The sequence below is a fragment of the Spermophilus citellus genome, assembly GCF_964194105.1.
Source record: "Spermophilus citellus genome assembly, chromosome: 9".
NCBI classification, from domain to species: Eukaryota; Metazoa; Chordata; class Mammalia; order Rodentia; family Sciuridae; genus Spermophilus; species Spermophilus citellus.
This window is the reverse complement of record NC_138191.1, coordinates 58,669,421-58,957,778: the sequence shown is the minus strand read 5'-3', so window position 1 is coordinate 58,957,778 and position 288,358 is coordinate 58,669,421. Positions and strand designations below refer to the sequence as shown.

Below are 288,358 nucleotides of genomic sequence, written 5' to 3'. Positions count from 1 at the left end.
CTTGACAAATCATATTTCATACATTAGAATCAAGTGGGTTATGAACTCCCATTTTTACCCCAAATACAGATTGCAGAATCACATCAGTTACACATCACATTTTTACATACTGCCATATTAGTGCCTGTTGTATTCTGCTACCTTTCCTATCCTCTACTATCCCCCCTCCCCTCCCCTCCCATCTTCTCTCTCTACCCCATCTACTGTAATTCATTTCCCTCCATGTTTGTTATCCCATTCCCCTCATAACCTCTTATATGCAATTTTGTATAACAATGAGGGTCTCCCTCCATTTCCATGTGATTTCCCTTTTTTTCTCCCTTTCCCTCCCACCTCATGTCTCTGTTTAATGTTAATCTTTTCTTCCTACTCTTCCTCCCTGTTCTGTTCTTAGTTGCTCTCATTATATCAAAGAAGACATTTGGTATTTGTTTTTTAGGGATTGGCTAGCTTCACTAAGCATAATCTGTTCTAGTGCCATCCATTTCCCTGCAAATTCCGATACCACCATTTCTTATTGAATCTCAGGCCTTTCATTTTTTATTCTAAACTACATCTCTTAGAATTTCCTTTAGGGAGTAATTTTGAGTAATTTCTCTCAGATTATTGGGGATGACAGGTGTTTCTATTGTTTTTGTTTGCCTGAAAATATTCTTTATATAATCCCTTTTCTTTTTTTGTAATTTTTATTTTTTAGTTCTAGTCAGACACAATACCTTTCTTTTTATTTATTTATTTATTTATATGTGGTGCTGAGGATCGAACCTAGGGCCTTGCACTTGCTAGGCCAGCGCTCTACCGCTGAACCATAACCCCAGCCCCATAATCCCTTTTCTTAAAATACAACTTCATGGATGTGGAACTCTAGGTTGATAGCTATTTTCTCTCAACACATTAAAGAAATTCTTCTGTGATGACTGGGGTTATAGCTCAGTGGTACAGCACTTGCCTAGTGTGTGTGACACCTGGGTTTGATCCTCAGCACCACATAAAAATAAAATAAAGGATTGCATCCATCTACAACTAAAAATTAAGAAGAAATTTTAAAAAGAAACTCAGTTTGCTGGCCCTTTACAAAGCTTCAAAATACATGAAGCAAAAACTGATTAATCTACTAAGGAGAAATACATAAATCCACAATTATAATAGGATTTCTCAATAATTGATAGAACATATAGATATAAGCAAGACTATAAACAACCTTTAACTAGTTGATATATGTAAGACATTCCACCCAACAAAAGCAGATTGCACATTCCTGTTAAGGTATACATAGAGAGCTGGGGGGTATACCTCAGTGGTAGAGCATTTTCCTATCATGGGTTAAGACCTGGGTTCGGTCCCTAGCATCACACACACAAATCATATACAAAGAATGCACATTCTTTTTAAAGTTAAGAAAAAAATAAGAAGAGCAGCCTGTGTTCCATCCCCAGTACTACAAAAAGTAAATAAAAGAAATAACTATTTACTAAACTAGGCTATATTCTGGGACATAAAAGAAACATTAATATATTTAAAATGCTAGATATATAAAAAGGTGCTAACATCACTAATCATCAGGGGAAATTCCAATCAAAACCACAAGATATCATCTTACCTTATTTAAGATGGGTATTGTCATATATATATATATATATATATATATATATATATATATATATATATATATCGTTGGCAATATTGTACATTGTTAGTGACAATGTAAATTAGTACAGCCAAAGTAGAAATAGTATAAAGTTTCCCCCCGAAAAAAAAATGAAATAGAACTAGCAATCCCATTTCTGAGTATATATCCAAAGGAATTGAAATAAAAATCTCAAAGACATGATTGCACTCCGATGTCCATTGTAGCCATATTTTCAATAGCCAACACACAAAGCCATTGAGGAGTAAAGACAATGTAGTGAATACATACAATGGAATTGTATTTGGCCTTAAAAAAGAAGGAAATTTTGCTATTTGCAACAACATAGATGTATGTTGGTAGGATATAATGCTAAGTGAGATATTATCATGATAAACAAGGACAAATTCTACATGATCCCACTTATATGTATGTTATGTTAGTTACATGTGGTGTTAGCTGTCACTATGACAAAAGACCTGAGATAATTAACTTAAAAGAATGAAAGGTTTATTTTGGCTCACAGTTTCAGAAGTTTCAGTCTATAGTTACTTGACTTTACTCCTATAATAATACAGTACATCATGGTACAAGTACATGGTAAATGAGGCCTGTTCATATCATGGCAGCCAGAAAGCAAAGAAAGACAGGAAGTGTTCAGGATCCCAATATCTCTTTCAAGGGAATACCTCCAATGACCTGACTTCTTTCCACCTAGGCCCTACCTCCTAAAGGCTCTACCATCTTTCAATAGTGTCCTTAGCTGGGCACTAAACCCTCAACACATGGGCCTTTGGCAGAACAAAACGGAATCTAGAATAGTCAAATTCGCAAGAGAGAGAAAAATGGTTTCCGGGGCAGGGAAGTGGGGGATAAGGGGACATATTAGTCAAAGGGCACAAAGTTTCAGTTATACAAAATTAACATGTCATAGAAATCTACTATATACCCTGGTGCCTATAGTTAATACTATATCGTATACTTAAACATGTGTTGCCAGATACGGTGGTACATACCTTTAAACACAGGGGCCTAGAAAGCTGAGGCAGGAAGATCACAAGTTCAAACCAGTCTCAGCAACTTAGTGAGACCCTGTTTCAGAAAAAAAGGTGGGGGCGGGATGTGGCTCAGTGGTTAAGCACCTCTGGGTTCAATCCTGGTACCAAAAAAAAAAAAAAAAAAAAGTGTTAAAGGAGTAGCTCTTATGTCAAGTGTTCTTATCACCCATGCAAAAATAATAATAAAAAAAATAAGAAGGGAGGGCTGGGGCTATAGCTCAATGTCAGAGCACTTGCCTAGCCTGTGTGAGGCACTGGGTTTGATCCTCAGCACCACATAAAAATAAACAAATAAAGGAATTCTGTTCATTTACAACTACAAAAACTTAAAAAAGAAAAAAATAATAAAAAGAAGAAGAAGGGAAAGCTGGGCGCGGTAAGGTACACCTTGTAATCCCAGCAGCTCAAGAGGCTGAGAGACCGGAGGATTCTAAGTTCAAAGCCAGCCTCAGCAAAAGCGAGGCACTAAGCAACTCAGTGAGACCCTGTCTCTAAATAAAATACAAACTAGGGGCTGGGGATGTGGCTCAGTGGTTAAGTGCCTGAGTTCAATCCCCGGCACCCCCCACCCAACAAAAATAAATAAATAAATAAATAAGAAGAGGAAGAGGAGGAGGAGGAGAAAGGAAATTCTTTAAGGTGATATGTTATGGCATTGATTGTAGTGCTTTACACTTATCTCCAAATTCAAGTTGTATATGTCAAGTATTTATAGCTTTTTGTATGGTAATCATACCTCAATAAGTGGTTTAAAAATATTTAGTGCTGTGACATTTTTCTTGAGGAATTGTCCCCTGTATCTTTATGAAATGCCCCTCTTCATCTCTGGTAATACACCTTACTCTGAAATCTGCTTTATCTGATATTAATATAGATACCCAATTTTTTTTTTTTTAAAGAGAGAGTGAGAGAGGAGAGAGAGAGAGAGAATTTTTAATATTTATTTTTTAGTTCTCGGCGGACACAACATCTTTGTTGGTATGTGGTGCTGAGGATCGAACCCCGGCCGCACGCATGCCAGGCGAGCGCGCTACCACTTGAGCCACATCCCCAGCCCCTAGATACCCAATTTTATTTGCTTTTTCCTGTAGTGGGAATTGAACCCAGAGATTCACACAGGCTAGATAAGCACTCCACCAGCAATTTTTTTAAATACATGAAGAACTCTTCAAATCTTATTTTATTTATTAATTTTTTTATGTTGTGCTGAGGGTCAAACCCAGTGCCTCACACGTGGTAGGCAAGTACTCTGCCACTGAGCCACACCCCCAGCCCTCCACCAGCAATTTTAATTTTTATTTTGAGACAGAGTTTCACTAAATTCCCCTGGCCTTGAATCTGTGATTCTTCTGCCTTAGTTTCTTGAGTAACTGGGATTACAGGCATAAGCCACAATAACCAGCTTCCAATTTCTTTTAATTAGTGCTATCATGGTATATCTTCTTTCATTCTTTTTTTTTTTAATATTTATTTATTTATTTTAGTTCTCAGCGGGCGAACACAACATCTTTGTTGGTATGTGGTGCTGAGGTTCAAACCCGGGCCGCACGCATGCCAGGCCAGCGCGCTACCACTTGAGCCACATCCCCAGCCCTCATTCTTTTATTTTGAACCTATTTGTGTCTTTTTAAATGGATTTTTGTAGGCAATATATAATTACATCTTTTTTATTTGATCAAATAATATCTTACTATTAATTGGGGTATTTGAAACTGTGCAATTTTTAAATAAAATTCCAAATGCAGTTCCTTGTCACTCTAGCCATGTTTCAAGTGCTTAATAGCCACAGGTAACTAGTTGCTACTGTATTGAAAAACACTGGTTTAAGTAATTTACATTTAAATATAATGGGATTGTAGACACACATTTGACTCTAACATTGTGTTATTTGTTTTCTGTTTATCTCTTCTGTTCTTTGATCTGTTTTATTTCTAGAAGTTATATTTACTTTCAAATCTGCTTGGTCTTTTTTAAAATTTTTATTTGTTATGTTTAGTTATACATAACAGCAGAATGTATTTTGATATATCATACATAAGTGGAGTATAACTTCCCATTCTTGTGGTTGTACATGGTGTGGAGTTACACTGGTCGTGTATTCATATATAACCATAGGAAAGTTAGGTCTGATTCACTCTACTAGCTTTCCTATTCCCATTCCCCCTCCCTTCCCTTCATATCCTTTTGTCTAATCCAGTGAATTTCTAGTCTTCCCTCCCCACCACCATATTGTGTGTTAGCATCCAAATATCAGAGAGTATATTTGGACTTGGTTTTGGGGGATTGGATTATTTCATTTAGCACAATAGTCTCCAGTTCCATTCATTTACTGGCAAATGCCATAATTTCATTTTTCTTTATTGCTAAGTAATATTTGATTGTGTATATATACCACATTTTCTTTATTCATTCATCTGTTGAAGCTGGTTCCACAGCTTAGCTATTGTGAATTGAGTTGCTACAAACATTGATGTGGTTTCGTCACTATAGTATGCTGATTTTAAGTCCTTTGATACTGAGGAGTGGGATAGCTGGGTCAAATGGTAGTTCCATTCCAAGTTTTCTGAGGAATCTCCACACTGCTTTACAGAGTGGTTACATCAATTTGCCATCCCATGCTTGGTCATTCTTCATTGCCATTATTCTCTGATCATTTTTTCAAGTCTTCATTTTGTTCCTTTAAGCTTATCTGATATGTTTGTTTTAATCATTCTAACATCTGGAATATTTGTGGGTCTATATTTGTTAAAATTTGTTTCTGACAATTCTCATTCATGGTGTCTTTGTTTTCATTGTATGCTTTGTGGTTTGGGGTGATTTGTTTTTTGTTGTTGATGTTTTGTTTGTTTGTTGTTTATTTTTTATTTTGTGTCAGGGTCTCACTAAGTTGCTTTGGGTCTTGTTAAGTTGCTGAGTTTGGCTTGGAACTTGTGATCCTCCTGCCTCAGTCTCCCAAGCTACTGGGATTACAGACCTGCCTCACCATTCCCAGCTTGTGATTTTTTTTTTAATATAAGTTTCCTATTTTCCCTGAATGTGACCTGCAGGAATTACTTGAGGTCTGGTTTAAAACTAAATTCCTACAGATAATTTTCTGTTTATTTCTATCGATTACTCAGGTTATTATCAATCTAGGACTATGGATGTTTAGGTTAAAATTTTAACTAAGAGTTCTACATTTAAAATAGAGTGAACAAAGTGAATTCTGACAGAAAACACAAGCAAGAACCAACCTGTTTTATTCTCAAAGAAGATTAATATTCCCTCCACTAGCATCAAGACGGAAAAGGCATTTTTTTTTCCCAGTATGAGTCTAACATTGACTGTACTGTGTGATTTTTTTCATCCAGTCTTCCACTGAGGGAATCCTATTAGATTCTCCACTTAGTCAGCTATAAGTTTTAACTCCTAACTCCATGTTCTACTGCATGTAGCTTCAAAGGAGGAAGGATTCTCTGGAATTCGAAAAAAGCTTCAGACTAACAGGTTTAGCGCCTGTGCCCCAACCAGATTTCTGATTCGCACTACCGTTTTTGAAATTAATAAACTCCTTTCTTCAGTGACAGATCAGTGATGTATTTATAATTACTTAAGGCTACATATCTATAATTACTTAAGGCTACATAATATTAACAGTACACTGTGGATTTTATATTTTAGAGGAGGCCCTGAAAACAGGTTAAGCACAAAAGACATTTTACGAGGTAGACCTTTCCACTTTAGAGTTCCAACATATGAGTTCCTTTAACTCACCCCATATCCATAATATCCTTCATCAGATTCAAAATGCTCTACAGTGAAACAATCATGTAGAAACTGACTTCATGACTTCAACCATCAAACCCAGATCTCTCTGGTTCCCTGTTATTTCCAAAACTCTAGGTGATCTTTGCTTGCTTAAGACACAAAACCAATTCCTTTATCTGAGTTCTCTTTTAGCCCCTGATGTATTTAATGGGACTTTCTCACCACTGCAGACTTGAGATGTCATTTTCTTCATTTTGGCGGGTTGGTGGCTTTTGTCCTTAGCAGCTACAGTCTTAGACTTTATCTGGGTTTGCAATCAGGAAGCTGTGATACTTCCTGAGACTGTTCTGGGTACAATTCACACAATATGAGTTCACTTTCTTCACTTTGGAGTTACCTGGACTCCTGGAAGGGCTAGATGTGCTTTGTCCAGTTTTCTACAGGTTGAGTCCAATAGTTGGCAAGAACCAACCTCTGTGGTTTATGACTACTTGTGCTTCCTGAGCAACATGCACAGAGAATTTGGAAAGTTGGCAATGATTGGAGGCTAGAAAACCGTTAAGAAGGAGGAAGTTTATCAACTAAGTGGGAGTAAATCTCCAAACCACCCTCAGAATGCTAACATACACCCACTGTTTCTCATTGTCATGACTAATCTGCAGGGTGTCAAAGGAAATCAACCAACAGCAGAGGCAAAGAAAGAATTTGGAAAAGAATCATCATTTTTTTATATTCAGATCTTTTGACCAACAAAATAGTCAGGAATAGCAATTGATGGGTGCCATTTATCATACACAAACCTTTTTACTTGTGAAATGCTCCCTAAAGCTGTGATTATCACTTTGTATTTAAAAGTTGTTTTTTGCTAGGTGTACGCCTATAATCCCAGTGATTCAGGAGGCTGAGGCAGGAGGATGGCAAGTTCAAAGCCAGACCCAGCAATTCAGTGAGGCCTTAAGGAACGTAGTGAGACTCTGTCTCAAAATGAAAAATGGCTAGGGATGTAGCTCAGTGGTAAAGTGCCCCTGGGTTCAATCCCTGTTTCCAAAAACAAACAAACAAACAAAAACCTAGTTTTTTTTCTTTTTTCTTTTTAATTTTTTAATTTTTTTTTTTTTTTTTTTTTTTTTTTTAGTTTTCAGCGGACACAACATCCTTTCTTGTATGTGGTGCAGAGGATCGAACCTGGGCCGCACGCATGCCAGGGGAGTGCGCTACCACTTGAGCCACATCCCCAGCCCCCCTAGTTTTTTTCTTGCTAGTTTCATCTTAGAATTCTATGATAATTGACCTAAATTTATATTTATTGATATAATATTTTATCCTATTTTTAAAATAATATTAAATTTTTGTGAACTTATCATTGAGTTTGTGTCATAGGAGTCTTGTTCCTGGCCCTTCATTCCTAGAGTCCTGGTTTTGTATCATTTTAGTGAGAAGATGAGGAGCAGGAGGGGAGGGGCAAATACTCAAATCAGTCTGTGTGACCCGGAATGGTAAATGAAAATCATGGAGAGCAGGAGAAGTCTGGGCTTTGGGATCTGCTCTCCACAATAATGATACAGAACTATGTGTCCACTCACTGCCTGACCATCAGAAAATAAGGTGAATGATGCCTCTGATGACTATAGTACTGACCTCTGAAATTTAAAAGATTACCTCACTAAACCCCAAATGCCCCTCTGAAGTGAATAGGACAGCATTACCATTTCCACCTGAACGGGGGGTGAGGAGATAGGGAGAGGAAAAGAAGAACCAGCTCTCTAGGAAGAGACTGCCTGACTCCCACGAGAACTGTCTGCCCACTATCACACCTCTAGAAGACCTGGATCCAAATCTTGGTTCCACTACTTAGCATTTCTCTGGGTTTTGGTTTTCTCCTAATACAGACATAATGACAATTACCTAATAGGGGTATTGAGTTGGGGAAATAATGGCAAAGTACTTGATACATGACAGGTATCTAAGAGATGTATGTTCTCTTCCCTTCCTTTACAGAGCCTAAATTGTCACTGCATGTTTACTATACTTGCAGTAAAACAAAAGTATCAGAATAGGCCTAGTGCAGTGGTGCACACCTGTAATCCCAGTGGCTCAGAAGGCTGAGATAGAAGGATAGTGGGTTCAAAGCCAGCCTCAGCAATAGCAAGAATTTAAGCAACTCGGTGAGACCCTGTCTCTAAATGAAATACAAACTAGGGCTGGGGATGTGGCTTGGTGGTTAAGTGCCCCTGAGTTTAATCCCTGGTACCAAAAAATAAAAAAATATTACAATATCCCTGAGGTTGGCAGATGGCAGTCAAACCACACTCCATTGAAGATGTGTTAAAGAAAGTATTTAAGAAAGTGACTACGTGGGGGAATAAAAGAGACATTTATAATGGTAGCTAAAACAGAAAAACCACAAGGACACAATGAAAATTGAAACCACAATAATCTCTAAAAGAAAAGTAGTAATTTTAGCTTATATTTAAGTGTATCGAAAGAAAGAGTGTGGGAAAGGGACAGCTGCCATGGAAGTCACATTTATTATTTCAAAGTTTGTGCAGAAAACTAGAACTGATTTTTTTTAAGTCACAAAACATTTTGAGTCTTTCCAGTCTTACCAAAACAAGAAAGTATGCATCTAAAATAATTTAATAATGAGCGAGGCTAAAGAATATCAGGTCAGGATAGGTGTATACAGTTAGAATCAATGGTATTGATAAAATTCTAGTTTTTATGCTCAAGCTAGAATTATGGTTGCTCAATTTATTAGTATACTCACAACTTCCCATTTCATTGTGTATTTCTTCTTCATACAGCAAATTATACACAAGAAAAATTTCTAAGTAAATCTATGAAGAGATGTTCAGGGAGTTCCACAGTAGTAAAAAAAATGAGAATAATTAATATCTACAAGGAGTTATGTCTACACTCAAAGGTGGGATGTATTTCTTACTTCCCAATACTGCATGAAAACATTTTCATATCTGATTTTAAATCAAGTTAGTGACTCCACATCATGTACAACCTCAAAAATGGGAAGTTATACTTCAAGTATGTTTGATATGTCAAAATACAATCTACTGTTACATATAACAAAAAAGAACAAATAATTTTTTTTAAAGAGAGAGAATAAATTTTTTAAGAGAGAGTGAGAGAGGAGAGAGAGAGAGAGAATTTTTAATATTTATTTATTTATTTATTTTAGTTCTCTGCGGACACAACATCTTTATTTTATTTTTATGTGGTGCTGAGGATTGAACCCAGTGCCCTGCACATGCCAGGCGAGTGCACTACCACTTAAGCCACATCCCCAGCCCAATAATTTTTTTTAAAAAAAGAAAAATTAAATAAATAAAATTAGTGAACAAAGAGAATAGAGCTTTTCCTCTGGACATCAGAATGTTGCTGGATTGAAAGTCTCATGCAATTATACTTTTTCAGGGACAGAGAATCTTGTTCTTCATCAGGTAGATAGAAATAACTTGAGTGATGGCAGAGAATATTCCTGGGTTTAGGAGAGGTGGCTGTAAATTGCTGCTATTAGCAATGAGTGCCAAATTTCTCAAATATCCTTGTGAATTGTTTGAGGAATAAAATAAAATATAATGTGTGTGTGTGTGTGTGTGTGTGAGTGTGTGTATGTGTGTACTGGAATAGACTCTCTTAATTTTATATAATTTCATGCAAAAATATCAGCATTTTCATAATTACAATTTTCCATTTCTAATGGAGAAATAAAATCAACCAGTAACATGAGCTAACCCCAAAGAAAGGTACAAATAATTTGAAATAGAGTCAGACTGGTAGGGGGTCAAACCCCAGCTGTGTCATATATTGATAAAGGAACCTTGGAAAGATCTTTAACCTTTCTGTATTAGTTTACTTACTGATAAAATAATGACAATATAATAGATGCTTCGTAGAAGTATTGTTAGGATTAAATAAGGAAATGAATGCAGAGCATTAAGACATTTCTTAGCACAGAAGAAAAATCTCTCTTTGTTGTGGTTGTTGTTCGTATAAGGGATCCAACCTAAAGCTGTGTGCATACGAAGCAGGTGCTCCAACTCTAAGCTACACTCCCAGCCCCAGAATAAAGTCTTAATAAATGGTAGTAATTGCCAACATTAGAAGATATTGATAATGGTAAAATTAATAATCATGGGATCATTTATTGAATGCCTATTCTTCCACAGATTCTTGACATATGTGATACACTATAATTTTGGGGGCAGATTTATCTTACAAATTGTGTTTACTTTTTAAGGTGTTATGATGAACAAAGGAAGTCAGACTTTTCAAAGAGACAAAAATCAGAGTGAAACTGAAAGCAGAAGCTAGGAAAAGATCAATCACATCCTTTTTTTCAGGGAAGATAAGCTTCAGGACATCCAGATTTTCTTTATTTGATACACACAAAATGAGTAAAGCTAGTTCCTGTCATCCACAAGACTAAAGACAAATAGTTATCCTCTTTAGTTTAGAAATGCTTGTTCATATTATCCCATTTAAGTGCAGTTTGGTACATTTCTACTAGAGAATATGTAGATAGTGCAGTCCAGCTGAATGCTGACAGAAGATGCTACCTGGCTTGAAGAAGTAGGTTAGTTTTAACCTTTCATAGCCCCTTAGAATAAACCATGAACAATAGTCTGTTATTGGCCTCTTGTTCACTATGATAAAATTCCTAGGGTCAGGGTTGGGGTTGTAGCCCAGTGTTTGTCTAGCACTGGGTTGGATCCTCAGCACCACATTAAAAAAACAAATGAATAAAATATAGCTTCTGTATCTACAACTAAAAATATATATTTAAAAAAAAAGTCCTAGGGTCAACAGAATAAACTTAAGCAAGATAAAAGTTAGGTAGGTAAATATATATCTGTATTTCTTATATATTTTCCCCAAGAAACCCAATTGTTCTGAACTTAGATGAAATTTAAAACTTTTTTTTTTAAGAGGAGGGAACATTTATTTGGGGCTCAAGGCTTCAGAGGTCTCAGTCCATAGATGGCTGATTCTATTGCTCTGGACCCAAGGTGAGACAGAACATCATGGTAGAAGAGTGTGGTGAAGGAAAGCTCAGGGCATGACACAGGGGAGCAGAGGTAAATGTAATACTTTTTAAAGTAATTTTTAGTTAATTCTTTTTTGGTGGCGTGGGTTCTAGATATTCAACCCAGGACCCACATATGCTAAGCATACGTGCCACCCCTGTGCTATACCCACAGTCCCAGTAATATTTATTCATGCAAAAAAAAATATTTACTTTATGCCACACACTGTTCGAGATCCCGGGAATTCAGGAGTAAATAAGACATAAATGATCTCTGCTTAACGAGGAGTCAGATAATAAGAAAACAAATAAATTACAAATCACCAGAAAATGCAGAAAGAAGATAATTTGTGAACACACTCTGACATAGTCAGTCTTTTATGAAGCTCTTGTCCAGTCTTATCTGGTGTTAGCAATGTAAGTAGCCCCTCTCTGAGTACTATAACATTTTAGGAAGGGCAAGGAGTCCTCAATTTTCACAGCGTGAAAATGAGAAGCAGAGGCGATAAGGGGGAGGTGTTGGGGCCACGTTAGTATTCCACACACATATATTCAGGTCACATATGTGACCTAGGGCACAGTTAAACCCTGGATGGGATGTCCACTTGATTCTTGGAAACTTGAGGAAGAACATGAACTTTCCAGAGACTGTAGGTACATGCTAGAAAATCATCAGGAGAAACTGTAAGAATTGTTCTTCCCTCTTGGGCTTTGAGAGACTATCTTCAAGCTGGGTGTTTCCAGGGTCCAGCCAGAGTTTTGACAGAATCATTGAACTTCCCTGACCAAATATGGAAAGTCCCTTAGAGAGCAATCCATTAACATAAATTTATAAGTATCTACTGGCTACAGCTCCTCATCTCTGACCTCTCGGAACCACAGAGAGAGAGAGAGAGAGAGAGAGAGAGAGAGAGATTAACAGGTGGAATTATTCACAAAGCTTCCATCTTGGGCAGTTGGAAGAATGGAATGATCTGGATCTCTTCTTTCATAGCTTCTAGATGGAGTGAAGGGACTTAGCTGGATACACATTAAAAATGTCCAGATAGCTGCATGTGAGTTTAGACTATAAATACAGAAACAACGGAAAGATTTAACAATCAAAGAATCTTTGGATTAAAATAGTTTTGAAAGTCATTTGATTCTATCTTTACTTTAAAATTGTTATTTTATATGTTCTTTTATATAGTGCCTAAACATGTAATACAACCAATAACCACACAAAGATTTGTCATACAGATGGCGTGCAAAAATACTATACTGTGGTGGGACTCCCTCAGCCAAGTTACAAAGTTGTTACTCTTATTTATTAGAGTCCCATGAATAGTGGCTTCAGGGAAAGAGGAAGCAGAATTTTTGTGAAATATCTTGGATGGTATGTCCAAGAGATGAAATACAAACAAGTCTACTAAAAGTTAAAGTTAATGAAAGGGAGGCTGGGTTTTTAGCTCAGAAGTAGAGCACTTGCCTACCACGTGTGCGGCACTGGGTTCAATCCTCAGCACCACATAAAAATAAATAAAATAAAGGAATTGTGTCCATCTACAACTACATATATGTTATAAATTACACACACACACAGACACACACACACACACAAAGTTAATGAAAGGATGGCTCCTGACTCTCCCAAAGGAGGCACCCACTCCAACCTTCCTTACTCTAAGAACAACTGAAGGATGACCATTGTAGCAAATTTAATAGAGGAATGCCAATCAGTTCTACTTCTCAGAAAGGGTAACCTCATAAATTGTCTAATTCATGTTAAAAGACAGAATTGAAACTAGGCTTCCAAATCTACCCCAAATGAAAAAATTCTCAATGAAGTTTGTAAAAGTAGCATCAAGAGGGAAATCTAACTTCCTGCTTTTGCTTCTCCTCTACAGTTACAATAAATTCAGGCTTTAAAAATGATCGTTCTTTGAATACCAGAAAAAATCAATTGCCAGTATCTAGTCTTTGGAGATAAAATAGTTGAGTACCTTCTCTCCTTCTCTCTCTCTCCCCTCTCACCGCCCCCCAACCCCTGCTTCTTTTTATTAGTAAAGGCTTATTGCATGGTGGTACATTCCTGTAATCCCAGCTACTCAGGAGGCTGAGGCAGGATGATTGCAAATTCAAGGTCAATCTGGGAAATTTAATGAGACTCTGCCTTGAAATATAGTTGTTTTTTTTTTTTTTAAATGAGTGGGATGTAACTCTGAATTAGAGCAGTTCTCTAGTATGTGCAAGGACCTAGGTTCAATCCCCATTGCTCCCCCATCTAAAAAAAAGCTTATTGGAAATGAAAGAACACACACACACGATTTAAGAAGTTAAATTTTCAGTTGGAAATTATATTTACATCTTTAAAATGATAACAATAATAAGTTGATTATATTTACAAAGATACATACCTAAAACATAAGGACATAATTTTTTAAATACTATGAAAAAACAACTATAATAAAGGTAGTATAACTATATTATCATTAGATGAAATAAACTTTAGAGTAAAAAAAAAAAGAATTATTAGAGACAAAGAATACAACAGAATAATGATGGAAAGGAACAATTTGCCAGGAACACATACTAGGTTCAAAATTTTATGCACCTATTGACAAACTTGAAAATATGCAAAAGTAACAGAGTTGACAGAATTCAAGTAAGACACTTATAACTTAATAATCACCATGAGCAGAGATGTAGCTCAGTGGTAGAGTGCTTGCCTATCATGTGGAAGGCCTAAAAAAAAAAAGTTCACCATTGAAGAGTTTAACCTATTTTTCTCAGTATTGGATTAAGTAGATAAGAGTTATTTAGGAGGTAGATTTTAATAATATAGATATAAGCTTAATCTTATGAACATATAAAGAACTTGTACCTAGCAATTAGAAAAATATATATTCTTTTCAAGTATAAACATTGACCATGGATAAATATTCTTTTCAAGTATAAACATTGACCATGGATAAAGGCACAAAATAAATCTCAAAAATATCAGAGAATTAATATTATGTGGGTTATATTCTCTGTACAAAATATAATTATATATCACTAATAAAAATACTAAAAAAGACATGTTCAGAAAGATTGAATGCACTGCTAGATAAGACATCTGTCAATAACAAATCTTATTAGATAATATGTAGAAGTGAATGATAATAAAAACCTTTCAAAAACAAAATAGGGACAAATAAACAATAAACAGATAAAGGCCCCAAATAAATAATATCAGAATGAAAAATTGAATATAATTATAAGTAGAATTTTAAAATTAGAGAATATAGCCGGGCATGATGGCCAACACTTGTAATCCCAGCAACTCCAGAGGCTGAGGCAAGAGAATTACAAATTCAAGGACAGTGTTAGCAACTTAGACCTTCAGCAACTTAGGGAGATCCTGTCTCAAAGTAAAAAATAAAAAGAGCTGGGATGTGGCTCAGTAGTAAAAGCACCTCTGAGTGGCTGGGGTTGCGGCTCAGTGGTGAAGTGCTTGCCTGGCATGTGTGTAGCACTGGGTTTGATCCTCAGCACCACATAAAAATAAATACAATAAAGGTATTGTCTCCATCTACAACTGAAAAAAAATTTAAATTAAAGGAAAAAACACCCCCTGGGTTCAATCCCCAATACCAAAAAAATAAAATAATAAACAAACAAATAAAAACCAGAACATTATGAAATGATTGTGGCAATTAATTTGAATGCTTAGAAAAAAACAAATATTTCCTGAAACATATAAAGTATTATAGCTAGTTTAAGGGCGGAAAATGGAATAGACTGAAAAAGCATAAGGAGTTGTATCGAATACTCAAAGAGCATATTATCAGGGTTGGGATTGTGACTCAGTGGTAGAGTGCTTGCCTAGCACATGCAAGGCCCTGGGTTCAATCGCTGGCACCACATATAAATAAATAAAATTAAAATATTGTATCCAAATACAACTAAAAAATAAATATTAAAAAAGAGTATATTATCTCTGCCTTTCACTAATTGTGCCAGAAAAAAGTAAAAAGGAAGTGCTGCCCTACTAATTTTGAGATGAGTCAAACCTTGGGCAGTATCAGCAAGAAAGACTATAAGCCAGTTTCACTAATAAGCATAAATATAAGAATCCAAAATAATAGTCAGGGGGAAAAAGTAGCTTGTTCTCAAAATATGAAGTAATGATAAGGAGATGGAAATGTAATTATCTTGATTTCATCATTATACACTTTATATATGTATTAAAATGTCACTCTGTATTCCATAAACATGCACAATTATTATGTGTTAATAAAAAAATATTTCTGTGATGGGCATCAAACACGGGATCTCCCACAAGCTATATAGGCACTCTATCACTGAGCTATATCTCCAGCCCCTGAAATTTTTTCAAAAATGTTTAAGGAGAAAAAATTTAGGTTTTTCTTGTTGTTGTTGTTGTTATTGTTTTGTACTTTTGAGACAGAGTCCTGCTGCATTGCCCAGTCTGACCTCAAATTCCTGTGCTCAAGTGATCCTCTTGCCTCAGCCTTCCAAATAGCTGAGACTATAGGCATATGAAGTGATGCCCAGTAAGTTATATTTTTCAAAAAGTGATTAAATTGAGATTAATTTTCCCCAGCAATGCAAGGATAGTTTAATCTTAGGGAATATGTAAATGCTATTTGCCATGTTTACAAAGGATAAAAGTCATGAGTCTCTCAAGAGATTTGAAAAAAAAAACAATTGTACAATAAAATTAAATACCTATTAATGATTAATTATTTTAAAACACATATATATTAGTGTAACTCAACATCATGTACAATCATAAGAATGGGAAATTAGGGCTGAAGTTGTGGCTCAGTGGTAGAGTGCTCACCTACCATGCATGAGGCACCGAGTTTGATCCTCAGCACCACATAAATGTAAAATAAAGATATTGTGTCCAGGGCTGGGGATGTGGCTCAAGCGGTAGCATGCTCACCTGGGTGCTGGGTTTGATCCTCAGCACCACATAAAAATAAAATAAAGATGTTGTGTCCACCGAAAACTAAAAAATAAATATTAAAAAAGATATTGAGTCCACCTAAAAAAATAAATATTTTTTAAAAGAATGGGAAACTATACTCCATGTATGTATAATATGTCAAAATACATTCTACTGTCATGTATATCTAAAAAGAACAAATAAAAAAATTTTAAAACCACACATAGGGATGGGGGTACAGCTCAGTGGTGAAGCACTTTGAGGGCATAGCCCTGCGTTCAATCCCTAGCACAAGGTGGGGTCAAGAGATAAAGAAATGGAAATTCTTACCAAATAGAAATAGAAATTTTTAACCTGTTCTCTTAAAAGTTATCTACCAAAAAAATTTCACATTAAGTTGTAAAAAATTAAAAGTATTTGCCTAGAAGTTAGGAATAAGACAAAGATTATTCAATACAGCTCTAGTCAGTCCTACTAGTAAGGCAAGAAACAAATTGGAGAAATAAGCAATCCCCCCAAAACAAAGGATGAATGTTCTCTCTAATATGCAGATGCTAACATACAATGAGGGAGGGGGGGGGAATAGAAGTTCATTGGATTAAACAAAGAGGAATACAGGAGAGGGAGTGGGGATAGGAATAACAAAACAGTAGAACTTTCAGACATAACTTTTCTATGTTCATATATGAATACGTGACCAGTGTAACTCCACACCACGTACAACCACAAGGATGGATGTGGGAGGCCATCCTTCCACGTGATTGAGTTACCTCCCCAGCGATCAGACACTATGTGTTAGAGATTTCCCAACCCTTCTTGGGTTTGAGGGCTTGGCAGTGTAGAGGCATGTCTCACCACTGCCCCCAAAGATCCAATCATCGCACCTGACCTTGCAATACTGCCCGCCTTGACTTTCATTGGATGGGATTTTTCCCAGAATTCTTTGTTCCCCAATCAAAGCCCTCTCTCTGGCGGGCTCGCTCTCTCTCCCTAGCCTCTTCAGTAAACCTCACTAGTTCCCTGGGTAGCTTGAGGCTGGGGGTTTGAAGAGCTGTCCTGGAGCTGGTTTAGAGGTAATTGGAGTCTGTGTCTTTAATTTAAACTCCCTTAGGATTTTCCCACGTGGCCATCTGCGCTGGCTGCGAACTATAGATGAGATCCTAATTAGAATAAGTTGTATTCCATGTGTGTATATAATATATCAAAATACACTCAACTGTCATGTATGCCTAAAAAGAACAAATAAAATTTAAAAATCAAATTGGAAAGAGGAAAACAAAGATGAAATAAATTTGTATATTTTATGATTATCTTATATATAAATTCTAAAAAAAAAAAATCAGCTGAGTATGGTGGCATGCCTATAATCCCATTTACTTGGCCAGCTGAGACAGTAGGATCCTGTTTGAGGCCAGCCTGATCAACTTCAAGAGATCCTGTCTAAAAATAAATAAATATAAAGGGGTGGGGATTTAGCTCTTTGGAAGAGGACTTACCTAGCATGCATGAAACCCTGGGTTCTATTCCCAGCACCACCAAAAAAAAAAAAAAAAAAAAAGGAAATGCAAAATAATCTGCAACAAACTAAAAAAGGGCAGATTCAGCAAAGTTTCAGGATACAAGATCAACATACAAAAAAAGTTAATTTTATTCCCATATGCCAGTAGCAAACGATTAGAAAAATGCAGTTTTTAAAACAATGAAAACAAATAGTGAATAAAAAAATAAAATATGCAGAAAATAAAATGCTACTGAAAGACATAAAAGTGACCTAAATAAGTGATCAACATGCCATTTTAAGAAGTACTGTGCTGCTGGGGTTGTGGCTCAGCAGTAGAGTGCTCACCTTGAACATGTGAGGCCCTGGATTTGAGCCTCAGCACCACATAAAAATAAATAAATAAAATAAATAAAACAACAACTAAAAAAATTAAAACAAAAACTGTGCCAGTTCTTTTTTTTTTTTTTTTTTTTTTTTTTTTTTAGTGTTTAGTTGTAGATGGACACATTTATTTATTCATTTTCATACAGTGCTGGAGATCAAACCCAGTGCCTCACACATGCTAGGCAAGTTCTTTTCCACTGAGCTACAACCCCAACCCTCAATATGCCATTCATATGGATGGGAAGGATTAATATCAAATTATTTCAGTTCTCCCAAAATTAAATAAATCTAACATAAGCTACAATTTCAATACTTTTGCACATCCTAGAACAAAGGGCCAAGGATAACCATCAATTCCTGAAGAGGACAAAACAGGTCAGAGGGAAGCCTTTCCTTACTAGCTATCATCAGTTTATTATAATTTAAATTATTTAAAAGACTATGGCTTAAGCACTGAGATAGACAAAATGACCAGGGAAACAGATCAACAAGCCCCAAAATAGAACCACACAGAAACAGAAACTTGACATATGACAGAGGTAGCATTCAATCAGAGAGAAAAAAAAATGGAATATGCAATAAATGTTGGGTTGGTAATTGGTTATCCAAGTGGAGAAAATAATTTTAAATTAGATCCTACTTTATTCCATACACATACAACTAGATAAAAAAGCTAATATAACAAGCAAACTTTTAAATATATTTTGGAAGAAAATATAAGCAATGACTTTACAACCACCAATTAGGGAGGAAATTCTTCAGATATGAAAAGCAAAAATCAGCCAGGCATGGTAGTGTACTCCTGTGGTTCAAGCAACGTGGGAGAATGAGGCAGGAGTATTCCAAATTTGAAACCAGCTTCAGCATTTTAACGTGGCCCTGACACAAAATAAAAAATAAAAAGGACTGGGGATGTAGCTCAGTAGTAAAGTATCCCTCAGTAGTAAAGTATCAGTACCAGGGGGCAAAATGTGAGTAATGTTAAGCTTCAAAAAAGACCTTTCCTTAGTAGGTCTTAATAAGTAGTAAAATTCCTAATTAAATACTAAGATTTTAATAATACATAATCCAAAATCAAAAAATTGTCCTCACTGTAAAATACATTTCAGTTTTAAATATGTGTCCATATTGTAAATAAATAAAGAGCTATCTCTAGACATAAATTATAAATGTCCTGATTGCCAGTTTAAAAATATAAAATATAAATAAACACACCTGTGGGTAAAGTTTGAAAAGGAACATTAAAAAGAAAGAAAAAAAGCAAAGAAGGAAGAAAGAGGTAAAAAAGAAAGGAGGAAAAAACATAAATTTTAAAGTTAGAAAGATTTTGAGTGAAATTTCTTTGAATTTTTAATTTTTATTTTTATTAGCTGTAGATGAACACAATACGTATAAAGGTATTTATTTATTTATTTTTATGTGGTGCTGAAGATCAAACCCAGTGCCTCATGCATGCTGGGCAAGTGCTCTACCACTGAGCTACAACCCCAGCCCTGAAATTTTTATTTTTTAAATCTGACTTAATGACTGGGCTGGGGTTGTGGCTCAGTGACAGAGCACTTGCCTAGCATGTGTGAGGCACTGGGTTTGATTCTCAGCACTGCATACAAATAAATAAAATATAAAGGTCCATCAACAACTAAAAAAATTTTTTAAAAATCTGACTTAATGACTAAAAAAATTTAAAATAAATGTATTATGTATTTCCTGAAAAGTTTTTACAATAGAGATAATATAGCGCACAGATTTTAACAAAAAAAGTGCTCTAGAAATGCAAAGTGAGAACTAGTGAAGTCCTTTTATGTCTTCCTCTGAGTTTCCTTTTGTTAAATGATCAGATTAAACAAACAGGCACATGACAAAATGACTTGGGTCAAATCACTATCACCACCCAGTTTCTGAGGGTAATGACTGTCAAAAGTCACCAGGGAGTGATCCATTGCTATCCCTTTAATTAAGGCGGGGCTTTTATAACTCAGTTGTTCCATTTGTGACTCAGATCAATCAAATGAAATTCACCTTTTACGTGGCCTGAATCCTGATAGCCCTGCACACTTGATAGGTAATTTAATCATGCCTGGTGTAGATGAACACAAACTCAAATTAGCTACTGAAAGAGTTGGGCTTCTCAGAGATAGCTGTGCTTTTCCACTTTTATGCAAGAGCTGAGCTTCACCAACTGGCTAGCTGGAGGTGTTATTAAAAATTTAGTGAAAGAAACAAAGGTGTGCTCTGGTGTCTCTTGTTACCCTTTCTACTGTTACTCCGGCAGACAAAAGGCATAGAGCCTACCTCATGAATAATGTGACATGGAATATTCACAATCTATTTTTAATGGAGTCAAGTAATAACATTAAGACAGACATTTGCAATCTTCAAATTTCACACGGGCAAAAGGCACAGTAATTTGTTTTGATTCTGAACTGGGAATATAAAGATAAATTAATTTCCCAAAAAAAGCCATACAGTTAATCAAAATTAGAATTCCTTATTTATAGCATAAATAGGGAAAATGAAAATGGACCAAGAATTCTAAATGTCATCAGAGAAGAGTGGGAGAGGGCAGACACCTAGATTTCAATCAGTTCTACTTAACCCTCAGTGCAATGTCATACTCTTCAAACCAGGTTGAAAATACTCAACCAGTGTGCGTGGTGACTTTTGTGAGAAGGATGTTTTGTCATCCTATTCACTGAGAGCTTTGCCTCCCAGGATGTACTGTAACTGTTCATCTCCTCATCACCTATCAGTTCTTCCCCCCCCCCCACCCACCCACCAGGTACCAAGGATTGAACCCAGGGGCACTTAATCACTGAGCCACATCCCCAGTCCTTTTTTTTTTTTTTTTTTTTTTTTTTTTGAGATAGTCTTGTTAAGTTGCTTAGGGCCTCACTAAGTGACTGAGGCTGGCTTGGAACTTGCAATCCTTCTGCCTCAGCCTCCCCAGCCACTGGGATTACAGGTGTGTGCCACCATTCCTGGCCATCACCTATCAGTTCTGAAAAATTATTATAATCTGTGTTACATAGTAAACAAATTTAAATTTTAAACAAAGTAAAGTACTGTGCAAAGGCCTGGTGTTGGGAAACCAAAGGAGGACAGCCAAGGAACAAGATTTGGAGGGACGGGAGAAAAGCAGCTATCAAAGTCCTGCTGACCTACCAACACAGAATGCCAGTGTGTCTTATTTGTTTTCTTGGTGCTCAACCAATTTCTCTTCCCTTTGAGCTACTGAGAGCACAGCCAGCCTACAGGATCATCTACTGTGTGCCAGGCACTGTTCTGGGGGCTGAAAGTTCAGCAGTAATCAAATAAAGCTCCACAGGACATCATCCTTATAGCTGTATCCCCACCACCTAGAACACTGCCAGGCTTACCAGGGTACTTAATCAATAAGTATAGAGTAGATTTGAATGGAAATGGGCAATCTGCAGGTAGTCACCAGAGCCATGCAAGCCCTGAATGTCTGGCTGGGAGGTGTTAGAACCCAGGTAGTAGGGATTTAGTTCAGAATTGTATTCATTCTCTTAAAGGATCCACAGGTGGATAGAGCCACAAACCTGGATCCCCACTGTACTACAACTCATGCATCTTTAAGCTTGGAATTTGCCTTCAGCTTGGCATTTGCTAACCACTCATATTTTTTCTCTTCTCCAGTTTCCACAGAATCAAAGTAGTCAGAGTTGGATTGGGATGACAGGACCATATCCAAATTTTATAGTCAAGAAAACTAGTATCAGGGAAGTCAAAGAATTTGTCTGAGTCACATGATGTGTCTGTGCTAGAACCTCAACTAAGATTCAGACCTCCAGACCAAAGGCTTGTGATTTCTTTATTCATCTAGGAACCTTTTGGCCCACTAAAAAAATTAATAATACATTTAAATTCTCAGAGGAAAGCTTATGTACCTGTGGGACCACTGGAACTCTACAAGGTAGGATCTTAGTTTTATATACCTCCCAGTCTTTCTGATAAGAATGAAGGGGCTGGGATGTGGCTCAGTGTTAGGGCACACATGAGGCAACAGTTTTGATATTCAGCACACACACACACACACACAAAAAAAAATCAAGAAGGAAGTATCTGGGGGAGGGGAATACACACACACACACACACACACACATCAAAGCAATAGGATTTTACTCTTTGTACATTGATTTCTCCTTCACTTTTATACTCCACTGTAGTTTCCTTTGGTGCCAGTTTCCCTCACAGAAAAAAGCAAAAGTCTTTCTCAAATTCCCTGCCTAAATAAAAGGCAATCTGGTAATAGTCTTAATCTTTTATTAACTTAATACATCACTCTAATAAATATGTAATAACAAACATAATGCACTTCAAAAGATCTAAAATCATTTACAAACTTAAAGTAAAAATATCGCCTTTTCCCCCATATGGTACACATGGAAGGCCAAAGAGTTGAAGACAGAGGGCCTTCAACCCTATGTGCCTACAAGCTCAGACATCTTAAAAATATCAGCTTAACAATAAAAACTGAGTATACACATGAATCTTTGAAATAACTCTTCAGCTACTTTTTATACTTGATAAAAATCCAAAAGGATCAAAAAGGAAGGTTCAAGATTCTGTGTTCTCGTCTCAGCATTCCCTTGGAAGGGAAAAAAGCACAGACCCCAGCCACCTGGAGGTACAAATGTTAGCTTTTGCGGGGCAGAGGCAGGAGCTATGATTTTAATCTCTGGCTCTTTAGTACCTAGCATAGTAACTGGTACCTTGGTAACCAAAGGTTAATAAATATTTGCTGAATGAATAAATGACATCTTGTTCACTGCTTCACGTTTTTAACCTCTGGTGAGGTTTTCACAGGCCTCCTGCAGAAAGGACCTCTGATCCTCCTCTCATCACCAAGTCTATTTTTCTGTTTCTTCCTGGGGCAGGCTTGATGGTGCATCTGGTGATTTCAAAAGAATTAAGATCCTTCCCCAAATCAGTTTCTGAACCACTCTTCAAGGAGGAGAAATGATTCCTCTGAGATTTACAGGCAGCACCCAACAAAAAGGGGTCAACAAACTTTCCAGAAAGAAACAAAACAACAACAACAACAAAAAAAAAAAAAAAAAAAAACACTCACTCTTCTTTCTAGCTAAAACTATAGCATGTGTCCACTTGTAAATGGGGGCTCCTTCTCTTCCACATAAGAATCTAGGGGAATTCAGGAAGAGGGACAACACCTGAAGAAATTTCTTGTCTGTGGAACAGGGTAGAAATGAGAAGAACTGTGGAGTCCAAGATTTTATCTGATCCCCACTTGACTTCACATCTTCAGGTGTAGAGTAGCCTAAAGTCCAGCGAGTTGCTGTGGTTCCCTCTGGCAGCTACAGAAAGTAAGGTGAAGGGGATTCACCTTGGTGGGATCTGCAGACTGGACTGGGGAGCCTGAGAAATTAGAGAGGCTAGAGGCAAGCAGGGAAGCCATCCTCCGTAGTGTCGTGTAGCTGCTGCTTGCAGCCAGTGAGGGTGCTCATTTGAGCCCATGCTGTGTCTCTCGGTGCCTCCGGAGATCCACCTTCCTCTGGAAGCCCTTCCCACACAGGTCACAACCAAAGGGTTTGAAGCCTGTGTGTTTGCGGCTGTGGGTGATGAGGTTGGAGCTCTGGCTGAATGCCTTGCCACACACCTGGCACTTGTGGGGCTTCTCACCTGCGGGAATGGAAGGGGGAGGGGAGAAAGTATGAGTTTATGACAAAGCTAGAGGAGATCCACTGTGACCCACATGCTCTTGGCAGCAGCTGGCTGCACCACAGTCTAAGACCTTCAAGCAACTCAAAGAGGGATGCGTTGCAACATGAACTGACTCCCAGCCTGCAATGTGGTCCCGGGAAGTCATGGGTACACCAGGTGGAAGGGAGACTTTCTGAGTGGGGGTTCCCAGCCAGAGGCCTCAAACCGTTTCCTGCTAAACGGAAACAGAGCAAAGGCCACGTGCCCTCCCCAGCTGAATCCACCTCGGAGGACTCCCCTGACTTTTAGAAGCAGAGAGCACCCAGAACAGATGTTCAACAGGAGGTGGGAGGAGCTGTCCTACAAACCGTGTGACTTGGCTCTAATTCAGAGGAAGTTTTCAAATCTGAGTTTCCAAGTGGGTGTTGGTTTTGTATACCAGAGAGCCTGTCTTCTTTCTTGATCTTGAAGGACCACAGAATGTATCTGAGGCATAGACATTTCTCAAAGTCTTATTTTAAAAGTCCACATTTGAGCTACAAGGTATTTATTTTCTTTTCTTCTCATTTCTTCCAGTACTGGCTATTGAACTGAGGGGTACTTTGCCACTGAAATATATCCCCAATCCTTTCTACTTTTATTTTGAGACAGGGTCTCGCTACGTTGCTGAGGCTGGCCTTAAACTTGTGATTCTCCAACCTCAGTGTTCCAAGTCACTGGGATTATAGGCATGTGCCACCATGCCCAGCCACAAAGTATTTCTTAAAGTAACTAGTCTTTTTCTGCCTGGATTTTACTTTCTTTTTATGAGACTAATCATAGTATTCTACTGAATTCTATTCTGTTTGATACTGAGAATTGAATGCAGGGGTGCTTAACCAAGGAGCCCTTTAAAATTTTTTTTTTTAATTTTTTTATTTTTGAGACAGGTTCTCGGTAAACTGCTTAGAGCCTCACTAAATTGCTGAGGCTGGCCTTGAACTTGCAATTTTCCTGTCTCAGCCTCCCAAGTAGCTGAAATTATAGGCACATGCCACCATGCCTGGGAAGATTATTTATATGACAGCAACTCTTTACCAAAGATTAATAAATTACTAGACATGAAAAGGTTTTGTCTTTTCCCCATCTCATGTACTATGTGACATTTAGGTAAATGTCATCTATTTTCAAATAACCCCAGCATAGCATTAATAGTATTGGGGCTAAAAATGCAAACAGATAAAGTTTGATTTTGAGGAACCTTCTTTCCCTCTTGCTATGCTCTCTTTTCTTTTCATGCTTCAGATTTCTTGGATAAGAAATCACCCATCAAAAGTTATCCTATCTCTTTAGGCTCAAACAAATCTGAGAAACCAATTCTAGCTATAATGTAAATGTTTGATAAAGATTTCATGTTTCATTCAGTCAAGATCCTAGTTGCATTTTGATGAGTGTCTTAAATACCTTTACTTATAAAGGAGTGAATTCTATGGAAATTTCAGGCAAATGGGTATGATTAAAGTAGGATTTTTTTTCTGAGATTTTGGATAGGAATATCTACACTGTCCAAGAATATTCATAAATATCAACAGTAGCTATTTGGAACACAGTGTCATTTGTTATAAATGAATATTCATATTCTGCAATAACACTGTCAAAAATTCCAGGTCTAATGTAAATGTCTTGGTGAATTAAAAGAAACATTCCTGGAGCTGTGAATGTGGCTCAGTGGTAGAGTGCTTGCCTAGCATGCATGAGGCTCAGGGGTTCAATTCCCATCACCACAAAAAGAAAAAAATAATGTGTTCCTGGAGGTGAACCCATGAGCTGCTGGCATTAAAACCTTCATCTGGCCAGGCACAGTGGCATACACATGTAATTCCAGTTATTCAGGAGGCTGAGGCAGGAGCACCTCAAGCTTGAAGCTAGCCTCAGCAACTTAGCAAGGCCCTGTTTAAAAAAAAAACAAAAAAAAAAAAAAAAAAAACAGGGCCAGAGTTATAGCTCAGGGAAAAATTCAGGATTGGCAGTCAAAATGTTCAATTGTGTCATGATTTCTATAGTCTGATATTGGGTATCATTCAATGTTTATGAGTTTCTGGATGGTAAGAGCAGCTTTTTCTACTTTATAGGGTGACAGGAAGTATCAAATGAAATGACAGATTTGAAAACACTGAGTAAATTATAAAACGCTACAACAGGTAAGAAATTATCACTACTAAGGCATAAAATTGCTGATTTTGTGAAAACAGCCATACGTGAAGAGAAGCTTTCTGTGTCTACCAATCCTCATGACTTTGAAAACAGAGTAGGATAAACAGGACAAGAGCATAGATATTTGAGAGGTCACATAGGCCTGAACTTGAGCTCTGGCCCCCTACTTGCTAGCGTGACCTTGAGCAGTTTACTTAATCCCTCTGTGCCTCCTTTTCTCATCTCTAAAATGGGGATAAGGAATAGTTTCTATCTCCTGAAGTTGTTGTGAGAATAAGATGAGATAATGCAGTTTAACAGAGCTTAGTAATATTGCCATTGTTTTTTCCTCCTCAAGTAGAATAAGCTCTTGACTCCTAAAAATACAGTAGAAAGGCAACACATGAGTCCCTCCCAAAAAAGCCTCTGTGGGAGCCCTACAGAAAGTCTTCAATCTCTAGGTAAACATTTAGAGCAAAACTCTGAGAGGTCTCTGGGGCTTCATATTTCACCCAGAGCAGGAAGCAGTTGGAGCAGCTGCTAAACTAGAAAAAAAAAAAAAAAAGAAAGAAAGAAAAAAAAAAAAACCTACTCTTTCCAGGGATGGAGAACCTGCAATCTGACCTGCTGGTCCTTGAGACACAATCCCAGATCAAGTCCGCTCTGGGAAGAATCACATCTGTGAATGAACCTAGAAGAATCTGTCTCTTTGTTTTCTTTAACATGCAGTGATTAGCTCCATCCAGAAAACCTCATCCACCTCTCACTGGGGCTAGAATATCAGAGAAGGTGAGTTATATTGGCCTCTGGGTATCTTCAGCTCACCAGTGTGGATGAAGGTGTGTTTCTTCATATCTGACTTCTGGTGGAACCTCTTGCCACAGTATTGACAGGGGTAAGGCCGAGTGTCTGAGTGAATAAGCAGGTGTGTGGACAGTGTAGATGATCTCTTGAAGCTCTTGCCACAGATCTTACAGTCAAAGCTGCGCTCCTGCAGAGAGAGAGATGCAGCACTCCTACTGCAAACACCTAGGCTGCTACCTCCTCACCACTAACCTGACCCTAAAAACTCCAAAGCCAGGGCTCTCCTTCTACATAATCCTCCCTTCTCCCCTTTACTTCCAGTCCCCATACTCTCCATACTTCTCCTTTAACACCCACCCCTTAACATTTTTATTTCTATCAAAACACTTTTCACCCACAACCCTCCAAATCTCATGGCAAAAACTATCCTCACCCTGCATTTTTGACACCCATTTATACACATTTCTCCACCTTCTTCAACTGGAGGCTTAAACCTCAGTCACTTGAGATGCCTCCACCCCTCAGCCATTGTGGGTGTTGGAGGAGACAGGCTGATACTCTAAGTTAACAAATCTTTGTAAATAAGATTTCTGTCATAGCCATTTGTGTACTTATTTCCTTATCTACCCTCTGTCTTTCAACTAAACTGTACTCTCCGTGGGGCATCCTATCAAGGAGCTGGTGTGCTATAGAATTCTGAAGTACTAGTCACCTGGAAGTTAGGCAACAAATAGTTATAAACGAATAAATGCAAGAACAGCCTGAAAAATGTGCTAGTAGATGCTCTTTTTCAGTTAGGAGGGGCTAATGCAAATTAAGTGACAACCATTTGGCAGGGGAAAAAAAAAAATCCGGACAAAGAAACAGAGCTAATGTATCAGCAGCAAGTCTCAGTGCACCCAAACCTTCCTCAAACCCAAAGGAATGTTTAGGATCACACCCAAAGGCTCACAATGATGTGACGTCCAAATGCAAGACTGCTTCAAGGCCTGAGTCTGCTACCACCTACCTTTCCCAATACACCTACATCAGGGCAAGAGGACCTGACCGAGGGACTGGAGGAGGAGACTGGGAGGCAGTGGGGCCAAAATCACCTTGCTGAGAGCGTCTGGTGCCGCACAGAGGACGAACAAAAGATCTCAAGTTCGAAGACCTGAGCAGGGCTGCGCGCGCGGCAGTCAGTATGCCCTGCGCTTACCTGGGAGTGCACGGCTTTGTGCTGCTCCAGGCTCACCGCGTGCCCGAAGGTCTTGCCGCACATCTCGCAGGCAAAGGGTCTGGTGCCGCTGTGGGACCTGCGCACGTGGACCTCGAGCCCGTGCGGCGTGGAGAACACCTGAGACGGGTGGGGCCGGGGAGAAGGCCGCTGAGAGGGGCCGCCGGGAGCGGGCAGTGGCGGGACGCGGGCCGGGGACGCTGGCACCGGGCTGCCAAGGCTGGGCGCGCAGGAATCTCACCTTGCTGCACTTGATACACTTGTAGGAGCCGCCGCCCAGCAGAAGGCGGGTGCACAGCAACTCAGATTCCACCTTGACACCAGCACCCTTTTCCGCGTGTAGCTCGTGGCCGCGATCCGGGTACAGCCGGCCGGTCGCTGCCGTGGACCGCTCATACAGCCCGGCCGCAGCAGATCCAAAGTCGCCATAGAGCCCCAGGCCCACGCCACCGCCAGCGCCACCTCCTGTGCTGCAACTTCCTGGGGCTCCGGCCCCCGCGCCGCCTGCAGCCCTCTCTGGGCCGTAGAGCGCGGCCGGGTGGCCAGGCTCCGGTGTGCGCTCGCAGAAGAGACCGAGGCCGGGGCCGCGTTCCAGAGCTGTACAAGGCCGGTAGCTCTGCACCAGGTGCCGTAGGTCAGAACCCGTCAGGCCACTCCATGAGTACGGCTTGAAAGGCAGAGGGAAGGGTTGGGCTTCGTCCAGCGACTGACACATGGATTTCTCTGACGCTGTAGAGCACAGGAGGGTGTCAGGTCAGATTTAAGCAGGGCGGAGCCGGGTGCACCAAGCATTACCAGGCGCCCAACATTTGTAGAACAGTGCGTGTGCGGGTGCCACGCAAAGTTCCAGGGGCGCTCCGGGGTAAAACATAGCCAGGACACTGGGGCCTCGCGGGTCAGTGGCAGGGTAGCAAACTGGTGGTTAAAATGACAGCAGATAGAGAGAAAGGTAAATTCTGTTGGAGGGCCTCGGAAGTCCTCGCCGTTGGCGGGATCGGAGCACCTGGAGGTCCCATAAAGGACAAGGCGCGTCTAGACACAAAGAGTTGAGCTGTGCGGGAGGAGAAAGCGCGGTTGTTTAGTCCCTGAACTTGGGCAGAAGGTCCAGACATCAGCGCCAACACTCTCCGAAGCCACTACACGTTCACAATCAATCGGTTTTCTTTCCCGGACCGATGATGCAGAAGGGAGAGGACCCGGAACTACTGAAGACGCATATGTCCGAAAAGACCTCAAGGTGTTAAGATCCTCAAAGTTAAGTGCCTAGTGTAGGTAGCAAAGAAATAGCGGGAAAGGGGTGCCGAATTCTCTCCAACCCTATTCCTATTATATTTTGATGGAGTGGCAGGGGGACGAATTTCTCAGAAAGAATGACTTTACAATTAAAAAGATTTAGTCAACATCTTCAGGATAAGCTTCCTGAATCCTGCTGCACCCTTCCACGTGAACTTGGCTAAAACTAGTAGATTTGTTCTCTTCCCTTCCACACCATCCCCTCTCTCTCTCACACACACACTCCAGTCCAGGCTGACCAATGTAGTGAAAAGCTGCAACCTGATTTTCAGACAGAAGGGTTCTGGAGGTGCCCTGTTCTCCATGGGGGGTATCATACACAGCCAGAAAGACCCCTCCACTACTGGCTTTCCTCGCTGGAGCTGCAGGTCTGATCAAGTCAACTCACTGAGTGTGGGATTGGTGGAGATGATCTTTTAAAACTAATAAATATAATCTGGAAACAACTCGCCTTGGCAGAATTGGGCTGGTCTGCTCCTTCCTTACTCCTACCGTCCAGGACCCGAGCCCTGCCCCCACCCAACGTGCAGGAAACTCTACTGCTCGCTGGAAATGAAACCCAGTAGGCTGGTCCCGAGGCTGGACCATATTGGCAGAACGAAAAATGAAAGAAGCCCCCAATCTGTGCCTGTGAAGACCGAGCAGGGAGCTGAGATTTTGTTCATTGACCCCTCTCTTCCACTTGGCGCCCAGCTCAGTCAGGCTGAGACTACCGGGTCTCCATTTGTTTGGGTTCCGGGATCTGGGATCATAATATCTTTAAACAAATCAATTCCGGTCAAAAAACAAAAAACAAACAAACAAAAAAAAAAAAAACCAAACAAAAAAAAACCACCACAACTAAACGTTGGAGTAGCCAGTGGAGATATCTGCTTTGTTTTCTCTCACCGGTCAGCTCCACGCAAACGAATGCAAACTACCTGCAGCCAGGGTTCCAAAGCCTTAAAAGTAGACAGCGGATTCGGGGTGGTGATGGGGCAAACTGTTTCAATCGCAGAACAGGCTGATGCTTCCCCCATTGGGACCCATCCCTCACGAATAAGTTCCCTCCTCAGCGTAAGACTCCGTTGCCATTTTTGCATTTCTGCGCCCAAGACCGCGCCAGTTCCCAGCTCAATGCTGGGTTTCCCGGCCCCTACCACAGAATCTCCCAACGGGTTCCTACCTGGAGATACGGAGGGTGAAGGAGGCCTCCAAAAATCCTCAAACTCCGAGCTCCGGTCGCAGACGCTGCCCTCGCAGCTGTCCGGAGACGCAGAGGCTCTGTCCTGGGCCTCGATCAGTTGAGACTCAGGTGACAAACGGTCCCCGGGCTCCGCCTTCCCCTCTCCTGAACTCGAAATGCTGTCTGCGGAGAGGAATCAGGAGAGGAATTAGGCTGAGCCCGGACGAGCTTGCGGGTTCTGAAATGGTGCCCTGCAAGACGGTGGCACCCGAGCGTCCTCCTCTATCCACTCCGATCAGACCAGAAACCCTCTTGGATCCGAAAGCTGTCTCAGGAAGGTCCTGGCACCTAGACAAGCTCATGAGGAATCACAACAGTAGGAAACAAAAAAAGACAACAAGGCGGGTATCGGGGTCGCCTCCCCGGGTTCCCAAGAAATGATGAGGCAGGGTGCAAGGTTGGTGTCCCAGGGAGTTGCCCTGCCGGGTCCCGCGCGCCTCGCACCTGTTCGGCCAGGAGCTGGTACATTCTCCAAACGGGGGGAGTAGTCTGGTCCCGGGGAGCGTGGTTGGTGGTAGCTGTGAGCCTTCTTGCTCTTTACGAGAAAAGAGCGCGGCATGGTGGCCCAACGCTTTCCCCACTCCTTTCCAAATGTTCCTATAGCCTCCGTCAGCCCACAGTCACTCCAAGTGTTCCTTCAGCCCCAGCAGAGACCTGAGTTGAAGGGAAAATCGGGTGGAAACGCGAGTCAGCACCCTCCGAGGTTCGGGACTGGGTACCGAGGCAAAGGGAGAACGCTAGCCAGGGAGGAGCAAAGAAAGCCCGTGGGAGGAGGGGCCTGGCACCCCCCCCCCCATGCACAACGCTCACCAGGTGGCACTCGGACAGGTGGCGCGAGCCCTGTCCGCTCCCGGCACTGCCACAGCTCAGCTCAGTGGTAAAACTTGTCCCAGGGCCCTGGCTCAGGCCCCTTTCCTCTGCTCTGCCCACGCCCCCGGCCCCTCCCCTTCCTTACTAAAGCTCGCTAGTGTAAACTCTCTGGAGAGCCATAGTTCCCAACCAGTCCGTTACTCCAACTCGACCACCCACTGCCTGCCTAGTTGGACCGGGAGAGCTGGAACACGCGGGTCAGTAAGGGCCGAGGATGACTCAGTGGTCGAGGACCCGGAAGAGGCCAAGACTTCCAAGAGCCCACTACAAACTGAAGTGAAAGAGGGTCAGAAGCGGGGTGCCCTGGGCTGGACTGAAAGACAGGGTTGGGAGGGGGACAGCAATAGGACTACTGCGGGCAACTGAGGCCAGAGAAGGGAGGCGGGAGGGCAAAGGGAAAGGAAGGTGACGCGGTGGTGGAGGGGGGTGAATGCAAAGGGTCAACCTCTGCCCCGGGAGAAACTAGCATCCGGGTGATCTTGCTCGCTACTCACTCTCGCCCCACACAGGGAAAAGTTTGTCTCCAAGTTGAGGGTGCGGTGGTCATCAGCCACGGCTGCAACCGTCACAAGTCACCATAGACAATGGAGGCCTAACCTCGAAAACCAGGTCCTGGGAAATAGTACTTTCCGTTCTGCTCCCCAAAAATCTTGTTCTAGTGATGTCGAGACCAACCTGGGCGTGCTGAATGGGAACCGCGCGGCGTCCTAAGTTCATGGAGCACCGATGGCTTAACGGACAAGAAAGACAACTGAGCGTGCCGGCTGTGCTGGCCGTGGACAGAAAACGAGGGTCCGGGAGCCAGCGCAGTAGGGAGCTAGCTGTCTGCTGCGTCGCTCTCATTAAACCCCAATCAGTTCACCTAATCTCGGGTCGAAACCGGAGCCCGGCGGGGAGGCGGGGCGGAGACTCCAGCCTGGCTAGCGGCGGGCTCCGGGGGCGGAACCCCGCGACCAAGGAGTCTGGGGTAAACGAATCTGTCTTCCTTTCTCTGCAAAGGCGATGGGGGTCGGGTTCTCAAGACAGCTGTAACCTTTACGGGCAGAGCCGCAATGGCAAGCCTCATCAAGTTCAGAAACCAGGGCTCTGGGGACTCCATGCCGGGGCAGAACTCCTTGTGCTAGGGCTTTGCGCGGTTGAGACTGCGGGACTCGCAGCCGTTGCGTTCCCGGGCATGATGCAGGTCACTAGAACTGTTGGTACTTTCTCTACGCAGAATGAGTCCTAGAGAACTTGGTCTCTGGCAGTGCACTCACCCCACTCCAGATCCTCTGCCCTACTATGCTCCCTTCCCCAGAAGAGTGAGAATACGCCTAGGAGAAATAAGTCTGGAACTTGACGCGGGAATCCCATTGACGTTTCCCGCGATCTAAGCGTCAGAATGCCTAAAGGGGTGAGGGTGCTGTCTGCCTCCATTTAGGATGGCTCCCTGGGCAGGGGCACTGCAGCTTCAGTTTTTCCTGCACAATGTGCTCGTACAATTAGATGCCACAAACGCCAAAATAGATAGATAGATAGATAGATAATTTTAAAATCTCAAAAAAAAAAAAAAAAAAAAAAAACAACCATGAAACTTGGAGGAAAGGAAAACAGGGCGAAGTCCCGTCCCGAGGGCCTGCCTGTGGCTTGGCCAGAAGCAGGACCGGTGGGGAGCAGAAGTGATGTCTGCTCCCGCGCTGGATCTGGCACAAGGTAGACACAGAGGAGGCCTCCTCACCCGGACCACAAACTCGCGCCTCTCTCGCACCCTAGCTAGCTTGCTAGTTGTGGGGGTGGGCGTGAAGGGGAGGTGGATTCGGGTAGGAGGTAGTAGGGCGAAGAGGTGAATGCGTGGGAACACAACCTCAGGCTGCAGCTGGAGGCCAGGGGCTGGGCGGGTCCCTCAGCTCTCGCCGGCTCGCTGGGCCTCTCTTTCCAGTCAAGGACCGGGAAGGCGGGAGCTGAAGAGGGCTAATCCAGCGGCCTTCCGAGACCAGCTGTCGCAGTCTTCCCACCTGATGTTTCCTTCCCCGGGGGGGGGGGGGGGGAGGATGGGATCCCACTCCGCCGACCAACCACCAAACCTCTGGCGCTCGCCCCTCTACTCCAAATTCCCAGCCCCACTACGCTGGTGGCGCCCGAACCCAGCAGCGGGAGCTCTGGCAACTCCCACACAGTGCCGGCAGCAGGTGGGGACCCGCCAGCGCCCTCTGGTCGCCCCCGCAGTATCAGTGCCCTGCCAGTCTTTGTGGCCACCCCCACCAGGGCAGGAAGCGCAGAAGAGGTACAGCAAACCTACCTGCGGGGTCAGGGCGCGGACACACCAGTTTTCAAACTGAATCTTGCTTTCGGGAGAGACCTTTCTGTCTCTCTCTCTCTCTCTCTCTCTCTCTCTCTCTCTCTCTCTCTTTTTTAATCTCCTTTTGAGCTCAGCCCCCAAAACCACAAGCTTCACTTCCTGAGCGTTACAGAGTAGCTCGCTAGCCCTCTCAGACCTATCCCCCAACTCCTAGTTGGGCGGAGGGGCGCGCTCCTCCTTTGAACAAGTGGTCCCGAGGAGGCCTAAGGACCTGATTTTTCTAGCCCGCTTCCTGGACGCCCTTTCGCGGACCTCCCCATTCCCCCTCCCCTCTGTGGACCAGCGGGGGATGGAGGAACACAGAGGTCCCGTCACCCAGGCACTAGAAATGACTAGAAAGAAAATTGAACTATTCTTGGCTCCTGGGAGACTTCCGCAGCGAGAAGTCACAGATTCGATTCAGGACACAGATTGCCTGGAGCGGCGGGAGCCGGGGGTGCTCCGCTCGGAGGAGGCCTCCCTGCTCCTTTGGTCGTGGGCACCCCCCCAACCCCGCGGTCTGCTTGGGCTGCACGTCCCCCCCCCCCGGAATCCGGCATGAATCACTGGCGCGTGGAGCCGCCGGCCTGGAGCCCAGCGAGTGGCCACTGCGTCCGCAGAGCGAAACCTGCCTCGGGGCCCCGAAATAGCTTGTTGTGGAAACACTTCGGGATAAATACGCCCAACGAGGCTGAAAATACCTTGACACCCAATCCGAGAGGTTTGCTCATTTCCCTTCGGATTTAGGTAATGGTTAAATTTGGAAGAGGTGGGCGAGCGCCGAGCCCCCGGCGGAGAGGGCCCTGGCGGCGCGTCCCGCGGGCGCCCGGCGGGACCGGTGGGTGCGCCTTCCCAGAGCACTCCGCCGGGTCTGCTCAGCCTTTTGCTAATTTCCGGTGGTCGGAGCTGCGAAATTAAAGGCCACCCGGGAGGGAGCGCGCGGGGGCAGCGAGGACCGCTGCTAGGCTCACCCCGCCCTGCTTGGCCAAGGCTAGGACAGCAGACCACGAGCGCGGGTTCTGCCACCTCCTGAGGCTGTACCCCAGCACCTGTCCTTCTAATAGCACAACCCTAATGATTATTGAAAAGTGAACTTTTCGCTTGGATTGTATGTTTCCTGAGTGTAGGCACTGGATGTTCATCATCTCCGTGGTAGGCTAACGAATGTCTAGACTAAGTAAATAAATGCGTGGAATGAATTAGTTCTATTAATAGAACAGGGGGGAAAAAAACCTCAAAACTTCACCCATAACCAAATTAACAAATACAGCGATCTTCAGCGCCCGAGTGTTTGTGGAGATACATAGTGTGTGGCCTACTGTGTATATTTAAAGCCTCCATACAGCCTTTCCTGATATGGGTGGATATTATTGTGATCACGTTACTTTTCTAAGTGAATTGAGTTGGATTTTCATCATTATTTCATGCACAACCATTCTCCAATATCAAACACTGAAGGAAGGGAGCGATGCACCCAGTTCTTGCAAAATACCCACCATATTTTGTTTTGTTTTGTTGGTGCTGAGTATTGAACCCAGGGCCTTGCACTTGCTCAGTAACCACTGAACTACACCCTCAACCCCATGGCATTTTTGACCAGTCCAAAATTATTATGAGACCAAAAAGCCCTTAAAGCCCTTCTCTATAAAATCATCTTAAATGATTTTTATTCTGCATTGTAAACATTAAAACTAGTGGAAAATATTTAGTTAGCATTGTGGTGCTCCAAGCAGGTTTTAATAAGTTAGACATTTTGTTCACAATGGCCTGTGCCTCTACTGTATGACAAGAGTCATATCTAATTGCTTAACTATTCTCCTTGCATTGTTTACTTGCTCAACATACTCTTTCTTTATAGATAAATGCAGAAGTAAGCAATCTCAGTCAGAAGAATCACGAATACCCAATCAGCTGAATAGAAATTAAGCTCATTCTATTTGTTTTATTTCTTATATGCTTTGCCCTGGCCTGAAGTGTAAAAGTCTCAAAGTAGTCCCAAAGCAAATCTTTGCCTTCCATCCTGTTCAACAGAAGAAAAGAAGCAGAGATTTAATAAATGATAAATGAGATGAAATAAAATTTCTTATTAATCAATTTATAGGGATTTGTTTGCATATTAGCAAGTTCAAAGTCAAAATTTCTTGACAAGGTGCTGTTTAACTATTTTGTAGTTTAGTGAGTGCTGTTTTTTTAAAACCTTTATTTATTTATTTATTTATTTTTATGTGGTGCTGAGGCTTGAACCCAGAACCTAGAACCTAGAACCTAGGCGAATGCTCTACCGCTGAGTTACAACCCCAGCCCCCTTGAGTGCTGCTTTTTAAAGTCTCAGAAAATTTGGGGGAAGCTATGAAAGGAGCAAACCAGCACCTTAAGTAATGTCAGCTTAGAGTAAATCCCTTTCGTTTAGATTAAATTGGGTCAACTTGCTTTCTTTTGCCTTAAAGAGCCTCTTGGGATTTTTCTGGGTTTGCAAAATAAAACTGAGAACTGAGACAGGGATACTCAGATAGGAGCAGGTGGGAGGCAGATGACATTTAATCCCCCTTTCTATCTTTTACATTTTGAATCATGTGGATCCATAACTAATTTGAATAAATAAATATACATGAAAATATTTAATTTGAGGTCAGGACATCTCTTATATACATAGTATTGAATTGTGATTCCTATTCTTGGGAGAGCAAAGAAGAAAGATAAGAAGTGGAGACTCTACCCCCACTCCATATTTCTTTGTAACTGAAATAAATCTACTGGTAAGCAGTGGGTACATATGGGTCATAATTTTATATAAAAGGGTTTCCCCAAAAATTAATTTAAATTTATTAATTTTTAACAATTTAGTAATAGTTTCTAAGTAACAATAATAATGTATTTGTAGATGTCTAAAACCAAATTACCTCCTCCTGTTGTAAATATTTCCAAGCTCTCACCTGTTACCCATTTATTTCAAATGGCATCTCATAGATAACAATTTCCCTTCAACAAAAGATACAAGACATTTTATTTTATTTTATTTTGATACTGAGGATTGAACTCGGGCACTCAACCACTGAGTCACATCCCCATCCCTATTTTGTATTTTATTTAGAGACATGGTCTCACTGAGTTGCTTAGCATCTCGTTTTTGCTGAGGCTGGCTTTGAACTCAAAATCCTCCTGCCTCAGCCTCCGGAGCTGGGATTACAGTGCGTGCCAACACACCCTGCTACAAGACACTTTTAAAAAGAATAATATAACAGGATATTAGCAGCCTTTTTAAAAAAATAAATAAAGATTTACAGTTAGGATCATTGTCCTATTGGGGAAGGCATAGGAAGAGAAGATGATCCTGAAACCCCAGAGAGGGACAAAACTCCCATTTCACTCAGCATTTATTTCTATAACATTTGCCTCATTTGATCTCAGTGTTGTCACCAGGAGTGGAAACAAAACAAAACAAAAACAAACAAACAAACAAACAAAAAAGAGTTCAGGCCTTTTGAAGACAATTAGATGCTGGATGTGTTAGTCAATCTCTGTTCTGCCAGTACTAGATTTGTGACATTGGATAACTTAACCCAACTCTCCCAGCCTTAGTTTCTCACCTGGAAAGTCAGAATACCAGAACCTACACTGTAGAACTCTGAAGCCAAAGACAGAGTGTCCCAGGTTTTTTTGGGGGAAAAAAAAGATTTGATTATATTTGAAAATACTGGGCTGGGTTGTGGCTTAGTGGTAGAGTGCTTGTCTAGCTCACGAGGCACTGGGTTTGATCCCCAGCACCACATAAAGAAACTAAATAAGGGCTGGGATTGTGGCTCAGTGGTAGAGCACTTGCCTAGCATATGTGAGGCACTGGGATTGATTCTCAGCACCACATACAAATAAATAAAATAAAGGTCTATCAACAACTAAAAAAAAACTATATAAGCAAAATAAAGGTATTATGTCCATTTACAACTAAAAATATAAAAATATTTTATATTTTGAAAATATATATTTGAAAAATTATATATTACATATAATATGTAAAGAAAGAAAAAAATAAAACCCTGTAAAACAACTCTCCAGTATTCTTACTCTGTTCTTGAGAAAACTTATAATCATATCATAGATATAACTGTGCTGTGTTTTTCTCACTGAGTATAATAATATTTTCTATTGATTCTTTTTATTTTTATTTTTATTTAATGGAACATAGCTATTTTTATGTTAAAAGCTACTTAAGAATCATAACATTGGGGTTGGGGTCATAGCTTAGTGGTAGAGCTCTTGCCTAGCATGTGTGAAGCACTGGGATTTGATTCTCAGCACCACATAAAAATAAAGGCTCACTGACAGCTTAAAAATGTTTTAAGAAAAGGATCATGACATCAAAAAATTACTGTCTGACTGTTATGTCTTTATCAGTTAAAAATAAATTTTAAGCCAGGCACAGTGGTGATCCCAGTCACTTGGGAGGCTGAGGCAGGAGCACCATAAGTTCGAGGCTAGTCTCTGCAACTTAGTAAAACCCTGTCTCAAAATTAATAAAAAGGGTTAAGGGTGCAGCTCTGTGGTATAGCACCCTGGGTTCAATCCCCAGGACCCTCTACTCCTCAATATTTTTTAAACCATGACTCTCATCTTCCTTGATTTTATAATATAACCCTTCATCATTTTCAACTGCTGTTAAGAAAGATTCTATCAAATAGATTACTATGATTTACTCAGTCACTTTTGTCCTAGCATTTAGCTTGATTTCATTTTTTTTACTATTTTATGTAATGCAATGAAAAGTTTTCTGGATGTAGTTTTCCCCACCTTTTTCTTTTTTGTGGTTCTGGGGTTTGAGCCCAGGGCTCTGCATATACCCCACATGTTAAACTGTTTCTTTAGGATATATTCTTAAGAAGAGAGTGAAGTTTCTAGATCCAACAATGAATATTTTTATGACCCTTGATACACACCAGAATAACTGTTTTGAACAGTATCTTTGTGTAATGCATAAGCCAAGAATTCATATCACTTAATAAAGATCATAAAAATCAACTATGGAGGGCTGGGGTTGTGGCTCAGAAGTAGAACACTTGCCTAGCATGTTTGAGGCCCTGGGTTAGATCCTCAGCACCACATAAAAATAAACAAAATAAAACTATTGTGTCCAACTCAAAAATAAATATTTAAAAAAATCAACTATGGAAAAATAAGACCTCAGTTAAAGACCAGATAGAGAACTGATCTTATTTTAGTTCAAGAAGTACTTGTTACATAGTGGTCACACCCTGTCATTTTGCCATGATTTTGTCTTCATAGTATTAAAAAGACTACTTCATTTTTGTCTTTGGATTAGTTGTCTTAGTGGGTATAGTCATATAGAAATAAGAATTTCACATTTTTTCTAAATTGTATGAATTCAAGGAAAATAAATGCAAAGTGATAATCATGTGATGCTATAACTTAAATGTTAGTTAATATAATTGTCTCCCTTTTACTCTTGCAAGTACCATACTATCAACATAATATTCAAGGGGCTGGGGTTGTGGCTCAGTGGCAGAGTGCTTGCCTAGCATGTGTGAGGCACTGGGTTAGATCCTCAGCACCACATAAAAACAAACAAAATAATGGTATAAAAATAATATTCAAATAACACCATAAGTCAGAATATGATAGAATGGGATCATCATTTATGTAAAGTGGGTAAGGTTTTTTTTAAAAAAATTTATCAGCATATGCAAAAATTGGGACATGAGGTAAAGCAGAAATCTGGAGATAAAAAATTAATATAAGACTTATGGTATGAGTAAGATTTTATGTAAATATCTGAACCTTTCCAAGATGAAAAAAACTTTCTTTTAAAACATTTTAGGACTGATGTTTAGATCTTGTTACATTATAAAATATCTTACTATAACATTTTAAGTTAAGTTTTTATATAAAGGATTTCAAATATCTGAAGAGGGATAGGACTGTTCATTTTGATGTTCAGAGTTCAAATAAGAAAATTGTTAACCTCAACAGTTATGTATTTTTACGTTGTTCCTAAGAACAGATTGACTGAATTAAGTGTCATCTTATGTGTGGGCTGCATGATATGACTCTTGATAGAAACATACCCAGTGTGAACTTTTATGGAAAAAAAAAAAGGAGTCGATTTTACTTAGTGAATGGAAAATTTTACAAGAGAGAAAACGTGAAATCATTTTACTTTTGAGTTTTTCATCATTTCCTCCAGGATGTTTAGTGATTATTAACCCTAACCCAGATGAAACACTTGACTTAAAACAATAGAGCCCTATATACTGTAACTGAAAAATTACTTGCAAAACTCACCTTCCCTCAAGGGAATGTCTGAGCCTACCCTAGAAGAAAGGTGGGTATCCAGGTTCCTGGGAACTTCAGGCCACTGCGGTCAGCACTGGTCCACAAGACGCGGGGTGTGGAGGACCGCCCACATGAATTCCCCTAGGCTTGCCCTAAGAAGCAAACCCTGGAGAAAATGACAGTGTAACTGGTGGCAAAAAGATGCAGCCCACTGGGTGCTTCAGCTCTATCACTGTCCTGGGCCTCACAAAGGAGAAAAAAAGCCTGGGAGTTCTCCAAGGTAGGCATTCTGTTAATTTCTGTTTCAAAGATAAGGACACCTGTAGTTTAAGAAGCCGTGGTTCTTGTATTGAAACATTACATAGTACCCATATGTATTTTGTCTTTTTTTTTATCAGTCAAAAAAAAAAAAAAAAGAAAAGAAGAAGAAAAACAACCCTGTTTCTGATACCCAGCACCTTTTCAAATTCAACCAAATCTGTTTATTCAAATTCTTGTCTCTTTCCACCCAACCATACTGCAGCACAAAGTGGAAAAGCCTTGAGTCAAAAAGTATGTGCCTGTCATAGGCTTGAGAAGAGAAGAAGATGGGGTTGAGGGAGGGACAAATTCTCTCACCTCCTGCTGCAAGGCTGCAACCCATTACTCCAGCAGTGTGGGCTTATCTGGCATACTCCTCATCAGAAGGTCAGAAAACAACAGGATTAAAATGGCTGAAAACAGCAGTAGCCTATATGATGGGACTTTTGCAAAGTAGAGAAAAGAAAAAGTAAAAACATACCATCATATTCAGTATCTTTATTATTACTGGCCAGTTAGATCATTTCTCCTTTTTCCCTACTACAAATTATGCTGTGATTTTTTTTTTTTAACTGCACTTGTTTTTTACTGAATGTAGGATTTTTTTTTCTTTAGCATTGTCAGAGTGATTCTGGATCAAAGGTTAGGAACCTTTGAAGGTCTGTTAACATATATTGATGAATTATTTTCCTGAATGAGTATAATAATTACACCCCTGTACAAAAAAAAAAACTATGATATCATTAAATTATAATGAAAAGTTACTGAGCAGAGTATAGTAAAGTCCTGGGTGCTGAGCCAGACTTTTAGAGTCTGGAAATTCTGGCTCTGCCATTTACTATCCTTAGACAAGTTCCTTAACCTCTCTGTACCTTGGCTTCCTCATCTGTTAAACATGGATACAATAATAACACCTCACTCACACTTGCCCAGATCCAATGAGTTAATAGGTTTAAAGCCTAAAGTAGGCATTTACTACCTGTTGGTTATTATTACTACATACTAGACACAGTTGGAGGCCCTTTCATACATCATCTCTAACCATCCCAATGAACAGCTTGTGGAATTAGATTCAGAAGGGATTTCCTTCCCTGATACCATAGCCAGAGAAGCCCAGAGCCCAGAGGCTCCCCTACCTGTAGATCTTCAACCCTTTGCAGAGTTTGGTCTCAGCACCTACCAGGGAATTTTGTTTACTTAGGATAGCTACTAAGACTTGCCATCAAACATTTTAGTATGGATTTCAGACATTCCAAACAGATCTGAGAGACTCAGGCTCCCTTCCTGAGTTCCTGAGCCTCATTTCCCACACTTGTGGTTCCTGGGTGTTAGTCAGATTTTGTTATTTGACCAAAATACCTGACAAGAACAACTTAGAAGAGGAAAAGTTTATTTTGGCTCATGATTTCAGAGGTTCGGTCCATGGTGGCCGACATTCATTGCTCTGGCCCATAGGTGAGGCGAAGCATTGTGGCCAAAAGGTGTAGTGGAGGAGAACTACCCAGCTCATGATGGTTGGGAAGCAGATAAAGGAAAGGGAAGGGCTGCAGGGAAGGTGAGTCCTTCCAGGGCATATCCGTGGTGACCCACCTCCTCCAGCCATGCCTCCCCACTCAGAGTTATCACCCAATTAGTCCATTCAAACTAGGATGGGCTAACTAGGTTATTGTTTTCACAGTCCAATAATTTCACCTCCAAACATTCCTGTGTTACAACAGGAGCTTTTGGAGTACACCTCATATCCAATCCATAACACTGGGCTTTCCAAGGTCACTTCCTATGGTCACAAATTGTGTCTCCATCAAGCTGAGCAGTTCATCTGGGCTAACACTGGTAAACCGCCAGAGGACTGTTGCCTCTTCTTAAAATACTCTTAACTGTTTGTCATCAGGTAGAGACCAACTTCTCAGTAAGGGCCACCATGAGTTTTAATTTGAGCTTCAATTAAAGCACAAGTACACACACACACCACAGCCACCCATATGCACACAAAACCCACCCTTCACTGAATAGAGAAGTAGCAGGGTTTCTGTGCAAATCAAAGAAATACTTGTGTGCCTAATAGTCCCTTTGTTCACTAGTGGAAGAGAGAACATCTTGGTGGTGACAAGGAAACTCTAGGGATGACACCAGGACAGACTGTGTGGAGGATGCCAACATAGGAGTGACTGGTGTAGAGACTGAGCTTAAAAGCAGCTACAGAGGCCTGAAGGATGGGAAGACCCAATCCTGGCACTGTGTCCCAAATGAAGTCAGGGTTTGGATTCAATTGCACAATTTAATTCAATCAACAAATATTTACTGAACAGTGAATGCCATGCATCCTGACAACTATAGAGCATGGGATATGGAATCTCTGCTCTTCTTCAACCCACTGAGAAGTGAATATATCAGGAAAAGTGAATAAAGGATAGAGTAAACAAATGAAGAATATTTTCCCCCTCCCAGGTCTTTGAGATGGCTGTCTGGACCCAGACACAGCACTTTTTAAAAAATATTTTAGTTATACATGGACACAATATCTTTATTTTGTTTATTCATTTTTATGTGGTGCTGAGGATCGAACCCAGTGCCTCACATGTGCAAGGCAAGTGCTCTGCCACTGAGCCACAACCCCAGCCCACAAGCTATTTCTTTTGACAAGTTGGTACATTTCATAGTTCCTGATACATATCTGAGGCTCAATTAAGATGAGGCTGGAGTTAGGATTCTGGAGGATTAACATATTCTATCAACTACAAAAGAATATGATTTACTTTTTTTGCACAAAGATGTTTTGTTCTGATTTGGGAAGCATTTGGCAGTTTGGATTGTAGAAAGGAGTATGGGTGTGGCATATCCCATGCTGTTTCTCTATCCAAAACTTCAGCGTTTTTTGCTGGTAAGAAAAAAATCCCTCCCTCACTCCTTTCTGACACCCCATTTCTTTTGAATATTATAAAGTTGAAATAAACTACTATTAACTATTCTTGGTACCAAGATCAGACATATCTCTCTGGGATCCTGAGAACTACTTATAATAATAAAAGAAAATAGTGTTCTTATCCATCCTTAGAACAAAAGTTGCTATTTCTCATAACACTTAATATATATTGTTGATGTCACACAAAAGTGCAACCTGGTAAAAGCTATACTTTGGGAAATTATGGCACTGTCTAGCAAGGAACCAGCTGTCTACTGATCTGGTTTAATCCATGGATATGTTTTAGACTAGACCATCTGAAAAAGTGCATAACCTGATGCATGCTTCAAATCCTCCCTGAAAATTACTTCTCCCTACTGAGTTTTTAATAAATATTGGATGACAAGATGAGATTATACTCCTAGCTAAATCCTGGAATGCAGCCATTCTGTGTTTTCTAAATTCAGACCCATATGTCTTAATAGACAGTTCAAGGGTAGAGTTCAACCTATTATGAAAGCTGATGTACTTGAGGACAGCTGGCATGTAAAAGGTTTTCTCACCTACAAGGGAAAAACTAGGTCAGGTATAAGCTTTTCCCCAGGAAATTGTTTTGAGTCTGCATAGCACACAAATGAGACTCTAAAAGGTCACATCCATAGAATAGGACCAAAATAATAATTTCTGTAATACAGAAAAGCTTGATGAATAATCAATGAATCTCCAAATAATCCAAGTAGATTCAACATTAGCATAATCTTAACATTTTTTATTACTAATGCCAAAACAAAATCTTAAACACCCTCAGAAGTCATTCCTTTGAGTAGTGCTGCTTCCTGTCATACCCTCCAGGATTTTTGATTGATGGGAAGGTAATTAAAGTAACTTTTGTAACATTGTGGGTTTTTAAAAAATAACTTTATTTTATTTATTTATTTTTATATGGTGCTGAGGATAGAACCCAGGGCCTTGCATGTTCGAGGCGAGTGCTCTACCGCTGAGCCACAACCCAAGCCCCTGGAACATTGTTATCTATAAACCAGTTTTAAAAAATGAGAAATAGGGGTAGGAAGGATAGTCTAATGAATAAGACAATACTACCCTATATTATAACTATATGACCAGTGGGATTCTGCATCATGTATAACCATAAGAATGAGAAATAATACTCCATTATATATGATGTATCAAAGTGCATTCTATTGTCATGTATAACTAATTAAAACAAATAAAAAATTTTTAAAAATTTTTAAATGAGAATATCAAGTGCTCATCAAATGTATATTTATTTTACAAGTATCAAATCCTTCCAAAAGTGATTAGTCAAAAGAATTTTTATCAGGAGCTTTGAGTTTGAGATAATAATGCTCTTATCTGCATAAACAGGAGTGGTCCTGCTTATTTAGAAATTTTTCTTTTGTTCAGATTCTTAAAAGTTCAGTGTAAGCATTGATAATTGGGACAGAAGTACAGAGTGTCTGTATTGAACTTGTACAGTTGATCCCATAACCAATTCCTGCTAACAGACCCAAAGTCTGAGCAAGTTCAAAGTCAGGGGTGTAGCTCAGTGGTAGAGTGTTTGCCTTGTATGGGTAAGGCTGTGAGTCCAATCCTCAGGACCATAAATAAGTAAATAAGAACTATAATGTTGGTGTGTAATAGACAAATCATATCTAACGTTTGCCTCTTCCTTTTGTGTGACATTAGCCTGAAAAACTTGCAGCATTTGTCTTCCTGTGCTTCACTTATTTCACTTAATAGTTTATCATCATTAATTGACCAAGGTTTCCTTGGTGCCTAACAGCTCTTGACAGCATCTACTAGAAAGGTGATTCCCTCATTTACAGTGAAAATAGTTAAGGTCTTCTACATTCAAAGTAACTTATTTAAAATTCAACTAATTAAGATAAATCACCAGTCATTTGAAAGTTCTGTCACTTTATTCTTGTCAGTGCCCTGACCATCCTAATCTAATCTCCAAGTTTGATGAACCTAGGACAGGATGCTCTTAGTTAAGCCAGAGAAAAGACAACTCTTTATGCAACTCATGGTATTCATTCTAAGGATGGTAAGAAACATAATAGCAATAATATATGTTATGACTACAATCTATGAAGCCATCTCTCAGAAAATAAATATCTGCTGGGTGAGAAGGGGCACACCTATAATCCCAGCAGCTCAGGAGGCTGAGGCAGGAAGGAAGATCGAAAGGTCAAGGCAAACCTCAGCAGTTTAGCGAGGCCCTATGCAACTCGGTAAGACCCTAGCAATTTAGCAAGACCCTGTACCAAAACCTGTCACCAAAAAAGAAAAGGGTTGGGTGTGGCTCATCCCTGGGTTCAATACCTGGTACCAAAAAAAAAAAAATATCCTCCAATACTCAATACCACAAATTTTCAATTAGAATGTTTTCAGTTTAGGGCTGGGGTTGGCTCAGCGGTAAAGCACTTGCCTGGCATGCGTGAGGCACTGGGTTCGATCCTTAGCATCACATAAAAATAAAATAAAGGTTATTGTATCCACCTACAACTAAAAAAACAAATATACTTTTTTTAAAAAAGGAATGTTTTCAGTTTAAATTAGTTTGTGTTAGCTGGTGTAAGGGGGCATGCCTGTAATCCCAGTGACTCCAGAGGCTGAGGCAGCCTCAGCAATTTAGCAAGTCCTTAAGCAACTTAGTGAGACCCTGTCTCAAAATAAAAAAAGGCTAGGGATGTAGCTCAGTGGTAAAGAATCCCTGGGTTCAATCCCAATTTAAAGGCAGGGGCTACAATTTATTTCAGAGAGGTTCATGCCAACAGTAGGGAGAAAATGACTAAAAACAGAACATTGATTAAGCAGAGAACATTCACAGACTTCACAGCCACTACAACATAAAAAAGTTTTTTTTTTTTATAAAAGCAGATTACTGAATGTATACACATAACAACTTTTGAAAAATAAACAACTAAATAAATCAATTAAAAAATAAGACAGGAGAGAAAAGACAGGAAAATTAAAGAGTTATCCAGGAGTCCTCAAATCCCACTAATAGAATGAGAGAGGAAATAAAAAAAAAAAGTAATGAGAAAAATGCTTCCCCAACTAGAAGATAAGTCTCCATACCAGAAAGGACCCAGTCAGGCAGCATCTAACACACTGAGAACAGTTTCCACATCACAGGACATCATTTGAAATTTCAGAACACCAAAGATACTGGAAGACAGTGGGACGTTTCTGCTTATTGATGCCCAAATTATCAATCAAGTTAAACAAAAACATTTTTTGGCTAGCAATGTTTAGTAACATTTAACTACCATGACCTACCTCTGGAGGCAACTGAATGATGTAGGTTAACTGTGCTTGTAGGGCAAATTTAGAGAAAAGCATGTAGTTCAGGAAATAGAGTTGTAACATAGGAGTGGGGTAAAGGGAATTTATAGTATGATGGCAAGGGCACAGAAGACAGGGTGGAGCAGGAAGATGCAACTGAGATTATCTGACAGATTTAACTGTAGAAAATTGTACTGAGAACCATTTGGAAGGTATGAAAAGAAAACTAAGCAAATAAAAAATGATTAATAATGCCAAGAAAAATTTATATAAGATATATAATTGTTGAGGGATCAGGGAAGCAGATAAAAACAACTTGGTTTTGTCAACTCACCACAATTATACCAATTTTGGAATTTCCATACTCTTCCACTTCTTATTATGTAACTCCTGAGTGAGGTTTTCAGTAACTTGTAACCAAAAGTATCAATCACACTTCAGAGAGGAATAAACTGAATAAACTGGACCTAGAATTTGGAATGTATAATGAAGATGAGAAAAACTTCATCACTTACTAGCTATATAGCCTTGGGTAAGTTATTTAAGCTCTTCCTGTTCCTTAATTTTCTTATATGTAAATTGAATATACTTATAGTGTTGTGAAGATTAAATTATTTAACATATTAAAAAGTATTTAGGCTCAGGGGTTGTGGCTCAGCATACAGCGCTTGCCTTGCACGTGTGAGGCACTGGGTTCCATCCTCAGAACCACATAAAAATAAAACAGGGGTATTGTGTCCACCTACAACTAAAAAATAAATACTTTTTAAAAAAGTATTTAGCTAAATGCAATGTGGTATCCCAGATGGGAGCCTAGGACAGAAGCAAAATGGACGTTAGTGGAAAAATTGGTGGACTCTAATAAAGTCTGCTATTGTACCATTATTAATGTCTTAGTTTTGACAAAGGTGTAATGGTTACACATTATGAGAAGCTGAGTAAAGGATATATAGGAATACGATATATGGGAGTTTGTGTTATCTGTGCAACATTTCTGTAAATTGAAAATTATTCCAACATAAAGATTTACTTCTTTAAAATAATTTACTCCTACCTTTTACCATATCAAAAAATGGATTATCTGGGGCTGGGGTTGTGGCTCAGCAGTAGAACACTCACCTAGCATGGGTGAGGCCCTGGGTTTGATCCTCAGCACCACATAGAAATAAATAAAAAAAAATATGATTACCTGGGGCTGAGGCTATAGCTCAGTGGTAGAATGCTTGCCTTGCACCAAATGAGGCACTGGGTTCAATCCTCAGCACCACAATAAACAAACAAACAAACAAACAAATAAATAAATGGTGTTGTGTCCATTAAAAAAAAGTTAAAAAAGAAAAAGAAAGGTTATCTGGTCAGGCACAGAGGTGCACGCCTGTAATCTCAGTGACTCGGGAGGCTGAGACAGGAGGATCCAAGTTCAAAGCCAGCCTCAACAACTTAGCAAGGCCCTAAGCAACTTAGTGAGACTGTCTCAAAATAAAAAACATACAAAAGGCTGGGGATATGGCTCAGAGATTCAGCACCCCTGGGTTCAATTCCTGGTAACAAAAACAAAAACAAAACAAAAAAACCCCATCAACATAATAGATAAAATGGACTTCATCAAAATGAAAATTTTGTGTTACAAAGAACACCATTAAGAAAGTGAAAGACAACTCAGAAAAAAATATCTGCGAACTCTATATTCTGAATAGGAATTTGAATGCAGAATATATAAAGAATTCTCAAAATTCAACAATAAAAGAGCAATTTTTAAAATGGCCAAAGAATTATGTAGAAATTTCTCCAAAGAAGATACATAAAGAATCAACAGCACATGAGAAGATGCTCAATATCACTGGTCACTAGGGAAACTCAAATCAAAACCACAACAAGATAACTATCACTTAACACCCACTAGGAAGATTAAAATTAAAAAGACAGACAATAATATATATTGATGAGGATGTGGATAAATTGGATCATGACTATGGGATTATAAAGTATTGCAGATACTTAAGTAAGCTTGACAAATTCCTCAAAATGTTAAACATACAGTTATGACATGGCCTAGCAATTCTACTTCTAGTCACATCACAAGGTGGTGAACATTTATATCCACACACACAAAAAAATGTACAAGAATGTTCACAGCATCATTTATTGTCAGCAAAGGAAAGATAATAATGCACATGTTCATTAACTTAATGGATAGGTAAAATTTGGTATGCTCACACAATGGAATACTATTGAACAAAGAGAAAAGAAAAAAAAGTAATGAAGAACTAATACATGCCACAACATAGAGGAGCCTCAAAAACATGCTAGGTGAATAGACAGAAGCCCACATAGTATATGATTCTACTTAGATGTATTGTCCAGAATAGGAAAATCCATGGAAACAGAAAATAGATTAGTGGTCGCCAGTAACTGGGAGGAGGAACTGAGGGTGACTGCCAATCAGTATGAGGTTCATTTTGTGGAGTGATGAGAATTTTTTGAAATTAGGTAGTGATGATGGTTGTGCAATTCTGTGCGTATACTGAGAACTATATCAATGTGCACTTCAAAAGGCTGTTTTATGATATGTGAATAACTCATTATGAGTTAGTATTTAAAAAATTACTGAAAGTAATACTTGGCACAGAATAAGTACTATGTTTTCAAATTCTGCTGCCTCTCAATTATGTGACTTACCTTAGCCAGTGAAATGTGCCTGAAGTGATGTGTATCATTTGCTGTCAGTGGCTTTGGGAGCCAGAGCTGGTTCAACATATCCCTTTTCCCTCTGCTGTAACAATCAGCAATGTCCACAACAGAAGGGAATTCATCATCATAGAGGAAAAACCATGTAGAGCACAGCAGTAGCCAGTTTGTGGTGGATATGTAACACGAGAAATGCTATAACCTATAGAGATTTTAGGGTATTTGTTACCACAGAATCACCTAGCACATCCTGACTGGTTCAAGGTATGATGATGATGATGATGATGATGATGATGATGATATTTATACTAATGACTTCTACTATTGAAACCATTAGCAGAAATCAGAAAATAGAGATTCTTGTCCCATCACCTCAAACAAAATGTTTATGTGGAAGGCTGGGGATGTAGCTTTGTGGCAGAGTTCATGCATAGCATGCATGAGTTCCTGGATTTGATCTCCAGCATGAAAACAACATCAAAACATTTATGCTGAAATAACAGTGGAAATATAGGAGTGCCGATGAGAAGTCAAGACAAAAGGAATGTTCAGATCAATAACTATATACTGAATGGCCTGAACTGGTTCTGGGGAATTTAGAGGTACATTACCCTCTTCACTTTTTAAGGAACTCAGCTGGTAATAATAGCTGACACTGACTAAGCACGTACTACCAGCCAACCCTTTTGGGCTCCAGTGCATGCATTGTCTCTAGTCTCACCAAAGAATAGTTTTGTGACCAACAAGAAACTTCTCCAATTTGGACCCACAAATAAACAATTCTATTTTAGAAAAAATTAGTGAAGCAAATGAAAGGTTGTGGGATCTGTTTAAAATAGCTACAGAGTGTCAGGGGCTGTGAGCCAGACCAAACAGCACACCTTCCCACACACCCAACTCGGGCCTGTGATTACTCAAATCCCAGCACCAGCCCTGCGAACTGCCCTCCAGGAACATCACTCCAAAATCCACAATGGGAAGACAGTTTTGCAGGAAAGGGCAGAGCTGGACCTCCTTTATTTAATCTCTGAATTTACTAAGAGTTAACTGCAGGAAATGCACAAAATGTCTTTTCTTTTTTCAAGACAGGGTTTTGCTATGTTACCCAGGCTGCTCTCAAGCTTCTGGGGTACATTGATCCTGGCGCCTCAGCCTCCCAGAGCTGCTGGGACTACAGGCGTGTGCCACCAAGCCTGGCTACTGAAAATTTTCTATTTATAAATTTATGCCTAACATCACAGGTCTCCATTGTGTTTTTTCACTACCTCACTTAGCAGTTTGCTTTTGAAGTTCTGACAATAGTTCAGCCAGACTGAGAGAGTCTGGGGCTGGCTCAGAGACTCCTTTAGGCTGAGCAGCATGAGCTGAATGGGAAGTTTATCTGGTGCTAAAGAGGCTTCAGAGATGAACATTTATTCATGCACTAACGGTTTTGAAACTTTCTGTTTGTAAATGGAGAGGGATTGGTCCAATTCTGTGCTCCAGTGACTGGCACAGGGCAGAAGCTGGACCTTAAGACATACAAATCAGAAGTGGCAAAGCAGATGAGTGGGGAATAAGATGCTATTCCTCCTTCCCATGATTCAGCCTGATTGATTTAGGGAATTCCACACACCATTGTGCCTTGAGGGTAGGCACAATGAATAGTAGGACCAAGGAAGGGCACCTGGTCCAGACCTAGGATGGAAAGGGCAGAGGTGACACCAGAAACCAGGTTTGCAGGAGAGGAAGAATCCCTTGGTGGTAGGGGAAAGAGATGAGGTTCAAGATGCAGTGAGTGGACTGGCTGCTCTGTTCTATTAGTTGTGGAGGGCTGTGTGCAATGGCGGTCTATTCCTCCCCAAAGCAGAGAGGCAAGGAACAGTTAGGAGTCTGCAGGTGCATCTCAACTGCCACAGCACCTCTCAGCCTTGGAGTCTCTCATGTGTACAGTATGTACTTCCTTTAAAAAAAAATCAGATAAACAATATCTTTAAAAAGTCAACCAGTGTCTTTCCACCTGACCCTGCTCTCTCCTGTTACTGAGGATGACCTCAGAGATCTTAAGCAGTCTCTGAAAAGGTGCCAGGCCTGGCAGCAAGGAAGTGAGGATGTGGCAGATTTCTGATCTTGCCCTGGACATAGTAGCAGCTACCTTCTGAGAGCCAATACAAGAGGATTTTTAAAAGTTCTCTGGGCTTGAATATGCCCACTGGTTTAAGAAGCTTCATTTCCAGATGGGTTCAGTGTCACATGCCTGTAATACCAGAAGCTAGGAAGGCTGATGCAGGAGGATCCTGAGTTCAAAGCCAGCCTCAGCAATTTAACGAGGCATCAAGCATCTCAGTGAGACCCTTTCTCTAATCATATATATATAAAGGCTGGGGATGTGACTCAGTGGTTAAGTGCCCATGAGTTCAACCCCCAATATCTCTTCCCCCCAAAGTGCTTCATTTCCAGATATTCTTGGTAAAATCTAGAGTGCAGTAGAGAAATAAATCCAATCAGGCGACTTTAGCATGTACATGGGTAGGTCATAGGATAAGCAAGAATGGGGCACAGTATACAAGTATGATGGCAGAGTGTATGGCCCTGCTCTGGTACAAAGGGTAAGGGCAATAGTATGGGCAGGAAGGGGGAAGGGACACGAGAGGCCCCTCCTCCAAGTTGGATGTTCTCTCTGAACTCCTGTGGCATTGCATCTGTACCTCTGTATCTCTCATCCTATCTGTGTGGGTGGGAGTTGGTCTGGCTCATCTTTACCTCCTCAAAAGGGCCTGGTCGATGCCATGTGCTAGAGCAACGTTTTTCAGTAATTAGAGGTCTCTGGAGCTAAGCTGGAAGAATTCTGGGTTTCCCACTGACATTTGTATTTCACAAATGTTCTTTCATTTCAATAGTGAAGAAACTAAGGTGAAGTACTTAAATCTTTATTTATCCAACAAATATTTGTTGAGAACCAACACACTGTTATGAACACTGGAGATAGAGATAAAAATCTCTGCACTTTGAGTCTTACATCCCAGTGAGGAGACAAGCTAAACAAATGAAGGTGTAAATTGCAAAGGAGGTCAGACAGTAATTGGTACTGAGGAAAGGGAAGCGGGGAGGGGGCCTCTCTGCTGATGATACTTTGTATCAGAGAATCAAAGGAGAGAGGGAGCCAGCCTTGTGGGATATGGCAGCTGGTGTCAGGAAGGGCAAGGACCTGGCAGGGTGTCACCAAAGAACAGCATGAAAGCCATGACATTCTGAGATTTGTCCAGGTTTAGTCCACACAAAAACTGAGTACTGGAACTCTATGCCTCAGCAGTTTTTTATTTCATAGGCATTGTGAAATTTATAACTCTTCAGGTTTTACTTCTTTTTCCCTTCTAAGTCTCTTTTTAAAAAAATCTTTAGTTTGCAAGTCAAATCTAAGTTCTTAATATGCTTAGTATTTATTATTCTAGGTTAATAATTTCTTTTGTTTAGTTGTAGATGGACACAATACCTTCATTTATTTTTATATGGTGCTGAGGATTGAACCCAGAGACTCACGTGGGCCAGGCATGTGCTCCACCACAGGGCTACAACCCCAGCTCCCATTTTTCTGATATAAGGTCTATTCTGTCCAGACTGGCCTTGAACTCCTAGGTTCAAGTGAGCCTCCTGCTTCACCCTTCTGAGAAGCTGGTACTACAGGTGTGCACTGCTGTATCTGACTTAATATTATTTCTAAGCGCACAATTCAGTGGCACTAAGTACATTCAGTGTTATTTGCAAGTGGAACCTACTATGTGTCTACTTTATTTCACTTAGCACAATTCTTTAAAGGTTCACCCATATTGTTATCATGTATCAGAATTTCATTCCTTTTAACCGCTGTACTGTACATATAGATGTTATTTACCCATTCATCTGTCAATGGACTCATGAGTTGTTTTCACCTTTTGACTATTGTAAATAATGCTCCCATGAACATTGGTGTACAAATACCTGAGTCTCTGAGTATTAATCTAGAATTTCTAATCATATGGTAATGCTGTTTAACTTTATTGAGGAACCACCAAAGTATTTTCAACAGTGACTATACAATTTTTACATCACTAGTAGCAATTCACAAGGTTTTTGGTATCTAGTGAATAGAGGCCAGAGATGCTACAAAACATCTTACAATGTATGGGATAGCCTCCTGCAACCAAGTTATTTGGCCCCGAATGTTAATATTGCCAAGGTGGACAAATCCTGGATTACAGCTATTCTGTCATATTTCATGAATCAAGTCCATAAAATCATTCTGAGCATAAAGCAGAGAATATTGATCTTTTGCTTCTGAATTAAATGATATTGTTTAAGTTTTTTTACTATTAATAACTCTATATGCATGTCCAAATCACATATATTTGAATGTATTTATTGAATTAGGTGCTAATTAATTTAATAGTACAATGTGAGATGAAAACATTGTTATTTTTAAATGTAAATCTTCTATAAGAACAAGCACTATCTGTGTTTTGCTGCCCCTCCCCTTTTAAAGATGAACAATTTAAGGAAACAAGTTCTTACAAAATGGAAAACTTTAATTGTTTAAAGCAAAGGCACAAGTAAACATTTCAGGTTATTATACAATGTTACAATAAGAAATTCCAACAGTAAAATGAAATACATTATAACTTTGCATCTCTTAAGTATATTGAATGTATTATTCTATCATCTCTTCTTTGGAGTGAAAAGAAGGGATAGGTAGATCAATGGATATGATGTAAAAACTTGGATTACAAATAGTATCCACTCTACTTTCAACCAGAAATTTTAATTAATTCAGTACAAAAAATTAAATTTAAGTGGATTAATTTTAAAAGCGTAAGTTTTTTGTTAATGTAGAGCAGCAATAACTTTCAAGCTAAACTCTTTGTTTTAATAAGTAAATCTTTGATTTCACAAAATGTTAACCTCCAAAGCCTAGTACTATACAACAATCAAGCTAGTCATGAAAGAGCTTTACCAAAACATAATTCATACACTTATTTTACCTTAAATCTGAATATTACAATACATTATGTAAATGACAAATGAGGAACCAAATGATTTCTTATGATGTCAGAAATAATATATTTCAAAAGATCTAAATCTTATTTTCAATCAAAGGCACTCTCTGGAGAGTAACAAGCTGCATCATGTTCAGAGCTAAGAAAAAGCTTTTTTCAGTTAGTTGGAACTTGATGTCTCAAGTAGCAAATAATGAGTGTTTACTATCAAGGAGGAAAAAATAATAGAAATTGTGTAAAGTTACATCTTTGACTTCTTTTGCCAAGAAGAAAGAGTTCATAGGTTGGGCTGGGGATGTGGCTCAAGTGGTAACGCGCTCACGTGGCATGTGCGGGGCGCTGGGTTCAATCCTCAGCACCACATAAAAATAAAATAAAGATGTTGTGTCCACCGAAAACTGAAAAATAAATATTTAAAAAAACTCTCTCTCTACCCTCTCTTTTAAAAAAAAGAGTTCATAGGAGCATGCTACCATGCCTGGCTGTTTCATTATTCAATGCAATTTCCACTTTATTCAGATGACCTATGGCCTCTACTCTCAGCATATCAACCCACAGTGCCAAAGATATCAGCAAGGTAATTATCCTAAAGAGGCAAGTTTTTCCATTGTAATTTGATTTTCAAAATAGGAGAGATTAAATAAAATCTATCAGGGAATATGGTCCAATATCTCAAAAGTCTTGAACATACTAAACACTAATTTGAATAAAACGGAGTCAAATTAAGACATAGTATCCTATTGGATCCTAAATGTCAGGAAGATTTTAAATTCTTCTAAGATGTTTTTGAATCAAAGTTTTTTTTTTTTGTTGTTGTTGTTTTTTTTTTTTTTTGGTTTGGAGATAGAGTCTTGCTACATGGCCCAGGCTGGCCTTTGACTCTTGGACTTTGTCAGGTGACCCACCACCTCAGCCTCCAGGGACTACTACTCCAGGTATACACTACTGCACCTGGCTTGAATTAAAGGCCTTAAATGAGAAGAATGTTGTTTCTAGTTTTGCATGGTCCAAATTAGAAGAGCATCAACAGAATAATGTTTACTTATCCTAATTCTTTTAACACCTAATTCTAACCACAAAGAGTACTTATGAAATTCTTTAGAATATCTTTCAAAATGTGACTCTAGAAAGATGTCTTATTTTAAAATTAAATTGTAACATTTCTCAGTGAAGCATACCCTAAAAATATTAATGATACATATTTCAAAGAATACTGCTGGGATTCTGGAATTCATTCCTTTCTTTCTCCTCTAAAGTTTCAGGTATTCTTCAAAAATTTTCTATGGAATCATAGATTACCATATAAGATAGCTGGTATACTTTTCAATTTGAATAGTTGTGGAACAAAAGATCCATCAGAAAATTTTATGTTTCTAAATCATTACCTCAACAGAAAAGAATATGGTTTGATCTTCTATTAAGCCAAACTAAAGAAGCAGCCTAACATTTTGGAGTATCCAGATCGAGTTTTTTTTTTTCTGTAAAGGGCCAGAAAGTAGATATTTTATGCTATGAGGGTCCATGATCTTCACTATAACTATTTCGACTCTGCCATTATAGCCATAAAAAAATGGCTGGGTATGGTGGCTCATGCTTGTAATCCCAGGAACTTTGGCAGCTGAGGCAGAAGAATTGCAAGTACCAGGCCAGCCTCAGTAACTTAGTGAGACCCTAAAAAAAAAAAAGTGTGTATGTGTGGGTTACCAGGATGCAGCTCAGTGATAAAGTGCCCCAGGTTCAATCCCCAGTACTGCAAAGAAAAGAAAATATGGCAAATGGATAAGGATAGCAGTGTTCCAATCAAACTTTACGTATGTACACTGAAATCTGAATTTCATACTACTTTTATGTGACATAAAATATTATTCTTTTGAATTTTCCCCAACTAAAGTAAAAACAGGAAGATGACTGGAATTAGCTTGCAGGCTATACTTTGCTGACTCTTGGTCTAGATTATTCAGATTTCTTGATGTGGGGGTCAAGGCAATAATATGACCATGACTCATCTCTCTTCACTTGGGTACTGAAACCTTCTGGAATGACAGTATAGACCTCAAAGAAGAATCCCCAAAGCTTTAGGATTTTAGGAATAATACCAATTCTAGGAGTGGTATCTATACTCATAACTGTAGGGCTTATGAGTGCTGATATTCATGTATGTCTATAGGTATGCATATTCAAAAATATACAAATCTATTAAATCACTTAAATCATATTGTCAGAAAAGCAGAAAATTGAGAAATTTATTAGCTGGACCACTTTAAATGCTTTAGTGTCAGAGAGATCTGGATTAAAATCTTGGCTCCGTTAATTATTAGCTTGTGACAACAGGTAAAATTACCTAATCATTAGAATTTAACTTGGTTCAATGGACTCAGAAGGCATGTTTTCAATTGCATTTCTCAGGCAAAAAAATAGCTATTTTCCTTGCTGGAAAAGCCTAGTCCACAATGTAACTTAAGGCTTAACTTCTGGTTTTAGACAAAAACTACTTTTGTCTTTTCAAGTCCATTCCATCATATTGTGCAAAATTGTCCTTCCACACTACTGATTTCTACTTTCCTCTCATCCTCTATGGCTATTCCTTTCATAGGCTGCTAATAAAAATGAGAGTGGAAAGTATCCAGTCAATACATTCTTTCTGTCTTTCCACAGGTAAGTGTAATTTGGATAGTTCTTCTAATTTATCAATGACAAGCATTCAGTTTTCTAGGAAAAAGACTAAATGGTAGAAAAGGAAGAATTAGTAGGATTTGTATGGCTTCATCTATTATTTAGAAACTAGAGAATTTGAAGATAATGTTCATAGATTATTTGCAGATATAATTGCTTTGCATCTTGGACCTTAGTCCACTGCTTAAATTATATTAAGTAGAATATCAGCATAAGTAATATGTGCTATAACCTCTTTAATCATGAAAAATTTATTAGTTAATATACATGAAGTAAAAGATTTCATCAATAGTGTTTCTGAACAGGCATCAGTTATGAATATGCTAGTGTTGAATGCTAAGCAAAATACTAAAACTATTAAAATATTAGTGTCTGGTTTTCTTTTGACCTACTATGTACAGAAGTTCTGTGAGGATGCTGAAAGAAGTCATTCTGCAATATGATATTCCTCATGTAAAATAATATTTGATGTTGGATATACAGATTCATAAATATGTACAAATTAACAATATATTTATAGTTAACTTACTACTTTTACCAATAACTGACACATGGAAGCCTCATGTGCACATAAAAGTTAGAAATTAAAACAAAACTTTAAACTCTGAAAATAGTTAACAATTTGTTTATAAAATTATATAGGAAAAAAGGCTTTGTGTTTAAGAACCTCAGTGGCTCACTAATAAAATAGTAATTTTAGTGGCCAAAAAAAAAAAATCCCTAAAACATAAAAATACAATATCAATCAGATATATGTCTTGGTCAAATGTCTGCAGATAGCCTTGAAAACAAATTGATAAACAAATATATAATTTGTTCACTGAGCATAAAGTATTGCACAAGAACAGTTTCATCTGAAGAAAAATTCAATTTTCCATAGTTTTGAACTTCAAAATGGTTCCCATATTTACATAGTTACATTTTCTAAACAAGAAACATTAATGTTCTTTAATACTGTTAGAACCTTATTTTACCCATTAACCATATTCCAGTCAACTTTATGGTAATGGAAAATCAGTGGTGAAGATTTGGCAAAGATAAAAAAAGGCAGATAGGATTGTAAAATGTATATATATGTGTGTGTGTGTGTGTATATATATATATATATATATATATATATATATGAGAAACAGATAAATCCAAAAAATCCCTAATCATAGGACAACTGGATCCCTTAAAGAAATCTGTAGTCTGGGTCACAGTGACGGTCAGACAGTGGTTGAGTGTGACTCTCTTCGTGGGGGCCGCTCCTCTTGGATCCTTCGGTGACTCTCCCTGGTCTCCAGCACACTGTCTTCTGTTTCGCTTTCACTACCATCTGCCACAGTGGGGTCCAAAGACATTGGGCCTGATTTTCTGTGCAAGGGAAAACCAATGCCACTTTCCTGTAAGGAGTTATCTATAAAATCTTCATCTGAGGAATGGAATGATTCATCATCTCCTATTAAATGGTTGACAATGTGAATTCCATCAAAAGGAGGTTGGCCTGAGAAGCCCCTCTGGCCTTTTAGGCACCTGAGCTGTTAAAACAAAACCCAAATTAATTTACTCAAATGGAGGAAACAAACACATAAGTCAATAAAATAAATGTTTCATGTTTAACAAACAAAATATCTTAATCTTTTTCTATTTATAGACATAATAATAATTATTACCAGTTTTTTTTTTCCAGTGCTGGGGATTGAACCCAGGGCCTCACACATGCTAGGCAAATACTCTTAACACTGAACTACACTCCAGCCCCCCACATTGCCATTTTTTGAGTGCCTTCTATGTGTTATGTAATTGACACATAACTTACTTTAATTGAAGCACCACAACAATCCTATGTGATAGATTTTATTATCCCAATTCTACAAATTAGGAAATGGAGAATTAGAGTAGCTTGCTAATGTCAGATACCTAATAGCAGAGTTTAGATTCGAACTATCCCTTCACTATATTAGAGATAATATAATTAACTCCCAAGTACCCATTTACCTAACTTCAACAACCTTCACATCATGAACAATCTGGTTTCATTTTCCAGATTATTCTAAGTCCCAGACAGCCTATCAATTCACCTATAAATATTTTCACTGTATTTCTAGAAAATATGAACTTAAAGACCAAGCTCTTATTATATATCACATACTCTGTCTTTTTTTTTTAAGAGAGAGTGAGAGAGGGAGAGAGAGAAAGAGAGAGAGAGAATTTTAATATTTATTTTTTTAGTTATTGGCGGACACAACATCTTTGTTTGTATGTGGTGCTGAGAATTGAACCCGGGCCGCACGCATGCCAGGCGAGAGCGCTACCGCTTGAGCCACATCCCCAGCCCCACATACTCTGTCTTGAGAGTATGTCTCCATAATTCTGTAAATGATGAAAATTATTTAGAAATCATTAAAATTTGCTAAGAGTCTCCATCCTGTTACAATACCCCAAAGACCACAACACTATCACTCACAGTTAGGGCAGGAAAACTGCTTCCCATTCAGTGTTTCCTGCTGCATGGCGTGAATGCCAGTTATGGATAACATTTCTGCTTTCTCTCCTCTCTCCTCCCCAGGGAGGAACTTGTCTCTCCAGGGAGCAGGGAGAGGAATGGTACATATCACACAGCTCTTTTTTCCCCTTTTTCTTTCTTTGGAGACCAGACTCTGTTCCTCTATCCCTGGAGTTTAACAGGACACACCCTCATTGTCAAAGTACTGGGTGGGCAAATCTGATAATCCTAGAGTTCAGTATTGGAACAAAGCTAAATCTAAACCACATTCTCCAAAAGCAATTTTATCAGGAATAAAGATGGTTTCTTTTCATCATCTGCCATGTCTTTACCTAAATTCCTCAAACCCCAAACTTACCACCATGGATACTATTATTTCCACTAACATATAATTAAGAGACCAGCTCTGTCCTCAAGAGTTTATGTTATAAATATAAAGTTTAATTTTGATATTTTTCACTTGTTTTATTGCTCCTATACACCATGAACTTTCTCCCACAACAAAGCAGAATTAAAAAAAAAGCTACCAAATATCTTGATTACTATTAAAGATCTTGCTAAAATATACTCCATCTGTCTTACCTTTATGATTATTATTGACCCTCATTCTTGTTTCTCAGGGACAAAATCCTAGTCACTATTTTTCAAATCTTAAGATAAAGGCAATATGAAATATTCAGGAAATATTACATATACTTTCAAAACTAACGGTTCTGAGAGTAAAGACATTACAGCCTTGCTATAACACCTTCCAGCTTTCCTGACAGACTTCCAGGAAGAAGTGAAGCAACCTCAGCATTTCTCTGCTTGCATGTGACAACAGGACACAAGAGATGCTAGGGCTCAGTAATGACATGTGACCCAGGCAGACCCTCAGCCATAAAGAAATTCTCCTGTCCTGAACCAAGAGAACAAACTTATAGTGAGGTACAATGAAATTGAAATACCACTCTTTTCTCCTTGGCAAAACAGAAAAGATCTAAATTCGGAGTTGAATTTTTAGAAAAATGGCACAGAGCACCACAAAGACCTCTCTCAAGGTTGTGATACCAATGGCATCATTACAACTGCCAAGTCTGATGCAACATCCTATATTCACCATATTGCAACACATGATTTATAGCTCCAAATGTTAAATTAAAGTCAGTTAATCTCTTCCTTTCTCTTTCCCCCCTCCATCACTTCTTCAGAAGTGTTTACTTCTGAAGAAATATTATGGAACACATGCCTTCCTTCTGTCTGGCTGTTATAAAGGAGTATGGCAGAGAAACCCCAACTTCCCAGTTGTTTGGAAAGCTGTGGCTTTCCTTTGTTCTAACAAAATTTATCGGAATTAAAACTAGTCAGTCTCAGGGCTGGGACTGTAGCTTAGTGGCAGAGCGCTTGTCTAGCACGTGTGAGGCACTTGGGGTTTGATCCTTAGCACCACATAAAAATAGATAAATAGATAGATAAAATAAAGGCATGCTGTCCATATGCTGTACAATTGTAAAAAAATTAAAAAACAAAAAACTAGGCAGTCTCTTGCCAGATGTAATTACAGAAAGTTAACTATAAGTTGAGGGATAATTTTCTTAACACCAAAGGAGATGCCTCTTTATTTGAGAACTGATAATATACCAAAGGCAGAGATATTTTTTGGTGAAAGAAAGAAAAGATGAAAATAAGGGACTATCTGGTAAAACTGAAGCTATCCGGTGGACTCAGGTATGTGCACACACTGGTTTTGGTGAGGGAGGAGACCTATATAGGCCCTGAAAGCAGGCATTTGGGCAGAGAGTTCCAGGGTACTGAGTATGGTCATCCTGAATACCTGTGAATATACAGGTTGCACTGCTTATCTTTATTACCAGTCTTTTAGAAGCTAATTATATTTAAAAACGGACAATCTTCCCAAACCCTTCTCTTCCTCTCTTTCTTACAAAAAACCAAAACCTTCATGGTATTATGGACAACAAACTTAGGTTCAGATATTTACATCAGAACTGAGGATACCTGTTAAAAATGTAGTCTCCTTCTCCAGATTTAAGGAATCAAAATTCTAGGAGTGAAACTCCAGAATCCACATTTTACAAGCATTTCAGGGGATTCTGATATACTCTGAAGTTTGAGAATCATTGTGGAGGTTGGGGGTATGGCTCAGTGATAAAATTCTTGCCTAGCATGCATGAGGCCCTGAGTTTGATCCTCAGCAGAGAGGGTAAAAATAACAGAATGGTATACCTTCTGTTCAAACCAAATGAGAATAAGATAGTAAGTAGATGATTTATATTAAATGGAATTCTTAATTATTCAGGACAAAAGTTTCTGAAGGACGACTATCCATTTCATATGTGTCTGTTATATACGAGTGGATGCCATTTTTCCAGCAGCAAAATCAAGCTGTTCTGGGCCAATTTGACCACCTGGAGGTCAGCACAAGAAACACTTTGTTTAAATAATGTTCCTGGAACTTACTCTTCCTGGCAATAGAGGGTAGGGTTTAGGAATGTATATGTTCAAAAAATCTGAATAATTCTGCTGCATATCCCAGGATAAGGACCATTTCTCTTGGCAATGTTTTTTGTTTATTTTGTGGTTTTGTTTACCTCTTTTGGGTCAATTATGGGACTGAGAATCTGATAAAAGCTACTGACACTCTGTCTTAAAAAGAAAACACATAATTTAGCATGCTATTTTGATGCTCATTGTCCATCCTAATTTTTAGATAAACACTACAGGAATATCTTCATGACACTTAGCAACAACAGAAACTCTTGTGAAATGCCTGTAATATGTTCATATCATTGAAAAAGAAAAAATACATTTCCAGGTGAATTAGACATAGATCCAAGAGCTGCCAAGGAAACAGGCACCACGATTCTCTGGAATTGTAAGTACAGGAATTTCTTTCTGAAGAGAATCTTGGGACACCCCAAAGGACGGTTGTAGCTAGACTGCCCTACAATAAAGACCATGGGCAATAGTCCTACCCAAAGATTCAAGACTTCCTGTCAGCTTTTCAGTTCCCCAGCCTTTAAGTCTGAGCAGAAAATCCCATATTATCAGAGACTGGAGATAGTGTCTAAGAGAAGGCAGGAAAAAAAAATAGTCAACAAAGAGGAAAGAGACTATCTTGGGAGAAGGACAAATTAAAAAAAAAATTTCTTCCCTATGAAAACACTACATACAAAGAAAATAACGAGTAACTGTCAAAAATAATCTTCATTACATTTTTAGTTTTATTATAACCTTTACTTTTATTTACTTATTTTGTGGTACTAAGGATTAAACCCAGAGGCCCTCTACCACCAAATCATATCCCCATCCTTTTTGTTTTGAGACAGGGGCTCATTATCATTACAACATTCTAGCGTATCTTTCAAGATAATTTTTCTAACCTTACTTTTCAAAAAAAAGTAAGATTGGTCACTTTCCTTTTTGTTTTGTATCCTGCTTTTTCACTTATTATCACAAACATTTCTCAGTATCATAATCTGTTGGCTACACAGTGTCTCATTTGCAACCACAGTGTCACCTGCTTAGCCAGTCCTCTTGTTGGGATATTTAGGTTTACAGCCTACCCGTTACAAACAGCACTGCCACCAACATTTAGAAATAAAAATTTTAACCTTTATTTTATTTATTTCTTTTTATGTGGTGCTGAGGATCAAACCTAGTGCCTCACAAGTGCTAGGCAGGTGCTCTACCACTGAGTCCCGCTACCAGCATTTCTGAAGACACAGCTCTGCAGAGTTGCCTTATAATTTATGATGTACAACCAGAAGTACAGAATACAGCTAAAGACTTCAACATTCTTAAGAAGTTTGATTTCTTATGGTTAAACTTCCCTCCAGAGAGGTTGCAAGAATTCATATGCTGGAAAAAACGTTTTTATTTGGTAATCAAGCAAGTGAAAAATTTTAGTTTTTATTATGGAATATTTTTGAAAATAGACAGTAGTGTAGCTAACCCCATGTTTCCATCATCCAGCTGTCACAATCGTCAAATTATGGCCACTTTTGTTTCAGCATAACACACTGCCCTTCCAACCCTGGATTACTTAGAAGGAAATGAAAAAGGATTTTTGTGGTATATGTGCTGGGAATAGAACTCAGGGACTTGTGTATAATAAGCATAAGCCCTATCACTCACTGAGGTATATTCCCAGCTTAAGAAAAAAAAGTTTTTAATTGTAACTTTGGCCTGTTGAACTGAAAATTAAAAAAAAAAACTGTATTATATAACCTAAATTCATCCTTCAGATTCTTTTATCCCTAACACAGGTATGTCAATTAAGCAAAAATAAGCTTATTATGTTAAAACCATTGTTTACTTTTAATGGATGCCTTCTAGTGTCTATAACATTTTAAAATAACTTATTTTAGGTATTAATTAGATTTGAGAATTTACAAACAACATGAGCAAAAGAGTCACAAATACCAGAGAGATGATCTCACTGGCAGTTCAACTCAGTAAGTCTCTCTGGAACCCTTACTTCTGTGAGAATGTCTATAATAGTTAGTTAGGGTGCCCTTCTGACTTCCCAATTATCTGAATCAGTAATTTATAAATTTAGTATGCTTAAGAGCCAACAGAGTTTATAATATTAAAAAATACAGATTCCAGAGCTCTACTCTCAAATATCTGGATTTAACAGCTAGGACTAAGAAGTTTATTAGTTTTTTAAAATTTCTTTTATCTTAAACTTCATTTTATTTTATTTTTTATGTGGTGCTGAGGATTGAACCCAGTACCTTAGATACGCTAGGCAAGTGCTCTATCACTGAGCCATAAGCCCAGCTCCTGAGGAATCTATTTTAAACGAGTAGTTAGTTCAGAAGAGGATAGTCCATAGATTCATTTTGAAAACAGTGTTCTAAATAATCTGTACCTTTTTTTGTGTGCATGCTGGGGGTTGAAATCCAAATATTCTTCATAGGATCATATTAAAAAAACACAAAAAAGGAACATAAATAAGTTTGGATTTAGAAGATTTCTTGTTTACTGCTGCCATCTTCATAATATTCATATTTTTAAAATACTCTGCCTTAAATGTGGATGGACACACAGACAAGTAATATAAAGAATTATGAGGCCAATAAATATTACTTTTATATGTTTTTTTAATATTTATTTTTTAGTTTTTGGTGGACACAACATCTTTGTTTGTATGTGGTGCTAAGGATCGAAACCAGACCGCACACATGCCAGGTGAGCGCACTAGTGCTTGAGCCACATCCCCAGCCCCAAATATTACTTTTAAAGTGAAAGAAATAAAATTAAGAATTAATAAATGGGATGGACTCCAACTAAAAAGTTTCTTCTCAGCAAAAGAAACCATCCATGAAATGAAGAGAGAGCCTACATTTTGGGAGCAAATTTTTGCCACATGTACATTAATAGAGAAAAATCTCCAGGATATATAAAGAACTCAAAAAACTTAACATCAAAAAACAAACAAACAAACAACCCAATCAACAAATGGGCTAAGAAGCTGAACAGACACTTCTCAGAAGAAGATATACATTCGATCAACAAACATATGAAAAAATGTTCAACATTTTTAGTAATTAGAGAAATGAAAATCAAAACTACTCTAAGATTTCACCTCAGTCCAGTCAGAATGGCAGTTATCAAGAATACAGACAACAATAAGTGTTAGCGAGATGTGAGGGAAAAGGCACACTCAGACACTGCTGGTGGGACTGCAAATTGGTGCAACCAATCTGGAAAGCAATACGGAGATTCCTTGGAAATCTGGGAATGGAACCACAATTTGACCCAGCTATTCCACTCTTCAGTCTATACCCAAAGAACTTAAAATCAGCATACTACAGTGACATGGCCACATTAATGTTTATAGCAGCTCAATTCACAATAGCTAAACTGTGGAACCAACCTAGATGCCCTTCAATAGATGAATGGATAAAGAAACTTTGGTATGTATCCGCAATGGAATATTACTAACCATTAAAAGAGAATAAAATCATGACATTTGCAGGTAAATGGATGGAGTTGGAGAATATCATGTTAAGTGAAGCAAGCCAATCCCAAAAATCAAAAGCTGAATGTTTTTTTCTGATAAGTGGATGCTGATCCACAATGGGGAGCAAGCATGTGAAAAATGGAGGAACTTTGGATTTGGCAAAGGGGAGGGTAGAGTGGGGGGGTATGGGGGTAGGAAGATGGTGGAATGAGATGGATATCATTACACTTGGTACATGTATGACTGCACCTGTGGTGCAATGCTACATCGTGTAAAACCAGAGAAATGAAAAGTGCTGCTGTGATTGTGCACAGTGAATCAAAACGCTTTCTGCTGTCATGTATACCTAGTTAAAATAAATAAATAATTAAAAAAAAAAGATATGACCTTCTCTTTGGGGTTTACAGACACCTTCACCATCTAGCTTTACATCTGGGCCCAACAGGGTATTTTTTTTTTATTGTTGGTCGTTCAAAACATTACATAGTTCTTAATATATCATATTTCACAGTTTGATTCAAGTGGGTTATGAACTCCCATTTTTACCCCGTATACAGATTGCTGTATCACATCAGTTACACTTCCACTGATTTACATATTGCCATTCTAGTGTCTGATGTATTCTGCTGTCTATCCTATTCTCTACTATCCCCCCTCCCCTCCCCTCCCCTCCCCTCCCCTCTTCTCTCTCTACCCCCTCTACTGTAAATCATTTCTTCCACTTGTATTATTCTTCTCTTACCCCTCATTTCCTCTTATATGTAATTTTGTATAACCCTGAGGATCACCTTCCATTTCCATGCAATTTCCCTTCTCTCTCCCTTTCCCTCCCACCTCTCATCCCTGTTTAATGTTGATCTTCTTCTCAAGCTCTTCGTCCCTACCCTGTCCTTGGTTACTCCCCTTATATCAAAGAAGACATTTGGCATTTGTTTTTTAAGGATTGGCTAGCTTCACTTAGCATAATCTGCTCTAATGCCATCCATTTCCCTCCAAATTCTATGATTTTGTCATTTTTTAATGCAGAGTAATACTCCATTGTGTATAAATGCCACATTTTTTTAATCCATTCATCTATTGAAGGGCATCTAGGTTGGCTCCACAATCTTGCTATCGTGACTTGTGCTGCTATGAACATCGATGTAGCAGTGTCCCTGTAGCATGCTCTTATTAGGTCTTTAGGGAATAGACCGAGAAGGGGAATAGCTGGGTCAAATGGTGGTTCCATTCCCAGCTTTCCAAGAAATCTCCATACTGCTTTCCAAATTGGCTGCACCAATTTGCAGTCCCACCAAAAATGAACAAGTGTACCCTTTTCCCCGCATCCTCTCCAGCACTTGTTGTTGTTGGACTTCATAATGGCTGCCAATCTTACTGGAGTGAGATGGTATCTTAGGGTGGTTTTGATTTGTATTTCTCTGACTGCTAGCGATGGTGAGCATTTTTTCATGTACTTATTGATTGATTGTATGTCCTCCTCTGAGAAGTGTCTGTTCAGGTCCTTGGCCCATTTCCAACAGGGTATTTTTACAGGACTCATCATTTAAGGGTACCATCTAACGTTAGACATTTAAACATGTCTACATTGAGCCACAGATCATGAGTGTACATAAAACAGTGCCTCTTCCTTTCCCCCATCAAGTGTTAATCTTCAAGTTTTAATTTAAGGATTGACTTCATTTCTAGGTGATCAACTATATCCTTTATTATTTTTTTTAAACTTTTTTTTAAAATATTTATTTATTTATTAGTTATTGGCGGACACAACATCTTTGTTTGTATGTGGTGCTGAGGATCGAACCCCGGCCACACGCATGCCAGGCGAGCGCGCTACCGCTTGAGCCACATCCCCAGCCCTCAACTATATCCTTTAAAGATTAAAATGTGTACCCTTAATTAAGAGGCCTTGATAGAATAACTACTTCTTAATACTGCTCAATAGCCAATTGAGAGAGAAATGTGTGTGTGTGGGGGGGCTGGGCACGAAGAGGCATTTGTTATAAAATATGAGTCAATTCAGGGCTGGGGATATATAGCTCAGTTGGTAGAGTACTTGCCTCGCAAGCACAAGGCTCTGAGTTCAATCCCCAACACCGAAAAAAAAAGTCAATTCAAAATTGGTACCTATGATGGTACTACTTTGATTAAATTCTTCTTATATAGCTTAATATCTCTTATCTGGTTAGGAATTTTAGGATGATTCTGAAATATCCTTTTAACATTTATGTTTGAAATTTACCTTTTAAAGTGATCAGTGTAACTAAAAAGAACCAATAAAAAATAAAATGATCAATACCATCCAACATTTTAAAAACATTAGTACCTATAACTCTATACTGCTTCTTTCAGATCTAGGCTCTCTCATTAAACAACCAAAAAGTTTTATGCAAGTGGGCTCCAGTTTCAAATAGGTCTCAAGACCATCTCTAGGGAAATTCTGGAAATTTAAATTTAAATTCAGGAAATTTAAAACCTTTACACACATGAAAACACAAATTGACATATACCCTTCTTAAGAGAAGAGTCCTTTCCAAGACTCTGTATAAGATCTGTTCACTTTGAATGACTGACTCTATTCTAATTATTCTTTCTAGTTAGAAATTAGCACATAATGTCACACATCTGAAAGGCCTTTTTAGATAGATGAAGCATGTGCTTAAAGAATGGAGGACAAAGGGAATGGCAGGCTTGAGGAACTGCTAGGCAGTTTAATATTAGTGTGTTAAGTGTGGTGGGGTTGGGAAGGGTGACACATAGGAATCCCAAATACATACATATATATTGCTATGTGAAAGTGGCTTATCTGAAATGCTACAGTGTATGATTATAATTATATGATATTCTGGAAAAGGCAAAATTATGAAAACAGTAAGTAATCCAGTGGTTGCCAGGGGTTCAAGGAGAGAGAAGGAGGCATGGAATGTAGATGGAATATAAGGAATTTCTCAGCAGTCTGTTATGTTATTGTAATGGTAGATGTATGTCATTGTACATTTTTTCCTTTATGTTGTTTATTTATTTTTATGTGGTGCTGAGGATCAAACCCAGAGCCTCCCACGTGCTAGATGAGCACTCTACCACTGAGCCACACTCCCAGCCCCTGTCATTGTACATTTGTCTGAACACAGAATGTATAACACAAAGAAGTACTCCATTGTAAACTATGGGCTTCAGTTAATAATAAAGTACCAATATTGGTTCTTTGATTGTAACCTATATATCAAACAAGCATAAGAAGTCAACAGGGGAAACTAGACAAAGATATTTAAGGGTCATTTGAGAACTCTATACTTTCTATTTAATTTTTTTGAAAACCTAAGATTGTCTCCCAGGATAAAATCAACTGATTAAAAATTCGATGTTCTATGGTATTTTCCTATGGCCAAAATGCTCTAATGTCAAAACTGCTTGAAAAAATTGAGACTATGACTATTTCAATACTTTGTTTAGCCTCCCTCCCTGTCCCCACTTTTTTAAAGAGATAAAACACTGTAGATTATACAGATTTTAAGTGAACAAGTTGATAATTCTTTACTTATATATATACCTAAAACTATCACCCATATTAAGATGTTTCTAGCATCCCAAAAGGCTTGTGTATACTCTGTTCATCCAAGGATTACCTTCTCCAAAGGTAAGTAACCACCATTCTGATGTCTATCCCTATAAAACTGTTCTAAAGGATCATTTCAATGTCCTTGTTTGTGTCTGGCTCCTGTCATGCATCATGTCTATGATTCATCAATGCTGGCATTTAGAGAAGCAGTTCACTTTCCCAGTGTGTCCTAGTATTCAATATGTAAATACCCATCACAATTTGCCATTCCACTGCCAATGGCCATCTGAGTCACTTCCAGTTTATTATATTATATACCCAGGAGTGTAACTGCGAATATATATATATTCACAAATTATATATATTAAACTTAAGTAGATACTGCCAAACCTTTTTCCTAAGTGTTTGTAATAATGGGCTCCTTAATATTTGCAAAAGATCTTTTGTCTTACCGCCTGTCACTTTAGTTGTCAAAGCAAATTAACAGTTCCTTAACTGATAATAATTAATAACTTCAATTCATGTGTTTAATACAAAATACAACACTGAAATTTTCAGTTACCCAATCATTTTAATTAAGATGTGGAATACAACTGGGCACAGTGGCACACACCTTAATCCCAGCAGCTTTGGAGGCTGAAGCAGGAGGATTCTGAGTTCAAAGCCAGCATTAGCTACTTAGCAAGGCCCTAAGGAACTCAGTGAGACCCTGTCTCTAAATAAACTACAGAAAAGGGCTGAGGATGGGGTTCAGTGTGGTAAAGTGCCCCTGAATTTAATCCCTAGTACCAAAAGCCAAACAAACAAAAATCTGATGTGGCATACATTGTTGGTGGGAGCATAAATTGGTACGAGCACTTGGGAAAATGGTTTGGCAGTATTTACTAAATATCTAAATACCCTATACCAAGAATAATCATATGTTTCAGCTTCATTAAGACAGTTCAGGCTTATGCCTGTTGTCACAGCAAAATTATCTATAGTGTCCTACTTTCATTCTCAAAAGTGTTCTGGTTTGAACAATAATTATAACGGTCCCTAAGCAATTTCATAAGTATATGAACAACAGAAATAAGTATACTGTACCAAAAAAATTACAAAAGAATCTTAACAGTTTCATTAATAACCCCAAATGTTTATAAATAGTAGAATGAATAAGTGACAGTATATTCATACATTGAGATACTATTAGAAAGTAACAAAAATGAACAGACTACAGCTGCATGAAACAACATGGCTAGTCTCAAAATAAGACAAACATGAAATACTTCATTCTATATAATTTTGTTAGAATAACAGGTTAAAAACTGGGTAGACCCAATTTGTGATGCTAGAATTCTTAACAATAAGGAAATGAGAAGAGAACAAGAAGTGGGAGACATGATGAAAGGGCTTCTGAAATTCTGATAATGTTCTAGTTCTTAATCTGCATAGTAGTTAAATAAACCTGCTTATTTTTGTGTTAATTCATGAGATTGGACACTTAGAATTTCTGTATTTTTTTCATATATGATTTATACTCCAATAAAAACATCTACTGAATAAAAAGCTTAAAAGTAACATCTATGAAAGATTGCTGGAAATACTTGTAATTGTTATTAATTCCTCCTCTAGTATTTCTAAATTTAATCTTTGGATTTAACCAGAAGACCACTAAGCTATGATTTTAAACTCCTCTGTTAAAGTCCATCGTAAAATTGCTCTTACTTAGATGCTAGGCTATTAACCTATTCCTTTCTGTCAGTACACTTCCCTTTCTTCTTCATGTGGACCTATAAGAGAAATTTGTTGTTTTGGCTTCCATTTTGGTACTGTATGCATTTTTGTATGCTAATTTTAACTCTGATGTTACCAGATTTTTGCCTAAGCAATGATTCTTTTTACTATTAAAGACATACTTCTATTTTTGTAAGTAAAAGATTATCAAGTCACTTCATTTGGTTTTATTTAATTTTGTTAGTTTTTAATTATGTATATTCATGAAAACTGCCTCAAAACATCTGGAGAAGTTGGACTTGGTGGCACAAGCCTGTAATCCCAGCAGCTAGGGAGGCTGAGGAACAAGGATCATGAATTCAAAGCTAGCCTCAGCAAAAGTGAGGTGCTAAGCAACTCAGTGAGACTCTTTTTCTAAGTAAAATACAAAATAGGGCTGGGGATTGATTGTGGCTCAGTGGTCAGGTGCCCCTGAGTTCAAATCCCAGTACCAAAAGGAAAAAAAATCGGGGAACATGATGGGGAATAAATTTAAAAATAAAGGTTTGTCATTGTTCATACTTAGTTGCTTATTTTCAGTTATTTGATTATAGTTCAATAATAAGCTCATCAATGAAACACTCAAATATGCTTCCAAACTTATTTGTAGCCTCACTATTGTGACAGTAGAGAAACAGACTAACTAGAACAAACTTGTCAAATAATCCAACCACCACCACCACCACCACCACCACCACTACCTACTCGAGAGCTGAGTACAGTGGACCACCATGTGTGGCTCCAGCTACTCTAGAGGTTGAGGCAGGAAGATCATTTGAGCCCAGAAGTTTGAAGTCAGCCTGGGCAACAAAGGGAGACCTATCTCAACAAACAACAAAAACACAAAATCAAAAAATGGCTTCCTTTAATTCCCAAAGTATTTTTTTTTTGTTGTTGTTTTTGTTACTTTTTTCCATTATTATTCTAATATTTACTTTAAAATACTAGCATTTTTACAAAACATTGGTAAATAATAGGATACAACACTCCAATAACATTAGTTCTTACCTGATATGGACTGCTTCGTCATGTTATGCATTAAGAAACAGTAAAAAAAAAAAAAAGGTAAAAACACGTAGAATTTATTTAAATAATATTTAAGATATAAGTGACACATTCATGACAACTTTAAAAAATTAATAAAATATCAGCCTTGACTATCAATAAAAGATTGGATTTTAGGATTTCTCTATATGTGTTAAACAGTGCTGCCTCCAAAAGCATTTAGTAATGAGAAAAGGAAAGTGAGAAGTTAAGATTATTATATAACTTACAACCAATAAAGTTCAAAATGCTATATAGTTAACAAGAAAACAGGAAACTGTCATGTTCATAGTCTGATGAATGTAGGTTTTGACAGGAAATAGCAGAGTTTCTAACTATAATAATAGTAAAAATTCAAACCCTAAAAAATACTATTAAAAACCATTCCATTTATTTCACCTAGTAATTTTAAAGCGGGGAGAATCTGTAGGGATGAATTCCATACTTATCAATGATATGTAAGTATTTAGAATTTTTTCATTAGTCTCCTTTATTAATTAAGACAGGAGGTTTTTGTTTTGTTTTTGTTTTTGTGAAACAAACTGTCATAGTTCTAGAGTTTTGTAGTTTCTAAATATAGGTTCTTTATAAATAACAGAGAAATCTGTGCTGAGAAAATTTGATCACCTGGGCAAGTGTCCATATGAACAGAGGAGATAACATGTTCTATATATGTTTGCTTTCTTATAGCACATTACAGGATACTGGTAACTTGAAAAAAGGTTCACTTTTACATTCAATTTTAAATAGATACAAGTTATTCTTTTCCAATTTTAACATTTGAGGGCAATGGAATTAATACAAACACATATATAAAATACTTATAATGTGTGTATTATATATAATATATATATAAATTATATATTATTTATACATAAGTTTGTATATGGGTTAAGGATAGAACTCAAGGAACTGGAGGTATAGCTCATTGGTAGAGTGCTTGATTGACAAGTAGAAGGCCCTGGATTCAATCCCCAGCACTGCAAAAAATGAGGATCAAACTCAAAGCCTTGAGTGTGCAGTCAAGCACTCTGCCACTAAGCTAAATTCCCAACCCCAATATTAAAACTTACATTTTTAGAAGCAGTGAAAAATATGTACTAGTATATGTATTAGTAAGTAAAAAAGGAAGAAAGGAAAATTTGGAATTGAAACTTATACTGTATACTTATTATATTTATATGATACTTCGCAGTTAAAAGTGCTTCCATGCATATTTTTTCAAGTTAAAAATTTTTCCCCTGTGTGTGATTGGAGGTTGCACTGTGCAGACAACTACCACGTTCTGAGATTCAAAAGAATAAGAGGAAGAACTGCATTGGGTATTTTGAAAGACAATCAATCCACAACAAAGTGGAAAAAAGTCATCCACACACTAAAAAAACCCCTAACCAAATGAACTTTGATCACTACTAGACAAGCTTTAAACCATTGAAGTGAGTCATGTGATACCAAGTGAACTGCAAAACAGTTGCAGTAAGTTTCCAAGACTGAGTCATATCAGATTATAAAGATCCTACTTGTACACTTGCGTTTGTATAATCAACCTTTGTAAAACACAGAGCTTTGGCTTTTTAAGTTAAATGAAACATTTTTGTAAATTGATGCACAAGATAAAAAATTAAAATAACTATACTTTATACTTTATATGAGAAGGTGGACAAAGTCCAATAATCATGTAAATATTTATTTCTAAGTTCTAGAGGCTTTACTCCCTTTCTCCTCCCAGTCTGGCCAGTAATTTTGTTAAGATTCCTTACAAAATACCTTTAATATAAAGTTTCCTCAAAATTTAAAATAAATGTAAATGGAAAATGATAACTAAATTTTTCATAATTATTAGCTTTTTAAAAACTGAACTGTAAACATGACAAAGACTAAAACTAGCAATAAGCATGCAAACCAAAAGATTTCCAGAGAATCAGAACAGGAAACCAATAAAAGTGATCATCTGGAGGTCATGACTTCTCCATTGCTGCAAGTCAAAAATTAGAATAAATTAAAATGTTCAAAAATAATATTGAATACCTAAATAGGTTAAAGTAAAAAACATTTTCAGCATTATCAAAATATTAAAAAGGGGCATTTAAAATTTAAAAACTTAATATGGGATTTTTATGTAAGATGTATAAATGCAAAAGCAATGAAAAAATATGTACCTACTTTAATAAGTGGAAAAGGTGGAAAGATTGGAATTAAAGAAACTTATATACACCTGTTACTAGAGCAGGAGAGAAGGGGTTATTTACAGAGAATTCTTTGTCTTTCTACAGTGCCTATTTAGATCTACCCAGTATTCTGGGCAAATGAAATGAAACTGCCACTGAATGTCTTCTTCCTGGCAGCTGACACATCTTGATAAAATTGAAACCATTAACATTATTTAGATGGCACTCTAATGTCAATGGTGATGAGGCTAGGAATATATGAGGTTCTATGTAAATTTATGACCAATTACAGGAAATAAATCACTTCACACTTGTTTCACTCTGAACTTTTAAAGCTACATCAAAGTACCACGTAGATTTCATTTGATTTAACCTTTAGCTGAAACACTTCAAAAACTCAAACAGTTAGCAAATACCCCCACAAAAAGGAAGTATTTCTTTTCTATGTGGATTAACTTGTTAAGAGGAATAATTGTTTTCCAAAGCTATATAATGGGTTTTTATCAGTCTATTCAATCACTTAACCACATCTTCACTAAGTTCTTAGGTGACAACTACTATATTAGATGCTGGAAAGACAAACAAAATAACGGCAAGACCCCTGCCCTCAGTGAGTTAAATATCTGGAGGGAAAGACAGAAGGGAAACAGCTAGTTCCATGGGGGCATATTAAGTGTTGAGTAATCCCACAAGAGAAGCAATGCACTGCTTAGAGGAGAGAATTCTTAGAGAATATGTAAGATGCTGCTACTTGAATTAAATTGTAAAGGATAAGCAGGGAGGGAATATCCAGGCACAGGTGGCATGTGGAAAAGTCCTGAGACCCAAGAACATACTAAAAAAATGCTGGGAAACTGCAAGTGGTTTGGTGTGGCTGGGCTATAGGTCTCAAGCGGAGAGATCAAACTTAAGAAAAGCAGGGCCTAAACTATGAAGATCTACTGTTATGCTCAAGAATTAGAACTTTATCATGAAGGTTATGGAGGAGCTACTAAAGTAGGGAGTAGTGCCATTAGACTTATCTAATTATTTGTAATACTACATTTATAACATGTGTTTTGTGGTATAGTTGGCATTGATTTAGGGCTGGGATGCAGCTCAGTGCTAGAGTAAATACCTAGCACATGCAAAGTTCTAAGGTTTGATCCCCAGCATCACACATACATACACACATATACTTACACCTTATTATGTCCCAGGCACTGTTATAAGTGCTTTTCCAGTATTTATATATTTAATCCCATTAATAACTCCCATGAAATAACTGAGGTACAAAAAGGTTAACTAATCTGCGCACAATAATATAGCTAGAAAGTGCTGATACTAGGTGTTTAATACGTATCAGGCACTGTCCCAAGGTCCCATCTGGACCTTGTACTATCTGGACAGACATAAACTACCAGAACATTTACAAAAAACTAGAATGTGGGCTGGTAAACAAAGTTAACAGAAAATTAAGTTCTATATGTGTAACTTAAAATGCTATATTACAACCGCTAAGTACCATGGTGTCATTTAGTGGCTCAAGAACAGTGATCTTAAATATTTTAGGCATCAGAATGTCCAAGAAACTTGAGAAAATTATGAACTAATTCCTAAAAGGATGCATATTTTATACATGAAATATTTGTAACACTTTAATAGATCCCACCCATGGGCCCCTCCCAGGTTAGAAACTCTCCAGAAGACAAAGACTATAAATTTTAAAAATGTCTTTATTGAGATATAACTAACATTCCATACAATCTACCTATTTAGAATGTATAACTAAACGGTTTTTAGTATTTTCATAGAATTGTGCCACCATCACCAGAATCAATCTTGGGTTATTTTTATTACCCAAAAAGAAACTACACATCTCTTGGCTGTCATCCCCTCATTTTCCCACCTCCTTCTGGATCCTAGGTAACCACTAATTTTTATTTTGTCTTTACAGATTTCCCTATTCTGGACATTTTGTACAAATGTTATCCTACATTATACGGCCCTTTGTGAGTGATTTCTTGCACTTATCATATATGCTGTAGCATGTAACAATACTTCATTTTTTTAATGCATAATGATATTCCATCATATGGATATACTACATTTTATTTATTCATTTGTCAAAGAGTGATATTTGGATTGTTTTTCACATTTTGGTTATTATGAATAATGTTGCTATGAATATTTATGCATAAGTTTTAGCGTGGACATGATTTAATTTCTTGTGGGTATACCTAGGAGTGGAATTGCTGGGCTATATGGTAACCATATATTTAATAACATGAGGAACCGCCACCCTGGTTTTCCAAAGTATCTACCATTTTAAATTCCTACCAGCTGTGTATAAGATTTAGAATTCTCAATATGCTTGCCAACACTTCTCATCTATTTGGTAATAAGTCATCTGAGGAAGTGTGGAGTGGCATCTCATTGTGGTTTTGATTTACATTTCCCAAGGGTTAATGATGATGTTGTGCTTACTTGCCATTTCTTTGAGTATTTTGGAAAAGAGTCGGTGGGCTGGGGTTGTGACTCAGTGGTAGAGTGCTTGCCTGGCATGTGTGAGGCTCTGGGTTTGATCCTCAACACCACGTATAAACAAACAAATAAACAAACAAACCATTGACAACAACAACAAAATATTACGCCCCCCCCCCAGTCATTGAGATCCTTTGCCCATTTAATAATGGGGTTAATTATTCTTTCAAATTGCAGGGTTCTTTTTGTTTTCAGTACTTGGAATTGAACCAAGGGGTGCTTTACTTCTAAACTACATCCCTTGCTCTTTTAATTTATTTTGAGACAGGATCTCACTAAGTTGCTGAGCTGACCATAAACTTAAAATCCTCCTGCCTCAGCCTCCCAAGTTGCTGGGATTACAGGTATGTGCTACCACACCTGGTTCCCTTGTATTTGAACTTCAAGAGTTTAAAACAACATACTCTAGACACAAGTCCTTTGTAAGATAAATGTTTATGTTTTCTATCATTATTATTATTATTTTTGGTACTGGAGACTGAACCAGGACACTTAACCACTCAGGAACATCCCAGGTCCTTTTAATTTTTTTAAATTTTGAGACAGAGTCTTGGCTAAGTTGCTCAGGGCCTCACTAATTTGCTGAGGTTGGTCTTGAACTCGCAATCCTCCTGCCTCAACCTCCCAAGTCGATGGGATTATAGGCATGTGCCACCACATCTGACTAAATGTTCAAATCTTTACCTTCAATTCTATAGGTTGTCTTTTTACTTTCTCAATGGTGTTCTTCAAAGCATAACATTTTTACATTTTGGTGATAATTTAGTTTCTCGATTTTCTTATATATTTCTGTGCATCTGGTGTCAAAAATAACAATAAGAATTTTTAAATGTTTCATTTCCTTGTCCTATTAAAACAAAGGCTTAATTTAGAAAGTCAAGTATTTTATCATAGTGCTTTCCCAGAAGAAAGTCTGAAAATTATTCTAGTCAATAAACTAAGCTGCTGTGGTTTAAAAAAATATAACAATGGAAGATATCTAAAAATCAAAAGTCGGGGCTGGGGTTGTGGCTCAGTGGTAAGAGTGCTTGCCTAGCATTTGTGGGGCACTGGGTTCGATCCTCAGCACTGCATAAAAATAAATACATAAAAAAAATAAAAATAAAAAGTCAAAATTTGATAAGGTAAGTGTATTTAGAAAATACAAATAACTCTAAGAAATCAATTATAAAAAGACAACCCAATTTAAAAAATAACCCTATTTAAAGATGGGCAAAGGATCTAAACAGACATTTTCCTAAAGAAGATATAAATGGCCAGCAGACATATGAAAAGATACTCAACATCATTAGTCATTAGAGGAATGCATATTAACACCACAATGAGATGTTCCTTCAAACTTACTAGGATACTACCCTCAAAAGATAAACAACAAATGTTAGTAAGGATGTGGAGAAATCAGAAGCCTCATATCCAGCTGAAGGAACATAATATGATACAATGGCTTTGGAAAACCAAATGGCAGTTCCTCAAATGCTTCAAAGAAGACTTATCATATGACCCAACAATTCTACTATTAAGAATATACTCAGATAAATGAAAGCACGTTCATATAGTAGTCTGTACATGAATGCTTAAGTAGCATTGTTTATGATAGCCCAAAAGTGGGATAATGAAAGGCTTGACAGCTAGTGAATGGATGAAATGTGACATATTCATAATTTGGAATATTATTAAGGGAACAAAAAATAACAAAGTACAGACACATGTTACCATACGGACAAACCTTGAAAACCTTATGCTAAGTAGATGAATCCAGTCACAGAAGACCACAAATTGTGATTCCCTTCATACTGGATTTCCAGGGTAGAAAAATAAGTAGAGACAGTGAACAGATTAGTGATTGCCTAAGACGTAGGAGGACTTGAAGACCATAGGCAGTGACTGCTAAGGATTTCATTTTGGACTGATAAAAAATGTTTTCAGAACTGATTGTGATAATGACCGCATAACTGTTCATATACTAAAAACCACTGAAATGTAAACTTTAAATGGGTGAATTCTACCAAATGTGACTCTCTCAGTAAAACAGTTATTTATAAAATTAGCCATTTTGTATGTATGTCTCCAATGGAGATGTGGCCAGTTTAAAAATAAGTAATTTGCTATTCAGAAAATGCAGAAATAATTTTTAAGTGATAAAAAATATTCACTAACAATGTAAATCTTCTACATCATTTTTTCTCTTCAACATAAAAGAAATTGTGACTACCTCCTATAGTGTAATTTTTAAAAATATTTATTTATTTATTTATTTATTAAAGAGAGAGAGTGAGAGAGAGAGAATTTTCAACACTTATCTTTTAGTTCTCGGCGGACACAACATCTTTGTTGGTATGTGGTGCTGAGGATCGAACCCGGGCCGCACGCATGCCAGGCAAGCGCGCTACCGCTTGAGCCACATCCCCAGCCCCCCCAAAATATTTATTTTTAAAATAAATATTTGACACAATATTTATTGTTGTAGTTGGACACAACACCTTTATTTTATTGTTTTTATGTGGTGCTGAGGATCGAACCTAGGGCCTTGCATGTGCTAGGTGAGCACTCTACTGCTGAGCCACAACCCCAGCCCCTATAGTGTAATTTTAAATAGGCAGAAAAACGTTTGCAATAAAAGTTTAATATTTTATATACTGTTAATAACAAAAATACAATATTCAAAATATAATTTTTGCTTATGAAAGTACAAAATAATAAATAGCTAATTTAAAAGATTAGACTTTTCAAATAACAATGCCATACTGGTATGTACGTGGTAAGTCATGTACTTGTCAAGTACATTATGGCTGCTAATCACTTCGTACATGTATATAACTGGTATGCAAAGCATTTTGTGGTAATGTTAAATTTTGTTTATACTAATTATTTATTCCTTTCTAAAAAATTGAATACTTTAAAGTACTAAATAAAAGGAGATAAATTAATTTGTAGTAGTCATTTTCCCAGAAACTTTAACTCCTGATAGAAAGTAATTTTAAAAGCATATTATACACATATATTATCACACACCCACACTATTTTGTCATTGAACACAAAATAAGCTTTCAGAGAAGGTTTTAGTATCCCTTTCTTCCTTATCCTGAGGTGCTTACAGGCTGCTCAGTTAAGATTGGGCACTTGCAAACCACATGACCTCATAAATGCTATCTTATCATATCACAGGTTCCTTAGACTGACCACAACAACTTAAATCAGACAGGCAGAAAGCAGCACAAAGTCTTTGACACATACTATTGGTATGACATTTTCAGCTATCCAACTTGTGGGAAGAGAAAATCTGATTATCTCATGTCCAACTGCAATTGTGAGATATAGTTCATGAAAAGCACATGATTTGCTACACTAAAGATTTCAACCAGAGTTTAAAATTTTTAGTTTCTGTAAATCTGAACTACTTATTACTTTTTAAAAATCAATTCTCTTTTAACTGACACTGAGCAAATTAGTGGAGCTCATTTTCAAATGTTCCAAGTTTAAAAAACTGTCAATATTATGCCATTGTTTCTTTCAAAAACTAGCATTTAAAAATCGAATTATTTGATCTAAAGGAAGATGGAAGAAATATAAAAAGTGAATACTCAAGTCTTGAAACCTGAGTACCTGAATAAGATCACAAGATTCTAAAACTACTGTAGCTCATTTTAGCATGCCCTATCAAGTTGAATGCAATCTTAAGCACAGCTTGTTAGTGTCATTCTAAATGTTGACAAATAAGCCCAGCAAAGTGGTACACACTTTTACCCCAGCTACTCAGAAGGCTGAGATGGGAGAACTGCAATTTCAAGAGCAAGACCCTGCCTGGAGACAAAAAAATAAAGAAAAGGGCTGAGGATATAGCTTAGGTAGAACACATGATGTGCAAGAACCAGTATGTATGTGATTTTATGTATATCTCAGCTTTAGATATTGTTGTAGTTCAGATCTTAAGTTTCCTCCACAGATCCATGAACTAAATAGGGAGATGGTAGAAACTTTAAGAGATGGGGCCTAGTAGATGGTCTAGATGGGAGTTCTTTAGATCATTGGGAGTCTCCTGGAAAGGGACTGTGGGACCCAGACACCTCCCCACTCATTTGTTTCCAAGCCATGAGGTAAGCAGTTTGTTCCACAACATGTTCCCACCATGATATGCTGCCTTGGCACAGGCCCAAAAGCAAGAGGGCCATTCAATCAAGGACAGAAATCTCCAAAATTGTTAGCCCTCCAAAACCTTTCTTATATTTACTATCTCAGACATTTTGTTATAGTTTTAGAAAATTAATACAAGTAGTGCATTCCAGACATAAAAAACTGTAAATAGGGGCTGAGGCTCAGTGGTAAAGTGCTTGCCTTGCATGTGTGAGGTACTGGGTTCCTTAGCACCACATAAAAATAAATAAAGATACTGTGTGTTCATCTACAACTGAATAAATATCTTTTAAAAATTGTAAATAGTACAATAGTTAAAAATGCATTTAAAAAATATAAATGGAAATTTTAAGGTCTATAAAGACTACTGAATATTTAAGTGAAGGGTCTTAAAGTAATTTAAAGAGTACAAATAGAATCTTTCATTATCTACATGGCACTTTGGGGGCACCAAAAAGAACTACTTATCTGCCCTCAGGCTTGTGTGAACTCCTGCATGATTCTTTATATTGTTCTAATTCAAGAAATGACAAATTTAATAATTATGGGAATAATTTCTTTTTATTAAGAAGTAGCCATTCGGGGCTGGGGTTGTGGCTCAGCAGTAGAGAGTTTGCCTAGCAGGTGCAAGGCCCTGGGTTCAATCCTCAGCACCACATAAAAATAAATAAATAAAATAAAGGTATTGTGTCCAACTACAACTAAAAAATAAATATTAAAAAAAGAAGTGACTATTCTAGGAAAACTGACACTTTCTATTGCAAAAACATATGTGAATGTCTAAGCCTGTGTTGACATTTTCGTTAAACATTAAAATTTTAAAAATTAAAACTTCAACCATCAGTAGTCATCAGTACAAATAAAAACCACTGTTTTCAAAATTTTTTTTCTGCCTCTGAATTACACTGCTGCAGTCAATGCAGTTTGTGGGTAAGAATGTTAATTCTATTCTTGGGATCACTCTGTAATCTAAACATCATACCTGGAGTTTTGCAATATACAAAGAAAATGAAGACTGATAGAAACAGGCAATATAGAGTAGGCACACAGTTAAAAAAGTAAAAATAAATCGATAGCATTATTCAGTATAAAATAAAGAAAAAAATAAACTATCATTGACCACAGAATCAAATGATCATGTTCTTTTCTATTTTTAATATTTTAGTTTTAATTCCTAGATGAAGATTAGTGTTTACTGAGTCTTTTAAAAACATTAAAAATATTTTCAAGTTCCAACGATTTTATTAATTACTTTTAAATTGACAAATAAATACAAGGGTAAAGGGTACATTGTCTTTTTTTTGTGGGGGCGGCAGGTTACCGGGGATTGAACTCAGGGGCACTTGACCACTGAGCCACATCCCCAGCCCTATTTTGTATTTTATTTAGAGACAGGGTCTCACTGAGTTGCTTAGTGCCTTCTTTTGCTGAGGCTGGCTTTGAACTTGGGATCTTCTTGCCTCAGCCTCTCAAGCTGCTGGGATTATAGGCATGCGCCACCACGCCCACCTGTACATGTCTTTTGATTATCTTAAAGTCCTTTATTTCAAAATACCATTTTAATAATGATATTAATATAAACATTATAAAAACTATATTATGAGTATTTATGACATTAAAAGTACTTTTTGTAGATATTTAATTAAACCTATAGATTAGGTGTAATCAAATGGAGTTACCAGAATTTTAAAAACTTGAGTGTTTATGTAAACATTTTCTGAGACAAATTTCAGTTAAGGCTTTGTTTGGATTTTCTTTATTTACTCAAGTTCCTAATTGCCTACTTAGCTGGCAGAAATAATCAAACAAGATTCCTGAGACATATGATGATTAAACTTAAAAAACGGTTTCCTCAACAAAGGAGACAAGGTGGTTGAAGACCTTCTGGGTACTGAAAACTAATGAAATGACCATTCCTATAAAGAAAGTTGTTTTTATCTACCTAGGTTGTATGTTGCTTATAGCATACTATAGTAGTCAATGAGAAATTGGATCATTCCTTCTCTCAAATTCTTACATCAATCAATCTCTGATAAATGGTTTTCAGGTTTCTTATTTAGAAAACAAAAATTCAGCCTATACAAAAAGAACTTTCTGGGTCTGGGCTTGTGGTTCAGTGATAGAGCACCTGCCTAGCATATGTGAGGCACTGGGTTTGATCCTCAGTACCACATAAAAATAAAATAAAACAAAATAAAGGCATTTGTCCATGTCAACTTAAAAAAAATTTTTTTAAAAAAGGACTTTCTGTTCTAGATGTTGATGGTGTCATCTGATTCTGGAGAGATATCTGTGAATCTAGGACCCTGCCCTGCACCTAGAAGCTCCCTGTTCCTGCTGCTGGAAGGAGTAGGGATGGTCTCCATGCCATCTTGCAGGTAGATAAGCAGCAGAGCCATCCACCTTAACCACCAGATGGCATGTATCCTCCCTCTGTGAGTCTGTACTAGTCGTTGACATCTCCTGTGTACTCAATGGTTCCTTTAAGCACAAGGAGGAAGAGCAAGTCAAACCTTTTCAGGATTCCACTGGCTTCCAGGCCATCCTGAAATGTCACCCAGATGTCTGGTTGATACATCTGGAAAGGTCCAAGATGCTCTCCTTTTTCTTCTTCTTTTTGTCTGCCATCTTGCTATGACCCAAAGCCAGAAATAAAGTTTATTGTTCAGAAGGATCAGGGACATTTAAAATCTAATTACAATAACTGCAGAAATGCTTTCTTCTTTTTTAAAAAGATATTTATTTTTAGTTGTAGTTGGACACAATACCTTTATTTCACTTATTTATTTTTATGTGGTGCTGAGGATCAAACCCAGGGTCTCGCATGTACGAGGCAAGCACTCTACCAATGAGCCACAACCCCAGCCCCAGAAATGGTTTCTTCTTAAAAAAGTTTCCTCCTGTGATTCCTTTACCTCCACTTTCTTTGGTTTTCCTCCAACCTCAGTGATAATTTTGGTCTCCTTTGCTTGTTCTCTTTAGGTTAGGAGTGCCTCAGAACTTGGTCCTGAAACCCCTTTATAAAAATGCCTTTCCTACTCCAAAGACGATGACGACAACAACGATGACTACTACATCTTTTGAGATAACCGCTAAAGTTGTTTAATCTTAATTAGTAATCTTAATTTTTTAAAGAAGAATAACCAGCATATCAACAGTATAAGGAAGCATATACATTGCAGTGACATTATAAATTCACATAATTTTTTTGGAAAGCCATATCCACAGCCTGATATTCTCATTTAAATGTTTCAGAGAATCTCAACCTTAACATAAGCAAAACAGAACTCATCTAACTTTTCTAACATCATTCAAAATGACACTAACCCCCTACACCTACTAGAAGAAAAGGTAGGCCCAACTCTCCACCAAGTCAGCTTAGGAACCAGCTTCCTCAGTAAGACTCCTGAAGTGCAAGAAGTAAAATCAAGAATCAGTAAATGGGATGTTACTAAAAAGCTTCTTAACAGCCAAGGAAACAATCAAGAATATGAAGAGAGAGTCTACAGAATGGGAGAAAAGCTTTACCATTTGCTCAGACAGAGCATTAGTTTCCTAGAAATATGAAGAACTCAAAAAGCTTAACACCAAAAACCAAATAACTCAATCAATAAACGGTCAAAGGAACTCAACAGACACTTCACAGAAGAAGAAATATGGTCAGTCAACAAATATGAGAAAACATTCAGTATCTATAGCAATTAGAGCAATGCAAATTAAAACTACACTGAGATTCCATTTTACCCAGTCAGAATGATAATTATCAAGAATACAAGTAACAATAAATGTTGACAAGGATGTGGGGGGAAAAGGTTCACTTATACATTGCTGGTGGGACTGCAAATTGGTGCAACCAATCTGGAAACCAGTAGGGGGATTCCTTAGAAAACCTGGAATGAAACCACCATTTGACCCAGCTATTCCACTCCTCAGTCTATACCCAAAGGACTTAAAATCAGCATACTACAGGGACACAGCCACATCAATGTTTACAGCAGCTCAATCCATAATAGCTAAGCTGTGGAACCACCCAGGTACCTTACAACAGACAAATGGATTAAAAAAATTGTGGTTAAAAAGAATGAAATTATGGCCTTTGTGGGTAAATGAATGGAACTAGAAAATGTCATGCTAAGTGAAATAAGCCAGTCCCCCCAAACCAAAGGCTGAATGTTCTCTCTGATATGTGGATGCTAACCCACAACAAGGGAGGGTAGGGAGGGGAAGATGAGACGTATACTGGATTAGATAAAGGGGAATGAAGGGAAGGAAGTGATGGGAATAGGAAAGACAGTAGAATGAATCGAACACAACTTTCCTGTCTTTGTATACAATCAGTTTAACTCCACATTGTGTACAACACAAGAATGGGATCCTAATTAGAATATTCTATGTATGTACAATATGTCTAAATACATTCTACCGTCATGTATATAGAAAAAAGAACAAATAGAGCTGGAGTTGTAGTTCAGTGGTAGATCACTTGCCTAGCTTGTATGAGGCACTGGGTTTGATTCTCAGCACCACATATAAATAAATTTTAAAAAGGTTCATTTGACCAAAAAAGAAAAAGAAAAAAAAGGCACCAAACAACCATTCACTTATGTGTTCAAGTCAAAATATCTGAAGTCATGAAGTCATCAATTGCTTTCTCTTATGAAGGAAACATACTTTTACTACATGAACATTCTAATATTTCCACTTCTCCAGTCTTTCTAAGCCACCTTCGCTATTATCTGGACTAATGTAATGATTCTTAGTGAATTTCCCTGTTTCAATTATTTCTTTTTTACAATCAGTTCACCATAAAGCAGGCAAAGTAAAGAGATCACTTCCTTCTTAAAACCATCTGAAGGCTAGCCATTCATTATACTAGGAATAAAACAAATACATATACTGACTTACAAAGCATTTTATGTGATCTGATCCCACCAAACTCTCTTATTTTATACCGCTTTTTTACCCTCCACTATACTCTTGTCACACTAGTGTGGTTTTTCAGAAAGCCCATTTCATTTTTTTCTAGGGTCTTCATGCTAGTTGCTTCTTCTGTCTGAAATATTCTTCCCACTGATTTTTGTACATCAGAAGTTTCTTAACATTCCTATTTTATGTCACCTTATCTGCAAAGTATTTCACAAACATCATTTATTCATTAAAAACATTTTCATGAAGTTCCTATTACATGTCAAACTTGTTCTGGATGCTGGGGGTGGGGAGGTATCCAGTCATAGTAATCAGGGAAATGGAAGTTAAAAGTATAATGAAAAACCTTTTCACAGTCACTGGGAATGGCTAAAATTAAAAAGAGTGACAATTTCATATGCAGATCAGGATGTAGAACAGGAAGAATTTTCTTTACTGCTCATGAGATGTAAATGTGCATAACTATTTGCAGCAAAGTTCTTAATAGACCTAACTGGAAATAATCCAAATATTCATCAATAGAATAAACTACTTATATAAAGGAAAATTATACAGCAATGAAAAGGAACAACCTACAGCTACATAAAATAATGTAGTAAAATCTCACAATGTTGAGCAAAAGAATACATAACCCAAGAAGCCATTTATATAAAGTTCAAAAACAAATTATTATATTAGAAATTCTAGATCATATTTATCTTTGAGGAGGGAGAGTGAGAAGTCCTTGGAAGAAAGTATTAATGGGATTCTGGGGTCTATTTCTCAGGAATGGTATAATTACTTTGTGATAATTTATTGAGCTATAAACTTGGGACTTGGGCACTTTTCTATATTATTTCTCTATCCGGAAGTTTTAAAATAAAATTTATGTTATTTAAATACCTCAGTTTTTATAATTTTAAATCAATTATGTTAAACAATATTAAAGATAATAACCAGAAAGCTCAAGCTCAGTCTCCTTTATGAAGAAACAATATATAAAAAAAGCATTTAATATTAGTATCAGAAAGAGTTTGGCTCTTTTAGTAGGTCTGTTTTTATCATATAGATACTCTGAAATGTTTATGTGACCAGAATTTCCCTTATGTGTTGACTACTAAAAATCTTAAAGCCAAGTTTGAGGCCCATTTACAGGAAATACACAGATATGCATTTTTATATTAGTCTTATTCATGTTTCCATATTTTATATATACAGTAGTTTTCTTTCTTTTTTCTCAAATTGTGGTTTGCTATTGTATAATATTTGTAAATTTTCTTAATCCCATCTGGAACAAGGAAGGGTACTGATGAATAAAAATAATTTAAAGTCGGGGCTGGGGATGTGGCTCAAGTGGTAGCTCGCTCGCCTGGCATGCGTGCGGCCCGGGTTCGATCCTCAGCACCACATACCAACAAAGATGTTGTGTCCGCCGAGAACTAAAAAATAAATATTAAAAATTCTCTCTCTCTCTCTCTCACTCTCTCTCCTTTCTCACTCTCTCTCCTTTCTCACTCTCTCTTTTAAAAAAAATAATTTAAAGTGATTTTTCTTTCTTTTAAAAAATGTATATAGGTTGTTTGGTTTTACTTTATTCTAGTTGAATATGTTTGTGATCTAACTGAACATCCTGGTCCTGAATTCTAGCTTTGGCAACTTACTACTAAGTTATGTGACCCTGGACAAGTTATTTAATCTCTCTAAGCCTATCAAATGGGATGAATATTAATTTAACAGAATATTTACAAAGATTAAAATAATTATCCAAAGGTTCTGCAATATCTCTTTTAGCAGCTACAACACAGAAAGCTTAATAAAAATACAGAAAATTTGCTCTACACAGAAAATATACTAATCAAACGGAACTAGAATTGCTTTTGTAAAATGGTAAGAACATAAAGTACATTAAGATTATTTTATTTAGACATCATTATGTTCAAAAAACCTGAGGAATAGTCTACTTTTTGTATAAGTGAACCATCCTTAGTGTGTAATTCCTAGAACATCCACCAGAACTACAACCATCACACTACTATTAGGAAAAAGTAAAAATATATCTGTATTCCAAAAACATTTTTGAATCAGTTGGCTAATATGCATTTTCCCATAAAACAATACTGTAAATGATAGCAAGGCTCAAAAAGACCCAGGGAAGTCTAGTTAGCTGACAATTTGATTGAATCATAAGATTGATTTCCCAGATGTCTGTATCTAAATGAGTCCTGAGTACATTTCCTTTGTCTTCTAAACCAGAATATTTTCAACCTTCTTCTACCTCCTTTTCCTGGCATTTACAAAATATATCATTTGTTTTTGGTGGTCAGCAACTGTTAAGAAGATACTCCTGTGTTGCAAAAGGAGGTGGTTATTACTTCTCAGAACTTGTAATTTTGTTTCACGTTTCTGATTTAAACCTTCAAGATGATCAATTTGCCTGACAAATTTAATTTTTCAAAAACCGTCCCAGATGTTGTTACCATCTTATCCTGTTATATTTCTAACGAGGCTACATAGCATATGGTGGTTGGGCTTGGAGTGTGTGGACTTAAGTATATGTATAAGTTATATGTAACCTGAACTAAAAAAAAATCCCACCTCTTTACTGACTAGTGCATGACTGTGGGGAGTTACTTTATTCCCCAGACCCATGTTTTATCGCATGTAAAACATGAATGACAATGATGTTACCTTCTTCATAGGACTACTGTGAGGACTTAAATAAACAATAGCAAGTATAACAGTACAAAGTCTGGCACAGAACAATAAATGATAGTCACTACACTGCAATTCTTCTCATAACGAGTGGCAATTTATTTGTATGCCTATTTCCACTGCAGACTATGAGACCTTTAAGAGTGTAAACTGTATTTTCAGTTATAAACTCAATGTCTAGTGCATAGCAGGTACTCTGATGATAGGTAGGAGGATGGGATAGGAAAAAGCACTTCGATAGCCAGGTTCTTGTCTATGAGGACAAGGGGTAAGAAGTTCAGTAAGATTTAACCCCAGCTCTTGTTAGGTCTATGCAAACAAGGGTTTCCACATAATGGCTTCTCTGAAGGCAATGGCAATGTGTAAAAGGCTCTAACTTTAAAAATTCCTATGGAAAATAAGTAAAAAATAAGAAGCAAAACTAATCAGGTAATAAAGGATTACAAGGGGTTGGGAGTGAGAGAAGGCTCTAGAATGGATCACAGTAAGTTGCAGGAAGTACAGATAAACCTCCCTTTGCAATGCCAACAGAAAGAGACAGTTAGTTCTTGTGGCTAGGTCAACTGCAGCACTCATTTTGAATATATGAAAAATTCATTTGTAAGGGGGGGGGAACAACACAGTTAAAATACTGTTAGTAAGTACCTTCTTCAGATTTTAGAAACTGATGACAAGTTTTTTAATCTAATGTTTCTGTAAGCAGTATAGAAAAGAACAAGCCAGGACTGGGATTGTGGATCAATGGTAGAGCGCTTGCCTAGCATGGGTGAAGCACTGGATGTGATTCTCATCACTACATACAAATAAATAAATTAACTAAATAAAGGTTCACCAACAACTAATAAAAATATTTTTAAAAAAGAACAAGCCAAATTAAATTAAATCCTGATTCTACCATTTCTTGCTCATATAATGTCTAGCAAGATAATGATTTTGAGTTTCAGTTTCCACACACATGCAAATGAGGACCACTTTCAGATGGGATTATTAAGAGGGTTAGGAATAATAACTACAAAGTGTCTGACACAATATTATGCTCATAGTAGGTAGTCTATAAATAATAATTATTTTATAGAATAACAATGTATTCAGCTACTCATAAAAATAACCTACTTCATTATTTCATCCAGCTGACTATGCTAAAGGGTCATAGTTGTCTTCAGGAAGATGAAAGTGTAAAGTTTTTATCAACATTTTCTTCAATATTTAGAGAAATTTTAAAAAATCAGTGAACAAAGTGACTATTAACAGTCAAATTCTCAAAATACAATTATTGATATTTTGCAGTAAATTTTCATATTGAAAGCCAATGATTAGGGAAAATTCTAATATACAAATGTTAAATTGAAGAAATTAGACTGACTTTGGTTATCTTTTTTTAAACTGTGAAGTGCTCTATCAAACAATGAAAATAGTGGAATAAAAAAGAGGTACTGTATTTAATCACTTTTCTTTTGGGACTAGGGATCAAACCAGAATCTTGCAAATGCTAGGCAAGTGCTCTAACACTGAGCTACATCACCAGCCCTGTATTTAACCACTTCAAAAGAGCTGATCCAACAATAAAATAGCAATTACAATAGTAATTTTTGTAGAAAGCCTACACAATCAATACTTGGTTTATATTTTTCACTTGTTGTCATTTATGTCTTCAGTGATAAAACTTTTAAACAGGTGAAAAATAAAATATGCTCAGAAAATATCATTATTTTTCATTTAAAAGAACTTCCAAGTGAATACCCACAATGGTTTCATATTACCTTTTCTAGCTTTAAAGAATTACCACAATCTGGTTCTGCTTAGTTTACTCTTCCTTCCTATGCCTTAGTCCAACTTAGTCAATTTATCCTTTAGTTGAATCTCACCCACTCTAAACTCCCAACTTTGTTCTCATGCTTACCTCTGAACTCTTATATGTGTGGTCCCTAGCGGTACTGTACTATTCGCATCTCTCTCCCATGACTTCTGACTAGGGCCTGCGTAAGCCCAGGACTTTGGCTATTCTGAACCATGAAGTTATTAGCATCTTATCACAAATTGTTATCTTTAATTTGCATGATTTAGTTCTCCTCCTCCTCCTCTTTTTTTTTTTTGGGGGGGTATTGGGGCTTGAACCCAGAAGTGCTTTACCACTGAGCTATATCCCCCGTTCCTTTTTCTTTTTTTTTTTTTTTTTTAATTTTGAGATAGGATCTTGCTAAACTGCCAAGAGTCTTATTTAGTTACCAAGGCTGGTCTCAAATTTGCAATCCTTTTTCCTCAGCCTCTGCCGTTGCTGGAATTACAGGTGTGCACCACTGGAGCCCAGCACCATCTGACTCTTTAACAGAAGAAAATTCTATTGTGTTTAGTTTTCATGTTTGTATAAGAAAAGAAACTGCTTTCACAAGTGCCACATTAAAAAAAATACTATTATTTTTAGTCAGGTCATATAATAAGCAAAATTAAAGTTTGTTGACTGATTTTTTTTAGCTAGTTTTAGAATAAAACTAATCTTGATGTAATTTTTAATTAATCAATCAGCCAATCTTGATGTAATTTTTTCTAAAAGTTCAACAACATTAATGATTCCTTATTACTAGACCTCAAAAATTTAAATGGGAGATTGTTTATTTTAGTCACAATTTTCTTTGAGAATACCTTTCAAACACAAGGAATAATTTGTAGGGTTTTCAAAAGAATAAGGATTTCTAGAATATGCTTATTTTTTTGTAACTGTTTTCTTTCATACATGCTATAGATAAAAAGATTATAAAAATGCACACAATAAGGTAAAGATTACATAGAATACTGAATCCTTCAAATGTTATCATGGCTAAAAATTAATATTTACAGGAATGATCCTTAGTATTTCAAGATAAATTGAATTGAACTACATCTAATATTTATCTTTTTGCCTATGGTTTGGTTCTTTTTCACTTGGAATTTACTCTTAGATTGACTACCTCCAGGAGGTATTACCTAAAAACACTCAGACTTCAACTGAAGTGTGTAATATCAGGAAAGGGTAATTTCTAAACTTTTTCCTTTGAGGTTTAAAATCATTTAGCAGCCAAAATGAGTTTCTTTCATCTTCTTTTATTTTCTTAACAAATCAAGTTTATGCTACTCTTTCAAATCTCAACACTGTAACTAAACACTATTTTATAAAAAAATCAAAATAAGAAATATACTTTTTTATTTGTGTTGCCAGATATTTGTCATTAGAAAATAATAAAGAATAAGGAAGTCAACTTAAGAGCCACATTCACAGAGTATCTCTCGTGTCAAAACACATTAGTTTGAGTAATATAAACTAGTATAATATCTAGTAAAATTAGGAAAATTTCATGGGTTGGATTTCACAGATTCTAGGTAGTGCCAGTTTAAAAAGCATTCAAATACTAAGAAATCTGTTAACTGATGTTAGGCAAGTATCCTTTTTTGCAATCTCAGTAATACCACCATGAGGGAGAAAGGCAGGCAAGAGTAAAAAGACTTCCCTCTACCCACAACAGTTAAGTTCCACGAACCTGTTCTATATCTGTAAGGAAAACTTTCGTTTAACTGAGGCAAATTTGAAACCTAAGAAAACTATCAAAGAATTTCAGACAACAACAATAAAAATATTTTTCATGAAAATATTAATTGATCATTTTAGGTCATAATCAGAAGTTGAAGGAAAACAAATCTGCAATATTAGAACAGAAGAATACTTGCAAAAAGATAATCTTCTAAAATATTATTATTAATTATAATCAAGAATTCAGATAGAATTTAACATAAAAGTCTCAGTCTTACAACCAGTAATACAGTGTTGTTACAATACAGAGGAAGGAAGAAAGAAATATGTGAAGATCAAAATTTATCACTTACCTCATGATTCAGCTCTGCTATCTGATCTTTCAGTTCCCTAATATACTGGTTAGAATCAGACTTGTTAAGCTGTCCTTGAAGCTTTCCTTCTTCTTTCTGTTTTGTGATAATACAATAAAGCAAAAACAAAAGACAATTTTCATAGCATGTACTCAAATATTTCAAGATCTAGAGCAGCATAAGTATACGTACGTGTGTGTGTATTTTTTTTGGGGGGGGGTGCCAGGGATTGAACCCAGGGGTATGTACTTAACCACTGAGCCACATCCCCAGCCCTTTTTATTTTTAATTTTGAGAGAGGATCTCACTAAGTTGTGTAGGGCCTTGCTAAGTTGCTGATGTGGGCCTTGATGCTTCTCTTTCAGCCTCCCAAGCTGCTGGGATTACGGGTGTGTGCCACCACATGCAGCCTACCTTTTCCCTATACTACCTGAAAACAAATGTGAACTTTTCAGCTAATAGGCTTAAAAGAGTAAAACCACCAGCAATTCAGGGAGGCTGAGGCAGAAAGTTTCCAAGATTGAGGACAGTCTCAGCAACTTAGCAAGACCCTCTCTTCAAACTAAAAATAAAGACTGGGGATGTAGCTCAGTGGTAAAGTCCCCTGGATTCAAACCCTGGTACTTAAAAAAAAACATAATTTCATAATTATGTTTGATATCTCCAGATTATTTATAATTAGGAAGCCACGTGTGGATGCTTAGAATGTTCTGAAGCTCTGATCAGAGATATCTGCTAAATATCCAATACCGAAAAGTACGGGCTTACTTTTAACAGTTACCAACTAATCAGTTTCCTTCCATGGAGATAACTATTGTTATTAGCTTTTTAATGTAGTCTACCCATGATAGTTTGTGCATATATAATGTATAAGACACATGAACACATACTCACTTATTTTTACCCATACAAAAGACATTAAACATGTTGTTCTACACTTTGCTGATCTCTCCCAACAATACAACCTGAAGATCATCAATATTGGTGCACATAGAACAAAAAAGATGTACACTATAATTTTAGACAGCTTTGAAATCTCTATAAATGTAACCTTAGTACTGAGTATTTACATTTTTTATAAGTAGGTTTCAAATGTGTCTTAGGGCCTGTATAACTGCCTTGAGAACAATGGGTTACAATGGAAGAGCATTTTCCAAAGTGGAGATTCCTCTTGCTATTTTTTCAAAAGCACAGTAAGAGGGGACCTTGGAAATCTGGTTTAGACCTCTCCAAGTCCACATCCACTTTTTTATTTCCCCTAACATCCTTGGAAGAAGAAATAACTGGAACTGCTCTAGCCACAGAATGGATAGCTACCCTGTGAAGTCAAGGCATCACTCCTATAAGTCTGCTCTTTTGAATTAACTGTCCTTGACACCTTGAATGTATCCTTAACTACCTTTGGTCTGTACTTCAAAATCCCTTCTTCAAGTTATTTCTGTACACCCCACCTTTTGTTTTATGATTTTGTTCTTTTTGTTTTGGCAGCTTATCTTAAAAACCTTAATAAATTGGGTCAATGTAACTAATATTAGTGTAGATAAAAAAGCATAAATATAGCTTTTCCAGGACTTTAATATTTTTCTTATATATTTAAACATATAACTACCAGATACAATTATCTAAGAATGAACTCTTATTTAGAAACTACTATATTTCAAATATGCTAATTTCTTAAATATGTTCTAAAAACATAATTTTTAGCCATAAGTCTATAATTAAGAAAAAAAGTAATTTTTTTCTTTTGAAAATTTAGTTAGAAATTTTAGTTTGACCCAATGGCCAAAACCAACAGAATGGTAGAGATAGTCAGAATTCTAAAAAGCCATCTCTGAAGCCTTCCTTGTTTTTTCACTTAGGAAACAACTAAGTAAACCAGTTTGAAAATGGATTTCTGTCATTTGCAACCAAAATAATAATAGCTAAAATATTCTGAGCACCTATGAGGCCTTTTCACTTGAGGTTCCTCAAAGGAATTAAGCCCTGATGCCTATAGCATTATTACAAGTAAATGATTTAATAATTCCTATGCATCTGAACTGGTACTTACTAGGTACTCCTAGTACAAGAACTAATTCAAATCATTTTTCTCTATAGGGCCTAATTCTCTTGTGGAGCTCTGGTGGATAGAGACACTTATGTACCTAGAATTGTTCTATGCCCTTTGGGGATAATGATCGTAAGAATTCTGTGTGATAGATACTATTATTATTCCTGCTTCATAGGTGAGAAAACGTAAATGAAAAAGTGAGCAAATTAGTTGCCTAGGAGACACAGACAGTTGATATATTTTTACCTTAATTTATAGTATTCTGAATATGAGAATGAAGTAGATGGGAGAGATTTAAGCAACAGTCCAAGCAAATTAGCTTTCCTGGATTTGTTATAGAAGTTTATGTCATTTATTTTAGCCTCTGCTGATTTAAATGTGAATTATAATCTATAAGGAATTAGGGAAGAAATACAACCATAGGCATTTATGGCCTTAAGTTAATGACCATAATTATCGATTTATAGCTGTCTAATACCACTTGCATATACTTATGTCTGCATCTTATTTTTAATCATCCCACTTTTAAAATAAAATATTTCAAAGGCATAGAACAATAACAACAGAACAATAGAAGACTAATAAACATTAAAAATCTGTTTCATAACTGTATCATCCTAAGATTTTTATTGGCATTAGACTTACTCATTCTCAATCCTATATATCCTCAAAGTGGAGGAGAAGGTGCCAAGTGGACAGGAATAAATGAGTGAAGCAGGAAGGAAGAATTCAGTAAAGAGAAAAAAGTATAAGGGGGGAGAATGCTCACTGATATAAAATAAATTAAACCATTATTCTTATAGAATATATTCTCCAAATCCCACATGTAACAAGAGAAATGGCAGAGCAGGCTATGTAAATGGAACTTACAAAAAGGACTAATGAGGGTTACTTATTTGCATATTGTGTTCAGCTGTCATTTTGGTGTTTGTTGTTGTTGTCATCTAATTTGGCATCATATCATATTCATTCCCTTAAATGATTAAATAAAAGGTGATAAAATTATCAGAGCAAATAAAATGACAAAGCCCAAGGTAAGCTGGGCATAGTGGTGCATGCCTATAATCCCAAAGACTCGAAAGGCTGAGGCAGAAGGATCACAAGTTTGAGGTCAGCCTCAGCAATTTAGTGAGATTCTGTATAAAAAAAAAATAATAATAAAAGAACTGGGGACGAAGCTCCATAATATAGTACCCTTGGGTCCAACCCCCAGTATAAAAAAGTAAAAAAGTAAAAATAAAACAAAAACCTACAAAGCCCAAGGTAAGCTCTAACATTTTAAGGAAGAAGTTGAAGAATGCAGAAAGACTTTAAGTTTGAAAGGCTGTAGACTGACAGTAACAGTAATTCATGGCAAAATTGCAATTGAAAAAAAGTTCTGAAGAAATTTAGGAATCATTTAAATCTGTTTTCTAAAAAGCAACAAAGTATCCTTAGAGATCTATTTCCTTCTAAAGATGATTATTAGTAGGGTTTAGCTACAAGCTTTATTATAATACTTTATTTCTTGGAGAAAAGATAGTATTTAATGAAAAAAAAGACAGCTAAGAAAATTAACAATAAAAAAGATGGAGTGTTTTTAACTTGAAAAAAAAATAAAGACACATTGAGGTTGGGGGTGTAGCTCAGTGGTAGAGCACTTTCCTGGCATGTGTGAGGCATTGGATTTGATTCTTAGCACCACACATAAATAAACGAATAAAATAAATGTCCATTAACAATTAAAAAAAATTTTTAAAGACACTGAAAAGATGCTTGTGAAGAAACAAAGAAGCCCTGTTAGATTTTATGACTTTTAAAAAAAGTTCCTTGAATGTATTTTTTTAAAATTTTTTTTAGTTGTCAATGGACCTTTCATTTTATTTATTTATGTATGATGCTGAAGATGGAACCCAGGACCTCACACATGCCAGGCAAGCGCTCTACCACTGAGCCACAACTCCAGCCCTAGGTGTCTTTTATTCATTAAGGAAAAAGTCAAAGTTTCAAAGAGAAAACATTTTATTACTTGATTAAGTTCAATTGTATACAGTTGTCCTTTTAGATTGAAGTATAACTTTATAAAACATAATGCTGGGTTTCTTATGCAAAATTTTACATGCAAGAAGCCAGACTATGATTTCCATTAAACTACTGCTTCTGTAAAGATACATACACAAAATGAATAACAATTGAGTGCAAAACTGGTAAACTGAGGAAATAGGAAAGCTGATTAGGCAGTTCCAGGTTCTAGCAGTGACCCTGCAGTAAGAAAAATTCAAAACAGAAGTAAAAAGTGAGAATTATCTTAAATGCTATTTAATAAATTAAAATGTTCAAATTACTATTTATCTAAAAGTCTGTGATTTTTATGTTGTTCTAACAGGCTGTCATTTAAGATGTTACTTCAAAGTCTTTTAGGATATTCTGTAAGTATTCAACTGGAATATATATTTACAATACCAAAAGCATACAAAAAATTACTATATTCTAAGTGGGTATCAATTTTATTTCATTTCTGAAACAGTTAATTATCTTGCTTTTCTTTTTCTTGTTTTTTTTTTTCTTTTTTTGGTACCAGAGATTGCACTCAACCACTGAGCCACACCCCCAGCCCTATTTTGTATTTTATTTAGAGAGAGGGTCTCACTGAGTTGCTAAGTGCCTCTGCCACTGCTGACGCTGGCTTTGAACTTGCAATCCTCCTATCTCAGCCTCCCAAGCTGATTACAGGCGTGCACCACTGCATGCAGCCTGAGACAGTTAATTATCTAATGATTTAGATTTTTCCAAGTATTTTTATAGCTTTCTATTTTCAAACAGTGTCCACATGTTTGTTCTGATAAGCAGGTGGGAAAATGTCAGCTATACTAATAAATTTACCAGAAACCTGCATTTTCTTGAGGTTTTCTTTTGGTCTAGCTGATAACAACAGATTGCCAGTTAGCTGGTTTCCTAAGTACAACTAATTGGAAAGTAACAGACTTAAAGAAAAAGAGACTCAATATCAACAATTTTGATATTCTGTACTTTCACTGGAGACCTTAAATGCATACCTTTTGTCTCATCATAAATGAATCTTTACATCAAAAGAGCATAAAGTAATATTTGTAAAAGGCATAGATGTACATTTCACTCTCTGATATATTTTTGGATGTTGGCAACTACAATTATGATGTCTATAATAATGATTCCTTTTAAGGCCTTAAACTAGACAGTTTTGTTTATAAGGCTCTTATACAAAATGTCAACAAGAACTTAGTTAATGATATGATATGCATGTTAAGTGTTTAAGGATAAAGTATAACAATGTAACTTACTTTGAAATTTATAAAAAAATAAAATTGCCAAGATGGTAGATGAATATCTTATAAAGTAAAAACTACATAAAACAATTCATTTCCCATTTCTTCCCACTATCTGATAAAAAGTAAGCACTGGTCCACACTGTAATTCATTTACATATATAAAAAGTCACATCTTCTAAAGGTTACTTACTGACTCTTCATTTAAAAATCTATCCTTTGTTCTACTGAATAAGGTTCTGTATTACTACTGACAAGTAATACAAATTAAGTATTCCTCCTCCAAAATGTTTGTGTTTTGGGTACCAGATTTTAAAAAATATTTGCATATGCATAGTGAGATATCTCAGGAGTGGGGCTCAGGTCTAAACATGAAATTGATTAATGTTTTATAAACTCCTATTCACATAGGCTAAAAGTAATTTTATACAATATTCTCAGCACACCTCATTTGACTGCAATCTGTCATGTAAAGTCAGGTGTGGAATTTGCACACATGACATCAAGTTATTTTCAAAATTTTCATATTTTAGAGCATTTTGGATTTTCAGATTAGAGATGCTCAACCTATAATAACATCCAGAATAAGAAGCTATACACTATCAGGGCTGGGGCTATTGCTCAGTAGCATACTTGCCTGGCATGTGTGAGGCACTGGGTTCTATTCTCAGCACCACATATAAATAAATAAAAATAAAGGTTTATCAACAACTAAAAAGAAATTTTTTTTTAGTTGTAGATGTACAGAATATCTTTATTTTTATTTATTTTTTTATGTGGTGCTCAGGATCAAACCCAGAGCCTCACATGTGAAAGGCAAGCACTCTACCACTGAGCTACAACCCAGCCCAAGAAACTTTTTTAAAAAGAAGCTATACACCATAACTGAGTAAAATTTGTGAATGTCACATTATTTGAGCAACCACTGAATCAATAACTGCAAACAAGATGTGATTATTATGTTTTGTCTAGACCCTACAAATCAGGTCCTACCTATGCGGTTAGGGTGGAATAATTTCAATACTATTGACACTATATAATGGGAGACAGGAAAAACCACAAAATCTACTGCAAAAGATTACAGAAATGAAGGCTGGGGCTAGAGCTCCATGATAGAGCGCTTGCCTAGCATGTGTGAGACACTGGGTTCAATCCTCAGCACCATATAAAATAAATAAATAAATATACTGTGTCCATCTACAACTAAAAAAATCTATATTTTAAAAAAGGGATGAAATGAACATAACTTAAAAAAAGATTACAGAGATGAATTATAACTTGACACTATTTTTAAGCTATATTGTTTTAATAAATTCTTAATTTATACTAAGATTTAGTCATACACATTGAGCTTTTCTAATCTGAAATGCTCCAAACTCTAAAACTCTTTGAACACTAACATGATGTTACAAGTGGAAAATTCCAATCCTTGATTTCATGGTTCTTTGGATAAGGGATACTCAATTTGTATATGGACATAAAGCTCTTTTTTTTTTTTTTTTTTTGGTGGTGGTGGTGGTGCTGGGGATTGAGCCCAGGGCCTTGTGCATGTAAGGCAAGCACTCTACCAACTGAGCTATATCCCCAGCTAAACAAAGCTCATTTTTTAGTCAATTTTACATAAGGAGGAAAACCTTTTGAGGGCAGAAATGACAAAGAGAGCAGTCTATAGTATCATGGTTAATGACGTATTGGAGCACAAATTAAACCTTTTCAGAGTATATTATACTTCTAAACTTTTTAATTATATGAGGCGATAAGTCCTCTTTATTATCTAGGCCAGTATAAACTGGCATCTGTGTTGTCCAAAATAAAGTTTTTACCCAAATAAATATTTTTAAAGATATGGCTAAGTGAATACAATAATATAAAAAATATAACCTAGGAAATATTACAATGGTTACCAAAAGATGACTGTGGAGAAGTATCATTTTGGAATTTTTATAAACATAAAGATGAAGAAAACAGACTCCTGACCTACTGAATTCTAAATAACTGGAAGGGGGTCCTGAAAATCAGTATGCTTTGAAATCTGCTCTGATATAGCCATAGTGTAGGCTACATTTGAAATACAGTGGTCTTAATAAGAAAATCAACCCTTTTTAAACACTAATTCAAAATTCTGTGTACAAGCCATTAATATATACAATAATCATATCCCACTATTATTAAATTCCTAATAGGATAATCTATTTCCTAAGGATGTCCAATAGTATTTTCCCTGTTTAATTTTATTATGTTTTAGTTTAACTTTACATATAACAAAAATGCACCATGGTAAATGACCAAGACTCATAAACTTATTTACATATATTCTCCACATTTCCAGAGTGAATATATTTTAAAACATAAATAGAGGGAAACTGTCAAGAGTCCTTAATTTAATTTCTTTCAATTCTGCTATCAGTTTCACTTCACATTATTTCCATGTTAAGTTTCAGCTGGTCAGTTCCCTGTCTTCAGGGGTTGGTTCAATTTTGAACTCAAATCCTTTTCTTGGTTAACCTAGCTCTCAAACAGAAAATATTATTTTAAAGTTTGGTAAGGTATGATGAGGAACTAAACAAAATGTTTAGGATCTGAGAAAATTCCACACACATGACCCCTATGACCAATAACTAAGGTAACTGTTTTAAAGAATGAAGAAAAACCAAAGATTTGGGGACCAGGAAAATAATTCTTTAAGCACTTGGAAGCATCAATATTTGTAAAGAGATATGAAAATAAATGAGGGAAATATTCCAATTTTTTAACTTATTTATTTGCCAACGGTTTGACATAGTAAAATAAGCTATATTCTCTAATATAACAAGTGTGCGTATAGAGGAATACTGTACTAAGAGCAGTGATTTTTGTGTTCAACTACCTGGACTACTAGTGGCCTTTGCCATATACATTCACCTACTTTATTCCCACAATAAAAGAAATGAAGAGGAAGAGACAGATGTGCCTAGTGTGTGTCACATATAGTTTACTGAAAAACCAACAAGTGTGGCCCACAAAAAAAAAATAGAAAAAGTGATGTTAGGGGAGGGGAGGAGAGGGGGGGATAGGGAGGGCAGTAGAATACAACTGACACTAGGAATGCTGTATGTATACACATGATGTATAACCAATGTGATCCTGCAATCTGTACACATGGAAAAATGAGAATTCATACCCTATTTGAATCAAATGTATGATATGTCAAAATCATTGTATTGTCTTGAGCAACTAATAAAAAAAAGTAGAAAAACTATCTGTGTAGTAGGAAGTAGATATTTTATTCAGAGGTAACTTTACCTACATCTACTGCATTCCAATACACCATTTAAAAGTTGAATAATTAAATGTGGTGGTACAGCAAGCCAGAAGATTAAAAAGGAAATTTAAAAAAGTATTTTCTATGGTTCTAAGCAACATGTGTTTGTATGTTATAGTGCAATAAAACCAAGATGAGTATGATGTTAAGTTGCTCTGAACAAGTGTTTGGGGAGAAAGCGGGTTTAGTAATGCATAACCACTAAAAAAGGCAAGAGAAAGAAAAGAACTTCAAACCTGCTTAAATGTATAAATTTATTCAGGTTTATTTTGCTAAAAAGAAATTGTAATAAGCATGTCTAAAAGGCCATTCTTGTTTGTTTCTTTATCTATGTTCTTAATGTTGGTTATAATTTACCCTATCTTGCCACAGGAAGAACACTTCCTTTGACAGGAAGATAGCTGATTTTAAAAGCTGTGTTTCAAGATGTGGGTTTTTAAATACCCTATATGATCAAACAATTCATTAACAAGTTTTTGAGAACTGAACCAGTTAACATCTAGTTAATGTACTAGATGTAACAGTGAGGTAGTAGAAAGCACTCTAGACCAGGAGGCAAATATAAAAGATCTAGGTTTTTATTTACATTCTAGTTTTCAAAATTTTCAAATCTATAGAAGAGCTGAAGTAACAATAAAATGACACCATATGCCCTTTAGTTTTATTTACCAATTAGTATATTGCCATATTAGCTTCTGTTCTTTCTATTCATAATCCAACATATACTATGCACGCAATGTATTTATGTATGCAGACATATTTTTTCTGAACTGTTTGAACATAAATTACAGATATCATGACATTTTACTATAAACTCCAAAATGCATCTTATAAGGAACTGTCCTATGTAACCAAATGCCATTATAATAAATTAACAGTAATTTCGTAATATCATTGAACATATACAGTTCCTATTCAAATTTTCCCCAAATGATTCAAATGTTTTATTTCTGTCCAAAATCAAACTAAGGTTCATGCTATATTTGGTTATTATATCTCCCTAGTCTCATTTAATGTATGATAGTCCCTTCTGTATTTTTTGTTTTTCATGACACTTAGCTTTTTTGAAGAATGTATTGTTCAAGCTAAAACAGAAAAACCTCCTACTCCAATGAAACTCTAAGGAATAGTTTTATTCCTTTTTCAAACCAAAGAGGTATGACATATATATATGGTAAAAGGTTGTTTAGATAAAGGGAGTTAGTTATGGAAGACATAGGCAAAGAAAATTAAATATCTTAAAAGCAGAAAACTTATAAGAATAGCACTAGAAGACAGCTTTTTATATAATACACTGGTAAATATATATTTTGTTATTTATATATGTATTTTATTATTTACCTATTACAAATATTTAGTAAAATACAAACAATAAATATTGGTAATTGCGGGGTTTTTTGGGTCTCTCTCTTTTTTTGTACTGGGTATTGAACCCATGGCACTTAACTACTGAGCCATATCCCAAATCCCCTTTTTCTATTTTATTTTGAGGCAGGGTCTGGCTGTGTTGTTTAGGGTCTCACTAAGTTGCTGAAGCTGGCTTTGAACTTGCAATCCACCTGCCTTAGCCTCCCAAGTTGCTGGGATTATAGGTGTATGCCACCACAACCAGGCTTTTTTGGTTTCTTAGTAAGAGACTAACCTATAGAATTTATTTATTTATGGTTTTTTGTTTTTGCTTTTTTTTTTTTTTTTGGTATTGGGATTGAACTTGGGGGCACTCAACCACTGAACTACATTCCCAGCCCTATTTTGTATTTTACTTAGAGACAGAGTCTCACTGAGTTGCTTAGTGCCTCGCCATTGCTGAAGCTGGCTTTGAATTTGCAATCCTCCTATCTCAGCCTCCTGACAGGCTGGGATAACAGGCATGTGCCATCATGCTGCCTAGGTTTAATTTTTTAATCCTATGAAATTCAAAGAATTTTCTCCAGGGTTGGGGGTGAAGCTCGGTACAGTGCATGGATAGCATGGATAAGGCCCTTTGTTCATCTCCAGCACCACAAAACAAAAAAATATAACTCTGTCTATATTTGGTATCATTTTAATCATACATAAAAGACTTTTAGCTATCTATCTTCCCCCCAAGGGGATACACTGTTCCTGGAAGACTGCAATACCAGGGGGATATATGGAGAGGGTAGAGCAAGCTCTTATTTCATCTCCCTGCTCCAAATCCATTTGATAACTTGTCCTTGAATAGAGGATATATCAGATATTAAACTGATAAGAATGGATACTACACTTATCCTAGCTAAAAGGTTCAGAAGTGATCAACCTGTTACTTTTGTCATCTGTCTCACTGAGAAAAAGTATTCTATAGAATAGGACTAAAATTCCGAAAAAGTATATTGTTAGTGTTCCACCAACCACAATACCTCTAAGAAAGAGAAGACTTGCTATAAAAGGAAAAGTATCAAATAGGCACTCATTAAGTTTTACCTTGTTAACTGAAAGTGCTCACATGGCTGGAAAACTCTGTAGCTGAAGAAAATTTGATTCATCTTCTATATAATGGAATTATTTTGATTCCTCATTTTTCACTTATGGGAGTTAGCTCAGTAAAAGATTCATCTCTGTTTTTATTCTTTGGCCTTTTCTTGGATACCACAGAATTAAACTTCAAATAGGACCAATAGGCACTCTTTTGTGTCTTTTTTGGACAAGAAAAAGATGTATGGTGATATATTCTATTTGCTAATGATAAACACTGTCATACTAGCTAAATTAAGATCCTGACAAGTCCTTTAGACAGTGGTGTGAATCAGATACCAAAACTTTTTCAAGAATTAATTCCAAAAGGCTTTTCTGGATCAATGTGAAAATCATTTCCTCTTTTTGTCATTTTACCCCTATTGCTGTTACTCCAGATCCTCTTCTTTTAAAACAAGACTTTATCCAGATTAAGAAATAAATTCTCACAGGCTAGAGATGTGGCTCAGTGGCACAGTGCTAGCAGGCATGCCTGAGGCCCTGGGTTTGACCCTCAGAACTGAAAAAAAAAAAAAAACCCAAAATGAAACAAAAATAATAAATTCTCTTTTTGTAGCAAGGCCCCTTTGTATTTGTGTGAAGTCACTGTAATTCCTTTCTTATCGTTGAAATACCTATCCTCCCCAATGGAACCTTAAGTGTATTTCTCCTCACAGGAGGCTTGATGTAAGCACAGCCCAGCCTCACTAGGACTGTTAAATTAAAATGTACTCACTCAGTGGTTAACTAACTTATCTTTCTCTTCTCTTTTTCTTCCTCCTTCCTTCCTTCCTTTGATTGGGGATTGAACCCAGGGGCACTCTACCACTAAGCTATATCACCAGAACTTTTACGTTTTTATTTTGAGACAGAGTCTAAATTGCTGAGGCTGGTCTCAAACTTGGGATCCTCCTGTCTCAGCCTTCTGAGCTGCTGAGATGACAAGCATGCACTACTGTGCTTGACTTGTTTTTTATTTTGAATATATCTTATGTATATTACAGAATACCAATTATACTTATTGTTATGTTATCTGTCATCTATGTCTGTTAGCTAATAGTTCTATACTTTTTATTTATTCTGATTATTTCAAGCTTTTCCTCCATGCCAATATTTTTTACATTTTAGTATTATCCACTGAATATAATTTTATTCACTGAATAGACTAAACTTTTGTAATTTCTGCAATAATATGCTGGCTTCAGTTTGTTTTCTTAGAATCTTCCTGTTGACCTCGTATTACCATCTTGTTTTTTGATATCTGAACTTTATTAAATTTATGTTGTTTTTACACTGTGAAGTCACTGTAATTCCTTTCTTATCCTTGAAATACCTATCCTCCCCACTGGAACTTTTGATTTGCAAATGCTCTCTCTTTCTCTGTTATAATAACATAAACCATAATGCCAAGCCATCTCTTTTCATCATGTTCATAGTATATGACTGTCCATGTGTTCCAAATGCTCTAATAATTTGGCTAACAATAACTCTCTGCAGCATTTGAGATCCATTTCCTTTGTCTTCCACTCTCAAATTCACTCTCACTTTTCAACTAAGGGAACAGCACAAGGAGAGAAAGAGCCTGGCTAAACTAGGGCTCTATTTACTCTTCTGAGATGTTCTTAGATATTTTGCACCATTTAATTGGGGGATTATATCCCCCATGCTAAGTTTAGGATTCTGAGTGTATCTCCAAAGTAAGCATGATGGTTGCTCTAGGCCTTCGTTTTAGCTAAGACAGGTGTCTATGTCTCATCTCTCTCACTGCCTTGGTTCTTGAAGAGGTCTCTACCACTTCCCAGTTGGAAAATTAAACACTTGTTTTCTTTCTCTCCACCCTTGGGATGTGAATGAATTCTCTTAGGATTCTGCTGACTTGCCTACAGAGCTTGGAGTGTGGGACAGGAGGGGACAGACAGCTGACTTAGGAAGCCATGACTTAGGAAGCTGGGGCTCTCTGCTCTATAACTGCCTATTTATTTTGTTAGCTGTACATTTTTAAAGTTTATTGCATTAGGTTATGCTCCTTTTCTTCTCAGGTTGCTTTTGGTGGAAAATATTATTATTTACTTTTTTGTCAGATGGTTGGTGTAATTCTGAGATGTTTTAATCTACCCCTGGAGCAACATTTATATAAATAAATGTATCTTTATTTAAATATGTAAATATGTATTTATTTAAAATGTAGATGCTCCTCAACTTATAATGGGGTTATGAGCGACTGTAAAAATCCAAAGTATATCTAATAAACCCAATTTATGAACATCACAGGTCAGCACTGCAGAGTACTGGTTGTTTACCTTGGGGATTATGTGACTGATGAGCAGCAGCAGCTCACTGCTACTTGGGAGACAACAGTATTCAGCATATCAGTAGCACAAAAACATCAAAATTCAAAATCTGAAGTCTCATTTCTACTAAAAGCATATCATTTTTGCATCAACATAAAGTTGAAAAATTCTAAGTCTGAGGATTGTCTATAATTAGAACCTGGTACCTGTTCTTAATGGTATAGAATGTTCCTCTTGTTTGTGACTGTTTTCTCCTTTATAAGAATTAATTCAGCACAATTTTTCAGTACCTATTAAATGCCAGGTAATAGGCATACAGTAGTAAATATGACAAAGTTCTAATACATGTATAAAATGTATGAAAGTTAATTTTTAAAGTGAAGATAAATTCAGACACGGGTAAGAGTCATTAAAAATGTAAAAAAGCTGAGCACAGTGGCTGTGCATGCCTTTAATCCCAGCAACTCAAGAGGCTGAGGCAGGAGGATCACGAGTTCAAAGCCAGCCTCAACAAAAGCTAAGCAACTCAGTGAGACCTTGTCTCTAAATAAAATACAAAATAGGGCTGGGGATGTGGCTCAGTGGTTGAGTGACCCTGAGTTCAATCATCAGTACCCCCAACCAAAAGTAAAATATGATGATGACATAGAGTAAGTAAGGGTCCTACTTTATATGATGATCAGGAAAAATCTGTGAGTCAGTAACTGCTGAGATTTAAATGATGAGAAGGAATCAGCCATGAGAAGATCAAGGAAACTGCAAATGTAGGAAAGAAAAAGAACAAAAGCCTTAATGTAGGAATGAAAGATCTTTATTTGAGAAACACAAAAAAGTGGATGTTGCTTCAATCAACTTGTAAAGGGAAATGTAGGTTAAGAGGTACCAGAGAGGGGATGGAGTTGTGGCTCAGTGGTAGCGTGCTTGCTTTGCACGCATGGGGCACTGGGTTTGATCCTCAGTAGCACATAAATAAATAAAATAATAAAATAAAGGTATTGTGTCCATCTACAACTAAAAAAAAAATTTAAAATAAAAGAGGTATCACAGAAGTAGGTAGGATCCAGACAACTTGGGGACATTAGAGCCACAGAACAAGTGCTGTACTTTTGCTAAGTTGACCAGGTTCCTTTGTTGCTTTTTTCTTATAATTATTTGGGAATTTTGATTCTTATATTCTTTCTAGCAATGGTTACCTTAAAAGTTATTTAAATGAATGTGCATTTTGAAAACTATGATAATTGTATAATTCATATAAAGAGTGAGCTCCTACCCTTTGCTACTCCTGTGCATCAAGCTCTTTATAACGTCCAGGGTGAATATTTCAACAGTTTTGATGGAGATCACTATACGTAACAAAAACATATATGCATATGTATTTAAATGCATGTATAGTAATGTACTCATTATATATTTAAAATGTACAGATAAGCATATTCTATGTCTTCAACACACATGCACACACTTTACATAAACACTCATATACAGATACCTACATAAATTATTTAATTCATGCAAGTGGAAATATGACAAATACTCTGTCCATAATTTGCTTTTTTTAAAAAAAAATATATATATTTAGTTGTAGTCGCACACAATAGCTTAATTTATTTATTTATTTTTATGTGGTGCTGAGGATCGAACCCAGCGCCTCGTATGTGCTGAGCAAGCACTCTACCGCACAGCCACAACCCCAGTCCCATAATTTGCTTAAAAAATATATAGATAATACACACACACACATATATATGCATATATTTTTTAATTGTAGTTGGACACAATACACCTTTGTTTTATTTATTTTTATATGGTGCTGAGGAACAAATCCAGTGGCTCCCACACGCTAAGGGAACGCTAGGGGAACGCTCTACTGTTGAGGCACAACACCAGCCCCTCCCATAATTTGCTTTTTAATCACTTAATGTCTTATAAAGATATTTCCTTATTCTTCCTAAAGGAAGTAAAATATTCTAGAGTATGAATATACCATGGTTTAAATGTTCTCCTATTGATGTGATTAATAAATTTTAAAAATACTGTAATTGAGTTTGATTTCCAGTATCAAAAACAAATCATAACCCCCCTCCGCAAAATACTATAGAAGTAATGTTGGAACTATGCACCCATCCTAAGAACTTACATAAAGAACACAAATCTAGAGTACAAATAAAAGTAAGAACAGGAATTAGTAAGATATAAAGGAAAGGTAGTTTATCACTTAAATTTGCAATTTTTACTAGTATCGTACTAGCCATTGTTTTTTTTAGATTGCATGTATTGGCTGCTGGAAGTGCCACAGCCTTCTCCTTTTTTGAATTTCCTTCAGAAATTCAATTTTTCAAAGGCTGATAATTAGTTATTAAGGTCTTACATATTAACTTTAAAACATGAAATAACTACTTAATACATCTTAACATTTTAATCCTGGCAATTAAAATTGAAAACATCGCTTACAGATAGACATCACACCCTTAAAGGAAATAACAGAAACAATTAGTAATCTCCTTATGCTCTTTTCATAGAGATTTCAAAATAAATCTAAGGTTATACATAGGATGTGGGTTTTTCTCTGGGAGCAGTATTACAGAAGGTTTGTGGTATTAGATGGGTCATGACACAATGCAGGTTGCTTAGTCTCAAATACAAGTGTAAAGCTTATGTTTAAAAAATGTTTTATATTATATCCACAGATGAAAAGTCTAATAAAAACTTAAATTATGGTACACAAAGTATAGTGAACTTCTCTAAGTTTTGTAAAAATCAAACCGTTTTAGAGATAACTTAAAAAACAATTCCTTTACTGTTTTAAAGGTTAAAATAACACTTTTTTTTAAAGACCGTCTTATGAAACTAGGTTCAACGGTCACAGAGGCCATCATATTAACTTGCAACATGGCAGAATTTTTACATTCTAATTTGTTATTTTCAATTCATGCATTAAAGCAAAAATGTTCAAAGCAAGTTATAACTGCATATGAAATTACTATAGCAGAACAAAACCCAATGATTTGAGTAAATCCGTGAAATGTGATAAGTAATCAACTTTATTAATCAATATAACCAAACTGAAACATCAATAGCAACCACTAAGCCATAGTAAGTTACTACTGATTTGTACTTAACCCCGAGAAAAATTAATCAGAACGGTAAATGTGGTAAGTGTTAGCCTCTTCGTGACTTCAAGGTGACTCATTTGAAACATCTAAACACAAATCATATTCATATCACGTACTACCAATAAGTTTTCAAAATAGTTTCCTGTAACTTAAAGTCATGGACACAAAGGTTTGAATATTCTTTTTAGTAATCAAAAAAATTCATAAAAATATCTTCAAAAAATGTAAAATGGAGAAAAGAAATTGGATTTTTTTCCTCTAGCACTTTTCAATGTTAAGACTGATCCCATTTCAAAAGAGAAATACATAAACACATACACACACATACAGAATGTGTTAAAGTGATACTTTTTATAGGACCAGATAAGGACACAAATGAAAAGATCAGCATTTACATAAAGTCTAAAAGCTAGAAAAATGTTTCTTATAAATTATAGTTTAATTAGAAATAAATCAATTTTGTGATCAATATTTAAAACTATATAATTCCATAAGTTTCTAAAAACCATGAAATCACATATACTATTTTGTTAATATTAGACATATTTAGAATACTTTTAACTTACAGAAAAAAATGAGAAGAGTTCTCATATACCCCAGGCATTCAGTTTCCCTTATGATTAACATCTTATATTATGCTGTTATAAATGATGACCCAATATTGATACACTATTACTAATTAAAATCCATAGTTGTTCATATATTTTATATATGTGTGTATATGTGTATGTAAGTGGTGGGTACTAGATATTTAACCTAGAGGCCTTTACTACTGAGCTACACCTCTTTTAAAAAAAAAATTTTTTTTTAGTTGTAAATGGACACAATACCTTTATTTTATTTATTTTTTTATGTGGCGCTGAGGATCAAACCTAGGGCTTCACACATGCTAGGCAACTGTTCTACCACTGAGCCACAACCCCAGCTCCTCTAGCTCTTTTTTATTTTTCTTTTGAGACAAGGTCTTGCTACGTTGCTAAGGCTGGCCTCAAAATCACGATCCTTCTGCCTCAGCCTCCCAAGTCACTAGGATTATAAGCATGTGCCACTAGCTTGATTTGCTTCTTTTAAAACCTGTCTTTTTTTTCCTGTTCTAGGATTTTATCCAAAATACTATACTATATTTATTTGTTATTTTCCTTAGGTTCCTTTTACCTCCAACAGTTTCTCAGACTATGGTTGCTTTTCATAATCTTCACAGGTTGGAGATGTTACCATTCGGGTGTTTTGGAAGATGTCTACACTGGAATTTGATACTTTTCTCATGCTTAACACTAAGGTTATAGATTACTGGGAGGAAGACTAAGGAGATGAAGTTTCCATTTTCACCACATCACATCATAGCAAGGGTGTATAAATACCAGTGTGATTTGTGACTGATGATGTTATCCTTGATTATCTCGCTTAAGTAGTGTTTTTCGGTTTCTGCACTGCAAGGTTACTCTTTTACCCCTGTACTTTCCAAACAGTACCTTCTGGAGGGAAGTCACTATGTGTAGTCCACTTGAGGAGTAGAGATTCATATTTTCCATTCTTGAGGACAGAGTATCTACAAAAATTACTTGGAATCCTTCTGCATATTTGTCTCTACTGCCCCATTTATTAATTTATTCCATCATTATATCACATGGACAAACATTTATTTTATACTCTGGGTTAAAAATCCACTACTACTTTAAATGTATTTTTTCCCCTCAAATTGTTCTGTTTGCCCATTAGGAGCTCTTTCAAGAGGGCTCCTCTGTCTCTTTAATACACCCCTAAAAGCTTTCCTTGAGCATTTCCTTACTTTCTGGCATTACAAGATGTTATAGGCTTATCTTGTACTTTCCTGACATAGTTACAGAATCAGTCATTTCTTTGAGGACTCCTAGTTCCATTTACTGAAGAATGGCATTAGAAATCAAAATCTGAATGCTAGATATACATGAGCTAATTTTTATAAGTGCAAGATGATCACTGATATTAAGGTACTTAAGATTTTATCCTCCTTCCTTAAGGAGACCTTGCTATGAGTTGGTCTTAGGGGATGTCCATGATAATTTTCATTTCTAGTTGAAGCAACATTCTAAAAACCTCTCTTTAAAATTAACTGCAGATGGAAGTTGGATAACAAAGAATCATCACTGAGCATTTTAGGGAAAAAAAATTTGAACAGAATTTCACAATCCCTAATGACAAAGTAGCAAGTTGAGTAAAAGTGTCTATATATCCAACTTCTTTGTTGAGAATCAGTGTTAAGATTAGATACAATTACTTAGCATGTATGAATATGCTACAACAAAACCCATTATTCTGTACAATGAAAATATACTAAAAAAATTTCCCATGAAAAAAAAGACCAGATACAAAATAGCTATTTTCTCAAATTTAAAAATGCTTAAAATTGAAAAATTCTTAAAGAAAGATAAAAAAGTATTTTAACATTTAAGTTGTTCAAACTGGTAACCAAAAATAAGTGTTGTTTTGTGGTGGTGGTGGTATCTTCCAAAAAAGAAGTGTGTTAGCTTAGACTTGGCATATAAACTCTCATCCTTCATTAAACTATTAACAAATTAGCTCAGGAAATTGGAAAGTACAGATTAATTACAAAGTTTTACGGTAAAATCCATCACTTAGTAATCTCATAATTTTGCATAATTTAAAAAATATAATATTTTAAAGTTAATAGTAATGGTTTTATCACTTCCTTTCTATCTCTGCCAAAATTACGTGCTGATCTGGGTACACTGATTTAAACCTAGCTGCTGCATTCTATGTCAGAACAGAATTTTGAGTAGGTGTTTTCTTAAGTCAAGAGTGGTTGGGGTATTGCCCATCTGAGGCATCCCTAGAGGTTAACTGTTGGGCAAACTAACGAAAGTGGGTAAATGTTACTGGGTACCAGGAAGAGAACCAAAAGCTGGATTTGAATAGACCTACACTGTTTTAAATGAAAATCTTTCCATTAGTTGTAACAAAGTAGCATAAATTTAAAGATGTGCTATAGCAGATTTAAAACATGGTTATGACAAATCAATATGCTTATCTTTATAATAACCAAAATACAAACTCATTTCCAGGTTAACTATCAAGAAGCTTGGGTTCAATTCTCACCTATTTTCCTTGACTGAACAAAAATTAACTTTTCTGTGTTTTGTCCCACTACCTGGAAAGTAAAATGGTTCTATTTGTACTGATGTAAAAATAAAGTGTTCAAATAATAAATAACATTCATATCAATAGAAGGTAGAAAATTCTACCAACAGAAGGAAAAAAGTTAATTTTTAGTTACCATTTTCCTTCAATCTAAATACTACATGGGCTTATAATTTTTCTGAATCAAGTTCAATTAAATCTTTTTAATAGATTAAATGTCATCTAACTCAATCACACTATGCTCAAAACCCTTCAAATGATTTTCCACATTATTCAGAGAAAGGCCAAGTTCTTAGAGTATATAATAGGCCCTACTTACCTCTGGACTTCCTCTATTTTTGCCTTCTTGCTCCACTTGAGGCTCTGTTCTGACATGGTTCCCACTGCCTGTAGGCCCTTTGCCCTTACTCTTAGCAGAGAATTCTCCTAAATTTGCCTGTCTCACCTGCTTCAAATCTTTGTTTAAATGTCAGGTTCCAATGAATATTTCCTGGCGACAAAATAAAAATAGCAACAGTCCCCAACTCATATCATTACCATCCTCCGTTTCCTATTGTTTTTCTTCATTGTATTCACCAATTCCTAATTATACACAATGTGATTTAATTTATTTTGTTCATCTAATTTTTCTTTCTACCATGAAGTTCAATGAGGAAAGAAATTTTTGTGTTTTGTTCACTAACCTAGGTAAAGTGTTTTGAATAGTGACTGGCACAAGGTAGGTACTCCATAAATCTTCACTGAATCATCATCAACACCCCATTTAAATTAATAATTTAATCTGTTCTTCACATCTGAGCTTTTAATGAGAACATGAAAATGCAAATTGATATTTTAGGAACTAAACAATTATACATTCATTCTTTCAGTAAATAAACACATTTTGATTATCTTTAGTATGTTGATATTAGAAATATAAAGCTAAATAATGGTCCTTACTCTCATTGAGCTTCGGATGTACACAGAGACCAGAAAGCTAAAAAAAATTAATTACAGTAGGATGGGACAATTGAATAAGAGAGGTCTGTAACAGAGTATGTTAGAAGAGCAAACACACAAAAAAAAATCAGCTGGGTTGTTATTAGGAAAGGCTGATCACAACAGGACAAACAAGGTCAAGGGTGGGAAGAACAATACTAAGTGTCATGGGATGAAAGATTTGAAGGATTCTTAACTAGGATACCATGGCTCAAGTTCAGGGTATGTATGCTGGGGAAAGTGAAAATAAAGTTAGGAAGGTAGACAGAAATCAGAGCAAAAGGGTTCATTAAGAAGAGTCAGGAGTTAAACTTTGTCCTGATATGGAAAGGAACTAAAAGATATAAATTGATGAACAAGGAACTTGTAATAACTGTAGCTATATAATAAGCAAAGTTATACAGCAGAGTATACTCTTAATATACTACTAAGAAAATTTTAAAAACTATAATGACAGTATGTCCTAATACAAAGAAAAAAATTCATTTTAATCCTGAAAAGATTTAAAGAGTGGGCCTCAAACAACAAAATTTCATTTTAAAATGTCCTCTAGGTTTCAGTTTACTGAACTATTAAATGAGGACATTAACAAAACCTATCTTAAATGGATGTGGTAAACATTAAATAAGTACAAATACTTAACTGGCTGAGAACACTGCCTGGTATGTATCAAATATTCAGTAATACTACTTATTATTTTTATTATGAGTATTTGGAAGAATTAAAGTTGTCAATAATATTATGAAACATGGTAAATATATAAAAAATGAAAAATTAGAATAGGGTTTCACAGTGGACAGAAATCAGTGTGTGTGTGTGTGTGTGTGTATATATATATATATAATATTATTATATATTATAGAAAGAACAAAGAACTCAATTCTTTCTTTTTTTTCTGATAGAGTCTCATTACACTGCCTGACCTGGTCTTGAACTTAAACGTTGTACAATGTATATATGTATCCAAACAACACATAGTACTCCATAAATTATACAATTATTATGCTTTATGTAGCAGCTAAAATATATTTAATTAAAAAGTGAAAATATGTACAACTTACAGCAAAAAGTAATAACTTATGAAAAAAAAAAGGTAGCTTAAGAGTATAGTGTTTAGGATGAGAATGTTATCAAGACAGAAATTTGGCCAAGCAAGCTTTATCTGAGCAAGTATTAGAGACTTGAATGAAGCAAGATGACTATATAACAACTGAAATTCATAACAGTAACTGTGAACTGGAAAAAAATATTAAAATGACATACATATTATAATAATTTCATGTATTTGATGATACCTTGGAATTCAACACCTTAATTTTATAGGTGCACAATCTGTTCCCAAATAAGCACTAGCAGAATGGTAACTCATTCTGTCTGAGAAGAAAGAAAAGTAGGTGGCAGTAACTTTTAAAAACAGTGCCAGGAAATGTCTAAAATCTGAAAGCTTTTACACTTAAAAATGATTAAGTTATTTCTAAGACACTAAGATAAAACAGCCTTTTCAAAGATGGGAGAGAGGAGGCAGTATTTAGAGAATATTAAGTAGAATAATATGGATATAGTTATGTCAGAATAATAAAAGAGGTAGATTATGAACTTTAATCAGACTGAAAGTTTGAAGTTGACTGAAGAATCTTTGAAAACAAATTTAATAAATGTAATCTTTGTAAGTACATACACTATAGAAAATTAGATTACTTCTAAAAATGAGTATTTCTTCACCTAACATATTTCCTTTATCTAAATATGTTTACAAAAGTATGATGTTCACAATTATACTAAAAACCAGGATTATAACAATACATTATATAATAATAAAATTTATTAAATGAATTTGAGAAAATTTGGTTTATGAGAAAAAGTTTAATTCACAAAAGATTACCATTAATTAGAAAACTTAATTGAAAGGGATTTGAAATATAAAAATCTTTAGGTTGAGTTCTCCCCCTAGTGGAACTTGAAAATGGTTTAAGGTATTTCCACAACTAAAAGTCATCTAAAATATAATGCTTTTATAACCAACAAGGGAGCTCTTCAGGTTTTAACAAAAGATCTATTATGAATCTTAACCAGCATTAAATAAATAAATGCTGCAGCACTGAGATATTTACTGAAAATATACTTGCTAAATGAATTAACAGCAAGTTAACCAAAGAGCACTTAGTCCTAAGTCCTAAAAGAGAAGGAGAACTACCCCAAAATTCTGCAACCTGTATAACTCAGAAAAATGAGATTTTATATCCCATCTGATTCAAATGTATGTCAAAGTCATTGTACTGTCATGTGTAACTAATTAAAACAAATTAAAAAAATAGTAGACAAAATAGAAATTTAGGAAGATAGAGCAGCATTCAGATGGGTACACAATTTTGAAATAATATGAAAGTTGCAGGAACAGGATAATTTGGAGTGCATAGTGTTTATTCAGAGGATTGGTTAGGTAGTAGTGAGAAGTAAAGTTAAAAAATGTTTAGTTAAAAATGAAAAGATAAGGATTTCACGATAAGAAGTTTTAATGTGATTTGATAGCTAAAAGGCAGTCCACACAAGTTTTAATGTTTTAGAAGATAGCTCTAATATTTCTGTAGAAAAGCTGAGACTGGAGTAAAAGATGCTGCATGGGAAGTTACTAAACAGATCAAGTAAGGGGTAAGTAGGTGAACTACCAGAATGGTGAGGGAAATAGAAATGCTATGAATGATTCAAAATAGAGCTGTACCTCCACTCCCTGGCAATAGAACCCAGAGCCTCACCCATGATGCTTGGCAAATGCTCTATTACTGAGTCATACCCCCAGCCCAAAACATTTTAAAATCATTCAAATTACCTCTGATTTAGTTTTAGACTTACTCAAGATTTTTTTCTTTTACAGGAATGAAACTTTCGATGAGACACTCTAACTTGTATAAGCCATTAAGAATTGTCTAAAGTAAAATCCATAGGATTAGGTAAAATGTTGGTAGGAAAGTAAACTAGCATAAGCACTTTGTAAAATAATTTGTTATCTACTAACATGTGGAAAACTTGCACACCTTATCTATACATATTATGTTATAGGGTAAAAAAGATACCTGAAGTTACTAGTAGGTTGAATAATTTGATAAGAGATGATCCATTAATCAAGACTTGAGATATGAAAGAAGGAAAACATTATGGATGAAACAAACATGTCTGACTTTAAACACGTTTAATTCAAAGTGTTGTACAACTTTCAGGTGGAACTATTCAAATTACTGGCCTATTTACCAAATACATGATAAAGACAAAAGACAAGTCATAGATTAAGAGTAGATATTCGCAAAACATTTGAAGAACATTAATATATAAGAAACTATATATCCATAAACAAGAGACAGCCTAATAAAAATATAAGCAAAAAACCTTATCAGTTACTTTACAAAAACAGGAACCCAAACGGCTAACCATTTTAGTAATGAAATGTAAATTAGAACTGTGACAAAAGATCACTGCATACCCACCAGATTGGCAAAAATAAACCGTGTGACACCATCAAGCACCGGGGAGGATGTGGAACAACAAGAACTTTCATATGCAGCTATTGGGAGTCTAAACTATTACAAGCACTTTGGAAAAATAAAGTTGAAGATTCGTAAGCCCTACAACTTGGCAACTCCACATCTTGGTATACATGCTAGAGAAACTTGTGTACATATGACCAATGCAGTGTGCATAATTATTCAACATCAGAGCATTGTGCACAATAACACCAACCTGGAAATTCCCGATTTACTTATTCCACTAGTAGTAAAATAAGTAAATACACTGTGCTATATTTTAAAAATGAAAATGCATGCAACAATAAAAATGAGGACTTAGAAAATCAAAGTTGAACAATGAAAGAAAAGACACAAAAGAAAATATTTAATATCATCTCATACAAAATTGATAAACTGGGAAAACTAAACTGTATGGATCAGAAATGCACACAAAGGTGACAAAACCAGAGGAACAGTAATGGAATGACCGTCATGAAAGTCAGAAGGAGTAGGGTGTGAGTGGGTGGACTCCCTAAGCAGAAGCACTGTTCCCTATCTTTACCTTAGTAGCAGTTAAATGTGAAGTTTTAAAAATATATTAATGTAGCTTTGTTTTATGAACTTCTGTAGATATTGTGCTTAATAATTTTTTCAAAAGGTTTAAAAACTGATAGGAGAAAGAGGTTAAGGCTGGAGATAAATTATAATTCTTTGTTACAAAGATGTAAATGAGACCTTTCATTTCCATAGTTTTTAAGAGCCCGAAACTTGGATTCTCAAGAACACAAACACTCAGAATGGATAGAGAGGACTGGAAACAACAGTTAAACAAGAAAGAAGAGAATAAAAAATAAGTAGTGTTAGAGAGCTGGGATATAGCTCAGTTGGTAGAGTATGTGGCTTGGATGAACAAGGCCCTGCGTTCAATTTCCAGCACCAAAAAAAAAAAAAAAAAAAAAACCAACCAAATAAACAAACAAAAATAAGTGGTATTAGGAAAGCCAGAGGAGGAGAGAATGCAAGGAGGAAGAAGAGGTGAACAATGACCTAAGGATAAGGACAAGCAGTGATAGATGAAAAAATAACCAGTAAATCTATAAATCAGGATTTCAGTGATCACTTCACCAACAGTGAGCAAACTGCTGCTAACATACTCCTATTAATAGTAAAAAAAAAAAAAATTCCATCATCTCAAACCTGTTAGAACAGCTATTATCAAAATAATGAAACATCACAAGTGTTGGAGAGGCTGTGAAGACAAGGGAATCCTTGTACACTGCTGGTGGGAATATAAATTAGCATATACATTATGGAAAATAGTATGGTGGTTCCTCAAAAAAATTAAAAATAGAATTGCCATATGATCCATCAATCCTGTTACTGGTTATATATCCAAAGGAAATAAAATTAGTATGTTGAAGAGATATGTCTGTAGCATTATTCACAATAGCCAAGATATGGAACCAACCTAAGTATTCATCAGTGGATGAATGGAAAAAGAAAATGAAGTAAGTATACACAATGGAATGCTATTCAGTCTTTAAAAAGAAGGAATTCCTATTATTTGTGACAAAATGGATAAAATTGGAGGAGATTATGCTAGGTGAAATAAGCCAGGCATAGAAAGATTAATATCCCATGATCTTACTTATATGAGGAATCTAAAAAAGTTGAACTCATACCTACAAAGTAGAATGGTAGCTGCCAGGGGCTTGGTTTGGGGCAACAGGTTGAGGAGATGCTAAAAAAAAACACCCCAATACCATGCACCTTCTTTTTATTTTTCTAAAATGATGCAAATATAGTTCACTTTAAACAAAACATACAGCATGCCAAGTTCTTCATTTTAATAAGTATTTTAGAATCAACAAAAGAAGTGATTTAAATCTTGCTATTTTATGACTAAGATATATAGACATGGCAAATTTGTATAATTTTCTTGATGTCAGAAAAGTAAAACTGGACTAGTACATGGTAGCTGGATTTAAATAACTGATTATAAGTATATTAAGCAAATTGTTCATTTCTGAGTGTACACTTTATGGGGAGTATTACCAAAAAAACATAAAGGATACCTTTTTATAAATGTATACATATTATAACATCATAACTTTGATGGAGATCAAAAAATTAGGTTATAATATAATATGGAAATTTTCAAATTAACTGAATTTTGAATTGAGATTTAAGAACAAAAGGAAATTTCAGATGAAAATAAAATTCTAAATGTTGCAACAAAAATTACACTGTGATTTGGAGTAAAATGTAATAAGAAAAAAAAACTTTGAACCAAAGTTTGGCACAGTGGTGCACAACTGGAATCCATCCCAGTAACTCTAGAGGCTGAGACAAGAGGATCACAAGTTGAGGCCAGCCTGGGAAACTTAAAGTGACTAAGAAATGAAAAGGGCTTCGGGTATAGTTAGTTGGTAGTTAGCTGGAATGACCCTGGGTTCTATCCCAAGTATAGCAAAACAAACAAAAAAAACCCATTTTGAGTCAGGAGCCATGGTTCAATACCTATAGTCCCAGCTACTTCAGAGGGCAAAGCTGAGACAGGAGAATCACTTGAGCCCAGGATTTTGAGACAGCCTGAGTAACATAGCAAAAACCTGTCTCAAATAATCAAACAAAACAACTCACCCAATTTGAAAGACACAGATTTTTAAACATAATACTTATTATATATCGGAAACTTCTCATCTTACCATATTGTACAATAAGGAGGACATTTGAGATGACAAAATAATATGTTTTTGTTGTTGTTGTTGTTGTTTTGGTACCGGGATTGAACTCAGGGTTGCTTGACCACTAAGTCACATCCCCAGCCCTATTTTGTATTTTATTTGGAGACAGGGTTCCACTGAGTTGTTCAGTGCCTTGCTTTTGCTGAGGCTGGCTTTGAACTCACAATCCTCTTGTCTTAGCCTCCCGAGCTGCTGGGATGACAGGCCACACTACTGCACCTAACTAATATATTTCCTTTTAAAGCTCAGAATTTTCTTTGAAAAACAGCTTTGACAATATAGATATACAATAAACTGTCATTCAAAAATGGACTTGGAAAGCAGTCAACAAAAACAGAAAACAGATTTTTGCAAAAGTTTTGGACTTCAGGAAAATTAAAAACTTTTGTCCATCAAAGTACAAATCAACAAAGAAAAAGATAATCCATAGAATGAGAGAAAATATTTGCAAACCATATATCCATAAGAGATTGATATTTAGAACACATAAGTAAGTCCTACAACTAACTCATCACCAACAAACAACCTGATTCAAAACTGGATAAAGGACTTGAATGCATAGATCTCCAAAGAAGAAAAAGGAATGTCATACAAGCAAGTAAAAAGATGCTCAACATTACCAATTATTAGGGAAATGCAAATCAAAGCTACAAAGAGCTACCACTTCATACCCTTTAGAATGGCAGATTATTATTATTTTTTAAATATTTTATTTTTAGTTTTAGGTGACACAATACCTTTATTTTATTTTTACCTGGTGCTGAGAATCGAACCCAGTGCCTCACGCATGCTAGACAAGCGTGCTACCACTTGAGCCACATCCCCAGCCCAATGTCAGATTATTTTTAAAAACCCCTCGAAAATTAGCAAGCGTTGGTAAGGATATGGAGAAAATGGAACTTTTATGTACTGCTGGTAGGAATGTAAAATAATATAGTTGCTTTCAAAAACAGTATAACTATTTCACAAAAAAAAATTAAGTAGAACTACATAATCCAGAAATTCTATTTCCAAGTGCTATATATACTCAAAAGAAGTAAATTCATGGACTCCCAAGATATTTGTGCTCCCATGATCACAGTAGCATCATTCACAATAGCCCAAAGGTGGAGCAATGAAGGAATACATAATCAAAATGTAGTATATACACACAAAGAAATGTTATTCAGCCTTAAAAAGGAAGAAAATTTGGACACATGCTATAATACAAATGAACCTTAAGGACATCATGCTAAGTGAAATGTCACAAAAAAGTTACATAATTCCATTTATGTGAGGTAGATAGACTGGTCAAATTCATAGATATAGAAAATATAATGGTGGTTACCAGAGGCTGGAGGGAGAAGAGAATGGGAAATTAATGTTTAACGGACACAGATTTTCAGTCAGAGAAGATGAAAAATTTCTGGAGATGGATGGTGGTGATAGGTGTACAACAACGTAAATGCACGTAACACCATGGAACTATATTTTTTAAAAAGAGCTAACATTGTGTTATGTATGTTTCACCACAATAAGAAAAAAAGGACTTGGAAATGAGTAAATATTGAAACTAGAATACAGTCATGGGAATAAAGAAACAGATAAGTCATTCATCAGGTACACAGAGAAGAGACGGGGACTATGACATTATTTTTAGATGTATTCTATTATTTTTATATGTACCTGGATTTCAAGCTCAGCAATGTGCTGCTGCAGTTCAGCCACAGCAGCTATGCTATCTGCTTCTCGAAGTCTCACAGCCATCACTTCTTCCTTGTTCTAGGGTAGCAAACAAAACAAAAGTAATAAACTACTTGTGTTTGGAATTGAGATTTTTTTCAGATTTTAGAAAAGTGTCTAAGGCAGCATCTATAATGAAAAGTGAAGTATAAATATCCACACAAACTGGGGTAAAAAACAAATTTTAAGTGGCCATATGTCAATTCAAATCAGGTTTTGCCTTGAAATGAATTTGCGTGAAATTTATGAAACTTTTGGGTTTCAGAGTATTTTGGATTTTGAAACTAGGGATCAGAGACTTGTATTATTTTATTTTAAAGTGAGAATATTCAAATTTAGTTGTAGAGGGAAATAACAATATTACCATTTCCTGATATTTTGTATAAGTAAAAAATAAAATGAGCTTTTATGACTAATATCAACCAATCATGAGCTATAATTATATAAAACTAACTGAAAATGATTCAGATTTATATAATTCAAGGACTGGATTCCTTAGAAAGTTAATTTGTTTCTGAATTCTATCAACATGACAAGGTAAAATATATATATTTAGTCAGAAAGTACTAGGTGTTAGGATGACATTTCATTTTATTGTTAAAATCTGCAAACAGCATTTCCTAAGACTGAGTAAATTAATATATAGCTTAAACATACAGTAATCAGAGTTAGTATCTATAACATAGTTTTTATAGAGTTAAATGAACACTAAAAATTAAATAAAATTCTGTATCAGTTCCTCAAATCCTCTAATATTCTGATCTGCACCCATTACTTAGATAAACTCAGATAACTATTTTTATCAGTAAGTTGTATATATACTTATTTTCAAACAACATTTTACTTCACTTTGATATAATGAGAGCAACTATGAACAGAGCAGGGAGGAAGAGTAGGAAGAAAAGATTAACATTAAACAGAGACATGAGATGGGAGGAAAAGGGAAATTGCATGGAAATGAAGGGAGACCCTCATTGCTATACAAAATTACATATAAGAGGTTGTGAGGGGAATGGGAAAATAAACAAGGAGAGAAATGAATTACAGTAGATGGGGTAGAGAGAGAAGTTGGGAGGGGTGGGGAGGGGGGATAGTGGGGGATAGGAGGGTGGCAGAGTACGGCAGTTGCTAATGGGGCATTGTGTAAAATTGTGGATGTGTACCCGACGTGATTCTGCGGTCTGCATTTGGGGTAAAATTGGGGGTTCATGATCCACTTCAATCTAATGTATGAAGTATGATATGTCAAGAGCTTTGTAATGTTGTGAACAACCAATAAAAAAAATAAAAATAAAAATAAATAAAAATAAATAAATAAATAAATTAAAAAAACACATTTTACTTCACTAACAGGTGCTAAGATATTTAAGAAGCAATATCAAGTCTAATAACATTGTTATCGAAATATTTAAAGAAAACTTACATCAAGAATGCAAAAAGATTAAATTTAATTGAGGACAGAAAATTCAGCATCATAAAAAGTCAGATTTGTATAATAAATCAGATTAATATAACCTCATTTCACATCATTTTATTTTTAATTAGTCCATGTACATCCTTCAAATGGGATTATGCTTAAATTATCACAAATTTTAGTACTACCTACATATTTCTGTCACAGTATAAATTTGTAAGAGCCATGCATATTTATTAGGATGTAATTTCATCTCTGGATTTCAATGACACTGATAAACCACTCAAGCTTCACTCTTGGTTTTTAATGACACTAGAACAAGTTGATGGAATTACAGCTTTATAATGTACCACTTACAAAGTCTTTCTTCTCATAGAAAAAGAAGGCTAGAATATTTAAAGGGTATCATTCCTACCATCTACTAAGTAGATGTTTAGTTTATTTCAAAATTTCATAACTTGTCTTCAGTAATCCATTCTAATATGCAGACTACACTTATCTCTAGTTCTTTCTCCCCCCAACCCCTCATACACACACACACACACACACACACACACATACACATACACACAAACACACACATCCCCTCCCTCTCCTATACCTTACTCTCCAATCTCTCTCATCACTGTTAAGTGTGTAAATTTATTTTAGGGGAAAATATCCTTGATTTCAATACTTTTGATGCTTTCTGAATCAAACACTTCTCACCACTCACTGGCTCGCGCGCGCCCGCGCACAGACACACACACACACACACACACACAGAAAAACTGATTAAAAGAACTATGGGAAATGATCCATTTTATCCTGAGCCAAGGTACATATACATTTATTTTGCTCTCTACTCTTTCCAGAAAACATACATCAATATTTACTTCCCACTAACAAGATAACACTCAAAGCAATGGAGCCTCTACTTTTCCAAATTACATGTTTTGGGTTGAGTTATTAAAAGCTTCAGTTTTAAAGGGCTATTAGTCAAAATAAACACTGTAAAGGCATACTAGTAAATGCCAATATGGGAAATTAACCAAGTACGTAGCTAAAAATACTTCTTGTCTGAAGTCCATCCCAGAAGCAAGATGAGCTAACCTTGTATGAAAGCACCACCAAAGCAATTTCAGAAGTGGGAAGTAGATTGGCTTAAAAAAAAAAAAAACATGGGGCATAGTGGCGCAAGCCTGTAATCCTAGCAGCTCAGGAGCTGAGGCAGGAGGATCACAAGTTCAAAGCCACCTCAGCAACTTAGTGAGACCCTGAGCAACTTAGCGAGACCCTATCTTTAAATAAAATATGTTTTAAAAGGGCTGGGGATATGGCCAAGGGGTTAAGCATCCCAGGGCTCAATATCTGGTACCTAAACAAAACAACAAACAAACAACAACAACTAGTCATGATGAAACAACCTATAAAAGAAAGGCAGGAGGCTAGGGTTGTGGCTCAGAGATAGAGCGCTTGCCTCACACATGTAAGGCACTGGGTTCAATCCTCAGCACCACATAAAAATAAATAAACAAAATAAAGATATTGTGTCCATCTACAACATATATATATATAGACAGATATAGATATAAAGAAAGGCATTATTACATTGACAAAAACCATAAACCAGCTATCTGACATATTTACCTTGCATTCAATCTCTGCTTGTTTTCGCTTTGCTTCACTTAATTGAGTAAGCAGTCCTTTGTTCTGTGCAGAAAGATAGTGTACCTTCTCCTGTAGACTGATCACCTCTTGTTCTGCTCTTCTAAGATGATTACTATTGATCTGGTTCTAATAAGCAGAAATATAATTATGTACACTATATATAAAAGGGCTGAAAATTAAACATTTTTACTAATGTACTTTATACAATAACATAAAAATGTTATCAGCTACAAGTCAATTTTCTTCAATAAACACTGAAAAAATAAGATATAAAACTGTTTAAATATCTAATCCTCCAAGGGAATACATGTGGTCCATATTAGAAACTCTTGTTATAACTAAATATATCACTTATACAAAAAGGTCTATAACTTTTTTGTATAAGTGATATACAACTTAAAAATATTCATTTCTGAAAGAGGCAATAGGAATACAAAGTTAGACAGAGAAATAATATATTAGGCCTAGGACTACAGCCTGGGGTTGGCAGGAAAATTAAAAGGTCAAATACCCAGATACAAAAACATAATTCAGCATAAGACTGGGGCTTTATCAGAATCACAGGAAGCATCCCTGCAGTTTCAAATATACTTGGAGACAGACCTTTTTCTGAGGTGGTATGAAGGAAGGGAAGACACTGAGAAAAGCCCTCTGGAAAACCAGCCCCTACTCTAAAATAAGGCATTACTAAAGGATTGTGAAGCCTGTGGTACACTGTGGATAACCACAGAAACAACAAACCTCAAACTCAGCCTATCTCCTGACTATATTAACTCAAATCTCCTACATGAAAGGTCTGGCAGGAGAAAAAGTGTACCCATTTCTAGTCTAAGGTAAAATACTTTATATACTGCCCCATCTAAAATATTTAACCTGGGCTGGGGATGTGGCTCAAGCGGTAGCGCGCTCGCCTGGCATGCGTGCGGCCCGGGTTCGATCCTCAGCACCACATACCAACAAAGATGTTGTGTCCGCCGAGAACTAAAAAATAAATATTAAAAATTCTCTCTCTCTCTCCTCTCTCACTCTCTCTTTAAAAAAAAATAAAATATTTAACTTTCATCAAAAATTTGCAAAGTATAGAAGGCAAACCCCCCAAAATACTAGCAAAAGACAAAGCAATCAATAAAATTCACCTCATAATATGACACATATACTGAAATTATCTGACAAGGAATTTAAAGTAAGTATGATTAATATGTCAAAGGCTCTAACTTATTTCTAAAAATAAGTAAGTTCAGATAGGTAATATCCTCAGAAAAATTAGAACTCTAAGAAATCAACAGAAAAACGAGAAATAAAAAACCATGACAAGAATGCCTTAAATGGCTTCATCTAACAACAAAGTGAAGAAAACAATCAGTGAAGTAAATAAGAAGTCAATAGAAACATTTCAGTCAATAGAAGCTAAAAACACAAAGAGAAAAAATAATAGAGGAGGGGGAAAGAAAAGAGCATCCAAGAGTTTCTGCACAACATGAAGGCAGGGATAAGGTGCTTGCTCAAGATGTATAAGGTCCTGGGTTTGATCCCCAGTATTACAAAAAGAAAAAAAAATCCTGTACACTAAGAACGAACCCAATATGGATATCATTGAAACCAGAAGACCATATGGTCAGAAGAAAGCCAAAATGATATAATGAACAAGACACAATAAGCAGAAATTTTCCAAAATTCATGGTAGACACAATCCACAGAGCCAAGAAACTTGGGTTGCGGTGGCGCACACCTGTAATCCTAGCAGCTCAGGAGGCTGAGGCAGGAGGATCACAAGTTCAAAGCCAGCCTCAGCAAAATCGAGGGGCTAAGCAACTCAGTGAGACACTGTCTCTAAATGAAAAACAAAATAGGGGATGTGGCTCAGTGGTTGAGTGTCCCTGAGTTCAGTCCCTGGTACTGCTCGCTGCCGCCCGACTCCCCTCACCCCCCGAAATTTTTTTTTTCTGTTCTTTCTCCCTGCCACCCAGAGACACAACCAATTTTTAAAAAGCTCATACACATTCAAGGGAGAATGCAGGCAATCTCCCAGGGGAGAGAGAGTCAAAAATAAAATCTCAAAGGCATGGGCTGGGGATGTGGCTCAAGCGGTAATGTGCTCGCCTGGCATGCGCGGGGCGCTGGGTTTGATCCTCAGCACCATGTAAAATAAAATAAAGATGTTGTGTCCACCAAAAACTGAAAAATAAATATGAAAAAATTCTCTCTCTCTTTAAAAAAAAATCTTAAAGGCAGCTGGGTGAGGGGGAACCACGTTACATGTAGAGAAACAAAAATAAGAATTATAATAGAATTTCAGCAGGCATGATTTATAAAAAAAGATAACAGTGATTTTTAAAGTGATGAAAGATAGCAGTTCAATTCACAATGGCTAAACTGTGGAACCAATCTAGATGTCCTTCAACAGATATATGGATAAAGAAACTGTGGTACATATACACAAAGAAATATTACTCAGCATTAAAATAGAATAAAATTATGGCATTTGCAGGTAAATGGAGTTGGAGAATATCATGCTAATTGAAGTAAGACAATCCCAAAAAGCCAAAGGCCGAATGTAGTCTGATAAGCTGATGCTGACCCATAATGGGGGCGGGAGGGGCGCGCACATGGGTAGAACAGAGGAGCTTGATTGGCAAAGTGGAGGGAGGGAGAGAAGGGGGGTGGGAAAGATGGTGGAATGAGATGAACATCATTATCCTAGGTACATGTATGACTGCACATGTGGTGTCACTCTACATCCCGTACTAGCAACTAGAAAAATGAAAACCAGAAAAATGAAAAGCTGTGCTCCATTTGTATACAATGAATCGAAATGCATTCTGCTGTCATGTATAACTAATTAGAAAAATTTTAAAATTTAAAAAAATAAAGTGATGAAAGAAAAAAGATCTGTCAATCCAGAATTCAATACCTTGCAAGTATGTTTTAAATTCCCTTCACTGGCTCCCTTCACTCTCTCCCAAAATCCTAAACTGCATGCCAGTAGACCAGCACTACTATAAATATAAAATGAAGCTTCCCAAGTAGAAGGAATATAAAGATCTACAAGAAATGAGTGCTGAAGTGGAATAAGTAAAGGGAAAACAATTCATTAAAAAATTTAAAATCTATGAAATAATCACTGATTAAAAGCAAAATTATCAGCATATGTTATACTAATGTATAACAACAATAGCACAAGAGGAAGAATTAAGAATACACAATTATAAGAATTTTATCACACATGAAACAATTCATTATTTTTAATTAATAACATTATTTGAAAGTAAGCTCTGATTATAGGTGTGTACTATAAAACCTAGAATAATCACTAAAAAATTTCTTAAAAGGAGTATAAATAATATGAAAATAAAATAAAACCGTAATAAATGTGCTATAAATCCAAGAAAAGGTAGTCAAAGAAGAAAAAATAAGGAATAGATGAATGAACAGAAAATAACTAGCAAGGTGATAGAGAGTAATCCAAACAGAATCACAAAACATGGAGTAGGGCTTGGAACATAGCTCAGTTGGTAGAGTGCTTGCTTCGCATGCACAAGGCCCAGGGTTGAATTCCCAGCACCACAAAACAAATTCCCAGCACCACAAAACAAACAAATTCCATGAGACTGGATTTTTAAATAGCTTTATTATATATTATATAATATTATATTATATATAAAATTCACCTACTTTAAATAACTTTAACAGTAGTTTTTGGTATTTCAGAGTTAAACAACTGTTTGTTAGGTTCAATTTTAAAAGCTATCTATATGCTATTTATCTAAAAAAAAGATCTAAAAAGCAATCAGGTAAGTTGAAAATATAAAAGGATGGGAAAATACTTATAATTTAACTTGTGAATTTAAATACCAAAATAAATAAATAACAACTTAAATTCACCAAAAGGAATGTGTTTTGTGTTGTGTCTGTATTCTGTGTCACATATTTGTTTTTAGTATTTTGATAAATGTGCCTCAATATAAATGGTTTGTTTCCCAATCCTGTGTATTTTGTTTTATGCATTCAAAAACATTGTTTTGAGAAGGGAAGGTGTTCATAGGCCTCAGACTGCAAAAAGGATTAATGCACATTAAGCAAGTACTGTACTTAACAAACACATGGAGACATACACAAGGAAATACATGCACGAATGTGCAGAGTAGCATTATTTGCAATAGCAAAAATCTGTATAAAGCAAGGACAGTGGCTCAAGAAAATGACATATACTCACCAGACAGACTTATCTAAAAGTTCTTAAAATGAAGAAATTGGAGTTACATATAACAATATGGGTAAATCTCAATCTGGAAGGTGGATATATGGGTGTTTGACATAATTTCATTAGATGACTATGTACCACCACTGTTACACCAGTTTCTAGTTGTTTTTCTCATTTTTCAATGAGAAAACTACATGGATTATCACCCATTGGAGCAATGGCATTTAGAAATTAGTGCCTTACACAATCCTGTTTTCAGCAAAATCTATCCAAAATCATACCTACCTGTCTGGAACAGTTCAAAACACAAATTCCTTAAAAAGTCTTTCCCCAAAACACCTAACTGGAATTAATTTCCTCTAGCAATTTCTATCTAACTGTCTACTTACCAGATTTCTGAGTCATACTGGGCAAGCATGTTACTAAAATATAAGTCCTTGATGGCTGGAACAGTGCTTTTTGTTCAAAGTTCTTAAAACCATGTTTGTGAATATGTTCCATTCACCTCTACCTACTGTGAGAAGAATCCTCAACACTGGCTTAAAAGTTGTATTTACAGGCTGAGGTTGTAGCTCAGTGGTAGAGCTCTTGCCTTGCATGCATGAGGCCCTGGGTTTGGTCCCCAGCACCACATAGAAATAAACAAATAAAAATAAGATATTGTGTCCATCTACAAACTAAAAAATATGTATATATTTAAAAAGTTATATTTACATTTTTATTGTCTATATTAAGATAAATTCTGATTATAAAAATAATAACTATATGATAAATAATAAAATAATAAATAATGAAAATAATCAATTTATTTCCCACTATAAAACCTAGATATTCTACTCTTCATAATCTTATAGTATCCTTTCAGTGTTATTTTATTTACACTGAAAATACAACAAATAACTGTGAAAAATGTAAAGCAAGATCTATATAATCTAAAGAAATCACACATTCATTTTGAGATAGGCAGATCATTTTGCACAATGGAATAAAGAATGACATGAGTTAACACTGCCCCCTACTGACTGAATAAATACTTTGAAAACCAAATAGCATCCAGCCCTCTGGAGCCTTGCATTTTGTGTCCATGGATTCAACCAACAAAGGATCAAAATATTTTAAAAAATACAATTCATCTGTAATTGAACAACATACAGACTTTTTTCCTTGTCATTATTTCCTTAACAATACATCATAACAATTACTTACAAACCATTTGCATTGTATTAAGCATTATAAGCAATCTAGAGATGATTAAAAGCATATAGGAGGAGCTGGGGTTGTGATTCAGTGGTAGAGCACTCACCTAGCACAGGTGAGGCACTGGGTTTGATCTTAAGCACCACATAAAAATAAGTAAATAAAAATAAAGGCATTGTGCCCACCTACAATTTAAAAAATAAATAAATAAAATATATAGGAGAATAACACTGGGTATATGCAAATACTACACCATTTAATATAATAGATTTGGGCATCTGCAGATTTGGTATCTGAAAGGGATCCTATAAGCAATCTCATGGATAAGAAGTAACAACTACATACAAAACATGGTTCATGTAAATGTACCACATAAAAACCAAATGTGTGGCTCAGGAGGCTGAGGCAGGAGGTTTCCAAGTTCCAAGCCAGCCTCAGGAATTTTGTGAGGCCCTGAGCAACTTAGTAGGACTCTGTCTCAAAATAAAATATATAAAGGGCTGGGGATATGGCTCATTGGTTAAGAACCCTGGAACCAAAAAGGAAAGAAATCAAATATGTTTTTACAATGTAAATGGATTTCATAAAAAGGCCCTTTCAGATCTTAATTATATTTAAAATAGGATTTATTAGAGTAATAGAGGACTTTAGAGAAAAACAGTAAACAATTTTACAACAGATTACTCATTACATAATTTGAGGAAGCATTATTCCACAGTTGTGGTTCTCAATTAGTGGCAATTTTGCCCTCCCAATCTCCATTCCAAAAGACAACTGAATATGCATGGTAACAGTTTTGGTCAAAACAACCTGGAATGGGAGAGAGATGTGACAGGCATCTGGTGGGTAGAGACCAGGTATGCTGTTAAATATCGTCCAGTATCCAGAACAGCTTCATAAAACAAAGAATATCAAGCCAAAATTTTAAGTGTGGAGATTGAGAAATTTTGCTCTACATGAATGTTCCTTCCCAAGCTATGCAACAAAGGTCTGAGTTTTACCTAATAAAGTCAAATGAAGTCTCTATCCTGCTTAAACTTGGTTGAATGGGTAGAAACAGAGATTAAATCTCTGAAAACAATTTTTAGCCCTCTTCACTTAGGCTAGAAAATCACTACCTAGACAGACCCATACCTCACTTTTTACCTTTATTCTAGGTATGATACAATCTGTGTACAAAACTTTGATCTGCTGATGATACTTTCAAACCTCTTGGGCTTTCCCATCATACCTGTGTCTCCATTTCCATCATTCTTTGTTTTATTTCTCTTATTTCTGCCTGTGTTTCAGCTTCTTTAAGTTGAATGGTCATCAATTCATCTTGCAACTCATTCACAGCATTTTTCTTAGGTGGGTCTTTCCATCTCCCAGTAGTACGAGCTAAATGGCGCTAAAGCACAAAACTTATATTGCAACAAAAACTCAGCATCAAAATAAGAGCTAACTTTACAAAGCACATATTTCAGGACTGGTACTATATTAAGTGTGTTCTACATATTGTTTCATTAAATCCGCAGGAAATCTTAAAAGTTAGGCACTATTATCTTCATTTACAGGTAAGAAAATAGACACTGTGATTTTGTAACTTCAGGAAAGTCACACAGTCACAAAGTAAGTGGCAGACCTGGACTCAGATGCAATTCAAATTTTTTCTCTGCATATACTGAGGAGTAATTCTAGTAAAGAGTACAATTTTCACCCTAATCTTTATTAGAGATTTTTTCACATTATCTTCAACGAAACACAAAGAAAAGAATAGGGTCATTCATTAAGAAGCAACATTAGAAGTTACATGCAGTGCTTCTCAAAATTTGTGGTTAAGGACCAGTTCTGAGTTTTTGTTTTTTGATTTTCAGCTTATTGCAACCTGATACTTTCTACAAAATACTTTTTTTTTAAAAGCCATGACACTGTAAAAGTCTAATTTTAATCTTGGACAGATGTCTTTGCCTCCCCTCAATTCAAACCAATTGTGAAACTATGTGTGGTTTTTTTTTTTTTTTTTAATTCCCTTGTTCTTTTCTGTCTTTCAGAGCTTTGTATTTTCTTCCTTGTCAATAATTTTCCTCATGTGTGGATAAATTTGTGGGCATATAATTAGTTAAATTTCATATACTTTATGAGATAACTATTTTTAAAAGAAGTTACAAATTTATAGACAAATTTATATTGCTATTACCCTTCTGATGTTTCACACTGATTGTCAATGATTTAATATCAACATTAGAAAAAATGTGTACAGTATAAAAAGAGTATTTTCTTAGATTTCTGCAGAAAATGTTATGTAATACACAATCATGCAACAACAAAAAATCACCTGATTTCTATCTTTTATTTAATTATAAGAATTAAGAAGGAAGAAACAGTTTAAGTGTACCTTCAAATTATAAATGCTCTTAATCTTGACATTAAGCAAGGATTTTTCTCACTTTAAACTTAACCATCTCATACTTAACCATCGTCATCAGCTACTTCAAACATCAGCGACTTCAAACAAACTGGATATTTCTGAAAAGTACATAAAACATATTGATGTACCTGCCAGTGTTCTTCTAAATCCTTGACTTGCTGTCTAAGTTCTTTCAAACCCATAATGGCTTCTGCTTCTCTCAGCTTCACAGCAATGAGTTCCTCCTGAAGCCTTGCAACATTATTCTCATCAGGAAAGGAGTTGTTTCTCTAATTGAGAGAAAATTTAACTTGAAATATTTGAATTCAAGAAACAACATATGGTACACACAGAGCTTATGTAATTAAATACTTTATTTTATTCAGTTTTATTGAAATATATTTCATACAACATAAAACTCATCCTTTTAAAGTATATAAGTGAGTTATTTAGTCATCACCAAACTCTAATTTCAGAATATTTTTACACACAATAAAGAAACCTTATGGGGCTGGGGTTGTAGCTCAGTGGTAGAGCGCTTGCCTTGCATGCATGAGGCCCTAGGTTGGATCTTCAGCAACACATAAAAATAAATAAATAAAAATAAAGATATTGTGCCCATCTACAACTAAAATATTTTTTTTAAAAAAGAAGCCTTATGCCCATTAACAGTAATTATTCATTCTTTTAACCCCCAGTTCCTGGCAACCACTTATCTACTTTGTGTGTCTATGGATTGGCCTATTCTGAACATTTCATGTAAATGGAATCATGCAATATGTGATTTTTTTTGTGACTAGCTTATTTCAATTAACACAATGTTTTTAAGATTCATTTCTTTTTATTGCTAAATAATATTCTATTGTACAAACATCACATTTTTATTTATTAATTCATCAGTGAAAGGAAATCTGGATTGTTTGCACTTTGGGGTTCTTATAAATATTGCTGATTTAAAGACTTAAAAAAAAGAACAGTCCAAAATCTGTTTTTATTTTCTTAGCACGTTATCTTGGAAGAGGGGTGTCAAATCTCTGTGTATCGGTCACTATTTAAATCAACAGTCAAGAAATTAATACCAAGATGACCTAAATATTTGCTTGATGGATACAAGACTTAAATCAATCTCCTGCCATACTAAAGGACCCACCTGATAACTTTCCAGAGCAGTTTAATACTGAGCTAACAGGAGATCCAAAAACAGCCCTAGAGAAAGTTCCCTGGATAAACTAAGATACTGTTGAGATTTCAAGGCCTGGTTCTATGACATTTTCTATCTCTAAAATATTTTATGGAGGTCACAAAGATTTCAGCCCACAGGGATTATAGAATAAAGTACTTTCACAAATTATGCACATTTTTATGATGGATTTTAAACATTCTCTAAACTGAAGATCAGAATATACTAATGTATATGCATTAAAAAGATTACTGGAATGGTATAAAGGTGTATTAAGAATTGTACGCAAAAAAAAAATGAGAGCTCATGTATAATGGCATAATTTGGCGTGAACATACAGAGTTACAAAAAATTGTGCTGTGAATGGATAATCATGAATGTAATGCACTCCACTATTGTCATGTATGTAAGAAACAAATAAAAAAAGGAAAAAATTTTTTAAAAAAGATTACTGGAAGCAGAGAAAGAAAATGTTGTACAATGAGGTTAACCATAATGCAAACTTCTAACTTACTTTCTACTCTAAAACGTGAATATCAACACAGCCACTTAAGAAATCATACAAGGCCTCACTATGTTTCCCCGGCTGGCCTTGAACTCCTAGGCTCAAGGGATACTCCTACTTCAGCCTCCCAAGTAGCTGGGACTACAGGCACATGCCATTCCCCTTGGCAATAAACCCATTTTTAAAAAATTATTTATTTATTCTAATTTGTTATACATGACAGCAGAATGCATTTCAATTCATAGTACACATATAGAGCACAGTTTTTCATGTCTCTGGTTGTACACAAAGTAGAGTCACATCATTCATGTCTTCATACATGTACCTAGGGTAATGATGTCCATCTCATTTCACCATCTAAGAAACCGATTTTTTAACTGGACCCAAATACACTTCTTTCTACCAAATACTTAGTCTTTCCAAATGTAAGACTTAGATTCTTATCTAGACCATAGAGCCCTGAGCCCTGAATATTCCTAGATTAGAAACCAAATATTCTGTTAGGTATTTCTTTCAGCATTGTTGCTTGCTTTTTTCACATACACACACACACACACACACACACACACACACACAAAATCAAAGAATACATTTTCCAGATAATATACAAACAGCAAGCAGATTTCTAGCAAAATTATTCCACTTCTGATTCTAGTTACACCTGTTCTAGTTCTTTAAAAAATAGTTAAGGGGCTGGAGTTGTGGTTCAGTGGTAGAGCACTTGCCTAGCATATGTGAGGCACTGGGTTCTATTCTCAGCACTGCATATAAATAAATGAATAAAAAAAAAAAGGTTCATCAACATCTTAAAAAAAAAAAAGAAATAGTTAAGAACAACTCAGGCTGTTACGTTGACTTTCTATAAGCCTTCTTGATTCAACAATACCTAGGGACTGGTATTGGGCTGGGGCTGAAGCTCAGTGGCAGAGTATCTGCCTCGCATGTGTGAGGCCCTGGGTTCGATCCTCAGCACCACATAAAAATAAACAAATATATTGTGCATATCTACAACTAAAAATAAATAAAAACCTAAGAGCAAAAAAGAATGAACTCAACATCAATGATTTTATAGATGAGAAAAAAAAAGATTCAGTTTGTGATCTAGAGCACAGTTGCTCAAATCTGAGTTATAAAAAACCTGTAATTTTTTCTATTTACTCTACTTATCTACTAGGTCTTGACATTCTTTGATATCCTGGAGAAGAAGTAAGTGAGTAACCTATAAATAAGCACCACTCAGGATAAGGGGAATTTCCCATATATCCTGAGGTGACTTGTTCTAGCTTGGTTCTAAATATTACACTCAGAGGAACTTTTCTCTGAAATTTCTATGAACTAGTCCTATTCTGTCTCTTCCACATATAGATATTGCAATATTTGAGGACACTTCCTTTCTGTTACCTAAGTTTTTCTTCTTCAACATTTAAATATTCTTTCTATAAACATTATCCTGGTTGTTTTCTTCTAAAAGAGCTCTAATTTTCATTTTTATCCTTAATTTTAAGGCCTGGATTAGTATGGTAGCAACAAAGAAGAGCTGGCAATCTTTAAAATATTTCTTCTTTGTTCTAACTTTCTAACATTGTAAAATTACCAAGTTTAATTTTAATTACTCAATAATACTTAATAAATACCTACCACATCTCCCCTCTAATTTGGGGGTGAACAGCATTTGTGTAATTTCTTACCTTTTCTATATCCAGGACTTTATCCTGCATCTCCTTTAGTGCACATTGAGACTCAGCTTCACTCAGTCGGGCTTGGACCAATTCCTTCTCCAGTTGTAGCACAAAATCTTCATTGTAGTTGGAACTGCATTTATGCTAAAGGTTACAAACACATACTGAAATTTCATGGAAGCATGGAGATGTATACACAGTAAAAAATAATACAATAACATAATTCAGGTATTAAGGGCAACCAAACAGTAAAAGTTACATCTACTCAATATTCCCAGCTATTTTCTCCACTTAATGTCTCAATGAATAAAAAAGCCCAGTTCTACTATCTTTAAAGATAATCATATTTTGGAAAAAAAAAGATAATCATATTTTGGGGTTTTGGTAACTAGTTATTATATTCACCAAATCCAATTAATTTTCTTTCCATTCATCATTTCATTTTAGTATCCAGATACTAAGAATATGTTTTGACTCTACAGACCTGATCTGTACAATATAGTAGTCACTGGCCACATACGGTTACTGAGCACTTGAAATATGGCTAATCCAAATTGAAATAAGTTGAAAGTATAAAATACAAACTGAATTTCAAAGGCTTATGAAATAAGGACTGCAGATGAAGCTTGGTAGTAGAGTGTCCACTTAGCATGCACAAGGCCCTGGGTTCAATCCCTAGCACAACACCAAAAAAAAAAGAAAGAAAGAAAGAAAGAAAGAAGAAGACAACTCAATAATTTTTTTAAATTTTTTTTTCAACTCAATAATTTTTACACGGATCATATATTAAAATAATACTTTATTGAGTAAAAATGTTAATTTTACCTATTTTTACTCCCTGTAATGTGACTACTAGAAAATTTTAAATTACACATGTGGCTTACATATTGCTATTAGACGGCACTGCTACAAATGATACATATACTGAAAACTCTATTTTACTCTAACGGAAATAAAAATGGATAAAAATGGAAATGATCATTGAAAACACAAAGAAATCAATCAAAGAAGCATGAAACCTTTCCATTTCCTTTTCTATGCTATAATGTGAATCAAGGAAGTCACTTAAGAAATTCTTTCCAAATGAGTTCCGATACAAAAACTTTCGCACAAAAGCAAAAATATATCTAAATCTTCATTATAAAAAGCCTCCTAGCCAGGCACAGTGGCACACTGTGCAACTTGGAAGGCTGAGACAGGAGAATCCCAAGTTTGAGGACAGTCTCAGCAACACAGAATATCTCAAAATGAAAAACAAAAAGGGCTGGGGGATGTATGTAGCCCAGGGGTAAAGTGTCCTTAGTTCAATCCCTAGCATAAAACAAACAAACAAAAACCTTTCTAAAATAACTTGTCTATCATTTCACACTTAATTCATATAATTAAAAGAAGAGTGGCAACTTAGAATTTCAAAAAAGAGAAAACAATCTAATGAACTGGCATGACTAAAGAAAAAAATGTTTAACTCCTTAACATATTAGGATCAAAATGGACGTTAAATTAAAATTATTAAAAATGATTAATGGCTGGGCAAACGTCTATAGTCCCAGCTCCTTGGGAGGCAGCTAAGGCAGGAAGGTTGCTTGAGTACTCAAGTTCAAGACTAGCTTGAGCAACATAGCAAAATCCTGTCTCAAAAGATTAAATTCTTAATTAAAATACTTGGTATCTCTTGCCCCAGTTACTAAAAAAAGATGTCCAAATAGAAACTTTTTAATTCCATGAGTTACATATTACTTCTCTAGTAATTGTGATGCTAGGAGTATTTTGATTAAAATACTTTACAGGAAGCACAACTGCAACAGGTAGACCACATTAGCTAATACTTACCTCATCAAATGGGAAAAATCACTCCTTTGGAATAACCTCATCCAAATAGTGCCATAATTTTTTTAATGAGATCATAATTATTTTACGAGCACTACCAGAATTGTCTGCCTTTAACCTAAAGCCCTGATACTGTAGTCCAGGTTTGTCTGCCCCCATCTGGTTAGTAGAAGATCCCCAAGAAAACATTCAAAGTCAAATGGCCCACAGGAGAATAGAATGCTTCATCTGACATAAACCAATTATTTCAACCAAGTACCAAAACTACAGTAATGTAGGGAACAAATTTTTATCAGTAAAATTTACAGAGCTAAGTTCTGATAACATGTTAACTCTGTATAATACATACCTCATGCTTTTTATATAGCAAAACATTACTTTATACTTCTGGATGAAAATCATTCTAAATGTGTTATGCGATTTTCTTTTTTACTACTGATAGGTCTGTGGAAGATAATTCTTAATTCCTAGGTCATCATGATGATGATCAACTAATATACTGCAAAGTATACAGGATCTAAGGAATATGGAGTATTTCTGGCATCAGAAAAAATAAAACATCAACCTATACCGTTTCCATTTTTTTTTTTTAATGTCTGGTTTACTACTTCTATCTTTCCCTCTGTTGTCATTTTCTGCAATTTTCAATCCTAGTTTTATTTTGGTTCTCTGTTTTTGGTATTTAGTCTTGTCTCCATATTTAGTTACCTGGTTTACTTTTTCTAGCAGTGATTTTTACCCCTTGTGTCACAGACTCTTGGCAATAATACAAAACTCACTTTTCCGAAACAAAAATATAATATTTATAAAGTTCTGTATATAATTCCTGACCTCCCTGAAGCTTTCATATACCCCAAGTTAAAAAACTTCTTCATAAGGTACTTCTTTAATCCCTGACTATTCTTATGATCAGTTACCTATATAAAGTCCACATTGATTCTCTAACACCAAGTATGAGAATTCACAGCAGCTCTAGTTTCTAACTGACTGCTATTCGTTTCCATACAAATGTGCTACCAAATAAAACTTCATTGAAAAGTTATCATCATCTTCCACAAACCAATTTCTTTCCTTGATTTCTCTATTTGCCATTAGCCTAAAATCTCTTATTTGGCTACACAGAACACAAGATTTTCTGTTCTAGAATGCTTCCCTGTCATTCCTTCTTCTTCATTTCCCACCACTGCCCTAATAATTAGTCTGTTTTTTTTTTTTAAAGAGAGAGAATTTTTTTAATATTTATTTTTTAGTTTTCGGTGGACACAACATCTTTATTTTATTTTATGTGGTGCTGAAGATCAAACCCAGTGCCCTGCGCATGCCAGGTGAGCATGCTACCACTTGAGCCACATCCCCAGCCCAATAATTAGTCTCTGTATTGCCATTTTTATCCTCCAGCAATCCACTGTAAATGCTGGCACCAGAGTTCCCTAAATAGCACTTTCAATCACATTCTTCCTTCAATCAAAAAGTTTGTGATTGTCCTCTACTGTTTAAGGGATAAGTTCTAAATTCCATAGTTTCATTTGTTATTTCTCTTTTTGTACTTCCCATTTGTTACTCTACCCAATGTAATCGTTTAGTTGTTCTCTCTTGATAAAAACTTCTATTCAGTAACAATATCAAGACCCTATTAACAATATCAAGACCCAATGACAAGCTCTTCTCTTTTATTCAGCTTTTACCTTCTATGATTCTTAACACTATCAACCACTTAAACTCTTACTTCCCTTAGTGTTTCGAGCCTGAGGAAATTTTAATTCCATGCTTTATTAATACAAAAACATTAGTGAAAAGTATACAAGTACTAGTGTACTTTCTTTAACATTTAAAGTGAATCTAACTCCTTTAAATGAATTTCATTTTATTATCATTTTTTTTCACTCAGCAATTAGCCCTGTCCATTGAATCCATACCCATTTTCATTAAGACCAATTCTTTTTTAATACTTATTTATTTTTTAGTTGTAGTTGGGCACAATACCTTTATTTATTTATTTTTATGTTGTGCTGAGGATTGAACCCAGGCCTCGCATGTGATAGACTAGCACTCTACCGCTGAGCCACAACCTCAGCCCCAGGACCAATTCTTAACAGGTAAACATTTTTAAATGAGTTTAAATTTATTGATTAGAAGTTTTGTTGTTTATTTCATTTCACAACTGACCCATTAGAACTTCTGCATCTGAAGTTCTACATTATTTCTACTATATCCAATTTTCCCTGTTCAAATTTTTGCACATCTAAATTTGATCAGGAGGGTGACATTTCTGTCAATGTTTAATCTATTATAAATTTTACCATGTCGGGCTGGGCTGGGGCTCAGTGGTAGAGTACTTGCCTAGCACATGTGAGGCCCTGGGTTCAATCCTCAGCACCACATAAAAATAAATGAAATAAAGGTACTGTGTCCAACTAAAAAATAAATATTTTTAAAGAAATTTTTACCATGTCAGTTTTTGCTCTTGTATAAATTTGGTTCTATCATTAGCAGTCTGTGTAATTAGCTGAGCACACTGATAACTGAATAATGTTAATATTAATTCTAAAAATAGCTTTTATTGAGTACTTACTATGTGCCAAGCATTGTTCTAGAACATCAATTCAAGTACTTAAGAATCAACAGCAGCCCTCTATTATAATTACCTCTGTTACACACAGGACAAAATGTAGCACAGAAAGGTTAAATAACTAGTCTAAGGACATAAAGCCAATGAATGGCAGAATTCACATCAAAAGGACAAAGTAAAAAAGATGCCTCTTGGACTATACATGGCGTGAAGTCAGCCATCACGGTTTCAATTTTCTATTCTGCACAAAACGTTTTGTAACATGTTTTATTGTTTATGACTAATAAATAACACTGGTGATAGCAGCTAACATACAGAGTACTTACTATGTGCTAGGCACATGCTAAGGACTTTATATTCTCATTTAACCTTAACTACAACTACCACTTTACTAATAAGGAAAGTAATAAGACTCAAAAAGGTTAAACAGTAATTGACAGTGCTGTTAACTGAGAACATGAATTACAAAGCCCATGTTCCTAACCTAACCATGTGTTAAATGAAAATACACATCCTTCTAAGGATTAGTGGTATAATAAGAAATCTAAGCTTTTTTTTTTTAAAAAAAACTAAGCACCTAGGTCTCATATAATGTCCTTGTAATAAAATATTCCTCAGAGATATTTCATATTGAAATTAATAACTTGGACAGATATAATTTGTTTTACCAAATGACAACTGCTATAATCATGATAACTGATATCAAATGGCCATATATTTTAAAAAGTCTATAAGTAGTGGGCACAGTGGCACAAACCTATAGTCCCAGCTACTTGGGATGCTAAGGCAGGAGGATCTCAAGTTGGAGGCCAATTAACCAACTTAACGAGACCCTATCTCAAAAATAAAAATTTTAAAAAGATCTGAAGATGTAAATCAGCAGAATACTTGCTCATCGTGCATAATTATGTCCCTGGGTTCAGCCCCCAATATTGTCAAAAATTAAGACAAAAAACAAACAAAACAAAAAGTGGAATCCCCTACACTTACATCAACTTCTGCCAACACATCTCTTCATGTTTCTGGGATAACAGCAATCCCATCCCAATCAAGTGCAACTGACAGAAGGGTAAGTTCTGGTCTGCTTTTCAATTTCATGCACTTTTCTGGTGTTGCAAAAGTTACAAAGGTGAAGGTAAGTTACAAAGTCCTTAGTAGTCTTTTTTTTGCTTGTGTTTTAAAGAAAATTCTCAGATTCCATGTCTGAAGGATACATGATTAATATAGTAAAAAGGAAACATTTGTATCTAGGAAAGTTTCTTTGGACAAATTGAGTATTCCTTGAACTTCCCATAAATTGAGTAACCCTTATCTGAAAAGCTTAGGTGTTTCAAATTTCGAAGTCTTTCAGATTTGAGAATTTTTGCAGACTCCACAGTAAAAAAAAAAAAAAATTCAGACTTCAGAATATTTTGGGTTTCACATTTTTAAATTAAGGATGCTCAACCAGTATTACTAAATGACTAAATCCAAATGAGAAAGAACTGTCTATAAAACATACCAAATATTGCCTGATTTACTTACACATTACATTCCTAGCTAATATCAAAACATAACATTTATATAATATACCCTTTACAGGAATCCAAACATTTCATAGAACTCTGTATTCTTTTCTTCTGTAACATTTATCAGAACTCTAATTAAAAAGTAGTACAATTGGGGCTGGGGATGTGGCTCAAGCGGTAGTGCGCTCCCCTGGCATGTGTGCAGCCCGGGTTTGATCCTCAGCACCACATACAAACAAAGATATTGCGTCTGCGGATAACTAAAAAATAAATATTAAAATTCTCTCTCTCTCTCTCTCTCTCTCGTTCTCTCTCTCTCTCTCTCTCTCCCCCCTTCCCTCCCCCTTAAAAAAAGTAGTACAATTAATTTTTAAAAGGTATATATACTACATACTATCTAAGCAATGCCAGGGACAGTTTGTATTACTCCAAATAGTGCTTTTCATAGTAGGTAAGCAAACGATATTTTTTGAATAGACTAGTAAGTCAGATTTTGGTTTACAACAACAAAAACCCTATATGATTTACATCAGGTAAGAGTAAGTAAGAGCTAAACTAGTTTTTATTCTGATGTCCATTTAGCAACTTTGGCCCACTTTAAAAAAAATGGCATGCTATGCTATGTTTTTAATGGAAAACAGTAAGTACATCTGTACTATCACATCCAAAAGCATTTTGGAAAAAGACATCATTATATAAAAGTAAAGTACTCCAGAATATGTTTCTGTTGCATGAAATCACAGCAGAAAAATATAAAATAAAACTATATTTTGCTTTCCCTCAACAAAAGACCCCCAAAAAGATGTTCATAATCTTCACTACCACATATTCTAAATAGCATTTTTAACAATGAAGCAATACAGATGTAACTATTTAAAGATTTGCTACAAATTAGATTTACATTTATTTAGAAATTTATCATTTTTATATGATTTGCTCCCAACATCTGCAAATTATATATATCTTTTAGGATGAAAGTTTATTTCTGAAGGGAGGGAAGGAAGAGGTACATGGGAACAAAATGGACCAAATTATATTGCGTGCATGTACAAATATGTAAAAATGAATTCCACTATTACGCACTAATTTTTTAAAAAAAGTTTTTCTCTGGTTGTTAATGAAGAAGATGCTAAAAAAAAAAACCAATCATTCCCATTAAAGTGATTCCTCATTTGTTATTAAGGCTTAAAGGAAAATAAGATTATGCATAAATATAAAGCATTTAATATTTAGACTAAATTTAGGTCAAAATTATTTTTGGTTTTAAAAAAAAGTCCAGATTTATAGGGATACTGACAAAAAGCTCAACAGTTTACCTGGAGGCTGGGCTTGTAGCTTAGTGATAAGCATAAGCTCAATCCACAACAACAAAAAGTTTACCAAATTAAATGTGCAAGTCATCTATCTATGTTGGATTTTTAAAAGACTTTTATCATCTACCTTTCATACTCATAAAGGAAAAAAACACTAGGTAAATGAGGTATGGGGCAATTCCTCAGTACTGCTGAGCAAATAAGTTTTTCCAAATAAATTATCTGGAAGAATTCCCAACTTCCAATGACAGGTATTTTTATTAACATTTGTTCATGTGTTTAATCGAGGCAAGATCAGTTTATAAACCTCACATCAAATCCACTGTTCTTAGAAGCACTATATAATTCCTGCAAATTCTCTTGAGAATTATAAAAAAGAGGAAAGGTCAGAAGAAAACTTCTCTTGCTCCCCTTAAGTATTTCCTGGTAAAGATCTCAAGAACTTCAAAAAGCAGTTATTTTAGCAATCAGCAGCTTAGCTAGCTGCTATATTCTTCCTTGTTTACGTTGATCTGAGCCAAGAGCAACTGGACAAAATTGCTTAATCAGGATACTTGAATGATATGCAGCCATGTGTAGGGCACAAAGCTTTTAAACAGATCAAGCTACACTCAAAGACAGTTGGTCTCACTGGGAAAAGTTCAACATGAAGACATCTGTGCCCCACCACACTTAAAAGAAAAAAGATCAGATAAGTAATTGCATGAACTATGATCGGAGCAATGTTACTTCTAAGAGTTCTGCAAAAACAGACATGGAACATGTAAAATATCTAAATGTACAGTTTAATCTTCATGCTAAGCTTAATCTTATGATTCATTTTATATATGTGTGTGTGTGTGTATAAAATATATATATTTTTTGGTACCAGGGAATGAACTCAGGGATACTCGACCACAGAGCCACATCCCCAGCCCTATTTTGCATTTTATTTAGAGATGTCTCACTGAGTTGCTCAGCTTTTGCTGAGTCTGGCTTTGAATTCGTGATCCTCTTGTCTCAGGCTCCTGAGCCACTGGGATTACAGGCATGTGTCATTGTATCAGGCTTCACTTAATATTTATTTAGTATACTCGTTCAATAATAAGATTAACTCAACTCATGTGTGTGGCGAGGGATTGAATTTAGGAGTGCTTTACTTCTGAGTTCTACCTTTAGCCCTTTCATTTTTTGAGACATGACCTTGCCAAGTTGCCCAGGGTAGCCCTAAATTTGTGATCCTCCTTCTTCAGTCTCTGGAGAAAGTGGGATGCCTGGCTCTAACTTTTTTTTTTTAAGTGAACCCCGGGGGCATTTAACCACTGAGTCACATTCCCAGCCCTTTTTACTTAGAGACAGGGTCTTGCTAAATTGCTCAGAGCCTTGTTAAATTGCTGAGGCTGGCTTTGAACTCATGATCCTCCTGCTGGGATTACAGGTATGTGCCACTGCGCCCAGCTTCATTTTTCTTTAATATGTATTTATTTTTTTAGTTGTAGTTGGATACAATAGCTTTATTTTATTTATTTTCTTGTGGTGCTGAGGATTGAATCCAGGACCTCGCACATGCTAGACGAGTGCTCTACTGCTGCACAACCCCAGTGCCTGGCTTTTTTTTTGTAAAACCAACAATATCAGGTTAAAACTGTCCAAGGACTAGTGTAAAATAAAAACAATGGCCTTTAAAAGTAATCATTCTACAACTGTATACTGCAGAAACATTTTTTTCAAAGAATGTCAATGCCCAAAATGAGTTAAAAATAAACCTTATCTTTTAAAAACTGCTACTCAAAAGTTTAATATATTATTATAAAATAACTATGGCATATAACTATATCAAAAGCATCAAAACAATTGAAAGTGATGTGAAATACTGAAGTTACTAAAGTCCATGAACTTTGAGTGATAAAGAATCTACAGTGAGCAAGTGGGAGGTTGGGGGGATGTCTTTTTTTTTTTTAAAGGAAAACTAGCTAATAAATATAGAAGAAACGAAAGAATATGAAAATCTTCATTTGGGACATTCAATATATAATAACTGATTCAATACAACCATCAATGAATGCTGAAATCATTAGGTAAAATGTGGATGGATACAATGAGAGTGAGTTCTGCATCTATGGATCCAACCAACCAAGGATAGGGGGGGAAATGTGCATCTGAACGGTACATGTATGAGTCTTTTTTCTTGTCATTACTCTCTTAATAATACAGTATAACAACCATTTTAATAGCATTTACACTGTATTAGTCATTATAAATAATCTAGAGATGATTTAAGATACACAGGAGGTATGCATAGGTTCCATGCAAATACTATGCTATTTTATATAAGAAACTTAAGCCTTCACATATTTAGGTGTGCATAAGGGTTCCTAGAACCAATTCCCCCAAAGATATCAAGGTACAACTATATTTATTTGGTACAAAAGTACTTCCAATAGACTACTCAGTAGTTGTAAAGATGAACCACACCTTTACAAAGGAGGGTCTAAGGTAATCAAATTTGGCTTGGTAATAATATTCATCATCATGTATAGCTGGCACAATTTATGTGTTTCCTGACTTAAAATGAAGTTCACAATACTATCATCTAAATGTTTAACTGAATCTAATCTATAAGAAATACAATGACACTAGGAGGAAGGAATCAGACAAATTCAGAATATGAGATAAAGCAACTAGGCTTCATCTGTAAAAAGTTAAGTGTCATTGCGGACACTGGTTATTGTTTAATTAGTATGGACAGAGATTTATCAATTTTATTGATCATTTCAAAGAACCAACTTCTAGTTTCATGGATTTTTCTTGTATTGTGTCCTTTTCAATTTGATTTTTAGTATTATTGGTAACTTTGCTTGCTTCTGATTAAATTAGCTCTTAAATGTCTAGTTTTTTAAGGTAAAAACTTAGATGACTGGTTCCAGACTTATTCCCTTTCCTAATACAATCAATCAATATTATAAAATTGCTAGGACGCACTGCTTTGGATGGATCCAAATGCTCTTTCACAGTAGGGGAGAGTCCAGTTATCAAGCTATATACATTTCCAATAACCAAACAGCAATGTGATTGGCCTGTCATTCCTAACCTTACAACTAAGACCACCTCACTTCCATGTATAGGCTTGTATTCACTGGATTTCCAAAATCAACTACTTTGGTTTGGATCTTGAATGTCCCTTAGAAAAAGGCCCATGTGTTGAAGGACTGGATCTCAGTCTGTAGTACTATTGGAAGGCAGTAGAAACTTTAGTGGGGCCTTGTAGGAATACTGGAACACTAACCCTTCCTATCTTTTTGTTTCCTGGCTGCCATGAGGTGAACAGGGCCTCCTCTGCCATGCACTCCAGTCATGATGTCTAGTATCAGAAAGATGAATAATGCACCAACCTTATTCCTAAATAGGGGAACATAAAGAATTCTATGTCAGCTCTACTCTGGCACATTACTAAGAGCTGGCCTATCCAAATATTATATCCAAAAATCATATAAAATCATGGCTGTGGGTAATAGCCCCATATTTACCACTTGCCCTAGATGTTCTCTCCCATTAGTCCACTGAACTCCTGATACTCCAAATCCTTGTCTCCTCTATCTCTTAATCTTCTTGCTGTGGGACTACAGCTCTGTTAGAACTCACTTCTCTAGCTGCCACTTCTGACCTAATCTGCTTTACTTCATATTGCATCCCCCCCTCCCTTTAGTCTCAAAGTAAACCAAAACTCTGATTAACACAGCCCATACTCGGCCCTGAGGGAGTCTCCTATCTTCCCAGTCTCCTTCCACAAGCCAGATTACTTGCTTCTAGTCCTACCCCAACTATCACCAAAGGGTTCCTGTACTAGAATTTTATGTGCTTGCATAAGGATGTCTTCTATTGCAATCAAAAGATTAAATGTGACACCTTTGCATCTTTTCCTTCATTTCTTTAGCCTTTTTGGGGTAATATGTTGAGGAAAAATTCAAATAACCATTTTAAAATTAACAATTCAAAGGCATTAAGTACATTCAAAATGTTGTAAGGAGCTGGGGTTGTAGCTCAGTGGTAGAGCACTTGCCTAGCACATGTGAGGCACTGGGTTTGATCCTCAGCACCACATAATAAATAAATAAATTAAATAAAGGTGTTAGGTCCATCTACAACTAAACATATTTTTAAAAAATGTTATGTAACCCTATTCACAATAGCTAAATTATGGAACCAACCTGGATGCCCTTCAGTAGATGAATGGATAAAGAAAACATGTGGAATTCAGCATTAAAAGAGAATTATAAAACCATGGTATTTGCAAGTAAATGGATGAAGCTGGAGAATATAATGCTAAGTGAAACTAGCCAATCTCCAAAAAACTAAATGCAGAATGATTTATCTGATTTAAAGATGCTGATTCATAATATGCTGCAGGGGTGAGAGGGATGGGAGGAGTAAATGAACTCTAGGTAGGGCAAAAGGGAAAGGGTGAGGGAGCAGAAGGGAGGGGGCACAGTGGTAGGAAAGATGGTGGAATGCGATAGTTATCATTACCCTAAGTACATGTATGAAGACATGAAGGATATGACTCTACTTTGTGTACAACCAGAGATATGAAAAATTATGCTCTATATGTGTAATATGAATTGTAATGCATTCTGTTGTCATATATAACAAATTAATTTTTTTAAAAAAATGTGTGCAACCACCAACTGTATCTGGTTTCAAATCACTCCCATCACTCACAGTGAAATCCTTTACCTATTTAAGCAGCTTCTCACTGGACCCCAATCTACTAGTAATCACCAATTTGTATTCTGTTCTATAAGGATTTATCAACCCTGAATATTTCCTACAGCATAATCACATAATATATGAACTTCTGTATCTGGCTTCTTTCACTTAATTTAAGGTTTTGGAAACTCATTCACATTATAGCAAGTATTACAACTTTATTCCTTTTTATAGTTGAATAATATTCTTCTGTATGTATATATGATAATTTGCTTATTCATTCATCCATTAATGGACTTCTGACTTGTCTACTTCTTTTTTATAAATAATACTGCTCCAAATGTGTGTTCACATATTTGTTTGAGTACCAGCAATTCATTCTTTTGGGTACACAACGAGAAACTGAATTGCTAGCACATAAATGATTTTTTAAATTACTCTATTTTGTCTCTACTACTTTCTACTTATCTACATATCTTTTCTTCACAAGAATTTTTAGTTGGTTTCCGTAGGGTTTATAAGAATACATTTTGCTGTTCCCCAAATACCCTAAACTTATTCCTTGATCAACACCTATACACACAGCCATGTTTTCTGTATGGAAGCTGAGAAATTCATATTGTTAAATGCTTTTCTTCTTTATATCATTCAGTCTTTGGCCAAATGTTACTTCCTCAGGGAAGCACACCATAACTGTCCTACCTACAACAGCACTCATACATACTACCTTGCTCCTGATTTCTTTTTTGTCGAAGCCTTTATCACCATTGAAATCATATTAATTTGTTTAAATGTGTCTTTCACACCAGAACACTCTATGCAATAGCAGGCTTCATTTTCCTTGGTTATTATTATCCCCTCCGCACTTAAAGATAATATTTTGCCCATTGGTTTTCACTTGATCTTAGCCAAAAGGCCGAGAAGCGATTGCGCACTGGTTTTCAAATGAATAGATTAATATTCACTCCATTATAAGATGTCCACATCTTATAAGACTGAGCAAAATACAAAATGTTTACACAAACTGAACTTGATATCTTAACAATAAATTAACAAATAAAATGGCAGTCAAGATTGTTTTCGTTCTCATGACCATCCAATTGGCTTCTGCTTGTATTTGGAGAAAAAAGGGGGGGGGCTATCATAAAATCTGGGTCATAAAGTAACTCATTTAAATGTACACTTGGTATGGTCTTTGCATTGAAATAATTTTCAATTTTAAGTAAGATCTGAATAATAATGAAATACTACCTCATATCTACTAAGAAGGCTATTATTAAGAACAAAAACAAAATACCAAGAGTTGAGAAGGATGTGGAGATTGGAACCTTTTTGACATTGCTAATGACAATGTAAAATGGTACAGCCACGGTAGAAAACAGTTTGGTGCTTCCTCAAAAACTTAAACATGGTATTATATATATGATCTAGTAAACCCATATCTAGGTATATACACAAAAGAATTAAAAGCAGGCACTCAGATAGTTATACACCAATATTCATAACAGCATTTTGTCAATAGCCAAAAAGTAGAAACAATATAAATGATGACCAACAAATGAATGAACAAAATTGCTATATACATACAATGGAACATTACTCAGACATAAAAATAATAAATTTTTTATATATGCTACAACATATAGAAAATATTAATGTTAATCAAAATAAGCTAGCCACAAAAGGGCAAATATTGCATAATTCCACTCATTTAAGTTACACAGATTGAGTATATTCACAGAGATAGAAAGCAGAATAGAGATTATCAGATACTAGGAAAAAGAGGAATTATTATTTAATGGGTATAGAGCTTATTTGGAGTGATTTCAAGGTCTAGAAATAGCGGTTACCAACACTGTAAATGTGCTAATGCCACTGAATTATAAACTTAAATGATAATTTTATGTTGTATATGTTTGTCACAATTTAAAAAATCATCAAAAAGAAAAGAAAATAGTAAATGGATATGCTAAAGTAAAAGAAAAAGACATACAAGCCTCACATTTTATATGTGGATTTTAAGAAAAGGTAAAACTACGGTGAGAGAAGACAGGTCACTGGGATGGGTGTTACTCTGTTATGACATGTACATACAGTGGCTTTTGAAGACACACAAAGGAAATTTTGATAGTTATGGAAATATTCTTTATTTTGATTGTGGTAGGGGTTATACAACCATACACATTTCAAACACATAAAATTATACTTAAACTTGATGAATTTCATAATATGTAAATTATGCTCTACTAAAGGTCATCTTAAAAATGAGAGACCTGAGATAGTCTAGACCTAAACATTTCTAATACAAAACAAAACTGCATTCTTGAGTGCCCAAGATTAAACAGAAAAATGACTAAAATTTAGTGCTGTATATGAAATCTAAAATTCTTTACATCATAAAATGCTTCCATTTGTCAGTGGTGAGTGATGGTAGTAGACAGTTATATTTCAGTTATACTGGAAGACTGTAATCAGTACATTTATCAATAGGTACTCATGGTACAGTCACTACTTTGTAAAGCAACTATTTCATTTGTCAAAATTCCAATGGATAAGATATTGTGTCTTGGGATCTTATATTCATCATGCCTTCTGAAGCCATATATAATTTTGCATAGATTTCTTTTAAAATATTGACTTATGTATAATGTTCTTCTAAAAACTTCTTTACTGAAGCCTAAAAAAAATCCAGGGCTCCCCCTGTCTTTCCTACACTAGCCACAAGAATAGTGTGTAAATGATCACATAAGTTTTGGTATTCAAACTAGATACAACACTACAAATCTTCTTCAAGCTACTTAGAATACTTAGGATTGTCTTGCTTCTAAGAAGACTGCACTTAGGATTTGAGTCTAAAGTCACAGCTACATTACATTATTACTGGTTCATTTCTGATTTCTTGTCAATTAAAATATCAACATCTTTGTTCCATAAGGCATTGGTAAAATACACCTTTGAATTTTAAACCTAATGGACAAGGCTATATATTTTGGGGAAACAATCTTTTATCTTCTCATTCTAAGTAGATATTAAACAGATTTTGAATCTTGATTCATCATCTAACATATTAGTTCCATTTTTAAATAGTTCATGTATAAAAACTGCATGTGAAGATTTAAATACAAAATGCATCCTGTGTAAGTTTAAGACACAAAGACCTTTAAACATCAATAATCTATTTCATTTGTTTATATGTGGTGCTGAGAATCGGACCCAGTCCCTCACACATGTGAGGCAATCGCTCTACCACTGAGCCCCAGCCCCAGCCCCAATAGTCTCTTAATATAATCCCCTATTAACACCAGCTACTTTTATTTTAATTTCTCTACCTTGACAAAAAACATAGTCATGAGAAAGTCCATCAAATAACATGTAAAACTGTATTTGTGATCCAGTTTTTATTTATTACAAGTATGATATTACTCTGTTATGACATGCGCATACAATGGCTTTTGACGACAGATGTTCTAGAAATTTTTTCATGAAGCATCATCAAAAACCCTGGACACTTTTTTCAGATATTTAACCTTGATTATTTTCTGTAAGAAATGTATTTGTCCACCTTGATGCCTATAGTACCTTTTATTTTCTAAAACTCATTTATAGATAATAACAACAGGGGCTGGGGTTGTGGGCTTAGTGGTGGAGCACTTGCCTAGCATGCATGAGGCACTGTGTTCAATCCCCAGCACCACATAAACAAACTAAATAAACAAAATAAAGGTACTGTGTCCATCTACAACTAAAAAAACATTTTTAAAAAAGATAATTATTCCACAAGTCATTTTAATATCTAAAATATGCAACTTAAAAATTGGAAATTTAACAAGGCTATCACTATTTTTCATTTACTCTGCACATTACTACTTTATACTTCCATTTTATAGTTTATTTCCATTTAATTATCCTCTTGGTGAGAGAAAAAAATGAAAACAATCAAAATAGAAATCTAGTTCATCTTTATTTTGGCCCCACCAAGTAGGTCTATTTTGTCCTTCAAGAGCAACTCGAAGAGATTCCTTTCATTACACTTTGTAAAAGTCTCAGTACACTCTTGTAATTTTTGCTTGCTCAGTTAACTTTTTCATTATAAAACAACCTTATATTCTTTTTATACACATCTACCTATAAGGTTTCAATAACTGGAAACAAAGCAAAAAACTTAATTCATGATTCTAACATATTGAGACAGTAGTTTATGCTAAATACAAGCATAATACTTATCTTTCAGGGCTGGGGATATAGCTCAGTTGGTAGAGTGCTTGCCTTGCACGCACAAGGCCCTGGGTTCAATCCCCAGCACCAAAGGAAAAAAAAAAAAACTTATCTTTCCTTCTAAACAAATGATATTGTACTGATAATTCATGTCAGTTTAATTCCCAACATGATTCAACAATTCTAGTTTCATGCTTTGATATTACTGACATTTTATATGAAGGCAGAATAAAAAGATGAGTTCTAGTTTTCTGAGTTATTATTTTGTCACTCTCATTTTTATTAGCCATCTTCAATAACATAATAGAAGAAACGTGTTTATGGCTCTTTTCAATTATTTTTTCTGACTTCTGTATCCAAATGAGGATGCTGTTTCTTCATTTTACTAAATAAAAGTAATGTCTAACTTTGTAGTCATTCCATTTGCCCTAGACTTGTAGAGTTCTAGTTTCTACTTGCCAAAAGAAAACTAAAATAAGAATATCTTTTCAAAGATAGAGAGATGGCTTTTCTTTTGAATCTTCATATTTTTGATTAAGATAATCCTAATCTGAATCTTGGAATGAAAAATTGTTATCAAGAATCCTAGTTAGTTAACATGAATTTTAAAGGGTTACTTTTTTTCATCTTCACTACTTTTCTCCGTTTGAAAACATTCAGGCATATACCTTAACTCATAATTCAATGTCTTGATGTAGGAAGTCCAGGCTACAGAATATCATAAAATCTAAACTAACACATTCTCAAAACTCAAAATAAGATAATTACATTTATTCTGTATGTGACTAATACTGCATTTGCTCAATGAATAAAATCTAGCTGCAGCCAGGATTACCTATGGTCAAACAGATTTATAAAACCTAAAAAGCAGATCTGAAATACACTGGTTATTTTTTATGATTTGAAATGTAAGGAAAGAAATTATTAACTATTTCTAACAAAACTGGGGGGAGGGGCTAGAACAAGGAGTCTTTAGGCCACAGTAAGACTCCAAATATTACAGAACATAAAATGGAATAATTTAAGACTTCAATTAAAGTTAAAAAAATCATTTAAAACAAGAGCACAGAAGTTGTGCTTCAAAAAATTTTGTTTTGGTTTAAAGGGAAAGGGATGAGAAAGGCGATACAAGGCACTACCAGACTCCTTACCCATTGTTGTTGGTGCTGGAGCTTCCTGATGGTATTTTCAGCTTGCTCCAGCTTAGCACTGGCCTCATCACTCTGCTGTTTGATGGTGGCCAACTCCCGTTTTATGAGGTAGTTTTCCTCAGCCTCCTGGGCTCTTGTCACTTGTCCCTTAGGACATAATTTTTGTGTGTGTAAAGCAATTTAGGACAGATTCAAGAAAGACTGCCTTTGTGAGGTTTAGTTATTTACTTTCACATGTTAAAAAAAGAATCACCTCAGAATAGAACAGCCTAGTTAATTATTAACTAGCAGCTTATTATTGCTCCAGAAAATTTTTGGAAACTAAATGAAAAATTAATTGACAATCTTAAGAACAATTCTTTCAGTCAATAAAAATTCATGCAATATTACTGAGTTGTACATGCAGAACTAAAATTTCAACAAATAGCAGTTAATTTCACAGAATCCACTGATTGCCATTTGTAACAAAGAATACTTTAAAAAATAAGGTTAGCTTTATAACGTGCAAAAGGTGCCTATTTGAGTGTACTAGATAAGTTATTTAAAATTAAATTTATACCCATATACCACCCCAAAAAATTATTTCTAGGAAAATGCATGTAAAATTGCATGCATTAGAATATAAATTTCTGAGTTTAGGACTTTTCTTAGAAGTAGAGTTAGAGAAAATGCTTTAAAAAAAAAACAAAACACACAAAAAAAACTATACCTGTATCAATCTATCTGCCAAGGAAGCACTTTCCTACAAAAGGAAAAATTCAGATAGAAATATAAGAGAAAGAAAATAAAAGTGATAAAATTAGGAATAAGAAGAAACAAAGGTACTCAAATTCCAACTGCTTTTCATTGTTAATTAAAAAGGACACCTAAAAATTTAAAACTTTTTTTAACTGAATATGTTTTTATTCTTAAAAATACATCAAAACAAAGACTACAAAAAGCCATGTTTTTCCAAGAAGAAAAATGAACACAAATTCCAAGTGGTTTTTCATTACTTGGGCAAATAAATATCTTCTCTTGAAAGCTTACCTTTTTACATCTTTAATTTTAATCATATTATCAAACTACATATATGAAAGGGAGAAGGAATTTGAGTAAGCAATTCTACATATAAAGTGTGATAGCAATTCATGCCACAGTAACATCCAAAGAAATAAAGTAAAGAAAATAAGACAAATGAAGTCAATCAGCTCAATTTAATAAACGCTAGTAATAATGAGCAAGTAAACTTTTTGGTTACAGAATTGAACTGATACGTAAGTATTTATAGAATTCTAAGTGTTGATACATCTAGGTCATTTAAGCCAGTAAAAAAGTTACTTAATTCTCTAGAAATAAAATCCAAACTTAATAATTTCCTACAGCATCTTTATCGCTCTTAAACGGTTTAACAAGAACGCTTTCTCTGAAAATGACTGACTCCAAAGACAAAAATTCACCTAGGAAATTGTCTTACTCTAAACCAGGTTTAGGGAATTGGGCAGGAGGAAAAAAACAATTGAGTTCAACATTCATGTGGCATCACCAAAAAGTAGAAATAGCCTCAAAGCAACTCTAATACAATGAGAGACATACAGAGAAGCTATATTTTATGTAACATAAAGTATCTGCAATTATTATACAATAGACAGACATGTAATAAACTTCCTATCCTTGTACACTGATATTTAATATGAAATCATCTTTTCTTTAAAAATGAAAGACAGGGGCTGGGGTTGTAGCTCAGTGGTAGAGCACTCACCTAGCAAGCGCGAGGCCCTGTGTTCCATCCTCAGCATCACATCAAAATAAACAAATAAAATAAAGTTTCTTTTAAAAAAAGAATTTAAAAAAGGGGGGGGGGCTGGGGCTAGGGCTCAGCGGTAGAGCAATCGCCTAGCATGTGCAAGGCACTGGGTTCGATCCTCAGCACCACATAAAAATAAATTTTAAAAAATAAAGGTATTGGGCTGGGGATGTGGCTCAAGCGGTAGCCCGCTCGCCTGGCATGCGTGCGGCCCAGGTTCGATCCTCAGCACCACATACCAACAAAGATGTTGTGTCCGCCGAGAACTAAAAAATAAATATTAAAAATTCTCTCTCTCTCTCTCTCCTCTCTCACTCTCTCTTAAAAAAAAATAAAGGTATTGTGTCCAACTACTATATATATAACGACTGGGGTTGTCACTCAGTGGTAGAGCGCTTGCTTAGCACGTGTGAGGCATGGGGTTCAATCCTCAGCACTACTAACTAACTAACTAACTAAATAAATAAATAAATAAATAAATGTCTTGTGTCCATCTACAACCAAAAAAAAACCTTTAAAAACAAGAAAGAAAGAAAGATAAACACTGCAAATTATCCCTTTCCTAGTTTTTTATTTCTTAGATATTTATCTATAAACTTTCAGGAAGACTTTAAAGATACTTGACAATATAATAAGGAACATTTTTAAACCTAGTTACTCTTGCCTCTAGTTTTTTAAAGGGAACAACAAAAAATTCTGTGAATTCAAATGGTGTTTTTCTTTTAATAAAGCAAAATTCCTACACTATGCTTTGATGACTCCATTAATTCTTACAGTATCAGAAACACAACTACAAAAGGTTCATCAAAAGAACAATACAAAAATTATGCAAAATTTCCACATCTGCCAATTATTATGAAACAGAGAAGAGGCAATGAGTAGATATCAAAATAATTTTAACTAAAGTTTACACACAATTCTCTTTTACTGAAAATCAATATCAGAGTGAATTTTTATATAAAGAATACAAAGGGATAAGAATTTTAATCATTTTGACTAAATGTAAAAGTAATGTAAATGTAAAGTAATCCTAGACCTTAAATGAATTATTGCCTCACTTGACAGTCCATGAGGAAGCCAGGACAACATTTGAATCATCTTTAAAAAGTTTTTATCAGAATGAATTCCCAATTAGATTCTAGAAGAACGTATTTTTTAGAGGTTACACAGAAAGAAAACAAATGACATCAATATTAATCCAATAATTACCCAAGTTAAAACCTTAATATGAAAGATCAGGAACTTGTACCCATCAATTTTTATTAATAACTAGCTACGTGGCTAAACAGTAAGCTAGGCAAGTTAACAGTCAATAACACAACTTAAGAGACACATGTGCCAAATTTTTTGAGAATTTCTTAAATATATGGAAAAATCCTAAAAGCATTCAACAGAAATTCATAATAGTTACTTACTTTTTCTAACGTTTCAATGCGCTGTTTTAAAAGTCTATTTTCTGTGCGTAACCTCTGCCAAAAAAGAAAAAAACAAAATTCTGCTTGCAAGCATTCTGGAGAGTAAACAAAATTCCTAAATCAAGTCCTGAAAACATGCCATCTTTTATAAATAAAAAGAGTATAAGAAATGGTTACATTATCAGATGTCAGACCATTAAAGGCTCCCACTAAGAAATCTATGACAAAGGAATAATTGTATTTTTCATTCCAGCTATACACTAAAGTATATAAATAATCCTTCTCTTTTCTATATTTAAAAGGACAAAGATAAATGTTTTAAATTACCCATTAGATGGAAAAATTTGTAACCTGCCTATCTCCTACAAAGCCTATTCACATAATTAGTATTTAAATGTCAGTTGAATTAATAAAAAACTTCAAATATGCGTATTTATAGAATAGCAAACTATCACTTTGGATTAGATAAGTCTTCATTTATATTATAGATGCAAGTTGCAAAATTCCTTACATTTGAAATTATAAAACAATTTATCATGAGTTATCATCTACTTAAAAAAATTAGAAGCTCCAATTACAAGTACTGTTTCTACGTTTAAGAAAAACCAGATTTAAAAAAACAAAAGCTTGGGCTGGGGATTTTAGCTCAGTTGGTAGAGTGCTTGCCTCGCATGCACAAGGCCCTGGGTTCAATCCCCTGTACCAAAGGGGGGGAAAAAAAAGAAGAAGGGAAGAAAAAAAGAAAAAAAACTTTATTTAATTGTTCAATGCTTGATCACCTAAAACTTGTCAAAATTAATTTCAGGTATTGAATACAAATCACCCTACATTTTAAAAAATCATCTTTTTGTATATTCTACCAATATAATTTCTTATAAATTCCCTATAAAAATTATTCCTTCAATTTTCAATTCTCTTTATGTTATCCTTTCATTTTGCCATCCCTGAATTTTCAAACCCCACTTACTTTCTATATCAATTTGTTCCAAAGCTCAATCCTATTTCTCAACTCCAATTTTTTCTAAAACTTCTTCCTTGGAAAATCATTTCAACAACTGAATATTCCATTTTGCCAGTAAAGACTTAAATTTGTTTAACAAATGGAGTCTTATTTCAGGAAATAAGAGACTTAAATTTTTATATCTTAAATAGATCACAAATTGGAATATTACAAAGATACTTTACAAATTGTATTTTCTTGTTCTATATACTAAAACATATCTACATAATTTGAAATGGACATAATATATGACCTCAGAATACAAAATAACAGCTAGAGAAGTAAAAATTGTCCCAGATTTCCTGGTTGTTCCTTCCATGTGTATCATAGTAGATTACATAAATCAGCCAATTATTATTATTAATACTGGGGTTTCTGTTTTGTTTTTGATACTAAGGATTAAACCCAGAGGCTCTCTATCACCCAAGCCACACCCCCAACTCTTTTTATTTTTTTGAAACAGGATCTCACTAAGTTACAGAGGCTGGCCTCAAATTTGTGATCTTCCTGCCTTAATCTCCCAACTCTCTGACACAACAGGCAAGTCTCTGGGAATACAGTTGTGCACCACCATGCCTGGATGTTTAAAAAGCCATTTGAAACCAAACAAGATTCTCATAAGGTTCAACAAAAGGTTCCCAAAAGTTTCAACATAAGGTTCAACAAAAGGAAACATTTTGTTTCTCCTGAAAGATTTAACTTTAAGTTTCAATTAGACAAGTGAGTAAATAGTTATTTATGACAGAAGTGATACTAAAATAAATTTTTTAAATTTTTTTTAGTTGTAGAGGGACACATGCTATCTTTGTTTATTAATTTATTTTTTATGTGGTGCTGAGGATCTAACCAGTGCCTCAAACATGCTAGGCAAGCACTCTGTCACTGAGCTATAGCCCCAGCCCCTAAAATAAAATTTAAAGATTAAAATATTCATGGGAATTTCCTTCCCCTACCTCCTTTAAATCTTCTGAAATCTATTTTACTATAAATTAAAATCTAATTTAAACCTAACCAAAAGTTTTTAAATCACTTTTTCTTATTTAATGTTTTGACTGACTGATTGTAGTGCTAAAGTTTGAACCCAGGGCCTCATGCATACTATGTGAGCACTTTTCACTTAGCTATAATCCCCAACTTCTAAAACCACTTTTAAATAAATCATTGCATCCCCTTTTGTGTGACATATACTCCATGAGGCATGAGTATTATTTTAGTTCTTTTATCTCTTTTTTAACAGTTTTTCTTTGGATGTCTCTTTTTATTGCTATGAAACTTTACAAGGAATTAAATTCAACTAGATTTGTTAAATATGCATTTTGTTGAGAAAAAAATCACATCTTTAAATAAAATTATTTTTGTCTCTCTATTCATCTTTTAAAAAAGTCTATGTGTAGGGCTGGGGCTGGGGGTCAGTGGGAGAGCACTTGCCTCACACATGTGAAGCAGTGGGTTCGATCCTCAGCACCAAGTAAAAAATAAATGAATTAATAAAGATATTGAGTCTATCTGCAGCTAAAAAAGTTTTTAAAAAAAAGTCTATGTGTAAAGTTTTTAAAGTTTCTTAGGGTGTATCATATTTTTCATTTAGGTTATACCTAGATATGCTATCTATTTCTATTTTAAATGGGACTTCTATTTCCAATGTATTTTTGAACCATTTATTGCAGATATATAGTAAGCTAGTAAGTAAATCTACTTGATTGAGTTATTATTAATCTTTGCCACACTTTCTAGAATAGAGTGTTTTGTAAGATTTAAAATGAAAACTATTAAAAGAAAGATCACTAGATGTGCCTATATAAAAATACATATCTTGTACTTGAAGCAAAAAGCTTTTTTGACTTAGCAAACTAGAAAAGAAAAAAATGAGACTAAGAGTAAGAACAAGAATTAATATTACTAAAGTAGTAGTGAGGGCTGGAGATGTGGCTCAAGCCGTAATGCACTCGCCTGGCATGCACGGGGCGCTGGGTTTGATCCTCAGCACCACATAAAATAAAATAAAGATGTTAAAAAAAAAAGTAGTAGTGAAATGTTAACTCAATGCTGAAAACAACACACCCTAGGAACATTCCTTAGGAAATTTACTTAGTACACATAAAAAGTCTTAAAACTACTAGTATCCCATAATTCAATAATATTAATTTTGACAACTAGCTATAGAAAAAAAATAAGGAGTCAAAAAACCTTTATATACAAAGATGTATGAGTATTATTTTTGATAATGAATAGTGAAAAATAACCTAAATATCTCCAAACACAGGAATCTCAGTTTCAAATAACCTACTCTTTTTCTTGGGAGGTGGTGGGGGAGGGTAACAGGAATTGAACTCAAGGGTACTCAACCACTGAGCCACATCCCCAGCCCTGTTTTGTATTTTATTTAGAGACAGGGACTCACTGAGTTGCTTAGATCCTCGCTTTTGCTGAGGTTGGCTTTGAACTCGCAATCCTCCTGCTTCAGCCTCCTGAGCTGCTTCAAACAACTCACTCTTTAAAGATCATCTCCCATTCTTTCCAGATTCTTCACATTATAAAGTAACTCAATTCCAATAATTCTCCTTTTCATTAGAACAATCCTGTGATCCTGACATTGTTTTATTGTCACTTAATCCCTGATGTCCTCTCTTCCCTCTAAACAAAACGTCACTTCCAATCATTATACATACTTCCTTGCTCCTCTCCCCCTTAGCTGTACATCTGCCCAATGAAGCCACTATTGTGGATTAACTCTGAAAACACTATGTCTGTGTACCTATAGTGGCATGTCTAACCACAGGGGAAAAAAACAGGATGTTTATTTAAATTAGCAATCATAAAATTCAGAAACTTCCTTGTTGCATCCTTCTCACACCCTCCCAGATTACTATTTTATACTTACTCTTCTTCCTTTAACTAGCAACACTCAAACCCACTGCCACTCAGCTTGATAATCTTCTGATTTCACTGAAAAAACTGAAACAATCAGAAGAGAATTTTACCCTAAATCTTATCTACATTTTTGCCCACATTTTGGTGTAGGTTCCTATTATTGTAGATTAATTATCCCTTCTAGTATACCAAGTTCACTTCCTACCTGTGCACTCAATCTCATAACCTTGACTCCAGCAATTCCCACTGTTCATTCATAACCTTTAATTTTTCCTACTTAATTGTCATCATAAGAGCATGTAGCTCTTTTTCCCATTTAAAAAACAAAACAAATATCACAACTTTATCTGGCTACTGTTCCATTTCTCTCTTCTTGATAGCAAATTCCTTGAAAAATATTCCTGATTTTTCTACTTCTATTCCAGTCAGGTTTTAGTGCCCACCACTTCTCTGCTCTTTTCCAATTTATTGCCAGGCTGTTAAACCCAATGATCATCTCCATTCTCATCTCCAAACTATTTTTAGCATTTAACACAGTTAATCTTCTCTTCCTGAAACACTTTCTCTTGGCTTCTAGGTCTTTACATTTACCTGATTTTCTCCTACTTTGCAACTTTCAAGGATCCTCCTCTTCCTAACGGTTAAATATTGGCTTACCTGGGGCTCAATTCTTGAACTCTCCTCTATTTTATCCACACTCACATGACAAGTAAACTCACCCATTCTCAATGCTCTGAATACATCATCCAGCCAATAATTGCCCAATTTATGTTTTGAGGCTGTCTTCATTTCAGATCTATTTGGCTACTTGGACATTTCCTAGGCATCTTATTCCTAAAATATCCAAAGCTGGACTCCTGGCATTCCCACTAAACCAGATCCTATTACAATGCTCCCCATCTTGGGTAGCAAGGTTTCTAATTGCTCAGGCCAAAAAAATTTTATTACTTTCTCTCTCTCACATGTCTACATTCAATCTGTCAGCTTTATCTTTAAAATCTATTCATAATCCAACTACTTCTTAACACTTCAATCTAAGCTACCATCATATTTTTTAAAAAATACATTTATTTATTTTTATCTGGTGCTGAAGACTGAACCCAGTGCCTCACACATGCTAGGCAAGTGCTCTATCACTGAGCTACAAACTCAGCCCCATCATCATCTTTTGCCTGCCTCATCTCACCAGCCTTCTAGTTAATCTCTCTGCTTCTGTTTCTACCGTCTGCAATTTATTCTCAACATAGTAGTAAGACAGATCCAATGAAAACATAGGTCAGATCTTGTCCTTTACTGAAAATCCCCAATGGCTTTCATCTCACCAGGATAAAAGTTGCAGTCATTATCTTTAACAGCACTACCTTATTTACAACCTGCTCTACCTTACCCACCCCTTTCTCGTCATGATATTGTCCCATCCACAAGGCTCCTCAGGCACACTCTAATCCAGATTCTTCCAGATACCCACACAGCTAACTGTGTCACCTCCTTCAGGTCATTATTTAAAAGTTACCTGTTCAAATTTTCTAAATTTTCAGCCTAAATATTACCATTTTATATTCCCTTTCCTGAAAATACTTTTCTCTCCTTAACACTAACCATCTAAAATACTATATAATTTACTGTTCTATTAGTGTGATTTCCATACTCGAATGAAAGCTCCACAAGGGTAAGAGTTGGTCTATTTCATTATTACATCTCAAATGCCCAGAATAGTGCTTAGGCATGTGGTAAGATCTGTAAATTATTCATTAAATGAATGACTTATTTAACAAATTATTCTACTGTGCCTCTATTGGATATTATATAATCATCCTTTATTTTTAGGTATTGGGTACTAAACTCACGATAGATATATATATATATATATATATATATATATATATAAATTTTGAGCTAGGGTCTCACTAAGTTGCCCTGACTGGCCTCAAACTTGCAATCTTCCTGACTTAGTCTCCTGAATAGTTGAAATTACCAGGTGTCGGCCATTGCACATGGCCAATCATTCCTTTTTTTTTTTTTCTTTTTCCCCTCTCTTAACTTTATTATTTTCTTATTGATTCTTTTTGGTTATATATAACATTAGGATTCATTTTGACATAATTATATAATCACAGAATATAATTTGCTCTAATTCAGTCCCCAGTACTACACCTTTCCCTCCCAGCATTCCTCCCACGTTCCCTTTCCTATACTCTACTAATCTTTCTGCTATTTATAGTTTTTTTAACTAGTGCCTCATTTTTTAATGAAAAGATTATAATAATATGTAAAAATGGGATTCAAATATTTTTTATATCATAAATATATCAAAGTTTCTTGAAAAGCAGTACAGTGTATATGTTGAAAAACACACATGGACCTGAGAATAACTTCTTAGAACCCTTGCCTTTCATTGGTTCCTATCAGTGTGACCACTGTCATGGTACTTGAGCTTTCTTTCTTCAAAGAAAAATTAAATTAAGAACCCTTTCATAAGAATATTCAAAAATATAGAGATAATGTTTGTAAATAAGCCATGATATATTAAGTGTTAAACAAATGTGAGCTTCAATTCTACTAATAGCTGACACTGACTTTTAAGTATAATTTCTGACAACTTAAAATGTTTTCTTTTCTATGCCAGGTAGTAGACATGACTGTTTTTATATCTTTCTCTGGCTTTCAGCACACCTGAAATATTTCCTAATTTTTGAAACAATAAAAAATTAACTTTTACTAAAAATCAGCCCGAATTTTTAATACCTCTCATTTGAAGGGTTATAAAGCTCTGTCCCAAAGCACAAATTTAAACATGAAAATCAGATTATCAGTCCATAAATGTCTTAAATTGAATGAGAAAATAAAGATTTTTATTTTTAAAAAGATTTGTGTGTTACCCTAACATAAATTAGAATTTTAATATTTCTTACCTCCTATCTAGTCAGGTGGAAAGAATATCAATAGATTAGAAAAAAGATACCAGTAAAGGTATTTCTATTAATAAAATACCTTGCATGAGGCCTAGGTTTGTCCCTGGTACTGCTAAAAAAAACAAAAACAAAAAGAACAAGAACTTCATATCATTCCAGTCTTATTTTAGACATCCATATCAAAATTTAATGATCATACCACTTGCTTAGGTAAAGGATGGTACAGAACCAACTCCCTCGATGCTTCTGAGGAAGACCAAGGCAAGAAAGTACAAGTTTCAAGGCCCTGGATCCCCAGCATCAAAAAAGAAAAAAATCCTTAAGAAAGCACTAGTCTAGCTGGGCCTGGTGGTGCACATCTGCAATCCCAGCAGCTTGGGAGGCTCACACAGAGGGATCACAAGTTCAAAACCAGCCTCAGCAAAAGTGAGGTGCTAAGCAACTCAGTGAGACCCTGTCTCTAAATAAAATACAAAATAGGGCTGGAGATGTGGCTCAGTGGTTAAGTGCCCCTGAGTTCAATCCCAGGTAACCCATACACAGAAAGAAAAGGAAAAGGAAAAGGAAAAAGGAAAAGGAAAAGGAAAAGGAAAGGAAAGGAAAGGAAAAGAAAAGAAAAGAACTAGTCTAATATATACATTCCCTCATAAAAGACACCTACAGGGGAGGGAGGGGGTATGAATAAGAACCGACATTTTATAGCAAGGCTCAGTTAAACATGGCTAATGAATAAGGTGGTCATCTGAACATTAACTGTGGTCAGGTCCAAGTTGGAAATGAGATAAACTCAAAAGTAAAAAAAAAAAAAAAAAAAAGGTACACTCAAAAACTGTTCCAGCTTTGTCCTTTAGTGGGTTGTGGAAATAAAGAAATGAAAATGACACAAGAGTAATAAAGAGTTAAAAGTAAGACTACTTAAAAAAAAAAAAAAAAGACTACCTCTAAAACCAGCATATTTTATTTGCCTGATATATTCCACTAACATTTTTAATTCTTCTTTCCCCCAGATTTTTTTCTATAAACGATTTCATGCCATTTGCCTGAGACAAATGAAGTACTGTAGTTGGAAGTATTTTGTGAGGCATTATGAACTATAACTTTCCCCTCAAAAAAGATATTTAAAAAAAAAACACAAATATAGGCTAACATCTGCTCAGGATCTTTTTTTTTCTGAAAATGCTATTGGTGTTTCTATATTCACATGATTTAATTTTATAAGACAATTCTTCAAGACCAAAGATTTTTTCATAATAAAACTGTGATCTTTTTTCCCTAATAACATAGTATGGTAAACTGAATAGAATGCTTCCCCATCCTCAGATTCTTAATTTGTAGTTCATAATATTCATGATATGCGATAACCCATACTCTCCACACTCATCAGGATGACGTACTTTTTACTTTCAGTAGACCGAAGTGCGGGGTATGATTTAATATTAACCTTACTCATGGTACCTAAAAAGAAAGCAAATGGTAGAGCAGCAGCTTGGGTGACAAGAATAAGGAGGATGATTCACAACAATATATCCATAGGGGTCTTTTCTCTATGAAAAATGTAGATCTATCAATTTCCAATTGATAGGCAATAGGTTATATAAGTGCAAATAAGTCATCTAGAAAAGGGAGGAGAGAGAGTTCCCGTAAGAAAATAGGAGTGACCGCTTTTGAGGAAGACTAAAGGCAAAAAAAAAAGAGGAGTTTAACAGAATCCATTCCCTTGTAAACAGAGCTGTGGAGTGGAAGAAGTATTTTATAGCAAGGTTCAACACACAGCTAATGAATTGTACACAGGTGTGGATCATCTGATGTCTTCCCATGTCCAAGTCAAAAACAGACACAATCAAACATAAAGTTAAAAAAACAAGTCACCCAGTTGAAGCAACTGAGGCTTGGAGGATAGGTAATTTGTTCAAAGCTATATAGCTAATCAGTGGCAGAGCCCTGACTAGGACATAGTTTGAAAGTGAGAAACTTCATCAAAGCGACTTGTCCCAGGAGGTGTCAAATGTCTATTTTTTTCAACTATTCTTTCCATTATGTCCTAATTTTTACTACATATTAAGTGCCACTTTATAACTGATACATAGGATAATCTTAAATATATACATTTTCAAATTAGACAGCACCACATTAATGGTTAGGTGGTAAAATTGTATTTTTGAAGTCTGATGTTTGCAGATATGCACACAGGTTTTTGACATTTACTATGTTCATTATGTATCATTAAGGTAACATTTAAAATTATTATATATTTTGTCATTTTGTCTATACTTATTAACAAATTAGCATTTTCTAATTGATGTAACAAAAGCTTTGATGTAATCTGTTAGATTTTGCATTTTTTTTCATTACTGTTACATTTAACCTCAAGAATGACTGACTGGGTTGGGTGGTGCATGCCTGTAATCCCAGTTACTCAGGAGGCTGAGGCAGGAAAGTAAAATATTCAAAGCCAGCCTCAGCAACTCAGAGAGGCCCAAAGCAACTTAGTGAGACCCGGTCTCTAAATAAAACGTAAAAAGGGCTGGGGATGTACCAGTACTGGGTTAAGTACCCCTGTGTTCAATCCCCATTAGCCCCCGCCCCCCCAAAAAGAATGACTGATTCCTTACATTATTATATTAATATTGTGAATAATCATGTAAAATGTTTTGAGACAGAGTACTATATTTATTAATATAAATTATGGCTTTTTTTTCCATTTAGTAGGAACTGTTCCATCAGTATAGAAAACTAAGAACATTGTTTTTCACTGTATAATCTGGCATTTGTCGTAAATTAAAGCTTATTTTTCTGTTTAAAAACAAAAATTTGTTCAATAAAGAAAAAAAAGAAGTCACCCAGTAAAAGTTGTTTTATATTTTTGTGGGGTAAGATTAGAAACTGGATCACAGTATGCAACTGATGCTTCCACTCATCATCCCCCTACTGTAGCATCAAGATAAAAGCCAATGCTGGGCATCATGGCATATGCTTATTAATCCTAGTGGCTCAGGACGCTGAGGCAGGAAAATCACAAAGCCAGCCTTATCAATTTAGTGAATCCCTATGCTTAGTGAGATTCTGTTTCAAAATAAAAAATAAAAAGGGCTGGGACATGACTTAGCACCCCTGGATTCAACCCATAGTACTTTATTTGAAAAAAAGAAAAAAAAGATAAAAAGCACTGAAGTTTTTCAAAGTGAAAGTTCCTACGATGTATGCCAAAGACCCTCAACTAAGACCCTTCTAGGCTTACAGGAGGTACAAATAAGAATTTTAGAATGTGTGCAGGTTATTTACATGTCCTTTAAATAAAAAATCTGTTATCTTGGAGGGAAGTAGTTCAAAAGTATAAATAACTTTGCTTAGGGTAGAAAGAAATTCATTGATCAAAGCTTCCTGCACTTTAAGACAGCAATAATTAGTTCTACTGTAATGATTTGTTCTATTTGTTTGTCTGTAGATTATGATCCTGTTGGCTTGAGCATAATGTGTTACAGATGATTTTCTCTACCCTTTTACAATTATTCTTAAATGGAATGTAATTATCTTCTCAAGGAGCTCATTCTCTCTAAGTAATCACCAAGATGTCTAGGAAAAAGGAAGCGCTACTTTTTTGTGCCACTAGAATAAAGCCACTTCAGTCGCACAATCCTATCTTAGGAAATGTCTATTTTTAACTATAACCTAGGAGGATGGTCAGTAAATAAATAAAAACTTCATTGCTAAATTTACTGCAGATGGCAACAATATATCAATATAACCTAATATCTATTGCTAAGTAATTGAATTCAATTTGTCTTCAGCACTTAAAAAAGCTCTGAAATTCTTACTTTAATTTCAACTTGCTCTTCCATTTCTTTAGTTTTTATTGTAGTGTATTCCTTTTCAAGCCTAAGAAGAAAATAAAAAAAAGTTAAATGAAGGTATGTTTTCATTAAAAAGTAGTTATTAGATTATAAAATTTAAAAATACATATTAACATAAAATACAATTTAATTTTCCTCAGTTTATCATTTGAGATCTTGATATGAGTAAAATCACCTGAAGAGTTACATGGAGTTTTACAAATGATCACTTTGGCCAGGCTCAGTGGCACACACCTATAATCCCAGTGGCTCAGGAGTTCAAAGCCAGCCTCAGCAACTTAGTGAGGCCCTAAGCAACTTAGTGAGACCCTGTCTCAAAAGAAAAAATTTTTTAAAAGGGCTGGAGATGTGGCTAAATGGTTAAGCACCCTGGGATCAAACCCTACTACAAAAATAAATAAACAAACCAACCAATAATTACTTACAAATGACAAAAATAAGTGCCATACTACAGTGAAGTTTAGAAAGTGAAACACATAAAGTACCAAATACAAAACTAAGTTGACAAATTCTACTCATCCCTAAACCTATGAAAGAACCAACTATCAATTCCCTTCAAATTAAAACACACCTGCACTGTTCAAAAAATCCTAACACTAGCACTGACTTAAAAAATTATGGTAAGGTTAAAGGAGCAATTCTTCCTTATAGAAGAATTCCAATTAAAAATGTCTATAGAAGGAATGAGGCAAATACAAAATTTATCATTAGAATGTCACAATAATAACTGCCACAGACAAAAAAAATACCAGTGGATCACTTAGTGACCAAGGTTTACACAGTCTTAAATTATATTTCTCAAAATATTTAGTAATTACTAAGGGAATATAGTAAATACATGGTACAGAATCCTGGTAGGTAGCACCTGAGCTAACTGATCAAGGCTAAAATCACAGTAATACAAACTGAATATGTGTCCCTGTGAAGATGTAGTAAGAGGGACATACTGCTTCTTTGGACTTCTTCCTAGTAATGCATATACCTCAAGTAAAAGAAATCATCAAACAAACCCAAATTGAAGGACCTTCTACAAAATAACTGCCAAGCTCTTTTCAAAAGCATTAAGGTTATGGGGTTGGGGTTGTGGCTCAGTGGTACAGTGTTCGTCTAGCACACATGAGGCACTGAGTTTGATCCTCAGCACCACATAAAAATAAAATAAAGATATTGTGTCCACCTAAAACTAAAAAGTAAATATTTAAGAAAGGTTATGAAAGTCAAGAAAAAAACTGTAATCCCAGCTACTCGGGAAGCTGAGACAGAAGGATCCCAAGTTTGAGGCCAGCCTAGGCAACTTAGAGAAACCCTGTCTCTAGAAAAGACTAAGAGGCTTGGGAGGCTGAGACAGGAGGATCACAAGTTCAAAGAACTGTCACTGACTAAAGGAGAGTAAAACATGACAAATAAGTTAATAAGCTATTTTACCAACTCTACTATAATTCTAAAATGATCTAATTCTATAATTCTAAAATTATCTTTAAAAATTTCATAGGTCAATCCCACCCATGGTGGTTCATGCCTGAAATCCCAGTAACTCAAGAGACTGAGAAGGATTGCAAGTTCAAGGCTAGCCTGAGCAACTTAGCAAGACTCTGTCTCAAAATTTAAAAATTAAAAAGATTTGAGGATGTAACTAAGTGGTAAAGCACCCCTGGATTCAATCCCCAGTTTAAAATATATATTAAAATATATATTTATATATAAATTAATTAATTATATAAATAATATATTATATATGTATACATACACCAAAAACTAATCCCATCAAATTATTTTTTTCTGGTTCTCAACCAATTACTGCAAATATTAACCAGATCAGGCATGAAATAATTTAACTGTTGCAAAGATTAAATTCCTCCTCAAAGGACAAAAACCTATTTACTATCTATATCCATCATCTCACTTAGCTAACAGAAACTTGTTATAGGTTTCTACACTCATTCTGAGACATAAAAACTTGCCTCAACTCACACATCCCTGACTGCTACAACACTATGTCTCTCATTAAGGTATGAAAAATAATTTATAAAAGATTCCAGGAGATGTAAAATATTTTGAACAATGGCTGCACTGTTGAAATTAGCATATAGCCTTTGAAAACAACTACTTTGAGTAATTGATTATTATGTACTATGTGAAAATGTCATTGTTATTCATGTAACCACCTAAAACAAAACACTAGGAGTCTTCACTTAATCTTGCTTCTCAATTCGGTCACCAAACATGTTCAATTCAACCTCCTAACAATGCTTTAAACTTCACTATTACTTCTTCATCTCCAAAGACAATGGGGTTTTTGTTTGTTTATTTGTTTTGTATTGGGTATTGTACAAAAGGTTCCTTTATTTTTTATTTTGGAAAAAAGGTCTTATCCTCCCATGTTCTTGGATAGGCAGAATTAATATTGTCAAAATGACCATACTACCAAAAGTGCTATACGGATTTAATGTGACTCTATTAAAATTCCAATGACATACTTCACAGAAATAGAAAAAACAGTCAGGAAATTCATTTGGAAAGATAAGAGGTCCAGAAGAGCCAAAGCAATCCTTAGCGAGAAAAGTGACTCAGGAGGTACATAATACCAGTAAATTATACTGCAGAGCTGTAGTAACAAAAACAGCATGGTATTGGCACCATGTTATGGAACAGAGTCCTGCCAACACACATACAGTTATTTCATACTAGACAAAGGTGCTAGACAAAGGTGCCATAAACATAAATTGAAGAAAAGATAGCCTCTTGGATTCGGGATATGGCTCAAGTGGTAGCACACTCACCTGGCATGAGTGAAGCACTGGGTTCAATCCTCAGCACCACATAAAAATAAAAAATAAAGATATTGTGCCCACCTAAAACTAAAAAATAAACATTAAACAAAAGAAAAGATAGCCTCTTCAAAAAAATGGTGCTGGGAAAACTGGAAATCCATATGTAGCAGAATAAAGTTGAATCTCTATCTCTCACCCTGCACAAAAGTCAAATCAAAGTGGATCAAAGACCTAAGCAAAAGACCAGAGACTCTGCAACTACTAGAAGAAAAGATAGGCCCAACTCTATACCATATCAGCTTAGGAACTGACTTCCTCAATAAGACTCCTAAAGTGTAAGAAGTAAAATCAAGAATCAATAAATGGTAGCAAACTAAAAAAATTTCTTCATCACAAAGGAAACAACCAACGTGAACAGAGAGTCTATAGAATGGGAGAAAATCTTTACCACTAGCACTTCAGGTAGAGCATTCATCTCCGAGATACACAAAGAACTAAAAAAAAAAACTTAATACACACACACCCACACACAAAAGAAAAATAACCCAATCAATAAGTGGGCTAAGGTACTGTGAAATACGATCAGTCAAAAAATGTATGAAAAATGTTCAAACATCTCTAGCAATTACAAAAATGAAAATCACAACTACACTGAGATTCCATTTCACTCCAGTCTGAATGACAATTATCAAGAATACAAGTAAAGGCTGGGCATGGTGGCACATGCTGTTCATCTCAGAGGCTTGGGAGGCTGAGACAGGAGGATCACAAGTTCAAAGCCAGCCTCAGCAAAAGTGAGGCACTAAGCAGGGCTGGGGATATGGCTCAGTGATTGAGTGTCCCTGAGTTTGATTCCTGGTATCAAAAAGAAAAAATAACAATAAATGTTGGCAAGGATGTGGGGGAAAAGGTTCACTTACACATTATTAGTGGGTCTGAAAATTGGTGAAACCACTCTGGAAAGCAGCATGCAGATTCCTTAGAAAACCTGGAATGGAACCACCATTTGACCCACTTATCCCATTACTTGATTTATACCCAAAGGACTTAAAATCAGTATACTACAGTGACACAGCCACTTCAATGTTTATGGCAACTCAATTCACAATAGCCAAGCTACGGAACCAATCTAGGTGCTCTACAACAGATGAATGGATAAATAAAATGTGGTGTATATATACACAGTGGAATATTGACTATAAAGAAGAATGAAATTATGGCCTCTGTGGGTAAACGGAAGAAACTGAAGAATATCATGCTAAGTAAAATAAGACAATCTCAAAAAAACCAAAGACTAAATGTTCTCTCTGGGAAGGAGAACAAGGGAAGAGAAGATTAGAAGTTCATTAGACAGATAAAGAAGAATGAAGGAAAGTTAGGGGGGATGGAAAGATGGAAATACAAAAGACAGTAGAATGAATATCTTTCCTATCCTTATACATGAATATACAACCAGTGTAATTCCATGTCACATACAACCACAATAATGGGATCCTAATTAGAACAAGTTATACTGATTCTATGCATGTATAATATGTCAAAATATACTCTACTGTCATGTGTATCTAGAAAGAAGAAGTAAAAAAAGAGAGAGAGAAAGAGAGAAGGAAAGAAAGAAAGAGAGAGAGAGAGAAAGAGAGAGAGAAAGAGAGAAAGGAAGGAAGATAGGTCAGTCGGTCAGTGGGTCTTGCAAAGTTACTGAGGGTCTCAGTAAGTACATGAGGCAGGCTTTAATATTAGAACAGTTTTAGATTTACAAGAAGATTATAAAGACAGTACAGAATACTTAGTACCTCATCCCAGTTTCCCCTATTATAACATGGTACACTGTTACATGTAATGAACCAATATTAATATATTACTGTTAACTAAAATCCATTCCTAGATTTTGCTTAATGTTCTTTTTCTGTTCCAGAATACCACATAAAATTTAGTTTTCATGTTTCCTTAAGCTCATCTTGACTGTAACAGTTCCTTTTTCTTTTCTTTCCTTTTTTTTGGGGGGGGGCGGGGGGTGGCAATGGGGCGGCAATGCTGGGGATTGACCCAGGGGTGCTCTACCTTATATCCCCAGCCCTTCTTATTTTTTGAAATAGGGTATAAGTGTCAAGGCTGGTCTCAAAATTACAACTTGCCTGCCACAGCCTTCCAAATTGCTGGCGATTATAGGCATGTGCCAGCACACCCGGCTAAGCTGAGAGTTTCTCGTTTTTTGATGAGATTCACGGTTTTGAGTTAGGTTATATGTAGAATATTTCTCAAATGGGATGTGTCTCATGTTTTTCCTCATGATTACACTGAAGTTATGGGTCTTTGGGAAGACCACAGAGTAAATGTCATGTTAAATGGGTACAAACTCTCTACAGATCTGGATCAGCTGACTGAGGTACTGCCTGCCAGGTTTCTCCATTGTGAAGTTAATTTGTTCCTCCTCCACTGAGAGTTGCTTTTTAGAACTTCATTGTGGCTTGTCTAAATTATTAGCATAACTGTGCTCTCCACTGCCAGTTTTATAACTTAAGTCTTTTCTGCACACTACCACCAGAGTGGTCTTTATAAGATGTTGATTTGGATCATGCCTCTACTGGTGTTACATTGCTTTCAGACTAAATTTCAAAGATTTACAGAAAATAATCAGGAGTTACAAAAAATAACCAGAAGATCACAAATAAACAACCTAATGATGTATTTCAAGCCCCTTGAAAAATAAGAATCAATCAATTCCAAAACCAGTAGAAAGAAGGAAATAATTAAGATCAGAGCAAAAATCAATGAACTTTGAAAATAAAAAAAAATACTAAGTATCAATGAAATGCAGAGTTGGTCCTTTGATAAAACAAAGAAGATTGATAAACATTTAGCCAAACTAACCAAACGGAAAAAAGATCCAAATTAATCAAATTAGAGATGAAAAAGGAGAAATCACTAGAGACATCACAGAAATCCAGAGAATCATTAGAGATTATTTTGAAAACTTACGCTCCAAAAAATTGGAACACCTAAAAGAAATAGATACATTTCTAGACACATATGACCTAGAAAAATTGAATCAAGAAGACACAGAAAATATAAACAGATAAAAAACTAGGAATAAGACAGAAGAAGTAATAAAAAGAATAAATAATAAATAAAATAAATAATAATAATAATAATAATAATAATAATAAATAAAAGTAATAAAAAAGAAAAAAAGCCCAGGACCTTATGTATTTTCAGAATTCTGCCAGACTGGAAAAGAACAACTAATGTCAATGCTCCTCAAATTATTCCAGGAAATAGGGATGGAACACTTCCAAATTCATTCTATGAAGCTAATATTACCTTCCTACCAAAACGACATAAGGACATATCAAAGATAGAAATCTACAGACAAATCTACTGATGAACTTCGATACAAAAATCCTTAAATAAACTGTATTCAACAGTATATTAAAGGGACTGTACATCATGATCCAGCTGGTTTTACTCAGGGTTGTAAGAATGGAAATAGGCAAATCAATAAATGTAATTCACCACTACAACAGAACTAAGGACAAAAAAAAAAAACACACACACACACAGTCATCTCAACAGATGCACAGAAAGCCTTCGACAAAATGCAGCACCTCTACATGATAAAAACACTAAAAAAATTGTGAATAGAAGGAGCTTTCATAAAGGCTGCATACAAAAAACCCAAAGTCACAGTGAAAGGGGGAAACCTAAAAGCATTCCCTTTAAAATCCTAGAAAATACAAGGATGTCCACTCTCACCCCTCCAACTCAATATAGTACTAGAAATTCCAGCCAGAAGATTAAGCAAGAGAAGAAAGGGATATAAATAGGAAAAGAAGAAGTCAAATGATCACTGTTCGTAGATGACATGATCCTGTACTTAGGAGATCCAAAAAGGTCCATCAGAAGACTTTTAGAGCTAATACACAAATTCAGCAAAGTTACAAAATCAACATACAGAAATCAATAGTTTCCCATACACGGATAATGAATTTGCTGAGAAAAAAAGTAGGAAAACAATCTCATTCACAATAGCTTCAAAAACAAAACACAAAACAAACAACCAACCAAAATTCACACACAAAAACACCCCAAGGGATTGATTCCAACATGGCGGCAGGCGCAGAGAGATCAAGTCTCTGACCTCTTCAGCTGTGCAGGCATAGGGAGTCGTAAACAACCTAAATCTGTTTGCTCAGGATCACTAGGCAATGCTGAGCTGACGTGGATCTGGGGCGAACAGTCTGGGCCTCTCAGAACACACTCTGAGCCCGGATCGGCTGAATTCAAGCTCCTGTTCGCCTGCTTCCCGCAGACAAACAGCTGTGACTCAGCACTAATCCATCCGGCTGAAACAACTGGTCAGCCCTTCTCATCCTACGGAGGTAAATGCCTACCCAGCCTTCATAGGTAGTGGCCACAGGTTTGAAACGGGGCTTGGGAGAGACAGTAAGGACCCACCCGTTGCATTGGTCGCCCGGCAAAGGGAAACGAACTGTGGCCATTTGCAAGAGATACCACCATGGCAGAGAACTGACGTCATCAGACTGCGGCGGAGGAGATAACTTCATTGAAACCTGAGGCTACAGGTGTGTAATTCCCTAGCCTTCCCTCTCCACACATTGGGGAAACCTTAAGGGCCCCTCCCAGCTCTCCTGTGAGCACGATAGCCAGACCCAGAAAATCAGAGGTGGTGCAGGACCCGTGGCGCGGGACCTGCTGCGCGGAACTACCGCTCCCACCAGTGCTGACAGCTGAGGTTTCTTGCACCAGCTACCGGGGGAGTGGCTACCGGAGGGCAAGTAAAATTCGCTGAGGATTCTCAGCCCCAAGCTCCACAAACTTAGGGTCTGAGGGAATGGCAAACTGGAAGAGTGTGCCCAGTCGTTCATGAAAACAGGGCTCCCGGGAGCAGCAGACCTGGCGTGTAGCCAGTATTGTGATGAGCGGCACCCGTGAGAGGGGCCTGGCTAGAGGAAAAGTGGGAAGTGACTAGACACAAGAGGAGGCCCTAGGCACTCAGGATTGGAGACTCGCCCAGTCTGGGAGGAGGAGCTGCTGCACAGTGATTGGTTCCCGCGTATTGACAGGAGAAACTTTGCCTGGTGGGCACAGCGCCACCTACTGGAAGAGAAGTTAATCAAACTCTAAGACTGCATTTATTAGTTTTTTTTTCTTTTTTTCTTTTCTCTTTTTTTTTTGATTTGGGTTTTTCTTTCATTTTCATTTTTCTTTCTTGTTGTGTTTTTACATTTTTTTTTACGATTTTTTAAAATTATTTTTCTTCTAATTTTAATTTTAATTTTTTTTAATTTTTTTCTTTTTTATTTCCTATTTTTTCTTCTTTTCTCTTTTCATTTCTTTTCAATTACCTTATCCCCCCTTCCTTGAATTCTACCTGCTTACTCTCATTCTCTTTAGTGACTTCTTCCCTTCCCTTCTAATACCTTTCCTCCCAAGCATCTAATAAATTTATAGGAGTAAACAGTAACTCATCAGTCAAACAGAACAAGAATACCAACAATAAAAAAAAAAAAGAAGTAACATGAGCAGCTTGAAAAAGCAAGGAAGAAAAGGAGTACAAACAATGCAGGACAGCCTAAATATTCAGGAGGACCTAGATTCATCAGAAAAATGGTCATATAAAGAACTTAAGGAACATTCAGAATGAATTACATAAACAGATAAAAGAAGAAGTTAAGCATCTTTACCAGGAGATAGAGATTATAGAAAATAATCAAACAATAATTCTAGAAATGAAGGAAACGATAAACCAAATTAAAAACTCAATTGAGAGTATCACTAACAGAGTGGAGCAAGTAGAAGCCAGGACGTCAGATAATGAAGACAAAATATATCATCTTGAAAAGAGTCTAGCCAACTCAGAAAGGCTGGTAAAAAATCACGAGAAAAACATCCAAGAGTTATGGGATAACATAAAAAAACCAAACTTACGAGTCATCGGGATAGAAGAAGGTACAGAGATTCAAACCAAGGGAATGAGTAACCTGCTGAATGAAATAATTACAGAAAACTTTCCAGAAATAAAAAAAGGAAACAGATATACAAATTGAAGATGCATACAGGACACCGAACACAAAAAAATCACAATAGACCAACGCCAAGACACATTGTTATGAAGATATCCAATATACAGAACAAAGAGAAAATATTAAAAGCTACAAGAGAAAGGAGACAGATTACATTCAGGGGTAAACCAATAAGGTTAACAACGGATTTTTCATCACAGACACTGAAAGCAAGAAGGTCACGGAACAATGTATTTCAAATACTGAAAGACAATGGATGCCAACCAAGAATTCTGTATCCAGCAAAATTAAGCTTCAGGTATGACAACGAAATAAAAATCTTTCATGATAAACAAAAGTTAAAAGAATTTGCAGCCAGAAAACCAGCATTGCAAAGCATTTTGAGCAAAACACTACACGAGGAAGAAATGAAAAACAATAACCAAAACCATCAGTAGGAAGTACCTTGGTAAAGACAGAGGGCGAGGGGAAAGATAATCATGGAGAAACAAACTAATTTTTTTTTAAAAAAAGGATAAATAATCAAACATGGATGGAAGTACAAACCATATATCAATACTAACTCTGAATGATAATGGCTTAAACTCTCCAATAAAGAGACATAGGCTGGTATCATGGATTAAAAAAACAAATCCAACAATATGCTGCCTCCAGGAGACACATCTGATTGGAAAAGACATACACAGGCTGAAGGTGAAAGGATGGGAAAAAAATATACCATGCACACGTAAGCAAGCAGGGGTGGCCATCCTCATATGGAATAAAATCGACTTCAAGACTAAGTTAATCAAAAGGGATAAAGAAGGACATTATATACTGTTAAAAGGAACCATTCACCAACAAGACATAACAATTATCAATATTTATGCACCAAATAATGGTGCTGCGACATTCATAAAACAAATTCTCCTCAAGTTCAAGAATCAAATAGACCACAACACAATAATTATGGGTGACTTCAACACACCTCTCTCACCACTGGATAGATCTTCCAAACAAAAGTTGAATAAAGAAACTATAAAACTCAATATCACAATCAATAACCTAGACTTAACTGACATATATAGAATATATCAACCATCATCAAATGGATATACTTTTTTCTCAGCAGCACATGGATCCTTCTCAAAAATAGACCATATATTATGCCATAGGGGAACCCTCAGTAAATATAAAGGGGTGGAGATAATACCTTGCATTTTATCTGATCATAATGGAATGAAACTGGAAATCAATGATAAAAGAAGGAAGGAAAAATCCTACATCACATGCAAAATGAACAATATGTGACTGAATGACCAATGGGTTACAGAAGACATAAAGGAGGAAATCAAAAAATTCTTAGAGATAAATGAAAATACAGACACAACATATCGGAATCTATGGGACACAATGAAAGCAGTTTTAAGAGGAAAATTCATCGCCTGGTGGTCATTCCTCAAAAAAAGAAAAAACCAACAAATAAATGAGCTCACACTTCATCTCAAAGCCCTAGAAAAGGAAGAGCAAAACAACAGCAAATATAGCAGAAGGCAAGAAATAATTAAAATCAGAGCAAAAATCAATGAAATTGAAACAAAAGAAACTATTGAAAAAATTAACAAAACTAAAAGTTGGTTCTTCGAAAAAATAAATAAGATCGACACACCTTTAGCCATGCTAACGAAGAGAAGAAGAGAGAGAACTCAAATTACTAACATACGGGATGAAAAAGGCAATATCACAACAGATGCTACAGAAATACAGAAGACAATTAGAAATTATTTTGAAAACCTATATTCCAATAAAATAGAAGATAGTGAAGACATCGATAAATTTCTTAAGTCATATGATTTGCCCAGACTGAGTCAGGAGGATACACACAATTTGAACAGACCAATATCAATGGATGAAATTGAAGAAGCCATCAAAAGACTACCAACCAAGAAAAGCCCAGAACCAGATGGGTATACAGTGGAGTTTTACAAAACCTTTAAAGAAGAATTAATACCAATACTTTTCAAGTTATTTCAGGAAATAGAAAAAGAGGGAGCTCTTCCAAATTCATTCTATGAGGCCAACATCACCCTGATTCCGAAACCAGACAAAGACACCTCAAAGAAAGAAAACTACAGACCAATATCTCTAATGAACCTAGATGCAAAAATCCTCAATAAAATTCTGGCAAATCGAATACAAAAACACATCAAAAAAATTGTGCACCATGATCAAGTAGGATTCATCCCTGGGATGCAAGGATGGTTCAATATACAGAAATCAATAAATGTTATTCACCACATCAATAGACTTAAAGATAAGAACCATATGATCATCTCGATAGATGCAGAGAAAGCATTCGACAAAGTACAGCATCCCTTTACGTTCAAAACATTAGAAAAACTAGGGATAACAGGAACTTACCTTGACATTGTAAAAGCTATCTATGCTAAGCCTCAGGCTAGCATCATTCTGAATGGACATAAGTTAAAGGCATTCCCTCTAAAATCTGGAACAAGACAGGGATGCCCTCTATCACCACTTCTATTCAATATAGTTCTCGAAACACTGGCCAGAGCAATTAGACAGACGAAAGAAATTAAAGGCATAAAAATTGGAAAAGAAGAACTTAAATTATCACTATTTGCAGATGACATGATTCTATACCTAGAAGACCCAAAAGGGTCTACAAAGAAACTACTAGAACTAATAAATGAATTCAGCAAAGTGGCAGGATATAAAATCAACACGCATAAATCAAAGGCATTTCTGTATATCAGCGACAAAACTTCTGAAACGGAAATGAGGAAAAACACTCCATTCACAATATCCTCAAAAAAAATAAAATACTTGGGAATCAACCTAACGAAAGAGGTGAAAGATTTATACAATGAAAACTACAGAACCCCAAAGAGAGAAGTAGAAGAAGATCTTAGAAGATGGAAAAATATACCCTGTTCATGGATAGGCAGAACTAACATCATCAAAATGGCGACATTACCAAAAGTTCTCTATAGGTTTAATGCAATGCCAATCAAAATCCCAACGGCATTTCTTGTAGAAATAGATAAAGCAATCATGAAATTCATATGGAAAAATAAAAGACCCAGAATAGCAAAAGCAATTCTAAACAGGAAGTGTGAATCAGGTGGTATAGCGATACCAGATTTCAAACTATATTACAGAGCAATAGTGACAAAAACAGCATGGTACTGGTACCAAAACAGGCGGGTGGACCAATGGTATAGAATAGAGGACACAGAGACTAATCCACAAAGTTACAACTATCTTATATTTGATAAAGGGGCTAAAAGCATGCAATGGAGGAAGGATAGCATCTTCAACAAATGGTGTTGGGACAACTGGAAATCCATATGCAACACAATGAAACTGAATCCCTTTCTCTTGCCATGCACAAAAGTTAACTCAAAATGGATCAAGGAGCTTGATATCAAATCAGAGACTCTGCGTCTGATAGAAGAAAAAGTTGGCTCCGATCTACATATTGTGGGGTCGGGCTCCAAATTCCTTAATAGGACGCCCATAGCACAAGATTTAATAGCAAGAATCAACAAATGGGACTTAGCTAAACTAAAAAGTTTTTTCTCAGCAAGAGAAACAATAAGAGAGGTAAATAGGGAGCCTACATCCTGGGAACAAATTTTTACTCCTCACACTTCAGATAGAGCCCTAATATCCAGAGTATACAAAGAACTCAAAAAATTAGACAATAAGATAACAAATAACCCAATCAACAAATGGGCCAAGGACCTGAACAGACACTTCTCAGAGGAGGATATACAATCAATCAACAAGTACATGAAAAAATGCTCACCATCTCTAGCAGTCAGAGAAATGCAAATCAAAACCACCCTAAGATACCATCTCACTCCAGTAAGATTGGCAGCCACTATGAAGTCAAACAACAACAAGTGCTGGCGAGGATGTGGAGAAAAGGGTACACTTGTACATTGGTGGTGGGACTGCAAATTGGTGCGGCCAATTTGGAAAGCAGTTTGGAGATTCCTGGGAAAGATGGGAATGGAACCACCATTTGACCCTGCTATTGCCCTTCTCGGACTATTCCCTGAAGACCTTAAAAGAGCATGCTACAGGGATACTGCCACATCGATGTTCATAGCAGCACAATTCACAATAGCTAGACTGTGGAACCAACACAGATGCCCTTCAATAGATGAATGGATAAAAAAATGTGGCATCTATACACAATGGAGTACTATGCAGCAATAAAAAATGACAAAATCATAGAATTTGCAAGGAAATGGATGGCACTAGAGCAGATTATGCTTAGTGAAGCTAGCCAATCCCTAAAAACAAATACCAAATGTCTTCTTTGATATAATGAGAGCAACTATGAACAGAGCAGGGAGGAAGAGCAGGAAGAAAAGATTAACATTAAACAGAGACATGAGATGGGAGGAAAGGGAGAGAAAAGGGAAATTGCATGGAAATGAAGGGAGACCCTCATTGCTATACAAAATTACATATAAGAGGTTGTGAGGGGAATGGGAAAATAAACAAGGAGAGAAATGAATTACAGTAGATGGGGTAGAGAGAGAAGATGGGAGGGGAGGGGAGAGGGGACAGTAGGGGATAGGAAAGGTAGCAGAATACAACAATTACTAATAGGGCATTATGTAAAATTGTGGATGTGTTACCGACGTGATTCTGCAATCTGCATTTGGGGTAAAATTGGGGGTTCATAACCCACTTCAATCTAATGTATGAAATATGATATGTCAAGAGCTTTGTAATGTTGTGAACAACCAATAAAAAAAAAAGAAAAAAAAACACCCCAAGGACTAAATCTACCTAAGGAAGTGAAAGACCTCTACAAAGAAAACTTTAGAACATCAAAGAAAGAAAATAAAGAAGACATGGGGCTGGGGTTGTGTCTCAGCGGTAGAGCACTCACATAGCACAGCAAGCCCTGAGTTCGATCCTTAGCACCACATAAAAATAAATGAAGATATTGTATCCAACTACAACTAAAAAATAAATATTAAAAAAATGAAGAAGACAGAAGAAGGTGGAATGATTTTTCATGTTCATGGATAGGCAGAATTAAGTATTGTTAAATTGACCATACCACCAAAAGCAATATACACATTCAATGCAATCCCCATATCAAAATACCAATGGTATTCTTCACAGCACTAGAAAAAAGAGTTCTAAAAATCATTTGGAAGAATAAAAGATCCAGAATAGCCAAAGTAATTCTAAGACAAAAAAGCAATGCTAGAGGCATCATTGTCACCTGACTTCAAATTACAATACAGAGCTGTATTAACAAAAACTGCATGGTACTAGAATGAAAATAGACACATAGACCAATGGAACACAATAAAAAACACAAAGAAAAACCCCATAGAGATACAGTTGTCTGATCCTTGATAAAGATGCCAAAAAATGTATACTGGAGAAAAGACAGCCTTTTTAAAAAATGGTGCTGGGAAAACAGGTTATCCATATGTAGAAAAATGAGAATAGATCCTTATCTCTGACCCTTCATAAAAGGCATTTTGAAGGCTGGAGGTGCACCTAAATAGTAAAGCGCTTGCCTAGCACATGTGAGGCACTGGGTTCAATCCTCAGCACCACATGAAAATAAATGAATAAATGTATTGTGTCATACTCCAACTAAAAAATAAATATTAAAAAAAAAAGTCAGGGGCTGGAGTTGTGGCTTAGCGGTAGAGCACTTGCCTTGCACATGCGAGACCGTGGGTTAGATCCTCAACACCACATAAAAATAAATAAGTAAAATAAAGGTATTGTGTCCAACTACAACTAAAAAATAAATATTAAAAAAAAAGGGTTGGGGCTGTAGCTCAGTGGCAGAGCACTTGCCTAGCACATGTGGGGTACTAGGTTCAATCCTCAGCACCACATAAAAATAAACAAATAAAGCCATTCTGTCCATGTACAACTACCAAAAAAAAAAAAAAAGTCAGCTTTAAATGGATCAAAGATCTAGGAATTTGACCAGAAACTATGCAACTCATAGAAGAAAATGTAGGGGCAACACTCCCAACATATATGCACAAGCAACTACTTTCTCAATGAGACTCCTAAAGCTCAGTAAATAATACCTAGAATTAATCAATGGAATGGCATCAAATTAAAAAGCTTCTGTACAACAAACAATTAAGGATGTATAGAGAGAACCTACAGAATGGAAGAAAATCTGTATTAGCTACTCTTCTGACAAAGGATTAGCATCTAGAATACATAAAAAACTCAAGGGCTGGAGTTGTAGTTCAGTGGAACAGCTCTTGCCTCTCACATGTGAGACTCTGGGTTCTATCCCCAGCATCACATAAAAATAAACAAATAAAGATACTGTGTCCATTAGAAGAAGAAGAAGAAGAAGAAAGAAGAAGAAAGAAGAAGGAAGAAGGAAGAAGAAGAAGAAGAACTTAAAAACTCAACACCAAAAGAACAAAAAAAAAATGGGCAAGTGAACTAAACAGACATTTCTCAAAAGAAGAAAAACAAATGGCCAATAAATATATAAAAAATGTTTAACACATCCAGCAATTAGGGAAATGCAAATCAAAACTACACTGAAAAAAAATACACCAGCTCAGTGGTAAAACATTTGCCTTACATGTGTGAGGCACTGGGTTCAATTCTCAGCACTGCACATAAATAAATAAAGTAAATAAAGGTCCATTGACAACTAAAAAAATATTTTAAAAAACTACACTGAGTAGATGAATGGATAAAGAAAATGTGGTACAATGGAATATTACTCAGCATAAAGAAGAATGAAATTATGGCATTTGCTGTAAATGGATGGAACTGGAGACTATTACACTAAGTGAAATAAGCCAATCCCAAAAAGTCAAAAGCCGAATGTTTTTTCTGATATGCTGATGCTAGCATACAATAAGAGGGGGGAAAGAATAGAAGTTCACTGGATTAGACAAAGGGAAATGAAGGGAAGAGAGAGGGGATAGGAATATAAAAGATAGTAGAAAGAATCAGACATAACTTTCCTATGTTTATATATGAATTCATGATCAATGTAACTCATCATGTACAGCTGCAAAAATGGGAAGACTCCATGTATGTATGATATGTCAAAACACATTCTGTTGTCATGTAAAACTAAAAAGAACAAACAAAAATTAAAAAAAAAAAACTACACTGAAGATTTCAACTCCTTCCAGGTAGAATGGCAGCCATTAAGAATACAAAAAAAAAAAAAAAAAAAAAAAAAAGAAAAAGCCTTGAGAGGAAGGAGGAGAAAAAGAAACACTTTTACACTGTAAATTAGTACACCCACTATGGAAATCAGTACGAAGTTTCCTCAAAACACTAGGAATGGAACCACCATATAACCCAGCTATACCACACCTCAGTATTTATCCAAAAGAATTAAAGTCAGCATACTACAGTCATACATGCATACTCATCTTGATAGCAGCACAATTCACATCAGCCAAACTATGGAACCAGCCTAGATGTCTATCAGTGGATGAATGGATAAGAAAACTTGGTGTGTGTGTATACACACCCACACACACACATATATACATACACATACGTACATACATACACACACACAGTGGAGTTTTATTCAGCCATAGAAAAGAAACTCTGTCATTTGCAGGAAAATGGATGGAACTTGAGAACATTATGTTAAGGGAAATAATCCAATCTCAGAAAGTCAAAGGTTATGTTTTCTCTCATATATGGAAGCTAGAAATGAAAAGGAGAATAAAGGTGTGGGGGAGTGGCCTCAAAAAAAAATCAAAGGAAGATCAGTACAAAGAAAGAGACCAGGGGGAGGAAAAAAGGAATAGAAAGGAGAAATACTGGGAAATTATACTGACCAAATTATACTGTTACATGGTGTGTGCACATAAATATGTAACAATGAATCCCACTATTATGTATAATACACCAATAAAAATATGCAAAAATTAAATTAAAATAAAAAAGGATGTCACTCACTTATGATTCTCTGATTTCTTTAACAAGACTGTCTTTCTTCAAAAACTTATCACCGCCTCATATGTAATTCCTTTTAATTTCTGCCTTGCCACACAGAATGAAAGCTTTATGAGCAAATCTAAAATTTCATTTCTGAAAAATGGAACAATATTAGCAACTACTAGGTACTCAAGAAGTTGTTTTTGTTTTTTCCTGGCAGTGGGAATTGAACCCAGGGACCTTTTACCATTCAGCTATACGCCAGCCTTTTTTTTTTTTTTAAACAAGGACTCACTGAGTTGCTGGGGCTGGTCTCTAATGTGTAATCTTCCCATCTCCTTCCAAGTTGCTGGAATTATAGGTACATGCCACCTCACCCAGCTCAAGAGGTACTTCTTGAAAGAATGAATAAAAAGGAAAAATTCAAAAGGAATAGTTTTATTGGAAGAATACGGTTAAGCACAAAGGGTTAAAAATGGTTTCAAGGTTAGGATGTGAGTCAGTGGTAGAATACTTGCCTAGGATGTAGGAGGCCCTAGGTTCTGGAGAGAACCACAAGAGGAGAAGAAGAGATCTGAGTGAATAATTAAATGCACTACAATAGATGGCAAAAGACATTTTTGGCACAATTAGGAAAATGTGAACTTAGATTGGATATTCAGCAATATTATAGAATTCTTGTTAAGTGGTAAAGAAACAAACACCTTTATTTTATAGTGATAATACTAAAGCATTAGGGAATAAAGTATTCAAGATTTCTATAATTTACTTTGAAATATCTAAGAAAAAAGTAAATATGGCAAAATATTAACAACTGTTAATTCTAGAAGATAAGCATATGCATGTTTATTATTCTAATCCATATTTCTGTGTGCTTCTCAATTAAAAAGTCAGATGAAATATGATCTAAAGCTAATGAGTAAAAACTATTTTTTTCCTCAGTTAAGCTTCATAAAAGAAGAATGAAATACTATATTGAGGAAGGTTTTTTTTTAACTTATAAACCACAACTCAAAATTACCTTCTTAGATTGAAGAAAATAAAATTGAAAGAAAAAGAGTTGAAGAGAAAAGACAGAAATAATAATTAATAGGACAAGAGCCTGAAAAAAGATGGGAATGAATAAACAATACCTTGTATTCTGAATCAACATAATAAAGAAATAAAAAAACTGTATTTTGAAAAAGGATGAAAGGAATATAGCTAAGTCTATCAGGGAAATGACAGAAATTTTGAAAATGATGGTGGATGAATTAACAGTAAGGGAATTTACTGAGAGGTATGAAGTGGGATGGGAACTTGGCAAGAATGGTATGGTTTGAAATAACTACTGTGGTGAGTGGAAAAATTAAAGTCAATATAAATATGCATGTAGAAGCAGTGGAAACAGTTGTCAGCAATCAAACTATGCAATAACACTTGGCTATTTAAATATAGACCGCAATAAAGGTAAAGGCGGTATATTTATTCAGGTAAGACGATACTGAACATCAGATAGGGATCTTTTTTTTAGCAAGTTTTTTTAATTGATTTTTATATGACAGCGGAATGTATTACAATTCATATTACACATATAGAGCACAATTTTTCATATCTCTGGTTGTATATAAGGTATATTCACAGCAATTCGTGTCTTCATATATGTCCTTTGGATAATGATGTCCATCACATTCCACCATTATTTCTTTTTTTTTTTTTTTTATATTTATTTGTTTATTTTTGTGGTTGGACACAATACCTTTATTGTATTTATTTATCTTTATGTGGTGCTGAGGATCGAACCCACGGCCTCCCAGTTGAGAGGTGAGCACTCTACCACTGAGCCACAACCCCAGCCCTCCACCATTATTTCTAACCCCATGCCCCCTTCCCTTCCCCTCCCACTCCTCTGCCCTATCTAGAGTTAGTCTATTCTTCCCATGCTCCCCGTCCCTACCCCACTATGAGTCAGCCTCCTTATATCAGAGAAAACATTCAGCATTTGTTTTTTTGGAATTGGCTAACTTCACTTAGTATTATCTTCTCCAACTCCATCCATTTACCTGCAGATGCCATGATTTTATTCTCTTTTATTGACAAGTAATATTCCATTGTGTTTACTGATAAAGCACAACAGGGATTGTGAGTAAGGGAGTAAAAGAACTAGAGGGTCGAAGTTGGATAGCTGAAATTTTAGAAATGGACTATATGGATGATAAATTCTAAAAAGAGATTCAGTTACCAGGAAGACTAAAGATTCTCATTTTTAGCTTTCCTTCTTTTCTTCAGATGCAACCTTGCTATGTCGAAAAGGTTGGCCTGAACTTCTGGGTTCCAGTAATTATCCTGCCTCAGCCTCCAGAGTAGATGGAACTACAGGTACATACCACAGCACCCAGATAAAACTTCATTCTCTATCATATTTTTAAAGTAAAATAATCTTTTTGACTAGTGTGATTTAAATATAGTTTTATCAAGAGGCAAAAATCAAGATGACTCCTTAAGATATTAACTGTTATAGAACAAAGTAGCCTTTTGGTCTATTTCTCAGTTATGATGGTGGTTACTAAAAATGTCACAGGTAGGACTGGGGCTATGGCTCAGCGGTAGCGCACTTGCCTGGCATGTGTGAGGCATTGGGTTTGATTCTCAGCGCCACATATAAATAAATAAAATAAAGGACTATCAACAACTAAAAAAATATTTTTGAAAAATGTCACAGGTAATTTCAAATAAAAAGAGTTGAAACTCATGAATTGGCTTGCTTTTGTCAATTAGAGATAATAAATTTTAGAAATATTATTCTCACTCATATTCTAATATACTTTCTAGAGTATAAACATTCAGGGAGGGGCTGGGGATGTGGCTCAAGTGGTAATATGCTTGCCTGGCATGTGCGGGGCGCTGGGTTCAATCCTCAGCACCACATAAAAAATAAAAAGTAAAGATGTTGTGTCCACTGAAAACTGAAAAATAAATATTAAAAAATTCTCTCTCTCTCTCTCTCTCTCTCTCTCTCTCTCTCTCAAAAAAAAAGAAACAAACATTCGGGGAGTATGTTGTAAATCAGAATATAATTTCATGTTGCAGAGAAAAGATAATAACTGCATATGAAATTACTATTATTTTTATTGGTTCTTTTAGTTATACATACAGTAGAATCCATTTTGACATAATTACATAAGCATGAAATACATCTTATTCTAATTCAGACTCTAGTACCTCTCTTTCTCCTTCCCTATTTTAAAGCATTCTATACCATAAAAATTACTGTGTCAAGAATACATGAATGCATACTATATTCGGGGCACAAGGGCATACGCCTACGATCCCAGTAGCTCAGGAGGCTGACGCAGGAGGATCAAGAATTCAAAGCTTTTGTTAAGGTGCTAATCAACTCAGTGAGATCCTGTCTCTAAATAAAATACAAAAAAGAGCTGGGGATGTGGCTCAGTGGTTGAGTGCCCCTGAGTTCAATCCCCAGTATCCGCCTCCCACAAAAAAAGAATGCCTACTATGACCTCAGGTTAAAAATCATTTAAGTACTAGAAGCTGGAAGAATAAAGCTATCATTCTTAATTAATACACTTACCCTATTTCTATTAAAAACAAAAAAAAACCAAAATGAGCCAAGAATGTTTATCTTAAACTTTTATAATAGATACCCAAAAAAGCTTCATTAGAAAGTAACATACCCTGGGCTGGGGCTGTAGCTCAGTGGTAGAGCACTTGCCTCACATGTGTGGGGCACTGGGTTCGATCTTTAGTACCACACAAAAATAGATAAATATACTGTGCCAATGTACAACTAAAAAAAAAAAAAAGAAAGAAAGTAACAAACACACCACACACATAAAGAAGGTAACATAGAACACATAAAATTTTAAATTCTCAATTCATCATCTATCTTTCTGGCTATGCTACTCATGGACTTAAGTGACATTTTGGGGAAACTGAGGGGAAAAGAATGTCAATAAATGGAACCACACCACTGAAGTGGTTTTAAAATAACAGCACATTAGGCTAAGGTGCAGCTCAGTGGTATAGCACATACTTAGCACAAACAAGGCCATGGGTTCAATCCCCATCACCAAAATAATAATAGTAAATATTAACAATAACTGTACATTCACACATATACATGTACCAGGCTCATAACTCCAGTCAAAATACAAGGAATAACAAGAGTTTAAAGGTAGTACAAGAGGTCCTATATACAACTATTAAAAGTAGTGTGACATTCCAACATTAACTTTGATATTGAAACCACTGTTAATACCACCAATTAAAACCATACAGTTCTATCATCTAAGGAGGAAAAATGTAATTATCACTAGAATGTTTTGTTATTTTCACTAAACATCCTATATGCTTCAACAAACTCCTATAACTAAAACAGAAAATATAAAATACTTACTTTTTCATTTTTTTTGAGTTGTATTTGACTTGGTAAGCTGCTTGGATTAGTTTATCTGGACTACCATCAAACTGATGTGGAATGACCTTCTGAAAGTGCTAAAATATAGTAAAATAAAAACATAAGAACCACTAAGTGCCATTTATCATTGTTTAATATTTAAATCTAAAGATATACAAGAAATCATGAACTGACTTACCTGTAACATTCCTTCCATGTCAAGTTGCATTAATTCTGCCTGATTCATTTGAAGAAGTGCTAATCCTACTCGAAACACTATTTCTAAACCCTGATGAAATAAATTAAATAAAGCCAAATTTGTTTTAACTTTGTCATCAACAAAAACTAAATCAAAATAATACTAAAGTAAATATTCAGTGTTCTAAACTAGGGACTAGCAAACCTTTTCAGTTAAGAGTCAGACAGCAAATACTTGACATTTGGTGGGCCTCTGCCACAACTATTCAACTTTGCCACTGTAGCCCAAAAGCAGACATAGACAACACATAAATAAGCAGAGCTGCATTCCCAGAAAACTTTACTCTCAAAAACAGGTGTAAGGAGAGATTTAAATGCAAACTACAACAGATCAGTGGCTGAACCGTAGTTTGATAGGAAATACAAATTGATCTTGCCAAGATGTAACTAATAACAATTAACTTTGGGTTCAGAAAACAGAAGACAAAGGATCATTACGTGTCACTAACACTTAAAAGACAATTTGCAATATGTTCACAGAATAGAAGAAAATTATACCAATTATTTCTAGCTGTTTGGATAATAGATACACTACAACAATATTACCTGTAAGGTAGATTTTACCTTTCACTAATTTTCAATAAATCAGTTAGGAAGTGAGAAACAGGTTTGATTAAGAAAGTAGATTCCACAATTTAACTGTCTCTGTCTGAACCTAGTTATTATACATGTATGTGTGGGTCTACAGACAAGCTACTTCTTTTTTTTTTTTTTTTTTTTTGGTATTGGGGGATAGCCCTAATTTTATTTTGTTTTCTAATTTTTTCATTTTGAGACAAGGCCTCTCTAAGTTGCTTAGGGCCTCACTAAGTTGCTGAGACTGGCCTTCAACTTGTAATTCTACGGCCTTAGCCTCCCAAGTCACTAGGATCATAGTTTTGTGCTACCACACCCAGCTTAGACAGACTAGCTATTTAACCTTTCTCTAACTCTGTTTTCTCATCTACCATCTAACAAATAGGGATAGTAACAGGATCCACCTAATTATGGTTTAAATTAGATTATCCACAGAAGCAGTTGAGCAAGGAACACACGAGCTCTTTTATTGCTCCCATCTCTTCCCTGCTCTAATTAACCCAATGACTCCTTTGCTTAGCTCTTGCTGCTAGTCTGCCAATTAGCTTACCTCAGACATAAAGATATCAAATATCCGTGTTGCAATTGGTAATGGAAAAGTTGTAAGAAAGATAGTCAGAAACCAGGATGATGCATACATTGAGGTATGAAAACTCTGAGACTGAAAGTGTACAAAGAGCTCTGGAAGATGCTCCTAAAGAGAAGAAAACAAAGTAAAATTAAAACATAGTAAAATTGAGTGTTTTAAGTCAGATTATTGTATTTATACTAGATTATACTGGTTTAGTTTATATAAAAGATTAACCTATACCACACACAAAGATCAGGTCAAGCATAATGTGAAAAAGCTGAGATGTCTAGTAATTACAGAAATGCAAATCAAAACTACTCTAAAGTTTAATCTCACTCCAGTCAGAATGGCAGTTATCAAGAATACAGACAATAATAAGTGTTGGCGAGGATGTGGGGGAAAAGACACACTCATATTGCTAGTGGGACTGCAAATTGGTGCAGCCAGTCTGGAAAGCAGTATGGAGATTCCTTGGAAAACTTGGAATGGAACCACCATTTGACCCAGCTATCCCACTCATTGAGTCCATATCCAAAGGACTCCGTGATGCAGCCACAATAGCCAAACTGTGGAACCAACCTAGATGCCCTTCAAAAGATGAATGGATAAAGAAACTGTGATATATATAAATAATGGAATATTACTCAGCAATAAAAGAGAATAAAATTATGGCATTTGCAGGTAAATGGATGGAATTAGAAAATATAATGCTTAGCAAAGTAAACCAATCCCCAAAACCCAAAGGCTAAATGTTTTCTCTGATAAGTGGATGCTAAACCATAATGGGGGGGAGAGGGGTTAGAATGAGTGGAGGAACTTTGGATTGGCTAAAGGGGAGGTAGGAGAGGGGAGGGGGCATGGGAAGACTGTGGAATGAGACAGTCATCGTTATCCTAGGTACATGTATGATTGTACAAATGGTGTGACCCTATTTTGTATATAACCAAAGACGTGAAAAATTGTGCTCCATTTGTGTAAAATTAATTGAAGAGCATTCTGCTGTCATATACAACTGATTAAAATAAATAAAGGAATGAAATTATGACATTTGCTGGTAAATGGATGGATCTGGAGACTATCAAGATAAGTTAATTAAGCCAATCCAAAAAGTCAAAGGTTGAATGTTTTCTCTGATATCCAAAATAGGGCAGTGAAGGGAAGGGAGAGAAAGGGGGGGGGGAGGAGAGATAATTTCATCAAAAGAAAGGAAAAAGGGCTGGGGATCTGGCTCAAGCAGTAATGTGCTCTCCTGGCATGTGCGGGACGCTGGGTTCAATCCTCAGCACCATATAAAAATAAAATAAAAAGGTATTGTGTCCACCGAAAACTGAAAAATAAATTTAAAAAATTCCCTCCCCCCCCCTCCTCTCTCTCTTTAAAAAATAAAAATAAAAAAATTTTAAAAAGAGAGGAAAGATTTGTAGAGTAGAGGAAGGTCACTGAGGGGAAAGAAGAAGGAACAGGATAGGGGAAGAACAGTAGTCTGAATTTGGACAAATTTTCATACACACACACACACACACACACACACACACACACACATATATATCACAGTGAATCCCAATATCAAATATATCTATAATATATTAATTTAAAATATATAATTGCAGAAAGACCAATAGAGTAGAGAGATGGGAATAGAGGGAAGGGGGGAAAATACTGGGGACTGAATTACAACAATTTATATTCAATGTTTTTATGATCATGTCAAAATGTATCCTAACATTGTTTATCAATAAAAATGGGATTTTTTTTTGTAAGAAAAGCTGAGATGTAGAAATTGACACATTCAGAATGATAGATACTATCTGAGAAGGGATGAAGGGGGAAACGATGCAGAGTTGAAACTTTGGGGATATCTATAACATTTGACTTATTAATAATAAAACTAAATTATAGCCAAATTAATTTAAACCAAATACCCATCCTATCTCAGATACTTTTGAGTATCCATGTGATGCAATGTTTGTATTCATTTAAGCTTGTTGGTGGGTACATAGTTGCTTTTTTGTCAACTCTATTTCCAAAAAACTGGAAGCCAGGCATAGTGATGCACACCTGTAATCCCATCTAATTGGGAGGTTGAGGCAGGAAGATTATAAGTTTGAGGTAAACCTGGGCAAACCACAAGACCCTATATTTCAAAATAACAAGTAAAAAGGGTTAGGGCTATAGCTCAATGGTAGAATGCCTCTGCTATCTAGTTTCAAACTGTAATTTACCTATCAATTAAAAGCACTGATTTTTTTCAATTGTTTTAATGCTTTTAACATTAAATTTGTAAAGATGTCACTCAGAGATGATAACAAACATAAAATTGTACTTTTACCTGTATCATGCATTCAAACTGGTACATACAAAGGCCCAATTCTGCCATACTTGGTTTAAAAAGTTCACGAAGTCTATAATCTTGCATTAATTTAACAAACACACAGAAAGCTTCTTCTTCTGGCATCTGCATTAGTAGATGAAAGTAACACAGGTTAATATTCTATGATGCACAAATAAATCAAATTATATTTAAAATAAGTACCCATCCAATCATAAACACAGTTTTGAGAGGCTACATATTGCACTCAAGAGCAATAGATTAGTAAAAATCAGGATGTCCTGGGCTGAGGATGTGGCTCAAGCGGTAGCGTGCTCGCCTGGCATGCGCGAGGTGCTGGGTTCGATCCTCAACACCACATAAAAATAAAATAAAGATATTTAAAAAAGAAAGAAACAGGATTTTTTAAAAAAATCAGGATGCCCTAAGTTCTCATTCTAAGAATGTAAAGTTAAAGAAGTCTTTTAACCTTTAAGACTAACTGCCTTAAATGGCCTAATTCATTAATTCAACCAATAATATTCATTTAGAGTTGGATACTTTTCTTTTTCTGAGGATCTACCAATGAACAAAAAAAACATAATCTCAACTGATTGTGGTGGTGCAAGTCCATAATCCCAGCAACTTGTAAGGCTGAGGCAGCAGGATTGCAAGTTCAAAGCCAGCCGCAGCAACTCAGCAAGGCCCTGCCTTAAAATAAAAAGGGCTGGGGATGTAGTTCAGTAGCTAAGTGCACCTGGGTTAAATCCCAAATACCAAACCAAACCAAACCAACAAACAAAAACACCACATAATATCTACTCTCAAGGAGCCTGAACTTTATAGTAGGGGGAAATAAACAACACATGTAATAAATTAATTCATATATTTGTCAAATGGCAATGGCAATGAATGAAATGAAAATATAGTAGGTAAGAGGGAATGTTGAGGAGACACATTAATATTTATGTAGGACAGGGAAGGTCCCTTGATAAGGGAACATTTGAGAAAAATGCTGAAGAAAGTGAGGGAAGAATCTGAGGTAAAAATAGTCCCAGAAGACAGAAGAGAACAACAGCCCTGAGAGGGAGTCAGGTCAGCATACTCACAAAACTGCAAACAGGAAACTTCTAGTTTAGTAGTAACTAAGTTAGTAGTAACTATTTTAATAGTAACTTCAAGATTAGTTACTACTTCAAGAAAGTAAAATCTATACAAGAAGTACTTGGGGGGCTTGGGTTTGGCCAGTGGTAGAGCGCTTGCCTAGCATGTGTGAGGCACTGGGTTCAATTCTCAGCACCATATATAAATAAATGAAATAAAGACCCATTGACAACTAAAGAATATTAAAAAAAGGAAGAAGAAGTAGTACTTGGCAGATGCCAAATTAAAGAATGAGAAAATAATGTGATCAGATTAAACTTATATTGCTTTAAAAAAAAAAAACGGGGCTGGGGTTGTGGCTCAGCAGTAGAGTGCTCACCTGGCACATGTGAGGCACCGGTTTAATCCTCAGCACCACATAAAAATAAATAATTAAAATAAAGGTATTGTGTCCAACTACAACTAAAAAATAAATATTAAAAAAAAAACTGAGATAGAAGGATTGCATGTTCAAGGGCAGCCTGGACAACTTAGCATGACCTGTCTCAAAATAAAATAAAAAGGGCTCAGGATACAGTTCAGTAGTAGAGAGCCACTGGGTTCAATTGCAGTACAGCAAAACAACAACAATGAAGAAGTCATTTTGAGTGCAGGTTAGATTATGGAGAAGAAATAACATCAAAGGTTTTAGAGACCATTGTATGACTTTTGAATTTGACCTTAAGTGAAATGGAAAGCCCTGAGAATTCTGAGAAGTTATATAACATAAATGTTTAAAGAACTTATGAAATTAGTTTTCAAATTATCTGTAATTGGAGTTTAAAACTATCAATTAAACATTTTGATTGTAAATAACTAAGAAATCATATCAAAGAAGATGTGTGTGAAATCTTTAAGAAGTTACAAAGACATTCAAACTATTTAGGTAATAACATTATGCAAACTGTTAAGCCATCTTTCTCAAAATAATAAAATTTGCTAATTTTCTCATTCACTCACATTATACCAGTGTGTTTCAAAGAGAACAACCTGAAGAATCTCTAGGCATTCAACTTATTGAAGATGTTGCAACTAACAATATACTTTTTCTGCCTTGACATAGCCATGGATAGAAACCAAATTGCCTTTGGTAAAACCCACACACACTTTCTTCCTTCCTGCCAACACAGTCACGATTCTGCCCTGGAGACCATCCCTATTAATCTCATCAAGCTCTACAGCATCATTGATTTATGTCAGTCACTACAAGAAGCCCAAGATTCCAGAACTTTTAATCCTATATAATTCTACTGTTCTCCTAATCTGACCCCATTTCCAATCTTCTACCTATACCCTCAATCTCTTTTGCAAATATTCTTCCCTTCCTTTAGCTAAAAATCTGGCTCTCCCCCAGGGTGGTTATTTTCTCTGCCACAGTACCAGAAGGAGCCAGGGGTTAGGTAAGACATATGTTCTTCCTTTCACCTCACAGCCATTTCCACAACATTAACCTTCCCTGTTCTCTGAAACACATGCTAACAGATTTTACCCATTAAGGCTCCCACCCCACCCCACCCCAGCATCTACAAAGTTCTGGGCCACTCTCCCCACAACTCCCTTGTCATTTTCATGAAGATCACTTCCCTGGCCTAGTAGATCTTTGACTTCCTTTCCTCCAATAAGCCTGGCAGGCAGTTACTAGCTCAAGCTCTAAAGTCATGGCAAAGGTTGAAATCTCAGTTTCTTCATTTAATAGAAATCTTATTTTCTCCACTTTAATAGCTATGTGATCTTGAACAAATTATTTGATCTCTCTGTTGCTCTGTTTCACCACCTATCAAATGGGTAAAATAATAGCACTTATTTCACAGGGTTGCAATGAAGACTAATATAAAGTACTTGGGGCTGGGGTTGTGGCTCAGTGGTAGAGTGCTCGCCTAGCATGTGCAAGGTCCTGAGTTTGATCCTCAGCATCACATAAAAATAAATAAATAAAGGTATTAAAACAAACGTACGTGTGTGTGTGTGTGTGTGTGTGTGTGTGTGTGTGAGAGAGAGAGAGAGAGAGAGAGAGAGAGAGAGCGCGCGCACTTAACAATTTATTGACCTTGTCAGGCTATACTTCCTTCTTCCTATTCCCAACTCTGCTGTGCTCACTTTGCTACATATTTTATTATATTTATTCACTTGCTTAAATCCATAATTACTTTTTTTCATCTCTGTTATAATTCCAACTGGAAAAACTTCCTTCTTATATAAATTCAACTCCATACCTATATGTAAATAGCACAAAGTGGCTAGGAAAAAATAAAAACAAAAATTTATCCAGGCATGGTGGTGCACGCCTGTAATTGCAGTAGCTCCAGAGGCTGAGACAGGAGGACCGTGAATCCAAAGCCAGCCTCAGCAACTTAGTGAGCTCTAAGCAACTCAGTGAGATCATATCTCAAAATAAAATACAAAAAAGGTCTGGGGACGTGGTTCAGTGGTTAAGTGCCCCCAAGTTCAATCCCCAGTACCCCCCAAAAAAAAAGTAAGTAATCAGAAGAGAATGCTGGAGTTGTAGCTCTCAGTGGTAGAGCACTTGGCTAGCATGTGTAAGGTACTAGGTTTGAGCCTCAGCATCACATAAAAATAAATAAAGGTACTATGTCTACAACTAAAAAATATATTTAAAAAAGAAAAAAGAAAAGAAATTTCCCTTCTATCACCCCACTTGCATCTGTAACCATTTTTACAGCCTCTGGTCCCTAGTATTATTATCCTGGACCTTTCCCCAAATCCTGTCCTGTAGTTCCAATTGCTCATTTAACATCTCATTTGGAGTCCAACATATATCTCAAACTGCTCATCTAATTTCCTACCCTGCCATTCCTGGATACAACAAATTTCTGCTCAAAAAACTTAGGGGTCATCACTGACTTTTTCCTTCCTGACTCTACAACCAGTCTATCAGCAAATTTTACTGGTTCTATATTCAATATCAAGAATCAACCTATTCTTACCAGCAACACCTAGCCCAAACCACCACAAAGAGAGTAGTCTACCATCTGAACTGTTACAAATGCTTTCTAAATGGTCACTTTGCTGCCTTCCTTGTACTTCCTTTCCAGTGGTCCATTCTTTATACAAAATAATGCCAGTGACACTTTCAAGGCATGATTAGAACATTACATTCTACTGCTCAAAAACTCTGATAGTTCCCCATATCCTCAATAAGAGCCAAAATCCTTACAAGATTCTACATGATATGATCTCTAATCTCTATTTCTCATTTCCTATCATACCTTCCTCTTTCCACTTTTGTGGTGAGCCAGCCATGGGCTATGTATGTGTGTACTATGAGCACTGAACACATAAGTGGACTGGTCTGACATTGCCTCTCTCTCTGTTTGGGCTGGCGACATATGTGTCCTTTTCACTTGTTCTTCCTATGATCCCCACACAGCACATGAGATGGGCATGACCTTCCAAGATGTCAGTCAATCTGCTGACAGAAAGACATCATGAAGCTAGACTCAACCTTCTGAAACCTGACTCCTTGCCTCATTTGAATGGCTTCTCCCCAATGAAACCCAGGTTCGAGGCATGTTCCCTCTCTTTCTTGCTTGCCTTGCCCCCCTCCCCCTCTCCCCCCACCCTCACTTGTGGGAGATGTGGCTGAGGAGTGGTCACTGAACCCAAAAAGGTACTTTCTATATCTGTGTCTTTATTTAGTCAGTCCAAATTCACTTGGAGTGACCCTGACCAGTTTAGTCATGTGTTGTGATACACCTTCTCCTCACCCCTTGGTCCAATCATAGTAGGAATGAATCAATTAATCTCCCTTCTATCTCTTACAAGAGTCTCTTCCCTTCTGATGTTCCAAAAACCTTCATTCCCTCTCCCCTTTGAAAGAGCACTGATATGAGAACTGGGAGAGAGTTTTTTGATTTTTTTAAATGGTGATATTTTAAACATAAGGTAGGATGATTTGACAAAAGAGCAAAAGGAGGTAGAAAAAAGTATCACTGCTGTATTTGGGGTAAAAATGGGAGTTCATAACCCACTTGAATCTAATGTATGAAATATGATATGTCAAGAGCTTTGTAATGTTTTGAACAACCAATAAAAATAAATAAATAAATAAATAAAAAGTTAAAAAAAAAAAAGTATCACTGGGTCCTGTGACAAAATGAAAAGATATGAGACTCCATGACACTTATAAATATGAAGAATCACCACCCAGCTGTTTTTTAGTCATTCCTTTCCATTAGAAAGAAATCATGAAAACAGAGTCCTAGAGCAATGTGGTGCTGCATACTTTCTCTATGATTGAGCTGATAAGACAACATGTCTTTTGCAAAGGTCTAACGCGTATAACATACCTAATTTTACAAGAGTGTTAAGATAAACACAAAAAATATATCTAGCACTTTAAAGCACTTTTACACCTGTACTAACTTTATAAATTTTATCAGACTCTCTGAGTTACACTGCTATACTGAAGTTGTGGGAAACACTACATACTAGAAATATAAAAGCATAAACTTTAGAATCAAAGAGAGGGGTTTTTCAATCTGGATCCACCACACTTTTTACCTCGTGGCCCTGGGCTATTAAGAGATTATTGTTGTGGTGGCACACTCCCTGCCACTGACAAAAACAGCTAAAACGCCACTGATGACTTCAATTGTGGTGCCGATGCTCATATCACTATCACCATTGTCTTCAGCACCTTGAAGGAAAGTGTGGTTAGCTCCTTAGGGCTCCTAAAGAGCTAGGCAGCTCTTTTGACACTCAGACCTCAAGTAGGGAAAAATTGCTCTATAGACACTCAGTAGAGCTGACTACTAAAGGATTAGAAATGGGGCAGGATGATCATAACCTTGAAAAGAAATGGCATAGTAGTGTTATTTCTTTAGCTTTATTGATATGTATTTATTTCATTTATTTATTTTTAAGACGTCTACCTTATTCTTTAGTCTCAGAAGTTTACTCCTGGAAAGGAACCTTGGAGATAACTTGATTTGAATTGTGTAAACTAGGCTTTGCATCTCAGTTCTTCAGTAGATCAATGAACTTGGGCTAGATTATTTAACCTCAGAATCTAAATTAAATAATATTATCTATGTTTAGATAATAAAGGATTACTCTGGAGCTGATATAAAAGCAAAAGGATAAGGATGGTTGAGTTCAATGGTGAAAGACCTATCAATATTGACCAGTTACAAATGAAGACAGTCACAACTTTGTGGAACATCTACACCCTCAACATTAACATACCTAGTTTTGTATTATATTAACTATAACTAAGTTTTACCTAGAAATGGACTAAAATCCTGTAATAATCACTAGAATCAGTTTTTATGTTATAATACAAAATACAAATAAGTCAATTTGATTGTCAACTTAGTATCTCAGACACCAGGTTTATGCTACTCAGAAAAGACATATGGAGAGCTGGAAGCATAGCATGATGTAGCAGAACATATGCTTAGTATGCACAAGACCCTGTGTTCTATACACAGCCCGAGAGAGAATGAGGTAGGGTCTGTGTGTGTGTGTTTGTGTGTGTGTATGTACATTTCTGACACAAAGCTTTAAAAATCAGGTAAATTAAAGAGTTAGAAAATTAAAGTATCAGGAAAAAAGAACTTCTCACTCCTGCTCTGCTTCTATCTATCAAGATGTGTGATTTGGGGCAAGTCATTGAACCTTTACTGCATGTCTTCTAAATGCCAAACACCAAGCAGGACTTCTATATATAATATTTCATATGACCCTCATGAAGAATCTGAACATAGATAATATTATTTAATTAAGATTCAGAGGTTTGGGGCTGGGGATGTGGCTCAAGCGGTAGCGCGCTCGCCTGGCATGCGTGCGACCCGGGTTCGATCCTCAGCACCACATACAAACAAAGATGTTGTGTCCGCCGAAAACTGAAAAATAAATATTAAAAAATTCTCTCTCTCTCTCTTTAAAAAAAAAAAAAAGATTCAGAGGTTAAATAATCTATCCCAAGTTCATAGATCTACTGTAGAACTGAGATGCAAAATGCAGCCTACATGATTCAAATCAAGTTATCTCCAAAGTTCCTTCCCAGGAGTAAAGAGTAAAGATGGATAACTTAAAAATAAATAAATGAAATAAATATATACCAAAAAAGCTAAAGAGATAACACTATTATGCCATTTCTTCTCAAGGTTACGATCGTCCCGTCCCTAAATTCTGAAAATATCCCATCCAAACCATTCCCCAAATAAGTCACTGTCAATGCTATATCCCTGGAACAGTAAAAGTAGTTGAGTAACACTATTTTAGAGCTTTTGGCAAGATATACATAATAAGACTGCAGGTCCATGATATATAAAATTGCTATATAAATTTTCAAAGATGTCAAACAACATAGATAAGAACTTCATGTCATCATTTTATTCATATCCTTACTCCCCATTAAATGTTGACAAGACTTAAAAGTAGATACAGGTTTTGGTAGAACATTATGGTATAACTGTATGCATCAAGAAGTTCAGGGGTGGGGCATATGGGTCAATGGGTACAGAGTAGGCAATCCCTAGCACCACAAAAAAGAAAAAATTGTTAAAATATCATTTGAGGGGCTGGGGTTATAACTCAGTGGTAGAGCACTTGCCTCGCACTTGTGAGGTACTGGGTTTGATCCTCAGCACCACATAAAAAATAAATAAAATAAATAAAGATTTTTTTAAAACACCCTTAAAAAAATATCATTTGATGAAAGACACTATTATATATCATTTCAACACTTTTCATCTTTCAAAGTACAAACTAAAATATTATTATTCAAATTAGACTTTAGGGAAAAATACTGAATGTTCACTTATACTTAATAAAAATAATGCTTTTTAAACCCTCCAATCCAACCTTAATAAAGAACTTAATTAGACATTTAATACTTGTATTAACTTACCTGCATAAGCAATAATCCAACTATAAAAGCACTTCCTTGACAGTAACCAACCTCACGATCCACTAAAGAATATGCCTAAAAAGTAAAATATGGTGTTCAAAATATTTTGACATGGTATATTAGACCTTCCTTCTCCCAAAACCTGAAATTGGTGAAAGAGTTGATTAAAAGTCAATTTTTTTAAAGAAAAAAATCTTGTTTACTTGTTGTAAATGTTATCCTATAAATATATTAAGAGCAAATGTTTTATTACATAAATTTTCATTTGACAATTTCCAATTAGAAAGCAACAGCTGCTAAGGATGAAGGAAAAAAGGGAATGTGTACTCAGTAAGGTAACAGAGCTTTAAAATCAACTAAAAGTTGTATCTGATTAAGATAAAATTAGAGTAGGGTTATGATAAAGCTTAAGCAAAATTAAAATGATTTAACAAGAAATCAAGTGTTTCGTAAAGATAGATGGAATAAAAAGAATCTAAGGGAAAGGAAAAGGCAATGTTGAAGAAAAAAATTAGGTAAAATCTTTATTAAGAACCCTTAACAATTCAAGCCACTGCAAACAGAAAAATTTGCTGACATGAATGCAGCCATGTTGGGAGAAACCTGAATCCTAGACTATGAACCTCACATAAAGTGAAATGTCCATTTTCATAAAGGATCTCTCTATGAGTAGGTTGGAGAAGAGTAATTATTAATATGTTACTTTATTTCCTGCCAAGTAATGTGAATGAATTTTCAACTAATGTGATGAATTTTCTAATAAGTTCTCTAAGTTAAACAGTAATGTAGCAGCAAAGTTACAGTAAAAATTATGCTAAAATCAGTTTTGTTGCCAAAGCAACTGATTATGTGGAATTTCATGCTTTATCATGGGAAATGTATAATTTCAAATTTTTGAGAATTCATTTCATTTAAAAAATGAACAAACAGAACTTACCTTCATCACATTGAATAGAACCTCCTGTCCAAGGCTATCTTTTTCCTTAAAAAAATTATGTTCAGGATAAGTTCTAGCAATGTCCCTCCGGATCAGTTTTTCACAAGGTGAGGTCATTTTCAGGAGTTCTGAATACTGATCCTTAATTGGCATACTTTGTGCACTGCATAAAAGTTGCCAAACTATTGCTCTAAAATGGTGGGGTATTCCTTTACGAACAAGTTCCTAAAAAAGAAAAGTAAAATTTTAAATCTGAATTATTTAATAAGTCTCACATTTGCAAGCCAAAGAAGACTTATTTGGTGGGTGAGGGATGGTTGGAGTAGAGTGGAAATTTTTATCAATTCACGAAGCTGGTTTTAAAATAAACTGGGAAACTTTTTAACCAAGGATAAGATTTTGCTCTTGGGTATATCCTTTTCTTGTTATGGGGAGAGGATGTGCTACAAAGCCATGAATAAATTCTGGCCATTTCACCAAGAATTCTGCCTCTAAAAGTATTTAGACTTGACAGCCTGCAGAGCTATGAATGATGGCATCATACCCATCACATTTAGAACTGCTATTGAAAGCAGAAAAGAAAAATACTGATAATTCAAGAATGCATGATGTCACAACTTCATTTCTGTATCTATAAAATGAGAGAATTTGGCTGGACATGAGCACACACCTGTAATCCCAGCTACTTGAGAAACTGAGGCAGGAGTATCACAACTTTGAGGCCAACCAGGGCAACTTAAGGAGATCTTGTCTCAAAATAAAATAAAAGGGGCCAGAGGTTTAGATTAGTGATAGACTGCTTATGCATGAAGTCCTGGGTTCAATTCCAAGTACAGAAATTATAATAAAATGAGAGAATTTAACTTCTAAAAAATTTTCAGCTATATATTTCCATTTTCAGCACCTCTATAACAACTGATGCCTACATGTAAAAATTTCATGAAGAACTGGAATATTTGGGGGAACAAAATTACTCCTTTGAGCTAAGAAAATATGAAAATGGTATTTAAATATTAAAGTAATAATACATAGTTTATACTATGATTTCCAATTATCTTATTTTAGTGTTGAAATCACTTAAAATAAGAGCCTGGCTAGGGTCCTAGTATTGCCACCCACTGTCTAGTGATACTTAGTCAAACTTGCTAAGCCCCAGTCTCTCTACTGTAAAATGCGATTATTAATGGGATTTTAAAGGCTACTTTTCTTGCAGTGTTTTAAGAGAACTGAATAACATAGTACCTATAAATTATATTACAATGTACATGACATAATAAAATTTTCAGTGAATACTTTAAAAAAAATTCCATGAAACACAAATAAATGAAAACATTAAAAGAAGATTTCTTCACTATACAGAGCTTGGAAATCACTAAAATCTGACTTTTTTTCTAATTCTCTAATAATCCATACCTGATACCCTACGGGGTGAGAGAAAAAACTTCAATAAAAAACATGAATACCTTAACTTGTTTTTCCTTCTTTTTGCGCACATCTTCCCATTCATTAACAATTCTTCCCCAAAGAATCCAAGAATCTTCTTCAAGGTGGCTGAGATTACTGGAGGCTGATGAACTTGATACAAGAGAGGAGCCACTATTTCTTCTTGACCCATTTACAGATCTTAAAGACTTACTATCCGTCTCTAATAATCTAAAACATAATTAAAAATTGGTGAATATCTCATCTCACGGTGATATTAGGTGAAGGAGTGATGATACTTAGGAGTTTGACTACCATGATTTAACCATTGTTTTAAGATAATTTTAATAATGTACATGATTTCAATAATCTTTGGTTGATATCAATAAAATAATCACTATCTTTTTCTTACCTAGGTATAGGAGTTTCAAAATTTGAAACAGCAAATAATGTTAAATATTTTGTGCAATTAGTCTCATTGTAATTTATTTTCATTTCCATTAAAAATTCAAATTAGAGAACCAGGCACAGTGGCAGGTGCCTATAGTCCCAGCTACATAGGATGCTGAAGCAAAAGGATAATTTGAGCCCAGGAATTTGAGAGCATCTGAACAAAGTAGTGAGAGATAATCTTTTTTAAAAAATCAAATTAGGGTAAATCTAATGTAAAAAGTGGTTGGGTGGACTTCAAGGAAAAAAATAATGCTTGGGAGAAGTACAACAAATTTTATGGAATTACTAATCCTTTCATGTTTTACAATATGACCAAGGTTTTAAGAAAAGTAATCAGAGCCACAGAAATTAGCCAAGTCTCTTTTTTCATTTGTTTCACATATTCATACCTAATCTGCCTAAACAAAAAGTATATACATACAGCCTATTTATAACTATATTTCTTGAAAAAGGAATAGAAATCAGAATCAGGTCCATATTCCCGCACAGTAAAAACAGGATACACTAAGTAGGAGCGTCTTCCTTTAAGGATGAAGAGGGATTTCACCCAATCTCCACAATCCTTACTGTCTTCCCAAACTCTAGTCAATAGTTGCTATTCATCACTAGGCTTCCAAAATGAAACTGGAATCTCGTCGCTCTTAATACCCCAGCAGTCTTTTGAGTATCTAACCCTGTTTTAGCTCTCTTCTCTAAAGAAAGATGCGTTAAGGTAACTTCAAAGATACAGTCCATAACTCATCACTCATAACTCATAACTCATCTTTTCTTTACATATGCACAGGATACAAAAAGGAAGGCTGGAAATGTGGCTTTATAACTATAAAGATGTAGATTATAAATAATTCAAATAATAAGGGTCCTAAAATATCTATTTGTTTTTTAACACTGCCACTCAATTCCAGTACCTCCTTTAGAAAGGCATCTGCTTAAGGTACAAAAAAATGCTTGCAATACTAATTTATGAAACAGAAAAACTGAGAGAGAGAAAACACAAGTCAAATCCTATTTTGCAGTTATAGAACCACCTTTGGAGGATCTACATGCTTATATTCCTTAAATCATTTAGCTCAGTACAAAAGATATTAAGTACTGGGCTGAAGCTATGGCTCAGTGATAGAGCACTTGCCTAGCCTGCATTAGGCCCTGCGTTGGATCCCCAACACCTCAAAAAAGAAAAAGAAAAAAAGTACATTAACTCTTTATTAAACTGAAAATTATAATCCCAGTTTAAAAAGGTTGAAAAACTTTCCAAGTTTTAGATGTCATATTAAAAAAATACCACAATAGGGGCTGGGATTGTGGATCAGCAGTAGAGCGCTTGCCTAGCACAGGTGGGATTTGGGTTCGATCCTTAGCACCACATAAAAATAAAGGCATTGTGTTGTATCCATCTACACCTAAAAAATAAATATTAAAAAAAAATATACCAATATAAATAAATTCTCTCCTTTTTTAGGAAAACTTTAATATATTTTCATGGCAATGATAATTTAAATAAAATTTCCTAACTACTGCTAGAAACATAAAAATGTATTACAGCCAAATTAAGCATCAATTACCATATTTTTATCTGCTTTAAACACTGTTTTCTTTCTTTTTTTTTTTTTTGTAAAGAGAGAGTGAGAGAGGGGGGAGAGAGAGAGAGAAAGAGAGAGAGAGAGAGAATTTTTAATATTTATTTTTTAGTTCTCGGCAGACACAACATCTTTGTTGGTATGTGGTGCTGAGGATCGAACCCGGGCCGCACGCATGCCAGGCGAGCGCACTACAGCTTGAGCCACATCCCCAGCCCTCTTTTCCATATATATTATTTCAGAAATTCCGTAATTTTTCTTATGAAAAAATTAGTATGCCTAAGTAATTTTCTTTATGTTTCTAAACACTTCTAAATGAAGTACAGAAAAACAATCACTGAAATATCTGGACCTAAGTTCTTCATTTCACTTGGCTATATGTTTGGTATACGCCAAATAGTTAAACCGCATTACCATCATCATTTGGGACACACACAGTTCAAAGGAAATTATGATACTAACTTAAACCTAAGTTTGAGGTATAATACATGTACAGATTTTAAAAATGCCTAATTGGAAGACTTTTGGAGTACATAAAAGGTCTCAGAGATTGCTGAGCTGTAACTATTTGGATAAACAGAAATACCAAGTGAACTCATAGGTGGGTTACAGAAGCTAGCTAAGCAATTTACCTTCAAAGAACACTGAAATAACATATCCCATGATACTTAACATACTTATTATTCCAAATAAAGACATTACATTATTTAAGGATGTTACCCTTGCCTTATCTCACATCACATATACAAATACTATTCAAAATGGATGATAAGCCTAAATACAAAAACTAAAACTAAAAGCCCTCTAAAAGAAAATATACAGAAAACCTCTTCACAACCTTGAGATTGGAAGAAATTTGTTAATGAGACACAAGGAGATACTAATCATTAAAAAAAAAGTCGATTAAATAATTAGACTTCACAAAAATCTGCTCTTCAAATGATTCCATTAACAAAATAAAAAACCAGGGAAGAGACACCACTATGGAAGAGAACTGACGTCATCAGACTGCGGCTGAGGAGATAACTTCATTGAAACCTGAGGCTACAGGTGTGTAATTCCCTAGCCTTCCCTCTCCACACATTGGGGAAACCTTAAGGGCCCCTCCCAGCTCTCGCGTGAGTGCTACAGCCAACCCGAGGGAATCAGAGGTGGCGCGGGACCCGTGGAGAGGGACTACCGCTCCCACCAGGGCTGACAGCTGAGGTCTCTTGCACCAGCTACCGGGGGAGTGGCTACCGGAGGGCAAGTAAAATTCGCTGAGGATTCTCAGCCACAAGCTCTACAAACTTAGGGTCTGAAGGAATGGCAAACTGGAAGAGTGTGCCCAGTCGTTCATGAAAACAGGGCTCCCGGGAGCAGCAGACCTGGCGTGTAGCCAGTATTGTGATGAGCAGCACCCGTGAGAGGGGCCTGGCTAGAGAAAAAGTGGGAAGTGACTAGACACAAGAGGAGGCCCTAGACACTCAGGATTGGAAACTCGCCCAGTCTGGGAGGAGCTGCTGCACAGTGATTGGTTCCCGCGTATTGACAAGAGAAACTTGACCTGGTGGGCACAGCGCCACCTACTGGAAGAGAAGTTAATCAAACTCTAAGACTGCATTTATTAGTTTTTTTTTTCTTTTTTTCTTTTCTCTTTTTTTTTGATTTGGGTTTTTCTTTCATTTTCATTTTTCTTTCTTGTTGTTTTTTTTAAATTTTTTTTCTTCTAATTTTAATTTTAATTTTTTAAGATTATTATTATTTTTTTTTAATTTTTTTCTTTTTTTATTTCCTATTTTTTTCTTCTTTTGTCTTTTCATTTTTCTTATCCCCCCTTCCTTGAATTATACCTGCTTACTCTCATGCTCTTTAGTGACTTCTTCCCTTCCCTTCTAATACCTTTCCTCCCAAGCATCTAATAAATTTATAGGCGTAAACAGTAACTCATCAATCAAACAGAACAAGAAGTAACATGAGCAGCTTCAAAAAGCAAGGAAGAAAGGAGTACAAACAATGCAGGACAGCCTAAATATTCAGGAGGGCCTAGATTCATCAGAAAAATGGTCATATAAAGAACTCAAGGAACACCTTAGACAGATGGAATGGAACCTTAAAGAGGATACAAGACAGCAAATTCAAGCAGCGAAAGAACACATTCAGAATGAATTACATAAACAGATAAAAGAAGAAGTTAAGCATCTTTATCAGGAGATAGAGATTATAAAAAATAATCAAACAATAATTCTAGAAATGAAGGAAACGATAAACCAAATTAAAAACTCAATTGAGAGTATCACTAACAGAGTGGAGCAAGTAGAAGCCAGAACGTCAGTTAATGAAGACAAAATATATCATCTTGAAAAGAGTCTAGCCAACTCAGAAAGGCTGGTAAAAAATCACGAGAAAAACATCCAAGAGTTATGGGATAACATAAAAAAACCAAACTTACGAGTCATCGGGATAGAAGAAGGTACAGAGATTCAAACCAAGGGAATGAGTAACCTGCTGAATGATATAAGTACAGAAAACTTTCCAGAAATAAAAAAGGAAACAGATATACAAATTGAAGATGCATACAGGACACCGAACACAAAAAATCACAGTAGACCAACGCCAAGACACATTGTTATGAAGATATCCAATATACAGAACAAAGAGAAAATATTAAAAGCTACAAGAGAAAGGAGACAGATTACATTCAGGGGTAAACCAATAAGGTTAACAACGGATTTTTCATCACAGACACTGAAAGCAAGAAGGTCACGGAACAATGTATTTCAAATACTGAAAGACAATGGATGCCAACCAAGAATTCTGTATCCAGCAAAATTAAGCTTCAGGTATGACAACGAAATAAAAATCTTTCATGATAAACAAAAGTTAAAAGAATTTGCAGCCAGAAAACCAGCATTGCAAAGCATTTTGAGCAAAACACTACACGAGGAAGAAATGAAAAACAATAACCAAAACCATCAGTAGGAAGTACCTTGGTAAAGACAGAGGGCGAGGGGAAAGATAATCATGGAGAAACAAACTAATTTTTTTTTAAAAAAAGGATAAATAATCAAACATGGATGGAAGTACAAACCATATATCAATACTAACTCTGAATGATAATGGCTTAAAATCTCCAATAAAGAGACATAGGCTGGTATCATGGATTAAAAAAACAAATCCAACAATATGCTGCCTCCAGGAGACACATCTGATTGGAAAAGACATACACAGGCTGAAGGAGAAAGGATGGGAAAAAATATACCATGCACACGGTCCTCGTAAGCAAGCAGGGGTGGCCATGCTCATATGGAATAAAATCGACTTCAAGACTAAGTTAATCAAAAGGGATAAAGAAGGACATTATATACTGTTAAAAGGAACCATTCACCAACAAGACATAACAATTATCAATATTTATGCACCAAATAATGGTGCTGCGACATTCATAAAACAAATTCTCCTCAAGTTCAAGAATCAAATAGACCACAACACAATAATTATGGGTGACTTCAACACACCTCTCTCACCACTGGATAGATCTTCCAAACAAAAGTTGAATAAAGAAACTATAAAACTCAATATCACAATCAATAACCTAGACTTAACTGACATATATAGAATATATCAACCATCATCAAATGGATATACTTTTTTCTCAGCAGCACATGGATCCTTCTCAAAAATAGACCATATATTATGCCATAGGGGAACCCTCAGTAAATATAAAGGGGTGGAGATAATACCATGCATTTTATCTGATCATAATGGAATGAAACTGGAAATCAATGATAAAAGAAGGAAGGAAAAATCCTACATCACATGGAAAATGAACAATATGTAACTGAATGACCAATGGGTTACAGAAGACATAAAGGAGGAAATCAAAAAATTCTTAGAGATAAATGAAAATACAGACACAACATATCGGAATCTATGGGACACAATGAAAGCAGTTTTAAGAGGAAAATTCATCGCCTGGTGGTCATTCCTCAAAAAAAGAAAAAACCAACAAATAAATGAGCTCACACTTCATCTCAAAGCCCTAGAAAAGGAAGAGCAAAACAACAGCAAATATAGCAGAAGGCAAGAAATAATTAAAATCAGAGCAAAAATCAATGAAATTGAAACAAAAGAAACTATTGAAAAAATTAACAAAACTAAAAGTTGGTTCTTCAAAAAAATAAATAAGATCGACACACCTTTAGCCATGCTAACGAAGAGAAGAAGAGAGAGAACTCAAATTACTAACATACGGGATGAAAAAGGCAATATCACAACAGATGCTACAGAAATACAGAAGACAATTAGAAATTATTTTGAAAACCTATATTCCAATACAATAGAAGATAGTGAAGACATCGATAAATTTCTTAAGTCATATGACTTGCCCAGACTGAGTCAGGAGGATACACACAATTTGAACAGACCAATATCAATGGATGAAATTGAAGAAGCCATCAAAAGACTACCAACCAAGAAAAGCCCAGGACCGGATGGGTATACAGCGGAGTTTTACAAAACCTTTAAAGAAGAATTAATACCAATACTTTTCAAGTTATTTCAGGAAATAGAAAAAGAGGGAGCTCTTCCAAATTCATTCTATGAGGCCAACATCACCCTGATTCCGAAACCAGACAAAGACACCTCAAAGAAAGAAAACTACAGACCAATATCTCTAATGAACCTAGATGCAAAAATCCTCAATAAAATTCTGGCGAATCGAATACAAAAACACATCAAAAAAATTGTGCACCATGATCAAGTAGGATTCATCCCTGGGATGCAAGGACGGTTCAAAATACGGAAATCAATAAATGTTATTCACCACATCAATAGACTTAAAGATAAGAACCATATGATCATCTCGATAGATGCAGAGAAAGCATTCGACAAAGTACAGCATCCCTTTACGTTCAAAACATTAGAAAAACTAGGGATAACAGGAACTTACCTTGACATTGTAAAAGCTATCTAAGCTAAGCCTCAGGCTAGCATCATTCTGAATAGACAAAAGTTGAAGGCATTCCCTCTAAAATCCGGAACAAGACAGGGATGCCCTCTATCACCACTTCTATTCAATATAGTTCTCGAAACACTGGCCAGAGCAATTAGACAGACGAAAGAAATTAAAGGCATAAAAATTGGAAAAGAAGAACTTAAATTATCACTATTTGCAGATGACATGATTCTATACCTAGAAGACCCAAAAGGGTCTACAAAGAAACTACTAGAACTAATAAATGAATTCAGCAAAGTGGCAGGATATAAAATCAACACGCATAAATCAAAGGCATTTCTGTATATCAGCGACAAAACTTCTGAAATGGAAATGAGGAAAAACACTCCATTCACAATATCCTCAAAAAAAATAAAATACTTGGGAATCAACCTAACGAAAGAGGTGAAAGATTTATACAATGAAAACTACAGAACCCTAAAGAGAGAAGTAGAAGAAGATCTTAGAAGATGGAAAAATATACCCTGTTCATGGATAGGCAGAACTAACATCATCAAAATGGCGACATTACCAAAAGTTCTCTATAGGTTTAATGCAATGCCAATCAAAATCCCAACGGCATTTCTTGTAGAAATAGATAAAGCAATCATGAAATTCATATGGAAAAATAAAAGACCCAGAATAGCAAAAGCAATTCTAAGCAGGAAGTGTGAATCAGGCGGTATAGCGATACCAGATTTCAAACTATATTACAGAGCAATAGTGACAAAAACAGCATGGTACTGGTACCAAAACAGGCGGGTGGACCAATGGTATAGAATAGAGGACACAGAGACTAATCCACAAAGTTATAACTATCTTATATTTGATAAAGGGGCTAAAAGCATGCAATGGAGGAAGGATAGCATCTTCAACAAATGGTGTTGGGACAACTGGAAATCCATATGCAACAAAATGAAACTGAATCCCTTTCTCTCACCATGCACAAAAGGTAACTCAAAATGGATCAAGGAGCTTGATATCAAATCAGAGACTCTGCATCTGATAGAAGAAAAAGTTGGCTTCGATCTACATATTGTGGGGTCGGGCTCCAAATTCCTTAATAGGACGCCCATAGCACAAGAGTTAATAGCAAGAATCAACAAATGGGACTTACTTAAACTAAAAAGTTTTTTCTCAGCAAGAGAAACAATAAGAGAGGTAAATAGGGAGCCTACATCCTGGGAACAAATTTTTACTCCTCACACTTCAGATAGAGCCCTAATATCCAGAGTATACAAAGAACTCAAAAAATTAGACAATAAGATAACAAATAACCCAATCAACAAATGGGCCAAGGACCTGAACAGACACTTCTCAGAGGAGGATATACAATCAATCAACAAGTACATGAAAAAATGCTCACCATCTCTAGCAGTCAGAGAAATGCAAATCAAAACCACCCTAAGATACCTTCTCACTCCAGTAAGATTGGCACCCACTATGAAGTCAAACAATAACAAGTGCTGGCGAGGATGTGGAGAAAAGGGTACACTTGTACATTGCTGGTGGGACTGCAAATTGGTGCGGCCAATTTGGAAAGCAGTTTGGAGATTCCTGGGAAAGATGGGAATGGAACCACCATTTGACCCTGCTATTGCCCTTCTCGGACTATTCCCTGAAGACCTTAAAAGAGCATGCTACAGGGATACTGCCACATCGATGTTCATAGCAGCACAATTCACAATAGCTAGACTGTGGAACCAACACAGATGCCCTTCAATAGATGAATGGATAAAAAAAATGTGGCATCTATACACAATGGAGTACTATGCAGCAATAAAAAATGACAAAATCATAGAATTTGCAGGGAAATGGATGGCACTAGAGCAGATTATGCTTAGTGAAGCTAGCCAATCCCTAAAAAACAAATACCAAATGTCTTCTTTGATATAATGAGAGCAACTATGAACAGAGCAGGGAGGAAGAGCAGGAAGAAAAGATTAGCATTAAACAGAGACATGAGATGGGAGGGAAAGGGAGAGAAAAGGGAAATTGCATGGAAATGAAGAGACCCTCATTGCTATACAAAATTACATATAAGAGGTTGTGAGGGGAATGGGAAAATAAACAAGGAGAAAAATGAATTATAGTAGATGGGGTAGGGAGAGAAGATGGGAAGGGAGGGGAGGGGGGATAGTAGGGGATAGGAAAGGTAGCAGAATACAACAATTACTAATAAGGCATTATGTAAAATTGTGGATGTGTAACCGACGTGATTCTGCAATCTGCATTTGGGGTAAAATTGGGGGTTCATAACCCACTTCAATCTAATGTATGAAATATGATATGTCAAGAGCTTTGTAATGTTGTGAACAACCAATAAAAAAATAAATAAAAAAATAAAAAACCAGGGCTGAAGTTGTAGCCCAATGGTTAGAGCACCTGGCTAGCACATGTGAGGCCCGAGTTCTATCCTCAGCAACACATAAAAATAAATAGATAAAATAAAGGTACAATTAAAAAAATAAAGAAAATGAAACAACAAGCCATAGACCAAGAAAAAATATTCTCAGTATATATATCTGACAAAACTTATTTATATTCTAAATATAAGAAGGGCTCTTAAAACTAATAAAAAGGTAAACACCCCACTTTCAATAATTGGTGAGGGATTTTACCAACACTTTCTAAAACAAGATAATCAAATGACTAATAAGCCCCCAAGTTAACTATTTAGTCTTTAGAGAAATCCAAGTTAAAACCACACACTGGTATGGCTCTAATTGTAAAAAAAAAAAAAGACATCATACCAAATGTTGGCAGGGTGGGAGCTATTATAACTCTCATAAGAATCAGTATAAAAAATATAAAATCATATAATCACTTTGAAAAACTGTTTGTCAATTCCTTATAAAGTTAAAATTTGCTTCCATATGGCCCAGTAAGTGTGAATACACACACACACACACACACACACACACACAAAATATTATATAAACAACAAAAAAGTGCAGTTCCAAGTTCAGATATTTTATTCATAATAGCCAAAGACAGAAACAACACAAATGTCCAGAAAAATAAACTGTCAATTTATGATATATCCATTCATTGCCAATATTTCTCCACAAAACAAAGAAACAAACTGGAGATAAATGTATCAACATGAATGAATCTTATAGACATTAGCCTGAATGAAAGAAGAATGGTGCAAAAAAGTACGCATGATATGAGTTTATTTATATAAAGTTCAAAAACATAGTATAGAAGAAAATACAGGTGTACATCCTCATAACTTTGAAATAGGAAAAGCCTTCTTAGACATGACTCTAAAAGCATAAGTGTCAAGATTAAAAAAAAAAAGAAGAAAGTGGAATTTGACAAAATAAAAACATTTTGTAATTTACTAGCTAATCTAAAGAAAGTGAAAAGACCACCCACTAAAGGGGATAAAATATTTGCAAACTATAAAGAACTTGTATTTAGATATAGGAAGAACTCTTAACAAATCATTAAAAAAAATACTCAATTAAAAAAATGAACAAAAGATTTGAAAATATATTTCTCCTAAGAAGATACACAAAAATGGGGTTAGGGCTGGGGCTCAGTGGTAGCGCATTTAGCTAGCATGTGTGAGGCATTGGGTTCGTTTCTCAGTACAACATATAAATAAAAAATAAATGAATGGGGCTGAGGATGTGGCCCAAGCAGTAGCACGCTCGCCTGGCATGCGCGGGGCACTGGGTTCGATCCTCAGCACCACATAAAAATAAAATAAAGATGTTGTGTTCACCAAAAACTAAAAAATAAATATTTAAAAAAAAAAAAAAAAAAAAAAAAAAAAAAAAAAAAAAAAAAAAAAAAAATAAATGAATAAAGTTCTATCAACCACTAAAGAAATAAAATAAAAATTTAAAAAAAGAAGAAGATACACAAATGGCCAATAAGCACATGAAAGATGTTCAGTAACACTATTCATCAGGGAAATGCAAATCAAAAATCAGAAAAGAAGTTCTACAAGACTGAGGTTGCTAGAAAGAAATTCTCTGGGATGATGGGAATTGTCTAAAATTACAGAAATTTTCTAAGTTTTAATAGGCATTATGGTTATACACATGTATATACATTTGAAATTCAATTCTTTTTTTTTAACTGAGGATTTAACCCAGGGGCACTTAACCACTGAGCCATATCCCCAGCTCATTTTATATTTTATTTAGAGACAGGGTCTAAGTTGCTTAGGATTAAGTTGCTAAGCCTGGCTTTGAACTTGCAATCCTCCTACTCCTGCCTCACCCTCTAGAGCCTCTGGGATTTCAGGCATGTGCCACCATACCCAGAGCTCAAACTAGACACTGAAAAACTAAGCCTGTTTCACTCTTCTCATTTAGAGACTGGACTCTGAATTAACACATTATTATTTCATTTAATAGGTTGCCCATTCCTTTGGTTTGAACCTCTGTGTCTTCTTCTATCCCAATGACTCTCAAATTTGGGTTTTTTTTATGAGATCCCATATCTCTTGGATAGATTGCTCGTGAGATTTAAGCATTTTTTCTGTGTTGACTATATTCTTTTCAAGTTGATAAACTTTGTCTTCATTATCTGATGTTCTGACTTCTACTTGATCTAGTCTATTTGTAATATTCTCGTTAGAGTTTTTAACCTGGTTTATGGTTTCCTGCATTTCTAGGATTACTTTTTTTTTTTTTTAATCTCTATCTCCTGGTAAAGCTCGTTCTTTGCAGTTTGAATTTGTTTGTTTAATTCGTTTTCAAAATATACTTTCATTGCTTGGACTTGCTGTCTCATGCCTTCTCTAATATTCCGTTCCATCTGAGTTAGGTATACCTTGATTTCTTTCCCTGTCCATGTTTCTGATGCTTCTAGGTCCTCCTGTAGATTTAAGTTGTCCTGCATTGTTTGTAATCCTTTTTTCCCTTGTTTTTTCATGTTGTTCACGTTACTTTCCAGCTCTGTTTGACTGCTTTGTAACTGCTTTCTCCTATACATTTGTTTTGGCTTTGTATATCTCTGCTGTCTCTTCTTTGTGGTGGGAGATTATGCCTAGAAATGTTGGGCTTTATTGTACTTTAAAGCTGATTCATTCACTTCATAAAAGGCTTCCAGGTTCTGTATGCATATAGTGATTTGTTGTTTGTTCTTAGGACTTTATGTTTAGGTTAGGTGCTATGATGGTATGAGGGTTAGTATGTCTGGCTACTTTAGAAGATTGCTCTACTGAAGGTGGATACTAACAGGCAATTGGATCAGGGTGTTGGTAGTAGCTAGGTATTTAGGAGCCCTATAGACAGCCTTGAGACATTCACCTATTTGCATTTAGACAATTACACGTAATGGAAGACGTAATGCTTGGGATGAAAGTTGGGGGGTAGGGGAATGAAGGTACTCTTAAAAAGAAAGAAGGAGAGAAAGAGAGATAGAGGAGAATTAAAAGAACAATAAAACTTGAAGCGGGAAAGAAAGAAAGAAGGAAAAGGGGAGAAAGGCACAGAGAGAAGAAGAAAAGAAAAAAAAATTGAAGTCTTAGAGATCCATTTTCTTCTCTTCCAGTAGGCGGAGCTTCTGCCCTCTACCTGTCAATAGCAATCCCTGTAAGGCGTCTCCTGGGAGTCTCTCAGACTTGTCAGTCCAGAGCTGTTTCACTTCTCTGGCCCTTCCTCCCCTTCCTCCTGTCAGCCAGCCAGCCAGGTCCTGTTCACCAGAAGCGGTTCCCCAGAGATCTAGTTACACTTGCAGCCCCACCGCGTGTCCCATTTAAGCCCCAGTGCTGTGGTAAACTGGCGGCTAAGACCTTGGGAGTCACCGCTGGTGATATGGGGGATTGGGGGTCGGGGATCCCTCTGCTTCCCTACAGACACGACCCCTGAGAGATCCCTGAAGTTTCCTGGCTGCTTGTATCTGGATGGGGAGGGAGTCACACACCTGCTAAAGTGGATTCTGCTGGGAAGGAATTCCGTCCGAACTCCATTGACGTCACCTCTCTGCTATGGCGGGCCCCAGGCTCCTTGCCGGAGTGTCCAAAGGGAGGGGTGGGACAGGTCCGTCCCCGGTTGGCCTCAGCTCCCGGCTCGCTATTTCATGAAGGCTTGGCTAAAGACCTCTTCCTGCCAAGCTGCGTCTCGGAGGCTAGTGGGACCCAGTCACGTTGGCTGCAGGCGGACGAGCTGGCAGCCGCGCCCAGGCACGTGGACTGCAGCTGGCGGATCTGAACCTCTGCATCTCGTGGCGGGGATTTGCTTGTCTGGGGCAAACTGTCACTTCAAAAAATCCTAGTAGCTCCCGGCCAGTCTCTCTTCAGTGGAATTTTGCTAGGAGATTCTCCATTGGTAGAATCTAAGTGTTACCTATGCGTCTTTATGACCCCATCACTGAGGGGGTATTGAAAGCGATGCCTCTCTGCCCGCCGCCATGTTGGATCTCCCCAAAATCTACGCTTTTAAAATTGTGATTACCTTCTGATCAGAAGTTTAAGTGTTATGCAAATTAATACTGTAGTAATTTTTCTTAAATATGATATGTAACATACCAACCCAAAAATAGATGTGGTAGCTTTGGTTTTTAATGTGGTGGTTTTGTTTTTTAAAGCACATTACTTAAAAAGCAAATATAATTCAACTGAATTTGACAAAGCAGATGAGTTTTCAGGGTAGGGGTTTTAGTTTGGATTTTTTTTCATTTGTTTTAATTAGTGATAATAGAATGCATTTTGACACATCATACATAAATGGAATATAACTTCTCATTCTTCTGGTTGTATATGATGTAGAATCATACCGGTCATGTAATCACATACATACATAGGGTAATAATATCTGATTCATTCTACTATCCTTCCTATCCCCACATACCCTCTCCCCCCCTTCACTCTCATCTGACTAATCCAAAGTACCTCTATTTTTCCCTAGCTCCCCACCTTACTATGAATTAGCATCTGCATATCAGAGAAAACATTCGACCTTTGGTTTGGGGGGACTGGCTTATTAGCATGATATTCTCCAGTTCCATCCATTTACTTTCAAAGGCTATAATTTCATTCTTCTTTATGGCTAATATTCCATTGCGCGCGCGCACACACACACACACACACACACACAAACACACCCCACATTTTCTTTATTCAGCTGCTGAAGGGCACGTAGGTTGGTTCTATAGTTTGGCCATTTCAAGTTGAGCTGCTATAAACATTGACATGGCTGCATCATTGTAACATTCTGATTTTAAGTCCTCTGAGTATAAACCAAGGAGTGGGACAGCTGGCCATCTTATTTATTCTTGATTTTACTTCTTGTGCTTTAGGAGTCTTGTTAAGGAAGTCAGTTCCTAAGCTAACATGGTAAAGATTTGGGCCTACTTTTTCTTCTAGATGGTGCAGGGTCTCTGGTCTAATGCCTAACTCCTTGATTCACTTTGAGTTGAGTTTAAGGGTTTAATTTCATTTTGCTACATATGGATTTCCAGTTTTTCCAGCACCAGTTGTTGAATAAGCTCTCTTTTCTTCAATGAATGTTTTTGGTACCTTTGTCTAGTATGAGATGACTGTATTTGTCTCTGTGTTTTCTATTCTATGTGTCTGTTTTGGAATTAATACCATGAGGATTTTGTTACTATGGCTCTGTAGAATAGTTTAAGGTCTGGTATTGTGATGCCTCCTGCTTCTCTAAGGACTGCTTTGGCTATTCTGGGTCTCCTATTTTTCTGATAAATTTTATGACTGCTTTTTCTATTTCTGTGAAGAATATCACTGAGATTTTAATAGGAATTGCATTAAAGTCTTTATAGTGCTTTTGGTAGTATAGCTATGGTGCTTTTCTTTTCTTTTCTTTTTTGGTAGGGGGGGGGGTGTAACTAGGTATTGAACGCAGAGGTTTTTTAACACTGAACTACATCCCCAGACTTCTTACTTTATTTTTTTAGTTGTCAATGGACATTTATTTATTTATTGCTGGGCTGAGAATTGCCTAGCACCTCACACATGATAGGCAAGTACTTTAGCACTGAACCACAACCCCAGCCCTTAATTTTTATTTTTGAGACAGGGTCTCACTAAGTTGCTGAGTCTGGTGCACTCTACCACTGAACCAAAACCCAGCCCTAATTTTTATTTTGATGTAGGATCTCGATAAGTTGCTGATGCTGATCTCCAACTTGTGATCCTCTACCTCGGTCTCCCAGGGTTGCTGGTATTACAGGCAGTATATCCATCTTTAAATTGTCAGTCTTGCATGAAGGTCAATTTTTTTTTTTTTTTTTTGCTATAGGTTTGTTTTTAAATGTTTTAGTCATGGGATTTTCCTTATACTGAGGTCAAACTAGGGCCAAGCAAGCTTTTGTTCTTCATATTAACTATATGTTATATTGTATACTGACATGAGATATAATGCTTCTATATAGGAGAACAGAAGCAAAAGGGTAGAACTAAGAATTATTTGTATCTTGATTTGGAAATTATGAAACATCACCATATTATGATGAGACACATTTTGAAGAATAAATGTTTAAACTAAGGAGAGCTCACCAGTTGTTTTTGTTTTACTTGGGTATTTTTGCTGAACTTAGGTCAAGACCCCTTTTCTTTTAGTATTGCACATATGCTTCTTCTTCAAGTTCATTTCCTCTCAAATACATCTTCATGTATATGCCTGATGTGCTCCTGGCAGCAGGATGTTGGCAGCAGTGTAGTCCCCATGTTGTTCCTGGTAACATGTAACACCATTTTCATGACAGACCTAAGCACAGACCCTACTATTATCTGACAGGTGTAAGTTTTTCCAAGCCATAGTCCTGAGACAGATTATTTGATGCAAATTCTCTATTTTTGTAGTATGTTGTTTCCTTTGTGAATTAGGTGAATTAAAATGCCTGTCAACTGCAAACTTGCTTATGATTGATTTGGTGCAATGAAGTTCCTTTCTAATCATTTCTGGTTTAGAACATACTAAGCCATCCTAAAAACTGGAACTATTTATTTCTGACTCATTTGTTTTACCTTAAGTTTCAGATGAGGTTAACTTTTTCTCTTTCACTTACGGGGACTAAGCAAGGTCACAAATTGATTTGGTACAATGAAGTTTAGAACTTTCTAAAGAAAAACTTTAGCATTTTTATAACAAAAAAGTCCTAAGAAGGGTTAGGGTTGTGGCTCAGTGGTAGAGCACTCGCCTAGCACGAGTGAGGCGCTTGGTTTGATTCTCAGCACCACATAAAAATAAATAAATAAAATAAAGGTATTGTGTCCAACTACAGTTAAAAAAAATTTTTTAAACAGTCCTAAGAGTTAGAACATTTTGCAGAAGTACTACTAAACTATTTTATTACCTCTCTTCCTAAGGAACTACACAGTTATGTGTCACATGACAGTCTGATGAAAGAATGGATTGAATACATAATGTGGACCCATAATATTATATAATGGAGCTGAAAAATCACTACCACCTATTGACAGCTACATCACAACATAGTATAACACATTATTCATGTTTCTGGTGATACTATTTAAAAAAAAAACCTATTGCGCTGTGTTGTAAAAAAATAAAAGTAGGGCACAAGTCTGGGGTTATAGCTCAGTAGCACAGCGCTTGCCTAGCACGTATGAGGCACTAAGTTCGATCCTCAGGACCACATAAAAATAAATAAATAAAGGTATTGTGTCCATTTGCAATTTAAAAAATTAAATAAATTTTTTTAAAAATTTAAATTTTTTAACAAATTTTTAAAGTATGGCACATACAATTATGTACAGTATGTAATACATGATAATGAACTGTTACTGGTTTATGTATTTACCACATTATACTTGTTATCATGAAGCTGTATTCCTTCTACTTATTAAAAAAGAAAGCTGTAAAACAGCCTCAGGCAGGTCCTTCTGGAGGTATTCCAGAAGGCAGAATTATTATCATAGAAGATGACAGCTTCTTATGTTATTGTTACAGACCTTCCACTGGGACAAGTTATGGAGTAAAAGACAGTAAAACTAATGATCTTGAGTAGGCCTATGCTAATGTATGTGTTTCTTAGTTTATAACAAAAAAAGTTTAAAAAGTAAATAAAAATTCAATAGAATAAAGTTTATACAATGAGAACACAAAGAAAATATTTTTGTGCAGCTGTATAATACATTTGTTTTAAGCTAAATAAGAGTCAAAAAGTTATAGTTTATTGATATTTGTTTTTATAAAGGTAGAGTAGCCAAAGTGTGCAGCTTGTATAAAGTCTGATGTACACTAATATCACAGACCTTCACATGCACTCACCACTGACTCACCCAGAGCAACTCCATTCCTGCAAGTTCCATTCCTGGGTAAGCACCTTATATAGGATGTCCCATTTTGTATCTTTTAGACCACAATTTTACTATACTTTTCTGTGTTTAGATATACAAATACTCATAGTAGCCTATAGTATTTAGCATAGTAATAACATACAGTATGATCTAGGAGCAACAGGCCACCATCTAGGTTTATCTAAATACACCCTACAATGTTAATACAACAATGAAATCATCCAACAATGCATTTCTTAGAACCTATCTTGTCATTAAATGATGCATTCATGAAAAGAATTTATATATTCTTCAAGAAAATGGAGACTGGGGGTGGGGTTGTAGCTCAGTGGTAGATCGTTTGCCTAGCATGTTCAAGGTCCTGGGTTTTCTCCCCAGTACTGCCCCAAAAAAAAGAATATGTAGACTTCATAAACATGTACTTAGAATCAACTATTCTCATTCCTTATTGCTAAAAGTGGTAATAACTCAGGAAGGCTCCTAAACAGGTTGCCACCTAATTTTAATATAATAAGATACTCTGACATAGTAGTAGAGGAGCACACTACCTGAAAGTCAACTATTTCCAAAGACTTGATTCTGGAAAATGGTAACGGGATTATTGAGAAGTCTACCCAAAACTTATTCTGTTATTTATTTTTCTCCTTCCAGATTACATGGCTTTATGGTTTACATGAATTTATTATAAAAAAATAAAACTATCCACCCCACACTTCCCATTCTACCACAATTTCATTATGATGAATGAGAAGAAAAAAAAAATCAGGTTGAAGGAAAATACTGGCCCAGCAGTAATACTGTTCATTGTAATCTAAGGCATTTCCCATGAGTTTGTGTGGCCATTTCTTATCTGCTACTACTGTACTGTAATTCAGAGATCAGATCTGTTCACCCTCCCAGACAGTGCCAGGCTAAGACATCAGAGGCTGGATTTCTATTAAATGGGAAACACATAACCCTCAGTTCCCTAACTGGACAACTCCAAGTTTCTCTTAAAGTGGCTCCAGATCTACAGTCAGTTGTTCCAAACGGCTACAGCAATACATTGGCTGAGATGAGGGTACTGAGGCAGCATCAGCTGGACTTCAAATAGTATCAAAATGGAGAAAGTATAGGGCTGGGGTTGTGGCTCAGAGGTAGAGTGCTCCCCTAGTATGTGTGAGGTACTGGGTTCGATCCTCAGCATCACATAAAGTAAAATAAAGACATTGTGTCCACCTATAACTAAAAAATAAATATATAAAAAATAGATGGAGAAAGTCTAGAATTGGTGGTAGGGAGAAAGTATTATAATTCTCTAATGGGTAGGACTAAGGAATAAGTTGAGAATGAAGGAATTTTCCACCATGGAGAGTAGTTCAGATCGCAAGAGACAGAAGCTTCATTATACCTTTGTCTGAGAATCAAACCTTCTCACCAAAGCACTACCTATTTAAGGAAATAGTAGAGTGCATACTTCCCAAGAAACACATGAGAGGGGGCTAGGGTTGTGGCTCACCAAAGGTATTGTGTCCAACTACAACTAAAACAAAATATTAAAAAAGAAAGAAAGAGGGCTGGGGATGTGGCTCAAGTGGTAGCGCGCTCGCCTGGCAGCATGCGGCCCGGGTTCGATCCCCAGCACCACATACAAACAAAGATGTTGTGTCCGCTGAGAACTAAAAAATAAATATTAAAAAAAAAAAGAAACACGTGAGAAAGAAGCACAGTTTGTGTATAAAAGCATGCACATGATAAAGATCAAAGAAAAAGTCTCTCAACCTATGATTGAAAATATAAAAGAGGAAAAGAAAAATAATAGGGTTTCTTTGGGCTGTATGTAGTTTGAAATACCTTGGGGACATCTATATAGATAAATAAGCACAGCAATTAAAGAAACAAGTCTAAAGTTCAGAAGAAAGGTAGAGATTACAAATAGAAATTTGGTAATTATTTGTGAACAGTTGACATTAAACTTTTTGAATATGATATTGTATTTGGTAAAATTTTTCCTAAGTATACCACAGCAGGACACTACAGAAACTGGTCAATATCAGCTGGTAACTTTCAAGCTACCAAGAGAATTTATAAAGCCCTAAAGACAAAAAAAAAAAAAAAAAGCTATATGAGAAAATACCTGGAAAGTTAAATATGCTAGCACTTAAGTTTTTCAAAAAGCCTTATTATAATAGAGGGGCAACTTTTCAAACATGAAGGTCAAACATTTCTTATAATGTTACACCAAACGAACAGAATATGAATATGCTGGGAGAAAGATAACTTGTCAGCTAAAAGATTGGCAAGTAAGTAACAAAAGACTTGTTTTATTCCATTTTGGGCTAATACAACACAATACTTTAGACTGGTTAATTTATAAACAACAGAAATTCATTGCTCACAGTTCTCGAGGCTGAAAAGTCCAAAGTAAATTAATCCCATTCCTGAGGGTAGTTTCCCAAAGGTCCCACCCCTTAACATCACATTTGGGATTAAATTTCAATACATGAATTTTGAAGGGACATAAACATTCATACAATAGCAAAACTACATGACTGACTCACAGAGTAGTCACATTGTTTCTTATCATCATCAAGCACAAATCTGTGTCTCAGATCAACAGAAATAAGAAAAGGATAAATAAGAGAAAAAAACAAGGAATTAGCATAGGCAACAACTCCAAGACAACACAAAAGACAGGTTCCAAAATGACCTGGATTTTTCAGTTCTGAAAAACACATTTCTTATCCTGTTTTGTTTCTTTCAGATGACAGCTCAGAGAAAGTGAACACATTCCAAACCTCTGATCAGAAACTGATGGTTTAGAAATTACTTTATCCAGCTGATAAAAATTTAAATAATCTTCAGTGATAAGAAAAAGAATAGAGAGTTCAAATGAAGATCTAAAGACTTTTCCTATGATTAAAAATACATGATTTTTTTAACAGAGACTTGAAAATATCTACTTTGCTTGTAAGCTTTTCATTCCCTTTATGTTACTGGATGTTTTATGGAGAGCACCCTAGGAAAACTGAGGTAATACTTTACAGTAAAATTATAAATGTAAGATGAACTTAACATCACCTAGATCAGTCAAACAAATATAATGCAAGCCACATATAATTTTAAATGATCTAGGTAGCCATATTTAAAATTAATTTTAATATTGTATTTTCATAAAATATCATCAAAATGTCATTACAACATGTAATCAAATTTTTTTTAATTAATGACATTATTTTTTCAAATCAAGTATTCAAAATTTGGTGTTCACAGAAAGTAAACTATACACCAGAATACTACAGTAACAGTTTGTGTGCCCAATTGCCATATATAGCTAGTAGCTACCATGCTGGATGGTAAACTACAAACATATTTAAAATTGACATCAAAGACTCCTGCTTACCAAACTTTAAAACCATAACATACATTTACTTTAAAAGAACTCTTTCCACTTCTTCATTATCATATCTTATCCCAAAAAATAAGCTAAAAAGCAAAATTGAATTCCAAATAACAAAAAGTAAAAGGAAACAAACAGTTGCAATGACAAACATTTAAACAACACAAATAATGACATGTTCAAATTTTAATTAGCAGCATTTCCCTTCTGAATTAAAATGCATTGCTATTATACTTGAAACTTACCTCCTTAAATTCATCTCTGCCAATGCCTTTGTAGTTTTAAAATGAAAAAGAAAACACATTTAACACATGGGGGGGAAAGGTTGTCTCATTTCAACTTTAAGTCTATCAATTATTAACTTTCTTCAAACTGATCTTTGACATCACACTGAACCATTTCTTCACATCTTTTCACGGTTGCCACACACATGCTCTTGTTTTTAAAATGTAATAGCTGCAATAAAACTGTAGGAATAAAAAGAGTTTCTATATAGAATTTGATACCTTCATGTTTCTTAAATTTTAGTTTTCTAAAATATTGCCACTTTTATATCTCCTGAATTAAAAATAGTTAAATAACACAATCATAGTCTCATTTACATTTGGGGGAAGAAAAAATAAATCCCAATAAAAACATCTACCTTAATTTTTACTTTAGTTATGTAACTTACACATCTTTATCACAAATCACAGAGATGGCCAAAGAAATTTTAAATTATTATTCTTATAATTTTCTCCCAGACATGATACTAGTAATAATACTAGTAGGGAAGGTAGTAGGACAGAACAAGAAGAGAGCTGAATCTTAGTATGGTGTCATTTTACTTCATTTTTTAATTAAAATTAGATGAACACATCTTTCCACTAGTATTGTTCTCCTAAAGATAAACAAGATATCACTACATTCAACCTTTCTGTAAATATAAATCCTTCCCATGGAATTTGAGCTTTTAATGATTTAAAACATTATACACATACACGAGACTTAGTATTTGAACACAAAAATATTGAATTTTTTGAATACTTCACACAAGAACAAAGGGTGACAACCTTCTTTTATTTCCTCACAAACTTTTTGTGTGCGTGGGGGTGGGGGGTGATGCCTGGGGACGAAACCCAGACCTCATGCCTATTAAACACACTCTCTACCTCTGAACTACATCCCAGTCTCAAAATCTCTTTTCTGAAAATTTTTAAACAATTTCAGGAAATTTTCCTTAATTTTTTACATAAAAGTTAAGCACGTGGCATACAAGCATAAATTATGAACTGCTTAGGAACAAGTTCACCATTAACCCACACTTTGCCTAAAACAATTTTTAACACAGTACTTTGTACAATTAATTGTACAGCAATTTCTGGTCACAACCATAACGATAAATTCAAACTTGATCACTTACAAACCAAGTACCAGAAGTTGTACTTTATGCAAACTACTTCATCGGTGTAAAAACCAACTCAAAACTTACAATTTCTTTACACTCTTTAGAGAGATCTGTAAGTGCTTGGCTTTGCCAGTCCTGCCCCAGCTTCATATCCCCCTAACATTTTCCACCTCATAACTCCTTTTGCTCTCTGTAATGGTCCTGCCAAGTTCTTCTCTCTAAGAACCTATATGCTCATAACAGCCTTCACACAACAGCCAACACTCCACTCTGTTCTTTCGAGATCTTCTTCCAATTTCATCTTATCCAAGAAACTTTGCCAATTTACATATCATGTTAAAAAACTATCTCTTCCTAAAACCTTTAACAAAACTTTTGCTCAAAATTCTTTAAAATGTAGTAAGCAAAGGAATAAAAAGTTAAAACTAATACACATACACATTGAAACCAAGTAATTATCATGTGGCATACACAACTTCTTACTTTACCATCAAATGCTGAAAGCCAAAGAAAATCCTTTGAAAGGAATTCCTAGGAAATGATCACCTGAAGGAGACAATTTCTATCATCAGGTTTGCATGGGCTGATATTAGGTCCTCTTTTATGTGGCTCAATTAGACCAAGCTCAAAATCCCCAGTTTTTAAACTTTGTTTTATCACTATTTTCTGTCTTTATCTCAACAGGAAGGTACCAAACCTGAGCACAGCTCCCTTTAAAGCAAAAATTTCAACAATTACCTCAACAGTGAATTTTTAAAGCTGAGTAGAGAGTATATTTATATATGGTATTAATTCCTAAACTTAATTGTCAAATAATATAAATCAACTTTTGTAATGTTATTCAGAACTCTTCCCATGACAAAGGAAAACATAAAACTTCTTAAGCTCATTCTTGCCATGATGAAGTAACAGAGACTAGATTTGCCCTATTACCTGAAACAACCAAATGATAATTAACAAAATATATGAACACAATTGTTTTCAAGACTGTGGGTAACAGGCAATAATGAAGAACAATTTCTGAGGTTCACATTAACTCTGTGAATGCCATCTTACCTTCCTTGAGAAAGTTTCTGGGACCTGGCACAAGTAGGGGAAAATTCAAGACAGTACCTAATAAACTCCCTGAATTGAGGAGATGGAGCTGAGACTCATGATAACTCAGATAAGCCACACTTCAGGTACTCAATTACAGTTAGATCAAGGTAGCTAGAGTTCACATGACAAGAGACCAGAAAGGAAAGAACTACACAGAGATCTTTAGAGATTGTCAAAGCATCTCTTTCAAGTATTCAGCTGAAACTGAACAGTACACTCATGTAAGGAAACTACCCAAAGGAAAGGAAGAACCACCAGAAAAGATTGGCTATAACTGTGGCCACTTTCACACAAGGCAGGCAACAATACCTGTTTCCACCAGCCTGACTTAAAAATCTCCTGTTTCTAGGCACAATGTGCAGAGTACACAAAAGGGTCTTGCTTCAGTGCAGGGGTAGAGGGTTAACACTCCTAGGCTGTATACTACTCTAGAGCAAATGCATTCCAAGTCATTTAATTGCATTCCAGAACAAAGTTTAAGAATACCTATAGGAAAATAATGAAACACAATAATGTAAAATGCACAATGTTAGCCATCCAATAAAAAATTATCAGGCTTGCAAAGAAACACATATAACTGCGTTACTACATTTATAGCAGCACAATTCACAATAGTCAAACTATGGAACCAGCCTGGGTGTCCATTAACGAACAAACACATAAAGAAAATGTAGTATATATTACACAGTGCAGTTTTGGTAAGCTATAAAGAAAATTGAAATTATGTCCTTTGCAGGAAAATGGATGAAACTTGAGAACACTATATTAAGCAAAATAAGCCAAACTCAGAAGGTCAAGGGCCATTATGTTTTCTCTCAAATGTGGAAAATAGAAGGAAAAAAAAAAAGAACAGAGGGGGTCCTCATGATAATCAAAGGGAGATCAATAGAATACAGAAAAGGGATCTGGCAGAGGAAGGAGGAAGGAAAAAATTTTTAAAAGAAGCATATATATCCATTATGAGGAGAATAATCAATTAATCAGGAGCAAACCAGTACTGATTCAAATGACAGAATTAACTAGGCATAGTGGTGCACTCCTTTAATTCCAGCAACTCTGGAGGCTGAGACAAAAAGACTGCAAGCTCAAGTCCAGCCTCAGCAATTTCAAATTTTAAAAATAAATAAATAAAAGGCTAGGCATATAGTTCGGTGGTAAAGCAGTATTGAAGAAAAGAAGTTTAATTTAGACATTTAAAAAAATGCTAAGCTCCAACTTCTAGGTATTAAACTACAACGTAAGAGATCAAAAAGGTGCTGTGGATAGGTTTAAGAGTAAATCAGAAATAGCAAAAGACAATATTGTGAATTTGAATTTATAGCAACTTGCTAAGAAATTAGCACAACAATATCAATGAGCTGTGTAAAAACTTCAAGTGGCCCAATATTTCTGTAATTAGAATCTTTAAAGAAGTGCAGAAAGGAACAAAACAATTTTTGAAGAAAAAAATGACCCCAAAATTTCCATAGTTGTAAAAAATAATAAATCTATAAGAAATTTAACAAACTTCAGATGTGAGAAACATGAAGAAAATGACAATAGGACAACTCAGAATTAAGTTGCTTAAAACCAGTGGTAAAGCAGAGAAAAAGACATAACAAAAACAAAGATAAGAAACAAATTGGATTTTTTTGTTGAAAACAATGCAAAAGAGAAATCAATGAAATAACATCATAAAAACTATTAACCTAAAATTCTGTCCTAAGAGATAATAAATATCTTTTAACTTTCTCAGACATACAAGAGCTAAACAATTCATCACCAGCAGCCCGAAATGCTAAAGGAAGTCCTTTAGACAGAAGGATAGTGACATCGGATGGAAACATGGATCCACAGAAAGTGCCAGGGTGTTGCACACCTGTAATCCTAGCAATGTGGGTGGCTGAGGCAGGAGAAACACAGGAGAGGCCAGCCTCAGAAACACAGTGAGACTCTGTCTCAAAATAAGAAGTAAAAAGGGTTGGGGATGTAGCTCAGTGATAGAGCACCCTGGATTCAAATCCCCCAGTACAGAAAAGAAAAAGGATAGAAAGTACCAAATATAGTAACTACACAGACATAAAAACATGCATTTTTTTTCTTTTTATTTCTATTTCATTTCTTTCTTTCTTTCTTTCTTTTTTTTTTTTTTTTTTTTTTTTTGTGTGTGTGTGTGTGTGTGTGGTGCTGGAGATTGAACCCAGGGCCTTGTGCATATGAGGCAAGCACTCTACCAACTGAGCTATATCCTCAACCCTTGATTTCATTTCTAAGATAACTGTTGAGGCAAAATATTACAGTATGGGAATTATATATAAAAGTATAAACTAGCACAAAGTATGTAAATGCAAGTGTACTATTCAAAGGTTCTTAACACATTATGTATAACGGTATAATAAATATCCTCTGAAAATAGAGCGATAGGGCTAGGGTTGTGGCTCAGTGGTAGAGGGCTCGCCTAGCAAGAGTAAGGCACTGGGTTTGATCCTCAGCACCACATTAAAAAAGAAATGAAATAAAGATATTGTGTGTCCACCTACAATTAAAAAATAAATATATATTTTTTAATTTTTTAAAAAGAAAATAGAGTGGGGGGGCTGGGGTTATGGGTCAGTGGTAAAGTGCTTGCCTAGCACGTGTGAGGCACTGTGTTCAATCCTCGGCACCACATAAAAAATAATAAGTAAACAAAATAAAGATATTGTGTCCATGTATAACTAAACAAATTTTTTAAAAATAGAGTGATAAGTTGTCTTAAGAAGGTCAAATGATTAAAAGAAAACAATGACAGAAAACAAGATAACAGATTTAAATATAACCATATTTATTATCACATTAAATGTAAGCAGTCTATTTTCCTCAAAATCTTCAAAATGAAAGAAGCCTGTTATATGATTCTGAAATGCCCAGAATGGACAAATCCCCAGAGACAGAAAGTAAATTAGTAGCTGGAAATAGAATGAAATGGGAAGACTAATGGGAACACAGTTTCTCTTTGGACTGATGAAAATGTTCCGAAACTGGACAGTATGATCACAGTTGTACAACTGTGTGACTATATTGAAAAAACACTAAATTATAAACTTTAAGAGGGTGAACTCTATGGCATATGAATAAATTGAAAATAAAAATTCAAAAGAAGAAACTAATAAAATGTATGTTTTCACCTCTGCAGAATTATACTTCTTGTCTGACTCAAAAAGGTTTGGCCATTTGATTTGCTTTGGGGTCATAAAATATAAAGGAAAAGTTATACATATCACTCCCTGGGTATTTCAACTACATCTTTTTCCTTCTAAGTCCAGTTTACCCTGAATAGCACCTGAGTTCTGGTCCTGGAAGGAAGTATGAAGTAAAGATGTACTCACCTGTACCTTGAGATGAATGTGAATGTAAGCAGGAAATAAAACTTACTTGACTTTTTTAAAAAAGTAAAACATCTAACTAACCCAATCAAAAGGCTAGTAAGATTGTATTTTAAAAATAGACCTAAATAAGGGTTGAGATATAGCTCAGTGGAGGAGTGCTTGCCTGTGAGTTAGGTTAGACACACAGGTTGATTGCATTAGGTTAGATACACAGCTCACATACATACACAAACACACATGCATGTACACGCACGCGTGCATGCACACACACAAAGAATACAAATAAAAGATTGGGAAAAATAAAATGTTAAAACTATTCAAAAAGTTAGTGACTGCATTAATGAAATCAAGTAGATTTCTAAGCATAAAGGTCATAAAGAGATATAAGACATCCTAAATGTCCATACACCAAATAATGGAACTTCATATTACATAAAACAAAGACAGAATTTAAAAGAAAACAGACAAATATGCAATTATAGCTGGAAATTCTAATACTTCTTTCTCAATACCTGACGTAACAAGTAAACAGCAGAAAACCAGCAAAGATATAGTAGATTTGAACAACACTATCAATCCACTTGAGCCAACAGACATTTATAGACCATTTCATCAAACAACAGCTGAATACACATTCTTTTCAAATGCCAAAGAACATTTAACAAGACAGACAATATTCAGGGCCATAAAACAAGTAATAAATTTGAAGGAATGTTGCTAAGGCAGGGTTTTAAAAAAATTAGCACTAAAAATCCATATTAGAAAGATCACACAAGCATCATAAGGTAACAATTCATTTCAGTTAAAGGTCAAAGACATTTCCAATCAACTACCATTTGAAGACAAGTATCATAAAAATCAATTTCCTTCATTAACATAGATCCAAAATTCCCCCAAAAAATGAGCAAATCAAATCAATAATATTTTATAAAGACACTATATCATAACCAAGTAGAATTTGTCCCAGGAATGCAAAATCGATTCAAAATCAACTTGCCACATTATCAGACTAAAAGATGAAAATCATATGATCATTTCAATAGATTTGGAAAAAGCATTTTATAAAATCTAAAATGTATCTTAACTCTAAACCAAATAAGAAATAAAAAGGAATTTACCTAGCCTGATAAAAAGCATATGAAAAACCTACAATTAACAGCATATATAATACTTTACACCTTAAGATTAACAAAGCAAAAATGTCTGTTTGCCATTACCATTCTAATGTATACTTGAGGTTCTAATTTGTTGCAATAGGCAGGTGAAAAAAGACAAAAGGTATCCAAAAGATGAAAAAGAAGTAAAAGTGCTCTTATTCACAGATAATATGTTCAACTACACAAAAAAACCTAATGCAATCTTGAAAACAAAAATAAAAACTCCTACCAGGGGCTGGGGTTGTGGCTCAGTGGCAGAGCGCTTGCCTAGCATGTTGAGGCACTGGGTTTGATTCTCAGCACCACATAAAAATAAATAAATAAATAAAGGTCCATCTAAAACATTTCAAAAAAAAAGAAAACACTCCTACAAGAACAATGAATACAGCGAGGCTGCAGAATTTATGATCAATATAAGAAAAACAATTATAGTTTCACATGCTAACAATGAGCAATTAAAAACTAAATTTAAAAAATACCATAGACAAACAATAATTGAGAAATATATTGTTTTGGGGGTAGAAGACAATATTAATATCATTAGGAATTCAATGCAATCTCAACAAAAATTTCCAGATATTTCCAGAAATGAACAACTTGATTGTAAAATTTATATGGGAATGTCAAGAACCAAAAGCCAAAACAAAACAACAAGGTTGGAAAACTAACATATTTGATTTCAAGACTCATACAGGGGCTGAGGTTGTAGCTCGGTGGTAGAATGCTTGCCTAGCAAGTGTGAGGCACTGAGTTAAATCTTCAGCACCACATAAAAAATAAATAAATGAAATAAAGGTATTGTTTACATCTACAACTAAAAAAAAATTAAAAACAAAAGACTCAATATAAAGCTATAATAATTAAGGTAGTATAATGTTGGCATTAAAAAACAGAAAGAGATGAATAAAACAAAATGGAGTCCAAAAAGAGACTCATATATTTATGGACAATTGATATTTAACCAAATTGTAAGAGTAATTAAATAGAGAAAGGATACGTGGTTTTAACAAACAGTATAGGAAAAATCATGTTTGTGCATATTCAAAAAAATAAACTTTGATCTATACCTTGCATCAAATACAAAATTAACTCAAATAGTCACAGAGGTAAGTGTAAAATTTAAAACTATAAAACTTCTTGGACTGAGCATGATGTTGGGCATCCATAGTTCCAGCTACTCAGGATGCTAAGGTAGAAGGATTACTTCTGTACCGAACTTTGTGATCAGCCTAATTAGCATTAAAAAAACATCTCTTTTATCTTTTAAAATTTATTTGTTCTAATTTGTTAAAATCCCATCTCTTTAAAAAATAATAATAATAAAACTTCTAGAAGAAAATACATAAGAGAACCTGTGTAACCCTGAGTCACCCAAACACAATCTATTAAAAAAAAAAAAATTAACATTGGGACTTCATCAAAATTTATAACAACTTCTCTTCAAAAGACACTTTTTTTTTAAATGGTACTGAGGATTGAACCCAGGGCCTCATACATGCTATGATCTTCCACTGATTTATATCTTCGGACCTCTTTTAGTTTTATTTTGAGACAAGGTCTTGCTAAATTGACCAGGCTGGCTTCAAACTTCTAATCCTCCTGCCTCAATCTCCAGAGTGGCTGGGATTATGGGTGTGCACCATCACGCTTGGATCAAAAGATACTTTTAAGAGATTAAAAAACCACCAACTGGAAAAATGAGATTTGAAAATCATGTACTTGATAAGGTATCTATATCCCAAACATATAAAGAACTCTCAAAACACAATAACAAGAAAGCAAACAACCTAACTTTATTTTCGTTTTTCTGCTATTAAGTATTGAACCCAGAGGGACTCTACCACTGAGCTCATCCAAGGCCCTTTTCATTTTTTAATTTGAGACAGAGTTTCACTAATTTCCTGAGGCTGGCCTTGACTTGCAATCCTCCTGCCTCAGCCCCCGCCCCCCCAAGTAGCTGGAATTACAGGAGTGAGCCACCAAGTAGGGCTTACCTTACTTTTTAAAATCAAAGATGATAAGTTAGTCAAGCAGAGCAGTTCACACCTGGAATCCTAGTGACTCAGGAGACTGGGCAGGAGGATCACAGGTTCAGGTCAGCCTTGGAAACTTATCGAGAACATATTTCAAAGTAAAAAGGTCTGGGTATGTAGCTCACTGGTAGAGTGCCCATGAGTTGAATCCCCAGTGCCATAAAAAGAAAAAAGATGACATACAGATGGTAAATAAATACAAAAGATGCTCAACACTATGAGTGTTGAATTAAAACCACATATTATCAATACTCATAGAATGACTAAAAAAAGAGTAACCAAACCAACTGTTGGCAAGGATGTACAGGAACTAGAAATTTCATAGACTTCTGATGGAAATGTGAAAAAAATAGAGGCCATTTGGAAAATAGTTTGGAAGTGAAACATAATATCTACAATACAATCTATCAATTCTATTCCTAGGTGTTTGTCCCATAGAAGTAAAAAGTATACATTAACATAAAGGCCTATCCACAAATGTTTATACCATTCACAGCAACAGATGAGTAAACTGTGATATATCCATATGATGGAATACAGCCAAGCAACAAAAAGGAGTGACAACTCTCGAAATAATTCTGTTAAATGAAACAATCCATACAAAAAGGGTATAATAGTGAATGATTCTATTTCTACAGTGGGATATGGAGGAGGAGATGATACAGATTTTTTTTTCTTTATTTGGGTGATAATTTCACAGAATACACCAATGTTGAAACTTACCAAACTGTACATTTTATATATTGGTAATTTATTATGTCAATTATACACCAAAAAAGCTGTTAAAAATTACCATTATTATTATCCTTACAGCCAGTGGCATTATATAACTTGGTCAAACACAAAAGGGTATTCTTCTTTATATTGTTTTGTAGACAATACCCCCAATGAGGTTTTGATAATAACATAGTGAAGAAATACAAAGGATCCAGAGTACACATTCCTAGCAAAGTAAACAACTATTCCATTTCATACATTATAAGAAAGTGATATAGTGCCTTTCATGGCTACCTTTTTGAAAAGATTTCCCATTCTAAACCACAAATCAGATATTCATACTGGATTAAACTATTTTACATTTTAACCAAAGGGGGCTATAAAGAAAGTTTAAAATAAAAATGGTAGGGCTGAGGGTATATCTCAGTGGTAGAGTGTTTGTTTAGCAAATGCAAGGCCCTGGGTGAGATCCTCAGTACCACCAAAGAAAAATATTTTTAAATAAAGTTCAGGAGGGATTTAGGGACTCTGCTGTATTAAGAAAACAAACCTCTAAATCTAACCGTACAGGAAGAAAAAATTAATCTTTTTCATGATCAACACTCCACCCAAAGACTAAAATACTTTATTACATAATCTGATAGAGAAGCCAAAAACTAGAAAACAAACATTCTTAATATGAGTAAATATTTAATTTTTTTTACTTTAGTTGGGTTTGTATAATTGGAAAGAGAACACCAAGTAACCTCACTCACCTATTTTGTTCCTCCAGTTTAGCCAGGAGTTCCAAGTCATCTGGACTCAACTGTGATGGGGAAGACGGTGAAAGGGCTGGTGTTGACAGTGTGGTAGATGAGGATGTAGTGTGTAATGAAGCAGATGGACTTGCCACCTGACTGGCCATCTGACTGACTGTATGCGAAACTGTGTTCTTCACCCATGAGAGAGTAGAACTCAGCTTTTCTGCAACCTTGTCTGTCGCCACCTGAGGATTAAAAAATAAGTTGCATAGATTTTAGTTTTATCGAATTTATTACTGAGAACTTGAGAATCCTGTTTTGTTTTTTGTTTTTAAATTTTGTTGTTGTTGCTACATTAGGGATTCCAACTCAGGGCTTTACACATGCTACGCAAGCACAATCCTGTTAAGTTCTACTTAAAAATTACCATTAGAATTCTCTCTCTGAGATGATAAAGATGAAACAAGTTTTAGCAATAATGACCCTAACATACAGGTTTTGGAAACTTTTCCAAATTTCATGTTTGCAAACTACAAACTGAAACACACAAGGGAGTGATAAAATCACTTAAAAGGTAACACAAATATTTCATTTGAAAATGAAAAAGAGCCAGTGCACACACCTGTAATCCCAGCAGTTTTGGAGGCTGAAGCAGGAGGATTGAGAGTTCAAAGCCAGCCTCAGCAACTTAGAAGGCCCTAAGCAACTCAATGAGACCCTGCTCTAAATAAAATATAAAAAGGGATAAGGATATGGCTCAGTAGTTAAGTGTCCCTGGGTTCAATCTCTGGTACCAAAAAGAAAAAAAAAAGGGCAAAAAATATCAAAATATATAATTTTATATGAAATTTTTACTTCACATATGTATTAAAATATATATACTGTATGTATGTATGTACAAGCACAGGTGTGCTGAGTCAGTATGTAAAGTATATTTTTATTGGGATTTTAGTCAAACCCATTTGTAAAGCAGGAATTAAAACGTGTCATTGAGATGATCATGATAGGGAAATCCTGTGATATGATTAATTTTTAAAAAACTGGGTGTATTTATCATAAATAAGATGTAATGAGACCCTTATCAATCTGTCCTCAAACCAGTAAAGAGCATTTTCACAGAATGACTAGCTCCAAAGGAACAAAATTATGATAAGTGGTTGATCTAACAGAGTGAAAAAAGCTCAAGGTAGAATTTTTAAATAATTGGAGCTATTAAGAAATAGAATGGAGGCTGAGGGACACAGCTCAATAGTACAACAATTGCCTAAAATGTGCAAGGCCATGGGTTCAATCTCCAGCACCCATAAAAGAAAGAAAGAAGGCAAGCAGGCAGGCAGGCAGGAGGGGAAGAGAGAGAAAGGCAGGAAGGGTGGGATGGATGGATACTCACAAAGAATAATACATTCCCTAGCAATAGCTACATTAAAGCAGCAATTATAAGAGCCAAATGTCTAGAGTTGACTAAGGATGAATTTGTTTTAGGTGAAGAACCAGAACTAGATAAACCTTCAAAATTCCTCTCTCCTAAGATTCAACAAATTATACATAGCTGTCATAAACCATGCCAATCTCCTTAAGCAGATATGTACACAATGAATTCAACTGAAAAAAAATCCAGATAATTTTCAAACACACATTGTTAATCTTGTATGTGAATGCCAATGCAAAATTAACATTATCTATATGACTTTACAAAATAAGGTTTAATAGGAAACTTATTAAAAGAGCTTCCGACTCTTTGGAGCCTTTATATATCTAAGTACTCTAAAATTATAAAGTTCTTTTGGGGTTTTTTTGTTTGTTTGGTTGGTTGGTTGTTTTTTTTTTTTTTTTTTTTTTTTTTGGTACTGGGGATTGAACCAAAGTGCACTTTAACACTGAGCTACATCCCCAGCCCTGTTAATTTTTTATTTTGAGACAGGGTCTTACATTGTTGTTGAGGCAGCCTCAGAACTTGCAATCCTTCTGCCTCAGCCTCGTGAGTTGCTGAGATTACAGGCATGCACAACTGCACTGACCAAATTATTTAGTATTTTTATGTGTTTTGAGAAGAGGTGAAAATTTACACAATTGGAAAAATATCTAAAGCATTATAAATTATTTCCTGGATTAATAAAACAGCTAACTTTGGCTTATAAATAATAATCTAAAGGTATATACACTAAAACACCAACACATACACAAAAAACCCCCACCCAGACTTCTGGCAGTGAATACTATACTTCTTTTGAGTTTGCCTACAGCTTTCCTTCTAAACCTCAATACATCCTTGGCTCTCTGTCCTGACTTCTACACCAACTAGCATGAAAATTCTATTTAAGAAAAGGATAAAACAGAAAAGGGATTCCAAGGATATAGTTAAGCCATTCAACATGAGAATGGAACTTCCAAAAAGACAAAGATTTCAATTACAAGTGCTAGATGGGGGAAAGAGTTTTATTAACCTGACACTACCTCTCATTTTCTTTCCATTTTCAATATTTTTCCCCTTTTAGAACTTATTTCCCTTGGAAATGATCTTATATAAAGCACCAGGTGACTCTGGTTATTGAAGGAAGAATTCCCAAGACAGAAAGGCAGGATAAACTATGGGAAATAAGGAAATAAGCCCTGGGCAGATTATTAATGCCTGCTGCCAGGGAAAAAGAAGGACTTCTTTTATTTGTTCTTTTTAGCTATACATGAAAGTAGCATATATTTTGACATATTATACACACATGGAGTATAACTTCCCATTCTTGTGGTTGTACATGATGAGGTTACACTGGTCGTGTATTCACAAAGTTATGTCTGATTTATTCTACTGTCTTTCCCATTCACATCCTCCCTCTCTTCCCTTCATTCCCTTTTGTCTAATCCAATGAACTTCTATTCCCTCTCCACCCCACTTACTGTGTGCTAGTATTTGCATATCAAGAGAAAACATTTGGCCTTTGGTTTTTGCAAATTGGGTTATTTCACTTGGCATGATATTCTCCAGTTTCATCCCTTTACCACAAAAACCATAATTTCATTTTTATTTATGGCTGAGTGATATTCCATTGTGTATATATAACACATTTTCTTTATCCATTCATCTGTTGTAGGGCACCTAGGTTGGTTCCCTAACTTAGGTATTGTGAATTGAGCTGCTATAAACATTGATGTGGCTATGTCATTATAGTATGCTGATTTTAAGTCCTTTATGTGTACACCGAGGAGCTGAATAACTGTGTCAAATGGTGATTCCAATCCAAGTTTTCTAACGAATCTTCATACTGCTTTCCAGAGTGGTTGTACCAATTTGCAGTCCCACCAGGAATGTAATGAGTGTACCTTTTTCCCCACATCCTCATCAATATTTATTGTTACTTGTATTGTTGATACCTGCCCTTCTGACTGGAGTGAGATGAAATATCAGTGTAGTTTCAATTTGCTTTTCTCTAATTGCTAGAGATGTTGAACTTTTTTTCATATATTTGTTAACAAATGGTATTGACTGTTTAGTTCCTCTGCCCATTTATTGATTGGGTTATTTTTAACAAAAAGAAATTGCATGGCACCAAAACAGACATAAAGACAAATGGAAGGGAATAGAAGACACAGAGACAAACCCACATAAATACAGTTATCTCATACTAGACAAAGGTGACACAAACATACACTGGAAAAAAGAGAGCCTCTTCAACAAATAATGCTGGAAAAACTGGAAATCCATATGTAGCAAAATGAAATTAGACCTGCACAAAACTCAACTCAAAGTGAATCAAGGACTTAGGCATTAGACCAGTGACCCTGCACAAAAAAGAAGAAAAAGTAGACCCAATTCTCCATCATGTCAGCTTAGGAACCAAATTCCTCAACAAGACTCCTAAAGTGCAAAAAGTAAAATCAAGAATGTATAAATGGGATGGTATCAAACCAAAAAGCTTCTTCACAGCAAAGGAAACAATCATGAATGTGAAGAGAGAGCCTACAGAATGGAAGAAAATCTTTGCCACCTGCACCTCAGGTAGACTTCTTTATATATCGTGGAAATTAATGCTCTATCCTGTCAAATCATAGATCAACACAGTTCATTGGTACAAAAGGCCAAATAGGGAATCAAAGAATAATGAAGCTAAAACTTAATTTGTGCCAGAAGTGAAAGTAACCATGACAAGACAATAAAACAATGTAATCAATTATCCCTAAGACAAAACTACAGATTCAACTATGAAAATGGTACCAATTTGCATCTCGAAATAATACTATATTTTAAATCAGAAAACTTAATGTACAAAGTGTTCAGAAAAATGGCATGCTTTACTAAAAATGACCATTAATTTAAAATAGCTACAACTTCCAACACGTAATGTTTTACATTCCCATTATATAAAAGTCCCCTACTAAAGTTAATTGCTGCAAAGGCAAAAACCACACATTATTTGCTCTAATTTGTTAAAACAATTTACTATATCGCTTCTGCAACTGTTACAATAGGCTCAATTTAAAGAGTTTGGAATAACCAAAAGCACAATTCTGACACTCTTTCAACCTCAGTAATTGGAATCCAGCCTAACTACTGAAGGCTTAATAACCCATCTTCAAATTTAAATTCTTAAGTATAGCCAAAATATTTAATTACAGTTCAATTTAATAAAATTTAATACTCATGGTTCTAGGAATCCTACAGGAATGAATTATTTTTCATTTATCATTTTGTCCTATTTCTCCTTTAACTCTATTTTTCCAAACTTCTACCCTGCCACCACTGAACTTCTTTCCCTCATCCTATAGTAAATGTAGATCGCAAAGAAATAATAAATCTGACAACACAACTATGTCACCACCTTCCTATCTACCTCATAGAGATGTATGCACTTGCTTGTAAATATTTCCTTCTGGGTAAAAGACATTTTGTGGCTAATGAGGAACTATGAGTGCCTGTACTCTGGGAGTCAAAAGCCCAATATATCTCTAAGTATCAAATCAAATTCCAAAAAGAATACATAGTGTGGCACTACACATTTCATATCTACCAATCAATCAACAAATATATGAAAAATGCTCATCATCTCTAGCAATTAGAGAAATGCAAATCAAAATTACTCTAAGTTAATTTCATCTCACTCCAGTCAGAATGGCAGCTATTATGAAGACAAACAACAATAAGTGTTGGCGAGGATGTAGGGAAAAAGGTACACTTATAAATTGCTGGTGGGACTGAAATTGGTGCAGCCAATATGGAAAGCAGTATGGAGATTCCTTGGAAAACTGGGAATGGAACCACCATTTGACCTAGTTATCCCACTCCTCCGACTATACCCAAAGGTCTTAAAAGCAGCATACTTCAGGAACACAGCCACATCAATGTTTACTGCAACACAATTCAGAATAGCTAAACTGTGGAGCCAACCTAGATGCCCTTCAGTGGATGAATGGATAAAAGAAATGTGGCATATATACATAATGGAATTTTACTCAGCAATAAAACAGAATAAAAGCGTGGCATTTGCAAGTAAATGGATGGCACTGGAGAAGATAATGCTAAGTGAAGTTAGCCAATCCCATAAAAACAAATGCCAAATGTTTTCTCTGAAATAAGGAGGCTGACTCATAGTGGGGTAGAGAGGGGGAGCTTGGGAGGAATAGAGGAATTCTAGATAGGGAAGAGGGGTGGGAGGGAAAGGGAGGAGGAAGGGGATTAGCAAGGATGGTGGAATGTGATGAACATCATTATCCAAAGGACATGTATGAAGACACGAATTGAATGTCAACCTACTTTATATACAGAGATATGAAAAATTGTGGTACATATGTGTAATAAGAATTGTAATGCAAAAAAAGGTACATGTATAAAGATATGAATTGGTGTGAACATACTTTATACCCAAAGATATGAAAAATTGTGCTCTATATGTGTAATAAGAATTGTAATGCATTCCGCTGTCATGTATTTAAAAAAATAAAATCAATTAAAAATTAAAAATAAGAAAATTAATTTAAAAAAGAGAAAGAGAGAACATAATTCAACCCATAACATGATCATATTTCCTAATCCACATCTTCCTATTACGTGAAGTTCATGTACCCTCTTGTCCCTTGAATCAGAGAAGAACTCTTTGACTGCTTCAACCAATAGTGTATATCAAAAGTGATTACGGAAGCTCCCTCCTGGAATCCAGCCAACATACTGTTAAGAGGCCCAAACTAGGGGTTAAGGATATAGATCAATTGAAGAGCATTTGTTTAGTGTGTATGAGGCCCTGGGTTCAATCTTCACAACTGAACAAAAAAAAAAAAAAAAAAGGGTGGAGGAAGCCAAAACTAGTCCAGAGAGACCACATCTAAAGAGTTAGATGGAGGGGCTGGGGATGTGGCTCAAGCGGTAGCGCGCTCGCCTGGCATGCGTGCAGCCCGGGTTTGATCCTCAGCACCACATACAAAGATGTTGTGTCTGCCAGAAAAAAAAAAAAAAACTAAAAATAAATAAATAAATAAATATTTTTTTTAAAAAAAAGAGTAAATGGAGACATTCTGTCCAGCTTAGGCACTAGCATCAACCAGACATGAATATGAAAATGCCTCCAAATGGGAGTGCACAGGTGGTATATGACTGTAATCTCAGCAACTCCGGAGGTTGAGACAGGTGGATAACTGTTGAGAGCCACAGCCAAAGGGGCCCCAGCAAACTTCCAGCTGCCAGCTGATTGGCTCCTCTGCAGTGACGCTCATTGGGCTGTTTCCCCACCCTTTCAGACCACAGAGCTGCTCATTGGGGGACTTTTTTTGGCTCCACCCATGTGATCCAGCCAATTGGCCTCAAGAGCAGGAGGGGTGGGGGGAGGTTGAGAGGCTTGTGGGAAGCCGGTGGTGGCAGTTGGGCTCTGAGGGAATTCCTGAAGAGCTGTGTGGTGCCGTGTGTGTGTGTGTGTGTGTGTGTGTGTGTGTGTGTGTGTGTGTGTTTTCTAAAAATAAAGTTCGTTTCTTTTCACAAGTGGCTCCTGAATTGTGCCCAGCCAGACTTCGGCAGACAACCCATTCACCTGTTTTAATTTTTTTAGTTTTATTTGTGTTTATTAATTTATCCCCAATAGTTCTCCAATTCATACAATTGCATAAATCTCAATATATTCAAGCATATCACATGAGCTATCAATTTTATGTTTTTCATCAAGTCCCTTTTTCAACCTTGTAATCTGCTCCATTCTGAACTGGTTGCTCTCTGTACCTACTACAGAATTGTGATCCTAGTTTTTCCCTTATCCTCTTTCTTGGGTTGAAACACTTGTTTCCTAAACCTGGTCTTCCCTTTACTTCATTTTTGGTGAAATACTTCCTCTACTGGCTTCCTGAGAAGCGTTACATAAAACATAAATTTGAGACACTATAATGTGAAAATGGCTTTCTTCTGTCACACTTGAAAATTTGGCTATTATAAACTTCTAGATGAGAAATGATTTTCCTTCAGGGTTTTTTTGTTTGTTTTTGTGCTGAGGGTAAAAACCCAGGGACATTTCACGGCCGAGTTACATCCCCAGTCCTTTTTAATTTTTTATTTTGAGACAGGGCCTTGCTAAGGGCTTCACTCAGTTGCTGAGGCTGGCCTTTCAACTTGTAATCCTCCTGCCTCAGCCTCCCACATGTACAGGCATGTGCCACCTCAAGTGGCTTCCCTCAGATTTTTTAAGATAATGCTCTTTATTGTCTTTTAGCTGCTAGTATTCTTGTTGAAGAATCTGAAGCTACTCTAATTTTATTAGTTAATCTATTTTCCCTTTGCCCCCAGGAACTTCTCTTATTTTCTCTGGCCCTTTAGTTGTAAAAATTCAATGTCTTAACACAATTTTTTTTCATCCGTTTTGCACAGCACTCTGATGAACCTAAATTAAAATCTTCCATTTGGAAAAGTTTTCCTCATTTATTTCTTTGATGACATCCTCCTTTATATTTTCTCTCTTAAATTCTTGTTATTCAGGGCTGGGATTGTGGCTCAGTGGCAGACCACCTGCCTAGCATGTGTGAGGCACTGGGTTCAATTCTCAGCAACACATGTAAATAAATAAATAAAATAATGGCCCATCAACAACTAATAAAAATATTTTTTTAATTCTTATTATTCAGCTATGGTACTTCTTGGGCTAGCCTTTCAATTTTACCTTTCCTCCCAATTTAAAAAAAAAATGTAGTTGTAGATGGACTGAATGCCTTTATTTTATTTATTTTTATATGGTGCAAAAAAATTGAACCTAGTGCCTCACATGTGCTAAGCAAGTGCTCTGCCACTGAGCTACAGCCTCAGCCCTTCTCCCAATTTAATCACTATTTTCCACAAATACTCATCTCACAAACCCCACTTGATATTGTTACAAAGCAACAAATTTCAAACCTCAAATGCAAATTAATTGGGCACTTGGGCTTTGAAAATTAAAGACCTGTGTTCAATCCTAATTCCAGGCCAGTTTCTTTAAAATAGAAATGGTAATAATAATAATAAATAAAATCTACACAAAGTATTTAGCATATGTCTATAATTCAATAAATGTAATTATTTTCATGCTAACAGGTTTTTTTCTTCCCCATTTCTTCCCTTGGCTTTTACTGCATTGTCTTTAGAGATTTGCTGTTACATTCCAGGAATCTTCTTTGTTATCAGATGCCCTCCACAGATCACTTTTCATTCTTTGCTGGATCAAGTACCCAGTGTGACCTCAGTACCCAGTGTACTTACCTGTGTGACCTTCAGCAATTCAAATTAACCACTTTCTTTCTTTCCTTCTTTTTTATAAACATACCTTTATTTATTTATTTTTAATGTGGTGCTGAGGGAACACAGAGCTTCACACATGCTAGTGCTCTACCGCTAAGCCACAACAGCAGCCCCTCAATCAACTACTTTCAATCCTACATCTTTAAAAAAAGGGGGCAGGGGGCTAAGAGTAGGCCAACCTCCTATGGTTTTCATGAAAATAAGTATTTTTTATATGATAGAATACTACTTTGCTGAGCACGGTGGCACATGCCTGTAATCCCAGCAGCATAGGAAGCTGACACAGGAGGATCGCTAGTTCAAAGACAGTCTCAGCAATGGCAGAATGCAAAGCAATTCAGTGAGACCCTGTCTCTAAATAAAATACAAAATAGGGCTGGGGATGTGGCTGAGTGCCCCTGAGTTCAATCCCTGGTAACCCCCTCCCCCAAAAAAAGAACATTACCTAGCATTGTAGGCATTCGTGTGTTTGCAGTTATCAACAATACATCTACTGCCTCTACTTCTACCATTACTACCACAACAACATACAAAAGATTCAGAATATGCTCCCTACCTATCTCCCAAGCGTTTTCAGCATTGAAACTAATTATATACATTAAAATTATATTTGGGGAGCTGAATGGTAGCTCAGTGGTAGAGCGCTTGCCTCACCTGTGAAACACTGGGTTCAATCCTCAGCACCACATAAAAATAAATAAATAAAATAAAGACACTGTGTCCATCTACGACTAAAAATATACTTTTTAATTATATTTGGGGGCTGGAGTTGTGGCTCAGAGGTCCAGCGTTCGCCTAGTATATGTGAGGCACTGGATTCAATCCTCAGCACTATATAAAAATAAAATAAAGGTATTGTGTCCACCTACAACTACAAAATAAATGTTTAAAAAAATCATATTTAGAATCTTTCTTGTTCCCTTTCCCCACTTTTTGGCACAGTAAGGATCATTATCCTTCTCTAGACTTCTGCTGCTTTTAGATACATTTATGATTAACATGTTAACCTTTCTTTGTTTTTTTGTTCTGGTGTTGGGGATTAAACCCAGGGCTGCATGTACTCTACCACTGAGCTCTCCAGACCCCTTTGTTTTTTTAATGAACAAATATGCACTGTGAAACTACTAAAGAAAAAAAATCAAATATGCTTCCTATAAAAGTAATTTTCTTCTATGACCAGTATGATTCTGCAGTCTGTACAATTAGAAAAATGAGAAATTATACCCCAATGATTTAAATGTATGAATTGCCAAGATCATTGTAATGTCATGTGTAGCTAATAAAAAAATAATAAAATTAAATTTTAAAAAAATAAAAATAAAAATAAATAAAAAGTAAAAGTAATTTTCTTGAAGAATTTCACTCTTAATTTAAGCAAGAGCGATACCTAAATACTGACTAAAATGCTGAATTGGGGCTGGGGCCATAGCTCAGTGGCAGAGCGCTTGTCTAGCATTCATGAGGCACTGGGTTCAATCTTCAGCATCACATAAAAATAAACAAATAAAGGTACTCTGTCCATCTACAACTACAAAAACTAAAATAAAATGCTGAGTTGTACCCTGATAGCCTCAGAACATTCAAGGATAGCCAAGAAAAAGATACCACCAAACTGAAGTGAATGAAGTGTTCCTTTACAAAAATCGGCACCTGTTATTTTGGAGGTCTGGTAATATTTAAAATGAGTACCTAATCACCTCTAAAAGAAAATAAATCTAGGGGCTGTGGTTGCGGCTCAGTGGTAGAGTGCTCACCTAGCATGTGTGAGGCACTGGATTCCATCCTCAGCACCATGCAAAATAAATAAATAAATAAATAAAGGTATTGTGTCCATCTGCAACTAAAATAAAAAACATTTATAAAAAAAAATTTACAGGGCTGGGGATGTGGCTCAAGCGGTAGCGCGCTCGCCTGGTATGCTTGCGGCCCGGGTTCGATCCTCAGCACCACATACCAACAAAGATGTTGTGTCCGCCAAGAACTAAAAAATAAATATTAAAAATTCTCTCTCTCTCTCTCTCTCTCTCTCTCTCCTCTCTCACTCTCTCTTAAAAAAAAAATTTACAGGGCTGGTGGCTCAAGCGGTAGTACGCTCATCTGGCATGCGCGTAGCACTGGGTTCAATCCTCAGCACCACATAAAAATAAAATAAAGATGTTGTGTCCACTGAAAACTAAAAAATAAATAAATATTTTTTAAAATTTTACAGAAAATAACTCCTAGAAAAGGTAATGCTTTTAAATTTTTTATTTGTAAAACAGGATAATCCTCAAAAGTTCCAAGTCATAATATATATAACACTGTATCAAACTATTGGATTAAAAGTTAGAAGAACACACTGAAATGCAGGCTAAATTCATCAACTATGCTTCACACAATTGAATCTAATGCTCATGGAGGCATATGGCCAATTTCTTCAGCTTCTCTACATATAAATATTTATTTGTAAAAGTAAAGTACTTTATAATCTATAAAATATTTTAACCTATTTGAGCATTACAGTAGACCCGAGAAGATATTCCAGAATCATTCCCTTAATAAGAATTTATTTAGAATCTACTCCAAAACAGTACTTTATTGGGTGCTGAAAAGTATAGTCATAAATAAAACAATGTGTTCTTGAACATCATGGAAGTAGTTAAGAAGTCAAACAAATAGTGAATAAACAAATGCAGGGAAGGATACCATGACATGAAGGCAGTGAATCCAAGAACTTAATTTGATAGGGTGGTTAAGGACTGTCTTTCTTTCTTTTTTTGTACCAGGAATTGAACCCAGAGGGACACAACCACTGCACCACATTCTCAGCTCTTTTTTATATTTTATATTGATACAGGGTCTCGCTGAGTTGTTTAGGGCCTTGCTAAATTGCTGAGGCTGGCTTTGAACTCACAATCCTCTTGCCTCAGACTCCTGAGCCTCTGGGATTATAGGTGTGCCTCACTGCACCTGGCTAAGGACTGCCTTTCTGAAGCAGCAACATTTAAATTAAGATCTATAAGATGAGCAGGAAGAGCTAGCTATGCAAAGAGCCAAGCAAAAAAAGCAACAAGTACAAAGGCCTTGAGAAATTGGAAAGTTTAATGGGTCAGAGAAACACCAACAGAAATAAAAGGTGAATACCTGTAATGCCAGCAACTTTGGAAGTTGAAGCAGGAGAATTGCAAGTTCAACTTAGTGAGATTCTATTTCAAAATAAAAACTAAAAAAGGGCTGGGGATGTGGCTCAGTGGTAAAGTGCCCCTGGGTTTAACTCCCAGTACAAAAAAGAAAAAGAAAAAAAGAGAAGAAATAAAAGGTGAACCACAAATGCAAGACATTAGGGGTTTTTTAATATTTATTTTTTAGTTGTAGTTGAACATAATACCTTTATTTTATTTATTTATTTTTATGTGATGTTGAGGATCAAACCCAAACCTAGCACATGCTAGGTGAGCGTTCTACCACTGAGCCACGACCCCAGCCCAAGACATTAGTTTTTAAAAGTTTTAAAAAGAACAAGTAGAACAAGTTAAATTATAATTACTTTATTTAGCCCAATATATCCAATAGATAATGAATATTGAGGAATCTAAGTCTGAAATTCAACAAGTATTTTACACTTCATCATATCTCAATTTAGACTAGCCATAGATCAAGTGGTCAAGTAACAACGTGGCTAATGGCCCCCATACTAAATAGTGCAAATTATAAGAAGAGACCAATAAAGCTAAAGTATACTAGTTTAAGGAAGAGTAGAAAGAAGAAATTGGAAATATATGCAGAGACCCAATCATGAAGGGGCATTTCGGAATTTGGGATCTATTTGGAGTGTAACTAAAAAACACTTGGTACAGGAATGTTATGATTATTTATTTATTAAATAATAAAAAGTAATTAATTAAGAGATCTATAAGGAATAAATTTAAAGGAAAGCAAGAAGAGAAGTAAGGAGATAAGCAAATAACTATGAAACAAATCCAGGTGGGAAACAATTATGGTTTAGGCTACAAAGGGGGCAATAGGGATAAAGAAAAACAGATATATGCAAAATAAAATTGACCCGGAAACAAAGTAACATCGTGATGAAAGAGATGAAGAGAGCGAGGGAGAAAGAAGAATCAAAGATGAGATCTACTGGGGCTGGGGTTGTGGCTCAGCGGTAGAGCACTTGCCTCTTATATGCGAGACCCTGGGTTCGATCCTCAGCACCACATAAAAAATAAATAAGTGAAATAAAGGTATTGTATCCAACTACAACTAAAAAATAAATATTAAAAAAAAAAAGATGAGATCTACAATGGCTTTGAGCAACTGATAGTACCATTTACTGAGACCAGAAGAAACTAGTGTTTTGTCATTGTTAGATGGTAGGGGGTGCTGGAGTTAATGGAAATTAATCAAGAGTTTTTCCAAATAAAAAAAAGATTCAAGCCAGGGGTTAGGTGGCAAGGTGGGGCAGACCTGTAATTCCAGCTACTCAGAGAACTCAGACAGGAAGATCACAATTTAGAGGCCAGCCTGGACAACTTAATGAGATAATGTCTCAAACTTAAAAAAAAAAAAAAAAAAAAAAAAAAAAAAAAAAAAAGAAGAAGAAGAAGAAGAAGAAAAGAAACACAGGTTCAAAGAGGTTCACACTGAAAAGTACCTAAAATGAGAGTCAAATGCAGGTATTATAAAATTAGATAAAATACCCTTTGCAGTAATATTCTGTCCCTCCAAAATCTGTAAATTTAAAAAAACCCACTAACATATAGTTAAGCACCATCACCTGCTGTACACACAAGCAAACTCCTCATCTGAAAAACCTTTAGGTCTTTGATTACTTTCATATTTTGAAAAAAGAAAAGAAAGAATTGAGCTTCAGATAATTAAAGTTTGAAATTAAAGTCTTCTAACAAAAAAGATGCTGAAATTAAAGTCTTCCACAGATTCTCTCCAAACCTACGCCCCAGAGAACAACAGCAAAGTAAAAGCCAAATGCCATGACTTGAAAGTAAGTACCATGCTCCTTCAGCCAAAACGTAGCATCAATGGTTCAGAAACAAGTTTACTCTTCAGAAGAAACACGTGGTCTTTACATGCTATCTAACAATGAATGACTCATTAATCAAGCTATTGCAACATCAGGGATTTAATATCCCTTCTAAATTCTTTACCTCCATTAGATTACTATTAATTTCACTCAAGATACTTACTAAACATAAGTGTAAGACTTGGCATGGAGTGGGAAAATCAGTAAGCCAGGTGACTCCTGTCCTGTTCTCAAGCAGCTCACCACTAATGAAGTGTGGAGAGACAAAAAGCTAATCATTAAGTGACTTTGATCAACTATCTTGACTCTAACATTTATTTTTCTTTTATATTTATACTTTCAATTTAGGGTAGGACAATTTTTTTCATGATGAGGAGGGGTAGTTAAGGATAAGGCATTATACAGATGTTGCAAAAGTAGATGTTAACAGTGGCATTCTTTCTGGCCACTCCACATATGAATACCCATTAGTGTTTTGGGATTTCTCCATCTGAGAAGTCTGAAAAATACCAGATACTCACTTTCCCATTTTTTGAAAATGACTGACAAGCAAAGAATGAGGCTCTGTGATCTATGTATCTACCTACCTACCTACCTCACCTTCTCTCTACCATTTCTACCAAACCTAATAGCTTAATATATCAAATATCTATCATCTCACACTTTTTGTATGTCAGAAATTAGAGTACAGGGCTGAGGATGTGGCTCAAGTGGTAGTGCACTCGCCTGGCATGCGTGTGGCCCGGGTTCGATCCTCAGCACCACATACAAAGATGTTGTGTCCGCCGAAAAATAAATAATAAAAAATTCTCTCTCTTTAAAAAAAAAAAAAAGAAAGAAAGAAAGAAAGAAATTAGAGTACAGTTTAGCCAGGAGATTCTGGCCTAGGGTTTCTCATGAAGTTGCATATAAGATCTTGGACAGTAACATCATTATCTGAAGGAGGGATGGGGCTGGAAGATGTTCTGCCAAATGGTGCTCTCATAAGGCAAAAGGCCTCATGTGTCTCACCATGTGGACTCCTCCACAAGACAGCAGCTGAGTATCCTCACAATGTGGCAACTGGCTTCTCCCCAAACAAGTGAGCAAAACAGAAGATGAAATACCTTATATGACTCAGTTTCATAAGGAAAGCTGTCATTTATGAAATATTCTACTATTGGTTAGATAAACTGGTCCTATTTGGACTGGGGGAAAGAAATAAGAGTAAAACTACTTCATATGACATATCATAACTGTAAGTTACATATACAAAGAACTGAACAAAAAATTAAAATGTAAAAGGATATGTTATGTATTATTTATGAATACACATACATTTATAAATATAATGTTATGTCTGAGAGGAAAGGGGGACTATGGTTACAAATGCAATTACAATGGGCTGGGGATGTGGCTCAAGCGGTAGCGCGCTCGCCTGGCATGCGTGCGGCCCGGGTTCGATCCTCAGCACCACATACAAACAAAGATGTTGTGTCTGCCGAGAACTAAAAAATAAATATTAAAAATTCTCTCATTCTCTCTTACTCACTGTCTCTCTCTCTCTCTCTTAAAAAAAAAACAAATGCAATTACAATTCTTAAGATGAATAATAAAAACATAAGAATTGTACCTTTATTTTTACCTTTTTTGTGTCAGAAGTATTTCATCATAAAAAACCAATGTTCTACTTAAAGGAAATGAGTACTTTCAAAGATATTATTGCTAAAAACATACCTGTATTAATAAATACCTGTACAGCTGTACTATCCATGATACATAGGCATAATTTGACTCAAGAATCTGTCCTGCCAGGCATGGAGGCACATGCCCGTAAACCCAGCAACTTGGGAAGCTGAAGCAGTAGGATTGCAAGTTCAAAGCTAGCCTCAGCAACTCAGTGAGACCCTAAACAACTTCATGAGATCCTTTCTCTAAATAAAATATAAAAAGGGATAGGGGGTGTTGGGGTTATGGCTCAGTGGTAGAGCGCTTGCCTAGTACACGTGAGGCACTAGGTTTGATCCCCAATACCACATAAAAAAAATTTTTTTAAAGGTATTGTGTCCATATAATACCAAAAATTTTTTTAAATTTTAAAAAAACAACAAAAACTATGTCTTAATAAAATACTTATCTATACATGTACGAAGAAGACATGAATGGTGTGAATATACTTTGTATATAAGCAGAGAGATGAAAATTTGTGCTCTATATATGAAACATGAATTGCAATGCATTCTACTGTCATATATAACAAATTAGAATAAAATTAAAAATAAATTTACCTAAATAAGAATATATGTACTATTAATCACAGAACTTTGTCTTTTTTATTTTGGGGCGAGTATTGGGAATTAATCCCACATTCCCAGTACCCCCACTTTCTAATTTTATTTTTATTTTTTAGTTGTAGGTGGACACAATTCTTTTATTTTATTTATATGTGGTGCTAGGGATCAAACCCAGTGCCTCAGATATGCTAGGCGAGCACTTTACCATTGAGTCACAACCCCAGCCCCACCCCATTTGAGACAGGGTCCCTCTAAGCTGTTTAGGGCCTCAAATTGTGATCCTCCTGCCTCAGTCTATCAAGTTGCTGGGATTACAGTCATGCACCACCTCAGAATCTTTATAATAAGAAAAAACTAGTGATAATCATAATGTCCACCAATCAGAGAATGAGAAAATAAGTTATGACTCCCTCCAACACAATAAAATGTAATTTAGCCATTACACAGAAAATGATTTCAGGGGCTGGGAATGTACCTCAGTTGGTAGAAGTCCTGGTTCAATCTCCAGAGCCAAAAGGGAAAAAAAAAAAAAAAGTAATTCCCACTGTTAGAACCACAACCACATATTGGTCAAGAATAAGATATAGGGGCTGGGGATGTGGCTCAAGTGGTAGCGCGCTTGCCTGGCATGCGTGCGGCCCGGGTTCGATCCTCAGCACCACATACCAACAAAGATGTTGTGTCCGCCGAGAACTAAAAAATAAATATTAAATATTCTCTCTCTCTCTCTCTCACTCTCTCTCCTCTCTCACTCTCTCTTTAAAAAAAAAAGAATAAGATATACAATATAATTTAGTTTTGAAAGGTTATATTTCTATTAAAAGCTACCTCAAGACACTGAAATTTTAGGAAAATAAAGGCAAAGGGAAAAAAACTTTCCTTTTTCTACTTTAGAGACATATATTAAAATTCCTTTTTAGTATCATATAAACTTCAAATCATTTTCATCTTTAAAAAGATAGTTTAAAAAACAATAAGGCAGCTGGGCATGGTCCCAGCAGCTGAGGAGGCTGAAGCAGGAAGATCATGAATTCAAAAGCCAGCCTCAGCAAAAGTGAAGTACTAAGTAACTCCATGAGACCCTGTCTCTAATAAAATACAAAATAGGGCTGGGGATGTGGCTCAGTTGAATGCTCCTGAGTTTAACCCCTGGTAGCCCCCAAAAACAATAAAGCAGGTCACATGAAATATATTAATGCAACAAAAATATAAAAAACAAAGAACTCAAAATTATATATACAAAATTATATATAATTAGAACAAAGATATAGTCAAAGAAAAGGATGGAGCAAAAAACACATCAAAATTAAAATAAGTTCATATTACTGAATTCGAAAACAAAGTCCTTTTCTTTATTTTCCAATAATCTCCAATGTGGTTATATAAAACCTATATAACTAAAGAATAAGATACACACAACAAGAAAAATAGATAAGATAAAAGAAGGGGGAAAAGAAGACTAGTAGGCTAAAGAAGATATACACTTTCTAATGTAATTCTGTTTTTAAAGAAATTCTTATTTGTGATTTTCTACATAGGATCCATGTTTACAATAAAAAATAAAAAACTAAGACAAATTTATCCCTGAACTCACCATTTAAGTCAGTTCACCCTAGTTAATCCTTTTTTTTTCTTTTTTTCTTTTTCCAAAATGATAGAACATAAAACAAGAAACTAGAGAGAGACTTAAGCCTAAATCAGAAGAAATGTTCTGAACTAGACACAAGCCCTTAAGGGTTTTAAACAGACTTCTCAAAAAAAAATTATATGTATGGTAAAGCATATGCAGAGTAAAATTTGCCACTGTAACAATTTTAATATATACTTTTTTAATGTTATTGTAATTTTTATACCTTTATTTATTTTTATGTGGTGCTGAGGAATGAACCCAGTACCTCATACATGCTAGGCAAGCGCTCTACCACTGAGCTATAAATGCAGCCCGAATTTTAATGTATATTTTACTGGCATTAATTACATTCACACTGCTATACAACCATCACCACTATTTCTAAAACCTTTCCATCATCCAGCACAGAAACTCTGTATCTACTGCACCTTCCCCATATTCCTGTGTAACCTCCAATCTACACTCTGACTCCATGAATTTGCACTGTGTAACTTACATTGTGTAAATGTAATCACAAAATATTTTTCCTTTTCCCTATGGCTTATTTTACTCAGCATGTTTTAAAGGTTCATCCATATTATAGAATATATCAGACTTCAATCCTTTCTTTTAAATATTGTTTTAGTTGTTTTAAATATTGTTTTTATTTATTTATATGTGGTGCTGAGAATCGAACCCAGTGCCTCACACATGCCAGGCAAGCGCGCTACTGCTGAGCCGCAACCCCAACCCCGCAAAATGACTTTTAATAGTTTGCTCTGGCCAGAAAGTCAGGATAGGGATTATAAAGGAGAGGAGTAACAGAAGCTGCCAAAAGCCATATTACTTATACTTTTGATTTTTCCATATTAACTTGTACAAATATGCAGCAATTGCATAAATGTGGGACATAATAGAGTCCTTTGTCACAACAAGATAAATACATTCCAATCTAAACAAATATACAATAAGAAATAAAATCAGAGCTACATATGGTGGTACACACCTGTAATTCCAGCTATTCAGGAGGCTGAAGCAGAAGGATAGAAAGCTCAAAGTCAGCCTAAGAGGACTCCTGTCTCATAATAAAATAAATAGGGTGGGGATGTACCTCAGTGCTTGCCTAGCATGTACAGAGTGCCCTAGGTTCAATCCTAAATACCACAAAGATTTAAAATATAAAGGAATAAAAGAGGAAGAAAAATACAACACTGAATGTAAAATATTAAGCAGTCCCAGCCCCAGGCACAGTGGCATAAGCCTGTAAGCCCAGTGATTTGGGAAGATGGACATGAGGATCACAAGTTCCAGGCTAACCTCAACAAGTTGGTAAAGCCCTAAGCAGTTTAGTAAGATCCCCTCTCAAAAAATAAAAAGGACTGGGGATGTAGTTCAGTGGGAGAGTTCCTACTACTGCAAAAAAAAAAAAAAAAAAAAAAAATCATTGTTAATTAGTAGTACTACTGGAGAAAGGAGCCTGAAAACATCTTGATTTTTCTGTTCTGACTCAAGAGAAAGTACTACCCTTCATAAGGCCTTGCACAGTACCTGATATATGTTAGACATTTGACAATAAAAATTTGCCTATTAGAATGAATGGATAGAACTTTTGGTCTGAAATTGACTATTATGAACATCTCAAGTCTCACAGTTAGGGGGAAATTGGCAGGTAGGTAAATAACAGAAAATTACATTTTAGGGATCATTATTTAAACTGCAATTCTGACTGCTTAAACAAGATTACAAACCACAGGGCTGGGAATGTAGCTCAGCAGCAAAACACTTGCGTGCATATGCAAGGCCCTAAGTCTGATACCTATGTCCAAAAAGAAAAAGAAAAAAAAAAAAAAAAGATTACAAATCACAGAGCTCTCTATCTTAAACCATAGTGTTTTTTTAAAAAGGTATTTGTTTAAGTATTTATAATGCCAAATAAGTTCACAGAAGTTACAACAATAAATCAAATTGAGGAGTTTATTCTAAGATTTTGGTCAAAATTCAAAATGGTCTATTTGTACCTATACACATTGTTGTATCTCTTCAAGGTGCTGTAAACTCTGATTCCATAAAAAACTTGGATAATCAACTGAATAAACATGTTGAAAGTTAAATATATACACACACATACACATACTCTCAACTTTGTAGCAGTAAGATTTAAGTTTGGTGAAAATATATCTATTTTTAATCTTCTAAAATCATGATAATTTTTGTTCCAACTCTATAAGTGAAAATAAACGCTATTTTTGTCTTTTTTTTTTTTTTAATTGGCAGAACTGGGATTTAAACCCAGGGCCACTCTACTACTGAGCTACAACCATAGCCCTTTCAAGAAAAAAAAAAAAATTTTTTTTTTTTTTACCTTTTCCCCTAAATGGAACTATGCTATATATCTTCAGAAAATAATTAATTCAAAAAAATCATGTACTCATCAAAGGAAAGAGAACTTTCAGCAATGTGCCTTATATTTGTATATAATGGTGGGACTTGTCATTACATATTCGTACATGCATACATTATAACACACTTGAACAATATCATTCCCTAGTATTTCCCCTTTCCCTTTCCTCCTCCCTCCCCCTGGTCCCATTCCTCTACTGATCTCCCTTAGATTTTCACAAGATTCCCCCTACCTGATGAGGTTATAACTCACTGGTGGAGCACAGGGTTCAATCCTCAGTACCATATAACAAAATAAAATAAAGGTATTGTGTCCATCTACAACTAAAAATTAAAAAAAGAGTTCCCCCCCACACACACTTTTTTCTTTTTATTCTCTAGCTTCCACATATGAGAGAAAACATAAGACCCTTGACCTGAATATGGCTTATTTTGTTTAACATAATGTTCTCAAGTTCCATCCATTTTCCTGAAGATGACAGAATGTCATTCTTCTTTATGGCTGAATAAAACTCCATTGTGTATACATACCACATTTTCTTTATCCACTCATCTATTGAACACCTAGGCTGGTTCCATGTTCAGCTATTGTGACTGTGCTGCTATAAGCATGTATCACTATAGTATGCTGACTCTAATTCTTTAGGACAAATATTGAGGAATGGTAAAGCTCGGTCATATGGTGGTTCCATTCCTAGTCTTTTGAGAAATCTCCAAAATGATTTCCATAATGGTTGTACTAATTTACAATCCCACCAACAGTAAACACTATTTTTATATAAAGAGAAATACAAACATTATCAAAAAATATGAAATGTAGGTTCTTTTAATTTTTATTATCTGTTTTTCTTTTTGTGCAGTGCTGGAGATTGGGAGTGTCAGTTTTAAAACATAGCCTATAAATATCCACAAAGAAGAATTTCAAACTATGTCTTTCATTTATTTAACAGCTGTCAGAGAGATGAAAGAAGCAAAGATACAAATACTGGCTTCAATGGGAATCAAAACACAAGAGAGAGGGCTGGGGCTGGGGCTCAGTGGCAGAGCGCCTGCCTGGCACATATAAGGCACTAGGGTGCGAGGCACTAGGTTCAATCCTCAGCACCACATAAAAATAAATAAACAAAATAAAAATAATTGCATCCATCTATAACTAAAAAATATTCAAAAAAAAGCAAGAGAGAAAGGGAAGAAACAGAGAGAGAAGGAAGAAAGAGAAAAAACAGGAAATAAAGACACCATTGCTGAAAGTTCTCTTTCCTCTGATGCCTACATGATAAATTTCTTTGAATTAATTACTTTCTGAAGATATATAGCATATTTCCATCTCTCAAACTCTCCAGCTAAATTTTAAAAAAGCAAAACTTATATAATACAATTGCTGCTGCTACCAATAGCATCTATATGCTTTAGTATGTGCCAGGTACTATGACATGACTTTTTACTTATTATCTTATTATTTCGTCTCAAAAACCCTAAGATGGATAGATAGATGTTTATGTTTCTGTCTCTGTCTCTCTCTCTCTCTCTCTCTCTCTCTCTCTCTCTCTCTTTTTTGGGGGGGGAGTACTGGCAATTACACTAAATTCTATTAGACTGCTACAACTCAGCTCAGAAATACCTCAGGCTACATACAAAATTACACACTCTCAACACAAAAACACTTTTGCAACCATTCAAAACATATAAATACTGTTGATATTATATGCTGACTGAAACATTTCATGTGAACAAATGAGGTACTACTCCTTTTTTTATTTTAAAAATGCTAATCCAATAGTCTGTAAAATAACAGCAGAACAGAGGTGTGGCAAGAAGTCCTTTCATTCCTATCCACGCAGGCAAAATATTCAAACTCCTCTCTACCACACCTAATGTAAAGATTAATACTAGCCACATTCTTAAATTCAATAGAATCAGAATTACCACTTTGTTAGGCTTATTATCAAACTTACTTTAAGATATCCAAAGCCGTACTAAATATGGCACGTAATTACCTTGAAGAATTAGCATTCATTTGGAGTTTGAAACCTTTATAACTATATAAGTTCAATTTTATTCAAAAATAATTAATGAAACATTTTAACCAGCCATTCATCTACTACCCAATATCAAAAGATTTTTCATGTTAACTTACTCAGTATATCCATCGATAGGTTAGAAGCTTAAAACTAACTTGATCTAATGAAAATTATGAGATATGTATCTAAATCAAGGGGTTTTTACACTAAACAGTGATGTTAATTTAATGCTATACAGTTCAGTAAACATAAACTATAAAAAATTATAAAAACCAGAACCTTTCCTGCTCCTTGGCTAACCTAAATCATTAAAGGAATAAAATAATATTTTTTGTTTTAATTAGTTACACATGAAATACAATGATCTTGACATATCATACATTTGAATCATATGGGGTATAATTTAATAAAATAATATTTTTAAGAATATGAGCTGGAGTCAAGGAAATGCAAATCAAAACCACCCTAAGATACCACCTCACCCCAGTAAGATTGGCAGCCATGATGAAGTCAAACAACAACAAGTGCTGGCGAGGATGTGGGGAAAAGGGTACTCTTGTACACTGCTGGTGGGACTGCAAACGGGTGCGGCCAATTTGGAAAGCAGTATGGAGATTCCTGGGAAAGCTGGGAATGGAACCACCATTTGACCCAGCTATTGCCCTACTCGGACTATTTCCTGAAGACCTTAAAAGAGCACACTACAGGGATACTGCCACATCGATGTTCATAGCAGCACAATTCACAATAGCTAGACTGTGGAATCAACCCAGATGCCCTTCAATAGATGAATGGATAAAAAAAATGTGGCATCTATACACAATGGAGTATTATGCAGCACTAAGAAATGACAAAATCATAGAATTTGCAGGGAAATGGATGGCACTAGAGCAGATTATGCTTAGTGAAGCTAGCCAATCCCTAAAAAACAAATACCAAATGTCTTCTTTGATATAATGAGAGCAACTAAGAGCAGAACAGTGAGGCTGAGCAGGAAGAAAAGACTAGCATTAAACAGAGACATGAGGCGGGAGGGAAAGGGAGGAAAAAAAAAAGGGAAATCACATGGAAATGGAGGGAGACCCTCATTGTAATACAAAATTATATATAAGAGTTTACGAGGGGAATGGGATAACAAACATGGAGGGAAATGAATTTCAATAGATGGGGTAGAGAGAGAAGATGGGAGGGAAGGGGAGGGGGGATTTTAGAGGATAGTAAAGGTAGCAGAATACAACAGTCACTAATATGGCAGTATGTAAAAATGTGATGTGTAGCCGATGTGATTCTGCAATCTGTATTTGGGGTAAAAATGGGAGTTCATAACCCAATTGATTCTAATCTATGAAATATGATGTGTCATGAGTTTTGTAATGTTGTGAACATCCAATAAAAAAAAATATTTTTAGTTGTAAAAAAAAAAAAAAAAAAAAAAGAATATGAGCTGGGGTTGTGGCTCAGCAGTGGAGAGCTCGCCTAGCAAGTGCAGGGCCCTGGATTCAATCCTCAGAATCAAATAAAAATAAATAAATAAAATATTAAAAAAACACATAATATATCAAACAATTTTATAAGGGAGACAATATAATCTCTCAAATTAATTAACCCAAGACCAAAATCTACTTAACCATTTTGGTAATTCACCAAAACTAAAATCAGTCCTGTTATCAGCCAGGTCTTCCTTACATATAACTTCAATTCCATTTGAGCTTTTTGCATTTTTGTAGTCTTCTTTTAAAAAAATATCATGATCACAAAAATCATAATATCTACTATTTATGTTGATCAACAAAATATGAGCCATAGTACTATTCTAAGTACTTTACATGTAGTATTTCCATTCTTCATGATCAACTCTGCACAGTAAATATCAAAAAATATTTCTTTCTGGGGCTGGAGTTGTAGCTCAGTGGTAAAACAATTGCCTAGCATGTGTGAGACACAGCATCGCATATAAATAAATAAAATAAAGGTCTACTTCGGGTGTAACTTAGTGGTAGAGCATGGGTTTAACATTCTAGAGGAACTGGATTCAATCATCAGCACCTTAAAAAAAAAAAAAAGTAAAAGAACAGATTCAGAAACTTTAGATGACAGGATACAAAACAAAACCCCTGCTCTCTCTACTATACCATGCCACTTTTTTTTTTCAGCTATCAATTTTTGTATAATCAAATTATTTGCAACACAGATTGTGCTGGTTTCTCAATAAAACCTAGTTTTCCTTCATAGAGGGGGAAATATTATTACATTAAATATCTTCTAGTATTACCAAATTACTGATATAATTTTCCCATAAGTATTTCTGAATTAAAAGGAAAGAATACAATCTAAAATACACTGAATAAAAGCACTGGAAAGCTAAAATTTGATCATGTAAGCTGCACCTAAAATTGTGATGCTAAGGGAGTAGAGAGTTCATGAGAGAGGAACTAATAAACCTAATCCCTAATCACAGTCTTCCAGAGTCACGCCCACAAAATTATTTGTTTTGGGTTGTTTTAAAGGCATACCTTCACATACAATTTTTCCTGACAGCAGCAAGGATATTAAAATATCTGTTTTCATCTTCTCAAGCTGGTCTTTAAAAGTACAAATTCAGAACAATAACTTCTTAAAATATTATGTTGTATGAATTTTTTTAAAGACAGATTACCATAGTTTTAATCTTTTCCTCAACATGTTTCTTTGAATGTCATTAGTTTAGGCTAACAACATAATATCTTTGTTTTGTTTTGTTTAGTTTTACATACTGACATTGCTCAGATAAAGTTCATGGAACTATATTAAATGACTGTATGAGGGTTTTCATAAAATGATAACAGTTCAACATTACAACTTACAAATCAGAAAAGATACAAGTACTTTGTAAGTCAGAACTTCATTTTACATTACTACTAAAAACAATTTCTAACATATTTTTAAAAATTTTAGAATACAAAATTTAAATTGTCATGTACAACATGTATACAAGTTGTCAATATAATTGTATAAACCAATATTTATATTTGGAATTACCTGAAAACTAATGATTGAATTAAAGACTTGTTAATATAATAACACTAAGATTATTCTAAGTAAAATAATTTATGAAAAATGCTAAATATGTAATTTATTACTATCCTAGGAAATAGCTTATTCAATAGATTAAGACTTACATATCACATCTTACATGCAATTAATCTTCTATATCTATATAGCCTTACAAATAATCAAAAGAATAATCTAATCGATTGCCTAGTGTGTTAAAACCCAATTTGCTGTATTTATTTACATTTGTTTAATTCTGTTGCTGTGGCAACTAATATGCTTTTATTAACAACTGCTACTTTAAAAGACTGAATTTTAAAAACAAAAGCAGAATTAACTTTTTTGGGCTACTGTGGTACAAAATGAATTACTAAAAAGAAAAAAAAAAAACACTTTCTCCAGAAGCAATGGCATTTTTCCTTTACCCAAATAATAAATAAAATATATTTTTAATTTGCTTGAAGTAGGCATTACTGGTTAGCTATCTGATAAGCAACTAAATTATTACAGTTAAGGGAGTGGAAAGGATATGTGTACTGTCACATTAGAATGTTTTCATTAATTTTTTTTCCTTTTTATTGGTTCTTTTCAGTTATACATAACATTAGGATTCATTCTGACACAATTATAAAAGCATGGATTATAATTTGTTCTACTTTTTTTTTTTTAAGAAAGAGTGAGAGGAGAGGGAGAGGGAGAGGGGGGGAGAGAGAGAGAGAGAGAGAGAGAGAGAGAGAGAATTTTTTAATATTTATTTTTTTAGTTCTCGGCAGACACAACATCTTTGTTGGTATGTGGTGCTGAGGATCGAACCCGGGCCGCACGCATCCCAGGGGAGCGCGCTACTGCTTGAGCCACATCCCCAGCCCAATTTGTTCTACTTCAATCCCAAATACTTCCCATTTCCCTTCACTCCTCCCTCCTCAATCCCTTCCCTCTACTCTACTGATCTTTATGCTATTTACTTTTTATTTTAGTAAACATACTATATATATCAAGTACTGTTGTGTCAAGTATGCTAAACAACAATATCAATCCATAACCAGTGTAAGTAAAAATTAATTATCACTGTTTTGAAAGATCCTAAAGTAGCAGTACAAATCTTTTATATTCTTTAGAGTGATTTCCTTCCATGCATGAGACCCTGTTTTCAATCCCCAGTAATACATACACACACAAATCAATATAAATAACATTATAGCTAGGAATACAGCTCAATGGTAGCACATGCTTAGCATGTGTAAGTCCTAGGTTCATTCTCCAGCACCAGTTGAAAAAAAAATTTTTTAAGCAAATATTAAGATTTAAAACTTTTACTTCACCCCAAGCCCTCTTGTTTTTAACTAGTTACAAAAAGCCTTAAGATTTAAGACAAAAAAAGACTACCACTAAATTTTCTTTTTTTTTTTTTTTAAGAGAGAGTGAGAGAGGAGAGGAGAGGAGAGGAGAGAGAGAGAGAGAGAGAGAGAGAGAGAGAATTTTCAATATTTATTTCTAGTTCTCGGCAGACACAACATCTTTGTTGGTATGTGGTGCTGAGGATCGAACCTGGGCCGCACGCATGCCAGGCGAGCGGGCTACCGCTTGAGCCACATCCCCAGCCCCTAAATTTTCTTTAAAAAAAAAAAAATCACCTTAGTCAGAAACAAGAATATATCAACAGTGTCTTCCCTGGGTTTGTAAACCTTGTGAGCAAGAAATTCTGTCTACATAGTATACAGGTCATTCTTAATGTCCCCAGTACCTATCATTACGCTTGACACCTGGAAAAATGTTATATGTGGTATCTTTGGTGTTTCTTGTCTTATCCACATGTTTACAATGTCATTAAGTTTCTAGATCATTTGCTGACTCATTGTTCATCTAGTAATGGAAAAAATGCTTCTCCATATTTTCAAAAGGGAATCCAAGTTGAATTTTTTAACCTTATGCTCGTTTATTACATGCATTCCAAATAAATATTCAAAGACATTACATTCTTCATGGGCTTATTCCATATACTTCAGGTCTATCTTCTCACCATAAATTATGGCTCAGTGTCCTAGACCACCCTGATTTCTGGTGTGCCTTTAGATACTATATTTTTCTTCTTTCTTATGTATTTTATTCAAATATATTTACAAATTATTCATTAAAACTATAATTGTATCCAGTATCTGCTAATACTATTCGAATACATTTACAAGCACCATTTATGAAATTCTTTTTTTTTTAATTTTTTTAGTTGTAGATGAACACACAGTATCCTTACTTATTTTTATGTGGTGCTGAGGATCAAACCCAGTGCCTCACACATGTGAGGCAAGTGCTTTACCAATGAGCTACAGCCCCAGCCCTGAAATTCTTTTTTGGTAGGGAGGTACCAGGGATTGAACTCAGGGGCACTGACCACTGAGCCACATCCCCAGCCCTATTTTGTATTTTATTTAGAGATAGGGTCACACTAAGTTGCTTGGCACCTCACTTTTTTCTAAGGCTGGCCTTGAACTCATGATCCTCCTACCTCAACCTCCTGGGCCAATGGGATTATAGGCATATGCCACTGCACCTGGCCATTTATGCAGATTCTGGATTTTTTTTTTAACATAGCAAAAGAACCATACCAAGTCAGGCATGCCTGTAATCCCAGCAGCTCAGGAGGCTGAGGCAGGAGGCTGAGGCAGGAGGATGGCAAATTCAAAGCCAGCTTCAACACTTAGTGCTGTCTTAAGCAACTCAGCAAGACCCTGTCTCTAAATAAAATACAAAAAAGGGCTGGTGATGTGGCTCATGGTTAAGTACCCCAGGGTTCAATCCTCCCCAACCCCTACCAAAAAAAAAAAAAAAAAAAAAAAAAAAGGATCTACACCAAGCCAAAGATGAGCAAACTAATCATTTGAGTACCAATTCAAAGACAAAATCTATATTATTGCTTAGATTCTCTAACAAACAAACTAAAAAAGATCCATAATAAAGCCAGATCTGTTCCTGCTTCTAATGGAGGTCCCTTCCAAGAACATAGGAACTAGCAGTTCCTTAAGAAAGAGTCCTAACAATGAACTTACAGGATACTGAATAGCGCAAATCCAACAATGAAAGCCCAGATAACAGCCAGTTTAACCAGCTTTTTTTTTCAACATTTTTCAGAGTTCAATTGTGAGGGCTGGATGAATACAGAGAACAATTGACAAGTATTAAACCCACAATGTTTTTGGCCACTTAAAGAATAAACTGCAATGGCAGAGTGCTTGCCTAGAATGTGCCAGGCAAGGATAAATTGCAAAGAACACAGACAGGGAAAGTTCCTTTGAAGTACAGATACAATAATAAACAGCTAGAAATTCAACAAATAAACACATCAGGCAAGGTGTTATAATTGCTATAATGAGAACTGGGTTAACCCTTTTGGAGCAAACTCAAGGGCCACAGTTAACAGGTTCTAGGTACGAAATACAAATTAATTCACCTAAATGTTGCTAATAACAAAAGACTATCATACTATCATGATAAATAGTAATAATTGCCAATGAGGTCTGATTGGTATCTTGGATTTTATACACAAACGCAAAAATAAATTAATCTATGGTAGAGTAAAAGGTCAGTGAGGATTTGCAGTGATAAGCAGACTTACATTTCATAAAACCTGTTAAAATTAATTTGAAGAACATAGGTAGGCCTGACAGCTTGTTGCTATGTATTACAAAAAAAAAAAAAAAAAACACTATTTAGCAACACAAATTTAATAAGAAAAATGACATTTTAATACAGAAAATGATAGGTATAATTTAAAGGTAAATTCTTTATATAAACTTATCCTAAAAGAAAACATATTGTATTGATAATATTTTCATTTCAACATGAACTTTAGGGCTAAAAACTGTCTCAAAGAGCAGCATTTGGTAACCTACTGACTTAGTACTAAAGAAAATAAAAACATAGATTGGCAAAGAATAACCAAGTTATTAGAAGTACTTAACATAGAGGCTTTAATAGATGGTTTTGATTTATAATTTTCTTTTAACTATAAACTAAGATCTATACAACTCTAACAATAGTTTCCAATTTTTTTCTGGTACAAAAATTTTTTTTCTAAATAAAAAATTCTAGGTACTACTTATCCCTATTACAGTAGGTGAACTTAGGTATTATTAACTGAAATGACAAAACTATCATGACTTTTTAATAAATTTTATTATATACTACAAATACATAAGATTTATTATTTATCCATTTAATGTTTAATACACACATGAATTTCTAGACCCCATTCAGACATTCATTGCCCAATCTATTTCTCTAGTTACTCATCTCTTAGCATGAGTTTCTCACATTTTAGGATAGACAATAATTTTATAGAAAATACCAGATAGCTCATTAAGCTGATTATCTTTAAAATCATTTCCAATTCTGAGATTCTAAGATTCTGGGACAATGAGTACTTCTAAAAAAGAATTTGGGACATCTAAAGGAATGACAGATTGATCCAATATTTAGGTCCTCTCCCTCTTGGCACTCTCCGTAGCTAACTGTATGGAAAAAAGGTACAATCCATAAGGAGTCAACATAGGAAGACAGATGGCAACACATTTTTGTATAATGGAAAGCAGATGGTGGACATCCAGGTTAAGATATAAACTGAACACACACACCTAATTTTGCTTCCTCCCACAACTCTACTATAACAAGGATAAAGAAAGCTTTGTTGTTGTTTTGATGTTTTAGAACATGAACCGTAAGGACAGGAAAAACGGAAAAAAGAGACAACAAAGTTTTGAAAGCTAGAAATAAGTTGGATAACTGACTTGTAAGGCCAAATTCTAAGACAGTAGGGCTGACAACTGAGAACACATCAAATTACATCAATAAATCCTCAAAAGGCTCTGGAACAGGGGAGGGGAGATGTTAATAAGAAAGGATCAGGTGAAAGTTGAACAGCTGGAAACTTAGATCTCCATCACGCTGCTGAACGGCCCCATCTTCAGTGTAGCAGCAAACTAGAGATTTATTATCCTGAGAATGTAAACCATATATGGTGGAAAGACACAGGTAACCTAACCAAAAAAAAAAAAAAATTACATGACTCTACATACAAAATGCTCCATGGCTCATTACCCAGTCCTCTTTTCCTGAGTTCCCAGATCACTGGAAACTAGACTTTCAACCTTCCAAGCAGAAAACTAAAATACTCTCAGGGAAATCTTGTTTTGTTTTGCTTTTGGGTGCTAGGGATTGAACCCATAGGCACTTTACCACTGAGCTAAATTCCCATTCCTTTTTATTTTTTATTTCGAGACAGGATCTCACTAAGTTGCTAAGGGTCTTGCAAGGTTCCTGCAACTGACCTCAAACTTGCCATCCTCCTACCTCAGTCTCCCAAGTCGTTGGAATTACAGGTGTGCACCACTGTGCTCTCTGGAAAATGTAACCAGGCCAAAATAAAAGGCACAAAAACTAGAGCCAACATCAAATGGTCCAACCAATCACTGGTTTTTCAATCTTGGGCACACACTGGAATCACTAGGGAAGCTTTAAAAAAGTATTGATGTCTGGGCCGGGGTATAGCTCAGTGGCAGAGTGCTGGTCTAGCATGCATGAGGCCCTGGGTTCAATCTCCAATACTGTGTAAATACATACATAAATAAATATTTGAAATACTACTATTAAGCCGGGCACAGTGGCACAGGCCTATAGTCCCAGCAGCTTGGGAGGCTGAGGCAGGAGGATCTCAAGTTCAAAGCCAGCCTCAGCAACAGAGAGGCACTAAACAACTCAGTGAGACCCTGTCTCTAAATAAAATACAAAAGAGGGCTGGGATGTGGCTTAGTGTTCGAGTGCCTCCGAGTTCAAACCCTGACACACACAAAAATAAATAAATAAATTAATTAAATACTATTTATTGATGGAGATGATAATCAGAATAACAGTTGCCTCTGGGCAAGGAGTAGTGTCATAGAAAAAAGGCAAGTGAATGAATTTTTTAAGATATTCACGATGCTCTAAGTCTTGTTAGTTACGTGGTAAAAATCACCAAACTATATTCTTAAATTCTGTGCATTTTATTATATATAACAACATCTACATTTTCTAATAATACTGCTACTGGGGTCCTACCCCAAGAATTCCTTTTGTATTTGGTCTAACAGCAGCAAGGGTTTTTTATTTATTTATTTTTGGGGGGTAAGGGGGATTGAACGGAGGAGCACTCGACCACTGAGCCACATCTCTAGCCTTATTTTGTATTTTGTTTAGAGACAGGATCTCACTGAGTTGCTTAGCAGCCTTGATTTTGCTGAGACTGGCTTTGAACTTACAATCCTCCTGCCTTAGCCTCCCAAGCCGTGTGTGCCACTGCACCCAGCAGCAAGGATATTTTTTTTAAAGCTCTCCATGTAATCATAATGTGCAGCCAAAGTTGAGAACCAGTATTTCAGATCCAGATTATAGAGTAAACTGGAAGTTAGTCCTATTTATTAGCTCAGAACTTCCAATAAGCTGTTACCTTCCTACTCTTAAACATGAACATACAAAAAAGGATTACCAGTCAGACCTCTGAGGAGGGCCTCTACTAACAAGGCTATACCAAATTGAAAAATAAGTTAGAAGAAACACACTATGCAAAGAAAGCTTTAAAGAAACTCTCTTTAACATCCTCAAGATAGAAGAGAGAAAATATGATTTTCATGAAACAAGAAAAGAGATGAGGGCTGGAGTTGTAGCTCAATGGCAGAGCACTTGTCTAGCATTTATGAGGCATTGGGTTCAATCCTTAGTACCGCATAAAAATAAACAAATAAAATAAAGGTATGTTATCCATCTACAACCATAAAAATTTTTTTTTAATAAATTTTAAAAAAGAGAGGGGAGGTGCTGTCTGAACAGAGGGAAGGAAACCGAAACCATCAACCTACAAAAGGGACTATGGACAAGAAGTAGGTTAACTGGCTCACACACACAACCCCAGAGAGGATCGGACCTGGAAATCTCCAGGTTAGTGTTGGAGGGGCCTGAGCCTAAAGAGAAGACAAGATATTTAAAGTCTATATAAGGCACAATTGGGTCCTCTAGGTTCCCTTTTTTACTACCATCCCTATAATTTCATAATTTATTCTAAGAAACCTGATCTGGAGAGACTCCAGACTCAAGAATAGAGTGAGGATCAAAATTTAAAGCCAAAGGATTAAGCAGAAGTGTTTTTATTGAATAGCCTCCACCCATAGCTCACTTCCTTTATCCAGCTCTCAAACATTAGAAGGCAGGCATAACAGTACTGCTCCTCTATCAACAGGGGATACATTCCGAGACCTCTAATAGACACCTGAAATCTCAGCAATCCATTTTCCACCCTATAATTTAATCCATCTTCTACCCTAACTAAGCACTTATATCATACACGTGGCTGTAGCTTTTGCTGTTTTGAATTGCTACTACAAAACTAACACAAATTTCTTTTTCCTTTGCAATTTTACAGATAGATTTGTTCTTACTGTAGATCTTAGCAACTTCATTATATGATTTTTTTTTCTTATTAAGTCAAGAATTTGTAGCTTTTCACACAAAGGTACTTTCCTGTTTTGCTTTAGCATATCCAAATTGCCAGTATCACTACTCTTGTACTAGGGGCCAGTCTGAGATAAAACAAGGGGCCCTTGAAGAACACAAGCACTGTAATACCAAGATAGTCAATCTGATAATCCAAAGGGCTACTAAGTGACTAACGGAGTAAACAGCCTGGAGATGCTGAATAAAGGGATGATTCACATCCCACTTAGATGGAGCAGGTCAGCTTGATATTTCATCATGCTACTTAAAATGACATGAAGTTTAAAACTTATAAATTGCTCAATTCTGGGCTTTTTTCATGTAATATTTTCATACTCTGGTTGACCAAGGGCAACTGAAATCTCAGAACGTAACACAGTGGATAAAGGGAGACCACTGTACACTGTCCCGCACTCCCAATTTGATTGGTTGATTTAGGTACTTGGAACTAAACCCAGGGGCTCTCTACCACTGAGCTACCAGCCCTTTCTATTTTTTGAGACAGCATCTTTGCTGGCCTGGAACTTGCAATTTTCCTGTTGCCTCGGCCTCCCAAATTACTGGAATTCTAGGTATGTACCACCACTATTCTTGAGTTTATAGTCTAGTTGGAAAACTAAAAATTAAAGACCACTGTCCTCTATTAGAAGAAGTTCTATAATGGAAACTGGTTTAGTTACATGCAAAAAGGGCATCTAAATCAAAGAAAAAATATCAGCTACGTGTCTATATGCTTGCCACAGTGTTTTTAATATCATTAACAACAACATCAAAAAACATCAAATATCTAAGTAATGACATAAGATGTGCTGGGCTTCCACAGAGAACTATAAAACATTACCCAGTGAAATTTGGAAAGACCAAAATAAATGGAAAAATATGCCACATTCATAAAATGAAGAATTCAACACTGTTAAAATATCAATTCTTCCCAAGTTGATATATAGCTTTAATTCCAATTTCAAAATGTATTCAAACTGACAAGCAGATTCTGAAACATGGAAATTCTGAGCCAAGAGCAATCCAGACAATCTTTGTTTTTATTTTTAGTTGTCAATGGACTTTATTTATTTAGATGTGGTGCTGAGAATCAAACCCAAAGGCTCACACATGCTAGGCAAGTGCTCTAGCACTGAGCCACAACCCCAGCCCAAACCAGACAATCTTAAGAAACAAAACAAAGTTGGAGTGTTTATCCCACCATATACCAAGGCCAATTTCAGAGTTACATTAATATAGTGATATTAGTACAAAGATAACAGACAAATGAAACAGAATGGAATGTCCAGAAACAGACCCACATTTATATGGTCATCTGATTTATTTTGGTTGTTTGTGTCACTAGGATTCAAATCCAGGCCCCACGCATGCTAAACGTGGGCTCTATCACCAGGCTACCCAGTCCAATCATCTGTTTGTGAAAAGTGCCACACAGTGCAGAAAGGCGGCATTTTTAATAAGAGATGCTGTGTCAAATACACAATAATAGAGTAAAAATTGCATATTGACTACTACAATCCATCTAGAATTCACTATTATGTATGCCTTAAATAAGAAAAATAAAAGAGAATTTCTATAATGTAACATGGGAAAATACCTTCATATTCTTAGGGTAGGTACAGACTTTTTAAATAGGATACAAAAAAATAAGTAACCATAAAGAAAAAGACTGATAAAATATCTTGCATCAAAATAAAAACTATTGGGGCTGTGGTTGTGGCTCAGGGGTAGAATGCTCACCTAGCACGTCGGAGGCTCTGGGTTCGAGCCTCAGCACCAAATAAAATAAAGGTATTGTGTCCATCAACAACTAAAAAATAAATATTTAAAAAATTTTTAAACTATTCATGGAGCTGGGATTAGGCTCAGTGGTAGAGTGCTTGCCTGGCACGTGTGAAGCACTGGGTTTGAGCCTCAGCACCACATAAATGAATAAAATGAAGATACTATGTCCATCTACAACTAAAAAAAAATTTTTTTTAATTAAGACTATTCATGAAAAAACACCATTAAAGGAATGAAAAGGCAGGGCAAAAGGTATAGATAACTCAGTGGTAATGCCTGCCCAGCATGCCCCAGACCCTGAATTCAATATCCAGCACCATTGAAACATAAATATATATGAAATATGAAATGGAAAAATAAGGAGAGGAAAAAGAGAAATACATAAATGGGCATGTATGTGTATACATACACACATAAATACATAATTCACATACATACAGAGAGAGGGAAAGGGAAAGGACTCATAACCAGAATAAAGAATTACAAATGGAGCATGGTGCCAGGGCACAGGCCTATAATTTCAGCAGCTCAGGAAGCTGAAGCAGGAAGATCCCCAAGTTCAAGGCCAGTCTCAGCAACTTAGCAAGAGCCTGTCTCAAAAAAAAAAAAAAAAAAAAAAATTTAAAGGGCTAGGGATGTAGCTCAGTGGTAAAGTGCCCCTGGATTAAATCCTGAGTACCCGCCCCTCCAACAAAATTATAAATGGGGGCTGGGAATGTAACTCAGTGGTAGAGTGCTCTCCCTAGCATGGGAGGTACTTCAAAAAATAAAAAGTACAAATCAATACAAAACTAAGCATACAATAAAAACTTATTATTAACAGAGACTTCACAAAAGACATATATGGATGGCCAATAAAGGATGCACAACCTCAATCACCAGGAAAATGCAAAATAAAGCTACAATGATATAGTGCTGCACCTCTATGAGAATAGCATCAATCAATAAGGACTTGGGGTAACTGGAATATATATCACTCCCTGCTTATTGGTACAATCACTTTGGGAAAATAATCCTAAAGTGACTAAAATTTTAGCATTAATATGACTCAAAAGCCAACAATTCCACTTTTTGGTATACACTCCAACCTAATAATGTTCTATTTCTTGACCTGTGATGCTCACTTAGTAAAAACTCATTACCTGTACACTTAGGATTGTTAACTTTTTCCGCATATTATATTTCAATAAGTTTTCTAAGATTTGACACATAGTTGGCAGAGATCTTAAAAAGTCAGCATACTAGAATGGGGGGGGGGAAGTTTGGTACATTGATGAAACTTTACGAATAAAATTTAAAAAAAAAAAAGAAAGCTAATAAAACCCAGCCCAGAAACAAAGATAAAAACTATCAACAGATCATTTTTCTCTAACTTCAAGAAGCACTAGAATTCATTCTTTCAGCAAAGAATGGAGTTTATTATTCTACACTGTAACCCAAGGAAAAGATATCTTTGCAAGAAAACGCTGCTGTTTTTGAAAAACACCTTTAATAGTATGGATAGGCGAAACCTTCCGAAAGTGTTGGCTAACTATTTGGTGAAAAGATGCCACCTGAGATGATCTAAGAGAAATCACAGCAACTCTAAAGCCGACACCAACACCACAATCCAACTACCGGAAATCCTGCGGTTAATCTGAGGCTTGCCCCGCTAGTCATAAGGTGATTCAGTGTTGGTTACTAACGCACCTTAACTGCATCCTTAGGAGTCAGTCACCTGGCATACCAGGCTTTCCCATCACCTGCCTGGAGCGACCGACAAGCGCAAAACCCCGGAGGTCAAATACAGACAGCAACTTTGCAGGTAAGGGGAGCGGACAGTCGCGCCCCTCAGGTTGCAGAGAAGGAACCCACTCTGGCCTCCGAGCAGACAAGAATTGTCACTATCCCCCAAAGGATGCGGGAGGAAGTACCCCCGAAGCCGGTCCGTCCCTCCACCTCCCGCGAACTCCACAAGAAGAGGGGCCGGCGAGTTTCTGCCCCCGCGCCCACAGGAGGAGGGTCGCCTGCGACAGCGAGTGGCGAAAAGGCGAACCCAAGGAACTTAGGCCCCGGCGGGGCCGGACGCGCCCGCCCGCCTTCCCGCTTGCGCGGCTAGTTTGGCGGCCGTCCGCGTTCGCCGCCCCTTGGCCCAGCTGTACGCTCCGCAGAACCGGGACTCGAGGCCCGCCCGGCCTGGCGCAGTGCCCCTCACCTTGGAAACGTTGGGTGGACTTCGCCGTAAACATTAACTTCCCATCCAGCCGGCAGCCGCGCCGCCTCGGCTCTGCTCCCGACTCCGCGCGCCGCTTTCCCCGCGTTCTCAGACGCACGGCTCTCACTCCGGAACTCAGGGCCGCCTCGCGACTCTCACCCACCCCGCTGGGCAAAGCCGCCGACTCCACCGCCCAGCCCCAAGCCTGCCCGCTCGTCAGCTCCGCCGGGGTCCGGCGCGGCCGCGTCAGGAAAGCCCAAGGCGCAGGCGCGGCAGGGCCTTAAAGAGACCCGACCGCCTCTACCGCACAATGGGTTCGAGCAGGTTAGGGGCCCGGCGGGTTGGCAAAAAAAAAAAAAAAAAAGCAGAAGCCGAAGGGATTGGACCGAGTGGAGCGGGGGCGGGGAAATCCCTCTCTCCTCCGCCCCTCTTTCAGAGCACCAGCCCTTGGCTCTGCAAAATGCTGACTTCCCTCGTCACTTGAACCGCCCCTTCGATGTTAAAGCTGCAGAGGACACACCCCCTCGGGGCGGTAAGCCACCCCGCGCGGAGGGCTGCGGGCCTCACTCTGCCGCACCGCCCACGCGCCTGTCTTCCAGGCCTGGGGCACGCGGTGGAGACGCGCAGGCTTCGAAAGGCCCCCCGCGAGTCCTCCGAGATGCGGCCTTAGGTCACACTTAAAACCATTAATCAACATGTAAATGTTCCCTGTGATTATTAAACCCATTTCCATCAGTCGTCTGGACACTCTGGGTTTATGTACAGTCCAGCAGAGGGCAAAACGTGGGCACACGTATATGAGATCTTGCCGGGCAACCATCCAAAATCAACGAAGAAATTCTTAGAAGGAATATATAGTTTGGGACAGGATGGGGAAAAATATGTTATTTTACATATATTAATTCTGGTCCTACCCCAGGAGAATCAGGAAAGAAAAACAATGACTTTGAGGCAAGAGTCATTATAAACTACTGCCTTTATACATTTGGAAGTGACAAAAATGATAGTACCAGATATACACCTCCAAAATTATTTCTCTGGAAATTAAATAACCGGTTATTTTCTAATTTAAATTATAAGACAAGGGACTTCACAGTAATAAGCATTTCAGGGGGAAAAAAACTAATTTTTCAACAAGATTAGGAAATAACAAGAAATAGGAAGTAAAACCATGTCCTCCCCCCAGCTAAAAACGTTGAAACTTTAAAAGTAATCTGAGGCAAATTTTTGCATGACTTTAGGTCATGCTATTATTTACAGTCAGTTTCACTCAATTTATTTGTAATCTAATCCACCTTGCATTAAAAAAGAAGAAGAAAAGAAAATTCAGACAACCTGGATGATCTACATTTCCTTCCTATAGTCAGTCTATCAGCAAATCCTGTTGATTTTTACCTGCCAAATGTTCCTTGAATCTGACCTCTTCTGTCTCCTCCATCACCACCCTGGTCTAAGCTGGGAGGTGGAAATAGACCACTGATTTAATCTTCTAATTATCCATATTCCCTCCAGGCCCTCTTTAAACCTCTTCACATAACAGAGTGATTAGCCTTTTCAAAATGCAGTACATTGGCTGGGCATAGTGGCACACTCCTGAAATCCCAATGACTTGGGAGACTGAGACAGGAAGATCCAGAGTTCAAAGCCAGCCTCAACAATTTAGGGAGGCCCTAATTAACTTAGCAAAACCCTGTCACAAAATACAAAATAAAAAGGGCTGAGGATGTGTCTCAGTGTTTAAGTGCCCTTAGGCTCAACAATCCCTGGTACCACACACACACACACACACACACACACACACACACAATGTGTCCCTGTCACTTCCCAGCATAAACCACTTTAACAGCTTTCCAAACTAATCAAACCCCTGCAGGTCAGGCCCCTTGCCCATCTGTCCATTTCTTCTTAGCATTCATATCACATTCCATCCTGCTCTCTCTGCTTCAGGAACACTGGCCTCTTCTATTCTCCTACTATACTCTTCCAATGGGTTTGCCCTCACTTTGTTCTGTGCCTAGAAATTTCTTCCAACTTTCATTCTTAGCCTCTACTTCTGGGAAGTTATCTTCTGACCTCCCTCCTATGTTGATCCCTTACTTTTATCACTTTGTGTGAAACTGTAACTGTGTAACTACTTGCTGAATTTTTCTTTCTCCTGCTAGACATCTCCATAAGGCCAACACTTGATTTTATTTGATTCACAGGCATATTTTTATATTTGTTCAACACATATTTGTTCAATGAATAAGAATCATAGGTGCTAGAACTTAAACTTGATGCGGCTTAAAGGTTACCTAAGTCACAGGTAAAAATATCACAATTTGACATTTGGAATCAGAGTTGAAAAAGAACTCCGGTTATTTTAAAACATTTTATATTATTTTTGCTAGGCTGTCACAAGATTCTTTGAGTAACCTTTAAAAACAAGTTTTCAAAGCACCTTGTATAAAATCCTGAATTAATAATAAGAACTATGGGATGAGCCCACATGAAACTAATTAACATCTGTTGCTTCTAGAGAGGAAGACTGACCCAGGCTTAGTGTCACATGCCTATAATCCCAGCTACTTGGGAGACTAAAGCAAGAGTATCATAGATTTGAGGCCAGCCTGAGCAACCTAGTAAGACCTTGTCTCAAAATTAAAAAGGACTGGAAATATGGTTCATTGGTAGAGCAATTAGCATGTACAAGGCCTTGGGTTCAATCCCAGTACCACAGGGAAAAAAGGGTAGGAAGAGTGGGTGACTAGTGGTCAGTGGTAGAAAGGAGACTTTTTACTGTATGCCCAAAAGTTTTAAAATTGTACCTTTTCAATTTTCAAGCTTATGAATGTATTAGCTGTTCAAAAATATATAAATGACACCAGGATGCATACTGTACAATTTCATTTATTTGAAATTCTAGAAAAGGCAAAATTAATTGAGATAAAACAATTATAACAAGGTGTAGCCCAGTAGTAGAATACATGCTTAGCATGCACAATGCCCTGGATTTGATCCCAGCACCACATGCACATACTCTCTCTCTCTCTCTCTCTCTCTCTCTCTCTCACACACACACACACACACACACACACACACAAAATCCTTGGAAAACCATAGTTGATCTTAAGCTTCTCAGAAGCCCCAATACTTTGCATAGTAACTGTTCAATGTATTTTGAATGAATGATGACAAACAAGTCTGGCATTGACTTTACTGGTTACAAAGTATGTTTATATGTTTACATATTATATGTTTTCTGGTAACTAGTAACTTCCATATCAATGCAAATGACTAGACTACAATCTAAAGGGTTTTTTGTTGTTGTTGTTTTGTTTTGTTTTGTTTTTTGGAGGGGTATTGGGGATTGAACACTGTGGCACTCCACCACTGAGCCACATCTCCAGCCCTATTTTGTATTTTATTTAAAGACAGGGTCTCACGAGTTGCTTAGCGCCTCGCTTTTGCCAATGCTGGCTTTGAACTTGCAATCCTCCTGCCTCAGCCTCCCAAGTGGCTGGGATTACAGGAGTGCACCACCACGCCTAGCTACAATCTAAAGTTTTAAATTTATATTTTAAACATATTTGTATGCATATATGGGTATATGCCAGAAGCCATCCATAAATTTCATGAGGATCTTCTCTCGGTATGGTAGCCAGGGAGATTTAGGTTTGGCATTGCGAACTATCCATGGCTCTCTCACAACAATAGATTGCCCAATGGACATGACCTTTATCTCTACTCTGTTAGGAAGATACCTCAGTAGCTACGAAGATGGGTATAACCTGATGGGAACTGAACAGTCCATCTTTAACCTTTTTTGGTGAAGCACAATCTATGGAAGGCCTTTGATGTTTCCCCATATAAATAAAACAGGCACGGGCTTCATTTTGCCATAGCATAGAAGCTATCTATGCTTGCCCGTCCTGCCCCGGCTTTTGAAACTACTTTCTGTGTCCTGTGGTTTTTTTGTTGTTCTGTTTTTCTTAGCTTTTATTTCTCAGCCAGCCCATTCCACCAAGGGGAACCCCATTTCCTCCTCCTCCTCCTCCACCACCACCACCCCCGCGCAGGACGCAGAAGAGAGGTATATACCTATAATTTATATCAATTTAGCACTGCTGCACTAAATGTCTGAGATGTATTATCTCAAATGAGTAAGCTTATATCATTAGCTCCGACCTGCCAGCACTATCTCTGGTTTACCCATTTCTTTCCCTCATCCTGAGCACATCAATTTATTTAGTGAAAGAACTTACACTTTAACATCTCACTAAAATAGCTAATTCTAACCTCTCACAAGTGCTTGAGCACTTGCGTAAGTGAAATCCCACTGTGAATTCCACACCAACGCCACCTCTGTTCCAGCTCCTGCCACTCTGCAGTTCATACTCAAGAACCTCACACATCCAGAAGAGGAGGGAGCAGTGCAGTGGACAGCAGCACCCTCCTTAGAGACAATTTTATTTACAGTAAAATTCAGTTAGCATTTCAAAGCTTTCTATTTTCAGATACCACACTTTGTTTGTTTGTTTGTTTGTTTGTTTGTTTTTGTGCTGGGGGTTGAATTCAGGAGACTTTAACCACTGAGCTACATCCCCAACCCCTTTTTTAAAATTTTGAGACAGGGGCTCACTAAGTTGCCCAGTCTGGGCTCAAACTTGCCACCCTCCTGCTTCAGCCTCCTGAGTTGCTGGGATTACAGTTTTGATCCTCAGCACCATACCTAGGCACCACTTTACACTCTTAGCATGGATTTGGTCTGGGAGAAAAAATCCTGTAAACCTGACAAGGGTTAAATCCCATAACGCCGGAAACACTTAAAGGTGTATAAGCCAGCCATATGAGCTCTATTGCTCACAGAAAGGAAAAGCAAGAGAGACATTCCCCCTGAGAGGCCTAGGCATAGATACAGAGGAGGGATTCATTCTGTAAGGTCAAATGCACTGGTGTACACTCATCCTTTCCCGGGGCAGCTGCAATCTGCACTTCCTTAGAAAAACAGTGCACTAGAAAGCCGGATTCAGTGGTACACACCTGTAATCCTAGGAATGTGGAAGGCTAATGTAGGAGGATCACACTTTCAATGCTAGCCTGGACAACTTTGTGAGAACCTCAGCAATTTAGCAAAACTCTGTCTCAAAATAAAAAATAAAAAGGATTTGGGATGTAGCTCAGTGGTATACATCCCTGGTTCAATCCCCAGTACCAAAAGAGAGAGAGAGTGAGAACCAGGCACTCAGTTGCATTCTAGAGATGTGCTGTCTAATAAAGACAAGAGAGCCACAAGCCACATGTGACTATTTGCATTTCATTTTAAAATTTCAGTTTCTCAGTCATACACATTTCAAGTACTCAATAATAGTATATGTGGCTGGTGGCTGTCGTCTTTGACAACACAGATACAGAACATTTCCATCTATAAGAAAGTTCTATTGAGCTGGGGTTGTAACTCAGTGGTAGAGTGCTCGCCTCACATGTGGAAGGCACTGGGTTAGATCCTCAGCATCACATAAAAATAAAATAAAGGTGTTATGTCCATCTACAACTAAAAAAAAAAATTTAAAGTTCTATTGACAGTAGTATTATAGAAAAAGAATAAATAACACTCTATAGAGAGTTGTAGCTAATATTCAAAAGATTTTGCCTTGGAAAAATGAAGGCTCACAATGAAATAGTGACAACCTACATCACTAGACTCATTATTTCCCACAATATAACTCTAAAAAGTTCTCAAGTACAAACACTGTGGCCTCTGTACCTATTGTAGCCATAAGAATGGCTTTGCGTCTCAGTGGTAGAGCACTTGCCTAGCATGTGGGAGGCACTAGGTTCGATTCTCAGCACCACCTAAAAAATAAACAAATAAAATAAAGGCATTGTGTCCATCTATAACTAAAAAAAAAAAAAAAAAAAAAGGCTTACCATTTACTCCACCATATTCATGGTTTGCAAGACACTAACATCATCTTAGAAAAGAACATTGTTAAGAGGCACACAATCCTATTGCCATCTCTTGGTACTTGTACATAGGTAGAGACTAAATCTCCTATAGTAAAGAACTATATGGTAAAGAACAAGCTTTGTGGCTCTAGAGCTTGGATATCATTTCTATGTGTTTTGTAATTGTGCCACCAAGACAGGACATCAATAGCATGCCAATTTCTACCCCACCTGCTAAAAGAAGTCTGTTTATTTCTCATCTTTGTGAAATACATGTTTTAAAACAAGATAAAAATCAGTGCAACCAGAATTAGCAATTCCACTTAAACACTCCAATTGTAGATCACTAGATTGTACTCTAAAATTTCAAGGGTACTTGCCGAAAGTGTGTTTAACCCCTTTGAGCGCCTATCTTCTCATTCATGAACTAGAGAAAATAATATCTACTTAAGCAATGAAGTGATAATTAAATGGAGCATCTATGCAAAGTACATAAGCATTCAACAAATAGTAACTATTATAATTGTTACTTTCCAAGGCCACAAAACACCAATGTACAAAAAATTTTAAAAAGAGATAAATAAAAAAGACCAAATTAGAAAAATCCTGACTCTGCTACCTGCTAGTTGTCTGGCTTTGAATCTCTGTAACTTTAGTTTCTTCATCAGCTAATTAAGGATCAGAGTTCCCAATGATAGACATGTGTTTTCATTTCATGCAAAATGGCCAAGCAATGGTAAAGCCAGGTGTAAACTGGAGCGAATGTGAATTAGTACTATGCCCCAGCTTCCACACACACATAAAAAAAGAAGAGACAACATTAGGCAAGTATTGCTTCACAGTAAAATTAATTTAACTTTTATTATGAACTGTGCTCCTAAGCACACCTAGGAAGCTACACTGCTGAAATCATCACTGAAACACAACCTTCAACATTGCCAACAACCCAAATTTGTAAATGCAAATGACTAGTTAGTCATTTTCCTTGGCTACTCTTTTTCTCCACATGAGAAATTTGAAGTCCTTACAGACAAACCAGGCCTCATCTGTGAATGTACATAAAATAAAATAAAAGGTAACCAGTAGTCAGCAGCCGGTTACAGAAAGGGGAAAAACAGTGCTGAATTTTAAAAAGCCAATTACTAAAATACCTTTCTTGCAAGTGTGGAATTAAACCTAACACTCCATAAATTCTTGTTCATCACTGGAATGGCTGTAACACAATGAGATAACATTCTTAAAATAAAACTGAAGAAATATTCACAAGCTGTTCTTGTTTTAAAGATTAAGCAAAGTATACAATCTTAATACAGTTATAAAATATTTCCTGTTGCAGCATCTGCATTTTTACAAATTTTAATATGAAATCAAACATCATTTTAGATATTTACCTGTTTCCCATTAGGGTTTCTAAAGGCAGCAGTCATTTTGGTGGTAACCATGATAAGCAGAGAAGACAAGAAGACTGGGGATTTGAATTGAATTTATAGCTGACTCATAGGGAGTGTTTACAACGACATTGCCACTGGGATCCACCCATTTAACACCCTTTCAGTTCCATCCTGCACATTCATTAGGTAGTAACTTTAAGCTGGGAATGTGGAGGACTAGGAATACTGAAACCAAAGCTTTTTGAAGTCTTATGAGGTTGCTAACTGATTTTGGTTGTCTTTCTTCTTTCCTTTTTCTCTCCCTCCTTCCCTTTCCCTACCTTCTTTCCCTCCTTCCTTCCATGACTTGATTTGTCTCAGAATGACCTTATAACTGTTACTGTATTTAGGGTATTGATTCTAAGGCATTGACTAGAACCTTCTATAATTAGATAGTTTCAATTCTTGAAACTTGACCATAGGAAAAAAAAATATTATTTTTCTTGAACTGTCCTTTCTGGCTATTTTTTTACTCTTCATCTGAGGTTTTGGAATTCTACAGGCTATTATGTTCTATGAAAGGATATTGTGGTCATATTATATCAGGGGCCATTAATTGAAAGTTTAACATAGAAGCAAATTACATACCTTGTAAGGGGTACCTAAATAGAAGCTGCTTCCTCCATTCATACTTTATATACAAAGATATGAAAAATTGTGCTCTATACATGTAATGAGAATTGTAATGCATTCTGCAGACATGTATTTTAAAAAATAAAATCAATTAAATTTAAAAAAAAGAGATTTGATATACTGATTTTAAAGGACTACCACTCTAATGGTAGTTTATGTCTTTAAACTCCTTACTATGGTCTGGGCACTGTGGAAGGACTATTCATCTATCATCTCACTTAATCTTCACCCTAACCCTATTGTAATCATTATTTACAAGTGAACCTCAAGCAAGTCATTAAGAATGCTTCATTTATTCACTCACAGAGTTATTGAGGGTATTCAACTATGTAAGCACTTTCCTATGAGAAAGGGGATTAACTAATATTTTCAGCTTCTACAACATCATTAATAATGTTATATGCTTTCTCATGCAGCTATCATTATTAAACTCATTTAAAAGCAAGAGAGTGAGGCTGGAGTTGTGGCTCAGGGGTAGCTCACCTGCCTAGCACGTGTGAGACACTGGGTTTGAGCCTCAGCAATACATTAAAAAATAAACAAATAAAATAAAGGTATTAAGTCTATTTGTAACTAAAAATATTTTTTTATAAAAAGGTTGAGGACGCTATGGCTGGTCCAAAGCCACACTGGTAGTAAAAGGAAAAGAAAAACTGCAAGTGTAAATCTCTCTTGACTACAAAGCCTGTGTCATTTGAAGTTACAAAAATGTGGTGTCCATGTTCATACTCTTTTGAAGAAGGAATAGTCTGGCATAGAAGACAAACATGTAAATAAATAATATGGAAATCTAATATGGTGGAAACATACAGAAGGAGGTACCTTGATAGGCTGAGAAGTTGTACTACTGTATTTATCTATCTATTTCCCCTTCATCTGTCCCTATTAGCAGGTATATTGGCTGGATTCAGACTAAGCCAGTTACCTTACCCTAACTCCCTGACCATACTAATTGGTTCAACAGAGTAGGCCTGGGAGTCTTACCCTATAGTTTTCAAACCACAGTTATAAAAGTCTTTTGCGCCCTCATTATTAAACTCTAAGGATGTGAACTCAGAGAACATGCCTATAAAACACAAAATGGAATGGAAAGCATCCTAAGGATATTAGAATCCTTGGTTCCAGTTTACCTTGCCTTTCCTAAGTCCCTGTATTTCTGATCTTTCATTAATGCTATAACCTCCCCCAATAATCTTTCAATGATTCATTAACTCATTATATATGCATGTATAATGAAGAATTTTATTTTTTTGATTTTGAAATAGGGTCTTGCTGAGTTGCTTAGGACCTCTGCTAAGTTGCTGAGGCTGGCCTTGAACTTGTAATCCTCCTGCCTCAGCCTCCCAAATTGCTGAAATTACAGTTGTGTGCCACCACACCTGGCTCATGTAATATTTTTAATATATTATTCTAGGCATTGTTCTAAACACTGGGGTTAGATAATATGGTAGCCATCCTTTAATTTAGCCTCCAATGATCCTTGCTTTTGTCCCCAGTAATCCTTGCTGCCAGTTATTCATACCCATGTATAGTGACGCCCACATTGAATAGAGCTTGTTTTTGTGATAAATAAAAGGTGGCAAAAGTGATAGGGTATAGGGTATAAGGATCTGAAACTATGTCATTGTAGCTTTTACCTTGCTATTTAAGATGGCATGCTTTGGGAAGCCAATCACCATGTGTGAGCTGCAGTGTAAAGAAAAAGAAACACAAAAGCCTCCCATCAACATCCAGAGCCAGCACAGTCATGGCAGTAGGCCACTCTGGAAGTGTATCTTTGGCCCTTGTCAAGCCTTTAATTGCTTTAATACTGGCCCACAGCTGACTGAATCTCATGAGAAACCCAAGCCAAACTCAAACAGAAAACTGCTTGCTGCCAAATTCTTGACACTTAGAAACTATAAGAGTAATACATGTTTCTTATTGATTAAAGGCATTACATTTCAGTGTGATTTACTGCCACTAAGAGCAAGAAATTGCAAGAGCAATAGATAAGTAACACAATAATAGTGACAAAAAGAGACATAATTTCTGCCTTGATAGAGCACAAATTCTAGTGACAAAGTCTATGAAGCATGAACGTGCCTGGTACATTCAAGGAGACAGCGGGATGGTCAGAATGGAATGAGTAAGATAAAAAAGTGTAGCATATGAAGTCAAAGAGAAAATGGAATCAGATTACACAGAGGTCTCTATGGACCATTTTTAGGACCTTGGCTTTACTCTAAATGGAATGAAGAAACAGAGTGACATATCAGACCTATTTTGTGATTTAAAGAATCAACTGGCTGCTATGCAGTGAATTGACTCCAAATGGCAAGAATAGAACCCTAGAGGCCGGCTGGTAGTTGTTGAAAGATGAAGACTGTCTGGACTAGTGTGGTCAGTGAAGTGGTGAGAAGTGATCAAATTTAGATATATCTTCAGTCAACATTATTTGTCTTCATATTGGTTATTGGATTAAAAAAGAGAGAGAGAGCAAGAGATCAAAGATGAGTCTGAGATTTGCAGCCTGGGCAACTAGAAAAAATGGAGTTGCCATTTCCTAATATAGGGAATCATCTGCAATAAAGAGTCCTGACTGCTACTCAGTCAGAGAAATCTTCACAGAGAAAGTGATATCTGAGACAGATCTTCCTGATTCTTTCTCTTATGGAATGAAGAGTGTAGGTACTATTAGTTAACGCTCATTGACCTCACTTTCTTTGGAATCTCATCTGTTGGATTATATTCTATATATGTGCATTCTACATATGATATCATTGGGCTTTTGACATGTTATGCTGCCATTAACAAAAGACCCCAAAATCTTAGCAGTTGTACCAGTGAAGGGTTATTTTTTATTTACATATCCTTCCATGGCAGGTTAACACTAACTCAGTTCCACCACACAAGCTTCATTTTATTTTTTAAATGGTGAAACCTGTAATACTTAGAGAATTGCAGAATATGGCATCTGTATGTTCATTTATTTATTTGTTTATCTATTCAACAAATGTTTCCTGTCAGGCAAGGCTAAGTATTGAGTTATAAGAGCAAAATAAATAATTCCTAATTTTCTGGAGCTTATATTGAAAAATGAGAGATTAAACACATAATTATAATAATACATAATATATTCAGGTATAATAGATTGAATTACCTCTCTCATGCTTTTTTCTTTTTTGAGACAGTGTCTTGCTATGTTGCTCAGGCTGGTGAACTCCTGGGCTCAAGGGAGTAGCCAGGACTACAAGTATGCACTATGCTGGGCCTTAATTGCCTCCTTTGAATTAGATCAATATAAAATTATTAGAACTAAAATATATTCAATTTTTGTTGTTGTTGTTGTTTATTGCACAGAAAGCCCTGACATTATTAATTCTATAATAATCGGAGGTGGGTAAAAAATCATTTTATCTTTATAATTCAGAATGAGTTCTGGGTTAACATTCCTGGGCCTTCACCTTAACCTTTGCCCTTTTCAGTATTTAATATTTCTTTTTTTCTGTACTGGAGATCAAACCCAGGCCCTTACACATACTATGCAGTGCTCTGCCACTGAGCTACATTCCCAGACTTTACTATTTTATATTTTGAGACAAGAACAGGATCTCACTAAATTTCCCAGGCTGGCTTCAGACTCCCAAGTCACTGGGATTGCAGGTGAGTTTCAAAGACTTTAATCTCTTGATGTAGACCTAAAACTATAGTATAGAACTGTAATATACACATTGCATCAGGCTTTTGAAAGCTTACCTCCTAGCTGGGCATGGTGGAGCATGCCTGCAATCCCAGCAGTTTGTGAGGCAGGGATGGGAGAATCAAAAGTTCAAAGCCAGTCTCAGCAATGGCCTGGTGCTAAGCAACTCAGTGAGAACCTGTCTCTAAATAAAATATAAAATAGGGCTGGGAGTGTAGCTTAGTGGTTGAGTGGCCCTGAGTTCAATCTCTGGTACCCACTCCCAGTGGAAAAAAAAAGCTTACCTCCTAAATAGGAACTGTCTTCTGTAAAGTTTTTTTGATAATTAGGTATATTCACATACAAAAGAGCTAAAAAAAAACAAACAAACCTGTAGCTTTGTGAGTTTTAATTCAAATCAGTATTAATATCTAGCAATAATTCTGACAAACCCCACATAATTCATTTAATAACATTTTGTTGGAATAGCCATCTGAATTACCACCATCTGTTTGTTGCCAAGAAAGAGTCAATCATTTGCATTTTCTTTCTTTTTTGGTTTTTTGTTTGTTTGCTTTTAACTCCTGAGAGCAAGTAATCCTTCCACGTCAGTCTCCTTAATGCTGGGATTAAAGACTTGAGGACCCAGCAATTTTTTAAAAAACATAAACACAATCCAAATATCTATTGACAGCTGAATGCATACGATATGTTAAAGTGATAGTATATTATATAACAGTGAACATGAGTGAACTATATATTCCACACAACAGCATGATGAATCTTAGAAACATAATATTGACTTTCAGGAGCAATTTGCAGAAATTACCTTAAGATGTGAGACTAAAGAGCTGGACTGATGGCACAGGCCTGTAGTGCCAGCTACTCCGGAGACTGAGGCAGGAGAATCAATTGACCCTAGGAGTTTAGGAAGTTCTAAAAAGAACTAATTTATGTATTGTTTAGGAACATATACATGTCCAACAAAAGTATTATAGGATGTATGAAGAATAACAACATTCAGATTACCATTTCTTCCCCCTGGAGAGAGAGGCAGATGACTAGGGTAAGGGTGGTTAAGGTAATGGCAATGGTATTGGCAATGCTTATTGACTGGGTTATAATGTGAATTCAAAGCAATTTGTTTTACTAAAGTTTCATTTTACATCAACTTTTTTTTTAGAAATATTACAGGCCAAAAAACAAAACAAACAAACAAACAAAAAACCCTCCAAGTTTAGGAACAAAAACATTAAGTGACATTTCATTCTACTTTGAAGAAAATCCCAGAGAGCAAGGATTCAAGAACTGGGATCCTTAAGCCTTTGGCTCTCCCACTGTCCTGCTTGTGGAGAAACTACCTGTCTGCTTTCTTGGTTTCATGCCACAGAGCAGCCAGGAATGCAACCTCCTTTATTCTGACATCTTGGATTTTGGTTTCAGAGGTTTCAATCCATAGATAGCAGGCTCCATTCCTCATGGCTCAAGGGGAGGCAGAACAACATGACAGAAGAGTGTGGCAGAGAGAAGCAGCTTACATGATGATCAAGAAACAGAGAGAAAGACCCACTTTTCTTCTTTAGGGTATACCCCTGATTGTCAGTTACTCAGAGCCTGGGAAATACAAATAGATTCCATTCTGTATAATGCAGACAGTTGGCGCATTTGTTGACCAAGTCTTTTTCTGTGTCACCCTTAAGGAATTGCTTCAACTCTGCATGCTTTTCATTCATCTCTAAAGTGTTCTAGTACTTAGGGTGGGAATGAAATGTTTTAAAGTTTATTAGCTAAGTTTCTCTGCACTCTTTCAGCCAAGCATCCTCCTTCTTTTTTTTTAATCTGATTAAATGTTACATATTAATTACATAAAATGTTATTACCAAAAAAAAGCACAAAGATTAAAATTGCTTGTAATCTTATCACCAAATGATAATCACTGTTGATGTTTTAGTGTCTTTCCTTTCCATCTCATTTCTGAGTTGGCATATACATTGTTTATCATAGTTTATTTATTATATAAAATGGGATCATACACTTGGTACATTTGAAGCTATGAAATTGAGTGAGATACATAAGAAAGAGTATAGAAAGAAAAGATAAGAGATTCAAAGCCTGAGTCTCCAGTAGGCCACAATTACAAGTTGAAGAGAAGAGAAACAAATGGACTTGAGAAATGGCGCCCTAAAAAGTAGAAGGGAAATAAAGAGAGGGTAGTGTCTGAAAAGACAAGAGAAAAAAGTACTTCAAGAATTTTGAGTGATGCCAGGGCACAGTGGCGTACACTTGTAATCCCAGCAGATTGGGAGGATGAGGTAGGAGGATTGCAAATTCAAGACTAGACTCAGCAATTAAGTGAGGCCCTAATCAACTTAGCAAGATCCTGTCTCAAAATTAGGAATTAAAATTTAAAAACTGGGCTGAGGATGAAGCTTAGTGATAAAGCATCCCTGTGTTCAATTCCCAGTACCAAGAAAAACAAAAGAGAGAAAAAGAAAATGTTGGCTCCACAGTCTAGCTATTGTGAATTGTGCTGCTATGAACATCGATGTAGCAGTATCCCTATAGTATGCTCTTTTAAGGTCTTTAGGGAATAGTCCGAGAAGGGGAATAGCTGGGTCAAATGGTGGTTCCATTCCCAGCTTTCCAAGGAATCTCCATACTGCTTTCCAAATTGGCCGCACCAATTTGAAGTCCCACCAGCAATGTATAAGTGTACCCTTTTCCCCACATCTTCGCCAGCACTTGTTGTTGTTTGACTTCATAATGGCTGCCAATCTTACTGGAGTGAGATGGTATCTTAGGGTGGCTTTGATTTGCATTTCTCCGACTGCTAGAGATGGTGAGCATTTTGGATAAAAAAAAATGTGGCATTTATACACAATGGAGTATTACTCTGCATTAAAAAATGACAAAATCATGGAATTTGCAGGGAAATAGATGGCATTAGAGCAGATTATGCTAAGTGAAGCTAGCCAATCCCTAAAAAACAAATGCCAAATGTCTTCTTTGATATAAGGAGAACAACTAAGAACAGAGCAGGGAGGAAGAGCATGAGAAGAAGATTAACATTAAACAGGGATGAGAGGTGGGAGGCAATGGGAGAGAGAAGGGAAATTGCATGGAAATGGAAGGAGACCCTCATTGTTATACAAAATTACATATAAGAGGAAGTGAGGGGAAAGGGAAAAAACAAGGGAGAGAAATGAATTACAGTAGTTGGGGTAGAGAGATAAGATGGGAGGGGAGGGGAGGGGAGGGGGGATAGTAGAGGATAGGAAAGGCAGCAGAACACATCAGACACTAGTATGGCAATATATAAAACAGTGGATGTGTAACCAATGTGATTCTGCAATCTGTATACGGGGTAAAAATGGGAGTTCATAACCCACTTGAATCAAAAGAATGAAATATGATAGGTCAAGAGCTATGAAATGTTTTGAACAACCAATAATAAAAATTTTAAAAAATGTTGGCAATCTGAGAGGCAAAGAGAAGGTATAAAATTGTTGTCCAGGTACTATGGTCTGATGTGTTCTCCAAAATCCATATATTGAAAACCTAATTACTGAGTTCAATGTAGTCCCAGCTACTCAAGAAGCTGAGGTAGGAGAATTGCTTGAGCTCAGGAGTCCAAAGCCAGCCTGGACAAGATAGAGTCCACTGCAAGGGGAAGTGGGGAGAAAGAAAAGAAATAAATCTCTGGTAAAGGTGGATACATAAACAATTATAAAAGCTACTACTATATTTTTAAAAATCCTTACCAATATGATGGTGAATCCTCTGGTTATTATGAGGACAGAACTTTCATGAATGGAATCAGTGCCCTTATGAAAGAGGTCCCAGAATGTGTTTTTTTTACCCTTCCATCATGTGAGGACACAGCAATATGGCAATCCGTATGAACAAGAAAGAGGGCCTTCACCAGAAACTAAACCTGCTGGTGTCTTGATCATAGACTTCCCAGCCTCCCAAACAGCAAGAAATAAATTTCTGTCACTTATATGCCACCCAAATGAAGGTATTTTGTTGTAGCAGCTGAACTAGAACATTAGGAGAGTAAAATCATAAATTCACTAGAGAAATATAATGTGATTGCTGCTGTCATGAACCTACTTGTTGTTCACGGTCATGAGTCTGTGTTCTGCCCCAGATACATTGAGCCTCTTGGATGCAGACACCAGATTAGGCAGAGATACAAAAAAGATCAAAATTCAGATTTTGGTCAAATTAACAATATTCTTTCTGTGATTACAACTACAGGCTTCCACAAGTCATTTCATGAAAAATGGGCACATATTTGTGCCAATACGGAGTTGTGTTTTTTTAAAAAACAATATCTATTCAGTATTTTCCTCTTTATTCAAGTTTTTCAACTTCATGGTCATCAGTCTATCTACCTAATTCATCCTGCCCCTTAAGTTTGATGTGAGAGTCAGTCCTGTAGGCATTTTTTTTTTCTTTTTGAGCTGGATCTCTCTATGTAGCTCAGGTTAGTCTCAAATTCCTCAGCTCAAATGATCCTTTCTAAACATCCCAAGTAGCTGGGACTACAAGTATATGCACCACTGAAACAGAAGAGAAGATCCTATTTTTATCAGAATCTCTCTTACATTTTCTCCCACCTACTGTCTTTACTTGATTTTCTAAACGTCTTGTGTTTACCTATGTTCAAAATACACCCCATTTATCAAAGAACAGATTCAAAGGACAGTCGGAGATACACGTAACACACACACACACACACACACACACACACACACACACAAATTCCTTTATTTTAAAGAATTGGCTCCTGTGATTGTGGGGATTGACTTAGACTGAGTCCATAGGGCACACTAACAGACTAAAAACCCAGGACCAGACACAGTGGTGCACACACATCTGTAATCCCAGCTACTTAGGAGGCTGAGGCAGGAGGATGGCAAGTTCAAGGATAACTTCAGCAATTTAGCAAGACTTTCTGTCTCAAAATAAAAAGGACTGGATGTAACTCAGTGATAAAGTGTCCCTGGGCTCAATCTGCTGTGAAAATCCAAAACAACAACAAAAACAAATTAATAACAAAACTCAGGGAGGAGATAGATGATTGGCTTAAGTCTGAAGTTCTTCAGGTAGGCTGGTTGGCTAGAAATTCAGACAGGTTGTTATGCTGCATTTTTTCTTCTCCAGGAAACTGGTTTTTGTTGTTGTTAGTGGTGATGGTTTGTTTGTTTTGTTTCCCCTCTTTAGGCTTCAACCGATGAGATTGGCCCACCCACATTATCGAGAGTAATTTCCTGTGGCTGGGGTTGTGGCTACGTGGTAACACACTTGCCCCACAATGTAAGGCACTTGGTTCCATCCTCAGTATCACATAAAAATAAATAAATAAATAAAGGTAATGTATTAATCTACAACTAAAAAAAAATATAAAGTAATCTCCTTAAAGTCAACTGATTAAACACATTAACCACATTTACAAAATACCTTCATAGCAACAACTACATTAGCATTTGATTAAATAACTGGATACTAGAGCTTATTCTTGTTAATACATAAGACTAACCATCTGTATTCATTTGTTTTCCATTGCTATAACAAAATATATATATATATATATATATATATATATATATATATATACACACACACACACACATATATACACACACACACACATATAACCGTGTAATTTTTTCTTTTTGTTACTGGAGGTTGAACCCAGGGGCACTCTTCCACTGAGCTACATCCCCAGCACGCTACCCTCTTTTTTTGAGACAAGTTCTCCATAGGTTGCTGAGACGGACTTCCAGCCTCAGCCCCCCCAGTCACTGGGATTACAGGCATGCCTGGATGAGGTTGGATAATAAAGAGAAAAAAAATTTAGGCTGTGATTGCCTGTAATTCCAATGACCTGGGAGACTAAGACAGGAAGATTGCAATTTCAAGACCAGCCTAGGAAACTTAGTAAGACCCTGCCTCAAAAAGTAAAAAGGGCTAGGGCTATAGCTTGTTTATAGAGTGCCCCTGGATTTAGTCCCCAGAAGTGAAGAGGAAGAAGAAGGAGAAGGAGGAAGAGGAGGGGAGGCTGGAGGGGGAGAGGAGGAAGAGGAGGAAGAGGAGGAGAGGGAGAGGAGGAGGAGGAGAAGAAGGGGAAAAGAGAAAAGAAAAATAAAAAGACTTTATTTAGTTTGTTTTTGTAGGTTGAAAGTTCAAACAGCATGATGCTGGTGTTTTCAAGGAACTTGCTGATTATATCATGTCATGACTGATGGCATCATGGTGGGACAGATCACATGGTGAGATCGGAAGCCAGAGGGCAGGAAGGAGCTAGTCTTTCTTTCTTTTTTTTTTTTTTCTTTTTCCTTTGTTCTACTTAGTTAGACATGACAGTAGAATGCATGTCAATTCATTGTACACAAATAGAGCACAACATTTCAATTCTCTGGTTGTACGCGATGTAGAGTCACACCATTTGTGCAATCATATGTGTACCTAAGGTAATGATGTCCGCCTCATTCCACCATCTTTCCTGCCCCCATGCCCCCTCCCCTCCCTAGTCTTTCTCTTTTTAAATAACTCTCTTTTGATAAGAGTTCCCATGAGAACTATGAGGGCAACATCCCCAATGACCCAAGCCCCCCTTAACACTGTACTCTGCTAAAAAAATATATATATACTTTTAGGGCTGGGGATATAGCTCAATTGATAGAGTACTTGCCTCCTGTGCACAAGGTCCTGTAGGTTGAAAGTTCAAACAGTTGAAAGTTCAAAAGTTCAATCCCCATCTCACACACACACACACACACACACACACACACACACACCTATATACCTTTTAAAGCCAGGTGTGGTGGTACACACCTGTAATTCCAGCTGCTCAGGAGACTGAGGCAGGAGGATCATGAGTTTATGGCCAGCCTGGGCAACTTAGTGAGACTCTGTCTCAAATTTTTTAAAAAGTGTGAGGCTGAGGATATATAGCTTAGTGGTAGATACTTGCCTAGCATGCATGAGACCCTGGGTTTAATACCTAGCACCACCAAAAATAAATAAAGGGGGGGGGCTGCTTTTGGTGGGCTTCTGTTTTTTTCTTCTGTTTTGTTTTTTTATTGGTAGTGAGGATTGAACCCAGAGGCACTTTACCACTGAGCTACATCCTAATCTGTTTATTTTTTTTTATTTTGAGACATGTTCTCACTAAGTTACTTAAGACCTCACTAAATTACCCAGGCTGGACTTATGATCCTTCTGCCTCAGCCTCATGAGTCTTTGGTATTACAAGGTTGTGCCACTGAGCCTGGCTAGACTCTGCTTCTTAAAAGGTGCCACCACCTCCCAACATTGCCACACTGAGGACCAAGTTTCCCACACACAAAGCCCTGGGGGCATGTTGAAATCATATCTAAACTATAACATCATTATACTTCACATAAAAGCAATTACAGAACAACTATATTTTATTGGATATTTACTATTTGCCAAGTATAAGACTAAGCACTTCAAATGAACTAAATAATTTTATACCCCCAACGACCCCAAGAGATGACTTAGTGAAAATTAATGCAATTGTACAGATAAAGGAACTCAGGTTCAGAGAAGTGAAGTAATTTGCTTAGTCACATAACTAGTAAGTCATTGAATAAGGGCTCCTGAAAAGTTTGTTGTAGGAAGTTCCTTTGGTCTCTAATAGATCTCCTGTGCTTAGGCCCCAAGTCCCCAATGAAATCATTCCACATTACC

At 35.9% G+C, this 288,358-nt stretch overlaps 2 protein-coding genes across 10 annotated transcripts; both read right to left on the bottom strand.

Annotated features, from left to right (window-relative positions):
- Nucleotides 1-23,649: 23,649 nt before the first annotated feature.
- GFI1 (growth factor independent 1 transcriptional repressor) lies at nt 23,650-33,888 on the bottom strand. Its single transcript, XM_081308523.1, has 7 exons — nt 33,835-33,888; nt 31,131-31,340; nt 30,627-30,809; nt 28,410-28,897; nt 28,151-28,288; nt 26,974-27,139; nt 23,650-23,955 (listed from the first exon to the last, which is right to left on the bottom strand). The coding sequence occupies exons 2-7, from the start codon at nt 31,243-31,245 to the stop codon at nt 23,777-23,779; spliced, it is 1,269 nt and encodes a 422-aa protein (XP_081164649.1). The 5' UTR covers nt 31,246-31,340; nt 33,835-33,888; the 3' UTR covers nt 23,650-23,776.
- Nucleotides 33,889-55,152: 21,264 nt separating this feature from the next.
- EVI5 (ecotropic viral integration site 5) lies at nt 55,153-269,537 on the bottom strand. 9 transcript variants are annotated; one of them, XM_081305339.1, is made up of 22 exons: nt 268,985-269,537; nt 232,422-232,651; nt 201,339-201,528; nt 199,876-200,100; nt 198,939-199,013; nt 190,943-191,068; nt 188,593-188,736; nt 187,408-187,497; nt 187,209-187,306; nt 166,024-166,084; nt 155,426-155,479; nt 152,934-152,966; nt 152,225-152,371; nt 134,965-135,099; nt 131,741-131,881; nt 130,434-130,592; nt 123,784-123,930; nt 120,684-120,779; nt 112,736-112,772; nt 111,755-111,806; nt 92,148-92,243; nt 58,425-58,562 (listed from the first exon to the last, which is right to left on the bottom strand). In XM_081305339.1, the coding sequence occupies exons 2-21, from the start codon at nt 232,568-232,570 to the stop codon at nt 92,177-92,179; spliced, it is 2,226 nt and encodes a 741-aa protein (XP_081161465.1). In that variant the 5' UTR covers nt 232,571-232,651; nt 268,985-269,537; the 3' UTR covers nt 58,425-58,562; nt 92,148-92,176. The 9 variants fall into 9 exon arrangements, with proteins under 9 accessions (XP_081161459.1, XP_081161462.1, XP_081161461.1 ...); XM_081305333.1 differs by lacking the exons at nt 111,755-111,806; nt 112,736-112,772 and having other exon boundaries at nt 55,153-58,562; nt 268,985-269,536; XM_081305336.1 differs by lacking the exons at nt 111,755-111,806; nt 112,736-112,772; nt 268,985-269,537 and adding an exon at nt 222,173-222,198 and having other exon boundaries at nt 55,153-58,562; nt 232,422-232,524.
- Between the last annotated feature and the right edge of the window lie 18,821 nt (nt 269,538-288,358).

What these genes read in the sequence shown, in the direction of transcription:
- EVI5 (XM_081305333.1), bottom strand. Translation starts at nt 232,570, where the DNA reads ATGGCCAGTCAGGTGGCAAGTCCATCTGCTTCATTACACACTACATCC. An exon ending in AACTCAAAAAAAATGAAAAA is followed by an intron (nt 166,085 to 187,208) that starts GTAAGTATTTTA and finishes TTTTCTTCTTAG; the next exon opens with GCTTGAAAAGGAATACACTA. An exon ending in AAGTCCTGGATATAGAAAAG is followed by an intron (nt 131,882 to 134,964) that starts GTAAGAAATTAC and finishes TCTCTCAATTAG; the next exon opens with AGAAACAACTCCTTTCCTGA.
- GFI1 (XM_081308523.1), bottom strand. Translation starts at nt 31,245, where the DNA reads ATGCCGCGCTCTTTTCTCGTAAAGAGCAAGAAGGCTCACAGCTACCAC. An exon ending in ACCAGCTCCTGGCCGAACAG is followed by an intron (nt 30,810 to 31,130) that starts GTGCGAGGCGCG and finishes TCCTCTCCGCAG; the next exon opens with ACAGCATTTCGAGTTCAGGA. An exon ending in TTCACCCTCCGTATCTCCAG is followed by an intron (nt 28,898 to 30,626) that starts GTAGGAACCCGT and finishes TGTGCTCTACAG; the next exon opens with CGTCAGAGAAATCCATGTGT.